Genomic DNA, 288,358 nt, shown 5'->3' with positions numbered 1-288,358 from the left:
GCCGGTTTGCTTTGAAGAACTGTTGTGTGTAAATATTCCATTTGAACAACCTGAGCTGCTTTTCATGGGTTGACAGGACAACATAACAAATTGCACTGGAAGTGGAAGATCCCATTCGCACAAACTGCAGAATGCTGAGCTTTCTTGTTCATGTGGATGGCTTCAGTGCTCACATAAATAAAGAGCGTTATCTAAGAAGGCTTTTCCCACTAGTTCTCACCCGGGTTACCTTAGGTTTGAAAGTTATGAAAATGATCCAAATATAATTTTTCATAATATTCATATTGTACCCTAGTGTCACTTGGAAGATCATTAAAATCCAAAATAAAAAGCAGTAATAGCAAAAACAGAGGGGAGTGTACATTAATTTACTATATTTACTTCATGAAAAATAACATGCAAATATGACAAATAAACAGTCTATTTTAAATATCTAAGTACCAGATAGATGTTTTTTTTTTTTTTTCCACAGCCAGGTTGTGTGTTACTGTTCAGATTTCTGGTCAGTGTCTATTAAATGCCTTGTTTTTTTTTACTTTTTCTAAGTGACCATGAGACACCGATAATACAATTGGAAATGATCAAATAAACAATAATTACTTAAGCGTCCATCTGTAGCCACGATCTGGGGGTAGTATGTAGTAATCTGTAAACATGTTGTGTTTAAATATTGAGGACAACATTTCTGGTTTTATATCTTCCTTTATTAGGTGCTAGATACCTTACTGGTTATGGTAGATGGCATGCAGAGGCTTAAAGACAGAGCAGAACTGTTTTGAAATTCTTTCATCCTTACAGCAGCACTAAATAGTTATATATCACGCTCGGCTGCTTTGCTTATTTCGTATTTGTGATAAATGCTCGCCAATGATTTGTTTTAAATTAAACTTAACATACGTCAGACAATAATTTTAAATAAATAAAACAACTATTTTTTTCTCTTTTAGTTTCCTTACTATTACAATAAAATACTTAAAACAAAGGAAATGTTGTTTAACATGAAAGGAAATTAGGATGGGGGCACGGTGGCGTAGTGGTTAGCGTGTTTGTGGCACGCCTCCAAGGCTGAGGGTTTGATTCCTGCTGTGGCCATGTGTGTGCGGAGCTCTCCCTGAGCTCTCCCTCCCTCTCGGGGGTTTCTCACTGGCACTCCGGTTTCCCCTCCCAGTCCAAAGACATGATTGTAGGCTTATTAGCATGTGCAAAAAGTGTCTGTAGTGTCTGAATGGGTGTGTGATTGTGCCCTGCAACGGACTGTCACCTTGTCCAGGGTGTCCCCCACCCTGTGCCCTATGCTCCATGGGATAGGCTCCAGGTTCCCGGCAACCCTGTAAGGATAAGTAGCACAGAAAATGGATGGATGGATGAATTTAAGATATATTACTCTATGAAATCATGCATTAGGTTTATGTCATAATTGTCACACTTGCAAATATAATAAATAATAATAATAACAGCATAATGTCAATATCTAGGTTCCAACTTTATATATTTATTTCTCTCTTTCCACATGTGTGAGGAACACACACACACACACACACACACACACACACACACACACAGAGTATGTGACAGATCTCTGACCTTACTTCAAGAGGAAAATCACAGTCTTTGTTCTTTGAATAGAATTGCATTTGCAAACTGTGGATGATGAATAACGCAAAAACCCACGGCATTGTTCCATAGTTTCACCTTCCTGCTTAAACGTACCACTTCCTCCTAATGTCCTAATGTTCTTCCAGAAAGAGAGAGAGAGAAAGAAGAAGAAGAAGAAGAAGAAGAAGAAGAAGAAGAAATATTTCACTGAGTATAGGTTTTAGACTCCTAGTTATCTTAGTAGTCATGATTTTGGTTTATCCAAAAAAAATTTGCTGTCTACAATAACCCTGCTTATACAAATGGCTTAATAGACTGATATATATATATATATATATATATATATATATATATATATATATATATATATATATATATATATATATATATTTTACAAAAAACCAACATAACACTTTTTACTATTTTTTTCTGTTTTAGGGGTGACAGACTCCATTTGTACAAATTACAGAATGCTGAGCGTTGTTGTTCATGTGGATGGATTTTCTTACTAGCTGTTAACAAAAGAAAAAAAAAAAAAGAAAATCATAGCAAAATAATTTTAATATTATGTTACATTTACCCTAGTTTCACTTGGATCATCAGAATAAAAAAAAAGGTAATGGCAGATCATAAAAAAGAAGCAAAAACAGATGCGTGTTTACATTAATTTAGGATACTTACTTTATGAAAAACAAGATAACATCCAATGTGCAATAACAATAACATGCAATAACAATAACATGCAAATATGACAAATAGTTATTTCAAGTAGTGACTATATATTATGATCTTTGTGTATGAACTGTGTTTAATTGCACTGTAGTTATTTTTTCATTATTTCCATACTTATAATATACACTATATATATATATTACTAAATTGGAGGATATAATACAAATAACTGAATCAGGATCAGTCAGAAATTCTCTATAACATATAGCATATACAGTTGAGGTCCCATGTTTACATACACCTTGCAGAGTCTGCAAAATGTTTATAATTTAAAAATAAGAGGGACTGTAAAAATTGCATTTTGTTGTTTATTTAGTGCTGCCCTGAATAAGCTTTTTCACATAACAGATGTTTACACACTGTGTGGTCCACAAGCCACTATAATCACTGAATTTGCACAAATGAACCCTTTCAAAAGTTTCCATACGCTTGATTCTTAATACTGTGTGTCGTTACCTGGATGATCAATGACTGTTTTTTTTGTTTTGTGAGAGTTGTTCACGAGTCCCTTGTTTGTCCTGAGCAGTTAAACTGCCCACTGTTCTTCAGAAAAACCCTCCAGGTCCTGCACATTCTTTTCCAGAATCTTCTGAATATTTGACCCCTTCCCACCAGTGGATATATGATGTTGAGATCCGTCTTTTCACACCGAGGACGACCGAGGGACTCGTACACGACTGTTACAAAAGGTGCAAACGTTCACTGACGCTCAAGAAGGCGACACGATACATTAAGAGCCGGGGGGATGTAAACTTTTGAACAGGATGATCGGTGTAAAAACAAAATGCAATTTTTACGAGCCCTCTTATTCCTTTTTTTAATTATTGACATTTTGCAGGCATTTTGACGTCGGGATTATAATTATTAACAAAGCACGTTTACTTCATACATTTGCAAAGCTCAGAAATATATTCAGTTAATGTGACAAGATGAAGATTAGGTTAATAAAGCTTTTCAATATTCTTATAAAACAATTATTTAGCTTTTCAAACCGACTTGTCTTTTGAGCTGCGTTTACGACCCATTGATTTCCCTGCACCTTCGTCTCACATGCTGGGGCAGTAAGAGTCGCCAGTGTGTGTCAGCGCTTCATACCCTGCATGTCTATCTATAGCAAGTGTGTGTCTATCAGATGTCTCTGGCAATTCAATACTCCTTGTTTATCTGTGCTGCAACTTTCTTTATACTCAAATACGCTGAGGGAGACTCACAAGATGGTATGTGGCAATTTTCCTTGAACTCTAAATAAGCATGTCTTAATTTTGCTATATTTATTATGATCTTCAACAGCTTTGAGTTCAAAACATCGTGTGATGCATCACATTGCAAATCCAAAGTAATGCATGCTTTTGTTTTATGTTCATATAATGCTTATGTTCATAATTGCCTCTGTTTTCTTACATTTGTTAGCTCTGCCATGTTTTTTGGGCTGCTGTAATCAGAGTTTGTTTGCATCTTCTCTCCATTTGTCACCTTCCCCTCCAGTGGCTGATCCTGCCTCAGGCAAGGTTCTTCTGCAGGAGAGGTGAGAACGGTGTAGCTTGTAGCTTTGCTATCATTATTTTTTAAAAGTACTTAACTGATAACATAAAATAGGGCATTATATATGTACGGCCTTACATCGATTCGCTTTTTTAAGGTAATATACAATACCTTTCTATGAAGGGAAACGATCTTTTTATGACAACAAGGCCAGTATTAGTGTTAGTATTAATCTACAGACTTTACACTGGATATAAAAAGTCTACACACCCAAGTTTAAATGGCAGGTTTTTGTGGTGTATAAAAAAAAAAGAAAGAAAGAAAGAAAAAGAAACCAAGATTAATCATGTCAGAACTTTTTCCATACTCAATGTGAAATTACAATGTTTAAAAATTAAGTGAAAAACAATATGGAACATTTTTAAGGGAAAAATAGGAAAAATAACAAGTGTGCACACCCCTAAACTAATATTTTGTTGAAGCACTGTTTGACTTTATTACACCACTCAGTCATTTTGGGTTTGGCACACCTTGACCTGGCAATATTTTCGCACTCTTTCTTGCAAAAACATTCTAGATCCATCAAATTGTAAGGAGAAAGCGCTTCCATCCACCCGCCCTACCCCACAGCCCAGAAATGTAAAGACTATGAGAGATTGTTGTCACATACAGACAGTAATCAGTACTTGTCAGATATTCCTGCAACTCCTTTATTATTGCTGGAGGTCCCTCGGCAGCCTCCTCTGTACTTTTTTGTCTTGTCCTTTTGTAAATTTTGGAGGGATGTCACTGTGGTGCTCCATTTTCTCCACGTGTTGATGATGGCCTTCACGATGTTCCATAATACATCAAATGTTTTGGAAATCCTTTTATACCCCTCTACTGATTGATATCTCTCGACAAGTGAGATACCACGCATGCCTTGTAAGCTCTTTGCAGATCAGCAGCTGGACGTAACCAAGAAGAGGTCAACAAAATCCTACAGAAACAGATGGTCTTTATTTGGGGTTAAACAAAATAATTTCATTAAAGACAGCTTTTAGATAATTACTTTTGAACCTGAGATTGAATGGGATTGGTTCATTCTGAACACAGCCACATCCACAGTTATAAAAGGGTGTGCACACTTATGCAACCAGGTTATTGTAAACTTTCTATTTTTCCTATTTTTCCCTAAAATGTTTCTGATTGTTTTCCCACATAATTTTTATATGTTGAAATTTCACATTGAGGGTAGAAAAAGTGGTTTAATTATTTATTTATTTTTTTACATCACACAAACTTGCCATTTTAATAGAGGTGTGTAGACTTTTTTTTTTATAACCATTGCATTTTTACAGGAAATAATTATACTAGCTGCATGAATACAAAAGAGACACGTTTGGAATAAAACTCAATGGGATGTGATGTAAAGTGCTTTAGTTCTCTTATACCACAGATCATATTGCTACTACTTTTGTCATACTTTTATTGCAGAACATCCATGAAACAGATAAGTTCTTGTTATACACTGTACATTGTTGCAACTACAAACAGTCGTTCCTTGGCCAGCTCCTCATGTTTTCTTTCTCTTGCAATGAATAAGACAGGAAATGTGGCTTCTGGAGAAAATGTAATGTGCAGTGACCTTTCCTATGGCAGAAAGTCTTCTGACTGTTAAAAAGCACGGACACTGGAGACTCCTTCCAAATATATTAAATAAGCATGTCCTTAAAGAAAGCTTCAAAAATAGCAATGAATATACATTTTTTATTTCTTAAATAACAGCACATTTTAAAATCATTTATTGTTAGATTTAAACTAAGTACCTGTGATTGAGCTGTTACTATAGAGACGATACCGAATTAGAACGAGCACATTAATACAAACCTGTGTCTCATCAGAGCTGCCGTATGAGAAAACTAATCATCACCTTCTGATCAATCAGAATCAAGAATTCCACCTGTTTTATAAACAATTTAATCTGTGTGAGCTTAGAATTTGCCACCAATTGGTGTGATAGTGGAATGTGAGAAATGTGTGAACTGTAAGTAATTTTAAAATTGGAAATTAAAAAAAAAAAAAAATAAGGCATTAATAACAATGTTATATATGCACTTGTGTAACATTATATTCTATATAAAAAAAAAAGAAAAGAAAAAGAAATACTGTGGAAGACTATATTCCAGACGAAGAAAATCTACTGTTACTGCAGTGGGAATCTACTTGAGTAATAGAAACTAACGATCTAAAATCTAAAATTTGAAATGCTTCAGCCAAAAAAGAATCAATTAACCAGCAGAAATGTCCCCTTATATAGCCTCATGTTTTATGTTAGCTGCTTTAGTTTTCCTGGAACTGTAAAACAAAAAAGTTTCAGGCTCACTGCTCATCATTTAACATTCATTTCATCATTTTGCGTCAAGAAACAAATACCCAAACAAAACAAAAAGGCAGGTTATGAGGGATCAGATTCAATAAATATCCTCAACGACATATGAATAACCTGTCCTGATTTTACATACAGTTCAGCACATTGATTTACTACGTGGTATAAATGATCTGAACACAACTGCCTTCTTTTCTTTTACAGAGCATGTCCATCCTGGGCTGAGGGAGAGGAGTTCATACCTTCTCAAGCTGATCAAAAAGCACTTCCATATGTTCATCAAACTGTTAAGGAAATGCACAGGGAGGGGAACAGTAGCATGAGTTGTATGTAATATAATCGCATATATCCACATAAACAAAACATACAGGGTGACAGCTGCACAGGTGGTATAACACCATAAGCTACATAGACCTGTCATTATAAAATTACTTTTACTAATATCAATATGCTTAATTAATTAATTAATTAATTAATTTTTCCAAACAATTTTTATATTCATTTATGTTATATCTCAATTAATTCTATTTTATTTGTATAGTCCTTTTTAACGATAGATTTAGCTTCACAAAAATCGGGATACGGCTTTAGATCTTTAATGAGCAAGCCAGAGGAGACAGTGGAAAACTCCCGGAGATGACATGAGGATGAAAAACTTGAGAGAACCTTGAGAGGCACCCATCCTATTCTGTGTGACGTCAGATTGTAGGACAGCAGAAGCTCCGAGCAGAGCACTAGAATGAATCAGACAGATCTATAAAACTCCTTCAAGCAGGAAATCTGACACAGAGTGTGGCAAAAGATGTTGGTTGTTCCAAGTCAACTGTGTCTAAAATTTTTAGTGCAAGTATAAACAAAATGGGAAGGTTATAAAAGGAACACATACGGGTAGACCAAGGAAGATGCCCAACATCAGGATTGGAAACTCAAAGCAATATGCCATGAAAATAGAAAATGCACAACAAAACAAATGGGTGGAAACAGGAGTCAATGTTTGTGACAGAACTGTAAGAAATAGGCTGAATGAAATGGGATTTACATATAGAAAAGCCAAATGAAACCCAGCACTGACTCCTAAACAGAAGAAAACAAGGGGCTAAATTGAAACAATCATGGATGTGGATGATTGGATGAAAGTGATATTCAGTTATGAATCACAAATCTGCATTGGCCAAGGCAGTTGATCATTAGTGAAGTCATTAGTGAGGTCCATGCCTCAAAGAATTCAGGCCGTCATAATAGCCCGAGGAGGAGCAACAAAGTATTAAGTGTGATTTTTTTGTTGATGATTCCATAATTTTTTTCCTCAACAGTGAGTGATTCCATATTTTTTTTCCTCTACCTGATCTGGAAAAAAAATGTGCCATTAATTAAAACAGTATAATTTCATTTCTTTGAGGTATGTTTCAAGAAGCCTCTGGATGGGGTGCCAGCCCATCGCAGCGCACAATCGCACAAACATTCACACACCGATTCACACTCTACAGATAATTTGGAAATGCCAATCAAACTACAGCACATGTCTTTGGACTTGGGGGAGGAAACCGGAGTACCTAGAGGAAACCCCCGAAGCACAGAGAGAGAGCATACAAACCTCACACACATAGGTTGGAGGTGGGATTCAAGCTCCCAATCCCCCCCCCCCCAAAGTATAACATATATACATATATATATATATATATATATATATATATATATATATATATATATATATATATATATTATAAAAGCTATAATATAGCCTCTGTGGTGATTTAAAAAAAAACCCAAAACAAACAAACAAAAAAAACCCAAAAATAACTTTTGCTAAACTCAATATTTGTTCCCAGCTGTTTGGATCTATACTGAAAAACAAGCTTATGCCACGAGAGAAGATATTAAATTTCTGGCTATGACTGAAGATCCTCACCCACTCGAGTTTGACTGGCATTTTGGGGACCAAACAGCAGTTAGAACTCCATCCAGGACATTCATTACAAAATACCTCCATCCAGACAGGTATACTGGTACACTTGTTTATATGAGATATGACGAACTTGAATATGTTGGTCTTTTGAAGCGAGGGTGTGATGATTTAGACAAGCACAATGCTAAACCTGTTAGCAGCATTAGTCTATAAATTCCAGTACAAAGAATAGAATTTTACATTGGACGCTAAACATTTAGCTGATCGATTTACATCTTTATCATGGAATTTGTATAAGTGCTTTGTATATTTTCGCTGAACTGTTCCTTAATATAATAACACATTTAGTTGTGAATGACTATAAACCATGCTTCTGATTTCTTTTTGTAAATCAGCACTGCTGTAAGTGAGGCTTTAAGTGTTGAGTTGTTTTCTGGTTTGCAGGTACAACGTTACGGTCAGCATGTCCAGCAGCCTGGGCTGTGTTATCTCTGACGTTTATACTGTAGTGATTCAAAGAGCTGTGCATCTCAACAGACTGCTGTACACTCGCTCGGTGTTGATGAACACAACAGTACCTTTTAGCTGCAGGATCAATGCTGGAACAGACATCACTTATCTCTGGGATTTTGGAGATGGAACACGAAGAGTTGGACAGGACACTGAGCATCATGTGTTTAACAGGTATAACGCATGGTCTGATTAAGGAAGAATAGTTTTCTTTTAGTGAGAGTCTAAATAGTGTGTCAGACTGCATCATATTCAATTGAATGTTTAATAGGGACATCACAAAGCTGGATATATTATGTATAAATGCACCAATTTCAGTTAATTGAAATTATTTATTTATAAATTTCATTCTGTGTGATTGCAAACACTACTGTATAGTTAATGTTTTATTTTGTAATGTTACATATACCCTTTATTCTCTCTTTCACATTTCAATCTCTTAAGTTCCAATCTCTGTCATTCTGAGACTCTAACAGCATGATATCAGTAGCTATCTGTTGCTATTATGAAAACATTATGCTTGAGTCTTAGAGCAAGGCATCTCATCATAGGCGCATAGACGTAGACTTACGGAAATACAGACAGGCAGCACCAGTCATGCTTCCTATATTTTAAAGCCAGGTATTTCAAATCTTTAATCATGTAATGTCTCTTAATAAAGGAAGGAAACATAAAAGCTGTGCTTGCAGTTAACCAACTCTAATTTTCAAACCACACAAAAGCTACAGTTCTGTTTTTTGTCCCTTTGTGTATTAATGTGTACTTTTATTGGACACTGTTTTCACAGTCTATATACTGTACTTCCAGTTTCTTTTGCGGAGGTGTTCTGAATTTGTGTGACTTTTTGTGAATCTACATTCTGGTCTAGAAAGAAATCAGCCTCTACTTCACACTATTCTGCATATTTGTAGTTATCGCTGTTACTAGTGCTGTTATTTCAAGCAAAAACAACAACAAACACTTCAAGCCATTTGTTAACGGCAAATGATGCAATGTGTTAGCCAGTGAAGTTTTCCAATGTATTTTTCCTTAAAAGAGAGGGAGGGTTTAACTGTGCTATCCCCCTTATTCCATCCAACCCTGATTATAGATAACAATGTGAAGTAATGCTATTAAACATTTCATCATGCAGTACAGGGGAGTTCGTAGTAGAAGTGACTGTCTCCAACCTAGTGAGCTCGGCCTCTTTAAAAGGACACGTGTTTGTTGTTCTTGAGCCATGCCAACCTCCACCTGTAAAGAACATGGGACCCAGCAAGATCCAGGTCAGAGATGCATCAAAGCCACCATAACATGGGACAAAATTCAACTTGTAAATAAATATATTTCTGATAGATGAGTCTGACTTCCGCGTGTCTTATTTCATGTATTAGGTGTGGCGTTACCAACCTGTGTGTATTGGTGTGACGTATGAAGGGCAGATCCAGTGCAACATCTCCAAAGGTGTCCGCTACAGCTGGACTCTCTATGGACCGACTGGACTGCAACTCACAAGCACAGGCATCAAAACAAACCAACAACATCTGGAGCTTCCAGAGTACCTCCTTCAATATGGAACATATAGAGCGGTAGCTAAGGTAAAGTTAATATTATTGTCTGTAAAATTGTTACACGGTAAGCACACAGGTTATTTTTCTCCAGTATACAAATGCTACTTATGAGCTCAGTTTATGATTTTACAAAATACACTCGGTGACCTGAACCTGTCACTATCCTATATAAGCACAGTGTTGTGGTAACCACAAAATTTTTGCACCAGAACACATATGCTAATCTGGCTAGCTAGCTGTAAATAATGTTAGTAATGAACAACTGTGGTTTTTTAATAGGCGTTCTTACTGTTGTATAAATTAGAAAAATATGTTGGTGCACAAATCCCACATAGCTCAACCTGTGCTAAATGCAAGGTAGTTTACTAGCAGTTAACTAGCCGGCTAGTTGTGTGCCTACATTACAGTGCAGTAGCAGTGAGCAGTGTCAGTTAACAATTTCCTGATGTTGCTGGACAGATGTTTGCTCTTTGGGTTCTGAGTCAGTCTGAGGCTCACCCACACAGTCACATTTTCCCAATTTGGCTTTTGGCTGCTCTGTAATAGTGCAGTACTCCATCGTTAATTGGATAGATTAACTAGCTTGGTGGGAGAAGAGGTATTTAAAATACCATGAAATTGTAAGCTGATAGCATGATGTACTATAAACGGGCAAAATACTGGGTTGTTGTACAATATTGTGAATTAAACAGGTTGTTCCACACATAATTATAATGATAAATGTTATAATGTTAAGCCAGTATTCAATTTTAACCAGTTCATTTGTCACCCCAAAGGTTCAGGTTGTAGGCAGCATAGTTTACAGCACCTACTCTGTCCTGCTCGAGGTGATGCCTAGCGCACCTGTGAGCATCATCAGCGGAGGCACAAATGTGTTTATCAACCGCCACAACAGCAACTCAAACATCACTGTGGATGGACGTAGGTCATATGACCCAGATTTTCCCGATAACATTATGAGGTAACCACCAATGAATGTGAATGATAAAGTCTGCATGTGTGTAGCAGTGAGCACGTTTGCTGCGCAGCTCCGTGGGTTGGGGGTTCGAATCCCACCTCCGCCCTATGTGCACAGCATGTTCTCCCTGTGCCTCAGGGGCACCTGCGATTGTGCCCTGCGACAGGTTGGCAGCCCATCCAGAGTGCTCCCCGCTTGTGCACTGAGTTCCCAGGGATAGGTTTCAGGCTCCTCTGTGGTCCTGTGTAGGATAAGCAGTTTGGAAAATGCATGGCCAAATGGACGTGTGTAGTAAATAGGTCCGCTTATCATAACTTATTCTAGTTCCTTGTCATGTAGGTGGTGTTAATTTCAGCTCTCAAATCAAAAATCCCAATCCACTGACTTCCACTGAAATATTTTTGCTGTTCACCGACACTCCAATTATGGGAAGATGATGTGTTTTAAAGTAAACTAACCATATTTTAAAGAAATTTTAATATGCAAACTCTCCTGTCATGCAAACTTTTTACAAGATTTTTAAGGGGAAAAAAAGCCATGTCTAAAAATATCTGAAAAATAAATTGAACAATAAATTCATTAGACATGAAATATATGCGATGGTTTGAGGAAAAAGGGTGCTACCAAACTGTAAATAGTTTTGGTTGTTTTTATGTTCAGTTTTCAGAGCCCATTTACACTCTTAAAAATAAAGATGCTACAAAAGCTTCTTTAGAAAGATACCATAGAGGTTCCCTAAAGAACCAATTTTATTATTGCCACAATACACTTCCCCCATCCATTTTCCATACCGCTTATCCTACACAGGGTCGTAGGGGAGCCTTGGACACCAACCCCCCCCCCCCCCCATCAACCCCTGGCACCACTAAACAAAGTTAAAAACCCATTGGTCAAAAATTTATTTTGGAAACCAAAAATGGCATCACTCTTTCTTTTTTTATTTTCTTTTTTTACTTTTTTACTTTTAAAGTAAATGCTATTATATAGATTTCTTCTACAAATAATAATAATTAAAAAAAAATTAACAAGAAAATACAAAAAGAAATCTAGTTGTTTATCATTTATTGTGTCATATCATTTATTGTTCTCCTCAAAGTTACAGTTGGAAATGCAGGCCGGTAAACACGGCCAAGACGTCCTGTTTCTCCAAGCATGTTCCTGCTTCCTCTGCATTGCTGATATTTCCTGCAAGCGCACTGAATTCTAACTGTGATCTGTTCAAGTTGACGCTTACTGTACAGAGTGGAAATCGGTCCTCTTCTTCCGAGATGTTCATCACCATGAGATCCAAACCGACCAGGTGCACATGCATAGCATTAAACATAAACATTTCATCTCTGTTTAATTCAGCATGCTGTTGCACATGTATACTGTTCAAAGGTGAATGGTATAGTAAAATGTTTTTATAAGTCAGGCACAGGACATACAGCATACGTATATAGACCGTTCCAATACACAGCCAGAAACTGCTTTATACAGTTGCTGATTTGTCTGCAACATCTGTCTGGACTGACTGATGGGACCAGAGAGTTTAAGGGGTTAATCTTATCTTGAAAAGTTAAATATTTAGATGATTGCCAAGCTTAATACCAAAATGTACTTTATGTATTATTTATTTATTTTTAATCTAACTAATAAGCAATATAAGAACTTAGGCTTGCACATTCACCAGGGGTTCAAGACAGTCACGTATGTCGTTTGTGTAGGGAAAAAAAAGAGTGTAACTGATTCAAATAGCTTGGCTTATGGCCCCCAAAAGGCTAGACCCAAATCTGGACAGAGCAGAGAAATAAAATTAAATGCAGACTATATTAAGTACAATAGACATGGCAGTGCAAGTACAGAAAGTGTGGAGGATATTTCAGGGCAAGCGAACATGATATAATGTCATTGACATAATTCATTATAGAAATGAATGAAACTTCTACTGAGAAGACAGGACTGTATACTATGCATATTATATTTATTGTTAGTTCAAAGTATAAAAAAAAAAAAAACTTGCTATGACTTCAAATTTTTCAGCAACATCATTCATGTATCATGCAAAGAGTGCAGAGGAAATTCAGTCAACTGGAACGAGAAGCTGTCTGTCACAGCTGCATGTGAAAACTGTTCTGTTAATGTTACCTACTCCTGGAAGCTGTATTTAGTAAACGCATCTAGCAAAAGTATACCAGAGGGTAAGAATATTTGAAATTTTTGGTGTAACTGCATTGCACTTACAGTCCCCTCTGAAAGTATTGGAATAGCGAGGTCAATTCTATTGTTTTCGCTATACATTAAAGCCTTTGGGTTTGAGATGCAGGTTGTTATCCTTGGCCGACCTGGTCGATATTTAGATGTTAGTATACCAGTGGCTTCTTTCTTTTTCAGGACGTTCCAAATTGTTGAATTTGCTTGAATCCAATGCTTTTGCAATGGCTCTGATAGATTTTCGCTCTTTTCTCAGCTTCAACATGGCTTGCTTTTCTCCCATAGACAGCTCTCTGGCCTTCATATTGGTTTATCCATTTTAAAACAAATGCAGTATTCGCAGGTGAAACCTAGGGCTCAAACCAAGAGTAGACATTCGGAGCTATGAATGCTTTAAATGACCAATTTAACAGGGCACACCTGGGCATATGAGGAAATGAAAGCTGTAATTCTGATCTATCATCTCATATTCATATTTTGAGCTCTTCGAGGAAGTCTTCGGTGTATAGCAAAAACAATAAAATTGGCCTCGCTGTTCCAATACTTTCAGAGGGGACTGTATATTGGTTTCTCTTTTAATTTTTCCTCTCCTTCAGTACGTTTCTGTGGCAGTCTGGACATAAGCTTACCTTCCAAACTGGAGGAGGACACACGCTTCTTTCAACAGCCTGCCACTTCTGCGTCTCCATCCATCCTAAATCAAATAGAAACATCCACAGGCGATGAAATTAAGATCACACATGACAGTGTTGTCAGCTGGCACAGACAGGGGCATTCAGTGGAGAACCAGAATCCATCATTTTTAGACCTGCTGTCTGAGATAGACAGTGCATCAGGTATGGGGCTGTACAGATATAAAGTGCAACAGAGATCTTATGAAAATATGTATAAATTATTCCCCTTGTGGCCACCTTCAGTCATGATTACATGTCAAAGCAATATTTAATTCAGAGATACCAATAAGAATGAATTTGGAAATAGTGCCCAATTGTCATATAAACATACCTATATGAAGTAATATGAATTACAAATATTGCTAGACTAAACATGTAACCAACAGCACCCAAAGACATTATGAGATTCAATTCCAAGTTTTATTAACGAGAAAGTCTACAGTCCAAAACTCAGTGTAAATAAACAATCCAAAGCACAGTATTTCCAGAATCCCAGAGTGCAAATCCAAAGGGTAGTCAAGAAAACAAGGCGAGGCGAGGGTCTACACAAGAAGGCAAATAAAAAGAACAACGGCTCACGACATGCTCAAATGCAAACAAACGGCAAAGCTTTGCAGTGACAATGGCAACCCATGTCCTTTATATAGTTTGTGAACAGGAAATAATGTGAATTTAACAGATTTGGTGAAGGGTGCCCCCTGGAGGCGTGACACTGTAAATGTCCTGGGTGGATGTGACAAAAGGTCAAACGTATTTGGTTTTACATGTACTTGAAGAAAATAATAGAAAATGCATCTATATTTGCGCCTTAAAGTGGTGATCCAGGCTTTTCTATATCACGATATTCTGGTTGGTAAACCCCCTCCTGCTGACTCATCTAAAAAGTGAAGAAGAAAAAAAACACCATACTAGCTACAGCTACTAAAGATGGGCTGTTTGATTTAGTTTTTTGTTTTTTTTTTGCAAGCTGCCTTTTAGCAAATTCAGAAAGAAAAAAGATTATTAGAAGATAATGCTACTGTTTGGAAACAATGGTTATTTATTATTTTTTAATCACTGACAAATCCTGCTTTGTCCTCCCATGTGACTGTCTAGTGCTTGCAGGTTGCTTGCAGTGAGAATACTCAATGACTACACACTTAAAAAAAAAAAAAAAAAACATTGGTTAAGGGTTTTAAGGGTTATTGGATAGGGAAGAACTCTGTTGTAGGGTTCCACATAAAACCTTTAAAGGTTCCCCCAGAGAGACACTCAAAGCACCTATAAGAGTGCAGGTGGTTTGTGCATAATGCTTGTATTGTAGTGTTGGATGTCAGTCATGAAATGAAATGAAATGGTTTAAAATCATTAATCATGAATATAAGTTGTGTCAAAATTTTACATATCTTATAATTGAGTATGAAATTACTATTATCATTCTGTATTCCCTACAGACTATGAGGACTTTTATTCTGGAATAGAGGAAGCAGACTCAGGAGTTTCACTAGGCCGTCCAACTGGTAGACATGCACTCTCCTTTTGACATTCACATGCGGTAATAATAGCAATAGAAATGTATGACTATCAATAATATATTGTGTGGTGTATTTAGGACCCCACCATTTAGATGAAATGATTTCTCATTCAAGAGAGTATGAGGGTGATAACCTGGTAGGACCTGTCAACCTTGGCCATGTGGTGTCTGAGAAAACCCTGCTGGATCTTCACAGAGAGCTCATCCAGCCTGCACTCTTTGAGTCTCTCACCTCAACTGGTGGTTTTTCACACTTTGTCATACTTTCATTTACATTTATTTATTTGGTATACACTTTCATCTAGGCAGAATCAAAATTCAAACATTGAGTAATTGATGGTCAAGGGTCTCGCACAAAGCTTAACAGTGGCCCTGGTGGCAGTCCTGTGATTTATTTGTCTTGGAAACGTTTGGACATTCGAGTTACTGTTTTACAATACAATGAGCAGGAATACTTAATATTCAGCAGGTTAGGTTGGTAAAGCAACATTTATGGAAAAAAAAAAAAAATAGCACATACATTTAACTCGTGATACATGAAAAACATATGAAGGTACATTTCACCCTGATATAGCACATGTGAATTCAAATAAACACATGACATCATGTGAACAATATGTGATCGTATATGAAAAAGAATGATTCACGTGAGTTGATCACATCTGATAATAAAACCATACGAAACGTGAAAATAAACGATCGTGTATACATATCATGTATAAAAATACATGTGCTACACGTGAAAATTCCACTACAAACTGAAGACTCTGAAGAGTGTAAAACCTATTTCTAATTTAAGTATACACATGCTAGTTGAATGAAGTTAATCTGACTTTTCTGTAAAGGAATTACAAGTACCTTTTTTGTACATATTTGCTTATTGGAATTTAAAGGATGTCCAGGTTTAAACATCAGTACTTGGTGCCACCTAGCAACAATCACTGAGAATATAATGGGCAACAATGTAGTTATAACTTGGTGCAAATATCGCAAGTTGAATAAGTATATAGTGACGTATGTGAGAAATGTTACTACATTAGTTTTAGTAGAAAGAGTAGTACTTAATGATATGTACAGTATATATATATATATATATATATATATATATATATATATATATATATATATATATATATATAACTGAAAAGTGTACACAGTTAATAAAATTCACCTGAAAGTACGTAGTTATTGATAATGAAATTTCCAGATATGTACATTAGGTGCTGCTATATACTTGGTATACTAGTTAGATACTATGTACTTACATTTCGTATGTACTGCTTATAGGAACTAAGGATAAGATTGATCCAATGTCTGAGTACTACACTGCAACACTGTAGCACCATATACTGTGGTACATTCCTAATTATTAACATTTGTTTATCACCGTAAAAAAAAGTGCTAGCTAAAGAAGCTTGAAGTAAGTGCTATTATGTAGAAGTGCAACATCTAGCTTGCAAACTGTGCATAATACTATCCTAAGTGTTAAAGGAAGCTAATTTGTAAAATAAATAAATAAATACATACATACATAAATAAATAGTATTGCACAATACCAGGAATAATAAAGTAATCAATCCACATAACCACAAAGACCATATGTTGTCAGTTACCTCACGAGGCAGGACTACATTAGAACCAGATTTTGTAATTAGATTTATTGGAATTTCCACATGACTTCACATTTCAGGCTTGGATCTTTTCCAGAAACTGAATCAGTGCTAAACTGGAGACTTCAGTTCATTTTGTGTGGTTTGAATGTTTCAGGAATAACCTCCTCTGTTATCACGTTTAAACCCATGATGCTAAAGCCGAAAAATCTTTACATGCTGGAGGTCTCTGCAAGTAAGTTCATCTCCACTAACTGTGGTGCTCATGACATAAAAAAAATAAAATAAAATATTCTAATTGACAATACCTTGAATCCTGGATCTACAGCCTGTTAGAGGATGAGGTTTGAGTTTTGAAAGATGTCTCCTCATTTCTGATGACAGGTTCTGAGGAGGTTCTGCAGGGAAAGACCCAGCTGTTCTTCTCCACACACCCTGCTCCTGAGGGAATGGTGTGCCATGTGCAGCCTAGCTCAGGTTTTGAGGTCCATACACACTTCAGCATCTTCTGCACTTCAGGAAAAGAGGTCTGTAAATATGTTGGGTGTCATCACTTACATCTTTACCATTTAACATTTGAACCAGAAAGGACATTTTTAATGACATAAATGCATTTCATTAACATAATTTGCAAATAAACTGACTTGATCTCCAGGTTTCTGGTTTGAGCCTGAGCTCGGGTGTTTCGAATGTTCCCCCTGTGTTTGCTAGGGTTTCCTCTGGTTACTTACCACTTTCCAAGAACATGCAGACTGGCTACATGAAATTGCCCCTAGCTGTGAATGAGTGTGTCAGCGTATAGATGCAAAAATTGCACAGTAATGAACTGCCTTTGCATCCAGGGTGAATTATCCTGACTTGCACCCAGTGTTACCAGGATAGGCTTCAGACCCACTGTGTCCATGATGTAATGTAATGTAATTAATTAATAGCAAATACTTAATACATTTTGATGTATGCTTCGGGTACATTTCTCATACATTTGAAATACATAACTGTATCTAAGCTTTGCATAGAGTATATTTTCCTGGGTGGCATGGTGGTGCAGCAGTTTTGTCTCCTCATAGCTTCAGGGTCCCTGGTTACATACTGAGATTGGGTTATTGTCTGTGTGGAGTCACATGTTGTCCTCTTGTATGCGTTGGGTTTCCCCAGGTTCTCTGGTTTTCTCCCACCTCTCAAAACATGTCAGTAGGTGGAATGACTACTCATAGTTGCCAGGATATAGGCTCTAAATCCATGTATTTTTCCTATGTGACATCACAGTGTCAGCTCACAGATTTTTATGTTTTCACCTGATACGTTTGTCCATACAATAGTACTTTCCCCCCTCACCCATGTGGTGTCCACAATGCAAAACTAGTTAATCACATTTTAGCGCCAGTGCACCAAAAAAAAAGTATTATAGAAGTCTTACTGTGTATTTCAAGAGATAAGCTACACTTGAACATACATGTATTATGATATTATGACAATCTTTTATATTAACATTGGTACAGCATAATGTTGTTTCATTATACTGATGGAAAGTTAGACCATCAGTACTGCCACACCCCTAATTTCAAGGAATGCTTGAATTAAAATAAATAAATAAATACATAAATTATACGATGTGTTTGTTGTTCTCTTCACAGGATCTCGTGTATGAATATAGCTTTAGTGTGGGAAACTCGACAAAAAAACTCCTCTATAGGGGCAGGGATTACCAGCACTATTTTTATCTTCCATCTGGAGATCCATATGATGATCACAAAGGTAGCTTTAAAGCATTAAAAAAAAAAACAACTTTTAAACAACTCATGCTCACAGAAACTGTGCTGTTTTTTTGTTGTTGTTACACAGTTACAGTGCTACTTTATTACATATATAACTCTCATACTTATTGATATGTCTGTCATTTATGGGTTTTGGATTTAATGATGTTTAATGTTATTAATGTTAAATGACATATTTATGTTTAATGTTAAATGTCGATCTACAACTGCTGTCTCAGCAAACTACTTTCTGTACGACACGCATAATGCTACAGTATGCATAATGACACGAAGTTGAATTTAATTGTTATAGCTATCTGCTATGATTGTTTAAGGTGCCCAGTCTCTCAACACTGGCTTACATTTTGTCTTCCACAGTCACCATCTACATTACAATTGGGAACAGATTCGGAGCATCTACCAAGCCATGTCCTGTGAATGTCAAAGTCTGGCCGAGCTTTAAGAGAAATTCAGTGTCTGTCTCCAATCCAGATGAGGAACTGTATGTTTTTTCACCCATCAGTCCATTCAGATATATTGGTTCACCTAATAGTAGTAGTAAGTCAAGGTGACTGGTTGTGTTAAGATCTTCAGAGACATTTATACACTTATTGTAGAAGCTCCATCAGTTGTAGTTGTAAATTTTTTTTTTTTTTTTTTTTTAAATCCATGAATCTTTGAAGCACTGTCAAATTGGCAGAACAGCATCAGATGTGGAAAATCCAGAGTGGTTAATCCAAATGTAGGCAAATGGAAAATCCAGGTTAACTTGGTAAAACTAGAAAACTAGAAGGGTAGGGACACAGAAACAGGAGAACTAGGAGAGACTAAAAAAAAAAAAAGAAGAGGAGAAATAAAAGAGACATTTACACATAGGACACCTAATAAAGAAGACAGGGAAAATGAACAGCTTAAAAATGCACATCACATTAGCAAGACCTTGTAACACACAAAACAAACAGAGTGGCATAAATAAATAGAGTAATGTAACAGGACAGATAGGTCCTATTGACAGGTATGAACACTGATCTGTAGGACGAAACAGGGCTGTGTCCACTATAGGTAGTATTCCGAGTTACTTACAGATAGTCAAAAAGTTATATCAGTATTTACATGGCGAAAGTTACGTGAAAGTTACACAAACTTAAGTCATTCTTAAGTATTTCACGTCTCCAAGGTTGCCAGATTTCTCCTGACTAAAGATGTCTGAGGCTGGGCTTTTCAACTGCATCTAGACCAATGCTTTTAAACTCAAGAGATAGGAGATATGGACTAAAGAACACAGTAAAAGTCCAATGGACTTATATAAACACTGTAGGGTGTGAATTCAACACTGTGGATGTTAAATCAACACGGGTGATTTTGCTGTGAAGGATTTGAAGTGGAATTGCTGTCAAAGGTAATACAATGCAATACAATAAACAGCTTAAAAATGCACGTCATATTAGCAAGAGCTTGCAACACACAAAGCAAACAGAGTGGCATAAATAAAAGCAGCAAAATGTAAAAATAAAAATAAAAAAAAGAATAAAACAATGATATATAAATAAGGATATGGCATTGCTACACAGATAGTTGTAGTTGTAATTATTACATTAACCCTAAAATGCAAAGTTGGTTCAATTTCATGATATGGCATCCACCCTCATTATTTATCAGCTTGCAAAACAGCACTTGATCCAACACGTCCTATTGTTTTACCTTTTTTTTTTTTTTTTTTAATATCAGACACCAACAGTAATTTAATGAACCCACGAGACACAAAATCAACGTCATGCAGTTGTAATGTATGCACAGGATGTAGAGTATTTCCTCTTTCTTTTTATTCACAATTTTAAACGGTTGTATGAATAATATAATTACGGTTTTTAAATCCTTACTAACTCAACTTTAAACGCTGCCCTTTATTCTTAGACTATAAACTATCCTCTTGACAACGTTCCATCTAGTACATATAGAGCAATACTTCTGCATTAAACTGATCGATTAGACAGATCGTTGCGTGCTACGCCAATGCACCTCACTAGAACAACCTCCACAGGAACAACCTAAAAAGTCACCCTAAACGTTTTGCTCCTTATTTCCATTGTAACAACATACTCTGAACAACAGTCATTTTGGAAAAAGTCAAATCTCAGCAACCGGTGCTGGCTGTGACAGTCAAGTAAAAAACAAGCTCTTAGTTTTCCACAATCCTTTACTTAGTGCTTCTACCACGATGTCTCGGTTTTAATAGTGAACAACTTGCTGAATGTCCCAGTGTACACACATTATATACACATTTCTGTGATAGTAATGAAGTGATGAGAAGTGTTTTAAATATTATTACATATTAGACTGCAAGTACAGTCTCCTGATCCTACTATTATTACTGTACACACCAAGACCTCTAAGATGCAGATAAAAAAAATAAAATAATTTTTTTTCTTTGTCTAACAATTACTGTATTTTTTCTGTCCAGGTTTGTGTATGGGCTGAGTAATCTAACCACCCTGATACAGTTGAAGAACCCCCAAGATATTATTAATTACATATTTCTCATGACTGCCACATTGAACCGCTTGAGTTTGGATCCAGAATCTTGTGTGAAACTACAGACACAAACACGAGCCACTCTCATTTCGGCAATTTGTCAGCTGGATGCCACAAACCAGGTATTAGCCTATCTATGCCACCGATTGCTTTTAATGGTGGATAACACTAACGTCTGACGCGAGTATTTTAATTATTAAAAAGCAATCTTCTACTGATCAAGAGATCAAGCAATGTAAGAGCAATGCAGTGAACGTTTTGCTTTTGTGGTACATTTTCTGCATGTCACTAATGGAAACCAATAACATTTGTGTGCTGTATTTCAGGTTTTTTGCCCTTCTTTGTCTAAAACAGTAACAATAAATGAAAATGACAAAAATTAAACAAATGATAGCCAATAACCTGTATTTGTAGCAGCTGCACTGCATTCAATTATAGTTTTGTGTCTCACAGGAAGTGCTGTTTGATATCCTTCACACTCTTGTAGATCTTATGAAAGTTTCCAAACAAGTGGGTAAAATCTTTTCAGAGGTGTTTTTTTTTTTTGTACTAAAGATTAGCAATGTTTATAAAGTTTCATGTATAACACCCCTTTGCAGGTGACATTTGACAGTGCAGTACTGGTGACAAAATATATTCAAAATCTATCCCCCCTTCGTGAGTCCAACATATTGGATGTGTCGGTATTGAAAGCTCTCCTACGCATCCTTTCTTATATTCTGGAAGCTCGGATTCCTTCTCCCAGGTTAACACTTGATGTTCTTCACATCACTACAGACTCAGTGTTGGTAAGTCAAACATTATTAGAACATCCACGTGACTTACATTAGCGTTCGGCAGACGTCCTCACCCAGTACACCTTGAAATGCGTTGTAGTCTCCATCAGACATCACGTATCATCATGCTTGTATCAATGTGTCTGGGTTAGAGACAAATTACTGCAATGAGAAAACCCCACACAAGTCAAGGTTTTCTTCATGTTCAGTGAAGTGCTTAATGAAGACGAAGCATGGGGAAGTTCGTTCCGCCTGTTTGTTACCAGGACAGAGAAGAGTCTTTATGAATGTCTTTCCTGTATCTCACGGGATGGTAGGTTGAGTTATACCAAGCTTGAGGCTTGAACAGAATCTGGTGCAGACCTGGGTGAGATACGTTTTTGGCTTGTGGACCTTTACTCTTATCATGGCAAGTAATAGGACAGTTGTATTTTTCAATGGTAGGCACAATGGACCTTTTAAATAAGATATTGAAAGTCATAGTGCATATAGCATGCAATTACGATTTTTGGTAAAAGAGGCAGTAATAAACGTTTAGTCACACAAAAGTGCAATCACCAAATATATAGTTAGATTTACAGATAATTGTGTTTTCTAAATATATTCAAAGATTTTCCTGAATATCCGTAGGAAAAGTCCAAAGAAAGGTCCTGTACAATCTATGAATTCTACCTGTGACCTCTTGAGGTTCAGGTAAAAGTTATACCATCTGTGTTATTATATTTAATGTCTTAAAATCTTTTTTTTTTCTTTCTAGACATATCTGCTGTCCAGCAGAGAGCCTCAGTTCAATGTGAATGTCACATTCACAAAACTGGTAGCATGGCAGAATTTTGATTTCCCAATCACAAGAAGAAATGTTGGTCTGACCACATTTTACATTCCTGATATTCCAGTGATTAAACACACAAGCAGAGATTATGATGAAAAATCCTGCTTCATCGGTCTAATCATATCCTATAGGCAGAATCCGTATCACTGGGCCAGGACTCCACTTCAGGTAAAACTCAGATTTTAACATTGAAAACAATGTACATTTCAAGTTTCATTTTTGGCGGCATGAATGACTTTTGTGCTTCTGTAGGTTAAGGATTGAATTTACATCCCATTATTTAAATAGTTTAATAGCATCAGCTTCTTGTGTTTACTACATGGCAGGGTCCAATTAAAATCTGGTGAACAGCTTTTGATTTTTGTGCTTCACTAATGAATATACAGTAGTGACATAATAAAAGGCTTGTACATTGTAATTCTTACATCAACTCCGAAGAAGGAACTATTCTGTTGTTAATTATTTGTACTTTTATAATGGCATAATTTCATCAGTGCAACATTAAGTAGTCTCCCATTTTGAAAATTGACATGATGTATGATGTATTTTCCAGGTGAATGGACATGTTGCTGACATGAAACTCTTCAACTGCAGCACCAGAAGAGAAATCAAAATGAGGCACTTGTCCACTCCACTTATAATTGAGTTCCAGAAGCGAGAAGAGAGAAATGTACTCTTTTAAGTTCTTTTATTTCACTGACACTGACAAAAGCCAACATGGTCTCAAGACTGCAAAATTTCTAAGAATTCATGTGTTCCAGCTTGTATTGTAACCTTTCACAAATTCCACAGTGTTCCCCTTTCCACAAATATAGTGGAACCCCGAGAATGCTTGACGTCCAATATTTGATATTTGGTCTCACTCAAAATCTTTCCTGTAAATATCTGCCTTGTGATATACACAGTTTGTTAATGTCACACTGACGAGCAGATATGGTTTAGGATGCTGAAAATTCTAGCTCAGTCTGATCAGCTACCAGCTGCCGAGACACAAGCTGAGCTGGTTAAACTGGTAGACCACAACAATAAAGAAATTAAGAAAGCTTAAATGTTTATTGATCGAGTTTAGTCGTACTATAAGGAAACTGCAAAATAACCTATGAGCTAGCAACGATGGTCCACCAGCTTGACCACTTTGGCCTGTTTTGTCAGCCGGTAGTGGATCAAACCAAGCTGGACTTTTCAGCAGGGATGACTTACTGTAATCTATAAACAATGTGCACTGAACACTGTAATGTTATGAGGATCTCAATCTTGGACAACCAGAATCACTTTGTTCAAGTTTGTTTGAGTTTATTTTCATCCTGCCCCCTTGGCCCCACCTCCCACAGATTAAGGGCAGAATTGTAGCGGTAAGCTGGAAGCCCATCCTGCTATTAAACGTCATTTATTTAACAATGTCATGTGAAGCAAGGATATGAAACTTTGGACCAGTATTTATGAGGAGTCTTGAGATAGACTTCCAGTGGGCAGTAGCACAGTGGATAGCATTGTTGCCTCAAAGCTTGGTCCCTGGTTCAATCCTGAGTTCCAGTTTCCATCTCTGTGGAATTTTTCATGTTCTCCTCATATTTACGTTTCCTCTTGGTTCTCTAGTTTCCTCCTACCTCTGAAAAACATGACAGTATATTGATTGGGTATTCTAAATTGTCCTAGGTGTGAATGAGTAGGTGAATGTGTGTGCACGGTCCCTGTGGCATGGGACTGCCATGCCATCCAGGGTGTATTTTTACCTCATGCCCAGTGTTCACCATTCACCGTGACCCTGAACAGGATAAATGGGTTGCTGATGATAAATGAATTACTGAATGAATAGACTTCCTGTAATTCATACCAGTATTAACTTCATGGAGAAGCAACCTTGACTGATTGACTACATGGGTGTAAGGGGGATACTGTTTCCATTGTTTGCATGTTTATCTTTTTGCTGAGCTATTCCAGAGGGAGTGTTGGGTTTAGTGCTATATTGGGGTTTCTGTGAAGTTTGCATGAGAGTTTTTTGTTGATCACTGAAATCTTATAATGTCCATTCAAGAAGAGCACCGGTACAGAGTTCACACTCTCACACTCTGAAGTGAATACACATCAGTTCAACATCACGGCTGAGCTCCTGAAGAAGGCTGTGCAGATTAGAGTGGAGTTCAGAAGGCCATCAAGATGTGCTTTCCCCATCCTTCTGCTCTTCAGGTTGAGGGAACCCCCCCACCACACCACACCCCCCCCCCCATTATATATTAAATGTATTTCCGCTTTTAATATATAAACATTTTTTTTTTGTATAACATTTCCTTTCCTCTGTCACAGAATGCACCAAAGACCAACACCTTCTTTGTACAATGTACGCAAGGTCTATAATTGGAAAGGACAGGTGGCTCAGATCTTTCTACCACCTTCATCTCAGAAAGGTTTCTAGATTTCATGGAACATATGTAAAGTACAGAATGTATGAATGTACACGTAGAATGTCATTGATTATATACTGAATATTGTCTTGTTTTCACTTGGATTGCAGATGCTGGAATTGCATATCTGATGCTCCTCAATGCTGACTATGATAAAAGTGCTAGAAATAAATACATTGCAGATGAAGTGGGCTACACACTGAGTGCTGATTCCACTGAATGTTTAGTTTGGGATGGTGTGAAAGACTGGAGATCTGATGGATGTTCCGTGCTCGAGAGTTTCACCGCAACCAAAGTCAACTGCAGGTCTGGTACTATACTATATTGCAGGAAACTTCTCTTAGTGTTATTTAAATATTCATGTACAGATTTAGCTATGGGTGTGTATATTGGTATGACAAATTAGAACATGTCAACCATAGATGCCCTGTCCTTTTTCCTGGTAAAATAGTGCCACATGGTCTATATCTCCATATTGGAAACTGATTGGTTGATATATTTTATGACATAATAACACTTAGTTATTCTGTTGCATGAACAGCAGTGTTAATAGATACAGTAGCTTTATGTTTCACAGAGGACGCACTTGTTTGGCCTCACCCTCCATGGTTCTGTGATAAGGGAGGATTAACTAGTAAGAAGAAAAGTTGGGCAAAAAATTGGGTGGTATCAATATACTTACATGGTTTTTGATTATTTTCTTTGGAAACTGGAAGATGTAACAGATACCCGGATGTACTGATAACTGTTGTATTGGGCTGTATGCACATCATGGTGAATTTGTCATACTCCTGACTTAAAATATTTTGAAATATAATGGTTAAAGAATCAAGTTTTCTGATGTTCTGCGAGTTTGAATACTGATTATTCCACTACTTGGAGAGTCCAGGAGAGCAGAATTAGACATGTTCTCTGGGTGGGAAGGACGGCATTAGATAATGCCCTGTAAGTCAGAGGGAATCTAACCAGTTGTGGATGTCAGTGAGCTCATGCATGTTGACATAGCAAGAGCAGCAGTTTGAAAAGATGCATTGGCTGGCTTCATGCTCAAGCCTTTACCCACCCTGGTTGGTAGCTTCCATGTGATAGGGGAGAGCTAGCAAGTGGGTAGGGAACAGTTCATGGGATATTGAGAAAAATTGGGGTAAACAAAAGGATTATTCCACAATTACCAGCAGGTTTGTAACTAACAACTGGTGTGTGATCTCTCCTTCTACTGTAACTACTGTACCTTACTTTAACCAACTCTTTCAAAAGCTCTTTGCTTTTACTGTATTCTCCCTCACTTGAAATTCACTTTAAATGGAGACATCGGCCACAACTGTGTTTAACTGTGTGTTTGGCCTTATAATCTTTCAGTTACACCCAGCTGTCATCATTCACTGTTGCACATCAGACAATCCAAAGCATTCACAGTGTTTCAGACATCACTGAGTACACAAGGTAATGTTTACATGCTTGTATTTATTAAATTACAGTCCTTCATTGTGTGGTCCTGATTTGAATTGTGGTGTCTTTTTCAGTGTCCGTGCCAACCCGATGGTGTGTATTGTAATAGTGGTATTAGTGGCTCTCTACGCTGTGCTGTTGGTGTTTTGTAATCATGCTGATGTTCAGGTGGAAAAGAATTTGGGGATATTCCTCCTGCCAGACAACAATCCTTCAGACCAGTTCCTCTATGCTGTTACTATCAACACAGGCTTCAGATCAAGGGCCAGAATGACAGCAAAGGTACTAACCAAGGCTTGTGTACACCTATGAAAATGGAATACATTCAGCATAGTGTCAAAATACAGTCAGGCCCAAAGGTTTGCAACTAAAAGTCAAAAACTAATACAGTTTTTCAATTGCTGTTTTACCAAATTTCTCCCAATTTGGTCATTCCAATGGCCGATTCCATCAGCCAGATCTCCCCTATCATACGACAGCTACCAACTGGGGGGAGTAAAGTCTAACTTGTGCTTCCTCCAAGACACCTGAAGGCAGTCAACAGCATCTTTTTGAGCCGCTGCTCACGTGCGTCACCGGGCAACACTCGGAGGAAAGCGCTAACCGCCTTCTTCTGCGTACATGCGCTCACAGTCTGCGACCGGCTTTAATTAAAAATGTATATGGTGTTGTAGCTGTTTTGCAAAATGCAGCACATGTTGAGTGCAAATATACAGTATATACCTCTATACTTCAGTTTCAATTTATATAAACATTTCTCAGGCAGGTATAATATGTTCTCTCAAAGTGTTTTAAATACAAAATACGAGAAGAACAAACCAAAGTATAACGTTTATCATATATGATTTCATAACTGGTTTTAAAAACAGTTACTGAACTAGTTCCTATTTCAGAGTTTCACTCTTAATTATAAGTAATGTACTCATGAACAGTAAGTATCAACTTAGATTTGTTTTCGTTGGCATAACTGATAAAACTGACAATTCTTTGTAAACTCTCCACTATTCCAATAAAGGCGTGATATGAGTATTATGAGATACGTGACACTATTGACAAAGTTACACACATGCACAGATAAATACACTATAATATTTATGTTGATATGTCTATAGATAGTATTTTATTCCTATTTTTTTTTCTGGTGTCAGGTTCATTTAGTTCTGTATGGTGAGAAACGAGTATCTCAGACAAGAGAGCTCAGCAGTCCTGACCACACACTCTTCACCCGCAATTCCAGGACAACGTTTATTTTGAGGTAACAGCAGAGCAGCATTTTTAATGTAAAAGTATGGCAATATTTCAGCCTACAATATAATGTACACAATATTTTCACAATATACACAATATAATCCCAAATTTAACTAAGTCAGTTAGCTAAGACATGTTTGGTGTGTGTTTGCTTTATCTGCACTGTGGCTAGCAAGTAATAGAAGCAGTTTAGCACTATGCAAAGTTCAAATCCTCACACATTCACATTAAATCACATTCTTTGAAATAATATAGATAATAGTGCATCATACAGTGTCAGAAACCACAAAAACAAATTTATTTGACATGCTCGAAACCTCAACAGAGCTGTTTGAAGTGACAGTTTGATGATGTAATCATGCAATCTGCACAATGCTAGGCTGATGTCTATATGATTGCACTATTTATTAGGTAAGCTTTATTAGTTTAGTGAGTCACTTGAGATACCAAACATGTTTTGGCATTAATTACACATACAGAATAATCTTTATTTAGCAGTGTGCTCATTAAATTCAGAAAGCTTATACTGTGTGATTTTTCAGCTCAGCTCAGAGTCTGGGCCAAATATGGCAAGTGCATGTGTGGCACGATGGAGGAGGTGCGTCTCCCAGTTGGTTCCTGAATCATGTGACGGTGAAGGATATAGTAGATGGATCAAGTTGGACCTTTCTGGCGCAGTGCTGGTTGGCAGTAGATGAAGGAGATGGACGAGTGGAGCGAAAGCTGCTTGCTTTAGACCGACAGCTCACATTCAGAGAGGTGCCTTACATATGCCTTACTATTTGATGCTGTCCTTGGCTCTTTTGTGACTTCCTGGATGAGTAGTTTCTGTGCACTTGGAGGAATTTCGGAAGGTCGGCCACTTCTGGGAAGGTTCACTATTGTGCCGAGTTTTTCCATTTGGAGATCACGGCTCTCAATGTGGTTCTCTGGAGTCCCAGAGCCTTTGAAATAGCTTTGTAACCCTTCCCAGACTGATGTATTTCGATCACCTTCTTCCTAATCATTTCTGGAATTTCTTTCATTTTTTTGGCATAATGTGTTACTGGATAAGATCTTTTAACCAACTTCACGCTTTTGAAAAAGTTCTATGTAAGTGTTGATGTGATTGAACAGGGTTTGCAGTAATCAGGCCTGGTTGCGTCTAGTCCAGCTGAACCCCATTATGAACGTAGTTTCATAGATTTGGGGAATTAGTAACTACGAGGCCAAATACATTTTCACACAGGCCCAGTTGCTATTGAATTTTTTATTTTTTTTGCTTCAATCAATAACATTTAAAAACTGTATTTTGTGTTTACTCAGGTTGCTTTTGTTTTATCTTAGATTTTGTTTCCATTTCTGAAACAATTTAGCATGAGATATTCACAAAAACAGAAGAAATCAGGATTGGAGCAAATACTTTTTTACAGAACTGTACATGACTGGCATATTATGTAATACATTTATATAAAATAGCCCATAATATCGAAGTGCGTTAAAATCAATCAAGCAAGTGATTGCCCCCATATGTGTGAAACCCCTAAATTAGTTCCTGTGCAACCACATAATTAGTTGAATGGAGTCCATTTGAGTAAAATGAAAGAGTTACCTGACGACAGTATAAATACACCTGTTGCTGGAAGGCTTCTGCATTTGTTATCTCTCAGAGAACGATTATATCCATTATTGAAAATGGAAAGAATGTGACACAACCTCGGATCTGCCTATAGAAGGCCATTCACCAGACCTCAGTGACCGCGTAAGCAGGGCACCATCCAAGAAGGGAAGGAGTGAAGATATTAAAAGGCAGAATTAAATCCCATTTAGATGGCATATGGAAGGTTTATGTGATGAGAGCAAAACTGGAGCAAAAAATTTTTTGGCCTTCTCACAAAACAATACGTTTGGTAGAAACCCAACAGTGCTCATTACTCTGAGAACCATCCCCAGAGAAACGAGGTGGTGGCAGAAGCATAATTTTGTGTGGATGCTTTATATCAGTAGGATCTGGGAAAGTGGTCAAGGTTGAGAGCAAGATGGATGGGCGATTCTAAAAGAAAACCCGTGCCAATATTCAATATATCCACACTCTTGCTTCAGCAATATTGCAATTACTTTACATCTATAACAAGTGTGACTGTATCATTCTGCCTAGCTGCTGCATCTGAATCTCACTGATTGCTTAGAGGACTTCCACCCATGGCTGTCTGTGTACAGTCGGCCATCTTACAGCACGCATTCACACACTCAGCGCCTGAGTGTATGTCTCCTGCTGCTGCAGGCTTACATGTGTGCTAACTCCGTACTCATATACATTCAAGAAGACCAGGTAAACACTTACACAAAACAGCTCCCAGTGAAATGATGCAGAATTCCTGTTCTTAAGATCAAGCTTTATTCCATATTGACTTTACTCTGTGTTTTCATGATGTCAGTGCTGGTTGGAATCAGGCCTGATTGGTGTTTCACTACGTTCAGTGTGGACAGGACTGTGTGGACTTACTCTGCTGCCTTTAGGCTCTCTTGTGTCCTTCCTCTTCCGTATCAGCAAGGTCAGAAAGAATTTGTTCATATCGTCTAATTAAAATGATGCATCGGTGTTGAATGACTGTTAATAAATGTTATGAACAAAGATTATGAGAACACCCAGAAAATATAGTTGCTGTCTAGCTAACCTAGCTTACTAGCACATCATCCTGAGGAAATTAGGAACAAACTAAACTACTACTATTTTTTTTTTGGAAACTTTAGCCAACTGTATTACCCATTTCTTGCCAAATCTATTCAAAATCGAATGTATACGTACTGTTTAGAAATGAAAACTTAAAAGCGTGAATCTCTGATTTCTCTGTTTGTTTTTTTTTAAAGTGAATTATTTGTCTTTCAGTTTTTTTTTTTGCTGTCAAACTGGCAACTGATGAATGTTTCACCTATCGTTAATGCTAGCTAGCTTATCAACACTTTAGTTAGAAAGCTAACTTATTAGCTAGCAATTTAATGAGTATAGTTATGAATCTGTTGTTAGCTAGCTAATATTAAATAAAACTCCAAATCATATGAAATGCGACGTTCAATAGCTGCATGCAATATCAAACATTTTGACATTTTAACATACATTTGTGAAAGTTATGCCATTTGTCTTGCCAGTAAACATATATAAGTTAACAGTAATAAACCGATTCATTATTAATTTATATTTTCTTCGATTTACTGCTTTAAACATGAACTTTCTCACATTTACACACACACATGCCCGATCTAGGATTCATAGCAAAGCTGACCGTTTGGCCAATTTGAGGCTTGGTCTATCTTTTGATGGTTTGATGTCTTTCAAACAGGAAGTAAAGAGGAAGCGTCTTTAACTAAATGAATGCATTCATGGAACGTTTTGCCTGCATTTATCTTATTTTTCGTCGTATCAGTTTTATTATTTATTAGATGAGATGTCCTTTTATCATGAGATATGTTCTAGCTACATTTGCTATATATTATAATACTTGTGATCATCCCTCTTTTTCTTTTGCAATTGTAGACAAACAAAAATGGCAGCCACTCAGGGGATCAGTATGAAGTCAGAATGCCTTACATCTTCTCTGTAGAAGGTATAATCAAGGAAGACATCTTTCACATACAGTGCTGTGAAAAAGTATTTGCCCCATCCCGATTTCTTCTGTTTTGTGTATATCTCATACCAAATTGTTTCAGAAATTATAACAAAATCTCAGATAAAACAAAGACAATCTGAGTAAACACCAAATCCAGTTTTAAAACACTTTTCTCTTTCCGCTGTTGCTGTCAGTGTAAGGTGTTGATAATAAATTCACAGATGATTGGGATGCATTTCTGCTGAGGGATAGTGTGTCTGAGCTGAACGTTTCACCGTGGAAAAATAAATGTGAGGTGAGGTGCGATAAAATAAAAGGGAACCGTTGTTTAACTGAAATACCACAAATGAAGAAATGTATCTTTCTCTTAAATGGTTATTGTTTGCTCTGCAGGTTTTGAAGGCATGTGATTTGGAGTCTATGACCTGCAGCGGACTGACAGAAAGCTCAGCACTGCAGAAGCCCACGGACTCTATCTCTAGCATTGAAATTACCGAAGAAAATATTCCCGATGGCAATGACAAATTACAGCCTGACCGTTTCAAAAACACCCAATTCAACCTCCAAACTAGCTCTTTTCCAGGTTAGTATGTTCGTGATATACCAAATATGCTCAATTAGATCTAAATGTATTGCCATTATACACTGGTGCACAGTACAACACAATGTTGTAGCTAGCACAGGTATAGATAAACTCTCAGCATGCACAATGTGTGGACAGTGGATTTAACTGGTGAAGAAAAATATTATTAAAATTTTTTCGGGGAACCGGTGTGGCTGGGATGGCAGGAGGATAGAGACGTAGATAATTGTATTCTTCATGAGGGTAAAAAGAACGATATTTTAGTAGCATTACAGTAATTCAAATAGATAACATTACAGTCAGTAGGCATAATAAAAATGGACGGTGAGCATCAGGATTTTGGTTAAGGTACAGCACAGATCATATGGAGAGTAACACTGTACAGGAACACGCGTATTTAGTTTTATAATACAGAGGTGTGGTATAATGATTGGCTACTAATAAAAAGTGTTCACCATTTTTAATGATCTGTTTGCAGTAAATAGTTTCTCAAAGAACAGCATTTGTAGAAGAAGCAGAGATCTGCCAGCTTGGTGCTACTGTGGGACATGGACTCTGTGGCTGTGCTTGTCCATAACTTGTGTAATCATTACTGGAATTCTGGGGTTGAAGTAAGTCTCTAAAGAAATACTCCAGGGTTTGTATATGCAATTGTTTCTGATAGCCTACATATAATGGAAGGCATAGCGCAGAATTATACCTTGCAAATATAAAACTATAACAATAAAAGTAGGGCAGTACTGTAAGCACATCAGGTAGCACTGTCGTCTCACAGCTCTGGGGTTTCCAGTTTGATCTTGAGCTTGGATTACAGTCTGTGCTGAGTTCCGCATGTTCTCCTTGTGTCCACGTGGGTTACCTACAGGTTGTCCGGGTTTCCTCCCTCCTCCCAAAAACATGACAGTAGGTGGACTGAGAATGCTAATTTGCCAATCATAGGATACCTCTAATGAGCAATCATGGGATTCATTCATACGCCTTAGATGCCAGACTAGGGTTGCTCACTAATTTTCTGTCATGGTCTGTGGACCCCCTGAAGTAGCTTTGACCACCCCCTAGCCACCCCATATATAATCCAGTTCCACCACTGTTTCCATCCAGGTTGTATTCCTGCCCAGTATTACTGGGATAGTAATACTGCAGTTACTTATGAGGATTTATGGTATTCCTACCATACGATCAGGAGGAAGCTGAGACACTTCCTTGTTTATATTATGCTATTCTGACTATGTGTGTAACACGTTACTTAAAAGACCCTAAAAGAGGCCCGCAGTTAGTCTCTGAAAGGCCCAAATATACAGATTAGGAGCTTGATTTACCAATACATTTGACTCAAGAATTCATCCTACAAAAAAAAAAAAACGTTTCATAAAACATCTACTGCCAAAATTCAAGAAGACTTACTTTGTAATTGAGTTTTGATTAAACAGGTTTTTCAATCTTTCCTCAGGACAAATAATAATGTGAATATTATGGTCCATGGGAATGGCTATTTGCTGTAGATGTGGTGCACGGAGATTATGATGAAACATGCTGTGATATTCCTTTAATAATAAAGACTATTATAAACACTTTCACAGATTCAGCTCTACAAAGTGTCTCCTGTGGATTCACTCAGTATTTTTCTCTCTGCTCTTCTGTGCTTTTGCAGCACACCCAGCGATGGTAAATCCGCCCATCTTCTCCCTTTCATGCTTCTGTATGACTCTAGATCTCTTTTTTATGAGTTATACAGTATATGAGCTATTTAACCCTCTAGCTCTATTTACTACCTTAGCAATTTTGTTTCATTGACACAGAAATTAGCGTCAGCTTTCATTGCAGTACAATTTCAACATTTATGTTAAAATATCTGAATATAAATAATATTGATTGAAATGGCCACAACAATGAGCTTTTTGTTTCAGCTTTATGAACGGCATCGTTTGAACTAATTTAGTTACCCATGTTAATCAAATGAAAAAAATTATACGTACATAAAATAATTTTGCTTGTTCAGAAACGAGCACGGGAAAAGTTTATATTGGAAATATCATATTAAAATTTTAAAATATAAAATATTTCATTTTGACCCATACCCTGTGTATTATGTAGCTGTCAGTTATGGCAGCTTGTAAAAAAAAAAAAATTATTCACAATTTACTAGCAATTATTAATCAGCTTTTTTTTGTTTGTTTGTTTACATTTTGTTCTAATTCAGATATTTATTGCTGCATTATTTGTAACCCTGCAACATGGAAATCAAGGCTATTTTCGCCAAAACTCAGCTGTTGATGAGCCCATCATAGAGCTGCTAAAAAATAGAAGACAAAATGGAGCCAATGTGAAGAAGCAGTCTTTATCCAGCTCATATCATCACACAGAGGAGATTGCTATGAATTTTGAAAAGGTATTTTGTATTTTTAGGTCATTCTCACGCTTTAAAGAAACCGTGTCTGATGAAAAAAATCACCCGGAGAAACGTCTACCTAATCGGCTGCAGTCTTAGTTTTGCACTGAAGCTACGACGCTAATGCAATGCAGGTCAATCTCATCTAGAATCCTTTCACAAATCTATGTCTAAACCTTCATGTATTTTTAAATAAAAAAGTTATTTACAGAGTCTGTGGTTAAAAGTTCAAAGTATATGAGCAGGGGCCTGCTTAAAATGTGAAGTGTTGGCAACTTTGTGCATGTTTAATATTACAATGTCATATAATTTAATACATCACAGCACTGTTGAATACTCTGATCTGATCTGTCAGACGGTCTTGATTTGTTACCTATAATGGCAGCTATGAAAGTAGTTCCATCTGCAAGACAAATCTCAGGTGTATCCTGTATTAATGCCCTCTTTGTAATGCATTATCATTTCATTATGATCAGAGACTGAACTAGGACAGCGCAGACTAATATTATCAGATACAATGTGTTGTTATTTAACAAAGAAACCATATGAAGGAGACGTTTGTGTAGCATTTATGGAAGGAGTCTCCAGTGTTAGTGCTTTGTAACAGTCAGCAAGCCAGTAAGAGAAAAACATGCTACAGGTGAGCGAGCAACAGTTTATCGCTGCTACAAGTTAAGCGATAACAGGAACCGAATGTTTAACTATAAAAAATATGACATGTTAGTCTTAAATTGATAAATTATTGTACTCATTGCCAAATTGCTGAAATACAAGTTGTTTTAAGAAATGAATCAATTCTATTTTCCTGTAACAGCAAACCCTGTTTTGTTGTATTCCTTACATAATAATTACAAATAATACAAGCCTGAAAATGATTGAATGTAAACACACTTTTTTTTGTTGTTTTTTCCAGTCCTGAAAAATTGTGCAAGTTCAGGGAATGTTTTGGAAATAAGTATGGATATTCTCTTGCCAAAGTAATATATGCTTAAAGCTTAATAAGCCACTAGGGTCATTAATCTGTTAGAAATTCCATCATTCTTTTCATTAATACAGGCTTCCAGATGCACAGAAAGTGCTTCCTGTTTATAATACAGTTAATGGCCTGTACCAAGAATCCTGAACATAAAAAGTCTGGACATTATAATATAATAATAATAATAATAATAATAATAATTTTAAATAAGTTCCCTTTAATATAATATGATAGCTTAGACTTTTGATGTGTGGATATTATTTGCCATGGCAAGTCTTGACTGTATTAAATGCCACTGGATGTCAGTGAATGCCATTCACTCAGAGGTGTTTTGGATTGACAGGTGCTGGCAGCCCGTCAGAGAGCCAGATACCTGCGGCTCGCACGTCCACCTACTTCCACTGAGCTTCAAAGTGTGAGGAGCCAAATTAAAAAGAGGACACATCTTCAGAAAACAATAAGGTCTCTATGTACTTTATGCTTAACAAATAATAATAAAGCATACTGACCTAAACATCATATAGTGTTCACTGTTTAACAATATTCTGCCCTACTGACACATCTGTTCAGAATTTATAGAAATCCCCAAAAACAATCCTCAAAATTCCCTTCACATAGTATAGGTGTGAGTGTAATAATAGATGAAGGGAATTGGATGTCTCTAAAGTAATATGGGAACACAACATGCCTGAGGAGGTGTAGTATCTATTATTATTATTATTATTATTATTTTTTCAATTTTTCATTGTTTTTGCAGAGAGCTGGTGTTATACGTGTTTGCCTCATTTATAGTCGGCTTTGTGGCTTACGGAAAGTCCTCTAATGATAAGTATCTTCTGAATCAGGCAATCAGATCTCGCTTTACTGGGTAAATGCCACCTATTTCAAAGCACATTCATCAATACACTGAATACTGAATATTCCGATGGTAAGGACGTTTAACCCATAATTCTTTGTTGAAAATGCAGGAGTCCTTCAATCCAGAAGCTTGACGACTGGTGGAACTGGACAGCAAACACACTTCTACATGAGCTGTACCTTTATTCCCATGATCATAGTGGGTTGGAAGACAATGTAAGCTTTGATAATTATAGTGCTTTAGTTTAATTTGACTGAATATTCCTTGTTTGCTGACCCTGTGTGTCTGTACTGGTAATTTGTTGCCTTCTATTGGTGGCACGTTATGTCTAGCGGTCACCATTAAGGACCACCAATGGTAATGGTTTTAATGGTTAGATAGATCATTTATTTGTCCTGAAAGAGGAAATTTGTTTCCACGGTGGGTGTGTAGAGAACATAAACACAACAACGCCATACATATTAACCATCAGAACAATCACAGACGTAGAGGCGGGAAGGGGGGATAAAGAAGGGAAAAAACTCACCAGGATCATACAACGAATGGCAGAGCATAAGATGGCATCACAGTGGCTGATTACCTATGTATTTAACGCTCGTATAGCCATAGGAACATAACTCCTACCATAGCTGGCCTTTCTGCACATGGGTAGTCTATACCTGTGGCCAGAAGGAAGGGGGATGAAATACTGATAAAGTGGGTGGTCTGGATCATTAAAAATTTGATGTGCCTTCCGGAGCGTATATGAAATGACACAGTCTGATAAATTACGGGTAGGAATACCAATCATTTTTCTCACTAAATTAGTTATCTTTAAGAGTTTGTTCTTGTTGGTAACTGTTAGCATAATAACAAATGGTACCATACATGAGACCTGGCTCAATAATACTTCGATACAGAAGAAGAAGAAGACTAGGCTGAACAGACAGATACTTAAGTTTACGAATAAGTGTGAGTCTCTGTTGACAGCACTTGTAAATACCTAGAGTGTGTTGATTGAAGTTGAGATGTTTATCCAATGTAATGCCACGATATCTGGAATGTTCCACCATTTCAACCATCTCTCCGTTAATGATAATACTGGAAGGATGGGTCAGTGTTTTGGAAGAGCTAAAAACCAGTTCCTTAGTCTTTGCGATATTAAGGTGGAGAAAGTGATCGTCACAGCATTAACTAAAATGCGCTATGGAGCGTTGATAGTCCATACAAGAATCTTTGTCCTTATTAAGAAATGCAAGAATGGCAGCATCATCTGCATATTTAAAGTAATGAGTGGTGGTGACTGGACTCTGACAGTCATTTGTATAGTGAATATAAAGAAGTGGACTAAGTACACACCCCTGAGGGTGTGATGCTGATGATTTGTAATGGTATTTATAGTAGAAATCATTAGAATTTCTGTGATGGTTTCTATTGTTTTTTTTTTGTTTTGTTTTTTCAGAAGAGATGGTAATTTTGTATATATTCAATTCCTGATAATTAATTTTTTATAAAGGAACACGTATATATTTGTAATATCTAACATAACAGCGCCCTCTGGTGGTGGTTTTCTGAAAATTAATTTTAATATGAAATTTGAGGTGCAATCTTGATTATCGACTCAAAGAGAGAGATTTCATAAATAAATAATTCATAGTTTGGGAATCATTCTTGCATTTTAAGTGTCTAATCAATTTGTTTACTTAATTTAAGCGTGCAATCCATTTAGAAATAAGACAATAATAATCAAAAGTAATCCATTTAGAAATAAGGCAAAAAAAATATGCATTTCTGGCTAAATATATTTTATATGGCAACGGAAATAAAAATAGAGATGACCTTCTTACTGCTAGAGACAAACAGGCATTTCAGTAATTAAGTTAAAGTGTGTATCAATTTAAAAAATGGAACAAGGTAGGCATTGTTTGGTAATGTTTACACATGGATTAGATTTGTATTTTTTTGAAACTGATGCTTATTTATTGACCTGATATTAACAGGTAAAAACGGTCTCTTTAATTGGAGAACCAGTCATTATGAAGATGGAAGGTACACGCAATTCATCGTGTCAGGTAAATCACTAACAGCGATAAGCAAAACTGATTTAAAAACTGTTTAGTTTGGTGAAAAATGAAATGTACACACATCGCCCCAAGTGTTTTGCAGTACTTGTTTGATCAAACTGAAAGTTGTTGTGAAAGTAATTCATCTAATTAGGCTTATCTGTTGCAATTTATCGTGATTCAGTATAAAATTATTCACAGGCTGTATACAATGTTCTTACTGTATTGTATTACAGACAAATACAAAAAAAAAAGTCTCTACTTTCAGAAAAAAAAAAGGTACTAATCTGTTTATTACAAATTGGTGTCACGAAATTTTATCAGGTTTAAAGTAGGAGGGGCGATTGACAGCAACGAACCAGTAGAACATATTTACTTTAGCAAATTTACATATTTAATGCACTATTCCTCTAATTTGTGTTGCACTTCTAAGGTGTTCATTTGACTCAACCTCATACCTTTAAGGCTTTACTCTAAAAATGAATCATCGTGCATTTACGTACCATAAATCATTTGTCACAATATCCACATTTCCACATTTTCCTGGTGAAAGATACCGTGCAAGTAAGTATTGAACCCCCTGGAATAACGAATAACAAATGCACATTTTTCATTTCAGTATTTTTTATAACAAACTCTCTCAAAAAAAAACCTCAATATAATCGCCAGTAATGGCTCAACGGTTAAGGCTCTGGGTTACTGATTAGAAAATTGTGGATTCAAGCCCCAGCACTGCCAAGCTGCCACTGTTGGGTGCTGTATCATGGCTGACCCTGTGCTCTGACCCCAAACCTTCTAACAAACTGTGCTGTAAAAGTCTACGTGACAAACGAAAGCTTCTCCATTCAACTGGAAATACTAAAACCGCTCCTGTTTTCTGAACAAAGACCACCCCAGTTAAACTGTTATCGAAGAGAATGTCAGTATGAAGGAAAGGAGTGAAACGAAGAGTATGGAGCAAGTTAAAGATAAGGTAATAGAAGTCCATAACTTAGGAATAGGGTGCAAAATGATATCTAAGAGGTAGGACATCCAGTAAGCATTGTAAGATCAGTAGCGAGGACACCACCCATGCACTACATAGACAAGGCTCAACTTAAAAATTCAGACACTTGTGCTGGCTGCAAGTTTATATTAATGTCCTCGTTCTAATATGTTATTGTTTCTATAGCAACAACCTTTATGTAGGACACGTAAATGGATTTGTTTTTTTAAAACTTGTGCAGTTGTTGGTCTGACGAAGTTTTCAGTGAGGACACGTTTATTTAACATTTTTCAAGGAGTCTCCAGTGTCACTGCTTTGTAACAGTCAGTGGTAAAGCTGTAACATCAAGTATTTCAACACAGGGATAAAACTCGTCAGTGATCAGCTTTGTTGTGCTAACACGTCACACCATCCAATTATTGCTCATTTACCTATAACAGAATATACCATTGTGTTTCCTTTCTTACTTCACAGATAGGTGCCACAAATGGTTCCATTATTCTTTAGCCATTTTTGCTGTTCATGCCACATTATTTTTAGACACCAGACATGTCATACCCGATCAAACTTATTTTGATCGTCAAACGTTTACTTTAATACTCACTATAAAAAACGCATTAGGTCTTGTAGAGACGTTACGTTCTTTCTGCACACGCTAATTGTAGATGCAGTCGACGCTGATATTATAACAGTGGACATTGTCACAAAGTAGCTTTTTATACTTTTATCCCTGATGAGCAAGCCAGAGGCAGTTATGGCAAGGAAAAAACCCCTGAGATGACATTTCGGAAGAAACCTTGAGAGGAACCAGAATCAAAAGGGAACCCGTCCTCATCTGGGTGACACCGGATGTGTGATTATAAATGATTTACCTTCTATAACTGTATACTATACGGTCAAAAAGTGCAATTGTATAAACAGGAACTTATGAGCAACTTATGAATAATGGCATCATTATATCCGAATTCATTATAGTTTAAACTATCATTATTAACTGTTCAATGAAGGAGATTTAAGTGCAAAACTGAAGTCCTAAGACTATCCAAGGAAGAACATTCACAGCCATCTTTAGGGTTTCCATGTGGCACCATCCACAGTAATCACATTGGTCTTTAGGCTGTCCATGTCGGGCCATCCTCAGCAGCAGCGTGTGATTTTCAGGTAATGAGAACTCCAACTCGAAGTAGGGCATCAGGATGGATCAAGCAGATCTGGAGAGCAGAACGGGTCAGGATCACTGGTATCTCAGCAGAAGCTCAACAGAGAGAGCGAGAAAGAGAGAGAGAGAGAGAGAGAGAGAGATCTAGACATTATCTTTTCAAGACAATGCTTTGAAAAACAAGGCTGAAATAAAAACCTTTGACACTTGTTTAACTTTTCAGTCTTCCCCTGGAGCTCTAGCATCTGTTTTTAACGTTTTCATTGAACCTCACCGACGTGGGAAACTCAGGTGTTCTGAGGAAGCGGGATTTAATGTCCCCCTAGGAATAAACAGGTGAAAATGTCCTCTGATTAACCCACGGCTTTCATTCATTTTTAAACAAGTACAGATTGCTTTATTTGTGAATTTCTTGTGTTTAAAATGCTTAAAATTCGACATTTCTTATTAAAGTAACACTTTACATTAAAGTTCTCTTAACTGGCGTTGTTTACTCCATTAACGTCCTGACTCTCACAGGTCTGAAGCATCCAGCAGGCTTAAGAAACTGTGGACTTCAGGCTGGACTGGCAGCTCCACCCATGCCGTAATGCTGCAATTCACTTTATACAGCCCTGTTTATAACCTCTTTACCACGGTCACCATGCTTGGAGAAACGACGTGCATGGGAGCTGTTCTACCGTCAGTCTACATTTACTCTACCAGACTTCATCACTCTGCCTCTGCCCTTGATTACTGCACTACAGCTGGAGAGGTGGGAAAGCAAGGGCAGTCTTATCGGGCTTATCTTATTGCTCATATCACATGATGCCTGGTAGTAAGTACAGTGGCAGGGCTGATAGCAATAGTTTTCATTTCAAAGGTTACATTTAGGGGTTTGATGGTATATCGGATGTGATGGTGTACAGTCATTAAAAAAATAAATCCTAATCATTCAGGTTGTACTCTACTGGAATCAAGAAATCACCCTATATTTATAGTCAGGCACATCCCAAAGTGTTTTCTTCCTCTTATACAACAGGAATTTGCCAACAATTACATTATTTATTCATTGTACGATATTATACAAACCTTTATTTTCATAAGTTTGTATTTAATGTTGGGGAGTGCCTGTGAAGCCAGTTAATTCTTGTTATAATTTATGTCATACGAACTATAAAAGGTCATTTTTTTCCCACCATTCTCTCTTTTCTCTCCCTCCTGAACTTAAGACGTAATCATAGTTGCTACGTAAAATCCAGATGTGCAACCGAAATTCTGAAAAAGTTGTGGCGGTATGGAAAATTGCAGAAAACCAAACAAAAAGCGTCATTTTGAAAATTCACTTTCCTCTCTACTATACTGAAACCACGTTATTTGATGTTTTACATCGTGAATTTTATTTATTTTTGAAAATATACACTCGTTTCAAATCTGACGACTGCAACACACTCCAAAAAGTTGCGACAGTCGACTGTTTAGCTCTGTGTAACATCAGCTTTTCTTTTAGTAACACTTATTAAGCAGCTCTGCGTTGAAGACACCAGTTGGTTAAGTTTAACAAGCGGAATTTCCCCCCATTCAGCCGTTATGCGTTTCTTGAGAAGCATAAATGTACGGGGCCTTCGTCACCTTATTTTTCGCTTCATAATGTGCCACATATTCTCAATGGGAGACAGGTCAGGACTGCAGGCAGGCCATGCTCGCACCCGCACTCTCTGCTTACGCAACCATGCGCTTGTAATCCGGGCAGAATGTGGTTTGGCGTTGTCCTGCTCTGGATGGCAGCATATGTTGCTCCAAAATGTGTACATAACATTCTGCATTAACGCTGCTCTCACAGATGTGCCCATGTCATGGGCACGGACACACCCTCATACCATGACAGGCGCTGGCTTTTGGACCTGACGCTGGTAACAGCTTGGATGGTCCTTTTCCCGTTTGGGCCCGAGAACACGATGGCTGTTTTGTCCAAAATCTATTTGAAATGAGGCTCCTTATTTACTATGATTAGATGATTGCCTCGCTTGTTTCACATCACCTTCTTGCTTCAACTTGTCACATCGCTACTGGTCTTAAATTGCCCCTGTCCCAACTTTTTTGGAACGTTTAAATACAAGTCGAAGTACATTTACGAATCACTCCTCTTTGTTTTTGTTTTTTTTTTAAAGCATTTTCCATACTGTCCCAACTTTTTATACTATTATAGCTGTTATAACTCTTAAATGAATGTGTTGTGAGTGAGTAATTTTATTTTCCTTCATCACTTCCATCTCTTTGCCCCTGCAGCTTCTCCTGCTCCTCCTCACTCTGCTCCAACTCTACTTTCAAACATACGTCCTAGCTCAGAGAGGACGGGGGTACTGGACCGACTTGTGGAACTGGACAGAAGTAATTTTCATTGCTTTTAATGTGTTTTAATTTCCTTTTGCTATAGATCACTCTGACAGCTGATCACATACATTATCTCTCCCGTGCAGGTGATTGTAGTCCTACTCAGTCTTCTGTGCTTCATCTGTTCGGTGCATCACTTCACACTGATCACGGATACAACTGAAAAACTGCAAAGAGAAAATTTCAAGACATTTGTTGACTTAACTCCTGCTGCGTCTCGGGAACAGGTAGCAGACGTGTAGATAAGTGTCAGCTTCAAGATTTCTTGCAGAGAAACCTTGCCTAGGATCTGACTAAAGCTGCTTTCTCTGCAGCCTTTGAGTTGGTCAAGAGACCCGTCATGGGTCCTGTAAGGGTGCTGGCGCATACGCAGTATTTAGGTAGTTTGATTCAAACTCTCGGTGTAGTTCTTTTGGGATGATAAGAATGAAGAAATCCTTTTTAGAATGCAAATCCAAACGACCTGTCAGATATCGAAATCGAAGCAAGTCAAATGGAATATCCTCCAGGTGTGTGCCGTCAGTGATCAGGTGAACTTGAATGTGTGATCTTGCAGCTGGTGTCCGTGGTGGCCATGTTGTAGTCGGAGGTGCATTCTGGGAAATGGAGTCAGATGAAAATAGTCTCAGAAAAAAACATTACTAAACTGTACCATGGGTATAAAACATGGCACGAATACTTGTCACTCAAGGGTATATCTTTTGTCCCTTTGGTATGTATCCTTCACCTGGGGGGAATGAATGTAGTGTACATTTACGGCTCATTTAAGCTACATAATTGGCCCTAAGGACCGCTGTTGGACCACTGAGCAAACATATTGTCATTGTGTATATCGTTTATACCATTGGGAATTGATAATCTCCCTGTACTGTACATTTGATACCGACAGAGCAGGAAAGGCAGGGATAGGTGGATGTAATGGCATAGTTTCTTTAACGAGTTACTGTATATATCCGAGTACTGTCATCTGCATTCAAAACACACGCAAAGAAGGATATCAGCAATGAAGAAAGCCAGGAAGCAAATAGGAAGTAATGACAATGATTTGCGACTGCATCTGTCTTTCCTCGCCATATTTGTTTGATTCCATTTTATCATGGTGCAGCAAACCGGAGGTTTGACTATAACAATTCCAGATTGCAGAATAAAAACTGCTTTAAATTAATGCAAAATAAAGGGAAGACACATGAAAATCCATGAATCAGTAATTTATACGTGCCAGGAAAATTGCAATTAATATTTTGTCATGTAAAATAACCTGTATACGATCTCTTTGTCTTCGACAGCGCACTCATTCACTTTATGGGCTCCTTATGTTCATTCTTCTGATTAAGTGTTGCTCCTTGCTACGCCTGAATGAAGCTATGACCACGGCTGTATCTACAGTGATAGACGTCTTCTCCGGTCTGCTTTGGCCTCTGGTACACAAACATTCAGATTCAGAACACATCAATTTGAATGAAAATGTGTAGCCTGCTTGATTTTTTATTATTTTTTTCCCCACTTTTCGATTTCAGATAACTGGTGTGATCGTTGTTTTTGCTTTCTCCTCCCTGGGGAACCTGATCACCTTACCAAAATCAGTATCTTCTGTTATCGCACATGGGTTCGGCATTGGAAAGCTTGGTGATTTGCACAAAAATCAAGCTTCTTGGATGCTTTGCATCTACGGAGGCTTAATCTGCATAGTGTTTTTTGCGGTGAAAGCAATGGTACAGTATGTGTAGCAAGTTCACTGAAAGAACCCACTATGAGAGCACACATTAATACTAATTCAAATGGTTTCTTTCGTTTGCATTGATGTTTTGCAGATAATTGGCGTACTCGGTTCAGTTGTGAAAAGGGCAAAATATAAAAGGAGAAAACATCCTCTGTCTGCATCCGAGCTCTGCACTTATATCCGGGATGTGACTCTGGAGCTTGTTGGCAAAGGCAAGCAGAAATGGACTGTTCATACCACCAGTAATGTAAGAGACATTTTAATTCTGGCTGTGCCTTTCTATAGGTTTACATAAACATAGTTTTATAATGTGTTTGTGTTTTTAGCTGAGACATTAACAGGGCTGAGGACATAACAGAATACATGAAAGAGGATTTGTAAGGCAATAAATAAGTACTGTAACTCCAGCTAAATCCAGATTGGGCGACCACACATTTTTGTGTGCTTCAATTATTTTTATATTACTGATTACATTATATGGCGCATGGTGGCTTAGTGGTTAGCACGTTCGCCTCACGCCTCCAGGGTCGTCGGGGGTTCGATTCCCACCGTGGCCCTGTGTGTGCGGAGTTTGCATGTTCTCCCCGTGCTGCGGGGGTTTCCTCCGGGTACTCCGGTTTCCTCCCCCAGTCCAAAGACATGCATGGTAGGCTGATTGGCGTGTCTAAAGTGTCCGTAGTGTATGAATGGGTGTGTGAGTGTGTATGTGATTGTGTGCCCTGTGATGGATTGGCACCCTGTCCAGGGTGTACCCCGCCTCGTGCCCGATGCTCCCTGGGATAGACTCCAGGTTTCCCCGTGACCCTGAAGGAAGGATAAGCGGTATAGAAGATGGATGGATGGATGGATGAGTACATTATTATAGTAATTGAGAATGTGAAAGAAATCATTACAAACCTGATCATGTAAAGCATGACCTTTTCTGTTTTTTTCTACAGAATTTTGTCCTGGAAGAGTTTGAGGATCTCGTTGATGAGCTCCTGGTCAAGCTCAACGTCATTTCCAGTAGCGATGAAGACCAGGACAACTATGAGGACCAGAATACGCTTCAGTCAGCATATGACTACAGCTCAGAGGTAGACATTATACAGTAACTATTCAACTAGCTCTTACACGCCATCTATTTGTCTTTATTTTACAATGCTGCTACTTTCTCAAATCTGATGGGTCAGAAGGTGATGATTAATTCTGCGTAACGACAGCTCTGACGAGAGTGCCAACTGCTATGCAAATCACAGTGTATCACTACTTCACTATGCTTCACAGATTCTAAAACTAATAATAAAATATAAATAAAAAAAACAATAATAAGCAGATAAAAAAACATACTTTTATTTAAGAAATAAAAGTATAATAGTTGACGTGGTGATGTTTAATGTAAGGAGATGTTTATTCACCATTAATGGAAGGAGTCTCTAGTGTCAGCACTTTGCAACACTAAGTAAGATTTCTGCTATGGGAGAATATTCAAGATGGAGGGCTTTGTGTTTCTTAGTAGCATGACAAACTGTGTTTTTTAGTGTTATTACTGTTGGAAATAAAATAGACATGAAATAAACACGAGGGAGACCAAGTATGAGTAGTATGCAATTTTACGGAGAATTCACTGGGCTGGTGGGACTCATAATGTAGAGATGGTGTGTTTGAAAGTGTGAAGGATCCTTTCTCAACGAAAATCCAGTCAGGAGTGACACAGACAAGATCAGGTTATTTTTAAAGAATGAAACAAGACAAAATATAAGGAGCCGGGCTGCACCTGCGAGATAAGGGCTCTGGGAACGGCCTTGTCTCGCAGGTGCAGGGGGCCGCGAGAGAAGCTAACTATAAACAAATTGGTGTTTGGGTCATCCTGACTCTAAACATATTGGTATCTGGGTCAACCTGACCCTAGAAAACCGTATAAATAGGAGAGCTTCAGCTCTGGTTTTTTGGGATCACCCTTGGGACATCTCAACTGTGTGGATCTCATGCAACAATAAATTTGGACCCTTAAATTTCTCCTCACTCACGGGCCCGGTGTCTTCATTGTCCTTCAAACTGGTTAATATATGTGAGTATCTGTTTCTGTGTTAAATATTAATCGTCTCTGGGTAATAGGCAAAATTTGATGCAACATTACATTCAAGACAAGCTTGTGAGAGAATGACTGTTTATACCTGCTGCTATAATGTAGGGGATAATAGGAACTAACTTGTCTCACAGACTTTCAACGGCCTTAAATTAAACTTTAAAATTGTAATTGAAAAGGTATGACGTGTTTTTCTTTAATCAATAAGACACTGTTTGCATTGGTAGAGGAATAAAACACTTTGGGGTGTGCTGTTATAGGAAAGTAATCAACTTTGGGGGTGGTAAGAGTAACTCCACTTTGCATTAGGCCATATCACACTACCCTGCTGGCATGTTTATTCTGTATTTATTCAATTGTTTGCATAGGTTGGTGCTGAAAACAAAATGGAGGAAATGGAAATAATGCCAAGTATGTGTTGTGAATTTTTACACCCTCATGAGGAAAACAGTCTCAGGTAAAAAAAATTTCATTTTATTCATTTTATTGTTGAAATGAACCTCAGTTTAGATGCAGTACAATTCACGTAAATGCAGAGGTTTATCAGTGTGGTTAACGCAACTGTTCAGTGCTGTGCTTGGACTGTGTTCTGGATAAAACTGTATGCCAAATGTATAAATGTAAACAGTGTCAGCTCCGTAAATATGTACTTGTTTCATTACAAGGTCACTGCTTGAATGGAACACCCTGCAGCGCTTTAGACGAAGTGGGGAAACAATCCGTGACTGGGCTTTTTACGCTGATCAAAAGGCCCATAAGAACATCTCCACATCCCCTGTAAAGAAGCTAAAGGACTCCCAAACTTCTCTCTGCATAAAACAAATGACCAGTGTTCATATTGAAGGCAGTGAGATGCTAAGGGCAAATAAATCACAAACATTTAAGATGACCAGGGAGGACAGTGAATGCAGTAATACTATCCCGAATCAAGCTTTTAACTCACAACTCCCTCTGGGTTTCATCTCTCCGACTGACGCGCTCACAAAGCATCCATCTCGCAGAAAGTCATGTGGACAGTTCTGTTTAAATGAATCATATGTAGAAAAACATGAAATACAGGCTGAAGAGGAAGCTGTACACATTCCAGGTCAGTGCTGTTGAGGGTTTTTTACAATGCTTCATGTTACAGTGATGCAATACAATGAAGAATGTCAACAGAGACTTGAATTTAAGTGCAAAAATCAGAATTAGAACGTTATTACTTTGAAAGTACAGTATGAAACATATCTCCAGTCTTTCTGATATGATGGATAACAAATACACAGGATGTATCAATTTATTTAGGTTTGTTGCATTAAAAAAAAAAACTGTAAAAACTTAAAGTTTGATGATACTTTTATTTATTGTCTAAAAAAATCGATAAAAGGAACAAAAACAAACAGAAGCAATGTAAATGTTCTAATCTTTTAAATAAGATTAATTTGGACAAGTTTGCTAGAGATTATAATGTGGGATTATAATGTGAGATTATAATGTGAGATTATAATGTGGGTGCAGTAGTATGATCTTGGCTAACTAGTTTGGCATATTAAAAGATTAAGCAGTTCGGTGTTTGACTGCTTTTGCCTGCAAGTTATTTTGAAAGCGAATTAAAAATGACACATTAATAGAGAGACTGATTGTTTTTCAGAAAATGATTATACATGTACATCATTTTGAATCTCAAACATTCGGTAGTGTGCCCTTAAATGTGAAAATTGAAAAGGGTCTTTTGCAATCCACTAAATTCAGTGACAGTTCAATTTTAATGGTATAATACAAATGAAAAATAATACAGTTATTGTGTACACCTGCACATTCATGCAGTTATCTGATCAGCCAATCATGTGGCAGCAGTGCAATGCAAAAAAAAAATAAAAAAATTAATGCAGATACAGGTCTAGAGTTCAGTTAATGTTCACATCCAACATCAGAATGAATAAAAAACGGTGATCTCTGTGACTTTGATCAGTGCATGGATGTCGGCACCAGAAGGACTGGTTTGAGTGTTTCATAAACTTCTGATCTCCTGGGAATTTCACACAGAATGGTATGAAAAACAAAAAGCACTGAGTGGGTGACAGTCCTATGGGTGGAAAAGCCTTGTTGATAAGAGAGGTCCAAGGAAAATAACCAGATTGGTTCGAGCTGCCAGGAAGGATATAGTAACTCAAATAATGACTCTATATAGTAATAATGACAGAAAAACATCTCTGCATGCACAAAACCTCGATGTGGATGGGCTACAACAGCAGAAGACCACATTGGGTTTCACTCCTGTCAGCCAAGAACAAGAATCTGGGACTATCATGGGCACAGACCATCACCATGTCTTTTTCCCGTCTTCAACTGTCCAGTGTGGGTGAGTCTGTTCCCATGAGTCTTGTTCTTGGCTGACAGGAGTGGAACCTGATGTGACCTTCTGCTATTGTAAGGAATCGATGTGTTCTGAGATGGTTTTCTGCTCACCACAATTGTAAAGAGTGATTATTTGAGTTACTACAGACTATCTGGCAGCTCAGGCCGGCCTGGCCATTCTCCTCTGATCTCTCTCATCAACAAGGTGTTTCAGCCTGCAGACTCTCCACTTACATGCTGTTTTTCACACCATTCCGTGTAAACTCTAAACACTGTTGTGTGTGATATTCAGGAGATCAGCAGTTTCTGAAACACTCAAACCAGCCCATCTGGTATCAACGTCCATGCCACAAAGAAAGTCACAGAGATCACAAATGAGCAGGCCAGACGTTCCTATTAAACCGGATGGGCGAGTGTATGTATGCTAATGTTAATATAGAAATGTGAATCTTGGCGAAAATCTCTAGCAATGATTTTAATGTAGTAGTTATGTTGTTTGTTTTTTTGTAATTTTATTATGTAATATGTACTCCTTTTTTATTTTAATTGCTGTGATTTGATGAATAGAAGCTTGTGTCTAAAGAGCTTGTTGTAATATTACACTTTAAAAAAAAAAACCCCAACCTTTTCTTCTCAATAAACGGTTAAATTCTTTGACAGAGAAGTTTATCGTGTGACGTTTCTCTCTGCATTCAGTAGTTTTCTGTCTTACTTGACAATTATCCAATCAGAGCTCCGAACGTACGTGCGGTACGCTCTTGAGTGGCGACTTCTGATTGGTAGAGCCCAGCGTCCGCTAACCAATCAGAGCGTGGCAAGTCAGACAAGTTTGATTCGTGGCGTGGAACCAAGAAGCAAACCGAAGGCATTTCAGATAGACACCTTTAGAGGGGAAAGCTGGTTTTCAAGTAAAACCTGGCGTTTAAAGGATAATTCAGGGTTTAGTTTATATAGCCTTTAAAATAAATAAAAAAATTAAAAAAAATAAGCTCCGCACTGCTGCAATAGTGCACTGCCTGTGTGTGGGATTAGTGGAAAGGCTTGAAGAGGACAGAAGGCCCTGTGGAAGAAAAGGCAGAGAGATGAAGAAGCTGCCGCTGCTGTTGATCGTGCTGCTCGGGTTAGCACACTTCATTACCATCGGCACAGGAGAGGAAGAGGGTGAGGAAGAGCTGGGATCATCATTCAGACTCACACTTACACCTACACCATCCTGCATTAGTAAGGTTGAACTGGCCTGACAGACAGCCAGGAGTGTAAGGGTTGGGGATGCATGCACATTATTAATATACACATGAATGGCTGTTTGATTTTTTAATTTTTTTTTGCATTAAGTAAAGGATCACTTCATATTTTCAGGAGGGAAAGTAGCCATCTGAGCATGAACAAGTATGATTAGTGATGTAAGAGATTGTGCTGTAAGGCTCAGAACAAATAAGGTTGAACAACATGTATACTTGTATTGCATCTCAATGAGTGAATGATTTTTTTAACAGGACTAAAACTTATAAGCAGCCTGGTGCAGATTGCAGAAATCTCCTCCACTTCGCCGTTAATAAACTGCAAAGCGTAATAATGCTTCAGTTTGTAATTTCTAACCTATGTTATGTTTGTTATATGTCTCTCTTTTTTTTTTTTGTAAATACTGTTCAAAGTGTAAATGTTTTTAAATTTGAAATATTAGAGTTAAATATATTTACGTTATCTCTGCATGTCTATGTGCATGTGCTCATCCTGCTTTTCTCTCACGCTCGTTCTCAAAATAATGCGAGTACGTCTATGGACAAACACTCTGAAGTCAATTGAGAGCCAGTCATCACCGCTTAAAAGTTGTTTTGCATAGTAGACAAAGGCAACATTCTGCCAGCACGTTGTCTGGACGTCACTGTTTGGTTTTTATATTAAATTTGTCTTTTACCAAAAAAAAAAACAACAACAAAAACAAAACCCTGTGGAACTGGTGAGGAATGGTCCTCATAGCTAGTTCTGGCCATTTCTAATACGTGCATTGGACAGTAAGGGTGGGAGATATGCCAAACATATCCTATAATGATTCTCAGAAACACTTCGGTGATACACAATATGCATCACAATATTTAGGTATGTCGTCATGTTAAAGAAACCTGTGAAAGACTACATGAAGAAATGATACTGTTATTTATTGTCTACAAAAATAGGAGGAATGTGTTTAAAAAAAAAAAAAAAAAAAAAAAAATGAAGAACTGAGTACAAAGTCATTGTTTAACATCGTCAGCTGCTTCCAATTTGTTTGTAACTATTAATAAAGTACTATTAAAAAAAAAAGAAAGAAACTCATGATATCAACAATATGACGGAAGTGTTTTGTAACTATTTCTGATTTTAATTTAAAGATACTTGATTCCTATATTTAATGTCTTCAGAAATTAATTAACACTTGGGGGGGGGGAATTGTAACATCACAATTAAGCTGAATATTTTAACATGAAGTCTGTGGTTTCCAATCAATTTGTAAATTTTTTTTTTTTTTTTTTTTTTTTTTTTTTTAAAAGTGAAATAAAAAGCTATCACAATGTACATGATATCTAATAAAAGTGTATTGTGACAAACATCACAGTATTGGTTATACGGTCATATTGCCCAGCCTTACTGAACAGACAGCTTGTGACAAAGTATATAAAATATGAAAAAAATTTGAAAAAAAAACTGTTTAGCCAACTTAAGTGTTGTGTGAATTTCAGGAGAAGAGCCGAGTAAAGACGCCGACAGTGACACTGAAGACGATGATGACGATGAGGATGATGACGACGATGACGACAACAGCACGGAGGTCAAAGAGGAAAACGGCGTGCTGGTTCTCACTGATGGTAACTTTGACACGTTCATCGAGGACAAAGACACAGTGCTGGTTGAATTCTATGCACCGTGGTAAGTGCACTGAGAGCTTGTATTGGGCCTTTACATGGCACGTCACTGTGCAAACACTTGCTCACTTTAAAAAAAAAAAAAAAATGATTATTATTTTTTTTATCTACCCTCCTCCCTAACAGGTGTGGCCACTGCAAGCAGTTTGCACCAGAGTATGAGAAAATTGCTCAGACTCTCAAGGAAAACGATCCTCCGATCCCTGTGGCGAAAGTAGATGCCACTGTGGCTAGTGCACTTGCGAGTAAATTTGAGGTGTCTGGATATCCTACTATCAAAATTTTGAAAAAGGGTGAGGCGGTGGATTACGATGGAGCGCGAACTGAAAAAGGTGAGTGTGTTCTCCTGGGTAGGGCTGTATGATGTGCATACAATTGAATGCTGTGAAATATATGAATGCCTTGAAGAATTGTTGAATAACAACAATGGAAATACATTTTAACCTCCTAAGATTAGAGTAGGTTCATGTACTGATGCCTGTCATATGCACGTTAGGATGTAATGTTATTCCTCCTCTCTAATCTTAAGCACTTAAAACAATACAGTTTGGTAATTTGGCCGTGTGAGTGCTCAGTAGTTTCAGATTCGCATTTTCAAATACTCAAGATGGCTACGGTAATATGATCTTTATTTCTATACAGTTGAGGGGAAATATTTGGATTAGATATGGCACAAGAGTACTTTTTTCGATACCGGTACTGAAACCTTGAGTACCCATACCCATCTTCTATTGTCCTTTTTTTTTTTTTTTTTTTTTTTTTTTTTTTTTTTAAGTTTTATTTTTGTTTACTGGAGCACGTGACAGTTAAAACTCTTTCACACAAAAATCACTTTCATTTGTATATATGATGAATAGAATACAGTATAACTATAATAAAATCAATCTAAAGAAAAGAAAAATGGCAAGTCTTTTTTATATATAAACATCTGGTTTCAGAAGTACATTTCTTTTCCCATTCTAATCTTTGCCATTTGTTACAGGATCAGATATCTGATCCACTGTTTTTGCTGGTATTGGCTTGGGGCCATCTCTAGTTTGGATTCCTCATGCCTTTTTTTATTTTTTTAAATTTTTTTTTAATTTTATTTTTTCATTGATTAGAAATCAAGAATGTAAAAAAAAAAAAAAAAAATTGAAATGTGGATTATATCCCATGTAAAATGACAACAATGCAGAGCACCGTGAACAGAAAGGGAGCACAAAAAAAATTATAAAGTTAACGAATGAGGATATTTAGACGAAGGAACATCTGCGAAACCGAACACACTGAATGTCTTGTTGCTCAAAAAATTAAATGACTTTATGTGCGAGTGTACAAACTTTTACACTCCGCTGTGGCCCCTTTAATTTTGAGTCCAAATTCATAGTGTTTTACATGTAAAAGTTTGAAATGACGATGGAGCGAAAACAGTCAAGAAATGAGACTTTCATGAAAACTAAATGTATAAAACGGTACAAATTTAAAAACATGTAATTGAAGTGAAATCCCATTAACGGTAAATAACTAAATGTACTATGTGTTTTAATCTGGGTTTAATCTTTCAGCTATTGTTGAGCGAGTTAAAGAAGTTGCACAGCCAGACTGGAAACCTCCTCCAGAGGCCACACTGGTGCTGACAAAGGACAACTTTGATGATGTGGTTAATAATGCTGACATCATTCTGGTGGAGTTTTATGCCCCCTGGTTGGTACTTTACAGGATATTTGAGAATTTCTATTGCACTGATTGTCTACTTGAAGTGTTTAATTAGCATCTTTTTTTTTTTCTTCTGTTTTTTGGAATAAACAGGTGTGGGCACTGTAAAAGACTCGCTCCTGAGTATGAGAAAGCTGCTAAGGAACTCGGCGCTCGAACCCCTCCTATACCACTGGCTAAAGTGGATGCCACTGCAGAGAATGACCTCGCCACCAGGTTTGACGTAACCGGATACCCAACACTCAAAATCTTCAGGAAGGGGAAAGTGTTCGATTACAACGGACCACGGGAGAAACATGGTTTGTCATGTTATTGAACTTTGTTCTGTTGTGTGTGTGTGTGTATATATATAAAAAAAAAAATAATGTGGTTTGTAACTTATTGGTGTGAATATGGTTTTGTCCAGGTATTGTTGATTACATGAGCGAGCAAGCAGGCCCTCCGTCCAAGCAGGTGCAGGCCGTGAAACAAATTCAGGAACTGGTGAAAGATGGAGATGATGCCGTGATCGTTGGCACGTTCTCCAGTGAAGAGGACGCTGCCTACGAGATCTATCAAGAAGCATGTGAGTATCAGAATAGTCGAGGTATTGCACAACTATTCCTTTTGACTAATTGAGCAGCAGTTCAAAAAAAAGTAGTTAACTAGTCCTCTTTTTTCCATAGTTAGTCCAAAAACGGATTAAGGACACGGCTATTTATAGGCGTTATTAGTTTTATTAGTTTGGTTATCTGCTGAAGAACAACAGATTGAATTAACAGTCATACACAGGCTACATGTCATCGATGCTTTTTAGGCTACGCTGTTGAAGATGAAAATAAAAATCATTGCATCCGTAAAGACCCATCCGTAAATGAGTCTGGAGCGATCTTTTCCCAGTGTACTCTTACACAATGTGCAGTTAACTGTATGACTGGCTTTATCTTGTCGGAAATATTTCCAAACTAACAAGTACAGGCATAAGAAGGAGAAACTACACCCTCCTTCAATTGTAGGTTTTTATTTTTCAGGGCCGAAATAACAATTGTGTGGTCCTCACCAACTTCTATAAACAAACAAATAACCTCAGGTGATGACAAAAAAAAAAACCCACAGTGGATTTTAACGTAGTCATTTTTTTTCTCCATATTGTTTGGAGGTGGCCTTATAACCCTTCACAAATCGAAGAGCAGCAACAGGTGCTTCTCTTAGGTCATGCCTGATGTCCTTTCTTTTTGGCGTGATGGAGACACAAACCTTAGTGCTCCAGAACTACCAGAAGTTCTGCTTTTATAGAGGTGGTCACACTTCTTGACGATTAACCAATCTTCTAATTTAATTAACTTGTCTACTTTCATTAGTAACACCTAGCTGCTAAGTACTGATTGTGGAAGCAGGAAGGGAGTACTTATTCCCTATCCCCCCCCCCCCCCCTTTGAGAATGTTGGTTTACTTTAAGGGAAACAAAAATACTACATATTGAAATACGTTGGGTTTTTCTTCTTTTTGTCACGTGGTTATTTCTTTATAAACGGACCACACAATTGTTCTTTACACCCTGATATAAAAAACATAGAATTGAAGGAGGGTGTACTTCTTTTTTTTTTTTTTTTGGTCCCATAACTGTACATTTAGCCTGCATCTTTTGTCTGCCTTCATCTCCTTAGTGTCTGTCTCACCGTTTTTTCCACTTCTCTGACTAGTTCCTCACAGCAGTGAATATATTAATTGACTAGTCCATGGAACCCCTCGTATAATAATCTACTTTCCTAATTTTTCACTAGGTACAGTGCATCCGGAAAGTATTCACAGCGCTTCACTTTAGGCTGTGAATACTTATGTACATGTGCTTTTTTTTAATTTTTTTTTTTTATCTTTAATAAATTTGCAAAGATTTCAAACAAACTTCTTTCACGTTGTCATGATGGGGTATTGTTTGTAGAATTTTGAGGAAAATGATGAATTGAATCCATTTTGGAATAAGGCTGTAACATGACAAAATGTGGGGAAAGTGACGCGCTGTGAATACTTTCCGGATGCACTGTATGTGCTGTAATTTAAATTTTCCTGTCATAGTACATGCTTAACATTGTATCATGGTATACAATATCACCATATGTAAATGACATGTTTGCCACTATACATCACTTTAACAGTCCATTATAGCGTAAATATGGTCCTTATCTTGCATTTCAAAACGTATCTTTCTGCCTGTTATGATTTTCAAACTTTGACATTTATTTATAATCGGGAAAACTGTACCTTCTCTCACAGACACGCGATTCTCCTTTAAACTGGTCAAAAGTAGCTAGTCAGTGGTGGTGTTATGATGCCACAAAAGTAAACCTGACTTACAAGCGCTGAAGTGATACTAAGGAGGGAAAAAAAAAACGAACCCGGAAATTTTATGATGAAAGATAAAAACATAGTTAAAAACCATCAAATACACTGGCATGCATGATTTACGTTCTACATGCTGTTACCGTCACTTTTACATGCAGCAGGCTTTCGAACGTACAGGAAAAAACAAGAAAACCACTACACATGTCTTGTTCTGGCTAAAGATATGTCGCAACGTGCACAGCACAAAATAAATTCAAAGCACTCGATGGAGATTAGTGTAACATCATGTGTTCTGCTACGACTGCATTACTTGGTCATTTTAATTGAAACAGACTAATGATTTTGTAAAATCTAATGTTTTTGTTCTTATCAAAATGGCGCTGCTATCCAGTCCTAATATTAATATTCTGTTTAAAAACTGCCTACTGCAAAGAATGCATATAATGTGTCTATATGGCTGTATTGGAATAGGGACTGGTGTAGACGTACTTTAGTTCACTAGTACTACTCACTAGTGAAAAATGCCGTAATTTGGTCGTTCTTTGAGTATCAGTAAGCTGTGCAATCCTACAAGAAAGCTGTCCATAGTCACTGCATTGTGTGTTGAATATTGTGGTTGTTGGCACATTTATGTCAAAATGTAAAAATAAAAAAATTCTTACCTGATTTCTAGGCAACACCCTCAGAGATGACTACGTGTTCCGCCACACGTTCACTAACGATATTGCCAAGTTCCTAAAGGCCTCACCTGGCCAGGTGGTCATGCTCCAGCCGGAGAAGTTCAGGTCGAAATATGAGCCTTCATCCCACACCTTAACCATTAAAGTAAGTCCCTGGATGCCCTTCATAAGTAAAATGAGGTTGGCGTGGGGTGGGGGTGGTGATGTTTGTGTAACAGTTATTTTATATATATATATAAGCTTAAAGTGCTTCACAAAGAAATTAAAAAGAGAAGAACTAAGTAGAGACATACACTGACTGTACAATTTATTAGGAACACCTGATAATCAACCAATCACGTGTTGGCAAAGCAGTGCAAAAAAAAATCATGCAGATACAGGTTAAGAGCTTCAGTTAATGTTCACATCGAACATCAGAACGGGGGGCGGGGGAGGAGGGAATCTCATTGACTTTGACCGTGGTATGGTTTGAGTATTTCAGAATCTCCTGGGATTTACACACACAAAGTCTCTATAGTTTACACACAATGGTGCGAAAAACAAAAAATACCCAGTAAGCGACACTTCATTCTTTATTGATGAAAGAGTTTATGGTGTGTGTAATGAGCATGGATGATTAGAAGATGAATAAGAGAAACAAAAATGCGGGTAAATAACAACAGAAATAAAGAAATGATTTTACTCATAAATGATAGTGTATAAAAGAGTGTATGTCTCTTCGCTGCTTTTTAAAATGTAGTTGCCTGCCTGACCTCAACTAATAAGTCATTTATTTATTTATTTATTTTTACTTGCATGTTCTAAGTATAGTTGCATGTTTCCCCTTAGGATTCCACATCTGCCTCAGAGGTTCAAGATTTCTTTAAGAAACACACACTGCCCTTAGTGGGACACAGAAAACAGAGCAATGCTGAGAAGAGATACTCCAAACGTCCGCTGGTGGTTGTGTATTACGGTGTTGACTTCAGTTTTGATTACAGAGTTGGTAAGTGATCAGTATTCTCTTCTATAGAAATGAGCCAGCATGTAAGCTTTGAAAGATTTGGTCAGAGGAACATCCTGGGCATGTCAGTCATAGTATCCGTTTGCACAAAACATTTTATCATCGCTGGCAGCTTTGGTACATCAGGTCACTTGATGTGTGCAAAATCCCATGGGATTGCCTGACTGCAAAATATAGTACTTGTGTTCTGTTCAAACAGTAATTAACTTACAAAAATGGGCTGTTGAGTATTATACCACAGCACTGTTGAATTCTAAAGTTAGACTCTGCTGCAAGTCAACTCGGAGGTGTATATTAATACACATGGTCTGATACATTATCACTTCTATAGTAAAAATCTGTTTACAATATGCTTTCTGAAAATGTATTTTCTGCTAAGTGTGCCAGTGTTACTTTTTTTAAATATTGTAATAATTGCCTATAGTTTACAATCACAATATTGTATTATTAAATGTATTTCCTTTTTTTTTTTAAACCTTCAACTTCTGCTAAATGAGAGACAAATGTCTTAACTCCAGAGATATTGTTTAATTGATTATAGGGCTGTACCACTTGCATTTGTTAGCCTGGATTTAGAGATTTCTTTTTGTCCAGCACCGTTTTAATGGTCTCGATTTTTGCATACAGCCACACAGTACTGGAGGAGCAAAGTGTTGGAGGTGGCCAAGGACTTCCCAGAGTACACATTCGCTATCGCGGATGAGGAGGACTACGCCGACGAGCTGAAGAGCCTCGGGCTCAGCGAGAGCGGCGAGGAGGTGAACGTCGGCATTCTTGGCGAAGGAGGGAAGAAGTATGCGATGGAGCCGGAGGAGTTTGACACTGATGTGCTTCAGGAATTTGTTCTGGCCTTTAAAAAAGGTGAGGAGTTGCCAGGTTTGATACTAGTAGAACACGACAGGGCCACGAAAGAATTCTTGTGCAATCATTTATGTTTAGATAACATTTGGACCACAGCCAGGTTTTGCTTCATGGAGACATAAATACAGTGTTAATAGAAATTAATTCAGGACTCGATATTGGCACTTTACTATAACTGGTACTAACTACCCTGTAAGTGTAGAACACCATAGAGTCGGACACTGAGACAGTTTTTCCTGTCTGTTGTGGTGTTTCGTCTGACTTTGGATAGTACCCCAAAGTACAAGAACAGTTTTTTTTTTTTGTTTTTTTTTTTAAACTTTGAACAGAATTTTGGAGTAATGATGACTTGTAACGTAGATTTAAATATTTATACTATAGTTATTATATTATAGCATAACTATGGGAGCCCATACAAACCAAATCATTACCCATTTGTCTCCAAGTGAAAATGTAACGTTCATAGTTGATCAAGGCAATAAATTGAATTGAGTGACGTCGTACTGCCTGACTTTTTGGGTGTGGTTTTTGGTTTTCATTTTAGGAAATACATAAATATAACATTAAAAACCAAAGGATATTTGAATTAAATACAAAGTGAACACACATTTTCCATTGGAGTGTTAAAATTGTACCTTTATTTTGTATAACTGATCATCGGTATGTGGGTATTAGACAGCCAATGCATCTTAATGGAACTGTGTTACAAGCCTTTCACTAGTCCTTATTAGTGACAATTGTATGTATCATTACTCTGTAACAGGCAAACTGAAGCCCATCATCAAGTCGCAGCCGGTTGCCAAGAACAAGGGACCTGTGAAGGTTGTTGTTGGGAAAACCTTTGATGAAACTGTCTTGGATGCCAAGAAGGATGTCCTGATCGAGTTCTATGCGCCGTGGTGCGGTCACTGCAAACAGCTGGAGCCCGACTACCTCGCTCTTGCAAAGAAGTACAAGAACGAGAAGAATCTGGTGATCGCTAAAATGGACGCTACGGCCAATGACGTGCCTCACGACGCCTACAAAGTGGAAGGATTTCCTACGATATACTTTGCCCCCAGCAACAAGAAGCAGGATCCCATTAAATTTTCAGGTGGTGAGAGAAACATGGAGAGTTTAAGCAAATTCATAGAAGAACATGCAACAAAATTATCACCGAAGAAAGATGAACTCTAAAGGTTTTTTTTTTTTAGAGAAACTCTGAACCTGACGTGATAAAACGCAGACCTCAGCTGTCTGACTTGATCTTGCAGTAAGAATGGTTTCTGAAAGCAGAATTTTCTGTTCATTCCAAAGCACTGTTCGTTAGATTTCTTTTCGAAACCTTTTTTAAATAATAATAAAAAAAAGGAAATAAAATTGGAAAATGGGGAAACAACCGGCTGTTCTCTTTTAAGATCTCTTTGCGCACTTCCATTGAGGTGGGTCTAGATGGATAGATGCTGGAGCTGGGACCTTTTGTTGGTTCTGTAACAAGCCTGACTTATCAGAGCAGCATGGATAACTTATCAATATTAATACAATAATGAGTGTTGCCAGTCAAGTAGCGAATTCACACATGCCACTACAAATGAGAAGTTTAAAGGAGACACAGCATTTGGACTGATGTCTGTTTTGTTACAAGAGGTCATCGGCTTCCTGCTTGTCTGTCAATAAAATATAATTGTTCATTGAATTCCATGGTTTGGAATTTATTAGTCTGAAATCTACTCCAGGCTGCAGCTGGCCTATATAAAAACCAATTATTAATTTTTTTCCCGTCTATATCGATATCGATCGCAAATATTTTGATCTTAATTAGGATAAAATTGATTAATGGCTTGTTTTATTAGTCAAGATTGGGTTTTTTTTTTTGTTTTTTTTTTAAATCTAGGAAAAATATCCTGGACAGGCCCTCCGGAGGCCTGGATTAAAGATTTTGACTGTATAGGAAGAGTGCATACAAAGACTACATTTACACAGGGCTTTTGAATCCCGTGTGCACAAATCGGATGTTTTTACACAATCGATATGACGTGCGATGGAAACCACTCATGGTAAATGTGTATATATTTTTAAAAAAATCTGTTTTACAGTGTTTATATTGGAGTAGTAAAGGAAGACTAATGATGCGTCCCGATTCACCTATTTGTACTATGCACTAAAAGTATGTACTTTTTTTTGTGTGAAGAAACACACACTCATTCTAATCTCGGATACTGTTTAGGAAGGATAGTAGGTGAATTGGGACAAAATATAAGATTTTGGCTGCAGGACACAATGCAAAACATGTAAGTGGAAAGTTTCAGCGTCGAGTCTAAATTTATTATTTTTTTTGCCGTGCTGCTTGTGCTGAATTAAAGGGCCAGTACACGGTTGAAAGATTTAAATGAAGATGAGTTGACAAAAAAGTATATATATTGCACAGAAAATATATTTTGTAGAGTAGTATAATTCATATCCAGTTAATGAGTTCATCCATCCATCTTCTATACCGCTTTATCCTTTTCAAGGTCACAGGGACACCTGGAGCCTATCCCAGGGAGCATCGGGCACAAGGCGGGGTACACCCTGGACAGGGTGCCAGTGCATCGCAGGGCACAATCACACACACACTCTCACACCCATTCACACACTACGGACACTTTGGACACGCCAATCAGCCTACCATGCATGTCTTTGGACTGGGGGAGGAAACCCCCGCAGCACGAGTAGAACATGCAAACTCCGCACACACACAGCAGCGGTGGGGATCAAACCCCCGGCCCTGGAGGTGTGAGGTGCCCAATATGAGTTAATATCATAAAAAAAGTTGATATTATATATTACCAGTTTGATGTTCAGTGATGAAGTAGAAATGCTTTTGCATGCATTATACCCTTAATGGTATACACCAGATATGACATGCCATCAATAGAACAATAGCAACAAATTACCAGTAGACACCCACAGGGACCATTACAGTTTCCATTAAAACCAATACAATTCCCATTATAACCATTACAAATTCTATGAGGGTTTCTATTGGGGTTTTTTTTTCAGCATGGCAATCAGATGCCTCTGCCTCATTCAGGCAGTCTTCCTCTCTAAATATTATGATCGCTTGATAGGTAATCAGAGCAAATCTCTGGTTACACTTCCACAGCTAACCTTAATTTGTTAATATTAATTTGCCAGACGCTAGGCAGGTGTAGATTTGTTTAGATTAATTTGCCAGACGCATTGCTGGACGTGTAGTTTTTCCCCATCGTGCTTATACTAGAATAAGGGGAAAATATCCCACTGTAATCTCTAAATAAAAGAAAAACGACTAACAGGGGAATCCACTTCCGACAGCAGAATGACGCAAGCACAGCGTTGCCGTTGTACCCGTTGCGTCAGGGAAATGGGCGGAGCTTAACACACCGGATGAACCCAAGTTCAAAGAGTCTAAAGGCTGCAAGGCTAAAAACGGACATGTTTACGTTGACGCTATGGTCCCCCCCAAAAATGAAAACAATGTTTCAAATGATATGAACATGTCAAGAAATCAGCGCGACGTATTATATCATTTCTTGAAAGGAAAACGGTCATTTTATTTGTATGTGTATGTATGTGTAATGATCAAAAAGCCCCAAAAGCGCGCGGTGTCCCAGTTTGTTTGAGAATCAGAAACGAACAAATAAACAAGGTCATACCGGTCGAATGAGTGGTCCGTTTATTTATACACAAAAATTGTGTTCTTTCAAAAACCCAAGAACAAAGGAGAACTTCTCCACATGTACCCCATTCCGGGCCCCTCACGCAGAGCACTGTCTGATTGGACACTTCCAATACACGATGTGACCTATCAAAATGCCTGATAGTAAGAATCTCGAATGTGGGACGCTTTGATTGGTTAATTCGTTTTGGCGCTCATGGATTCTGTAGCGCCCCCAAAGTGGGCGGAGTTAGAGAGAGCGGAGAGAAAGCGGGTTTGAATAGTTACAGCAACGGAAATATTGAACATTGTAAGACAACTTCATTTTATTTTCTGTTATTTTAACTATCTCCTTCAGAGTTTACTCGAAGGGACCTCGAAGCGCGGAGAGCTTGGAAAGGAAACCGGGCCGAAAAGAGCTTTGTTGGCTTTGTTTAGCGAGCTTGCCGGTATCGGAGGTGAAGCGACGCCTCTTTCATAGCTTTAGTTAGCCGAGTTAGCTTAGCTTAGTTTAGCTTAGCTAACTGCTAATCTACATCCGACGGCTTCGTTTACAGTCTGAACCCCGAATATCTGAGTGTTTCATGTGGACTAGACTTCTGAAGGTATGACAAACACACGGAAGCGCCGTGTGGTTACAGCTGGAGTAGCGAAATCAGGTTAGCCAGGTAACCTTACTGAAGTAGTTCTGGGAGAGTCGGCTGTGAAGAGAATAACCTCCATAATAAAAGCTTTTCGTAAATGTTTTACCAAGTTCTTAATAATCTGCTTTTTGAAGTAATAGTCAAAATTCCAGCTACACCGGCACTGAAAAGTCAAGGTTATTAAGGAACACTTTGCAGAAACATGAATTAATGTTGTAGTGTGGCGTTAAGGAGGAAGAAACTGACTCAGGAACTAGTTCAAGCTGAAATCTCTCTCTCTTTTTTTTTCCTTACATTACTTCTTTTATCATCATCTTCTTTTTTTTTTTGTTAAAAACGTTCGTTCATTTTCGTTTGCTTTGTCTGTCTGTTAGACCTGAATGGCACTCTTTGAGAATCCGTCATAATTTGAATGTTGGCTTAACGGGCTTTTGTTAGTTTTTAACTTTCTAATCATTTCATATCCACTGACATTAACTACATAACATATCTGCTTCGCCTGACATTTTGGTTTTGCCCTTGACGTTTCCTGGAGTTGAAAGTGAACAGCTTATCCTTCATTATGTTGAAGGATTTAACCATGGTGATGTTCCCCAAAGCCTTTGGGTAGGTTTTTGTTTCAGCAACAGCCATCTGGCTCCTAGTTTGCTCTTAATAACACAGCTAATTTTATCTGTCTGAAAGCAGGCAAGCAACTATGGGGTAAACAAAAACCACCACCTTCTTCTAATGTATATATCTCTTTCCCCCCCCCCCCTCTCTAAAGTTGCAAATCTCAGTTGATTTCTTAATCACGATCCAGGGAAATTCTCTGATTCTCTATGCTCCTAAATGCTTCTTAATTTTATTGTTTTCCCCTCATGTAGCCCTAAATCGCACGTTCATGTTAAGCCTGTCGGAACACATGTTGGTCTTATGTCACTGATTCTTAAGATAAGGGGCAAGATGTGTTTTAGAAGTTAGTTTAGGTTTTTTTTTTTGTTTTTTTTTTAATACTGCGTTAATTAGAAATTGATATTTGTAGACAAAGGTCTCAGCTGATGAACCGTGTACGGGAACAGGTTTTTATGAAAATGCATTTTTCTTTTTATTCACTTCATGATTTAATTTCTGTCAACTCTGTCAGACACACACTGAAAAGCATGCTATTTTAATTTCATCCGTCCAGCAAAAGTGTACAGTCCTCGATTATCTAGCGGTGGTGTTCGGTAAAGGAGTTAAGTGATAAAATGCATTCTCTACACTTTTTTTTTTTTTTTTTTTTTTCCTGTTTTCACACTTATGAGAAATCCAATTCATGGAATCCTTCATTCTCTACCCCTCCTTTTTAATATTAAACGTATATCACCGATGCTCTTAGACCAACGAGAAATCACATCGTATAGTTCAGTTAGAGTTTTAATTATTAACACAATAAATTGAAACAAAGAATAAAATTTCTTTCAAAAATGAACAAAAACCTTCATCTGATGGTGATGACAAATAACCAACGGAGGTTACAACAGATTAAATACTGAGACATATTTTTTTTCCCCCCCAAAACAACTCATTGACAAGGCGACAAATTAAGAGAACTGAAATAATTTTTTTAAAATATTTAATTTAACAATTTAATTTTGTAATTTCATTATAATTGGGTTCCAGAATCCTTCCAGTGTTTTTCTCTCTGTAGCAGTGCATCTCATTCTGGGTCTCTGGTGGCTCACTGGACAAACAGAAGAAGGTTGAGTTGGGTTCAGTGTAATAGTAAGCATTACTATGTGACATCTTGTAGTAGCAACAGAAATCTTCTCAATTCTCTAAGAATAGATGGGAGATCTGTAGCCTGTTTATCAATTATCTATCTGAATGGCTGCTTCTGAACATCTCTGATACCTCTGCTCCTTATAGTCCAGTTCAACTCTTTGCCTTGAACGAACGCTTTTCTTATTATTTTATATTATTCTTCAAATCATCCCATGGGCCGGATTGGACACCTTCGGCCGTATGTTTTGACATCCCCGGTCTACAATTTTAAAGTTTATTGAAACAAAATTTGAAAAGTGAGAATTGACAAATCAATTTCAATACATTATAAATATAATTCAGATTTTCTCATGTCTTCTAATCTGAAGTGGCCAAAGAGGTTTTTATTTTTAATTTTTTTTTTTATTCTTTTAAGTCTGTTTTTTAAACAAGAAAATTTTGAGAAAGCATGATGGTGTGCTGTTGTAAGAAAATAATCGACATCCATAAAACAAGTTTGAGAGATGACTTGTTATAAACAGTCATTTCCTCATGTTCTCTTAAAGTTAATGAGACGGGGGGGGGGATGCAGCGTGATATTCAGAAAATGCAAAAAACAAATGTAAAGGAACAGATTTACACCTAACTGTTATAAAGAGCTGGCACTGGAGACTCCCTTGTTGGACGTTAAAGAAACCTCTCGCTAAAGAAAGTTGCGTTTTTATCATTAATTTGTATGTCTTTAATTCTTAAACAACTTATTTTGAGGCTGTTTATCTTGTATTATGTGAAGCATGAGATATAAGTTCCTGTGAACGAGTTGTTACTGTAGACATGGTAATATATATCAGAATATCAACCTGTCATTTGCTTTGCAGCCATCACTACTATCAGAGCTGCTATTATAGGAAATTACTCAATTAGATATGAGAATTCAGCAACGTTATGGTCTAAACGACGTGCACAATATTGCAAACTTCAAATGATGCCTAGCGCTCTGTTCCGTTGGGAAGAAGTGCATAGGTAGACAGCTTTTTTTGGGCAGTGTTTGTGCTCCCAAAATTGACTGTCCTGTTAAGAAGGCAGAATTGGGACTATTTTTTTTATAAGGCTGCCATTTTGAGCAAATTTGAAGAAGGAAAGAAAGATGCATTCTTTTTTTTTTTTTTCTTTTCTTTTCTGGAGAAGTCAGTCCCTCGAATCTGTTCACCAGTTGACTTTTCTGTGAAAGTTGCAAAAACATGGCAGACTGAACAGTTGCTCTGATTAAGCTTGATGAACTTGATGAATGTTGTACTTGTGAATTCATCTGTGTTACTTCACACTTAGTCAGTGTCTTTCACGTCTTGCCTGTGCTGAGATGCAGCTCTCCCCGTATGTTTGGTCAGACATGAACAGATTGCTGTTGCGTGCAGATTTTCTCCTGTAATTTTTTTTCTTTAAACTGATGCTTGTGTTTCTGTAGGGAAACCATGGGCTTGACTGGGAAGAAATCGGAGAAAGGCCCAGTGTGCTGGAGGAGGAGAGTGAAGTCCGAGTACATGCGCTTACGCCAGCTGAAACGCTTCAGAAGAGCAGATGAGGTTAAGGTAGGACTCCTCTAACCATAGAATGACTTGTATAAGCTATAATAGCTAGAAACTATACCTAGAAATACATCTTTTCAAAAGTATGTCCTCTATGGATGTTAGAATGTTATTTTACTATTTAATTAATACAGCTGGAAGGCAGAAGAATCCCAAGGAGTCTGATTTGGGGTCAGTAGGGGTCTGTCACTAGTCTGTGTCCTACCCACCTGGTGATAACGGCTGCTAAACAGCCAGGACGTACGTGTAACGGTAAAGTGGGGGAATAGCGTAGTGAATGCGGTAAAACGATCATTAAAATACCCGAAAAGACACATCTGGAAACTGTTTAGTTTGTGATTCGTGTTTTAAAATTCAAGCTGGACTCACACTGAAAGATGAAAACCCAGACCAAAATGTTTCTTGTTCATCATTAACATAAAGCAATATGAGTCATCTATATTCATGGCTGGTGTTCATGGTAACGAGAATGTAAGTAATGATGGAACCGTGCTTAAACGGAGCGCTTTTTTTTTTCTTTTTTTTGCCTTTTTATCCACCACTACAGAGCATGTTCAACTCCAACAGACAGAAGATTATAGAGCGCACTGACATTCTCAATCAGGAGTGGAAACTACGGCGGATTCAGCCAGTGCACATCATGACACCCGTGAGCTCGTTACGTGGAACGAGAGAGGTTAGCGCTCGACCTCTTTTTCAGCAAACGTTTCAGACGTAGTGTTGAGAGATTGCAGTGTTTACAATTCTACATGACTCCTGTTTTTTTTGTTTTTTGTTTTTTTTTCCAGTGCACAGTAGATAGTGGCTTTGCAGAGTTCTCCAGACAAGTCATTCCTCTTAAAACCTTGAATGCTGTAGCTTCTGTACCTGTGATGTATTCCTGGTCACCACTCCAGCAAAATTTCATGGTAAAGTACATCATCAGCCAATAATGAATTGATTGCAGACCTTCACTGTGACCTAATCAAGGTACTTTATTGTAGGTTGAAGATGAGACTGTTTTGCACAACATCCCTTATATGGGAGACGAGATCCTGGACCAGGATGGCACTTTTATTGAAGAGCTTATTAAAAACTACGATGGCAAAGTTCACGGAGATAGAGGTTCGTGTTAAAGATCTCTCCTACGTAATATTTTTCCTGTTAAGCGTAGTAGCGTGTGGTAAGAACAGTTGATCTGGTCTAAAGGATGTCATTTTTATGTTTAAGTTATGAATTTTGGTCAATACCGTTGTGGAACAATTTAGCGTGAAACACCCACTATTGCAGATATTTTTGTTGGTACCTGCCTGCGATATTTCCTAATCATCTTAGTTTTTCTATTTCCCAAAACATCAACAAATTTGCTATTCAAACCAAAGTGGCCCCGTCCAAGATGAAGCGTTTAATGAAGATGTACGCAGTAAACACATCACACAGTACCGCTCAAGCACGTTGAAATTGAGAAGTTTCCTGTAACAGCATGTCCTGATGTGTTTTCTTACCATTATACCACAGCGTCCTTTTTTTTTTTTTTGCATCATTTCATTGTTGCATTTAACATTGTCGAAACGTCCACCATACAAGTCCCTATGAAATAGTTACTATACAGGGCGACCCAAAAGTCTCCATGTATAGGGTACATTAACAGTTTTTGTCAAAATGTCTTCCAAAATTTTTATACTTGGTTTATCTTAGATTTTGTTTCTGATAGAATTTTAAAAATGCCTTTGACAAAAGAAGAACGTATTGAAATCATGACTGGATCGGGAAGCTGTCGCAAGGTTGCAATGGACAAGCAATTCATTCAGAACACTGGCCATGTTAACATGAGATCATCATGAGGGGGAGAGATGACTCCATGTGTTTTTACAAAGAAATGGCATTACAAATCATTTATATATATATATATATGTGTGTGTGTGTATGTGTATATAAAAAAGCTACATTTACTAAAATGTTTTAAGTTCCTGTATATATGGAGACTTTTGGGACACCCTATAGAAATGAGAACGTATTACAGTAAGTGCATTAATTTCAATCTGTGATTTACCTTACAGTTGAAACTATTGTCAGAGCTGCTGTTATAGACAATTAATAAACATCTTCTGGCCAATGAGATTTGATATTTCAACAGCACTGCGCGATATTTCTTATAACCACAGCGATGTTGCTGTAACGTTGCGTTGGGTGTCTACAGGAAACGTTTGCTATTTTTTATTTATTTATTTATTATAGTGATTATTGCTATTCCATGATGGTTAATTCTTTTTAATCTTTTATCAAAGATTCTGATTGTGAAAATAATTTAATTCCAAGGTTCATGCTGTGATTCCGTTTCCATTTTATTGCCTTATTAAACAGGTTATCCGTCTCTTGTTTTGGACGTGAACGTAATTGTCCTTTACTCTAAAATTAAAGGCTTTTTATTTCGATCGAATAATCAGTGAAATTATTGTTGGGTTATTAGGCTGAATGTAAACATTGCTGCTGTAGTTGCTTAGTTTTCACTTGCCATGGTTTCTACATATTGTAATCTGGCAAAATATTTCTGGTCTACAGAATGTGGCTTTATAAACGATGAGATCTTTGTGGAGTTGGTGAACGCTCTCAATCAGTACAGTGACAATGAAGACGATGACGACGAAGAGGACCAGCATGATTACAAATTAGACAACTGTGACGCAAAAGACATTGCTGAAGATCCTCGCAAGGACCAGCTTCTTAACTCCGCGAGTAAGTGTTGACATTTTTTTAAAAATACGACCGTGTTAAGAGCTTTGATTTTGTTTCGGTTTTTCAGACGTTAATCAAATATATTGGCGTATCAGAAAATCTGCTGAATTACAGCAACACTGAACAAGAGTGGTGCTGGTTTTAGAGGCAGTACAAACATAGTGCTATGTTCATCTGATTTCTAGTATGACAAATATATCACATATATAGCTAAGTGCTGTCAGTGTTGTGTTTGTGCTGTTTTTACTTCCTAAACTGTCATATGGCTCCTAAACCTGTACGGTGTGGTGTTATCGCCGTCATAGGTCGAAGCAGTGACTTTTCAAAAAAGTTCCCGTCTGAGAAAATCTTTGATGCCATCTCCTCTATGTTCCCTGATAAAGGATCACCAGAAGAGCTCAAAGAGAAGTAAGTCATCAAGCAAAAGCACGGCATCGTTTTGTTCGTGCAGCATGAATAGTTCACGTTAGTTCAGTATGAAGTGGTTCATTGTGAGGCATCACGTTAAGTATGGTAAGTTGCTATTTCACATAACAGTAAAGTATGAGAGAGTTTACCTAAAGTCTTACTGCGATTATATCTGTCTGCGACCGTCATAAATATATTTAGTTTAATTTTAATGTGCTAAAAATTCTGATAGCTGATTTTATTAGCTGATATGGTCAGTATAATAGAGGCAAGAGTTTCAGTTCAAAATGATACCGATATCATTCTCAGTTAAACTCAATATCATCAATAGAAACAAAGACATAAGTCTAAAACAAGCTACTTGTTAAGTCCTTAGATATGTACGAGTGCTTCATTTTAAAATGGTTTCTCCCAAGCTGAGAATACACTGAATACTTGGCAGTGTGATTGGATCAGGGGCTGCAGAGGAAACAGTGTTTTAAATCAACATCTCTCAGATTTCAAGTAATATTTTTGGAAGATTTTTAGTTTTCTGCTGGTAATGTTTTCCGTAATGTCCCCCCCCCCCCCCCCCCCACACACACACATATAAGCTCTTACTTCTCAGACAAGCACGATGAGGTGAAATATGTGGTGGTACATAATGACAAACAGTAAAGCTTTCTACTTTTAAACTGTGTGCAGGTATAAGGAGCTGACTGAGCAGCAGCTCCCAGGCACCCTTCCCCCTGAGTGCACGCCCAACATCGACGGCCCAAACGCCAAATCAGTCCAGAGAGAGCAGAGCTTGCACTCCTTCCATACGCTCTTCTGTCGGCGTTGCTTCAAATACGACTGCTTCCTTCACCGTGAGTCTTGGCTCTGTTTCCACACACTGTCTTAATGAGAGAGAGGGTTTGTGATGTGGATGTTTGTGCTTCTCTATACAGCTTTTCATGCAACTCCAAACACATACAAACGCAAGAACTTAGAGAATATGGTGGACAGCAAGCCATGTGGCATTGATTGCTACATGTACCTGGTTCAAGTAAGGAAACTTTGTTGTGTATCACAATGTCACTTTAATTATCATGCCTGTATATGCTCCCATGGTTTTGCCCCTTACTACATGAAGTACATCAACACTTGTTGGCGTGCTAAGCCACATTTGTATAAACGGTATATAAAGTGTTGTACCATATGCAAGAACTGACGAAAAATGCCAACAGTAAAACATAAAATTGATCAAGTTAGGTATGTTAGACCTACAAAGGTCTGCAGCCAGGGACCCCTTTAACTAGATGAAAATTTTATGTACCCCCCTCAGAATACATTTATTTTATTAACTTAATTTTGTTGTTTAAATATTAGGCTCATTATTAATTGGGGTGGGGGAAAAAATCGATTGACTTAACGATCACAATATTTGTTGTTTTTATTAATGATTTTGAAGTCGATTTTATTTTTTTTTCCCTCCCAGAATTGATGTAATCTATATTAAATTGCTTTATTTTAGCCTTTGCTAAGGTGACGAGGCGGAGAGAAGTTACCACTTGTATTCCAATAAAGGAGAAAGTGTATTCGTCATCTACATGGCGTCATATCCGTTATAAGCGGACGAGAAAAGTTCTGGGAGTCTCCCTCATATTGATGGCGGCTCCCTGACGCCCGCGAATTATATACAATATACTGGAAATAGTCTTTTTATTTATTTATTTAATAGCGAGCGAGAGACCAGGATATTTGTAACAGTAGACGGGCTCTGCAGACACTGAGAGAACGAGTGTCAAGACGTAGCGAGAGAGTGACGGCACACGTATCCCGATTGGTGTTTCTTTCTGCTAACTAGACCTGTCGGTTTTCTCTGTGGGAGGGCTTTACAGTCGCCCTCTTCCTCTCTCTTCAGTTCATCTATCAGTTCAGTGTGCCTCTGTAGTTCAGTAACACTGTAGTGTCCCAAAAAAAAAAAAAAAAGTAAACACAAAATGCACTTCACCCCAAACTACACTAAAGTGTACCCCTGCTTAATAGAGGTCAAAAACTGTTTTGCTCGCTGCACTGTTTGCAACAGCGACTTTTTGATTTCGCACGGTGGGTTAAATGATTGTAGAAGACATGTTGAGGTGAGTTTAACAGGTGTCATTCCTTCATTAGCATAGCTAATGTTCTTTAAAGTAGCTGGCTAGCTGCTAAGGAGCTACTCTGTTGATGTCCTACGTGATAAGGCCAAACTCCCTGTAGACTTGCTTGAAGTTGTAATTGAATGAAAAAACAACTTCATGAGTTGAATAAGAAATATTATAATAGTGCATATGAAGTACATTACATATGTACAAATACATATTTTAATGTTACATTTAGTTATTAGCCTTGAGACTGCCAACAAAATACTCCTTAATGGAGTGTGTATATGATATAGATGTAGAAGCGAGATGGGGTTGCGGGGGTGGTGAAGCTACCTCCCTGAAATGATTTTTTTTGCAGGGTGAGATGTCTGTTTGCTTTTTTTAAGACTAACAAAAATCGCAGTACAGATTCGGCACCCAAGTATCGTGATGGTATCGATTCAGGAGATAAACCTATCCTCCCAGCCCTATTTTTTTAAAAAAAATCACATTATCCAGTTTATTCTGGATATTTATTGGAGACATCGATCTTTTTTATTCCTGAACGTTCAGAAAACACATTTTTATATTAACGGTCATTGGATTTAAGTAGAGATTATTTAAGGGCCACTTGTTTTGAATGATTAAAGATTAAACCCATTCAGTCAAGTGACCAAACATGCTTAAATTTGCTATATATAAATATAAGTTTGATGGTATAACGTTGATTGGTTATGATCGTACTGAAATAAAAATTGTGGACCCCCAACTATACTTCTATACTCCATAGCTATCCGTCTTTGAGAACCATGGTGTTAGAGGATAAAATGTAAAAGGAAAAAAAAATCCCATCACAGTAAAATAAAAATTTGATTGAAAGTTTTGAAAATAACAGAACAAACTGGGGCCATACATATGAACTGATCATGTGTCTCCATTTTTATTTTTTGGACATAAATTATTCTCAACAAAATCTGAAATGCACATCAGGACAGCATGGTGAAGGAGTATGCAGCTGGTGTGGTGGCTGAGCGAGCAAAAACCCCGCTGAAACGTTCAGCAACCAGACGCAGAGGCAGAATTGCCAATAGCAGCAGCAGGCCAAGTACACCAACAGTGAACACAGAGACTAAAGACACGGACAGCGACCGAGAGGGAGGGACTGACACCAACGACAGCAACGATAAAGACGATGAGGACAAGAAGGATGAGACTACTAGCTCTTCAGGTATGGGGTGAAGGAATACTGTGTACTGAGTAAATTCCCCTTCTAATACGTTTAGAACACAATTTAGAACGAAATGCGTTTAAAAAGCATGAGGATCAGAGACCATAGCATGCAGATGCAGTGGTGTTTGAAAGTTTGTGAACCCTTTAGAATTTTCTATATTTCTGCATAAATATGACCTAAAACATCAGTCCTAAAAGTCGATAAAGAGAACCCAATTAAACAAACGAAACAAAACTATTATACTTGGTCGTGTTGTGGAGATCAGACTTTGATAGATCCCTGTTCTTTAAATAAAACAGGGCGCTCACTCACACCTGATTGAAAACACCTGACTTCAAATTAAACTGCTAATCCTAGAGGTTCACACCCTTTTTTTCACTCACAGATATGTAATATTGGATAAATTTTCCCAATAAATAAATGACCAAGTATAATAGTTCTGTCTCAGTTGTTTAATTGGCTTCTCTTTGTCTATTTGTCGTATAGGAGTTGTGTGAAAATCTGATGATCTTCAGGTCCTATTTATCCAGAAATATAGAAAATTCTAGACGGTTCACAAGTTTGCATTAATTAAATTACTGCATTAGTAAAGACATTTGTGATTTGTGACTATTTCTTGACCTACTACTTGAATTACTGTAAAAAAAAAAAAGTTAACTCTTAGAACCGTAAAGGTTTTATAACTTAAATTGTTTCGCACATTTCATTAGACTTAAAGCACTCTATGTAAGTTTTCACATTGGTCCGTGTGTAGAGGCGAATTCCCGCTGCCAGACTCCTGTGAAACTGAAGATCCCCGATCCTCCTGAGAACGTGGACTGGAGTGGCGCAGAGGCCTCCCTTTTCCGCGTCCTCATTGGCACTTACTACGACAACTTCTGTGCCATCGCTCGCCTCATTGGCTCTAAGACCTGCAGACAGGTGTGTATGACAGTATGATTTCAAATCCATCTTATTTTAACGAGTCATTTGCACACAATCCATCTTCGGTCAATTTTTTGTACATTTATTTGCTAGGTACAGGGTTAGTACGGTCATGGAAAAACCTGGAAAAGTCCTGGAATTTTAAAATCGCAATTTCCAGGCCTGGAAAAATAACTAAACCCGGAACGTTTTGGAAAAGGCGTGGAAATTTGCTTCACAAATACCGGTATAATAGAATATATGTTTAATTGTTAATATTGGTTAAACAATACTTAATGTTCAGGCGATCGGTCACGTTTAATATTTGACAACTGTTTTTTACGACAGACGTTAAACGGCCAACAGTAATATCCAGGGATGCAAACATTTACACGATTCATGTAACGTAATGCGTTATTGTCGGCGTGACGAGACAAACTTTAGTGGAGTGTATCAGGCATAAGATTAAGAATGAATGTGTGCATATTGTGAATGGATTTAGTGAGCGTGGTTGCCTAGCAGTAAACCCCCAAGTGTCTGCAACCATTTTATTTTGATACTGCTGTAGTCTGTATGTTCTTGACAGGTCTGTGCTCAAAAGTTCACGTAAAAATGAAAATTCTGTTATTTACTTACCCTTATGTCAGTCCAAACCCAAATACTGTTAACACTCATAGATATTTTCTCATTCCTTTCCACTCTATTAAGGCTCTATTCCATAAAATGGCAGAAGATGGCGTTTATAGTATAGATGTGTAAACGTTCTTCAATACACACTGGCCTTACTGTAGTTATTTTACTTTTGGTTTAATCCTAGTTATTTTGACATTCATTTTTATTCTTATTGTACATGTATACATAGACTTTCCAGGAACTGTATGGTCATGAAAAATTTGCCTCAAACGTCATGGAAAAGTCACGGAAAAGTCATGGAAATTTATTGGTAAAAAAAAATGTGTATGAACCCTGTAGGTATATGAGTTCAGGGTAAAGGAATCCAGCATCATTGCACGTGCACCTGCTGAAGATGAAGACACACCTCCAAGAAAGAAGAAGAGGAAACACAGGCATGTTCGTAAGAGGATGCTTACTCTTGCATCCTTTTAGTTTATTTTGGTTCACCTGTAGTATTTCAACTGAAAGTAACCGTTTCCGTCTCCGCCGTAGGTTGTGGGCTACACACTGTCGAAAAATCCAGCTAAAGAAAGGTTTGTATTGTTCATTGTTTTTTGTACTTTGAACTGTTTGGTGGATTCTTTAGTTTGCCATAATACAGCACAAGACTTGATTTATAGTTTTTCTGTAAAGCTCTGCTCGTATCGTGTCCTAGCAGTGCCTGTCTGTCCTTCCAAAACTATGTGAAAATCCGTCCATTATGATAATCACATTTTCAAACAGCAGGCAGCTAAAGCAAGTGACTATTTAATACCGTATGATATAAGAGCTGTTTCATTTCAGTACCATACAAAGTGATTCAGTAACGTGCAACCAGATTTGAGAAGTGGGAAGTCACACCTCTTTTGCGAAGACAAACAGATGCCATGTCTCATTTACTGGGCTCCATTCACGCACAGCCTCTTTGTGATGCATAGTTTAATGAATCAGTGCAGCTGGATTGTAAATACCAAGTATGATGCCATTTTGGACCGGTTGTTCAGTCAGCCTAGTATCAATGAGTCACGTACTGATTAATTACCAACAGGCTGGGTTTCAGCTAATTGATTGGTATACAAAATCATGTCAAGGGTACCATAAGCAGAAATTGTGGATTGTTGTGTCGGCTAAGGTTTTAACCTTGTCCTCTTTACAGATGGCTCGTCCAATCACGTCTACAATTACCAGCCGTGTGACCATCCGAGGCAACCATGTGACAGTTCCTGCCCCTGTGTCACTGCTCAAAACTTCTGTGAGAAGTTCTGCCAGTGCAGCTCAGAGTGTGAGTATAAACACGTGCACGGTTTGTCAAGACCAGATTTGACTTGATAGGTCTTAAGTATATCGTTTCTGTTTGTAACGTTTTTCCGTTTTAAAGATGCCCAAACGCCTGTAAAATGATTTGAATGAACTAATTGATTATAATGATTAAACACCTTATAAAACTGGCACACAAGCCTACAATTATTTAGCTTGGGGAAACCGCTTTAATGCTTTTTAAATCCTGCAGAATTGTGGGGAAACTTTTAAAACCCGAGCACCCTGTTTTCAGTATCTCGTGGCATATTCTAACACATGCTGCACTACTAAATGTTTCTTGTTACAATTAGCTGTACCGATGTAGCGTAACGGAATAGTTTTCGAACTAACGTTAACGGGTCGTTAAAGCTTTGTCGTCTTTACGATACATCACGCTTCTAGATTCTAGACTGCTGTAGATGAAGTTGTTTTTCAGACATGATTTGCGTGCTGTGTGCAGGCCAGAACCGTTTCCCGGGCTGCCGCTGCAAGGCTCAGTGTAACACAAAGCAGTGTCCGTGTTACCTGGCCGTGCGTGAGTGCGACCCTGACCTCTGTCTTACCTGCGGAGCTGCTGATCACTGGGACAGCAAAAATGTCTCATGCAAGAACTGCAGCATTCAGAGAGGAGCCAAGAAGGTGCAAAGACGTTAAATGAATAATAAATTCTATAACATATTTGTGCTCTTCTTATACAACCGCATAACCTCAGAATGCACATGACTTCATATCCTCATCAAATCATAATGTTTCTGAATGATTGATTGAAAACCACAATATAAACAAAATGATCAAGATTGTGATTTATCATCACACAATTGCATTGTTTATAGTAGATCTCTCTCATCCAATCTTGATATGTTCAGCACTTACTATTGGCACCATCTGACGTGGCGGGATGGGGCATCTTCATCAAAGAGCCGGTTCAGAAGAACGAGTTCATTTCGGAGTACTGTGGAGAGGTGAGCATTTTTAAAAGCGAGCTCTACTGTCGCACGTTAGCAGCGGTTTTAAGTGTTGGACAGTCGAGCTTCATGAACGTGCATGCGTTTTCCAACATGCTCTTGACGGTTACGTAGCAAAGCCATGTCTTGTTCTAAATGACACCCCACCCCACCCCCATTGGACAATTGTTTACCGTTTTTCTGGTATGTTCATGATATTATAATTAGCAAATTAATGTGAGTGAAAGAAGTGGTATAAGCAAAAGCAGCCAGCATTAGCTAAATTTCGTGATTGACTGTATGACCTTGGCTAACACTCAAAGTAGCTTGGTAAGGTTAGCCAGTTACTCCTGTATTTAAAAAAAAACAAAAAAACAGAAACTTGCGTTTCTCTCTTTATACAACTGAGCGGTCCAGGGTTAAGGCCCTTGCCCAAGGGTCCAGTAGTGGCAGCTTGGTGGTGCTGGGATTCGAACTCACAACCTTCTAAGCTGTAGTACGATGTCTTAACCACCCAGTTATCACTGCCTAGAAAAAGATAATTGCCGTTGGGTCCAACGCAGGAAAAGAGTGAGTAGCGAGAACGTAGCAGATATTATTTAAACAATAACTTTTTAAATACATTGCACATCCTAGTGCATTTTTAACAAGATAACTTTTTATTCCTAATCGAGTGAATTTGAACTGACCAATGACATTGCATTCAGTTCTGTTCTTTTGCAAGATCCTTTTGCAATAATTGTTTGTCGTTAAATCTCAAATGTAGCGTTAGTGTGTTTTATCAAATATTAATCATCGTCATATAGCATTTGAAATTAATTATCCAATATTTTTTGGGCTAAACCAAAATGCATGCCGTGCAGGATTAAAATAATAAAAGTACATTAGTCCACACAGGATTTCAGAGTTTTTTTTTGTGTGTGTGGAAAACTACTCGAATCGGTGAAACCGCAGTCGCATGAAATTGTCTTTTGCGGTGACGTTTGGTAAACGAGACCTTTTAGCTGTACTCGTGTTCGGTGCACGTGAATCGGAGAGGGATTTGGCTGAATGTGCAGTGTGATGTCGTCGCATGAATTCTCTTGGACTAGACCTGTGGGAAATCTGCAGTAATTTTGAAAAATACAAGCTCCTCTGAACGTCGCAGAGTTTGCTCGATCTTGCGTTAATTTCTGTGATCGCAGAATCACGAAATCCTGAACGGACCGATCAATTATAGCGTCCTGACTGTTTTTATTTTGAACTCTGCACAACAGTAAGGTTATTTGCTCTATGAGCAGAAATAACAGCAGATCATTTCTTGAACTACTTTCAGATACCGGTCAGATTGTGTAGCCAGATGTTAAGGTCTATAACACACATGGCTGAACCCTTGAAAAATGTGGTTCGGTGTTAGCATAGTTACGGTAGCCTACATTTGAAGGACGGTGTTCAGCAATGAATTGAAATGGAGGTAAATATAAACCGCCGTCTTTCCGAGCTCACTCAAAACCCATAACTCAGCTGCTCGTTTGGGTTCATTATTACAGACCTCATTTCTGCAATGCAGTGGTGTTTGAGTTTTTAAGTAAGCTCCATGTCGAAGTGTTAAGCGTTTTTGTTCAGTATTTCTACTTATTTCTGTTTCCCGTAGATCATCTCCCAGGACGAGGCTGACCGCAGAGGAAAGGTCTATGACAAATACATGTGTAGTTTCTTGTTCAACCTCAACAACGGTAGGTTGATTTCTCCCCTCTCATGTTGCAAGTTTGTGCTCTTGTGCATTGTGTGTTTAACATTTGGGCTGTTCTGCAGATTTTGTTGTTGATGCAACTAGGAAAGGCAACAAGATCAGGTTCGCCAATCACTCCGTCAACCCCAACTGCTATGCAAAAGGTGAGGCGTCTGAAACATTGCATTTTGGGTACAGTTTGGCCAAAAATAAAATGTACACGGTGTTCCCCTTACACCAAAAGTCAGTCAACTAAGGTGTGTGTTAGTTTCTGAAGCTTGCTTCGTTAGTTTTGACTCTGGCGGTCAGTAGAAATTAAATGAAATGTTAGTTTTCTAATGAAAGGAATGAATACGTTGGCACGATTATATTTTTCTGTACAACACCGATTTCAAACATTTAATCATACACCTTCAGATCTAAAGGTTTTTAAAGTCATGAGAAACATTTCAGTCGAGTGTCCACAAATAATAAAGCTAATAAAAGGATCATTCTGCATGAGCCTCAGACTTGGATAGAGGCCGACGGACGATCTGGATGATGTGGTTTCAGTTTGATTGCAGAAGCGTTTGTGTACAAACTACTGAGCCAAGTGTTTTAAAGGTTAATGTGTGCTGATTTAGACATGCGGTTTGCACAGTGCTATATGCCTGCGAAATTTAGGACTCAAATGTAAGACATCAAACCTATCCTGGCTGATCCTTTAATAGTAAACGTTAGAGCTGATCTAGCCTCAATGTTTTTTTTCTTTCTTTCCTCCTTTTCAGTTATGATGGTTAATGGGGATCACCGAATAGGCATTTTTGCCAAGAGAGCCATACAAACCGGGGAGGAGCTTTTCTTTGACTACAGGTAAGTGTTGGACAGCTTTGACTTTTTTTTCTTTACACTATATCCACATCCTAAAAATCATAATCACAATCTCAGTGCTCACTCGGCAGGAAGCTACGCACATGTTCCAGACAAGTGTTTCCGTGGCCGCTAAAATGGTAGAGCTTTGATATAACAGCGTAGCCTGTTGTACTGAATGCACACGTGACCACAATACCAATGCTTCTAGAAGAAACGATTTAGCATGTCGCACCCAAATGCTGAAACATAAACAACCACCACACGCTTCCTGATAACGCACAGTATAAAAGTGTTTCTTTTCACTATAACTCCAGTTGTCTTTGTCCAGTTGCAGAATAGACTGTCCTTGCTGCCTGAGTCTAACCAATCAGTTGTCCCTCCACATTTTGGTTAATACTTTTTATTTTATTATTTCATCAGAAAATATTGCAGAAACTAAGTTACTATCATAAGTTACTATTGATAGTCTTGTATTGGACCGCTCACAAGGATTTGTATTTCAGAGGTGGTTCTTTAGGGATCTCTCTAAGTAAATGTATCGCGTGAGTCTTGTCTGCCATTGCTTGTGTAGTGTACACACTAGGGATGTCACGATACCAAAGATCTAGTAGTCGGTACTGATGGCACCAAAAGTACTCGATACCAAAGTCGATACCATGGTGTGGTTTAAAAAAAAAAAAAAAAATATATATATATATATATATATATATATATATATATATAATATATAATTCTTACAAAAAAATAAAAAAAAACTCCTGGAGGACATCCTCCTCTGGCTAATACTGGCAAAGAGAGAGAGGTGTTTTAATTATCAAACCCTGTCTGACAGTGACTAATAAAACAGTGCTAAGGTGCGCACACCCCTTATACTCTGAATGCAAGCATTAGTTTAAATTCACTGATATGGTGGCAGGCCACAATGATTTAGTAAAAGCATGAACAGTTCAATACTTATTTGCGACATGAGGCTACATTTAGCTGACGGGACACGGGCTGAATGGCGATGCATGGTGGAACATTAGGAGGTAGTTTATAACATTGCAATGCGTTAGCGTCGTTAACAAATAACTGGCTATTGCTAACATTACATGGAGCGTAACATGAGCTGGTTTCACGGCAACAATGCAGCTGCTTCAAACAAACATAATATAGGACCGTCTTTCAGGTGCTTCGTCAAATTCCTGGCGTTTCCTCGCTTTGTTTGAAATGAACGCTAGCATCGGCTGCACACCGGAAACCGTTGCTACCTTTTCTCTCTTTTACTCTCAGCGAGTCAGGGCGGAGCTAATATTGTCGCCGTCTTCGGTAGTTAGGCGTTCTTCTTCTTTACCACTCGTGGACCGACTAAAACACTTGTGCATATTTGCTGCCCCCTTCAGTTCCGGAAGAATTATAACCCCGGTATCTTCATTACCAATGGTACCTATGCTACTGCAGAAAAACAAGTACCGTCACGTTCTGACAATGTCGCTACCGTATCGGTACCGAAGTATCGGTTCTCCCGACATCCCTAGTACACACTGCTACGTTTGTAAAACAGCAAAACGCCGTCAAAGTCGTGTAGTGGACGGTACAGCAATTCTGAGGTTTCGACTTAGTGTAGCATCCACTAGGCATCGACTAAAAAGAACTTCTCCAAACAGGTTGATCCAACAACCTAACACAGCTAGCTAACGTTTGTAGAGAAGTTTACTTGGGTGACTTGGCTAATGATTCTTCAAGTAATGCTAGTAATACATGCACGAGCTAATCACAGTGATATTTAACTTTTAAAGCACTGAAATAAAACTTGGATGAATACCTGCTTATGGAATTTCTTCCCACTCCAAAACATTTTGTGGAGGAAAACAAATAACACCGTATATTTCTGTTGTGCATTCTCAGCTTATACATAATTTTTCTTCCTCCTTTTTAGATACAGTCAAGCTGACGCTCTCAAGTATGTGGGCATCGAACGTGAAATGGAAATTCCATGAATCCGTCTACCTCTGGAACAAATGCCTTACGCTCTTCAGGAATTTTCTGTCCACATGCCGTTTCAAAACGTTTCAATACTGTTTTTTTTTTTTTTTTTTTTTTTTTTATAGGACAAGGTGATCTGCCAACTTGGATATTTCTAGTAGTTTTTTATACTTCAGTCTTTTTCTGACATTATTTTTCTCGACCAACAGGCCTACTCTGGGAATTCACTTTTTAACAGCAACTTGAATATTCACTTGTTTACAGCTTCAAGTTTAGTAGAGATCCGTCAGTCTAACGGGCTGTTTGTTTTCCACTTTTCCCGAACTTTTTATTAGAATTTTTGTCTCTCGACCTTTGGACCAAACTGACAGTAAACCACATGTTCAGCACCAGTTTATTAGGTACTAAATCTGTATATGGGCTGATTTATACTGGGTTTGCAAAGCTGCAGACATCGTGCACGAATAATTGCACATAATATGAGCGAGTGCACCCAGGGTCGGTGGTGCATGTCCAAAAAATATTAAAAAAAAAGAGTTCCAAGGGTTTGGATTTCACTGTAGTACAGAGGCAGCAACGTACTGGAGGTGATGGAGATATTTTGCTGTTCACGCTGTATTTTTTACGTTTGGGACACATATTATGCTAAAATTTCTCTCTTAAGCTAAACCCACACTTTTTTATTTTTTTTTCCAGAGAATTCACTATTACTACTCGTTGTTTTGTAATAATTTGCAGATGATTGTATAAGTAGGGTATACAGCACTTGGGGAGGTGCTGTTCTAGGAAATACTCAACATTGGGGTGATGATGTGCTGCCTGACATGAAGAGGATTTACTGTTACTCCCCTGAAGTTGAATATTTTCCAGAAAATAGCATGTGCCAAAGTGTTTTATTCCTCTAGTACTACTGCAGTTTGCTAGTCATGACCATTTTTAAAAAAAAAAAAAAATTTTTTATTTATTTGTAACACGTTGTACATTTTAGTCATTTATATTTGCAGCTAATGTTGTGGAACCATGTAAGTTAATTCCTGTTATCATTTGTTACAGCAGCTATGAGTAGTCGTACCATCCCCAGCCTGTTAGGGTAATAGGTCAAAAAACAAAAACAAAAAATAGCTAGTCATTAGTGAGAAACCGGAAAGTATAAAGTCATGAAGGGTTTCCAAAACAACTACTACTACTACTACTACTGCTGGTCACAAAGCGCTGGCACTCGAGACTCCTTCCATGAACCCTTTCACATGCATGCTTGCATGCATCTTGATGTATCCGTATAAATCAGCCCTGCCTAATAAACCGGAGACGCACTATCCTCCACCAGTCTTCATCAAGTTGTGGTGTTTTTGATCCATATGAAAACCAAAGTCACTTTCTCTGCTTGTCTGTCATCACAAGCATCTACAGCGGTATCATGTACTTTCTGGAGTGCCAACGCATCCAGTTTCTGTAAAATAAATGAAAAACGTAAGTATTTAAAAAAAAAAAAAAAAAAAAAGGACGAAAAACATGTATAGATACAGTATCTAACTTGCGGTGCCTTGAAATTACACTGAATTGTTTAGTTGTCCTATAATGTTGGTGATTGTGTGTTGAGTTTGTTGTAAGCATGAACAAAGATTTCAAATGGAGTCAGGGAACTTTTTCAATGTTTTGTTTTTGTTATTTTTTTACAAATCTCCACGTCATTTGAGCAGCTTTTTGCCAGACCATCACTGTAGGTAGGAAAAGTTTGGACAGTCAGTAAGGTCTTCCTGTTGTTAACTATTGGGTCATCCACTATGTACTGGCACAGTTTCTTTTTTTTGTTTTGTTTGGTTTTTTTTTTTTTTTTTTTTTTTTTTTTTTTTTTTTTTAATGGGTCATTCTTTAAAAAAAAAAAATAAATAAAAAAGTCACAATGAAGGGCACAAGAAAGTCGATAACGTGCTCAATCATTCTCGAAGGTCTCTTCTTAATAGTTCAATTTAAAAAAAAAAAATTTCTGGAAGAAATTGGCTGCTATGTTTGAGTATGGATTAATGATTTATTATACTGTTAAGCCATTGATTTATTTATAACAGATGTATTGAGCACCGCCTTTAGAGCTATACTTTAAAGCTATAGTCCCCCTTTCAGTGTTTCTTCCAGACCACGTGCCTAGACTAGAATGACCGAATGCTGAGGCAGTGAAAGAGACACTTCCTTGTCCTGATGTCTGGATGCTAGTAGGTTCATCATTTGTTCTTTTTCTCTCTTGAGCTTTGGGGCATCACAGAGATTAGAATTTCTTCTCTGATCAGACCGTTTTATTTATTTATTTTATTTTTTTTCTTTTATAACTGCTGAGAGGAAAATTTCAATCACTTTTTAGGGAATGAAGTAATAGATTAAGAATTTAGCAATGAGCCATGGAGTCGGTGTTAACTGAGGAAATTGGTAAAAATTTAATCTACTGCTTTTACTGTGACGTTATAAATAGTTACTAGCATACAGGTTGTCAAAATGCACGAGGGTCTGCGATTTTTCTCTTTTTTTTTTTTTTTTTTGTTAGTGTTGGAAATGACAACCTACCATTATGAAAGTTATTATATTTATTGCTATTAGCCTGTTTGACTGGACGCTTGAATCGAATGGTTTTATTTAAACCCTAGTAACTTAAAAGGAAGTCCTATACATAATATAAACGTGGATCTAATGTCGGTGGGGAACTGAACAATAAAAAGCTCTATGCTTCTAATAAATAGGCAGAATGTTATTATTCACGTTTTAGTAAGTTCCCTGCCTGAGTTTGAGACCCTCTGGACTATATCAGTGATGGTAATCAATCATGTAACAGTATAATGAATGATTATTATGCAATGCTTAGTGTTAACTTACTGGAATTTTTAAATTTTTTGGGGAGAATGAAAGGTGAACGGTGCTAATCTAACGGTGTGACGACAAGGCTGCATGCTGAACGTGGCTCTGTATAAGTTTTAAAAAAAAAGGGTACTTAAAACCACACCTTAGGTGTGGGAATTTTCCTGCTAAAACAAGTCCAAACATGTTGGATGACCCATGAAATCCAGTCCAGCTGAATATTAATAGAAGAAGTTGTGATAAAACCACAGCAATAAGATCCGCCTCAAATCACCCGCCTGTGAAGATCTTTAACAGTCACTATTTATATTCGCAGACTCTGAAAGTAGGTTTGGCTTTTCTGTAATTTATTAAGACTTTGCTGTGATTTGCCAAGTAAAACTCTGACGGTTTTCTCAGTGTGAGTTTGAGAACTCCTCACCAGCATGTTTCTTCTGAGACATTCAATCTTTCGGTCATTTTTTTTTTATTTTATTTTATTTTTTAAAATTTTCTTTCCCTGAGGGTTTGTGACCACTCTGTTTCTCTCTGCCTCTGATTGTACAAGGTGCTGGTTTGTAATGTTTACAGATAATATTGTTGAAAGTAATAAACAAAACTAAAATAAGCTTTCTATATTCATCACATTATTTTATTATACGCTCAGCTCAGACTCGGTAGCCTAATATCTCATCAAGTGTGAACGGATTGTATCTTTCAACGAGAGACGTCAAAGAGAAGGAGTGCTATCGGGGAGTCATATTCTTCTGGTTCACACCTTAAAAATATCCCTAAAATGTCATTTTAAGAGGAGGCTAGGTATGCAGAATTATGTTTAAGATCAACATAAACTGTTTATAAGGTCCTGCATTGTAGACTGATTGACATTTCCAAATTGTGTGTGTGTGAGAGATATTGTGCCTTGTGTCCCGAGTTCCCTGGGATAGGCTCCAGGCTCCCTGCGACCCTGTGTAGGATAAAGGAAGTGGATGGATCTGAAAAAATAACAGCACGGTTCTTGCTACGTGCAAAAACAAATGTACCATGCAGACTACGTGACGTTAATTATCTTACTGCGAAAGTACAGGTTCCAGTTGCTCCTCTGTTTGAACAATGTCCAACTTGCTGCCATTTTGGCCTGCTATTTATAAAATAAAATAAAATAAAATAATAAAAAAGAGAGAGGGGGGAAAAAAAGAAAGAAAAATCTATTTACACAGCCCAAACCTTTGAACCTTTTTTCACCTCCTACACTACGTGTTTCCTCCACTTGGCGAGAAAATGCAAATCCTTTCCAGCCGTGAAATACTTTTGGAAACCAGAGAGCCTCAATGTGTCTAGCGATGAGGTTTCAATTACTGTAAACGAGCACACGACAGACAGCTTACAGAAAATTTAAAGTTTATTCATGACGTTTATAAAACAAACCACACTATACAAATGATGGAGCGGATAAAGGCTGCTTACACAACTCTACACAGGCCAGTTTAACAAATACTCGTAAAGAATTCATGATTTGTTCCTTCTTAAATGCAACAATAACCTCAGCCCCAAGTCATTCAGTGAATTATTAAATTAATCAGCTATGTTTTTCAGATGAGACGCAGAAACATGCAACCCGGAAGTCAGGCCAGGTCTCACTAAGGGTAGGGCGGCCTATTTACAGAATGAAACGGCCATGGAGATCCTGAGCGGCTGAGCCGAGACGTCAGGAGAACGGCAGTGTTATCCCACTGCGTTTAAAGGGAGCTCCAAGTGTCCAGTTCCATGTGCGCATCCCTTGTGACGAAAGCCGAGAGGCTTCGGGAATGATGTTTGAATCTGGCTTTAGTAATAAAGCGCTTAAGCCAGGTAGCTGTAGGTGTCCTTCTCGCCATCGACGCGCTCCAGGTATTCCTTCTCGATCAAAATATCGATGCATTTCTGAGAGACACACGCGCTCAACTTCAGTTTACAATTCCACAGGGAATCTAAAGCATTTTTATTTCGACTCGGCGAGAAGACGCCGTGTTACGGCGCAGCGTTTTACCTTGATGACGGGGACGCGAGGTTTGAATCGTGATGACAACTGGTTTAGTACTTCTGCAAGGAGCTGCTGGTGCTTCAGTACTTTCCTCATCTTCATGATTCTGACGATAGCAGCCTACACACACACACACAGCGAAAGAAAGAGCACATCAAGGAGATGAATCACTAGCTCTTGAATTGTAGATTCAGCAGACTCTAAATTGTGCCTATAATCTGCGCACCTGTTGTTTACTGTAACCCTGGAGACAGGGGATTAAAGTATATTACAATTTATTTCCTGTAAGCAAAACGAACTTAGTCCTAAAGGAAACATCCACCCTGAACTACTTGCATATTCAAGTATACAGTAATTAACACGTGAACTTCAACAGTGTCCAAGATATCGTTGACTTTTTTTAGTTGAAACATCTTTTGTTGGTCTATTTTCACACTGGTGAACAGTTTGCTACATTACCCACAATGCCGTTTGCCTACCTGCTGACAGTTGTAACGGTGGGATTTAGCTTTCGCTACCTAAACTGAGTGATGCAGAAGCGCTTAAATCTCCAAGTCTGTTCGGCTCTCTCCCCTCCTCATCTTAAAACAGATCAGCTTCCCAAGATTCAACTTTTCTGCCGTAACTGTGGCGTATCGCTGCGTTGCATTCTGGAACTTGGAGTCCAGTGTCTGCTGTCTCCACTGTCTCTGTGCTGGATTTCTCATTACTACGACCGTGAAAACGGGGGGCGTGTTTGTCGGGCACCTCCACGGTTGGTTGAATCGCACCTCCGCCCTGTGTGCGTGGAGTTTGCGTGTTCTGTCCGTGCTTCGGGGGGTTTCCTCCCCCAGCCCAAAGATACATCTCTAAATTGTCCGTAGTGTGTGCGATTGTGTCCAAGGTGCCCCTGCCTCGTGCCCCGAATTCCCTGTTATAGGCTTCCCCTTGATGTGACATCAGCACTGCACGTGGCCATTCATTTCTTACAGGAGTAATAAAAATGCCGCACTATGTAGTAAATTGGCACCGGAATCACTAAAAAACTTCATGAATAATATAACCTAAAATGAATTTCCGAAGCGTTTTTAGGGTTGAGATGCAGACACGTCCATTTTAAAAAAAAAAACACACACTGCATTCAACGAACACTTTAACTTTCATGTGTAAATAAATCAAACTCCGCTGGATTCTAATCCCACGCATCCATTTTGTAAATAAGTTCCCACTGCATGTTAATCATAATCTACAATGATGGCTTGATAAGGAAACTACATTTTTATTGAGCTGTGCTACAATTACATCTGGCCCAGCCAAGTGTGTTTCCATATGCCACTTATATGAACGAATAGCACCGTGGAAGACGCTTAAAGGTGGAAAGATATCAAATGTGTCAGCATGCGTCATCTCTCCTCACCTGTATGAGGAGCTTTCTGTCCTCTTCAATGTTTTTGTGTGTCGTCTCCTGCTCTTGTTTCTGCTCCGTCTTCATTGGCACGTTGATGTTGACCCGCAACTTCTTGCTGTAAACGCGGAGAGAAGATACCATTTCTTGGGCTTCTTTTTAAGGAAGGCTTTTATGCACATGCGAATCAGGTTACGTCTTTTAAAAGGTAGTAAAAAAAAAAAAAAAAAAAACGAGGCAGTAGATAACAGACTCACTTTTTATAGCCCAAGAAAAGCTTTATGAGTGTGTCAGGTTTGAAGTCCATTTCATCTACGTTTGCGTTCTCGTCCTCCAGAACCTGAGAGAGGTGAAGTATTTACAATGTCGAGCACGTGTTCAAAACGGGTCGTACGATACATCGCTCTTATTGTGAACACTTCGAAATATCACGGTTTGTCATGCGTCGTTCACTCCGGCTGCAAAACAAATCTCAGTTTCCAAAACCTGCCTTGAGTGTGTGTGTGTTTTTTTTTTTAAATACAACCAACAGGCCATTATCCATCCATCAATTTTCTGTACTACTTATCCTATACAGCATCACAGGGTGGCTGGAGCATATTGTAGGGGACTCCGGGATCATCGCAGGGCAGAATCACGTGCGCACACACACACACACACACACACACACACACACAGCATGTCTTTGACTGAGGTAGGAAACCAGAGTACCCCCAACCACGGAGGGGTGAGACAAACGCGCTAACCACTAAGCCACCGTGCCACACAGGCCGTTATCATAATCTCAAATTATAATACTGACGTCAACAGGGGCCGAGTCTGCAACTTGGACGCATGTTCGTAAATGTGTAAAGGCCAAACTAAAGTAAAAATTCCCGAGTTCCTGAAAAACTTCATGTATTCATTCCAAAGAAGGGATTACCACTTACCAACAACTTGGACTTCAACAGGATTTGCAAAACCTGAACCAAAATATCCTGTTAAATAAATAAATAAATACAAGTTTAATAAAACAAATAACATTTATAAACATGAAATATTGTAACATTTCACAGGTCTTATCCAGGCATTTGTTCAAATACAGATGTTAAACATCATTTTACTTTCTTCCCTGTAGTATATTATTGTATGCACTTGCATCTGATTCTTCATTTCCGGTATACAATTTGGTCATGAGTTGTACATTTGGGGGGGGGGGGATAAAATAGATTTTCTACCTGCTCATTTTCTGCTCGGTTTTCTTTGTTTATGAAAATATTATATCTTATATACACTCCTGGACAAAAAAAAAAATTGGGCCAAGCCAAAATGACAAAAATATGAAGCTTTTAATGGTCTTCTTAACAACAAATCTTTGGTCATAAAATCAGCGAGAATGAAACAAATGCACTCCTGAGACCCTGTGCCACCAGTCGCTAGTCTACTTTTGCTACAGTGAACTGCTTGGGGGAAAAGCCAGAAACAGGGAGATTCACTTATACCGTCTTCGTGTACGCAAAGGTACACTCATGATAATGATTTAAATGTTCGATAGGAAATTCAAACCAACATGTCTGGGTGTACAAAATTGAAATAAAAAATAAAAAGCTGTGCAAAAAGTTACTTAAATAAATATATACATATATTTTTTAAATCAACATGAAAAGCTATCCCATACCAAGTTATTTTATCTATTTGTTTAATTCTTGTAATTTCCTGACCAATGATTTGTTGTTAAGACCATTAAAGGCTTGATATTTTGCCAATTTGGGACCGGCCCATTTTTAATTTATTTTTTGCCCAGAAAGTGACGGAAATATGGTACGATATACAATAGGTACTATTGTACTCTACTGCTGATTTAATGTGCTGTGCTACTCACTACTTTAATCTGTGTGCTGTCAGCCAGCTGTTGAACAGTGTAGCTGTTCTCGGTGTTAAACTGCAGCAGAATGGCCATCTGGAAGGTGGATGCCTAAAAAGAAAGACTAATATAAATGTCTGTATATCATACGAATTCATGGTACAAACACATCAAAAGCAAGAAGCTTACATCTCAAGAACTGGATTTAGAACTTGTGTCTGAAATGAATCCAAATTTTCAAATCTAACTGTTTATTTATATAAACAACATTGCAAAAAACTGCATCAAGTGACGGTATTTTAAGTATTGTAAAACTTAGTTTTTCCTGTTATAAGATTACAATAAACAAAACAGAAGACTAATAAACCCATTTCTAGACATTTTTAAACTTCACTTCTGGCTTGAGGATTTTCTTACATATTTTTTGGCAGATAATTTTGCTTCTTTCTAGAACTAAATGCTTTAAACTGGCAGAATTATCTGGCGTGTAGGGCTGTAAGGTGATTCTATGTGAATCTCACACTTTTTGTAACGTTTGGTTCCATTGTGCTCCGTGTGAACAGGCCATGTGTGTGAGTTTCGTAAAGAGCGAACAAACAGAAACTATATAATGTGTTCCTGGGCAATGATGCTCTCGGGTTCTTCTCCCCTTAGGCTGCAAGTGGACAATGCATTTCAGTGACGCATGAGTGCATTGTGCTGATAAAAGTGAAATGCAGTGCAATAGGGAGTTATATCAATCAATCCATCCTGCACCGCTTATCCTACACAGGGTCCTCGGGAGCCTGGAGCCTATCCCAGGGGACTCGGGGCACGAGGCGGGGGACACCCTGGACGGGACGCCAACCCTTTGCAGGGTAAAAGTCAGCCTACAATGCAGTACCTGGCGGAAATCCCTGAAGCATTGGGAGAACATGCAAACTCCATGAACACAGTGCGGAGGTGGGATTCGAACCTGGAAATGTGAGGCAAACGTGCGAACCACTAAGCCAGGGGTTCCCAAACTTTTCCAGGGCGAGGCTCCCCAAATGGCATTAACATTTGACCGAAGCCCCCCTTTTGCAAGACGTCTTTAAAACACATTGAAAATACAGACTTCTGAATATATCCCGCCTTTTTTTTATTAATACTTACATCTTTACATTACATTAGAAATTGATTGTGTGTGTGTGTGGTTGTCTGAGAGTGAAAAAGAGAAAACATACTAGTGGGAGGGATGGGTTTGGTGGCTCCGACCAAATCGTTGAGCCCCCCCCGGGCGCCCCCTTGCGGCCCCCACTTTGAAAACCACTGCACTAAGCCACCATGCTCCCCGGAATATTTAAACGATAAATTAAACGTTTAACGTTTTCATTTAATGACATATGAGATGACGGATTTGATGTTACAAGATGAAACACAACACGGTCTGACCTGTAGAGTGTATCTGTTCTTGAAGCAGTTGGTGACTAGCTCGCCCTTGGATAAATGGTACAGCCATGTCAGTTTGCGCCCACTGTGTCTGCTGGCATAGAAAGCGGTGAATCTTTGGTAACTGCGCTCCAGCTGGAAATAAGAGGGGGGAAAAAGATTAAGAATCATGACGGTATGAGGAGCATCTGAACAAGCTTTTTCCATCCTTTTTTTTTTTTTTTTTTCAAACTTGGTTGTATTCTCTAGCATAAGAACTTCAATTGAAGTAGGGTTGTATATTCTCCTGTATATCCTGTCGATGCTCTCAGTCTTACACTGTGTTGAAATTCACTGGGAGTATTTCAACCCAACGTATATCGACACAGTGTAAGACGGAGAGCATCTACAGAATATATATGCACTATGACTTAGAGCTGCTTCCATGTGATAGGATTCCTCTTTACAGAAAAGCAACTGGGTCATAGGGGTGAACAAATCAGTAGCCACATCTCGTAACTGAAACGGTTGAAAAGTGACTTTTTTGAGGTCACAAACACGATGTTCTACATGAAAAACTTCAGGATAAAGCTATAGCTGCATAGTTTTCGCTTCCATGGGAACTCACATCCTCATTCATTTCCCTTAGTCTGTATGTCCATATATGTACATGTATGTTATTATTTAGCCTAGTCAGTCAGGATTTCCAGGCAGTGATAACACAGGACCGGACAGCACATTTGAGCTTACTCTTTTCTGGTGGACTAGCTAATGAATTTATCATTTGTTCACCCCTATTCAAATATAAGTCAATCTTTACAGCCCTACTTTAAAGCACAGTTAAAACAAATGTGGCTTTGTGACAGTCAATTTCCTGAATGTGTGTAAGAGTTGGAAGAATTGTGCAGAGAATCTTACCTCTGAAGGCAATGCAAATGTGCATGACTGCTGGAAAGGCCAGGATCCTGAACTGAGGACCTGAATGCTAAAATCCACTGAGGGAAACGCAGACGTGTGTCGCAGACGGACAAAGAAACAGACATTTTAATTAATTAATTAATTAATTAATTAATTAATTAATTAATTAATTAATTAATTAATTAATTAATTAATTAATTAATAGGTAGGTGAGTGAGTGAGTGAGTGAGTATATCAGTTCCTACACACATTTGAGATGTATAGGAGTCTAGCAAAGCGTGAGGAAATGCACTTACAGTCTAAAGGCTCAGAGTTTGAAAGGTGCTTTTTAAACTGCTCGTTCAAGTCCTTACTGACACCGATGTCCTGGAACATGCGCTGCAGTTTGGAGGTGTACTCAAAACCACATGCTTGCTGCAGAGCAAAGATGGTCCAAGAACCACATTACATCAAAATAGTCAAGCTGTCAAAGTGTAGCGCAACAGCACTGGTTTTATGAAAATAAGAAGAATAAATAAGAATAACATGAATGCAAGCAAATCTCCATGAAAGAGCCATTAAACGGACTCATTTGATCTGATTAAATCTAGACAAACGAGCTCAACATAATCTTTCATGATCAAGAAGCATTTGTTTCAAGTCTGCTGTAATACAAACCTTTAATTTGGAGATCATACTGGCCTCGGCATCATCACTGGCACTGTTCTGGTGAACCAGCCTCTTAGCCAGCATCTTGGCATAGAATTTCTGGAAAACATCCTTATCTTCGATGTATTTGAAAACCACCATCTGTAAAAGAAATTGGTCATTTGAAATTGGTTTTTAACATCAAAATAAACATCAGGATTGTCCTAAAAGTAGAGGTGTGATATGCCAAAAAATATTATAGTGAAAGGCATTTCTACGATGCAGGATATTTATCATGATATATAGGTTTGTTCATAGACCGCCAACTCTACAGTAGTGTTGCATTAGAAAAAAAAAAAACTCTGATGATTTATTTAATGTTAAAAAAATGTTATATTTAAAAAAAAAAAAATCAATTTCATTTATTTAAAAAAAAAATACATTGAAAAGGAGAGGAAAAATCTGTAATTTTTTTTTTTTTACGTTTATTTATTTATTTACAATTTTAGTAGGTTAAGAACAAATTTTAGCGTCAAACCAGGTGATTCCCGTCTGTAATTTAATTTATTTAAAAACAAACCAATACAGATGTCATGGCACAACATTTCAGAAAGCATACTGTGACACAATTCATCACGATATCAATAGTATATTGTCACATCACCCAGCCCTAGCTTCAAGACCCAAAAGACAGTTAGACAGGAGTGAGATGCCGTTTTTACAAAAAATATATATGATTATATTATATATAAAATTAAAAAATATATTATTAAACTCTTGTATAGGAGTATGGGCTGACAGATATTAAGCTCACATTTAGTGAAACTGCATCAAAAGTATTACTTTAAATAAGAAAGTACCTAACCTTAGACAGACGTGCCACTTCGTTGTTCAACCATTCATGTTTTAGTGCATGTGACACTCACCACTTGGTTGAGTGTGTCCTCCAGCTCTGCCTCCTCAGGGTTCTTTGAGCTAAATATCAGAACATCAGTAACATTTAAAACGCCAGAGCGCATAAACGTATCACTACAAATTTATTCTCATCAAAGCAACAGATTCTCATCAAAGCCTTCGAGATGGAATTGCATCCAAGCGTTTTTAAAATGAAAATTTAAAAGTGCTTCACAGCCCACGTTATAGAACACGCTGGAGGACAGACATTGTGAGGCAGAGGTTGTCAAACGTTTTACAACCAGGAACTCCTTCAACTGTAAATTAAATTCCATTTACTTCCCATCAGAACAGATTTATAAGATTAAATATAATCCAACTATTCAGATTTTAGGCTTGTTTTTCCAAATGTGTGCAATAGAACTCTGGGTATTAATGAATAATAAAATAGAATAACTTTGAAAATAGTGGGTTGTGATTTAAGTCACTGTAAGAAAAAAATAAAATAAAATAAAGCACAGACCTCCCAGCTATGGTTCACGGACCCCTGGGGGTCCCGTATCACTATTTGAATGTTTCCCCACTTGGTAGCTCACTGCAGTAATTCTAATTAAATACGAATGCAGGTAAGTATTCACCTCTTCTTCAGTAAGGAGTCACAGTATCTGGCCAGCAGTTCTGGAGATTTGCTGGAGGACTGAGCCAGCTTTGTAATGGCGTTATTGTTGATGAATCTCCCACAGGCCTACAGAAAGGAACACATTTAGACTTGAAGCAAAGCGTTCGAAACCCATAAAGCCAAACTAAAACATGACAAAATACAGAATACAAACCTTATCAAGAGCAGCCACAAAGCCTGCATCATTATTAAACGCGGACATCACCAACGCATTGTACTTCTTGTGCACATCCAATATTGTTTGTACATACATTTTAGGATCCTGCAAGTAAAATAGAGCATTTCAGTGACTTTTTATAATTGGAAACAAATGGCTTCCCTTTCACAAAAGGCAGGATGTTAGTGTTGGTGTGAGGAGGCTATAATTAACGATGCCATTTCAGGAGGATGTGGTTTACAGTGCCTTGCAGTAATTTACAATATCCATCCCCACATGTTGTAGCATTACAGCCTAGAACTGAAATTGTTGCTCGTGTGGCTAATCCCACGTTTTCACTGACTTTGGGTGGACGGCCTCCTCTAGTCCTCCCGGTTGTGACATATTCTTTCTATTTTAGACAGAATGATGGACTTAATGGTGCTCTGAGAGATGTTCAAAGCCTGAGATATTTAAAAAAAAAAAAAAAAAAAAAAAATGAACGAACCCTGATTTAGATTTTTCCAGAACCAGTATCAGGCTCGTTTTGATAGCTCCTTGGTCTTCATGGTGCTTTTGTTTAGGTATGTTCTCTAATTGGGACTGAAGTGCATTCAATTAATGTGACTTCTGATGGCAACTGATTGCACCAGAATTAATTTAGGGGTTTCATTACAACTCGTTTGAATACTTATGTAAATCACACACAAAGTTTTATTATTTGTAAATAATTTAGCAAAAATTATGGGCAATTTCGGTGTAGATACATGACCTATAACCCAAATTAAGTCAATTTCAGTTCAAGGTTATAGCGCTATACAATGTGGAAAAGGGGGGTAAATACTTATGCAAGCCATTGTAATTTTACTCTATCCACATAGAATAACAGATCCTTAGTTTAGTAGGTACGGTGCCCTCCACTAATATTGGCAATCTTGGTAAATATCAATAAAGAAGGCTGGAAAAATATTGTTTATTGTTTAACCTTTTGAGCTTTTGCTCTCATGGATAGCAAACAATTGCAAACACAACACAGGTTTATAAAATAAATCTTTGTTAAATATATGTGTGCAACAATTATTGGCACCCTTTTAGTCAATATTTTGTGCTACCGCCCTTTGCCAAGATAACAGCGCTGAGTCTTCTCCTATAACGCCTGATGAGGTTGGAGAATACATGGCGAGGGATCCGAGAGCGTTCCTCCATACAGAATCTCTCCAAATTTCGAGGTCCACACTGGTGGACTCTCCTCTTCAGTTCACCCCACAGGTTTACTAGGAGTTTCAATTTTGGTGACTGGGATGGTCATGGCAGGAGCTTGATTTTGTGGTCAGTAAACCATTTTCGTGTTGATTTCGATGCGTGTTCTGGATCACTGTGCTGCTGGAAAATCCGACCACGGCCCATTTTAAGCTTTCTGGCAGAGGCAGTCAGGTTTTCATTTCTTATCTGTTGAGTCCATGATGCCATGTGTTCTAACAAAATGTCATCTTGCAGAAAAACAGCGCCAAAACATTAAAGGGGACCTATTATGCAAAATTAATTTTAAATAGCGTTTGAACGTAAATCTGTATCAGCAGAGTATGTACACAACCACCCTACAATGGTAAAAATCCACCCAATCCTTTTTTTAATATTCCCAATAAATCATAAACAGTGTCTCAAAATGAGCCGTTTTTATTTTGCCATAACGTGACGTCACTTTGGAACAAACCTGGCCCAGGGCCGCTGCCCTATTAACAGAGATCCTCCCCTGAGTGAGTTGCGCACAGTCTACCATGTTCTCGGAGCTGGAACAGCTACTGTGATGAGCTACAGTGATTAGAAGAATGTCTTAGCTTCGTAAGCATTGTAAGTGTTCTGTTGTTGGCTGCAAGAATAAACATAAGAGTCTTCATCTATTCCTGGCATCACAGCCACTGAAGACACAGTGGAGAAGTTTTATTTTTGAAGCAAACATGCCCCAAAAATACCTAAATTCGTATATGTTTGTGCAAATCAGTTTACACCAGACTGCTTTGTGAACGAGGGTCAATACAAAGCAGGATTTGCTAAAAACTTGATTCTCAAGCATGGATCAGTACCAACTGTTCGTGATCCAGCTTCATATCCATGAAGACGCAAGTAAATCAAAGTTTGTAAATCGCCTTTCCGAATGTGCTCGTTAGCAGATTCCACGGCTAATGCGGCTAAAGTTACCATTGTCTCCGACTGTATTCACGGAGACCGGAGCTACGTAATCATTTTTTATTTTTACCCCGAAAACGCTTCGATTATGCTAAATACAGTAAGGTGATTGGCTTTTTGAAAACTCAGTACATTTTGGGCGAATCATTTTAGTATCCGAAGCACAAGCTGTAAAAGATCATTCGCTGTAGTATTTGAAGCAGGAGGGGTAAAGCACAGCCCACTTCGGGAAAGGGGGCAGGGAGCAACAACTAATTTGCATTTAAAGAGTCACACGAAAGCAGTGGGTTTTTGCTTCCACCCAAAAAGGGGCATTTACAGCATGGTATAATAAATGATCCGTGGGGTATTTTGAACTGAAACTTCACAGACACATTCTGGGGACACCTGAACAACTTAAATTACAATGCTCAAAATAGGTCTCCTTTAAATAAAAAAAAAAAAGAAGAAGAAAAAAAAAAAGAGCGTCACCTCCATATTTAACCGTGGGCATGCGGTACTTTTCCATATGGCTACCTCTCTTTGTGCACCAAAACCACCTCTGGAGTTTATTTCTTAAAAGCTCTATTTTGGTTTCATCTGACCATAGAACCCGATCCCGTTTGAAGTTCCAGTAGTGTCTGGCAAACTGAAAACTCTCGAGTTTTTTTTTTTGGATGAGAGTAGAGGATTTTTTTTTTTCTTGAAACCCTTCCAAACAACTCGTGGTGATGTAGGCGAGTTCGGATTGTAGCCTGCAGTTCTCCAGCTGTGATCCTCGGAGAATTTTTGTCCACTCGGACCGTCCTCTTCACAGTACGTTGAGACAATACAGACACACGTCCAATTCCAGGTCGATTCATAACATTTCCAGTGGACTGGAACTTCTTAATCATTGCCCTGATGGTGGAAATGGGTATTTTCAATGCTTGTGCTATTTTCTTATAGACACGCCCCATTGTGTGAAGCTCAACAACCTTTTGCCGCACATCACAGCTACATTCCTCGCTCTTACCCATTGTTATGAATGACTAGGGGGATTTGGCCTGTGTGTTACCTCATATTTATACCCCTGTGAAACAGGAAGTCATGGTTGAACAATTTCCTGTTCCTAGTCACCCAGGTGTACTAAAAAAAAAAAAAAAAATTAAATAACGATGGGAATATACTTCAAATATATTTTTCTCATTTGAATTCATGGGGTGCCAATAATTGTTGCACATCTATATTTACCAAAAAAAATTTTTTTTTTTTTTTTTTTATAAATCTGTATTGTTTGCAATTGTTCGATATCCATGAGAGCAGAGTGCTTCAAAGCAATACCTGATGAATCAAAGATACAAATATTTTTATGCTGCTAGACACACCATGCCTCAGTCAATAGCAGAAATCATTCAAAATCTTTTCTTTTGTTTCCTGAGTCTGCTGTCTTACATTGAGAGCCGAGTCCCCGCACTTCTCAATGGCTGCCAGGCCTTGGTTGTGAATGTGGGTCTCCAAGAGTTTCTTCAGCTCCCCTAAACCGTCTGTGATGCGTGAGACAAGGTTGTACATTCGGCCCAGATCTGCAGTGCAGGAGATAGAATATTTTTAAAAAAAAATAGTTTTCAAAAATCGTTACATGAAGTACACAAAGTTTCAAGGGAAACGGGACATTCTGAATAAACATCCATCATCAGCTGTGCAAACAAAGTGCTTCTAAATGCACAAATACACTTCACTTTCACCACACGTACAAGCGTGTGCACAGCGGCTATGCGAGTGGCACTGTTCACACACGCGCTTGCGTATCTTATGTATGTGTGGAAGATTAAAAGCGGTGTCCAGTAGATGGCACGTCAGATACAAAGGCCATCTCAGGCCATCTGGTTTCTAAGTCGAACGTTTAGCTATTTCATGCATAGCGATGTTAAACACACCGACAAGCTCCGTTTCTCATTAAAACTTTCTGCCGTCGGCATGACAACTCCGACCTTACATTTAAAATGATTTAGTAATCTAGAAAATCCAGAAGACTAGTACTCAAAAACAGATCTTCTGGTAGTTTAAGAGGTTCACTGTACATGTTCTGTAACAGGAAACCCATTAGAATAAGTACTCAGTCTAGAATAGTACATAGGAATGTGATTTGAGACACAATGTTAGTTTGTTTGTTCAGTTTGGGACACGGTGTCACATGGTGCTCTACTGCCTCCACTATGTAGGTTGGTATCTCACCACGCAGGATATATGCCGTAGCCATCTTGCATACACAGTTAACAGCAAGTATAAATCAGAGTTAAGGCTGAAGAAGGTGAAACTCAGTACATATAGACTTTATCTAATGCATATGTTACATACTGCATGTAGATACAGGTTTAAAAAAAATCTGCATACCTATCTATTGGTATGTACAGTGCTATGAACAAGTATTTGCCTTCTTAATATTCTGATATTTCTTCTGTTTATCTCGTACTAAATAGTTTTAGATCTTCAAATGAAATACTACATAAAACAAAGGCATCCTGAGTAAACACAATACAGTTTTTATTATTATTATTTTTTTACTGAAGCAAAAAAAAAAAAGTTATCCACGACCCATCACCCATGTGAAAAACTAACTGTCCCCTTAAACATAAAATCTGACTGTGCCACCTTTAGCAGCAATAACTGCAACCGAATGCTTCCGATGACTGGAGATCAGTCTTTCACAGCACTGGGGTGGACTTTTGGCCCACTCTTCTCTGCAGAACTGCTTTAGTTCAGCCACACTGGAGGGTTTTTGAGCAGGAACTGCCCGTTTAAGATCCTGCCACAGCATGTCAACTGGTTGAAGTCAGGACATTGACTAGACCACTACAAAACTTTAATCCAGCTTTTTTTTTTAGCCAGAGGTGGATTTACTCCTATGTTTTGGATCATTGTCTTGCTGCATAATCCAGCTGCGCTCGAGTTTCAATTTATGGATTGAGGACCGGATATTCTCCTGTAGCATTTTTTGGTAGAGAGCAGAATTCATGTTTCCAACTATTGCAATTATTGCAAGTTGCCCAGGTTGTGAAGCAGCAAAGCATCCCCACACCATCGCACTTCCACCACCATGCTTGACCGTAGGCGTGATGATCTTTTTGAGGAATTCTGTGTCTGGTTTACACCAGATGTAACGGGACCCCTGTCCTCCAAACAGTTCCACATTTGAGACCACAGAGCATTCTCCCAAATGGTTTGAGGATCATCAAGGTATGTTTTTTGCAAAATTCAGATGAGCATTAAATGTTCTTCTGGGTCAGCAGTGGTTTTCACCTCGCCACTCTTCCATGTAAGCCATTTTTTCCCCCAGGGTCTCTCTGATAGTGGAGTCATGAACAGTGACCTTTATTAATGCAAAAGAGGCCTGCAGTTCCTTTAATGTTTAATTTTGTGGCTCTTTTGTGACTTGCTGGATGAGTCGTCGCTGTGCTCTTGGAGGAATACTGGAAGGTCGACCACTTCCGGGAAGGTTCACTACAGTGCCGAGTTTTTCCATTTGGCGATAATGGCTCTCACTCTGGTCCTTAGGAGTCCCAGAACCTTTGAAATAGCTTTGTAACCCTTCCCAGACTGATGTATTTCAAATCACCTTCTTCCTCGTCATGTCTGGAATTTCTTTCAATTTTGGCATAGTGTGTTACTCCGTAAGACCTTTTAACCAACTTCATGCTTTTGAAAAAGTCTTGATTCCAATGAACGGAGTTTGCAGTAATCAGGCCCGGTCGCATCTAGCTGAACCCCATTGAAAGCATTTTCATAGATTTGGGAAATTAGTAACTACGTTTACATTTATTTACATATACATTTTCACACAGACCCAGCTGGTACTGGATAACTTTTCTGCTTCAATAAATATCATCATCATTCTAAAATGTATTTTGTGTTTACTCAGGTTGCCTTTGTTTTTATCCTAGATTTTGTTTTAATTTCTGAAACAATTTAGCACGAGACGCAAAAACATAAGCAATCAGGATGGGGCAAATACATTTTCATAGCATTGTACACTCTTCTTAATACGTATCGACTTGTTGAGTAAAAAACAAACATCGGTGTCACTAGAACCAAGGAAAAATCTCTCGTTCAATTTAAGAAACCGTTCACCTTCATTCTTGTCGGCGTCCAGAAGGTTCTGGAACTCTGTGTGGAAAATCTCCAGGTGTTTCTCTATGAGAACCTGTTCACACTTGCGAGCCAGCTCGTCTTGTGTGCTTTCATGAAGGTAAACCTGAACCCGCCGCTGCTCCTCCAACAACCGTGCTTCTGCCTGCATACATGCACACACACCACACGATTCAATATGGAATACAATGTCTGAAATCCCCATCTCTCATATTTAAATACAAAGCCAGCACATTCAGTGGTTTCGTATTTTTATTTCGAACCCATATTCCGACTTTCATGACTTTAAAGTACATTTTAAATGGACAGAGTTATGGATTTCTCTGCATGCAAAAAAAAAAATTTGCAGGACAGATAGTAAATGGGCTCTCACATGACGACTCAAATTCTGGTAGGGTCGCTGATAACCCACCTTTTTCATGTATTCAGTTACAGGGTTTTGTTGAAGGAACTCTGTGCTTTCCCTTGTGTAGAAGCGTTCTGTATCGGCCAAGAACTGGCTCTCAAAGTACTCTTTGTATACAGATAGTGTGGGTCCTTTAGCAAAGGCATCGTCCTCATTCAGGCCCAGTTCAACTGTGAGAGACAAACAGAAGTGTTATGCGTTATGTGACATGTGCTGTGACTTACAGAGCTTTTGTTTAGGCATCATTTTAACGTGGATATTTAGTGATTACTGACTGGAATATTAGAAAGGAGGGCTACAAGCTAATACCTCAATCAACAATGAAACTCAACGGTGAAAACTTTTGGGTTGAGTAATGCATTATATCATAAAATGTCATCGCTGCAATAATAAGACTGATGTAAGGTAAACTATAATATATACACTTAAAGGCAGGTAGGTGGCTGCATTCAGATTTTTTTAAGTGTTAAGTTTGTTATCTTATCTTATCTTATCGCCCTAGTGAGTTCATGCTGAAATCTCACATCTAGGCGGTGTTTGACTCGGTGTAATCATCTGACATGACCGTCACTTATAGGATGCATGAATTCACAGTCCAGGCTAGAGAGAAATCAGCTCCAGACTCACTTTTTCATACCATCTTGTGTATTTTTTTTCTTACAAACATTGGACGTACTTTTGCACTTGTCCAAAATAATCCACCGCAAGACATTTAAACAGCCAATAATCTGATCTGGATGCCAAAAATTACAACCCCGATTCCAAAAAAGTTGGGACGCGGTGTAAAATGTAAATAAAAACAGAATGCAATGATTTGCAAATCTCATAAACCCGTATGTTATTCATAATAGAACATCGAAAACATATCAAATGTTTAAACTGAGGAAATGGACCATTTAAAGGAAAAAAAAAAGAAAGAAGTTATTTTGAATTGGATGACCGTAACAAGTCTCAAAAAAGTTGGGACAGGGGCAACAAACAGCTGGAGGTTAATTGGCAACAGGTCAGTAACATGAGTGGGTATAAAAAGAGTATCTTAGAGAGGCGGAGTCTTTCAGACCTAAAGATGGGCAGAGGTTCACCAATCTGCAAAAAACTGCATCTACAATTTGTGGAACAATTTCAGACTAATGTTCCTCAGAGTAAACTTGCAAAGACTATGAATATCTCATCATCTACGGTACATAGTATCATAAAAAGATTCCGAGAATCTGGAGAAATCTCTGTGCGCAAGGGACGAGGGTGAAAATCAATATTACATGCCTGTGATCTTTGGGCCCTCTGGTGGCACTGCATTAGAAACACAGTGAACACAGTTCGCCGTGCCATCTACAAATGCTGGTTAAAGCGCCATCATGCAAAGAGGAAGCCATATGTGAACGTGATCCAGAAATGCCGCAGTCTTTCCTGGGCCAAAGCTCATTTAATATGGACTGAGGCGTGAGAAGTGGTGAACTGTTCTGCGTTGAAATTATTTTTGGAAACCACGGATGCCGAGTCCTCTAAACTAAAGAGGACTAAAGAGGAGAGGGACCATCTGGCTTTTTATTAGCACTCAGTTCAAAAGCCTGCATCTCTGATGGTATGGGGGTGCATTAGTTCCTATGGAATGGGCAGCTTGTACATCAGGAAAGTCACCATCAATGCTGAAAGGTATATACAGGTTTTAGAGCAACATATACTTCCATCTAGATTCCATCCCATCTTTACTTCTGAGAGACTCCGCCTCTCCAAGATACTCTTTTTATACCCAATCATGTTACTGACCTGAAGCCAATTAACTTAATTAGTTGCTAAATATTCCTCCAGCTGTTTCTTTTTAGCAACATTTACTTTTCCAGCCTTTTGTTGCCCCCATCCCAACGTTTTTGAGACGTGTTGCGGCCATCGAATTCAAAATGACCTTTTTTTCTTTTCTCAATACGGTATATTTACTCAGTTTAAACATTTGATATGTTTTCCATGTTCCACTGTGAATAAAATATGCGTTTATGAGATTTGCAAATCAATGCATTCTATTTTTATTTACATTTCACACCGCGTCCCAACTTCTTTGGAATTGGAGTTGTATGTCTTTTTAGCTTCGAAATACAGGTGGGCTTAGCCCTGCTAGCCCAATTATACCAGATTTCTTTAATAATGTGTCTTATGGCTTGGAATGACTTAATTTCTGAAAAAAAAAAAAAAAATGGTAACTGCATTTGCATATGCATTAATTATGGAATGCATCCCTTCAATTACATAAGTATTAAGTCTTTTCTTTTGGAAAAATAGTAAAAACCTCTTAAGCTGAAACCCACCATAGGACTGTACAACTCCACTGATCAGCCTGGTGTTAATAGTCTCGCCGTTTCTTTCTCTCTCAATGAGTTTCAAGACGGCATTCGTCACCTGGTGTGAGCAGAGGTGGTATATGAGAAAACCGCACAAACGCAAACTGCACTTTAAAGATAGCAATATATAAATAAAACAGCAATGTATTAAAAGAAGAAGTCTACAAAGATGGCCCACCTGCTTATTTAGAGGTCTGAATAAACACTCTCTCCATGTCACCAAGGCAAGCTGGAGAAGGAAATTAAAAAAGACTGATTTATGAAAGGAAAAAAGTCAGTGATATCCATGAGAACAGTGTGATGACAACGTCCTTGGGATATTTTAATAAATTTCTTAGTGACACGAGTCCTACTTTCAGCTACGGAATAAAATACACTTGCTTTCACCCATACACCGGCAACACGCATAAATGACAGATACCAAAAAGTGTGTTTTAAAGGAGTACAGAAATGGTACAAAAGCAGCAAAAAAATATTTAAACAAAAAGAACATGGTCCTATGTATAAACTGTATATTTTTCTTGCCACAAGTGACAACCCGGGCATGACCTCTGCTGCTTTCTGCCTTTTGATGTGAAGGCAAGGCGTGCCAGTTAAAGCTGTAGTAGACAAATGAACATCTTACCGAATAGATTTCATAAATTCCTTTCCGCCCTTCGTCACACTCCCGGCGTACCCAGTGTCTGTTGAGGTAGGCGCAAATCCCATTTAACACTTTACTGGAAAAGCGGTAGTCCTCCCACTGCTGTGTGTAAAATTTCAGAACGCTCTCGTCCATCAGATCTTCCCCATCCTACCACACACACGCACAGAAACACACATGGCACCAAAAGAGCATGGAGATGAGGCACTAAGCATGTAAATCCTTTAACAAAAATATTCTGCTCACAACTTCACAAACAAAGTCTTTTCATTTGATTAAAAAAAAAAAATAAAAAAAAATCATTAATAACAAATAACAGTGGTGGAAAGCTCTTTTTTTAAATAGTATTATCCTGTATAACGTCCTCTCCGCAACATAAGTATGATGGCATGCTTAGTCCAGTGTTTGTTTTTTTTTGTTGTTGTTCTGATGAGAAACAATAATAATAATTAAAAAAAAAAAGTGTAACCTACAGCCTACTATATGATTTACACCAATCAGCCATAACATTAAAACCACAGACAGATGACGTGAATAACACTGATTATCTCCTTACACCGACACCTGTCAAGGGGTGGGATATATTAGCCACCGAGTGAACAGTCGATTCTTGAAGTTGAGGTGTTGGAAGCAGGAAAAACGGGCAAGCGTAAGGATCTTAGCAATTTTGACAAGGGTCAAGTTTTCCGCAACAAACCTTCGGAGGTCTTGTGGAGTCCATGCCTCGACGGGTCAGAGCTACTCTAGCAGCACAAGGGGGACCTACACTATTAGGCAGGTGGATTTAATGTTATGGCTGATCATTATATACATACGTTTGTTTAAAATGTATTTAGGTTTGATTTATGTTACATCAAGTTTATTGGCTAACTGTATTAGCTACGTACACTCACCAGAGGCACCTACTCTCTGCTACTTCCTTCCAAGCTATATTTTAATTTATAATGTCTCTACACACATTTAACGAAAGGTCATATATGACAGGATAAGATGAAAGCATATTTATAATGGTGGTCCACACAGGATTAGGACTGGTACACGGAATCATCTGAGCCAACAGTTTGGATACTTTATTGCATCATCCTATTCGCATAGAATAGAGAAAATCTTCAAACGTCGCTTGCCATGGTCATCGAAATCGCAGCTGCATGTCATGCATGGAGTTCAACAACGAATATGTCATCTGTCGCTTTGTCCGTCGTTATTGTGAACACAGGGTTAAGACTAATACTGTACCTTCAGAAGATTTGTTAAATAGCTCTTGAGAAAGTCCTTAAGTCTCTTGTAAAGTTCAAGCCCAACAAACTGTGCTCCCCCTGGAGTGGGAGACTTCTTGGAGGGTTTGGTGGGGGGAATGCCTGCACCCCTCGCCTGGTTTGACTGATGGACACTGGTACAGTAATTGTAAACATGTCTGGCGACTAGGTCAAGGAAGTCACGGAGAAGATGGTTAAAAGATTTTCAAACTTTTCTTGAAATGCCATCAAGCGTACGACTCCCTAACCTGCGTACATTTCCAACAACCGACTACAGTACAATAGAACGTGGATACAATACAGTGTGGTTCAGTGTTGCGTTTTGAGGAGTGGGAGGACGGAGAGAGGCGTAGAGGTCATTCCCTATTCACTGGTTATGCCACCTACTCTACCCATACAAAAAGAGGACTTTCTAAACAAGTCTTGAATTGTCCGTGAATACGATAGCTGAAGCTGTAATCTGATACCAAAATCACTACAGGAAGCAGTGCCTTTATTCTGCGGTCATACTTATTGTCTGTAAATCTGCTGTATTTGTACTTCTCTCAGTTGCAGAACCTGTGAGGCCTGTCAACATGCTGCTATATAGACTGAGCAGTTAAGGGAGGGTTTATGAATTTCCAGCTACAGCAAGTGATTATGGTATTCCTGGTATGTGTGGGTTTTAATTGACTCCCAAGGCTCAGATCTGTCAGTTTGTTCACGAGCTGTATTCACTGTAAAAAAAAATAAAATAAATTAAAATATTGTACTGTTTGCATGATTTTGTGACGATCGGTACGTAATCTCGAACAGCACGAATATAACAACAGCACTGTGTTGTACTCTGAGTCTGGACATGTACGAGTTTATGTTAGAATATACATCTACACTCTAAAATGAAATGAAGTAAAATGTTAAAGCCTCTCAAGTCTGGAGAGTGTGCCCCCAGATACTATTGCTGTCAACATGAGAGATTCCTGGAATACACACCGTGACAACAGCAGTATTCAAGGGCACTCCCTCACAGTGACAACTGACTCATCATTTCACAACATGTGATGTGGAATGCGTAATGTTATGACAGTTCATGACATGAAGTGAACTTCCTTCGTTGAAACTCATTTAGGATACGTGTAGAGCGCCATGTAGCGGGACTTGGCCATGCTCTGTCGCGTATACACCTGTTGAATCCCTGCCCGCAGGTCATCCCAGATCTGGTCCAGCCCAATGTGTTTGAGCCCGTGCGGGTTCTGGTTACTGTTGGACGACATTGTCTCGTCACTGGCCTGCTTCTCTTGTCTCCTTTCTGCCTTCCACTTAGAAAATGTCAGTGCTTCACAAACACTCCATGGTGGACTGTCCAGATACGTGTGCCGAGTTCACCAACTTCACCAGGTGACCTACAGAGAAAGACACAACAAAAAGGTTAAAAACCTTAAAACAAAATAATTCGGATTAGATGTAGGACACTGAAATTAAACAGCCGTACTACTAGCACGATCCTTTAGGAAATAATTTATAACGTGAATCATGATAAATTATGATGACCGGCATTAACATTGCCCAATCGCTGTTCCACTCAGTGCACAAGTTCCACATCTCAGTAAACATACTCCTCGTGTATTGCTACATCTTTCCGAAAATAGATTCATGTGCACAATTTCAGGAACGTCACTGTTTCTATGCTGTCCTATGATACAGTGTGAACCTTCATGTTTAGTCTTCCAAGTAAATAAGAACAGCTGGGGTTTTAGCCACTATGCTTGGTGACTATTAATAGCTTCATCTACACTTCTCATGTTTACAGGCAGCTGACAGAAGCTGCAATAAAATCACCCCCTGGTGACTGTAAACCTGGATAAATGAACGTTAAAACTTTTACACAGGAAAAAAAGGGAACTGGAAAAAAAAAAAAAACAATAGCATCAATATACATACTATGGCTTTATCTAAAATATCTACCAGGGCTGTATTCAAGAGCGCCACTGTCAAGAGCGCCAAAATCGAGTCAAGACCGAAGGTTAAGGGGGTCGAGGACAAGGCAAGATAGAGTCCAAATGAAAGCAATACCGAGTCAAGATTGAAACTAAAAACTATCAAATCTTTTTTTTTTTTTTTTTTTTGAGGATTTCAATTTCATATATTATAAATCAATTTTGCACATTCTCTCGAGAATTCTGTATAATCATTACGGGCAATAGATCTAGGCATATAATCGTGTTACCACTAGTAGTTTTATTGGGCACAAGCAAGCGACTGATATTTGTTCAAGAAAAAATGTGGCTCTAGTGACAAAAAAAAAAAAAGGGTGTTGAAATTCCAAATCTGTTTAATACAAATAAATATAACGTTTTATATTTTACTGCATTTCATTTTTTCTCAAAGCCATTGATAGGAAATCTTTATCAGTCACTGTCAGCAACTGTTCTCAATTAATTAGCCTTCTCCACTAGCTGGCTTCATTCGTGCAGTCGTGTATTGCGCCAATGATTAGGATTGATTATGTTTTCCAATAGAAAGAATTACTTCTTGCCAAATTTTGTGCGAGCAAAAAAAGACAACACAAACACAATTTTTACAGGCTCCTCATCGCGACCAAGAGCATATTTAGTAAGACTAACGACACCAAATACCGAGTACAAATGGCAGTAAGTCCAAGTCATTTTTAAATTAGCTGATTCTACACTCTAGATCAGGGGTGGACAATCTTATCCGGAAAGGGCCGGTGTGGGTGCATGTTTTCATTCCAACCAATCAGGAGCCACACCTGATTCCACCTGTTTAATCAGTTGATCTTGGCTTTCAATAGACTCAGGTGTGGCTTCTGCTCGGTTGGAATGAAAACCCGCACCCACACCGGCCCTTTTCCGGATAAGACTGCCCACCCCTGCTCTAGATGGGATGACAGTTCATCGTAGGGTACCATGCACAAACACATTCACACCAAGGGGCAATTCATCTTAGCCACCCATGTTTTTGGGAGGTGAGAGGAAAACTGAGAACCTGGAGGAAACCCATGTGGACATGAGAAGAACATGCACAGACATTCCACACAGTCAGTAACCCCCTCTTAGAATCAAACTCACGACCCTGTAGTTGCGAAGGTTAGGGTTAGGTTAATTTTTATTATATATTCATTAAAATATTTTGGAACTGTATAGGCATTCCATGCTCATACTCAGTTTTTGCTCTCTAGATTGTGTCCTTTCAGCACAAAATATGACCAAGACAAACAAAAACAAAAAAAAGGTGAATACGACCAACGAACAAATGTTATGCTTTTAACCGCCTTTTTGCTATTTTGCATATTATGAATACGTTATTCTCCAATAACCGCACATCCCAAAGTGTTTTATTTCTTACATACCGCAAAATTCTGTCTTTTTATTTGTTAAAGAAAGGCATGACATACTTTTTAAAAGCCACTTATGTCTACCCCACAGGTGTGCGCCCATGAATGACAATATGTGTCACTTGCAGCATTTTTCCACCAGACAGTGGTTATTAATCTTGAATCTGGAGCTATATATATATATATATATATATATATATATATATATATATATATATATATATATATAACCTGATTAAGTTAGTCCTTATCACTTACATCATAGCTATAAACAGTCATTCCTTCATCAGCCTCTCTTTTTCTCTCACTTGAAGTTAACAAGACAAATTTCTCCGCTTGTTACAAAGAAATCATAACGTCCTCTGTCCTGAAGACCATTCCATGGTGTAAACTACATTCTGACTGTTGAAAAGCGCTACACCTGAGACACCTTCCATAAATGTTCAATAAACTTCTCCTTACTGAAAGGTTCACCATATCAACAATTATGTGTTTCTTCGTTAAATAACATTTTTTTTTTTTTTTAGAACAAGTTCATTAATATAAACCTTTTACAAAATTACAGCCAGCACTACTGTCCGAGCTGCAGTCATAGACAACTAAATCAACACCTTCTGACCAATGTGAATTGAGAGAATTCAGCAGCACTGCAGTATAATATAAAATAGGCTGTTTGTGCTTTTATTTATTTATTTATTTTATGGCATGTAAAATACATTTGTGAATGAAAGCAGTATTTTACTCATCACCTTACAACCTCCAGACAACTTCTCCCACTTTCACAGGTCCTGTAAAGTGATGAGGAACATACACCGGTACTTAATCAGGTTATATATATATATATCTCTCCAGATTCAAGATTAATAACCACTGTCTGGTGGAAAAGTGCTGCAAGTGACACATATTGTCATTCATAGGCGCACACCTGTGGGGTAGACCGGGGTCAGTGAGTCTCAGACCTGTGAGTCTAATCCATCAGGCATTTCACTCCACCACTTCCTGCCTAAAGGCCTGAATTCAGCTCTGATTGATAAACAGAAACAGCTTCAAGTTACCATTTACCTGTACACTTTATAATAGATAACAAGGCTTTACTATTCATTATAGCCCTAAGGCTGATATGAACACTTATTTCAACAAAATTCATTTAAAACTACAAAAACAAACAAACAAACAAAAAAAAACCCTTCAACTAAGTTAGCTAGGATAGGAAGATAGTGAGTTAAAGTAAGCTTCATTTCGAAATTAGCCGCATTTTTGGCTAACCTTTGACAAGGTTTACGCTGTAAATCTTTAAGTATGTTATTTTCTTCGCGAAACGCATTCGGTTAAACAGTACTATCAACAACCTTAGCTTTTAAATCTCCATTATTATTATTATTATTATTATTATTATTATTATTATTATTATTATTATTATTATTTTTCACTCGTCTTCCGGGAAATCGTTCGTGGTACTATGATTGGCTACCACTCACAAGTCGTGCTCCAATTGGACACTGTCACTGCGTTTATAAGGTTGATTCAGCAGCCAATCATATTACAGGAGGCGGGTTTTTTTTTTTTTTTTTTTTTTTAAGGAAAATATCACGAAAATATCGCACCTCATATTAAGCCTTTAACGTTATTATATCGTTATGTGGTTGACAGATAGGGTCGATGCGCCACATTTTCAGTAAAGCCAATACGACCTGTTCACAAGAAGAAGAAAAAAGTGAACAAAATAAACTTGTCTCACTTGCCTACACTATGAGCTAGCTAAAACCTTAGCTTGCTAACCATCAAATTACGCTCTCTTGAACGAACCACTCACATCAGATGTACAAATAATTAATAACACGTCCAACAGGATCACCAATATGAACGTTTTATTAGAAAATGCAATAAAAACAAACAAACAAAAATATAATAGCTAAGTTTATGTATAGCTACTAGACACAAATAGGTCGGTAGACACGCTAAGCTAACTAATACGTAGTTCGTGAGAATGTCGCTAAAATGGCCTCATATTCAATGCGTCAGCGCAAAGCTAGACTGCCGAAAAAGCGATATTTATCAAAAGGGACCAACTATTGATAAAATATGATCCATTTTGTGGACTGACAATTTAACAGGCCCTTTAAAAATGGTCAAACTTACCATTGTCCACGCAGCTCAACTAGCTCCACTTAGATCTTCTACCGCCCTTTAGCTTCACTGAGGCAGCAAACTGAGCTCAGAAACACACACTCACTCCCCTAGTGTTCATGTCCTCAAAATTGGCAATATTAACACTACACATAAAAGTGTTACAGAATATAACAGAGTAATTCTGAAAATCGTCCACACCTGTGAATTTAGGACCTAGCAACCTGTTTTAGGTTTTATATGAAAGAGAGACAGAGTGAGAGAAATAGTTTGCATCTCCCATGGTTTCTCAGTTTTAAAAAAGAAAATGTATTTCTATTGTACAATTTACCTGCAAAAACAAACAAACAAACAAACAAACAAACAAACAAACAAAAAAACACCTGGAATAAAGTTGGTTTGATGTTGGAGGTTCGATATTCTCGGAGATGCTGAAATTAAGGGACCGTCTCTAAAGTGACACACGACATTGTTAAACACGATTCTGACTTCAATAGCACTCGAAGGGAATGACTTACAGTCATATCACCCAGTGTAAAGTGTTCATCTAGGTGTCAGGTATAATACACACCTTTTTAGATTTTTGATATTTAACCAAATAAACTATTAAATCATATGCAAATATTGGCATGTATTTCACTACTACATGGGCTCATACACAAAATATACCATGATTTAAAGCTCAATGGCATTTGAAGGGAATGATGTACAGTCACACATCCGACTGGAAAGTGTTCATCTAGGTGTCAGGTATGATGCACACCTTTTAGATTTTTGACAAAATAAGCGATTAAATCGTATGTAAATATTGCCATGTATTTCACTACTATTTTTGGGTTAACCGGTGTTGTCTTTCTCTCCAGGAGACAGTGGGTCTTGGTGTGGGACAAGGGAGGCTACCTGCATTTATTCGGCGGTGTGTGCCTCACAGCGTGCTCAGTGTGCCAACACAATAACTTCCTTATGGTGTAGGTAGTGTTTGATTTTGGTGTGACATGAGGTGGGTTTGGATGACCTCCCGAGCTGTAGCTGGCCTGCCTTGTTCCCGTCAAGCCTGGGCCTGGAGAAGTGCTTAGTTTTAAAATCCTTATTGTGCTTATTGTGCACAGCTTCTAGAATGACTTCCTATGCTGTAGTATTAATATTTCCCTTGACTGGAATTAAAGAAGGCCACACCTGTTCCAGCATGACAATGCCCATGTATACAAAGCTAGCTCCATGTAGACATGGTTTACCAAGGGTGAACTCGAGTGTCCTGTACAGAGCCCCGACTTCAGCCCCACTGAACATCTTTGGCATAAACTGGAACGCCACCTTTTGCACCAAGCATCCTCGCCAGATTTCAGTGCTCAATCTCTTGTGCTCTTGTGGCTGAATGGGCACAAATTCCCAAAGCCACATACCACAATCTAGTGAAAAGCCTTCAGAGACGAGTGGAGGCTGTTATACAGTAGGAGCAAAGGGGGAACAACTCAATATTAATGCCCCTGGTTTTGGAACGGGATGTTCAATACTTAGGTGTCCACATACTTTTGGCCATATGGTCTATATGATTTGAAGCTGATTCACATTACTTCTTTACGAGTCTTCTTATATGAACATTTTGCATTTTGATAAGCTTCCAGCTTATCGATCTGCTATTTGGCAACCAGAAACATACCCCATTATAATTAATAGTTAAATTGCCATGTTTTTAATGTCAATAACAGCAGAAATGAGCATTAAAGAACTCCACATAGTGCTTAAAGTAACTTTGTGATTCACCAATGTGGTGTTCATAATATTTAATTCCAGGTAGAGTTAAAAACATACTGTTTATCAACTCTGACAAGTGTAGGTTTAGGTAAGTATTTAGGTATCACTTTTATGGTATCAAATAAGCAATGCAAATGGGGTTGATAAGCTTATACTCATTCAGTGTTGGTGTAACACTTCTGCATATTTTTTGATTGCAAATTAGCTGTGTACACAATCTTGAGCTGTCATAGGAATGTTTTTGCAAACTAAGTGGAGTTTCATGAACACCACATTTCTTGTGTAAATGCCAATACAATCCATGTACACATTCTTTTGTATCCAGCTTGATAAATGAGGCTGATTGAGTGTGTTGAATATGATGATCGTAAGCACATTCCTAGCTCTAATGTCACTGCTTTCTGCACATGTAACCCATCTCAATAATTCACATCCAAACCAACCTGATGCACCAATAGAAAATGCACAGATAACGATGCCACCAATAAAAAATGATCATATATTTATACCTACTGTATGATTCATTTTCACCATGATGGCACACTACTGTGATGTGTGGATATCTGTGTTATGAACAATATAGAAAGATTGTGTGTTTGCTGTGGAATAGATTCTTCTGTTCCCCAAAACCATAACAACATAGACATATATAGACGCTGCACTGCCGCTTTGGCCCGTTACTGTGATATGCCAGTGTGTCCGCCAAAATTCTTCATTGTCATGAATAATTGTGAAAACTCACACTTGTCAAGCGTAGATTTGGCTTATTTTTCTTGGCTAATAAATGCCGAGACATCCGTAATGTAACGTAATTTAATGTCCATGAAATGTGCCTAAAGTTTTTTTCATTGTGGAAATGGATTTTTCTGTCTTCACCCTCATCTTTTAGCTTTTCTTATGATCCAGGTCAGAATTCTGTTAACAAGGCGTGTTCATTTTTAAATATAGAAAAAAAAAAAAAAAATCAAAATAGTGTGTGTTTAAGTACTAATAATTGACCATCATTGTACCAAAATGGAACAAAATCAGCAAGTACAAATCAAATAGTGAGACACTGGCAGTCAGTCTGCTTTTTAGATTTTATTAACAATAAAAGGATAGCTATACTCCAAAACAGACAGTTACAAAGATAATTGTAAGATAATCATTTATGGATCCGGAAAAAACATTTACAGTTACAGTGGTAAAAACATTTATGTGATGATGATGATAATAATAATAAGAATACATTTGTAATAGCTAATAATAATAATAATAATAATAACAACGAGCCACGATTTGATGACATACTATTAATTCATTATAGCCTATCGATACACCTGCTGTTTGGAGATAAGTGGGGAAACTGAAGACAGATGGTTTATCTCCATCTTTAATCCTGACAGTCTGACCTGTCCTTTCAAAGTCCTCTGGCTTGAAGTGCTCACTGCATAGCATGAGGGACTCACTTGCAGAAACGCCTTCCCTTCTTACAGCTACTTCCCTTTGCCTCCTCAACTGTCTCTCTTTGGGAAACCGTCCGTGTGAGGAAAAGTTAACTAGCCAACTAACTACAGTAAGATTCCAACATGTCAATCGCTCAGCCGAACTGAGGCGCTTGTCATAAAAGTCGGTTTGGAGAAAAAAGGCAATATAGATGAAAATCTTGATTAAGGGCAATTTAGTTTATAATATAAACTATAATATAAGCTGAGACTTATTACTGTTGCCCAGACTAATATGTCCCCCAGAGCCTTTTCAATAGATTTTTTGGCTACCCTGAGTATTTTCTGTTTGACTGCCAATAATATTTTTTGAGCCTGGCGCACCCCAAGCCTGACCAGAGACTGTGGCTGGCGATCATACTGTCCCGGCTTGTTGACCAAGCCCACCACTGGGCAGAGCGTCAATGGACTTAACACCGTAGCTGAGTTTATGTGACTATTGATAAAGGAGTTTGAGAGTCTTGAGTACAACCCCCAACCTGGATGATTTTTTTGATGAACAAACCTGCAAAGCCGTTCACCACCTACTACAAGGTGGTTTCATCTCCAGATCTCCTGCCTGAGGTTCACTAGGTGGTCTTCCCTGCCGAGCTCCAGCCAGAGGTCAACGTGGCAACCTCGACTCCAGAGCTCCAGCCGGAGACCCACGAGGTTGTCTCCTCTGCCGAGCTCCAGCCAGAGGTCAAAGTGGTGACCGTATCTCCAGAACTCTAGCCTGAGACCTACGAGGCGGTTTCCCCTGCGGAGCTCCAGCCGGAGTTCAGCGTGGTGACCTCAACTCCAGAGCTCCAGCCTAAGACCCAAGAGGCAGTCTCACCTGCAAAGCCCCTGCTAGAGATTGACGCGATGACCCCCCAAGACCCCCCAAGATGTTCCTGTCTGAGGCCAACAAGACAGCCTCCCAAGCCATGCGTAAGATCTTTCCCCACCCTCCCTCCCGTACTGTGGATCTCCTTCAGCGTGCAGAGAACGTCGTTCAGCCTCCCTGCTCTGTCCTGTCATGGCAAACTAGCGACTCCATTTCCCAGTATACACCACAAACTTCAAACATGGCTGACGACGACTACAAATCCCAAAGTAACACACTTCACCTTCTCCTGAGGACTAAGCAGACACACCTGTTCCCAATCACACCGCACCATGTAAGAGACTGTTCAGTCACTATGTTTTTGCAAAGTAAGATGCTCAATTGCCATAGTCTCTTATTTAAGCCTTGCTATCATGTTATTCTGGTTATGATTCCGTTTTTGTCCTTGACCTTGATTTCTGCCTTACCTGCTGTAGCCTGTTTACCTGTTTGCCCGACTGCTGTCTGTCTTTGTTGTTGTTTTTGCCTTACCCTCTGGATTATATGCTCTCCAATAAAGCTCTTAACTGTGATTACATCCATCCTTAACCCTCATTATATGACAGTGTTGCTGAAAGAACCCTGAGAGGAAATGAATAACATCTTAGTGCTGGCCCACACTCACCACTTTCCCTAGCCCACATACTGGCATAAAAAGAACAAGATGGTGATAAACTTATCTAATTCTGAGACTAAGCCGGGTCATGTTTGACCCCAAATTACTGTATGTACATGGGTTGCATTTGAGCCATGTTTAACTTAGATTCCAAATCCTGTTCAGTTTAAATATGGCTGTGTACTGCTTGACCACATTTAGCCCAGAATGCACTTAACGTGGTCATAACTGGCCCATTTGAACCTAAACCCAACCGTATTGAGCCTGGAATCATCCATTGTCTGGGGAAACCATTTGCCATTATTTGCTTACAGCTAAGAAAATACTAGCAGTATTTTCTTCACTAGGTGGAAAAGAACAAGGCAATCATGGCAAGTTTTCTTGTAATGTGTTTTTGGAAGGGATTTTCATAGTGAATTAATGAAAACTATAGTTGACATTAGAAAAAAAATCCTACTTAATAATTAGCAGTTCCTCCATTATTTTCAGAAAGAAGATGGAAGGAAAATGGAGGAATGTGTGCAAGGGAATTTAACAGCAGTGGCACTAATAGCCCATTTTTATAAAATAAATCACAAACAAATGCTTATTTGGCATCTGACTCTACATCTCCCTTGCTTGCCTACATCTCCAGGGACACTAGCTTGTGGAAGAGCTGGTGAGCATTCAGTAGTGAAATCCCATGGCAAAGTCCACAGCCAACGCTACCTATTGTGAACATTCCTGAAATGAGAAACTCAAGAAATACAACTGTCATTTTATACTCAATCGATTATACTTAATCGTTTGTGTGTGTAGTCATGTTGTCACAATTATAGTCTATTCAGTAATCTACTGGAGTCCTAAGAATCTTCATTTTTAATTTCAGTCTTAAGAAAATAAAAGCCTTTTTTTTGTCACTTGTACATTACAGCACCGTGAAATTCTTTTCTTTTCTAGGCTCTCAAAGCGCTTTACATTGTATAGGGGGTTATCTTCTCAACCAACACCAGTGTGTAGCATCCACCTGGATGATGATATGCCCCCTCCATCGGCAAACACTTCTGAATCAGGGGGTTCAAAATTGGTGCTTATAAAAAATAGACTGAGGACATCAATGCATGGACAAAGGCTTGACTGTTTGCCAGTGATGTCAAGTGAGTACAACATTCTGCGCCAACTTGATTTTAACTATTTAATCGAGGTATTCTCTTTGAGGAGAAGCAGGAAGAAGTCCTTTTAGTGCTGAGTGAGATTTAATAAATTTTATTTGCTGGGCTGTTTCTGATGTGTAAAATTATTACTCGATACCATTGTTTAATTTATGTGGATTATTTTTAGCCTATATGCGTTGATGATATGCTCTCTGTATTTCTCTTTATTTTTATTTGATCAACAAATTTAATGCAAGTGCTCACTATGCGCTAACTGTTTGAGCATTTTGGCATATTTGTTGTTTACGGAGTACGATGTGCCTTTAGTCTTCACGGTTCTTTGATTGCACATTTGATTTACCAGTTGATGGAATATAACTGGCAAATAATTGGGGCCCCAAGGGATGCATTAGCCCTGGGCCGCGCAAAGGTCTGTGACAGGAAAAATAACAACCATCTTCATTAACATACAGTGCATCTGGAAAGTCTTCACAGCGCATCCCTTTTTCCACATTTTGTTATGTTACAGCCTTATTCCAAAATGGATTCATCATTTTCCTCGAAATTCTACAAACAATAGTACGTGCTTTTTTTGTTTTTTTATTTCTAATAAATTTGCAAAGATTTCAAACAAACTTCTTTCACGTTGTCATTATGGCGTGTTGTTTGTAGAATTTTGAGGAAAATAATGAATTGAATCCATTTGGGAATAAGGCTGTATCATAACAAAATGTGGGAAAAGTGACGCGCTGTGAATACTTTCCGGAGGCACTGTAGGAAACAACATTTACAATATATGTTGTAATATGTGCTCTTTCTCCACACACACACACACACACACACACACACAGACAGACAGACACGCGGGCACCCCTGGTATGCATTAGGGGATATTTTTCCTTTTGATCCCACCGACCCATTCTCAGGAACTTAATTAACATATGGTTCCTAAGCAGCTGGGTTCCATCCTGCCATGAAACACATCGGTTCATTCCCATTTGGTATCTTGGTCACTATACATTTCAAAGAGGCTCAGGGGGTATATAAGAAAGGTGGGCTTGTAACATAGAGAGGGGCTCGTAACATCAAGGAAGGGGCTTATAACATTAGAGGCTGCCTTTATGCCATTAATACTATTAGCATCACTCATCCTATGTCCATGACGCTGACCATCAACTTTGTAAGTTTTCTTTGTTTCTGTTTTCTGTATATCCTTCATTTCTGTTTGTACAATAAACCCATTCGTTATTTCTCTCTCTAAATATACAGTGGTTCTTTTGTAAGGAAGTATGTTGCATTAAAAGTGCGTGACCGTATTTATATGGTTACTATATAACATATAGTAGTATGTTAGACACGTTAAAATCGACCTCTGACAAGTAAATAGGAAAGGCCTAGGCTTGCACGTCGATATAAACCTCTGAGCTAACAAAAATGATTGTTTATTATAGGTTATATAAAAGCCTCTGACATAGGAATGTCTTTTTATAATGAAAGCTTAGCATGAAACTGCTTTAGACTAAATATAATCGGAACACTGAGGTATTATACTTCCAGCACTAACTAGAAGATCTATCTTTTGGAGTCAGATAATTAATTAAATGAAGTCAGATATATAAATCATAAATTAAATCACGCATTCAACCTTTGGCTGCACCTATCTCCGTCTTTGGTTATAGGAGAGCAGTGGGCTAAGTGATTAACCCTTAATGTTTTAGCCCTACTCCGCGGCCCGGGTTCGATTCCTGGGCAGGGAACCAACCCAGCCATTGGGTTGCACTCAGTGCCAGTCCCAAGCCCGGATGAAATGGGAGGGTTGTGTCATGAAGGGCATCCGGCGTAAAACCTGTGCCAAATCAAATTTGCAGACCAATGTTCAGACAACCGGGAGCAGCCGAAAGAACAATAACAACTGCCATTACGTTCTGTCAGCTTATAGATCAGTTTATATTAGACAGCAGCCTGTCATTCCACAGGGCAGGTTATTTCTAAACATGTTAACAGACATCATTACTATCTAATAGTAAATGTGCCAGAAAAGATGGCCTATTAGCTTGTAAATTGTTTGTTCTAATTTGGAGTTTTAAAACCTGTTTTTTTTTTTTTGCTTCTCTGCCATTATGTATTTGCTATAATGTGACAACCAAGCGGATGCTACTGATAGAATTAAAACTGGAAAAGTTGTATGTAAAATGTGACATAATCATGGCAATGAACATGTTGCAAATGAATGTCAGCTAAGTTCTATGTTCCTCCTGATAGTATTTTGCACTGCATACCTGATCGAAATGTTTTGAGCTATTTGATCATCTTTGACTTTTCTCTGCATCCTCCTTGAATGCTTCTCTGGTTTAGATTTGTGGCTCCCTGATGCCGCCTTTGTTCTTTATTCTTATCGCCAGTGTTACCGGTCTGTTCTACCTGTCTACACTATGCTTCCAGCAAAACAAAGCAATGAATTTGATCATCTTTGCCACCCGAAACTACAAGACTTGTTACTGAACAATTCCAGGCAAATCGGGCTGTACTTGAACTTTCGGTGATGGAGGCCGATTTAACCCCATAATTTGCTGCAAATATATCTAGTAATTTAGTAGACCTGATTGTGACATAATTTAGAGTTTGTGAGGGTCAGCTGTAGAAGGCCACGTTCATGAAGGCAAAATAGTTAGTTTGCTGTAATCACATTAACAGTCGGGGAGTTCTCCCAGCACCCCTGACTGCCACACATTGAGGCATTTACGAAAAAACTGTTTAAGGGGTAAAAATGGAAGTAATAAAAATGATTTATATGAATAACAACCAAACTTAAAAAAAAAAAAAAAAAACAAAATGGCAAATCAGTATCTTGTTTTGTTCACACAATTTACAATTAATACGTGAAGTACTCCTCAATCATCCAACCACGACAGAGACCAGCCATCCCGTGCATACAGTTCAGCTTCTCAACTCAGTTCTGAGACTCCTCCCACTTTCTTCTTGCTTAGTGAGAGTGTGTGTACGCTCCCCAGCGAACATGTCTTAGATAAACCACTCCTTCTTGTTTTCATCAATGGTCTCTGTGAAGTTGGGCTCAGAGGTGATGATGGCTGTGTCAGCTGATTCAGAGCGTCTGACTTCTTTGGACTCGTTGGTGTGGTACGTTCCCTTGTGTCGGAACATGTAGCGTATCAGGAACAACAGAACGCACAGGATGGTGAAGATGACCACTGCAATGATGCCTAGATTAAGAACAGAGAATATGGAAATGTCGATTTAGCAATTAGTCATTAACAGGTAAAACAGACACAAAACACACATCATCCATTTATTCTGAAAATGAGAAGCTATATACACACAAACTCTAATAAAATCTCAGTACTTCATACCTCCGATTACTGCTGAATTCCTGTTCACCCCATCTGGTATGACTATCTCTTCATTGAACAGGTCAGCACCTACAGGAAGCATTAGGTACAGTGCCTTGTGTAAGTATTCACCCCCTTAAATTGTTTATCACATTTTATAATGTTATATCCTGGAACTGAAATGGGCTGAATAGTCATGAATTTACACAAAATAGCCCATAATATTGAAGTTGGGAGAAAAATCTAATAAATTATTTTTTGGAAGACCCCTAAATTAATTTGTTCAATCAGTTGCCTTCAGAAGTCCCATAATTAGATGAATGTAGTCTGCCTGGGTGCAGTAAAAGGGTCACATGATCTCAGTATAATTAGAACTATTCATGGAAGACCCCAGAGTTTGTTAAAGAACATAAACAAACAGCATCGCGAAGACCAATGAGCTATGAAAAAGGACAAAGTTCTGGAATAGTATCAGTCAGGGTTTGGTTATATAAAAAGTCCATGAAGTGTATCCAGGGGTCCATGATTTTTAGTAGGATGCACTGTTCATGATTAACATCTCATACAGTTTATATCACTCTGACTGTCACTCATGGATAATAGCAGAGAGTCATTCATCACGGACTCACAAAGTGAGAGTGTTAACATTCATAGCTCTGATTATAAATTTCATACGTTAGGGAAGAAATAAATACAGAAATCAATAATATGCATTAGAGAAGGAGTAAGTTACAAAACGTAAAAACATCGTCCAGAATAATTACAAATTACATATCGGGCATCACAAACCAATCATTACAATAAAATGACTGAATCTCTGTGGCACGCACTTTAAGAATATTACATAAGCAGCATGTACACATAGCACGTACAGTACATATACACAAAATAATGACACGAATAGCTGCTTTCTGTTCTTATTATTTGCAGGTAGTAATTCTACAACCCCAATTCCAAAAAAGTTGGGACGCTGGGTAAAATGTAAATAAAAACAGAACGCAATAATTTGCAAATTTCATGAACCCATATGTTATTCACAAAAGAACATAGAAAACATATGAAATGTTTAAACTGAGGAAACATTGGGAAACATTTTTGGGACGGGGGCAACAAAATGCTGGAAAGTAAGTGTTACTAAAAAGAAAGAGCTGGAGGTTAATTGGCAACAGGTCAGTAATATGATTGGGTATAAAAAGATGATCTCAGAGAGGCGGAGTCTTTCAGAAGTAAAGATGGACAGAGGTTCACCAATCTGCGAAAAACTGCGTCTACAATTTGTGGAACAATTTCAGAACAGTGTTCCTCAATGTAATTTGTTGTGGCCATCAAATTCAAAATTACCTTATTCTTTTTTCTTAAAATGGCACATTTACTCAGTTTCCTATTGTGAATAATAAATGGGTTTATGAAAATTTGCAAATCATTGCATTCTGTTTTTATTGACATTTTACACAGCGTCCCAACTTTTTTTTTAGAATTGGGGTTGTACCTCAGCCATCACATTCTTTACCTCCATCCAAGTGCCAGGGGTCAGTGGAGGCTGACATCGGTGAGATGGTGAGGGGTGATGAGCCACAGTTGGACTCGGACAGTTTGCCTTGGTGTGACACTGGCAGAGAGAGCTGTGAGCGAAGAGCTGCTTTCAGAGGAGAGATGCTGTTAAACTGCACTCGGGATAGGCAGCCTACAAAGCCAGGAGTGTTATACTTTTCTATCAGCACTGGGTCAATGGGACCAGTTTCTGCACAAAGAGAGGAGAGGAATCGTAAGTACAGTGCTTATTGTACAACCCAAGCAGAGGCGGAAAGTATATTACTAACTGTATGTTTATACTCAATCAGCATATTAGCAGAGCTGTACTTCACCTGAGTATAAATGAAAAGTTCCTTAATTACAGTTAGACTTTTTACTCATTGCATTTTCATTTGTACCTTTAAAGAAATGTACACACACAGGCCTGGTCACTTTAATGGGAACACCTGCTCATTTATGCAATTAGCCAGCCAGACAACATGGCAGCAGTGTGCCCACTGTAGCCTCAGATTCTTGTTCTTGGCTGTTAGGTTATGGTCTTCTGCTGTTGTGGCTCATCTGCCTCAAAGTCTAGTGGATTAGGCATCTTGCGAAGGCTTTCTGCTCACCAGCGTTGTAAAGAGTGTTTATCTGAGTTACTCTAGAGACTGTTTTGTGTGAAAATCCAATATATATATATATATATTGGATCCAATAAATATTTCATCTGACCATAGACTTTCATGAATGAGTACCTAATAAGGTGAGCGCATAAAGTCACCTGAAGTCTAGGTGAAAGAAATTAAAGAATGAAATTAACACATTCATTTAAAACGTCTAATACACGCTCTTCTGTCACAAATCCTACGGATAAAACAGCAAATTATTTAGCAGTAATGAAATGGAAACTTTTGTCTATCCATCAATAAAATCAATGAACTCTATTATTACTTACACACAATAAAAACACAATGTTACTTGAACAACATGCTGGATGCAGTGTGTGTGTTTTCATGCATTAAAATCTTATTTACAGACTGAGCTGGGGGGGAACCTGGACACTGGCCACAACTATATCATGAATCTGGAGTCTCTAAATCTAATTTGCCAATGATATAAGAAAGGCACGACGCCAACAGCAACAAGAAAATCAACACTTGTAGCTCTGACAGCAGTTCTAGCTGGCAGGCAAACCACAGGTTTATATTAATGCTCTTGTTCTAATACATTGTTGTTTCTATAGTAATAACACAAAAAGTATAATGGTCATTATGGTGAAGTATTCTTTTAGGAGACAGTTAACCTTTATGAACGAGTCTCCAGTGTCTGTGCCTTGTAAAAGTCAGCACTTTTTGTTGTGATCCTCAAGGCCTGATTTGAAAAGGTCACTGATTTAATGGATGCAGTTATGGAGGCCAATTCAGATCCAGATCCAGATTCAGAACCAGTTTCTTACTAGCTGTTCCTACAAGTGTAAAGGTAGGACTGCAATACACTGTGGTCTTCTGCTGCTGCAACCCATATGTCTCAAAGTTCAATGTGTAATGCATTCTGAGATGCTGTTCTGCTCATCACGGTTGATATCACATGAATGATATCACATTTTTCGGGCAGACTGGATTGATCCGACTGAGTTACTCCTCTGTGCGTAGCTTTATCTTCTCTACTGCTTTCAACCAATATGAACAGACGATTTTAGACTTATTGATGAACAATTGGACTTAGCCTGTAGATGAATCATGTTGATTAGGTTAACTGGATAAAATTTATTGAATTCATTTGTGATAACTGATGAGATCTAAACAGTTTTTGGTGTTGGGCTCAGAGTCAGACTGGACCCTACACTACACCAGCCACACCTGTACAGGAGTATAGGTTAATTGGGCCCTTTAGTATAGGAAGGGAAAACGCTTACCATAGACCTTTCCTAGGAAGAGGGTTTTGACCAGGGTGAACTGAGTGTCAGATGCTTTAGGCAGGGTATAGCTGACTGAAGGATAATGATCCAACTAGAGGAAGAAATCAGAAGAATACATCATAGTATTTGTGGTAATACTATACTATAAGGTCCGTAAATAAAGAAAGGAAGATAATAGGGAATATAGGACAATAATCAACAGCAAAGTGGTGTGAACCCAGAAGTTGATTATTTTCATACAACAGCATGTTGCAAAGTTTCCTCGCATAACATAGTGATTTGCCAACAACTAGAACGTTTTATTCACTAAGAAATGACACTTTTTTATCCATTTGTAGTTACATTTAATGTTGTAGAAAGTCTGGAAAACAAGTTAGTTCCTGTTATCACTTACACTATAGCAAAATTTATAGATGAGGAACTGCAGAATAATAGTAGACCAGAGGCATACCCGCTGTCACTACTGTAAACTTGACAAGGTGTCCAAAAGAATAAACTCAAAAAGGGCATACATTCAGCGGTTAAACACCACATTGTGCTCCAAGAAGTCCTCAGCCACAAAGTCCAAATAGCAAAGAAAAGAAAAGAAAAGCAAAGAAAAGCAAAGCACGTTCCGAAACTCCTTCGCAATTGACCAGGATCTCCAGTACACCGTCGATTAAAAGGCCAAGCTGCGAGATTGAGCAGCCAGTTCTAATAAAGATGCAATGGCAAATGGCACCAGCGAAGCAACAACAAACAAGCCCTTGTTAGGGGGCTCGGGTCCAAAGTTGCAAAGATGTGCAGGGTAAAAAATGCTGTATCCTTCGCACACAGGTTCGAAAAACTGACACCTGTTGCGAGGCCACCCTCCCTCACTGCCAGGCCCACGGACCGGTGCCCGTACACAACGTAACAAAAACAGCCAGATTAAGATCCAGATCCCAAACAAAAACAAGTTCGTAGACTTAAAAACTATAGGCTCACACAATCACACAAGCTTGACAGCCTGAGCCAGGTACAACCGCAGGTGTGACACCACGCCGAGTCCCAAGGGAGCACACGCCAACCAACTGAGGTTCACCAAAATAAACACAACGTCCAAGGCTGAATCACCTAAAAATTCGAGAGCTTTCAAATTCAAAACCAGGATTGTGGCATCCATCCTGCCCCAAACACACAACAACGCAAACAGGAAATAATAAATAAACAACAATGACAAAGTAACAAGCTGCCATCTTGGATTGGGTGAAAATATGGTGGGTGTTAAAAAGTCATACATTTAAGACGCTTTCATGATGGAAAAAAACATGTTTCTGTATGTAAAACATCAAACTTTAACCTGTATTAAGTTGTTAATACAGAGTATTAAGTTATTAGTACACACTTGGTCTCACATGACCATCTCTGCCTCACACTCATGATGATAGTGTTTGCCCCTAGTGGCAAACATGCTGTTTTTATTGCTGTTAATGTCCCAGGGCTCCCTCTGCTGGAGCAGCACTGAACTCACACTCTGCCCTGATCAAACCTTTTTAACACAGAAATCACGCAGACACTGCATATCAATGCATCTTTAATGTAAGGTCTTACATAAAGGCGTTAAAGTACTACATTGTGTGTAAACGTTTGTGTGGATGATGGCGTCCTATCCAGGGTGTATTCCTGCCTTGACCCCAGTGTTCCTGGTACAAACCCTGAAGCCACTGCAACCCCGACCAGGATATATTACTGAAGATGAACGATGAATTAATCTTTTCAATTCAGTATAAACTTAAATTATGGGAAATTGATCTAAATGCCATATATCAGCATTGTTTCAGAACAATAATTATCCCAAAGTGTGAGGCACAATCTGGCAACCTTGGTGTAAGTGCATGTTTTTAATCGGTAAAGCTGTGCAGTGTTTAACAGCACAGCATGCCTGGCTTTAAAAAACAAAACAACCCAGCTACTTAAACCAACTACATTTAAACAACTATATTATTCAGTAAAAGATCAGAGTAAATGTAAATATGTAATATCGCACATCAATTAGGGAATTACATTAGTTGTCTTGCTGACTAACTGGCTCAAAGTGTTTTCCTCTGTGTTGTTAGAGTTTGTGTTCTCCAACCCTCAATACCACTGACTATACACACACAATCCCTCCTATTTATTTTTCTATTTTACAACTTGACCACTGATGTTAGTGTATGGATACTGACATTAACCACTTGAATTTTCACAATACTAACAACAAGACTGTGTCACCCTGTCCTCTTTGGTAGCACAAGGTATTGACTAAAAGGGTGCCAATAATTGTTGCGCACCTATAATTAACAAAGATATTTTTTTGATAAATCTGTGTCGTTTGCAATTGTTTGATATCCATGAGAGCGGAGTATTTTTGTGAGGTTTTTTTTTTCAAAACAAAAGATCAAAAGGTTAAACAAGAAAGACAATTTTTCACCGTCTTCTTTGCTTATATTTACCAAGGGTGCCAATATTAATGGAGGGCACTGTATATTTTGGTGCTATTTTGTGCAACAGTTGACCTCTTTGTGTTCCGGTTCTGGTTCCAGTTCCAGTGAAACCGAACTCAGACCACCTCCTACAGGTAGTCTCGGGTTTAGTACAGCGGTGTGCTTCCGGGTCCGCATGATTTTTCACGCAAATCATGGCCTGTTTCAGACTAAAACGCCATCGTGAAAGCCCCAGGAATTCCTTTCAGCTTTTTTTTTTTTTTTTTAACTTTTTCGGAGCGAGCTAATTGCCAGGCCTAAGTCAGATGAAACACAGTGAGCAGCTTCAATCTTTTCAAGAGCCAGAGAGTTTGAATAATTCCTGGCTGATTCATGAATCATAAATACGCTTTGCCTCGGGGAACACATAGTCCAGACTTTTTAACATTTTAAATTACATTTAAAATGTTATTAACTTCATTTATCCCCAAGGATGCAATTAAACCTCTTTATATACCAATTTGAAGCGAAGCGTGACTATTATAAATTAATAATAATAATAATAATAAAGGGCTAACTTTCCAAAAGGGCCACACAATCATAATAATGGAATTACTGTATGAATTTACAGGCCCACTTGGCTTCCTCGTGGTGAAAATGGGAAAGATGTTTCTACAGGCCATTCGTAATCACACATTTTCTACTCTCACCTGGACGTTTATTTCTCGCTCTGTCCGAGTGAGGTTGACGTTATGTGGCTGTCCGTTGGCTAAATTGCGTTGGTCAAGATCAATGGCGAAGGGCTCATGCAGACCTCCGAGGTTATAACGCAGCTGCAGGGTACCTGAGGGAGAAAGAGTGCAATGGATGAGTGAAGACCATTGTAAAGGACAGTAGAATAAAAAAATAGAAATACACAGAATGTTATGATGAACCAATACGCATAATATAGAAAAGTAATTTCCAAGTATACTATACTTGGTGATCGTCTTAAATATGCTTTAAAGTAACATTTAATCCCCTGTGTTGTTTGAGAAATACTATTTGAACGTAAAACACTCACAAACCTTTCCCATCCTCTAGCCAACCCCACCCTCTCCGCTGAAACTATGTATGCTTTATGAACCTGTCAGGGAAAGGGATGGGGCTAACAAGCTCCGTTCCAGCTGAAGGAGGAGCTAATCTCAGGACCAGAAAACTGCACACAGGAATGCATCTTTCACATGATCAAAATACACTGCTTGTTCAGTTTTGCATGTTTGAATTTGCCTTATTGAATTTCAGGATCTCAACCTTAAAGCGCAAAGTACATGGTGACGTCGACGCAAATATATTAGTTTAGTAAGCGCAATGTGATTTACTAAGCTTGAAAGTAATGTTGGGAATTGGAATTGTGAAAGCAAAATAATAATAAGACTGAACTGCAGTGTTCAATTTTTTCTTTTGGCGATTTTCTTCCACTCTTCCTTGCAAAAATGCTTTCGATCTGAGGATCTTGAGGAGCATAGCCCTCCTCAAATCATTCTACAGGATTAAGATTTAGGATCTGACTGGGCTATTCCAAAACATCGATCTCCTTCTTCTGAAGCTATTCCTTTGTTGACTTTGGATTTGCGTTTTGGGTCATATTGTCATGCTGAAAGGTCAAATTTTTCTTCGCCTTCAGATTTCAGGTTTTGTGCCAAACTAGATAGCGCTATCCAAATATTTGGAGCCTATACAAAGAGAACCAGCCCCATAGCACGATGCTGCCATCACCATGCTTCACCATGTGTATGGTGTTCTTTGGGTGAGAAGCTGTGTCCTAGAAGTAAGTGAAAGACTGATCTCCAGTTATCGGGAAGTGTTTGCAGTACTGCTTCTGAAGGCGGCACGACCAGATTTAATGTTTAAGGCGGCAATTCGTTTTTTCAAATGGGTGATAGGTGTTGGATAAATTTTTCGCTTCAATAGAAAAAAAACCCTGTACTGTGTGTTCACTCAGGTTGTCTTTGTTTTACGTTGTATTTCGTTTGAAGATCTAAAACTATTTACTATGAGAGATACACAAAATCAGAAGAAATCAGGAAGGTGGCAAATACTTTTTCACAGCACCGTTCCCCCGCCACACCCTTCCCGTGTTGGGTGTGATCACATTGTTTTTACATTTTTTTTAACGTCACAAAACCCTGTTGACTTTTATTTGAACTCTTATGGGCGTCTCTTAGTAACCTGAACTCACCACAGCTATCAAGAACAAAATAGCTTACGCAAAACCCTAATCTACGTATCATTTTCTACCTTTACTTTGCACGTGATGTACTGTAATATTCGCAATTATTCATGGTAAATCACCTGCAACATGACATCAATTTAGGACATGCAAATTAGTGCACATTATTTGGTCTCCTTCATATATTCCTTAGAGTATGCCAAGGTTTGCGCTGAACACTATATGAATATTACAGGTCTATAAACCACAGAAGAATGTCTCATTTAAATAATATTCTATCAGTTTCCCTAATGGAATGTGTGAACTCCCCGACACTGTGACACACAATGTAGCATTGTGTGAAAACACACACACACACACACACGCAGGCACACGTACACGTTCACATTCTGCTCTGAAGTTTAAACACTGCTCAGAGCAATTAATTAATGAACCAGAACGCACTGATGCACGTGTTTGTTTGAGTCAATATGGGCGAGTAAGTGAGTGTGACAGACAAATGGAAAGAGACAGCAAGAGACCACATCCTAAAATTCACATTAAACATTACTTAACTGTATTGGTTGAATCGAGCAGCACATCAAGTTTCCTGACTAAATTAATACATACATTTTCTGAGACACTCAGAATGTAGTCATTAAACTGATTAAGTTGCCCACCGTTTGGGTGAAACATAAGCACAGAGGCAAAAATATTTTACTGTTTAACTGTATGTCTGCGTCTCTGAATATCTGCCTTTCGATATCATCATTTAGTAGTGTCATACCGTTGTGCTGCAATACCACTGCCATGTAGTCATGGCTCCTCGAGCTGATGTACAGGATGATGCTGGGAGTGCTGGATGTGCTGAAACTGAAGGTCACAACTTCTTGGGTCAGGTTCTTCTCCATCAGCTGCGATTGGCTGAAATCCTTCCTTTCCATGCTGGATGTAGCAGCCATCAACTTGGGCACAAGGTTATAGCGTACCAGAGTTCCTGCTTCGAAGAAAGCGCCCACATCTGCACAACAAACATTGCATATATGCTTCGAATTATTGCTATATATTGTTTTCCTCAGACTAGATACGACATGCCTCAGATGTTGTTACACATATGCTGATGTCGGATTCCAGTGTATACATATCAGTGAAATCCATTTCTGATAGTTGACTAATTAAGTTAACGACCAGAAGGCTGTGAGTTCAAATCCCAGACTTGCCAGAAAACCATTGCTGGGTTCTAAAAGTACCATTAACCTTCAGCTGCCTTAGTTGTAGATGATTCTTGATGATACTGACATTAAAATGTCAAATGTTAGACCAAACATTTTGAATAGCCAAACTGCATTTCACATTTGCGATCAGGTCTCTTACTGGACCATGTTTATGAGGATAGAGGTTCTAAGTTGTTTGGACGCCTCAAGGTTCCTCGCTCACACACTTTCTCTCTCTTCCACCAGGGGGCAGTAAGTGCATTTCAGGTTTCCTCACCACATCCAGAACTGCTTCTCTCCAACAGTCCTTGCTTCTGATAAAGAGAAGTCCATCATCTTATCATGGGATTCTGGACTGACGTGAAAACACTTTCCTAGAAGGTTAGTCATTTTTTCCCGTGTAGCTGCATGTGCTCATTGCAGTGCATGTTTTAGACATTGAATTTGCCATTTTAGAGAACAGTTTATCAATTCAAGACCAGACTTTACTGTTGACTCTTTAAAAACTCTGAGACTGGAGACACCTTTCAAAAGTTCTAAATAAACATATCCTATTGTCATATCAACAACTACACAATTTTAAATCCATTTACATGGAACTCCCTGTGACCTCGCTGATACTATCCAAGCGATGATACATTAGAATGAGAGCCTTCAGCAACAAATCTGTGATTTGTGTTGCTGACACTATTGTCAGAGCTGCTTTTGCAGAAAATCAATCAACACCTTCTGACCAATCAGATTTGAGAATTCAACGGTGCTGTATTAAATCTTTTTAATAATGCACATACTGTACTTAATATCCACTGGAAGATCATAATTCTGAATGCGCCTACTGCAATCCCTGTTGTAACCCGAATATCTTATTATTCATGCGTGCCTCAAGGTGATCAGTAAACACCTCAGTGTCTTATTGACTGTTCCAGACGATAATGAGAGAACAAAAGGTACTCATGTGGACTGATTAATAAGGTCAATGAACAAACATATGAATGTCATGGAGGAGAAGTAAAAGCACAAGCAATGTGCTTGAGAGACAAGTAAAATGGTCGGAGTGTTAAAAAGCAACAGCGCTGACCGTCCCAATCCTAAGCACCATTATTTTCTGTAGGGACTGAAGCTGAGAAGGACCCAAAAATGTTTAGTACTGGATCAGTGGCTGATGGGAAAGGCACTGTTCCAGTTTTCTGCTGCCAAAGGTTCCAGTATTTTGTTTTGTGGAATGTTCTAAGTTTCTATAAGTGTTAATTTAGTGTTCTTTAAAAAACATAAACAAAAAAAACCCCCCAACTGTTTATAACTACATTCATTTAAATTAAAGAAAAACATACAGGGGATGGAAATCTCTTCCAGCGCATGCAGACATTATGAACAAATAGACTCCGAGATGCAGTAAATAAGTGCGTTGTCAGTAAGAACGATAACGTCTTCTTGGATTGTGAGGGAAATATGGTATTGGTCCCCAGTAGCTTATTACCTCTAGTAATCACACTAACAAATAGGCAGTAAGGCTGGAAGAATTCATTATTGACTCTAATCCTGATGGTGGACAGATGGAACCATGGCTAAAATCGAAATGTGCACTCACTGCAATTATAGGCTGTTGACGAGTGATGCTGGCAGGACAATAGCACTGAGCCGACATGGAGCCTTCAAATAAAGGGAATTTTTAAATGAAAGAGTACATGGCATTTGATAAAAGGGATTATTGCATAAATACACTGTCATGAATGGTTATTGCTTGATTTTCTATATTTTCAGCTCACAACAATGCTGGCTGCATTTCCAATAACGTGCCTATTAATACTCTACTTCTGATAAGTTATTGTTTCTATAGCTACAGCTAATTAAGAAGGACTTGTATGGGAGATGCTCTATATAAACAGAATTTTTTTCTTCTTTAACAACGAATAAAGTCTAACCATTGATAAAGTGATGTTTCCTCAAGGATGGAGTACTGAACAAGCCTGCCAGGCACAGACCCAGTGGCCCAAGGAGTCAGGGAGCAGCAAAACATCTGTGTAACGTCACTCTTATTAATTAACCAGAGTCAAAAGGCTAAAATTCTCCCTGAAAAACTGACGAAATAGCCGACACAATAACTTCGAAGATGTCACATGACAAAACCCCATCACCTTCAAAGTGAGTTTTTTTTTATCACTTTAGTCTTGCGAAGGACTTTAGGGGCAGAATCCTCCGTTACTGATGCCATTACATATGGACCCTGCAACTCCGTGAGTAAAAAAAACAAAAAAAAAACTTCAAAACAGCAGCTCTATTAGAAACTCCAAGGGGCCTTTCAGAGTAGCCCAAAGAGAAATGACTTAAAGGTGGGATTCATGAGGAACCTGCAAGTTTTAAGGCGTACTAAGGCATTTTTTATTTCGTTTTGTTTATTAAACATTATTTTATTTTGTCCTTATCGCCATTCTTGTTTATACCACTGCCCACGTCTACAGTATTTTAGATGCGAGTGACTTCATAATTTTTAAGCAGTGGTTCATCACAGAGATGTGCACCCTTTGTACAGTGGCAGTTGTGCTGTGGTGAAAATTCTGTAGACAATAGATAATGCAGGCTGTTTCAATGTTGTTGTTTTTTTTTAAAGGTTCACAGGGCCGAAGGAAACAGAGCAGCAAGCCATATTTGATTCATAGCGCACGAGTTTGACACACGCGATTTAATTATGTACTTCATAATGGGGGGCCTTTTGTGTGTCTGTGTCCAGGGGCTCCTTGTCTCACATTCCATCCCTGAGCTTTCTGTAAGTAGACACTGTATTTAACATTCATGGTTTCAGTGCTTTGTAATTTTTCTGCCATAAGAAAGTCTTCAGGGCAGGTGAAAATTTTTTTTTTTTTTTTTTTTTTTTTTTTTTTGTGATATTGTATTCAAGAGACACAAAAGAGAGGCAGTGAGGAAGCAAATGTTTATATCTATAATGTGATAGCAGGAACCTGTTTACAAAACATTAAATGTATCTATAATGAGATAAAAATCTTATACAATAATAATAATAATAAAAAACTTTGGAATGCACTGTTATTGAAAAATAACCATATCTGGCATGGTGTCACACCTCCCCATTGTGTTTCATCCCTTTGTAACATTCTTTTAAAATACTTATTCTTTTAAAGTATATTTGTAATTAATCAAACATATATCAGCTATGCTGCATCATCACATGCTGCACTATTCAGCAACATTAACCTACAGCAACTCACTCAAGCAAGAGCTTTATATTTTCTACCATGCTTGCAAAGAAGCATGTCTCTACTAGATATTACATATCTCTACTCGGTAGAATGAATATTCATAAATAAATAAATAAATAAATAAAAAGTTTTATTTGATATATTTTGATTATAATGTTCAACGGATTGAGCACAAGAAACCGTTAGCGGAAACAATTTTATTTATTTATTTATTTATTTTTGCCTACTGCTAATTTAATTTCCATCAAAAAAATAATAAATAAATAAAATTAAACAACGTATTTATACCAAGTATCTAAGTTGACCAGGTGGAGAATAATAATTCTCTCTATTTCCGTTCTGTTCATATTTCTTAATGACTTAATTATTTACCCGAATTAGCTAACAGAATAAATAATGCTTTTGGAAGAGTTTTCACTGTTGGCAGTTACTGGCTTACCACAGTAGTTTTCCCTCTGTGTGAATTATATTTGGAAAGATGCCTGTGACGCCAACAAACAAAGGGCTCCACAGTCTGCAGTCATTGTGTGCAGACCATCTGCCACCTGCCACTGCACCTTAGTGCAAAATGGGGAAAGTGTTTGTGTGCCAATTTTGAAGAAGGGGTAGCTCCACGATCATCGAAGACCAGTAATAAACGGATGAAAAATGTTTATTTAACAAAGAAATATGTAAAATCGAACCGGCGAAGTTTTCTGTAAGGAGATGTTTATTTAAAATCTTTTTGGAATTTTTGAAGTCTCGAGAGTCAGTGCTTTGTAATAACAAGAAGTGATAACAGGAAGTAACCTGAAGTAACCTGTCTTTGGACATTACAACGTTAAAAAGCACAATGCGATGGGCTTTAATTAATAACGAATTTTAATGTTGGAAAACGGGACATAAAAAAAAAGAAAACACTCCAGGATGTGCTGCAATGGGAAAATAATTAAACTGATATAGTAACAATAACTCAGTTTTATCGTCAGACCGCACCACACCATCCCGTCGTTGATTCTTTTCCCATGACAGCATGTACCTAAATGTTTAATTGCTCACTTAAAAGCAAAGGTTTTTGTGATATGTGGACAGTGCTGAACTAAAAGTTAAAAGCTGACCTTTAGTACAGAAGGGTCCTTCATAAGCTGTACCACTGCAGTCACATGAGTAGCCATTGTATTTCTCCACACACTTTCCTCCATTGCGACAGTACATCCCGAAACTAGTGCAATGACCTGAACATCCCGGTTTGACTCCAGGGGTGACCTTTGCTCTATCCTCCAGGTCAAGGGTGACGCCGTTCATCTTCAGGGAGCGGATACATCCGAGGAAGCCTCTCTGCCCTCCTGCCGCACCTTGACAGTTAACACAAAAGCAATTGAAGTTAAATTTCACCAGGACACTGTATAGAAATATTCACATACAGCTACATATTTACATTCTACAACCATTCTAGAAGGGCTTAGAGATAACTGGCTAGTTTAATTAAAAGAAAAGTGTAATGGTGAAAATTAAAGAGAAAAGCTATATGTAGGAGATGAAACATCCTGAGCGTAACAGGGGAATCATTCAATATTATTGCGTATAGCTCTCAGAGAAATTAGATTCGAACAGCATTAATGCTCCAATTATGGGGGGAAAATAATAACTCTCTCACATCCTGCTCACAGTAACGTCCAAGCACTCACACATGATAGAAAACTGCCCATTAAACTAAAAAAATACAGAGACAGCTGAGGTGTACACATGACTGGCTAAGACACAGCAATTTTGAACAAAATAATTAAAATGATCACAGATCTGTGAGGAAAGTCAGACACCAAGTAAGAAAAGAAGCAGCTACAGTTATTCAACTCTGACACTTTTATCAGGCTTTGATTAGAAGTAGTGTGGCTCCCCAGGCAGGGATTTTATTTTGTATTAATTTATTATTTTATTTTTTATACATGTATTGCAGCCCAAAGGAAAACTACCCTGGATATCACATTAAGTGTTCAAGATCTACTGGATTCAATTAGCAGTGGACTTGGCAGTGGTTTAACAGTGCTGTGTATGGATCTGTGTTTGTGTAGTGTGCAATGCTCCACTGCAGACTTCATAGCCGTTTAGGACTCTTAAATAAAGCTACTGTATTTAGATCCTTGAAAGCATTGCAGCATTATTTTAAAGGGATGATGTTCTATCAGACACACACACACAGTGTGCCTGGTTAATCACTGTCATAGTAATTACATTCGCAGTTGCTGGAATCCCTTTATAAAAGCTGATGAAGACATCAACTTTGCCAACTTTCTCTTCAATATCAGTTAAGGTTATTACCATGTATCATAAGATTGACAGCCATGTCATAAGCATGTCATGGAACATGACAGAAGTCATGAGCTTCCAGAAAGTGTTTTGCTGTACTGCAACATAAAATGTAAGCATAACAGAAAGGATTTTTTTTTTTTCTGTTCCATTTGAAGTGAATCTGTACAAAAATAATAATTACGGTGGGGTAAATAAGTATTGAACATGTCAGCATTGTTTTTTTTTCAGTAAATATAAACATATATAAATATACGAGGTTATTCACATGACATTTTCACCAGACATCAGTATTAACTCAAGAAATCTGCAAATGTAAAGAATTCAAGTCCATAAATAAAGTTATGTGCAATAAAGTGGAATGACACGGGAAAAAAGTATTGAACACGCTAAGAAAAAGCAGTTCTCCAAGGCAAGGTAAGACAAGGAACCAGCTGAAATCCGTAAGTAATTATACCTCCTATCTGTGCATTTAATATCAGCTGGGTCAGTAAATTGATGGTCTATAAAAAGGCTTTTTATTTCCAAGGTGTCACACAAGAAACATCTCATGATGGGTAAAAGCAAAGAGCTCTCCCAAGACCTTCACAACCTTATTGTTGCAAAACATATTGATGGAATCGGATACAGACGTATTTCAAAACTTCTGAATCTTCCAGAAAGCACCACTGGGGCCGTTATCCACAAGTGGGAGCAACATGACTCCGTCATCAAATGGCAACGCACAGGAGCTCCTCGCGAGATTTTTGACCAGGGAGTCAGAAGAATAGTCAGAAGAGTAGCCCAAGAGCCAAGGACCACTCAGAAAGAGCTCCAGAAACACTTGGAGGCAGCAGGTGCCATCGTCACAGAGTAAACAATAGGCAGTGCACTCTACTGTTCACGCTCACCCGCAAGACTCCATTACTAAAGAAAAGGCATGTCGAAGCTCGTTTAAATACTTCTCCATGAAGTATTAAATAAATTTCAGTTAGCGTGTCCGATACTGTTTTCCTGTGTCATTCCGCTTTATTTGACACTACCAAAATCAAGTGCTTGGACAAGAATGGCAATTGTCTGAGAAGTGTCCAAGAGTCCAGCTACAACACTGAAGGGTCTACAAAGTTCACTGGCTGAAATAGAAGAGCTTGTGCAGACATCAACAGTATCATCAGTTCCCTTTCAAAGGGAGCTACACGTTGTGTGAGCTCAACACTGTGGGAAGTGTCTAGGGATAGGGCATGCCAGGGCAGCCATGGAGAGGTCTGACTGTGCACATTGTGAACGCCTTACAATTAGGCAGTTGGGTTTTAGAGCCTCTCAGGTCCTGGGGATCTCGTATAGATCTGGATGAGGAGCTGGAGATGAGAGCTGCTCTGTCTCTTGCTCTGTTTTTCCAGGTCCGGCTCTCTGCTGGATTTTGGAGCTCGCGTTGCGACTCCTCCTCCTGCGACTCCGAGCAGCCAGAAAGGTGTGCTAAAAACTGAGAGCAACTCTCAAGCATTTAAAGAGCTGCTTGAAGTGATTACTAAATCTGGATGAGCTTTTTTCTCCCCAGTGAAAATAAATCTCCCTCACACTCTAGTAAACTCCCCTTTTTCCAGAAGTGCATGACAAAATATTGCGCTTCTGAGGGAAAAAAATGCATAAGCCGTATTTATAACCCCACAATATTGGTTTATTTGGCCATCGTGGAGAATGAACAGCATGGCTATTTAGCTATGCCAAAGGTGGAGGAGGCCCTTGCGAGCTACCTCTCTCCATCAGCGGCAGGTAATTTAGAGGAGCCGGCTTTGCCATCCAAGCCATGTAAGGCCACTGCAGCCTTGGTGGCCTTGGTGGGAAAGCCCTATGCGGTAGTGGGTCTTGCTTGTGGGTCACTGCAGACAACGGCAGTGTTGCAGGCCTACCAAGCAGACCTGCTGAGTGAGCTCGACATATGGCGGCATTCAGCTAGTTCCTTCCATGTTTTTTCGAGTTCACCCGGGCATCCACAGCCAGCACTAGTGCGAGGGAGCCACAGAAGGTGAGTGTGGCAGCCTGCCTCCCCCCGCAGACAGTCAAGGGAACCGGGCAGCCACAGTCGCAGCCTGCTGCTAGGCCTGATCTGAGAATGGTCATAAAGGCCAAGCAGACAAAGAAGGAGCGGTCCTGAGGGTCCGAGAAGGGACGAATCAGGGGACATGAGGTTGTTAGGGCAGTTAGCCCCCAGTACTACTGTAGGACCTCCCCTAGCCAAGGCTGTCCCAATTTTTCAGTGTTCTCTGGTCAGCGAGCTGTCACAGGGCAACGAAAATCTGATGCTTTCCCTCTAATAGAATGTGGAAAAGTTAACGTCACTAAAAGACCGTCTGACAGCATAGAAACTACTGCCAAATGTATCTCCATGGGTTCTGTCTTCCATAGAAAAGGAATGGAACTGACCACTGGGGCACTATTTATGAAGGGTGCTTGGACCCTGCAGATTACTGCTTGCAGCTATACTTATTAGTAAGTGTCTGACAAAATATTTAGAAAAAGGCATTGTGGACATCAAGGGCAAAGTGACAGGGGCTCAAAGCACCTGAAGTCCTACCCTGCATGTGTATGGACCACATGATTGCAGGTTCACCTATAGTCCTGACAAGCCCAAGACGCTGGTTTACTTTTACAAGGGTTTTAGCATCATACGATTCATACAAGAAAGCAAACACATAAGACCAAAATGAATGAAACACAGAAAAACACAACAGAAAGGAAAAATGAGAAACAATCCCTGAATAAAAGTAAATAATTTATGAGCAAAAATGAAACATGAGTTGAATATAAGGGCAGTCGGTGATCAGACAAGCTGTTAAAGCAGTAGGTTCTTGGCATACGATTCAGTGCAAAATCATTGCGAAAATATGAATAAACAAACAGTACACCTTACACGATATCAAGAGAGTAAAACTGAATACAGAATGGGAATGAGTGTAGAATATAAAATTCGCTGATGTATTAACAAAACACTACCGTAAATGTAAATATCCTCTATGCTCAGAAAGAAATAACCAGTGGGGGGAAAACAAATCTACCACCCAGTGAGGTGGTAAATCGAATACAGTAGCTTGTACTGACTGGAAAAATAGACCGAGATTAGAACCTTCTGTGTTAAAATACTTCCTGAAGTTTGTCACAGAAGAAGCAATAAGTTTAATGAAGACATTGATATGCAGGCCATAAATTCTTCTGATCTGGAAAAAGAAACAACATTTTCAGGAGCTTTGAGTTGTACATAATGAGGCTGTGATATAAACTCTAATCAGAGTTGGACTGATTAACGCTAGCTGCTGCCACATGTAACCCGTGAGACGAGTAGTTATTTAGATTTATATATTTAATTATGATCAATCTACCTGTAGAAGTTTTGTCCAAAATACTACATATTTTTTCTTCATGATTCTTTTAGGGTAATCTGCTGTGCCAGTGCTTGACATGGGAGAGCAATTGCTCTGCAAACTTTCCTAATGTGCTTTAGAGTAATTTGTAAACTTTAGAGTAATTAACAAATCTCAACTTCAACCATGCTCCAAAATTTTTGACTGTGCTCCTAAATTTTTGGAATTAGGAGCACTTGTGCTCCTAAAAGAAACTGTTACTGTAGAGCCCTGTTTAAGATTTTCTGGTAGAGAGCAGAATTCATGTTTCCCTCAATTATTGCAAGTTGCCCAGGCCCTGACGCACCAAAGCATCCCAACAACATCACATTTCCACCACCATGCTTGACCGTTTTTTTTTGGAATGCGGTGTTTGGTTTATGCCAGATGTAACGGGGCCCCTGTCTTCCAAACAGTTCCATTTTCAACTCATCAATCCACAGAACATTCTCCCAAAAGGTTTGAGGATCATCAAGGTGTGTTTTGGCAAAATTCAGATGAGTCTTAATGTTCTTCTGGGTTAGCAGTGGTTTTTGCCTCTCCACTCTTCCATGGATGCCAATTTTGCCCAGTGTCTCTCTGATAGTGGAGTCATGAACAGTGACGTTTATTGATACAAGAGAGGCCTGTAGGTGCTTTGATGTTGTCCTTGGCTCTTTTGTGACTTACTGGATGAGTACTCACTGTGCACTTGGAGGAATTTTGGAAGGTCGGCCACTTCTGGGAAGGTTCACTACTGTGCTTAGTTTTTCCATTTGGAGATAACGGCTCTCACTCTGGTCCTTAGGAGTCCCAGAGCCTTTGAAATAGCTCAGAGGTGTGAACTACACAATTTGCATACTCTGAATGGGGAGGCCAGAAATTAGTCTTAAACAGCTTTGCAACCAAACTCTGAATACGTGCAACTTTCCCTTTAAAGCTCTGGAAATTAAATGTATAACATATACATAAAGGAAATATGCTCGTTGAGCTTCAGTTTATGAATGCACGTCTGTGTGTGTGTGTGTGTGTGTGTGTGTGTGTGTCTTACCCACATACAACTGGCTGTAGAGCTCCAGGCGTGTGTGTCCCTGTGCAGGCGCAGCTTGAACTACCCTGTATTGCTGACCGAGTTGCAGCACAGCCTCTTTAATATTCCTCTCTGCGCTGATGTGATGCCATTGGTCATCGTTTAGCGGCAGTGGTGAGTGGACCTTCAGCTCCACCGGCCCATTTCCCACATCAAAGGAGAAGGAAACCACAGTTGGTGCTGGAGAGAAATGAGAATACACAAATTTACTGACAACTGTTTACTTACATTAACCTCGTTTGATTATTAGTCTCAAATGATAACAAGACAAGGTTAATTCTAGTTCAAGTTTTATCCTCAGGGCTCAGCTCTGAATAAAAATGCATTGTGTGCAAACAATGATGCTTGTCTTATGCGCTGTTGTTTGTGTGTGTACTGCGATGGCAGGGGGCGGCCGGCACACAAAAAAGGAAAAGCGCTCCTCCCGCAACTACCGCCAGGGTGCTGAAAGAACAGCTCCGCTTCAGCCTCACTAATGTTTTGGACAGCCGGAGAGGGGGTGGCTGCAAGGCGGGGCCACAGAAACACACACGGCTGGTGGCTAATGATCAGCACGGCAGCTCTCCACCATCCAGCAGCCGACAGGAGCGTATAAAAAGGCCTTCATCCTCTAACAAAGGGAGAGACCGTCTCCACAACACTTCTAACATATTGTTCTCTGTTTTTCACAGAAGAGACGGCCTTAGAGGGAAACTTCGCTCCCTGGCTGCCTCCCCAGAGCTCTCAGACCTCCAGAAAAGGTCTCAAACTCTCTGGGATACCACACTACACTCTGTACACCAATGAGGAAGACACCAGCCCACGAGCACCTCACTCCACCGCTCCTTTCTCACCCACACACACACTTTTCAATAAAACCCTCAGAGTTCTGCACCTAAGTGGCCTCTTGTGTGTCTGTGCACAGCCTAGGCTCGCTACAGTACGCTTCGGGATAAACGCAATGTTATAGGGTAGGGTTGGTTAAAATATGAGAGGCATACATTAACATCAACCATCAGTTACTGTTCCCCAAAACAAAAACACTGGTGTAGTTTCTCTCATAATGGCAAACTCTCCATATTTCTTCTTATTCTTTCTTTCTTGCCTTCTTTCTTTCTCTCCCTCTCTCCCTCTCTCTCTCTCTATCTCTCTACATTTGTGGCCTCTTGATCTTGCTCTCTCTCTCTCTCATTTTACCTAATCCTTCCTCATCTCTACGTTTTTGTACTATCTCAAGTAAACATGCATTTAGACTTTTTGTGCACTTAAACATAAAGTTACATTTTTAAACACGGAAATGTCTAGCAGAGGTGGTTGTACTTATAAAATTACAACTTTTATGTTTGTTTTTTGCAAACCATCCTCATCTTCAACGTTACGGCAATTTTGTGTACACTCACTGGCCACATTATTAGGGTCCTGTACATCTGCTCATTCCTGTAGTAATTATCCAGTCAGCCAATCATGTAGCAGCGGTGCAATGCATATAATCAATCATACAGATACAGGTAAAGAGTTTCAGGTAATGTTCATGGCTGAATAAAACCTCAAAATGTGGAAAAATGTGATCTCAGAGACTTTGACCATTGCATAGTTGTTGATGCCAGGCAGACCGGTTTGCGTACTCCAGAAACTGCTGACGTCCTGGGATTTTCACACACAATAGTCTCTAGAGTCTCTAGAGTAGGGTACACAGGATGGTGAGAAAACAAACAGTGGAAAGCTTCCACTTTTCACCTCTATACAAAGCAGGAAAACATTCGAGAATGTACAAGTCAAATCAACAGCAGACGACCACATTGAGTTCCAGCCGTGAACAGGAATCTGAGGCTACAGTGAGCACAGGCTCACCCAAACCGGAAAGTTGAACTTAGGAAAAAAAACCTCACCTGGTCTGTCCAGTGTCTAATGAGTGAAAACTTATGCAAGGCACTGTAATGTCTGTGTGTGTGGGTGTGTGTGTGTGTGTGGGTGTGTGTTTGTGTGTGTGTGTAAGAAAGAGACTCACATTTTAGCTCCAGGCGGATAAAATCTGTGTTGCCCAAGTTCTCCAGGAAAACTCCATGAGGTGCAGAGGTCTTAAAGTAGAAGGAAATATCGGCACTCATTTCCGCTTGGAAAGTGGAAAAATGCAGGTAGGAGGATGGTGTGGTGAAGGAAGCTGCATTCCAATAACTACCTGCAAGATTGCAGAAGGAAAATCAAGTCATGCTTTCTTTCTCTTGTTTCCTTGTTTGTGTATTACCTCCTGGTTCTGACGAGATGAAAGGATGTGTGCAAGGAAGAATCAGTGCTAAATCTATTACATGTCTCATATTTTATGTTAATACACATACATATGTACAGGAATAGCTCGAAATATTCTCACAAGCCCAGAAATATACGTTTAGAGCCCCTTTGTCAAGTCAAAAATAGATCAAAGTTGTATATTTTAAAAACTACAACACAGATGATTGATGATGATGAGCTACAGGTGCTATGATATGATTTTTGCAATACACTTGCACACCTTCAGGCTGGAGAAAAGCTGTGTGTCAGATTAGACTTCGGTATTTATCTACATAGTAAGGAAATGAATTATTACATTATAGTAGTCCTTACCAAAACACCTCCGTCATTAAAATCCACCACTTTTAATTAGATTATTTTTTCACATTAATTATTCAGTTTAATTAAAGCTAGCATCTGAACCAGCTTGACTACTTCCCAAAAGCCTTGTTTTTATACATGCCATGTCAACAAAGAAAACTTTGCAATGATTTTCATATTAAATATATTCATGTGTAGACACATTTAATTAAAAGTCTAGTGCTCTATAAATCATTAGCTGCATCACTACAGGAGTGAGAAATGTTGTGTCCTATTTCTGACGTTCCTGTTATTTCACACGGTCGGAAAACAAGTGTAATAAAAACGATTAATGCGTAATCACAAGGCAAGTATTGTAAGTTAAAGTAATTGCTTTGCCGGAGAAAAACAAAAGCTACTCTGTCTTGCCATGTGTCTGAAAATGGTAAACTAAACTTTTGCTGACATAAATAACAAGACTAGGCAGTGTTACATAAAAACAATTAAAGCAACAGGACTACACATGGCATTCTAGATGAGATCCAAGGCAGTAATGACGGTGGATCAGGATATTGGATGAGAGGGCTAAAACAAATTTTACCACCCTGCAATAACTCACTGTGACCATTATGAAAACATTATAGTTGAGCTGTATATTTCTGGGGACTCATTATAGGCATACAGCTATTATACATACACTAGGGATGCAAACTAATATGAATATATTATTCGGATTGAACAGATAATGTCAAATTATGAATACAAAGTGCATTAGTCAATTTCACACATTTTGATAACATCAAACATGAAACGATTTATTATTTTTATATTTATTTATTTTTCTTGAGAAGGCACAGGGGTTTTAACCTTCCAGTGCATCTGCAACCAGCTGACTCTATGAGGCACTAACATCTCCCTCTTCTTCTATGTGTGTCTTGCTTTCCTCACACTCAATTTAGTACAGTTAATACAGAAGGTCTTGACAAATATAATCAGTGCTGCCGAATCACTGCTCTTTCACAGCGCCAGCAGGAATCATTAAGAAAGTGAAAGCTTTTACACTGGCTTCTGAGAACAGAACAGCTTGGTAAAAAAAAAAAAACCAAAACAAAACACGCTCTTATATACAAACATGCTGGTAATTGAAAGAAAATAGAGAATAATTGTTTTCCTAGACCAGGAGAACAGCGTAATCATTATCTAAGGAAAAAAATCAGCGAAATACACTTTACAGTGAGGGGAAAAAAGTATTTGATCCCCTGCTGATTTTGTACGTTTGCCCACTGACAAAGAAATGATCAGTCTATAATTTTAATGGTAGGTTTATTTGAACAGTGAGAGACAGAAGAACAACAAGAAAATCCAGAAAAACGCATGTCAAAAATGTTATAAATTGATTTGCATTTTAATGAGGGAAATAAGTATTTGACCCCCTCTCAATCAGAAAGATTTCTGGCTCCCAGGTGTCTTTTATACAGGTAACGAGCTGAGATTAGGAGCACACTCTTAAAGGGAGTGCTCCTAATCTCAGCTTGTTACCTGTATAAAAGACACCTGTCCACAGAAGCAATCAATCAATCAGATTCCAAACTCTCCACCGTGGCCAAGACCAAAGAGCTCTCCAAGGATGTCAGGGACAAGACTGTAGACCTACACAAGTCTGGAATGGGCTACAAGACCATTGCCAAGCAGCTTGGTGAGAAGGGGACAACAGTTGGTGCGATTATTCGCAAATGGAAGAAACACAAAAGAACTGTCGATCTCCCTCGGCCTGGGGCTCCATGCAAGATCTCACCTCGTGGATGAATGAAAGCTAATTTTAATTTAACTTAATATGCAATAAATAAAATATAAAAATGAGAAATTACACCATCAAAACTGTTGATTGTAGCAGCCTTTAGAATTCTGACTGACAGGGTTTTCAGAAGTCCCACCGATTCAGTGGTCATTTTGTGTTTGATAACAATATCCCATGTTTGATATAAAAGAGGTGAACACTTACAGACTATTAGAAATCATTATATTTACACCACGAACGATTTTAAGAGTATTTAATAACTCTGATGTCACCTCTATATTCTCTCAGTCTGCATTATCTTATCCTGACTAAGTATTATCCTGAGCTATGGCTATAACAAACAAGCGCCCTGTCCACCTCTATATTAGTAACCTTTATGTAATGGTTTAAAACTACCATAAACAGATCTAATAATATGCTATAACTTTGATTTTGGAACACTAATCATATGACTGCTACAGATACACCTATTGCTGCGACCCTTCCAATAGTTTACAGCCCTTGTTCTGTATTTTTAATATCCTGTGTATTAATTGTCCTGCACTCGTCTCACACTGTCGGGTATTTGCTCTTTATGTGGCCTAGCATGCTTTTATGTGTTGCACCATGCTCCTGGAGTAACTACATTTCGTTCCAATGTATACAAGCTATATAGAAGAATTACAATAAGAACATACTTGATTTGATCATCTGAGGTAAAAGACACTCTCACCACTCTTCATGTGACTGTGCTCTCTCTCTCTCTCTCTCTCTCAACTCTCACATGTTGGCTTCTTAGTCAACGTGATATTTGTCTAAAAACATTTCCACATTTTAATCCGTCATATAATATATGATTAATGTATGATTTTCGCTTAGTAATTGGTGACCATTTAAAAAAATTAAATAAAAATCTGCACAATAAATGTACATTTATAGAATGTATGCTGTCGCTGCTCTAAAAATAAAAATATAAGAATCAAACCAACAAACAAGCGCACAAACTATGGTGCAGCCTCACAGCCTCACAGCTCCAGCACCCCTAGTTTGATCCTGACCATGGAGCATCACATTTTCTCTTTCTGTCTATGTGAGTTTCCTCCGGGTTCTCTGGTTTCCTCCTACCTTCAAAAAGACATACCGGTAGTTGGTTTGGATACTCTAACTTGCCCCTAGATGACAATGAATGCATGTGCGTGGTGCCCTGTGACAGAATGATGTCCCACCCAGGATGTATGAAAGTTATAGTGGGGAAATTCATTTAAAAAAAAAAAAAATCTGAAAACTGACAGTTCGGTGCAAAGCACCATTTTTGCTTATGGTGCCAGGCCTTTATTTAAATTTTTTTTGCCTTTATGATAGGCTATACATTTTATTAAATACTGACTAGTTGTCTAGTGACCCTATCACTGTTACTATTATTCCAAGTTGTAGCATTCATACAATCTTTCATTTTCAATACTTTAAGTTTAAGAGTACACAGAATAATAAGCATGAAAATTTAAAGTTGCAATGACTGCTTTTAGGCTTGACTTCAAGCATCTTTCTAATTTCAGACTCTGCCAAATCTTTCGTGTCCAATATCTAACTAATAAGGATCAGACCTTGGCATTTGACCTTTTACAAGCTCTGTCAGCCAAACACAATAAATGAGGCACAAATGAGTACTGGCTACTACACTAATGACCTTCTAGAAGAGACAGATTCCCAGTTACGTTAATTACGTGACAGAGTGGAGGGCACTATATATATATATATATATATATATATATAAAATTCATTATATTATTATTTGAATATATATTATGAAAGAAGTTTGTTTGAAATCTTTGCAAATTTATTAAAAATAAAAAATAAAGAAAGCACATGTACATAAGTGTTCACAGCCTTTGCCATGACACTCAAAATTGGGCTCAGGTGCGTCCTGTTTCCACTGATCATCCTTCAGATGTTTCTACAACTCTATTGGAGTCCACCTGTGGTAAATTCAGTTGATTGGACATGATTTGGAAAGGCACACACCTGTCTATATAAGGTCCTACAGTTAACAATGCATGTCAGAGCACAAACCAAGCCATGAAGTCCAAGGAATTGTCCGTAGACCTCCGAGACAGGGTTGTATCGAGGCACAGATCTGGGGAAGGGTACAGAAACATTTCTGCAGCATTGACGGCCCCAGTGAGCACAGACTTGAGGCTGTAATTGGTGCCAAAGGTGCTTCAACAAAGTATTGAGCAAAGGCTGTGAATACTTATGTACATGTGCTTTTTTTTGTTTTTTATTTTTAATAAATTTGCAAAGATTTGAAACAAACTTCTTTCACGCTGTCATTATGGGGTATTGTTTGTAGAATCTTGAGGAAAATGATGAATTGAATCCATTTTGGAATAAGGCTGTAACATAACAAAATGTGGGGAAAGTGAAGCGCCGTGAATACTTTCCGGATGCACTAAGTCTTTCTGAAATTATGGGATTTTCATATACACCGAATTCTTATTAAAATGGTCCTACAAGTGAAATATGCACAAATCCTTCCATATCCAGCTTGATAAATGAGGTCCAGAGGCTGGTGTAAATCTTATGCTCGTGGTGTATTCATATCTCAAAGAGCAGCTTGATATATGGTAATTAAAGAAGCCATTACTGACAGTGCAACATTACCTGAATGTACATCATTCCCATTAATCAAAAAAAGTCAACATGTGTGATGATATCAGTGGATCTGGTAGACCAAGCACCATGTTTGGATTTCACACATGAAACAGTGAGGCCACACATGAAAATGTGCCAGGGGTCTGACAGGCATTGTGGGATGTAATCAGAGTCACCAACTTTAGTCCAAAAATGATTCAGGGTCAGGTTACACAGCTGCTGAAGTCAATTTTCTAGACTCCCAATTCATATGCAAATTACATGAGTGCAGGTCAGAGCTTTAAAGTTGCCATAATTTTCTACAGTGCAAAAACCGCTCAAGCTGGTATCACAGAAGAAAAATGGGCTTTAATCCAAGTACAGAATTGTGTGCAATTGTGCCCTGCATGCACATGTTTCGTGTTATATCTAAGGTCTGAATACAGATGTGTTCAATTTCGCTATTAAATCCTTACTACATGCACATAAGTCAACTCTGAATCTGTTTCGGTCAAGTATACCTTATACCTAACCCAATAGTGATATCTGTCTGTGTTTGTTTACATATATATGTTTGTTTACAGTATATGTCCAAGAATCGTTATAGATCTTATAGATCGCTGGTCATTTCAGAAACAGGCACTGACCTTTAAGACCCCTAAGCATAAAAGCAAAACAAAAGAGAGATGTGAGAGGTTGCCTTTGTGGATTTAAAAGTTCAGGGCTTTAGAGAAAATGGAGAACTGCGCTTCTCAGACACTGCTAATGACAAGTCAATGTTCTTCTTTCCTTTCACATCCCCGAAAAAGGTCAACCGTATAATTTGAGGTTCTAAGTTCTGCAGATGCTCCCAACTGTCCATGGTACGTCACGAGAAAAGGTCACCCTTTGAACAAAGTGTTGAAATATTAACTCAAATAAGACAATAAGTATAGGATATGTCATCTTTTCAAACATAAAAATAATACATAATGTACTAACAATTAAAAGTTACAGCAGACATGGCAGAGCTAATAAACTTGAAATTCCCATTCCCACAGCTTCCTGTTCCATTCTGATGGTCAAACAACAACTAGTATAAATCTGTACCGAGGTTTATACAATAGAAAATCTCTTCCTGAGTGACATTCATTACTAAGTGATTAGAAGTTCAGAGGTATGCTAAAGAGCCCATGAAATGGCTTCAGAGCCAGGCCATCATTCTGTACGTTGATGTATTTTCTTTTGAAAAGGAAGTTACGGGATAGTGTGTCAAAGGGCTCGACTGAATTCCACAATAGATAATAGCATTTGATATACACCACATTTCCTGCCAAATCTAAACAGAGTCAACAGTGGCTTAGCAAACCAGCTAATGAATGTATTCATGCTGTGTGAGGTTTCTCACAGCCAATTTGCCTACTGTAACTTTTACCCAGATAGCAAAATTGCTGTGGCCCAGATCTGGCACACACCTGACACTTTCATCCGGCCCACATACCACATGGAATGATGGCACTTGGGCGGTCCGCTCCTGTTTGCCAGATCTGGGCCACAAGCAAGCCAGAGCAATGCCGCATGTCGGCCAAGAACAAAACAAATAAAGCAGAACTGGCTCAAATCTAGGCAACAGTTCATTTTAATTCTGGCCCAGATCCGGACCAGAACCGACACCTTTCTCTGGCCTATGTACAGCATGGAATGGTGGCACTTGGGCAGTCCACTCTTGTTTGCCAGATCTGGGCCACAAGCAACCATAGCAATGCCGCATGTAAGCCACGTACAAACCAAATAATCTGGGCCACAGTTTGTTTTTATTCTGGATTTCATGATTTGCCAAAAGTCAAATTCTAGACAATTGTAAATGTTGTTTATTTACATAATATTTTACTTCAGATTAATTCATTATCAAACTACATAGCATATAACCAACAAACTTAAAGAGACTGAATGTTTTCAAGCAAATCAGCATAGCCGCTTTAAAATGAATATTATCTTCTAACAGTTTCAGATAGTACTGTACTTTTCACATAACTTGAACTTAATTTCATCATAAACATGTACTTTTTATGCTTTAATACTGGAGTGCAGTTAAACATAACAATAGTTTTACTTTCACCTGAGTACGCTTGCATGAATACCTCCATTTTTAATCGAGTAAGACTTTTCAGTTTATTCAGTTTAATTGAGTAAGCGTTTAAGACACGTTATGTATACTTTTACATAAGTATAATTTCTCAGTACGTTTTCCACCCCTGGTTGTTTGTTACCATCCTTCTCCCTAGAGGTACAGCTAATGCAGCTATTTGACACAAGGCAGTAAAGTAAAACTCGAAACTTGCACTACAAAATTTTTATTTTCACTAGAGAATGGTACTATGATTAACAGGACAGCTAGCAGCAAATATAAAGTGTAGATACAAAGGCCTCTGATTTAAGTGTTTATATTTAAGAGAAAATATGAATATGTTTCCTAGACAAACCTGATCTCTTTATCCTACTTTTTTTTTCCCTCAGTTAGGAGTCAAAAAGGACCTCTGGCACTATCTTCTTTCAATTTAAGCTTTAATTCAGGTTATAATTTATGAGGCTGTCATCCATTAAGCCAGCTGAGTGTGTCTTACTTTATTGAGAGCTTATCAGCTGCTGTTTTTCTCAGTTTGGACGATGCCTCGTGGCATCTCTTCCTTCTGAATCCACTGAGGAAAAAAAAAAGCTTGCGAGATAACCAGTAATGGCTAGTGGGTATCTGTAGATTTCAGACAGCTTCCACACACTGCTAAACATACGCCTCTCTAAGAAATGTCCGCTCTCTGAACAGAATCATTTATTAGAGTGAAATACTCACACACACACACACACACACACACACACATATGCACACACGCACACACACTGCAGTGTTTGTTTTTTCAACCCAATCTACATCCACTGTGTCTGTAGTGCATGTGCAATTACCAATAACCTTTTCCTGTGCTGTGAAAATAACAACTTACTGAATTTGTTTTCCTCAGATTCAGTAATAAATGAAGTCTAACGGCAGTGTTTAAATTCTGCCCGTTACTGTAAGAAGACATGAATATACTGTAGATGAAGTATGTGAATATATATGAATATGAATTCAAAATTATAACCCACCCTAAGACAAAGACTTTACCTAAGCTGTTGTATCCACTTTGGAGCATATAGTAAAAAATAATAAATAATGGTCAGGCTTTCTATAATGTTGTGCGGTATCTAGTGTTGACATTCTGGACATTTTTGTCCAAGGTAATGAGACGTGTGACAGATGGCGTAGACAGGGATTAGCTTGAACAATAACAATACATACTTGATGAATATATGAAATATTCCTAGTTATTTTTAGGAGCTTTTCTTTCCGCAAGCAGAGGCGCAAAGGTTTTCTGAATGTAAATGCTAAAAAGGACCGGTCTTCTTTAATTGAAGACTGTGGATATGGATAAACATGATTTGAAGAATTTGCATGTGAAGAACACACAGGATGAAGTTGGAATCTTATACACAAATGTGCCTGTTAATGTGTGTGCTAATTTGATAGATATTGTATATTTTATAACAACAACAACAACAATAATAATAATAATAATGTTTTAATTTTGTTTTTATTACTTTTATAATTTACCAACCTTGTAAGTGGGTTAAATAAAATGTATTCAAACTTAAGTCAAGAGCAGACAAAAGCCATGACAAATCTAAAAGATTTAGAGTATATGCAGATCCAGACAAAAAAAAAAGAAAAAAAAAAAAGGTACAATACACACACACACACACACACACACACACACACACACACACACACACACAGTCTTTCTCCAAACTAAGGTTTATTTACAGAGTGACACTTCCAGTGAGGAAAATAGATGTCGTACTAAAAGCTAATTCTGGTTTATCCGATCCAGTATAGCTGAGTTAATGATACTGGGAATTAAGTCATGTGACAAATTGTAGCCTGAATTGCTCCATACACAAGAGTCAATCACAGGATCAGAGGATGTCCATAAACTGTCATCAATAATGGAGCACGTTCCCACATGCTTAATGGAAACTGATTAGGAGATCTAACTGTGAGAGCAGCTGAGTAGTGAGAGTTTTATTTCCTCCTCTTGCACCAGCCCATTTTGCATTCCATTTTTTTTTTTTTTTTTTTCTCGACAGTGTTGAGCAGAGGAAATGAGACACCTTTGAAGATACTCTCTCAGGAAAGCTTAGGAGAGCTTCAAGCATTGCCTAATGCCTGTTATACAAGGAAATGGAAATGTAATAATCTTGCTATTTATGTTCTGAATCAAGGAAATCTTCTTTGATCTAATTAGATGATCAGGACTAACTTACTCACTGCGACTGGATACTTATTGGCTGAATTGTAATCCTTATCAGCAGAATATTGCGTTTTTTATTTTTTTCAAATGATTTTTTCTCTTTTTTTCTGCATGAGGAAAAGTCATTTAATAAATTAAGAAATTTTGGTAACACTGAATAGTCAACTTTAAATACCTAACCTATAAAGTGTCATGAATCCTATCGACTGAGCTTTCAACAATATATCATAAAAGGTATCAACATCAACGGTCCCCATTAACTGAATTTGAATTTGTGATAGGACTGCGGAGGCATTGAGAGTACAGACAACGTACTAAAAATCAACAACCATAAACTGGCTACCCAAATATAGTGGCAGAAAATGGACAAACAGGGGTCGTCACCTGGCAGACTGTGGTCTGGATGTGGACCCAGCAAAATATTTTCCCAAAACAAAAAATATGTAGACCCAATCAACATATGAAAAAAAAATAATAATAAAATTTTGAAACATCATTTAACATAATAAATTGTTTAAAAAAAGATTGCTAGCAAAAGCAGAGTTTTAAAGATTAAGAAATGCATTTGTTTATGTCTCCAGAGTCCATGGAGCTGGTCAAAAGTAACAAAGCACCAGTGAGAAACATAACACAGCCACTTCAAACTGATGTCGTAATTATAACCATCAACTAACCATCAATGGTTAAGCATTAAAAGTGGTGCTGCCATTCAGTTATGTTAGTTGCCTCCCCAGAACTTTATGAGCAAGTTAGGCCTTCTCAAGATTTAGTTGAATACCGCTGCTCTACTAAGCATCCATCCATCTTCTGTACTATTTATCCTACACAGGGTTGCAGGGGAGCCTGGAGCCTATCCCAAGTAGGCCAGGGTACAGGGCGGGGCCAACCCATCGCAGGGCACAATCGCACACTACGGACAATTTGCAAATTCCAGTGAGCCTACAACACATGTCTTTGGACTGGGGGAGGAAAACGGAGGATTTGAACCCCCATCCACAGAAGTGAGAGGCAAATCATTAAATCACCATGACCCCCTCTGCTAAACATCATTGTTGAACATCAAACATTGTTGATAGACTGGTCAACGACCGTTACATGACTGATTGTTGACAGGATATAGAGTATATCAAAAAATATAAAAATTTTACTTTACATCCTCTACAAGTCCACATGACTCACTGTAAACCCTAATGTTGTGTTTACTTAAACAATCACGTAATCATGACGAAGCATTACTTAAAATGTGTTTTGGACTCAAAAATGTTTTTTTTTTTTAAACTTTGTTTAAAAGTGTTATGAACTCAAAATCATTATTTATTGAAATAGATCACTCTGAGCAGGTTCGCCTCACACCTCCAGGGTCGGGGTTCGATTCCCACCGTGGCCCTGTGTATGCAGAGTTTGCATGTTTTCCCTGTGCTGCGGGGGTTTCCTCGGGGTACTCCGGTTTCCTCCTCCAGTCCAAAGACATGCATGGTAGGCTGATTGGCATGTCCAAAGTGTCCGTAGTGTATGAATGGGTGTGTGAGTGTGTGTGTGTGATTGTGTGCCCTGCGATGGATTGGCACCCTGTCCAGGGTGTACCCCGCCTTGTGCCCCATGCTCCCTGGGATAGACTCCAGGTTCCCCGTGACCCTGAAAAGGATAAAGTGGTGTAGAAGATGGATGGATGGATGGATGGATGGATGGATAGATCACTCTGGTCTATCTTCGATGTGATTGGCCATGCAAGGAGTTCTGCCTGGCAACAAGGGAACTAATGCACTAAGTAGTAGATAATCCTCTCCGTCTCATCTGTTCATCACGAGTGGGAGACGACTCTGTGTGTGTTTACAAAGAAATGGCAATCAAGTAGAGGCTGTCTTGTAAAGTTACTTTTTTTCTAAAAAGTGTTAATTAGTTAAGCACATAGGTTCCCTGGTAGACTAGTGGCTAGCATGTGGTGCTATCATGTGGTGCTCTCACCACCACAACCCGAGATTGATTCCCTTTCAGTAAATTATAAAGTAAACTATACGAGCACCTAGTTAAGTGAACTTAAATATGCGAGTTTTAGGAGACCCCATTACTCAATTAAACTGAGGGAACAAATTTATTAAATGAATTGAGTACAGTCAACTTGTTGGGGTTTTCAGTGTACCTCAAACTTACAAATCTATTACTAATGCTGTAACAAATTTGCAAACAAGATGATGACTGCAATCAGCAACGTGACTCACTTTGTCAATAAACGTCTTGATACAAACCAAATGCTAATTATTTAATAATGAGAAGCGTAATTCCATCCTGAGCACCAGACATCTTATTAGTCACTCGTAGAAACTAGTCAGCTGTAAAATGTCAAATACATTGAATGTGATTTATTTTACGTATCTGTGAACCTTCACAGAAACCACTGCTGAGAGATTCTTTCGTAATTCCTACCTGATGCTAAGGTTAAGAATGCAAAATGGTGATATTATATTACTTAATTACTGACAGGATTATTGATCTCAATTTTCCAAACAGAAAGCCCATCGAAACCCACTGAAGCCCATATGTTCAGCATCATTAAGTCATATTAAATTATCATTTGTTTGCTATCTTTATTCAATCTCTCAGCCATTCATGAAAATTAATTACGGTACCTAGCTGGAAATTACTTTACCCTAATTATACTAAAGTGACACTGCCATAAATCATCTTATATTTCTCATATCGGTGAATGCTAAATCTTTAACTTTTATGTCTTTAAGGACAAATGAGACAAATGAACTCTAAATCTGAACAGCTATCATAAATTAATAATAATTGTCCTTCATTGGAACGTAATGGTGCACATTGGCTAAAATACTGGTAAAGTATATTTAGGCATGCTAGTTTGAGGTTTTATCTCCATCAAGTGTAACAGACTTTTCAGGAGACAAGCTGATTTAGAACTGTAGAAAAATCATCAATCATTTGAAAATAAAGGTGTTATAGTCTCCATTTTTGCAGATTGTTGTCATCGTTTTGTGTCTGTATATATGTCAACGTGTTAACTTTAAGTAATATGAATTTACTTGCATCAAAATGTGACATTTGCCATTTAATGACATTGTTTTAGCATATACCGGTAGTCCAATTATTTATTTAATTATTTTATGTTAAAATATTTGATGCCTATACCACTAAAATTTCAACAACAAAAAAAAAATCTAAATAAAAAGTCTAAAAATGTAAGTAAAAATCTACTTAGGTAATTCTTGTATTAGTTTTCTCTATTCTGATTGGACAGTTAGATCACATGATACGTCCAACAAATCCAGGAAGTTTGCACAGAGAGATGTACATTTGACTGGATTCAGTAAAAGCAGCTGCTGGAAGTCAGTCCTTCTCCAACCTACTTGTTGGAGAGTGTCAAGAGTGAGCATGTGAAGAGTGATATAACCACAATCTATCAAGTCCATTACTTACAATCACTGGCCACTTTATTATGAACACCTGTACAGATCGAGCTTCAGTTAATGTTTTCATCAAACATACAATCTCTAGCATAAAAAGCAAAAACATCCGATGAGCAGCAGCTCAGCAGACACAAACTGGACAGTTGAAGACCGGAAGAAGGCGATGTTTTTCCAATCTCATATTCCTGGTTTTGGCTGAAAGAAGTGGAACCCAGTGTGGTCTTCTGCTGTCGTAACTAGAGATGCACCGATACTACATTTCTCAGCCGATACCGATAGAGTGATATCGCCTGATGCCGATACCGATAGTTTGGTGGCTCTGCCTTTTATACCTTCTTTGAAATTAATAATAATTTATTCCAGAATTCCGAAGGAAATGCAAATAAAAACTTTATTGTCATAATTTCAACATGTTGTTTGACAGTAACTGGTCTCATAAACAGAAAACACATCACTCAAATTAACATTAACACATGAACTCAATTCTGAGGATTCAATTAAGATTTCTTAACTTATTCAGTGTTATTAATTCATATGAACATTGACTGAATTCTAAAAAAAAAAATAAAAAAAAAACCCTCCTGTTAGGCTCACATTCACTCACCACAAACAAAAGCATTTCTACTATATAATATAAACTTTTTTTTTTTTGATGATATTAACTCATTAACATTAACTGGATATGAAATATACTACTCGACAAAGTCTATTTTTCTGTGCAATATATACCTTTTTTGGTCAACTGATCTCCATTTAAATCTTTCAACAGTGTGCTGGCGCTTTGATTCAGCGGGAGCAGCTCGAACAGCGCGGCAAAAATAAATAAATTAGACTCGACGCCAAAACTCCCGCTTCACTGCTGCGGCGTCCGGTGTAAAAGCACTCGTTCATTAACATGCAGTGCAGAGCTTACAAACTGCAGTTTTGTCGTCATTGTCATCCAATTCAAAGTAATTCCACACAAGAGATATCTTCTTTACACACAGCATGAATACAACGTGTTCTCCTGCCCTCTTTTGATTGACAGGATATAATCAGCCCTGACCATCGGATGTTTTTAAACTATCGGCCGATGACCGATGACGTGAAAAATCGCCTTTATAGGCCAATACCTCTAATGTCTAGTAATCTCTAGTTGTAACCCGTCTGCCTCGTCCTTAGGTTTGATGTGTTGTGCGTTCTGAGATGATTTTCTGCTCACCAGAGTGCTTATTTGTGTCACCAGTCTGTCCATTGTCCCCTGACCTTTCTCATCGAAAAGGTGTTTCAGTTTGCAGAATTGGTGCTCAGTAGATTTTTTTTTGGTTTCGCCCCATTTTCAAGAGACTCTCATGTGTGAAAATTCCAGGAGATCAGCAGTCTCTGAAATACTCAAACCAGACAGTCTGGCAACAATAAACATGCCACAGTCAAAGTCAATGAGATCACATTTCCCCCCACTCTTATGTTTGATGTGAACCTTAACTGAAGCTCTTGACCTGTATCTGCATGATTTTACGCACCGTGCTGATGCTACATGACTGGCTCATTGGATACTCGTATGAATGAGTAGGGGTACAAGTGCTTCTAATACAGTGGCGATTGAGTATACATAATTATATATCAGTCTAGTAATCAGAGCAAAATGAAGTATTCTGCTGTTATTTATAGTTCTAAATAAATTTACATTAGGTACAAAATTCATGTGACTGTCCATAATCCAAAAAAACTGAGAAACCGTTTTGGAAGGTCCAGAAATATGAGACTGTGCATCGCCATAGTAAGGCTTCAAGCATTAATCTGCACATTGGACCACTCTCTTCCCAACTCAGCTTCAAAAATAATTAAGGTGGTGAATACACAATAACAGTTTCATCCACTAATTCAGCACTGCCGTTTTTCATGTAGTCCTTTGAAGCACATAGGACCATATTTAAAATCTCTACAGACTCAGCTCTCCTCTAAGAGGATTTCATTGGCTTTATGTATAATGTATAACATGGCTGCAACACCTAGGTGCACAGGAGGGAGGAGAGTTCAGACATGTAAGGAAGACTGATTCTCCAACATGGCTTTGCATGATCGGAAATTATTTTGTCCTTATTTTCTGCCAAGCTGAGCCACAGGTGTGAAAGGGGTAAAAAAAAAAAAGTGAAAGTGGAAAACGTACTGGAAGAATTTCGCCTTACACTCTTGCCAAACAGGTGACTGCAGCTAATCTGAATAATGAGCCCAAAGCAATTAACAGGAATAATGAGGCATGAAAACACATTTCATGCAGTGATGAAACCAGTGGGATGATTAGGCACCGTGCTTGTGCTCTTGTTTCCGGTCTGGCAGCTGTAGGGATTCACATTGCGGTTGGTGTTGAAAATAACCACCATTTTAAAATGCACTGTGCTTTCACACATAAAAAGCACATATATTATTCCTGAGCTAGCTCTTTTCCTTCTTTAATAACTTCTATGCCTAAACTTTGCCATTAAAACTGCCACCGGCTTCAGTATTCTCTTCTCTTCTTACCGAGTTACTCCGTGAATCTTTCTCCATTCTTTTTGGCATTTGTTTAAACTGAGACAGACCACATATACTCCTTCTCAGGTCTTAAAGGTCAAGGCAACACTATTCTAACTTTTTTTTTATTGTTGTCGATTTTGGCAGTTTGCTACAGAATACTCACACATTTCATTTTTAACAATCACATAATTCTCGGTATTTGTAGAATGACTGCAAAATATAGACACATCAAAACCTCCTGGGGGATACAAACTTTTGTCCTTTATATAAAAAAATGATTGATTTATCCATCCCTAGACACTTCACACAGAAAGTGTGCACTCCTCCCCCGTGATGAAACGGGAGCATGGTGTAACACACTTCCTGAATTCTCTCACTCATACTTTTCTCTCTGGCTCATTCTTTTTTTCTTCTCTTTATTTAAAGGGATAGAAAAGTCCAGAGATTTTGAGAAAATAGAGAGGAAATGAAGCGTCTTTTTGTTTCTTTACACAAACAACTGACATGCAGTCTCGCTGAAGATGATAAGGCTGACGGCGCGGTCCACAGATGCCGTATGTATATCACGCGACGCGCTTAATTGCCACGTCACCTGATCACAGCAGGCCTATAAATAGGCATGATTTTACACAGGCTTTAGATGCCGGTAGCGAGCGAGGCACCGGTGCAAATAAACATTTATTCACTGTCGCACAAAATACTTTTCATCGCAAACGTGAGTGAAATGGTCGCACTGTAGAGCCCTGAGTTTATCTGCAAAGTTTTTCCCTGTTCGGCATGATGAGGTTTAATGTCCAACAACCTCTGTAGTGCCATTTAGCATCATGCTAGTATCATGATTCCTCCTCGCGCAAGCGCTGGAGCTCGCCGCGAAACTGGCAGCTCGAGCGCTAAAATGCTACTCCCATTTCTAGGTTTTGGCACTACAAAATGACGTCATCCCTGCGCCGCTCTATGGTAATTGGCTGCAAATTTAGGAAGCACTTGATTTGATCTGCAGTGGAGTTTTCTATAAAGCGAACTTTAAACGGCAATATCGCAGTCAATCATGTTCATTTAACCGTGGGCAGTCAAAATCGTAATCATGATCGATATTTGATTAATTGTACAGCCCTAGTTAATACTAATATCATTATTCTCCATCATGGGTCTTCCATAACAAAGAACAGTGATTAGTGTATATGTTCAAATTGGCCTAAATAATAAGTTTTCTTCTGAAATATTGGGTGTGCTTGAGCTCCAAAACACTTACAGAGCTGGAAGCCACGGACGCTGGCCAGCTGTTGTCTCTTTACGGAAATTTAAGCTATTTCAGAACGCAGCAGCCCATGTCCATAACCGGAAAAGAAATTCTTGCTTTATTAGTCCAGTCTTATTCAAGTGAGTGTGGCTGGCTTTTAAGAACTACAAAGTCCTGCTTACGACATTTAAAGCTTTGAATTGTTTCACTCTGGCATATTTTGCTAATGTCCTGAAGTAGTGTTGCACATCAAGAGTCCTTCGTTCAGCTGAGTCAGGCACGCTGTTAATCTCTATACTGTAATTACTTGTATCTTAACTGGTGGAAGAGATTTTTTTTTTTATTATACTACTTGTAATCTCTACAAGCTTTTGAAGAGTAAGTTCAAGTTAAATATATACTAGTTAAACTTGAACTAAAAGACTTAATTATTTTTTATTACCTATTTATTTTTTTTGCAATACTTTTCATAGTTTTATAGTACATTTATTAACAATTTGATTTTATTATAAATACAGGTCTTTGGTTAAATATTCACATTTAGCCATTCTTAACTACAGCAAGTTTCTATAGAAAAGTGATTTTGATCCAAAATGCAAAAGTGTAACATGAACAAAGATTTTTAGAACCTTATTAATTTTTTTTTTTACTGACTCAGTTAATATCCTCCTCTTCATCTGAGTCCTTGCACTTCAATGCTGATGTGATGTGCAAGGACTCAAATGTCCCTATTCAGCTTTTCACACAATAGAATGTGTTTTAATGCATTTAAAATGTAGAGAAATTAACTCACGGTCTCCATAACATTGCAGAGCTCCCACAGTGAGCTTGGCCTCTGATCCGACTCGATTTGTATCTCCTACAGCCACCTGACTCACAGGTAAGTGGTCCTTATATACCAGAAGCCCCGAGTCCTCTCGCCTGTGAAGAAGGAAAATGCTACATTAATGGAAACTGATGACAGCTACCAGGAATGTACATGAGTTTTGACTCCATTGTTTAATATTGCAAACTCAAACTGCCCCTTTTCACTATTAAAATGATTTTGTATATAACTGTAATTACAGTAGAACAATTTTTGTGACATCTATAATTGTCTAATAGTGTATATCTTTAGAGGCTCCATTTTGTGTATCCACATGACCTTTTAACAGCAGAAATGCAGTACGTGCAACAACAGAAAATCACAGGGAACAAATATGAATGCGTCTATTTGTCACGTTATGTAGGTTGAGACGGATGCAAGTGCAGATTTGAAAGTTTAATGAACTAAACAAAATACAAAAAGACACCAGGACTATGGGGCAAAACACTGTGGCAAAGCTTAAACATAAACTAAAGAACAAAACACGGCTACAGAGACAACGGCAAAGACGAGGAATGCAGTCCAAACAGTGGCTATGTACATGAGTGTGCATTAACAGAAAAGTGATTCCGGTGCAGGTGGTCACGTGACCATGATGCAGTGGCTGCTGGGAACTGTAGTTCAGAGTTCCTTCTCTGATATATGACACTATTAAGAAAACAAACATTCATTCTATGAAGCATTAAACATACCTGTTATGTTTAATACATACATATATGTTTTAATATCATCATCCATTATGTACTATTGAGGCTATTTAAGACACACTGTATAAATTTTGGCTAATTGCCCACATTCATGGCTAAATAATATACATAATATACATGGTTAGAACAGGAACCTACAACCTAAAGCTCTGGATTTTATAAGTAGTGCTGAAACCAGTGACTGCATATAAGAGTTAACAACATGGCACCATTTACTTCCAATGTGTATCTTTGCATCCCGGAAATCAGAGCCAGCACCTGCACATTAGAGACTCTGGAGTCAGAGCATGCGCATGAATGGTTGGTTGGACAGTGTGTCCGCCTCTTGCCCACCTATACTGTTCCAAGACAGGTCCCTGCTTCAGATTGGATAACTGCGTAAATGAGCAGGGGTACAGATTTTCCTATTAAAGTGGCCGGTGGGTGTATTTTTTATTTTTTTTTTAAATATTAATGGTCGTAATAGCAATCTGTCTGTGACCAGTGTATAGTTCCAACCAAATAAAGCCAATATTTTGAACAGCTTTGTAAGATGTTGCTGCACCATCATAAATAAATAACATTAAACAAAGGAAAGTGCTGTAATTGGACCATTAGTGACCTCTAGATCATCTGATGAAATAGGACATGACCTGTTGGATCCATTTGTCAGAAATGGTAGAGGAGACAGATGCAAGTGCAGGTAAATGTTTATTTACAGTGAGACAGATGAGACACACAGACTAGGAAACATGAAAAAGAGACAACAAGGCTAGACAACATGACCATAACACAAGAGAAGAGTGACAACAACTAAAGACTGACAACGATTGCTATACAATACGTGACTTGTATAACTGGCAATTAGACACCAACGTGATTCAGGTGCTCATGGTCATGGACATCGTGCATGCAGAGAGCATGTGACACGCAATGGCTTATGGGTGTTGTAGTTCAATGACGTATTTCAAACAAATGTAAAGTTGTAATGCATTGGGTATAATAGAAAATTAAATAGTAACTATGATGCACATTAATTTAACTTTTATTGTCTACTTATAAACCCCAAAGGAAGCGTGTGAGTAAGGGTTAATGGCATAATTTAACAGTTAGATAGTGTTATTTCCCATGCTTCCACAGTCGGAGTAAGTAATTACTCCCACAGTGGAATCAGTGCATGGGCACTCCTTTGATACACGATGATAGTTTAAAGTCTGACTCTCAGCCTGTGGGACACCAAAACCAACACATTCCTGAGTTTAAAATGCGCACATTAATGTAGCACAGCAGTAAACAATCTTCTCTTCCTGCTGAGCACTCACAACAGTGCACTAGAAATCTAGAAATCTCTGTCTGATATGATAAACACGGTGGATAATTTTGACCTATATGTAATGGCAGGGATGGCAGCACAATGTTTGCCGTTCAGTTCACAGTGTCCCAATTCAAAATCTAATAGTCTATATTGCTAAGAACAGACATGAGAAGTATTGCATATTTGCAATTGCATTGGAAAGGCACAAGGTCTTTTTTGTCACTGCTCAAACATCTGCACTTATAAAGGGCAAGTTCTCTCACAGAGGATGTCTTCACATTCTGAATAGTGGCAATGCCTTTAGATCTAAGGTTTGATATTTTAGCAGGTAAATTTGCTACAGCTCTCAATGTGGGTGAACCACATGGCATTCATTCTGAGATAGAACTAACTTTCTCACTTTTTTCATTGTTTAATTGAGCATACCTTTATTTCCTTGATACTATTATGTAGCCACTAGTATGTGAGATGCTCTCTCTCCAATGTGGGAAGGATCCTGACGCTCCCTCTCCAATGTGGGAAGGATCGGTTTCACTGGAGGAAATGCATACAAGCATGTTTTCTTTGCGATGCAAAGAGATTGATGTCTGACTTGCCAAATCAATCCCATATTTTATCCACCACTTGGGAGTGGAGCCTCCTGCATTGTCTCTAAGCGCCACCCCTGGAGAGGAAGGTCTGCCCTCAGAATGTGAGGGACAACAGGTAAAGACTGCTCAGTGTCATAAGGGAGTGGAAAAAAAAGAAAAAAAATAGCCTGAAAAAAAAAAAAAAATACCTGAGACCTAACCAGACCATGAACAACTCCAGATTTATTTGGAATTTCCTTTATACTGGGGACCACTTTGCATGTACCGTTTATCCCTTGCAGCGAAGTGTCCTATATCACTACTCTGCAGAATGAAATGCTCCCTATGGGTGCATGGGAGAATTTCCCTATGGAGTAGAAAGCAGCCAAAAATCTATGGGTAGTCTCACATTGAGACGACGCAATGCATTCAGTTAACGTGATACCTGAAATTTTTGAGTTTGAATGTCAGAGATAGCATTTTTATTTTATTTATATATTTTTTTTCAAATCAACATTAACCTATCATTGGCATTTGCGATTCATATGCAATCCAATCCAATGTACAATGGCTTCCCATGTCCCTTCTTAATCCAACCTGGTTTTAGCTACCATGTGAAACCCCGTCTTAATTTGGTGACGCACAAAAAAAAAGGGTGAACCACTATGAGATGTGTTAAACAGTGAATTCACTCACCACTGTTTGTGATCAGCATCACAGTTACAGTGGAATTTGGAGTCTGTGCAATTGCGTTCGATTCCACAGGCGCATTTCTTGATTCCTGGTGCCGAACCACCCCAGTAGAAGTGCTTTTCATTACCTCTGCCAACCCACCATGTGTATGGACTTCCGTCTGTAAAAAACAAACCCACACACACACCTCAACCACATTTGGTACATTGGATGAAATATGAGTGTATGTAAATAGGCACTGACAGCATTGTGATTCTGCATTAAACAAATCACTAAACTAAACGTCAGATCGTTCACATCCAAAACAGCACATTTGAAAAGTAGCTTCACATTCAAGTTGTAGAATTTACACATCCAAAAGCTACATATACGGTATTTAATGGAAATAGATCTGGCCTTTCCCCTTCAATTAGTGACACTGCAGTGAAGGTCACAGGATTGTAATACGAGCATATTGTTTTTCGTGGCTTTATGATGGAACTGCACAGGACACTGCTGGTTTTAAGATTAAACTTGTACAGGATGCCTCTTCACACACAGGCACATATAGTTTTCAACAAAAACAACAACAGAAAAGTAAACTCATTGCAGTCGACTCAGAGTTCCTGACCCCACTAAATAGCTCCTAGCTTGAATCTGAAGTTAAAAAGAGAACTGTACTCCTGAGTGGTCGGCCCTGTCATCAGGGCCCAGACTGAGCGCATGTGAACTTAATATCTCTAAGGCACATTTGCTGAGGAGAAATGTTCAAATTTTTTCCTTTCCCATTCTTCCCTTCTCAGTGATTCATTTTAAAGCATATTACTCCGTAGTGCCTCTAAATTATTCAGTAACTACGGTGAAATTAATTCACTTTATTAACGCCAGACATGTTCTTTATGATGCCACAAGAAGTAGTCAGCGGATTTTACACTGGGCATATGACAATTCCTTTTAAATTCAAAATGTCCAAAAATGAACAAACACACATTTCGCACTCCACTGAAGATCAGAGAACACACTTCAATTAAACCTGTAATTAAAGATCCTTTTTTTTTTTTTTTTTTTTTTAATTAATGTTGCTGACTCAGAAAAGGCTATTAAAATCTTTAATAATATCCATCCCATCCATTTTCTGTACAGCTTATCCTACACAGGGTTTCATTAAAGGTTTATTATGGTGAATCCAAGAATCATAGTCATAATCCATAATCCAAACAGTGATAGGTGCAGTTCGATCCTGTGGGACAAATTGTATTTTTGACTACTTGAGATATTTAGTTCATGAGAGATCAAAGAGAAAACTCTGAATATTCAATATAAAACCAAGTTTTAAAAGCACCCGCTTGTATGTCGGCACTGTGATAGATCATGCTAAATATATCTATTACATTTAGGATGTAAGCCATAATTAAAGGACGTTTGTTCATATCTGCATCGAAATGGCAAAAAAATTCTATTTAAACTGCGGTAGCTGAAGCTACTTTGTTTATGGAACTGACTTGGGAAAAGGACTTGGACAAGATAACATACGTTTACATTTCACATCCACAATCTGCAATATCAATAGGATGCAGATATACTCCAATCATTTCCACATCAATTCAAAGCACAATGTTGATGCTTCTGGCATGTTTCCCATTTAATGTGGCTTGTTTGAGCAGGTGAGAACTCATCGGTGGCACTTGAGTGAGGACCAAAATAACCGGTCTGAAAGTGTCTGAGTGAGGTGGTCTTGGTCCGTTTCCAAGCAAACGCTGGCGAAATTTGCTTGCAGGGAGAAAGTTATTTGACTGTGAACTGACCCAACAGCAGGAGGTGAAACAAACATACATCTGGGTTATGCATGTAACCCTGTTCCCTGAGAAGGGAACGAGACATTGGATGAAACCTCCAACTTTCAGCCACCACTGAACGGTCTCAAAAGGAATTTTGAAGTCCATTGGAATTTGGGAAAAAGTGGTAGGGCCAACAAGGCACCAATAAATGGAGAATTTCACGTGTGTGATCTACAAATAACCTAATTTCTCTAAAGACAAGAGACAAATGAGCTCTTCTATATTCTTATTAGCACGTTCATATATTTCATCATTGTAACTTTTTCCACCACCACTGGAAAAATTTCCTGCGCATACATGCCACAAGTGATGAGTGTGATATCCGAAATTCTTTTCATATTTTAATAGGTTGCTTAAAAAATTCAAAGGATGGAATGGCACATTTTCATTCAAAAGAGATGACAGAAGAGGCCTGCAGAATTTTATTTATTTATTTATTTTTAACAAAAATGCAATGAGGAATAGGGTTTCCATTTTCGCTGTCGTGTAGTCTTAAGACGAGGCACTCCCTAAAGCCTATAGCTGTCATCAAAAGCTGTTACAGGAAACAATGCGGTGACTTAAAGGAATCAGGTCACCTGGGAGTGCACCAGGCCATGAATAAACTTGTGCAATATTTCTGTAAAAAAAAAAAAAAAATGAAGTAACATGATTTATAGGTAATGTATGTCTTTTGAATTGCTATCACTTGAGAAGCCTATGTCCTTCACATGTCAATAAACAGGATTCTTCTTGAGTGGTCTGTAAAGGTGACACTGGATAAAAAATTAGAAAAAAGAAAAAAAAAAGAAAGAAAAAAATTATTATTCAGGGACTATGCCACTGTTACTATGACATCAGCTGTAAAGAGTAACAGGAAGTGACTGAGTGGAAAAATAGTCCTTTAGCCTTGTGGAAAAAACTTACAACTGTTTAGAATCGCACTGGTCTTGATCTCTACCTGAAAGCATTTCTACAAAAAAAACAAAAACAAAAACAAAAAAGGACCGTACCAGTTTTTCTCGCAGTGGGATAAAACACTTAGAGAATAAGCCACAAGCATCTGCAACCATTCTGAAAAGGCAGGCCTTATTGTGATGAAGTGAGCAGCCCCTTTTTCATGAGCCCCCTTTTTTTTTACCTCAGCACTTTTTGGAGCTGGAGCCTCATCCACAATTTTATTTCAATTCATAAAACCTCTGACAGATAATTTCTCTCCCTAGACATGAAGTGAATTACTAAAAGTCACCCACTTGTGAATTTCTGGATCAAATCCACACTGTCTACCATGGATTTAAGTTTCAACTATCAGCTGATGGAATTAATGTTTTGTATCCACTCGTACGACAAACATTTCTCTTGCATAGTTGTCACATCTGTTTAACCATTACTCTGTAAGCGGTCCTAAAACATATTGGAATATAGCTAGCTAGCGTGAAAATAGCAACATGGTCAAAGAAGCAGTGATCTCTAATTACGATGATAGATCGGGGGCTAAAATCTAATATCTATCAATAGCTGGACAATTGAACTGATAGGGCTGAGCAATGCAATATATTACAAGGTCTCATTGATGCCATAATGAGAATGATTTGGAGGAAAAAAAATATCTAAAGATAGACAGATACATTTGTGATTTGTAATATTTTAAGTGTTTCAAGTCTGTAATACTCTTCTAGCTTCATGCTGTGCACCAACACACAGTATACATCCCATGCAGGAGATGTATCTGTCTTCAGTAGTCTCTGAAATACTCTAACCAGCACGATCAAAGTCACTGCGATCACAGTGTTTCTCCACTCTGATGTTTATTTGGTTTTAGTCAGAGCAATAGCTGGAGCAACACTGTGATAATGTATGTGAAACAGTGAGCATGTACAGCCACGTGTGTTTGTACTATTCTACCTGGTCCAGAGAGCCCTGGAGTGTGTGCTTCAATGTGGGCTTCCTCAGCATGTCCACAGTGTGTTTTTTTCTGTGGTGCTGATTTTGATCTGGGCCCTGAGCAGCTTCAGACACAGAAGAAACAAATAAAAGGAGAAAATAAGCTTCAGTTTATACGATGCTGTATTTTATGGTTAATTTATGAGCAATCATTTCTTCAAATGTTCTTTTGTATTGATATTTCTTTTTATGACGATGTCTTGCGAGTTCTGTCTTAATTATCTACTCTGTAATTTTATGCGGTACTGAAATGTAGTTATTTTATTCTTTTACACACGTTATTATTAGATTCTTTGTATACTGCTTTAATGATTGTGGAATTTTTGTGACATTTCGTAAAAAAAAAAAAAAAAAAAAAAATCAAACACATTTAATTTTGAGTGTTATAGAAGGGTTGATTTTCTTTCTTCATTTCTGGTTTTGTGTTGCTTTAAGGCATACAGCTATTGTGTTATGAAATATTTTGCAAGATCAAGTGTTTCTGTGAAGTTTTCTTAGTTCACCCCCTTTTTTTTGTGCGTGTTTTTCAATCAGTTGTATGCTTTTTTTAAAAAATTTCAATCATTTTAGCTCTACTAGAAGCAGTTAAAGTTAGAGTTACATAATTTATTTAAGCATTCTTGCATGAAACAAACAAACAAATAAATAATACTGGATATCATACTTAAGATAAAAAAAAAAAGCAAAAGGTTTGATTTACTTGTTTTACTTGTGCAACATTTATGTAATTTATGACCTGTAAATTACTAGTAAATTAATTTTACTTAAGAAAGCAAATGCAAATTAGCCAAAATTGTACTAATTATTTTCATCAGTCTACACATGGAGGAGTAACATTTCCACAAACTGCATATCAGGTATGAAGAAGCTACTCGGCTATCCTAAAATTGAACCGATCCAGTCATTATTAAGAGTGTTTTGCTACTCTGCAGAAAATATTGCATATGCATACAAAATATTGCAATATGCATGTGGAGAAATCACTGCTTTAGGCCATATTCTGTTCACACAACTAAACCATTTCCTATAATTAAAGTCACAATGGCTAACATCATGTAGAATAAAATTATTTAATATCTAGTGAACACAGTTCTACTGAACCACACTAGACAATGGTCTACTCTATGTTGTTAAAAGGACAAGTGCAGGGTAGTTGAAATATGTCCTAATAACTGTTATTTGTATGTTACCTTTCTAACTTTAGCAATAATTTGTATATGTTGGAACATATAGAAAATATATACAGTATATATTAGTGCTGTGGCGATTCCCTGTGAACTGTGCTCTAAAGACCAGCAACATGTTCCTTTATGAAAGATATGGTTTGTTTATTAGCAGAGCGTTGAGCTCATGTCTGGTCTGTCTCTGCTGACTTGTCTAAAGGCAAGATGTTATACTGCAGGTATACATTTTAGGTTATAGGCCACATTGCACTTATTCCAATGTAAAAAAAAATTCAGTTTAGAATATCAATAACATATTAGCAATAACTCTAAAATGTGTTAATTTACGCAAATGTATTGTACATTCCGGTACATATCAGACACAAAACAGATTATCGGACTACAATCTGTTTTCCAAAAAACCCAACGTTTTTACATTCTTTAATCTATAAAATCACATACAAGAAAAATAAAAAATAAAGGGAAAGCACGATGGCATTTACAGTATAAAGGTGTGTTTTCTGGTTTTGTTTTGTTTTGTTTTTGCAGGTATTGCTTCCTCAGGTCATATGCCTGAAAATAATCTGTGGAGTTATGAGTATGACTCAAGAATCTTATTGACTACAGATATTGAGAGAGTGTTTTTTTTCTCTCTCTCACCATTAGACCGCTGCTTTTATCCACAGCACAGAATACATAAAAAATAAAAAATAAAAAATCCATTTTAAGCCTCTGATTCACAGACCTTATTTAGAGATGACACAGTGAAAGCACTGCAGTTAAAATAGCGTGATATATTTCAGTCTGTTATTTTTTTTCTTCTTGCAAATCAATGTGTCCTTTTGAATTGGTGTTGTGTGAACGAGTGTCAGTTTGCTAGAAGGCTCAGTAATTGCTCAGTAATTAAATTTTTTTTAAAATAAATAATAAACAGAGCTGACACAATAAAAAAAGTGATTCCTGTAGCACTAGAAAAAGGCCTAGAGGGGCTAGTCTACACTTTCCGAGAGAAGAGAACATAAACAAGATCATTGTTTCCTTCTCCACTGTTTTTGCATGGTGTGCAGTGAAATGTTCTCAATGATTAAACGACAGTTTCTTAAAAGCTAAACTGAAAAAGTCCCACACAAGAGAGCATTAAAGCATTCGCTGACACCATAGACCAGGTAACAGTTACTGAACATGCTGCATGAAAAACAATGTCCTCCATCAAATACTGGCTGCTTCATGTCGGACACAACACAGGACAGAAATCTTAAATTCTCCACTTTACAGGTACTAGTCTATACTGCTGCCCCCCTGCTTCCTGCTTTGACAGGCTAATGAGGGATTACGAGCACCTCCGCATATGTCACACTAATTTGCTTTGGGAAAGACTACCGAACAAAATACAAGGTGCTTGATAGAACATATGCTTTAGGTTTTATAGAAACAAAGTCACAATGCAGTCTGCATGACTAACAATGACCATAAACAAGAAGAATCCAAGGCCATAGTTGTCAGCTGTTAATGAGGTATGAGGACGTTGCATGGCCAGACATCTGTTCTATGTATTTTGCAGCCATTGGACAGATGCTGCATCAGTGGAGGAAGTACAGTCTTTGGGTTTGTCCTCCTTCTCTGATTTTTCCCCCCAAATTTGCTGTTGTTCTTCGTGTCAGAAGGCCGATGTTTGGCAGGTAGAATGCTGTGACACCCATTTCGCAAATTACAGGTGACCGATGGATATGACAAATGACCTTTCTCTGGCATAGGCAGTGAGGCCGTGTGGGTAGTGCCCAAGTGAAATGAGAAAGACAGAGCCACATGAGTACATGGGGCTAAATCCCCTGCAGCACTGAGGGTTGGGCAACACTTAGACCATTGCAGCTCAACATCAAACATGTGTCAGAAAGACAGGGGGTGCACAAAACAGGTTACAATACAGGATTTCAGCTTAGGGCTATTGCTAAAATCAAATCATTTCTTTCTTTTCAAGAATGTTATAGAGTACATGCTATTATTTCATCTCATCTAGACTAGTGATTCTCAAAGTGAGGTCAGAGGCGCCCCAAAGTCAAACAAAGCGAAGCAAAGCCAGGGGGCCTGTGACGCTTGGATTTAGTTACAGAGGTGGAACAACCAAATTATTAGGACAGTTATATTTATTATTGAGTTCCTATAATCATTAGCCTGTTTGGGTGTTTTGAATTGAATGTGATCAAGCCAACCTCAAAAATTAAAAAAGAGTTTTAATGAATATGCCTATAAATAATGTCAACTTGGACCAAATGTGATTTGTGAGTGAAAATTTCAAGAATAGAAAGCTCTAACTTTACAGTTAAACAAAAATATTCGAGAACCCCTGGTCTGGCCTACTGTAATGCCTTGTATACCGTATAGCTATTAATAAGCTCAGATACAGTTAGTACAGAATGCGGCTTATAGACATCTTATTGGTACTAAGAAAAAATATAATGTCACCCCCGTTTTACCCTCCCTCCATGGGCTCACTGTCCACCATAGAATCCAATTTAAAATACTTTTATTTGTTTAAAGAAACCATTGCGCAGCCCTATATCACTAACATTCTCGACATTATTCTTCTGAAATTGCTGAAACCTTCTGGTCTGCTACTTCTGGCTGTTCAGACTTTTAAATATATATACAGTGAGGGAAAAAAGTATTTGATCCCCTGCTGATTTTGTATGTTTACCCACTGACAAAGAAATGATCAGTCTATAATTTTAATGGTAGATTTATTTGAACAGTGAGAGACAGAATAACAACAAAAAAATCCAGAAAAACGCACATCAAAAATGTTATAAATTGATTTGCATTTTAATGAGGGAAATAAGTATTTGACCCCTCTGCAAAACATGACTTAGTACTTGGTTTAAAAACCCTTGTTGGCAATCACAGAGGTCAGACGTTTCTTGTAGTTGGCCACCAGGTTTGCGCACATCTCAGGAGGGATTTTGTCCCACTCCTCTTTGCAGATCTTCTCCAAATCATTAAGGTTTCGAGTCTGACGTTTGGCAACTCGAACCTTCAGCTCTCTCCACAGATTTTCTATGGGATTAAGGTCTGGAGACTGCCTAGGTCACTCCAGGACCTTAATGTGCTTCTTCTTGAGCCACTCCTTTGTTGCCTTGGCCATGTGTTTTGGGTCATTGTCATGCTGGAATATCCATCCACGACCCATTTTCAATGCCCTGTCTGAGGGAAGGAGGTTTTCACCCAAGATTTGACGGTACATGGCCCCGTCCATCGTCCCTTTGATGCGGTGAAGTTGTCCTGTCCCCTTAGCAGAAAAAAAACCCCAAAGCATAATGTTTCCACCTCCATGTTTGACGGTGGGGATGGTGTTCCAGGGGTCATAGGCAGCATTCCTCCTCCTCCAAACACGGCGAGTTGAGTTGATGCCAAAGAGCTCCATTTTGGTCTCATCTGACCTCAACGCTTTCACCCAGTTGTCCTCAGAATCATTCAGATGTTCATTGGCAAACTTCAGACGGGCATGTATATGTGTTTTCTTGAGCAGCGGACCTTGCGCGCGCTGCAGGATTTCAGTCCTTCACGGCGTAGTGTGTTACCAATTGTTTTCTTGGTGACTATGGTCCCAGCTGCCTTGAGATCATTGACAAGATCCTCCCGTGTAGTTCTGGGCTGATTCCTCACTGTTCTCATGATCAATGCAACTCCACGAGGTGAGATCTTGCATGGAGCCCCAGGCCGAGGGAGATTGACAGTTCTTTTGTGCTTCTTCCATTTGCAAATAATCGCACCAACTGTTGTCCCCTTCTCACCAAGCTGCTTGGCAATGGTCTTGTAGCCCATTCCAGACTTGTGTAGGTCTACAGTCTTGTCCCTGACATCCTTGGAGAGCTCTTTGGTCTTGGCCATGGTGGAGAGTTTGGAATATGACTGATTGATTGCTTCTGTGGACAGGTGTCTTTTATACAGGTAACAAACTGATATTAGGAGCACTCCCTTTAAGAGTGTGCTCCTAATCTCAGCTCGTTACCTGTATAAAAGACACCTGGGAGCCAGAAATCTTTCTGATTGAGAGGGGGTCAAATACTTTTTTCCCTCATTAAAATGCAAATTAATTTATAAAATTTTTGACATGCGTTTTTCTGGATTTTTTTGTTGTTATTCTGTCTCTCACTGTTCAAATAGACCTACCATTAAAATTATAGACTGATCATTTCTTTGTCAGTGGGCAAACGTACAAAATCAGCAGGGGATCAAATACTTTTTTCCCTCACTGTATATATTTTTTATATGTTACCTTTTTGATTATATAAAGGGAATAGCTGTATCTGTTTTTAGGTTTTCTTTTTAAACTTGTTGCAATTTGTAACAATTTTTTAATTTGGTGTGGGAGGCGGGATGCAAGCGGACAAAATCGATGCACTCTTGATTATATGGAGTCCGGGAATCATGGTCAAGAAACATAGCAGAGGATACCGGCAGACAAGGTTATCACAAGCCTATCCTAATCCATAAATCAAATACAGGCACAGGACAAAAACACTGAGAAAAACAGTGAAAGTAATTTGAAAACAGCGTAGTGAGTAGAAAGCAGAGAGTTTTCTTTTAAAAGATGTAGTCAAAACTTTTAGGTGAAAGGCAACTTTGTTTTCTCGCCATTATCAGTGCAGCATATCTCTATCTTTACAAGGTTTCTACACAAAATCCCACACATTTATTAATCCCAGATTAATGTTTTTAAACATAGATTTTTAACTTTTAAAATCAGCTGCATCATGCAACAGTCCTAAATGACATTATTATTATTATTATTATTATTATTATTATTATTATTATTATATATTTAACAAAATAATCATTTAAACATTGAAAAGTCAAGAATATTGCTATATTTGCTTAAAATTTGATCATTTCTATCATTTTGATTTAATTAATAAATTCATTAAAAATTTAGATCAGAATGCTTTAAATATATATATATATTTTTTAAGAAACACAATGTGTTTCCCCCCCCCCCCCCTTTTAATTTCAGGTATCACATTTGATCCTTTTTACTCATGATATTATTACACACAGATAATCCATTTACTTTTTAATGTAAGTGATATTTAGAAAATTCTGATGACATGCAATTTAAAGTACTAAAAATACCTAAAGAATCTTGACACGTTTTTAAGGCATTTATGCATGAACCGCTTAAAGGACTTTTCATCTCAGTATCTGAAAGGAAACTGCATGTGTTTGAAACTCTAATGAATTTTGTAATTGTGCAAAAACTGGCAAGGTTTCGATAACAACCAGTTCAGCTGAATGCTAATGATAACCATTCCTGCATTGTCAAGATGATTTTTTTTTTTTGTGTGTACATCCATAAAACTCTACCCCACATTTTGCTTTGAGTATGTCCTTTGTTTCAGCAAAGTATAGTGAACTAAATACTGAAACACCAATAAATTTTTTTTTTTTTTTTTTTTTTAGCTATCAACATGAACAGCTCTGGCAATTCTGCAAAATTTCACAGAATAAAAATGTACGAATTTTAAGCATTCATTAATACTTAACTAATTATTCTGTAATGATGAATTAATGGCCAATAACTCCAGAATGACATCAGGAAATAATGACGTGTGTACAAAACAAATTTACTTTATCACATTTTTGTACACAGTGATGCTCAACCCAAACTTTAGGTCACACAACAATTTGCAATTTGAAGCTAATGCCACTAAACAACTTGGTTTGATACAACATGATCGAACCAAAACCACTTTACTGGGGTGATGTTATGAATATTTATTAATATAGTACGCCAGGGTAAGGACTGTGGAATATGTAAATAAAAGTACTTGTTGAGGCCTAACTTAAAGTTGTGCATAGGTGTAAGTTTAGAACTGTACTGTATATAAACTTTTTTTTTTTTTAAATACATTACATATATTTTATTTGTATTTCCGGTGTTAGAGTTTAGTTTAGAGTTAGGAGTGCTGCAAAACAAAACTAGAAAAGGGTCTCCAATTGTCTGGACTTATATTATAGCCTGTAATTTGGGTTAGCCTAAATTGTTTATACACAGACACTTCATAATGTAAATTGTCTCTATTAATATTGCGTGGTATTCATTACCATAATGCATAAACATGATGTTAATACTTAGTACACCTAATTATCATGATTAATGACTCAGCTAGGTGTTAATGCGTACACCTCATTATTTCCTGATGTGTTAAGTATTAGTGCATGTATTAATTCCTCATTATGAAAGCATTAGTTAAGTATTAATGAATGTGCATTTTCAGATCTTATAGTAAAACATTACCAATAAAAAAAAAAAAAGACGTAGAGCATATGAACTATGCTGATTTCAGTAAGTATGCTGATTTGAGACAGTTATAAATTTGGACTCATATTGGTTTAGAGATTCAGACAGTTAAATGAAAATAACTGCTTGGTGGGAGTTTGTTTGTCAGAGTCATACATTGCTTCATAAGGAGACGTGGGCTTGAATATGCAACAATTTCACACTTGCCCTGCTGTTTGATCCTCTACATACACAGATGGCATTCCTGTCAGAAACATTAATAAGGATAGACAAGACAGTTTTTCTAATATCCGAGAATGCAAGGTGCAAACGCCTCCACCACTTCGTTAACATATTTACAGTTCCAACAGAAAATAGCCTTTTCTATTCAAATAAATTGGATGTAAACTAAAAGGTTACTGAGTGCCAGATCAGAGACTTAATAAAAAGATTCATGACCCTGAGGTGCATCGAAATCTCGCTGAAAAACACCTGCTATTCATTACTTCTACATGCTCAGAATGATCAAATTCTCATACTTTGAACTTGTCGTAATTTTTCCTCATAATTTAAAGGTAGATAATACGTACACCGATGTTCATAGTGAGGGAAATTATGATGTCATGTACAGTTCACCGATGAGTTTGCATTATATTTTGTTTATTTATCACTTTTCTAATTCTCAGTCTTAATTCGATACTTAGCTAAACTTTCACGCTGGCTATGTTTACATGCAAATATTTCCTAAATAACTGTTTATATATTCACTGCACACTAGAGTTGGGGTACTCGATCCCGGACTCGACTGGACTCGAGTCCAATTATAAACGAACTCGGACTTCTCACGCATTCGGGTAAATTTGTACTCGAACTTGACACGGACTGACATTTTGGACTCAGTAATTTTTCCAAGTACAGTCGAAGAAAAGAAAGATGAAGAATAAATAACAACATAAACAGACTTCCCACCTCTTCAGTCTTCCGATAGCGGCTTCACGACGGCCGCAAATTATATACAATTTCCCGGAAATGGATTTTTTGAGATGGAGCGAGAGACCAGTAAGAGCATGGAGCGAGGCTGCGTCCGAAACCTCATACTTACCTACTGTATAGTAGGCGAAATATATGTCGTTTCGGACTCAGCCCGAGTGACAAGAGGGAGAGAGTGGCAGAGCACGTATCCTGATTTCTGCTAGATAGACCTATCAGTTTTTTTCTGTGGGCGGGCTTTAAAGTTGACCTCGCTCTCTCTACAGTTCATCCATCAATTCAGTGGACCGCTGTAGAATCAGTATCTCTGTAGTGTTATGCAACGTCATGGCAGAGTGTCCAAAATACCCCCCCCCCCAAAACTAAATACACAAATACACAATGCACTTCACCCAAGATTTCACTGAAGTGTACCCCTGCTTCATAGGGGTCAAAAATAACAACAGTTTTGCAAGTTTTCAACAGCGACTTTTCGATTGCCCATGGTTGGTTAAATGATTGTAAAAGACATGCGGAGGTGAGTTTAACAGGTGTCATTTCTTCATTAGCATAGCATAACATAAGCAAGGAGGCTAATAGAGAAGACATTACTCAAAATGTACATCAAAATGAAGATGATCAGAAAGGTGAGGAGGTGAGAGTAGGGCAAAATCGAGGGTGTCTGTGTAGCAACTGCACGCCTATGCGTGCACGCGAGTGTTTGTTGTTCAAGGTAAGCATATCGATTAAACTATCGTTTTTATGATGAAACGTATTCTAATTTCAATAGTTTTAGAGATTATCAGCCATCTCGCCATCATATTCTTTATGCTATTAAAATTCAGACGGCCCGCCAGCACGCTGTCGCCATGTTATGACCTAAACCTATGCTATCTACACAGCCTCTGTTTGTGTGAAGGTACTCATATCTTTGGAAAGCTAAGATTCTTGTGATTAGATTGTGATTGATATAAACCGTTTTTGAGATACAATGACAACAGCGGCTACAATCAATGTCTGTCAGACCACCGATATACAAACAAGCGCTTACGAAACGGAGGCAACTCACCTCATGTGAGGCCTCATAGTAATCCACTGATCCATATCATCCTGACATTTATGCATGAATTATTGCATGTTAGGGCCTACAAGTCTTCATAGTCAGGGTTCCTTTTAAGTGAATGTAAACACTTGGGGGAAAAAATCAGAGGTGTGTATAATAAAAGTTCTACATATAACTCTATATCCCTTTATTCTAGAGTGTTTTCTAGAGTATGAAACTAGTTAAGGTGCTGATGACATGAAATAAAAATATTAAATGGCAATGGTAAGATATACAAGGTATTTTTGTTACATTTATGTTGCCATTGGTTTGTGGAGGTTAAAATATTAATCTAACAGCTCAGTGTTGAGTTTACAATCGCAATTTCAAATCTTTTTTCAATTTAATTACTTTCTGGACTCGGGCGGACTCGACCATTAAGGACTCAGACTTCCGTCCAACTAGGCCCCTTTTGGACTCGGACTCGGACTCGATTGGTTAAGGACTTAGTCTCGACTCGAACTCGACAAAGGTGGACTCGGACACAACACTACTGCACACTACAATGAAGTACATTCTTAATTCTTAAATCTTCATTTACATGCAAGTTACATGTAACCTTACGTAAAGTTACGCACATTCAAGTATGTAAAATGGGCAGGCTTCTTACAGCAATATAGCTACACAGCATTTCATATTTGCTGGACATTCTGGAACAAAACACTCAAACTTTGCATACGATACCTTTACTCATCTTCTAATGTCATCAACATTGAAGGCATAACTATTGGTAACAATAGAATAAGCATTACAGCACAGTAAATAAAGGTTTTTAATCAGTGTTTGTTTTTTAATTCCTTTGAGATATCAGTAAATGTACATACTGTTAAGAAAAAAACATAAACCTGTATGATCTACCTTGTACATTTAAAAAAAATTTTTTTTATCCCAGTCCAGAAAAAGGGGAAGATTTCCAGACCTTATACAACCTTATTGTTGTTTAAGCCTGAGAGAATAATGGATGGGGGTCTATTTTCCATTGAGCACTAGTTCTGATAAAATTGGTTTTGTACTTGAGATGAAAACCATTTCCCCTGGAACACATCTCTCCCAAATTACTTTTGATATCTTAAGAGATATTCACTTTAAAAATGATGATGGTAGCTGAGGCACTTACCTGAAACTGTATCATTATGGATCAAATTAAACACTGTTTGTGTGTTCAAAAATAAAATATAAAAGAGTAACAGACGATCTGATATTGGATTCACAGACCAGACGAAATATCTCAAATAGAACCTCAGAGATGCATTGTCCCAGAGGTGCAGAATCACAAGATGATGCTGACAGTGTTATATATATTTCTAGCGAAACAAACTCACCGTCGTGTTGCTTTACTATTCTGATTGGGAGAAAACCTAAACAGAATTACTGTGCAATGTTGATGAAATGCTCATGAACAGCAGACAACAATCTCTACTGCATTCTATTTGGCTTCCTAGGCTGGAAAGACAGGCAGTAGAGGAATGCATGCATGCATTCAGGACCACCACACACTACACAATTGCTATCAACATACACACCACGAACAAGAGGTGTTATTACATTCATTCGTTTTGTGTTAATGCCTGTTAAGCACACCCGCAAGGATGTGAAGTTGCAACAGCAGGGAAATAAGAGGGAAATGAGAGATTATAAAACGTGACATGACATCCAGAGAGCACAAATGATTCATGTGGTAACATGAAAGGAATTCATGCAACAGAATTGCAATAGGAGTGACAATAGGAAAGTGCAGAAAGAAGCAACAATGAGAAAGTGCCAAAGTGTAGAAGTGGCCCCCTTTTTTTGAGACAAAGAAGAAGAAGAAAAAGAAGAACTGCTGCAGTGTCCATTCTGGCACTGGTCAAAGTCCAAACTTAATTGAAGCTGCAAGCAGCAATGAATGGTCCCCTCACCCCTGGTGCACGTTTGGGCTGCTCTGCCAGAGGAACGCTATTAAATTTTTTTTTTTTAGCACTTTGTAGCACTTATATGTTGTTAGGAGTCTATCACAATGTAAAACATGTCATTTCCTGTTGGCAGTAGGTGGTGCTATGACTATAACTGAATATTGGCATGTAGATGTCTTCAGGCCAGGGTTCGGATCAAACATGAAGTTTGGTGGAGATTGAACATTGTATGTATTTGTTATGATAACTTCCTGTTTCATGGCGAAATATCGAATTTTGTCAGACCACCACATCCATGCTGTGCAGTGAAAACTCAAAAAGCTTTGCAATTTACCATCAACGAGGCCTTTAGATTAGACTGACTGAATATTAAGTTGATCGGATTAAATCTCTTGGAGGAGTATATTAAAGTACGAGGCCTGGAAATGGCAAAATCTGAGCAAGAATTAACAACATGTAAGTGTTATACAGTGCTAAAAAAAATTTAATGGCATACCCCTGGCAGAGCAGCCCCAACGTGCACCTGGGTGCGAGGGCCCGTTCATCTCCGCTTACAGCTTTAATTTTACTTATATTTACTCTTCTGCCTTACTTAATAGCACGTCACTTTTACTCTGCCATTGTCCACCACTGTTTTGATTTACCATATTACATTACACATCATCTCAACCATTCATGTCTAAACATGTACTTATTATTATCTCTAATAAGAGCTTATACTGTCAATGTCTAAATATGAGCCTCATCACTAGCGTTTCAATGCCCAGTGTGCCCAATGTAAATATGCAAATGACAAAGTAACGACTCTGGACTCGTCACTCACCGGGTGTGTTGAGCAGACGTGATGAGCGGCAGATGTAGGCGATGTATTGCTCGCAGTGTTCTGCAGCATCTGTAATGGCTCTGATCTGCTCTGTGGTGGCACTATAGTTTAGATGCAGCACTGTGCGTCTCTCCCTGCTCGAACCTGATACAGTTGTCTGAGCCGGCAGACTGTTCACCACCACCGTCCACACCTTGTCCTCTGTTTTTTGAAATTGGAAAATTAATTTTAATTAAAAAAAAAAAAACTAAAAAAAAAACCTCATAAGATGTTGAAATAATTTATGTGATATTGCATATAGCATTTTTGTATTGCCAGTTAACTGTGTGTTGATTGCCATTCTATTACTTGAACTCCATGTATTTAAGCACTACAGATAAATGGAAATGATTTTAATTAACACTTTTACTTAAAAATATACCAAGATTTTGTTCATTTGCTCTTTAGTCCCAAACTTTGATGATGCATTGTAATTCCCCTCGACTACATGTATTCACTAGCACCTGGAAACTATTAAAATGAACGAAAGACTTCAAACAGAAGGTATCTAAAAGAAAAGTGATATTTTACTGCTCTGGATCGAGTCGGAGCCTCCCCGATCTCAAATCGTAAATATCAAACATGTCGACATCAAACTCTTGATCGGCCTGCCAGAGGCGGGATACCGGCAATAGGTAATGAGAGCGAGCAAGCGTCACCAACCGGGTGTTGCGTGCTTTTAGAGCAGAAACATGGCAGCCACAAACATGCCATGGGAGAGATGACTTTGTGTGTGTTTACAAAGAAACGGCTATCATGTAGGGGATGTTTTGTAAATAAGGTTTTGCTAAGATTGCTATTTTGTGTCTGCTTTTTGGTTTTTTTGCTGTAAAATACAACGCACACCAGGAGAGCCAGCGGACAGTGTCGATCGTGCTGTATATATTTGTTTTTCTTCTGAAGTCACGTTTGATAAAACGCGAGTTTCTGTGAGATCTCGTGTCTGTGAAATCGTTACTACAATCGACAGGTGTGTGTTCTCGCGGTCTGGCCGAATCATCGAGTGTGTGCTTTTGGAGGATTATTATGTTAAAAATCAGTTGGAGCTGTCCTTATGCCTGTGGTCTCCCACGGTTTTAAAATCAGTTAAAATAATAACCAAAAAAAAAATGTCTAGTATGTCCCTGGCATTAAGGGACTGTGTTTTTCTTTAAAATCTCACCATGGGTTTGCTTATGAATAGACAAGCTTGTTGTTTCCTGTAGTCTGCTACCCAGGGTAAAGAATGGGACTGATTTAACCAGGTTTCTATGATGTATATTGTTTAGTCTTTACATGAAAGAGAAAAGAGTACCTTAAATTATCATTGTATTTGTAATTTTGGAAATTATCATTACTGAAAAACCCTTTATGAACTATCCATCAGATCCTATCTTTTGGGAAATGCATCTACCTCTTACACGACCATGGACTTCAGTGCTCATCAACTGAAGGTGGTACCTTCTCAAAGTGTAACCATCTTTTTTTCAGTCTACACATAATGACAGAGCGTTTTCTTCTCTCGTTCATGCAAAGAAAAGTCACATAGTACTACCTAACAAATTTCGACAAGTCTTCCATAAATTCTACAGCATTACTTAAAAAAAAGATTTATGCCACGCGTATGAATGTGTTTTAAAGGCTCTATGTATGTACACAAATAAAGCATTAGGAAAAATGAAGCATTTCCCAAAAACTACCGCATGTATGCTCCTGTCAATTAATTAATGACTACAATCAGATACTGACTCAGTTAATGTGCTGCTGTAATTTTTATACGTTTATAAATATAATTTGCCAAAATGGCCTTGGTGTTTAATGACTGCGGAAATAAAATTGGTTCTCGATAGTGGAATCATTGGGAGGATACTGTGTAAATTACCTGTCATGTTGCAGATGACTCTGAATGGTCCTAGAGGTCCACTGCCATCCGGATCGATCCAGAAGATGTCTGACGTTTTCCCAATGTGCTTATAAGCTTCACACGACTGCTCATAGATAGCTAAAGGGAAAAGAAAATAAGACTGACCGGTCTGTTTAAAACCGGAATTAGCGGTAGTATTACATGTTGTGGTCAGTAAGTGCAAAACACAATAACAATCAAAACACGCAACAACAAATCAGAACACACAACTGCAAAACTACAACTACAACAGCAAACCAAACTAAAGGAAAATGTCAAACATAACAACAGACAAAAAAAACAAACAAACACACACACACACACAACAGCAAACCAAAATGTGACAGCAAAACCAGAACCACATCAATTTTATCTCAAAAGTAAAAGTGTAGGTTCTTATTGAACATCACATGCTTGTTACTGATTGGCTAAAGTGCATGCAAGGTTTGGCGGAACTGAATCATGACCATTTAAGACAGCCAACATATGAGATGTCTCGTCATTGGAAACAAGCAACTAGGAATATGCAATGCATTTCAGGTTAAGACCATCTTAGTGCACAGTTTCATCTCTTTTAAATTATGAAATGATGAAAAGTTTATTCAAGGCAGAGCTGCTTAATGCAATATGTAAAGATTCCTCTTTGTGGACTTTTTTAGACAGCACGAGTCACATAAGTCAACAATCACAAAGAAGCTCAGGTTAGATGTCGAATGATTTAGCTGTAGAGTAGGTGGTGCTGTAAAGAATCCATTCTTCATATAGCCTCGGAATCAACAGAATAAAGAAAGCTTCAAGGTTTGTGCCAGTCGACATTAAAAAGGCTCAAAGAAGAAATTCATTTCAAGCATCCCTGTCTACTTCCTTGTCTGGTTCATGTCAACTTTAAGCCAACATAAGTTTTAGCTATGAATGTAGCTTTTTAAGCACACTTTAAGCAAAAAGTTAACTTTCAAACTACCTAATCAGTGTTTCAAATGCCTCTCTCAGTGATGAGCAGATGAGCCTTACATAGTGTTTATAATTCAAGTTTCAAGAACTTTGCTTGTATACATACAAAGCTTCCTTGGACAATGCAATTCTTAGTTTGTTCAACCAGAATGTTTGCAAATCCAGAATGTACACAGAATTAGAGAACATGGAATCAGAGAAAATAAGGCCCATTAATGCACATAAAAATGGCGACTTTGCAATAGGACAAAGGCACAGGATGGTATAAACAGACAAACTAATTATGGTGTGAACTCCTGGACACAATCAGGAACATAACCTGATAACAGGACAGTCCAGGTGGAGATGAGACTCAAATAAAAACACAGGCACATGGCAATGTACACTGAGCGACCATAATATTAAAGCCAACTGCCAAATATTGTGTAGGTGGCCCTGTATACAAAAAAAAAAAGTCTACTACTTGTTGTGGAGCATGCCAGGTGCTGAGAGGGGAATTTGAAACACATTTCATATGAGTGGCTGAATGGAGTTACTAGAATTACAGGCCTGTTTATACATACAGGAGTGACAGGTAGCTCCGGTGTACCCGATGCCATCACAGGAGCAGCTGAAGGTATCCCAGGTCTGAGTGCACCTTCCTCCATGTTCACAGTGATTGGGCAAACATCTGGAAAGCAGGACAGAGAATCATTAGCATAAAATCAGTCTCACATTAAATACCACTGCAGCTTTGTCCTTCTGTTCAAAGTCACATAGCTTCGCCTTGGGGTAAAGAAGGGCAAATTAGTGTGCATCCATGAGGGACCACCTGCCTTATGATGTGTTTGATATGCTTATTGGAAAACATCATTAGTTTCTGGGCTGAATAATAAGGTAGTGTGAACTGAAAGGCACGTTCATGCCTGGTCTACATTTTTTGTTGGAGTGTGTCTATTTTCAGAATTGATATAAACTACAGTTTCTTTTAGGCACAACATCCTTTAATCAAAGAGTTTCCTTTATGCAAGTTGTACTGGCGTCATTAGCAGTAGAAACACAGACATGAGACAGAAAATTAGCATCAATCATAGTCAATGTGCAGAAATACAGATTCCTAACAGACAATGTCCCTTTGGCATTCTTGGAGACACACTGTGCATATTTTAGCAACAATAGCAGGGTGGTGTGATACAACCCAATACAAAATGGGGATTGTCTGAACGCCCGTGATACAAGTCCGTTTTTGTTATAACTTGCTATCACGTATGTTTTGCCTTTCTTTCACCGATATAAATAAGACACAAGCAATTAATTTACTGAGAAATCAAACGGTGCAAAGTCTCTGTCTGTGGTAGAATACAAGCTGACACACCAGATTCCTTCAATAAAAGTAAAGTAAGCATCTATTTACAGAAAGCTTCATCATATCTACAGTTCTGTATGTCTATGTACAACGTGTTTTTGAATCTGTTTATTAGTAGATTAGATTATGTGGATTGTCCACCATACAAGTCCCTGTGAGTGAAAATCATCTTCATCTAATATATTAGAATGAGATAAGTTGAATTCAGCCAGCACCACTGTCAGAGATGCTGTTATGTAAGGAAGAACCTGCAGTTATACTAAAATAATGCATGCTGCTATGGTGTGATGCATGATGCAAAGTGGACTGTCTTTACCACCGTGAAAAGCACCAGTGGACTGTGTTGACCACCTTGAAAAGTACCACCTTGAAAAGTATTATTTTTGTATAACTGCATTGTCTTGAGTGCGTTATTCTGCATATACAACAGCAACATTATTGTTTTCATCTGTCCCGTGTTTCACCCCTGATCACGTTCGTCATTTAAACCCCTCGTGTCTCTTTGCACATCGCGTAGTAGTAAGTGTATTCTCCTTGTTCTCGGGCTCGATTCATGTTTATTGACTTTGTTTCTCGTTTATCGTTCTGGTTTCTAACCTTGCCTAATTTATGCCTGTTTGTAGATCGCTTCACCCATTGCCTGTTTTGACCATGCGCTTGTATCGTGATTTAGATTTGTCTGCCTGTCTCGTTCTAATAAAGGTCTTTAACTGCACTTGCATCCGTCATAACCTCCATGACGTAAATTACGTGACAGTCTGTCTGCTTCACGACACTATGCAATTACTGTTCACATTAAAGAAAAAAAATCTCCGGCTTAATTATTTTGCTTGCAAAACATTGATATAATTACAGACAAATGTCCAACCTCTGTGGTAAACCTGCAACATCAGCCATGTTTGACACCGACATCAGTGTGCTTTACTCTCTCTAGCATTTCTCGGTGTTGTCCTCCTCCCAAACTTTGAGAATCAATGTGAAATGCATTTCCTACAACATCATACACACAATCAAGGCCGAGTAATCATCGTACTGGCAATGTATTAAAAAGATATTTATCATACATAGATCCTCCATCTTTGTCCCTAGCTAGAAGTTGTAATTAAATAAGATAAAATAATTAAAGGCTTCACTGTGTTTTCTTCCAGATGTAATTAGTCATACAAAAGGTGCTTTAAATTGGCCAAGGGTTCAGAAGTGAAATATGGCAACTCATAGCCCAGTTTTCATAGGATGTTTTCTGAGACTGCTCTTGTCAGTTGTGTGGAAAATTCATTAGCACAGCTGAATGCAGCATGAAAAAGAAAAAAAAATCACTTGTTGGTCTCATGCTTTGTGGGCAGAGTTATGAATATGGAAGTTTGCAAGGACTTTTTTTTTGTTCTGCCACCTTCTCTTGGACGGTGATATATGTTCTGTTGGGACATTATCTGTCAAGAACGTTAGGATTAATTGGGTTAGCGCCCCGACCATCTGCTGCTGGAGCTTTACACCATGAACTCATCCAACACCCACAATGTCTCTGTCACTGAGAGCACACATAGGTGGCCTTGCCACTGATGCAATATAATAAAAACAAAGTTACACACTATGAAGACCGAATTGTCTGCGGCTGTTCTTCCGTTGATAATAAAAGTCATGCCTGGTTTAATCAGGTAAAAAGTCACACTCTGACTCATACCTGTGATGCAGAGGAATGTGTCAGAGTGATGGTGATTCAGAACTATTAAAAAATTCACTTGTTAAATGGTGAAATCCTTTTGGATGACTGATTCCAATAACATAGTTTGCTGTTTGAGGCAAATTCGTTAACGCTGGCCCAATTTGACATTTTTTCATTTAAAAGAGATTTACTCAGAACCTACTATGCGCAATATTCAAATTATAAAAGGAATCTGTGTGTTCATGTTGTGTCTCATGAAGGTTTAGAACTCGATTTCTGACCTATGACTAGGAATAATCAAAGAAAATGTCACCTCTTGTTGGAATTCCCAGTACAACATATGATGTCAAATCAGCAGAGCCACGCAACTTTAACTCCATAATGACTTCATTATATAAGTGTTGAATACAGAAATCAGCACTGGTTACAACTGGTGAGGCAGGACACAAGTGTGTAAACTCAGTGCTATAACAAACCAAAAGGCTCAGACGTAACAATGCAAAAATCATAACACAAAACAGGTCAACACAATCGGGCAACAAACCAATGACAGGGACAAGGACGGAGACGGGACTTTTTTTTATGCTGATCTGCCACTTTCAACTATCTTTAATTATAATGTGTCATTTGAATCCCTCAGTGTTGTAAGACAACACCCCCTCTTGGTTATAATGTATTTAATCTTCTAGCACCTTTCCTCCTATGATTAATCTGGACATAGGTAAACTTTTTGGGGCTTTGTTTAGCAGAAAAGACATCACTGACTATAATTAATAACTTGATAGCTATAAAAAGTGGAATATTAAGGGCATGATCCAAAATGACACTGTGCCATCTTCTCAATTAGCAAACGAGCTGTAAAAGATTTAAAAATTTTGTGCGCACAAAATTTGTTCACATTGAGTCGACATTGGCCAGACGTATGTGTATTATCTGATTATCTGGGTAACTGCAAACTATTATGCCATGATTCTCTCTACAAGATTGACTAGTCATGTTTTTCTTGTTGCAAGTCATGCTGGTGCCAGGTGTAGACTTATCAATTACATGTGATTATCAGAAGACTAAATGGTGTACTACCTCAGTATCGATGTGTGGCCTTGAAAGGGCTGTAGCACATAAACACACACAAACCTCAGTGAAGGAACTGTCGTGAAGGAAGTGTAACAACATTTTCCCTAGACCGAATAAACCTTGTCGATGTGGTTCTGAGCAGGGACTCTGGCAAGGCACCTACACTCTGATTTTTAATGTTCTGTTTAGGTCAAAATGAGCAGTTCCCTGTTTTAAAATAGAACTGGTTTGTATCACTTCCCACACTCACAGCCTGGGATTAAAAACAATGGACCTCATTTATTAAACTGGACACGAATAGATTATTTCGTAAATTATTTGTACAAGCATTTATACATGAAATTTGGTATTCATGAAAGTCCTGTAAATTGGAAAAAAAAAAGAAGAAAAGTTTGGATTCTACTCCTGCTCTGAGGAGCAGGAGTAGAAGATTAATTAAACACATGGATTAAACACACGAGATTAATTAATGTAACCTCAAATTGATCTACATCAAATCATATAATTTGCATGGATTACAGCACTTTTATATTATTGGCATTAATTATTTTATTTTTTTTTTAAATAAAGAAAGCAAGCCAACACAAAACCATACATAAAGACAAAAAAAAAAAAATTAATCATTCAGTTATTACAAAAGAAATGCCGCTGTATAAACAGAGGCCGGGTCAGTCTGTCTGTGCATTCGTAAACAAATGCTTCAGGCAAGGGAAGATTTAGCACTCGTTTATTAATATAAATATTATTAAATATTTTTACTGATATAGAAGTGAGTCAGAATAGCTTCTAATTCTGTCTGACTACCCTCATCACACATTTCATGCTCTCAGCTGTCTGTGCACTTGAATTTTTATGGAGTTTTGTGGGTGTCAGTACATGTAAATGAGCTGTGTCGGTGATCAGCATACAGTGCACACGCAAATACAAAGGAAATCAGCCTTTCCAACATTTTTGAAAATCCAGCACAACATTTATTATATGAAACATTTAAAAAAAAAAAACATTTTCAGAATTCGCTCTATCCTGCTCCTGGGATACAGTCCTGCTCCTGGGTACAGGAAGATTTGACATTAGATAGCCACTATAGACAGGTTTTGGGCTACGGCAGGAAAATCCATTTAGAAAGTATTTTTTCTACAAGCAACAAATCACACTGTAAAGTAGAAGGATGTTATGAAAATGTTACAAATAAATACATGTTTCTGGTTAAATGCAGTGTTGGTTTTATATATATATCATATGCTTTCTATATGCAATGTATGCTATTATAAGTAAAGAACTTTATTAAACATTCATTTATTTCATTCTAACCAGTTTCCAACTAAAAAGGGGGCATAGGAGAGGTAATGTAACAATATTAAATTTATTCAGAACAAACCAAAATAAATAAACAAATAAACTGTCTCTAATCCCTGTTTACAACCAACATTCAACCTCACCATTAGCCCCAGATTATCGGTTTCAGATAGCACCTGGTAGCTAAACTTCTATTAATACCTTTCTATACTTAAACAACTTGTAAGCTATTGGATTTGTTTTCATGTACTCTACTACCTGTTTTCTTGTTTGTTTGATTTTTGTCTCTGATTCTGTGTTCTTTGCTGGCTGTGATTTGGCTTTGTTTGAGCACTGAAGTGATTCTGATTTCTGCACTTTGTTCTTGTACGTGGATAAAGATGAGGTTTACTCTTAGTAAAAAGGGTTCTTCAGATGTTTGCTTTCAACAGTTCAAAAAGTTCAAAGAGGATACCCTTTGTTGTAGGGTTTTACATACTGTAACGCCTTTAAGAATTTCTCCAAAAGTGCCGAATGAAAGAATCTTTTAGAACACTAGCTGGAATTTTTATTTTCTACAGCACAGAAGGTATAGTGTGGAGGGCGGGTATGTGCTCAAGATTATTACCTGTCTATAATGGCACACATATCCAGACTGACATTCTCAAAAGCGCCGATCATGCCACGCTCCACTTCAGATATGTCGGCTAGTTGATCGTCCACCTGGATGAGTTGCATGCATCCCTGAAATGAGCGCTGTGAAGGAGACGCAAGTGTCCGAAGGAAATAACCTGTACACAGAACAGCAATGGACAAGAATCAGAATCATTACAATTGATTTTTCAATGTAATTAAAAACCTGATCCGTTTTCAAAAAGGTAACAATCTGCTCAGTTCAGAAACTCTGGGGGATGTGCATTTTAGTCATTTTGACTTGATATGCATAAGAAGAAAAAACTTCTAACAGGAGTCGATATTGCCAATATATTGATGCATTAATTGCCCAAGTTGTAATTATTACATTAATCTATGCAAAATGTCTTTAGTTAACAATATGGCTTCCATCCTTATTATTGGCAGCTTATAAAATAGTACTTAATGCTTTGCACAATGAACTAGAAGTATCTCATGTTCTGCAGCACCTCCAGTCAAGCTCCTATAGGAACTTGTCGGGTTTTCAGTCATACTATCTTTAAATAACCCTGCCACTTTGTGAAGGCTTGATATAACTAAAGAATGATACATTTGTTCTCAAATAACTCTTGCTCTGAAGTTCAATCAATTATCCCCACTTTTTTCCTCTGGCTTCACATGAAATTTAGCTAAAATTCAAATAAGGACAGATATTTTGAAAGTATAGCAAAATGTCTGTCTGGAGGCACCAGCAGGATACTGGTGGATACAACATACTGGTAGCAAGTACGACAGGTAATCCTTTATTGCTGTTATCTCTTTAAGCTTCCCTCACCTATCTGTTAATATAGAGATGTTTAAAGAAGAGCAAAACCAAGCATTCCATAATATTCAAATATCTTGAAATATTTCTCTTTATGTGTATTGAAGGTCGGTGGTCCAAGCCCCAGCGCTGCCACGCTGCCACTGTTGGGCCCTTGAGCCGGCTGGCACACAAATGATTGCAGTGGATTCCAAATTGATCGTTTGAGCCAAATTTGAAAAGACAGTACATTAACATGATTATCATGACTAGGACTACTTATGACTATTGACCCCAGTACTGTATATTAACAATATTTTGGACGTTTATTTTAGATGTTTATTTAAAATTGGAACTTCTTCTCATTTGCATATTATACTATTAGCCCTAAATATTACTGTTGAGAACATTTTCTCTTAATATTTTCTGCTTTAACAGTATTCTGATCGCCGGCAAGAAGACGGTGTAGACATAATTGAAAAACCCTTCTCTCAGCCCTACACTTTCATGAGAAGCACCAGAGGGAGGAAAACATGATGTTCTAAAAGTTATCTAGACCATCTTTTGTCTGTCTGACATGTTTTTCTGGGTGTCTGGCTGCCTAAGCAGTACAGAGATCGAGGAATATACGACAAGGGAAAGAACGTCCCAGTTGTAGCAACATGATAGGGAACAGCTCTCCAAAGGAGGAAAGCGTGAAATTGTAGAAATAAAGTAGCATCTGATAAGGAAGGAAAGCATCTGAATGTCTTTTACACTGGGTGTCTTTTTGAAACAAAGCCAAGGGGATACAGGTAGTCAGTAAAGACCTGAAGGCGGATACAGGCTCTTGTTAGCTTTTTTTTTTTTGGATAAATATGCTATTACTGGCTGACGTTTTAAACCCATTCACATATCTAAATATATTATTGAGCAGGAAGACAGCAATGACAAGTAAAGTACGTGTTTGTGTGTTGGTGTGATTCTGAGGGACATTTACTGGAAACTGGGGAATAACTGTGGTTAGATTTATGAGTACCTGTGTCCTCTATGTATAAATTTATGCCCAGATTCATTCATGGCATTTTCTTGGGAATGCCGCATTATGAAACCAATATTTCAATAATGTTACCAACCAATTGTTATCAATACAGCCAACACAGATGTTCACCATGTTTTATTTCTTCTTCTACCTTTCCTCTTTCTACTGAATGAGTACTGGAGCTGTATGCTAGTCTCTGCAGAGGAACACTGAAGCTTTGCCTCAAATATTTGTTATATTTGATGTTTTTTTTTATATATATATGTGTTATATGTTGTTATATACAGCCCCAATTCCAAAAAATCTGTGTAAAATGTAAATAAAAAACAGAATGCAATGGTTTGCAAATCTCCTAAACCCATATGTTATTCACAATGTTAAAGGAAACATATCAAATGTTTAAACTGAGGAAATGTACCATTTTATGAAAAAAAAAATAAGGTAATTTTGAATTAGATGGTCGCAACACGTCTCAAGTTGGGACGGTGCAACAAAAGGCTGGAAAAGTAAGCGTTACTAAAAAGAAACAGCTGGAGGAACGTTTTCCAACTAATTAGGTTAATTGGCAACAGGGCAGTAACATGATCGCGTATAAAAAGAGCATATTAGAGAGGCAGAGTCTCTCAGAAGTAAAGATGGGATGGAATCTGGATGGATTAATAAAAGCCTGTTAAATTAAAATAATAATGTAGAGTTTTGGTGTCCTTCACCATTACGTATAAGAGGAATTATAAGTATTGATTACTAGTGAATAAAGAAAATGTATTTACAATATTTAACAACTGAGAAGATGATCCTCTTTATTTTTCCCCTACTAAAGCAGCTATAATGTGACAGATAAATGCCATCACCTACTTAAAGGTTTTTGCTGTGCTTTTGAGCATCTATACAGAGTGAGCATGATGCAGTTTAAATAAACACAACTTTGGAATGCTGTCTGAAAAATTGCAGTATGCAGAAGATTTTAATGCTTTTCTGTTGGAACTCTTAGCAATAACAACATTGCAATCATTGGAAAAAATGGTTCTTTGGAATGATCACAGTTCTAGGTAGAATTGTAAAATTCATTCACACTTTATGTAACCGATGACAGCTGGAATTTAGCTGACCTATATAATTAACTAATAATAATAATAATAATAATAATAATAATAATAATAATAATAAACTATATAATTACAGCTGGCCTATATAATCAATAACCCTTTACCATATTTCTATGTAGATCTTTGGTTATATCAATAAGTGGTTCTACTTAAAAAAAAAAAAAATTCTTCTGTTTTCAAACATAGAATGCTAATGCCTAAGAGGTTTTATGCAGGTGCTAATGTGTTACGCCAGTTGAATGTGGGATGTCACATCTTCTAGAAGAAATAGTTTATTTTAATCCAAAGTTAAACAAATACAATGTAGTTAATGTATTTAATTTTCACTCTTGACTGTGTCCTCGGTTTATAGATAAGGCTGGAATTCACCATTAACGTATGCTGAGCAAGAGATTTAAAACTTTTGTCCTTCCCTTGTTTTATACAACATTGTAAAACTCCGTAGCAATCAACTATAAAGGCATAAAGTATATAAGTTACACTGCCAAACCTAAATCCATGAAAGACATTCATGGATAAACACAATCTGCTCCAAGTCAAACTGACAGTGATGGGAGTGATGGGGCTTTATCTTTTACAAACACCTGTTTATGTTCTCACATGTTTGTGTATTTAACGCCATACTGATAAAGATAATATCCACACCAAATGGACAAATATGATACTCCACTACAGCAGCACTATAATAAATATTATATTTATGATTCTATAGTACTCACCCAACACATGAAATGTCAATAGGGATGAGTTCTCAGTAAAACTGGGCTTTATGAGAGGCATAATCCAGGCCGAGTGATTCAAAAGTCACATAAAACTCATTCCAGCATGTGCAAATGGCCTTGAAGTGACCGCTCGCCATTTAAATACTTACCCAGCCAACACCAAACAAACAGACCATATTTAATCATTAGTCCAGAGAGAGGACTTAGGCAATAGCCAATATGTTGTGTTGATGAAAATGGTGTGGGAACGGATAAAATGGATCACTGACAGTACAGGTTGCAGATGAGTTACAGCAGTAATGGCTTTTTCCAGCCTAGCCTGGTGATTTGTGCCTTTGACCTTGATGTCACTGAGGCTCTAATTAGACAGGGCCCTGGAATTGATGCTAATGCCCAATTAAATCTATTGTGCTCTTGCCCATGTCTCCAAATTAGTCTCTTAGTATCAACAGAATTAATTAGACTGCTGTTTAGCTGTACTAGCAAAGCACTGGGACAAACTAATGTCCAGGACCTTTAATCTTTGCAATAAGACATGCCTTTTTCATGAAAAAGGATGAACCAAGGATCAGTAGGGGCTACCACTGGACATCATATTTATGTGTAATCAGAGAATTTTTATATATTTAATTGAATGAACTCGGACATACAGTGGGTCCATAAAGTCCATAAATAAAGTTATGTGTAATAAATTGGAATGACACAAGAAAAAAGTATTGAACACGCTAAGAAAAAGCAGTTCTCCAAGGCAAGGTAAGACAAGGAACCAGCTGAAATCCGTAAGTAATTATACCTCCTATCTGTGCAAATTAATATCAGCCGGTTTAGTAAGTTGATGGTCTATAAAAAGGCTTTTCGTTACCAAGGTGTCACACAAGAAACATCTCATGATGGGTAAAAGCAAAGAGCTCTCCCAAGACCTTCACAACCTTATTGTTGCAAAACATATTGATGGAATCGGATACAGACGTATTTCAAAACTTCTGAAACCTCCAGAAAGCAGCATTGGGGCCGTTATCCGCAAGTAACCTCACTTCGTCATCAACCGGCAATGCACATAAGCTCCTCACTCGGAAAGTGCTCCAGAAACACTTGGAGGCAGCAGGTGTCATCGTCACAGAGAAAACAATAGGCAATGCACTCCACTGTTCACGCTCACCCGGCAAGACTCCATTACTAAAGAAAAGGCATGTCGAAGCTTGTTTAAAGTTTGCTACAACTCATTCGGACAAGCCTATGAAATACTGGGAGAGTGTAGTCTGGACAGACGAGAGAAAAATTGAACTTTTTGTCTGTCATACTACACACCATGTTTGGAGAAGAAATGGCACTGCACATCACCCTAAAAACACTACACCAACAGTGAAGTTTGGAGGTGAAAGCATCATGGTGTGGGGCTGTTTTTCATCACATGGTACTGGCAGACTTCATATAACTGAAGGAACGATGAATGGAGCCCTTTACCGGGAGATTCTTGAGAAGAATCTGCTGCCATCCACCAGGATGATGAAGATGAGACGTGGGTGGAGCTTCCAGCAGGACAACGATCCAAAGAATACAGCAAAGGAAACTCTCAATTGGTTTCAGAAAAAAAATCAAGCTGTTAGAATGACCCAGTCCATCACCTGACTTCAATCCAACTGAACAAGTTTTAAAGACAATATGTTCAGAAGAATGGGCCAAAATCACACCTGAATACCGCGGCCCATTAATTTCTTCATACAGGAAGCATCTTGAAGCTGTCATTACAAACAAAGGCTTCTCCACTAAGTATTAAATACATTTCAGTTAGCGTGTTCAATACCTTTTTGGTATTGGAATACATTTAGTTTCATTTCTAGTGCCAGGAAAGAAAAAAATATATATTTTAAACATATTAGACAGCACAGGTGCATCAGCCCTAGGCTAAGGATGGACAATCCATATAACAATGACTGTGTACAGTTGAGAATTGTGAATTTTGATCTTGTTCATGGAGCTGTTGTGTGTAAATGTCTTGGGAGGACTGGGTGGGTGGAGAGGCTGCACCTCTATTCTCATTTATGCCTTCATGAAGATGAGTGTGAGTGATAAACCTGTCAGAGTGTCTATCCTTTAACATTAACCGGCAGCTCTGCCCATTGTGCCACACACTGCCATGGAGATGGACTGCCATTTTCACTTAGCGTACCTGCTTTATTCCAACACACTGGACAGTGGTTTGAATTGGACAAATGGCTAGGTCTGTGGATACAGTGCAACTACATATGAATCCATGAGTAGGGTAATAGTATGTGAATGTAGTCTGACCCCAGGTTAATATCACAAAAGATCCAAATAATAGGTAATCAGATTTATTAATCACACTGATTATATTAGACACTGTCAGTATGGCTAACAACCAAGTGCTCTGTAAGTCAATATAACTAAATTATAACGAGTAGCAGCATTTTAATAAGAAGTTGTAATTAGAATGAACCCTCTCTCTCTCACCCTAACCATTCATAAATTTATGAGACCATTTGAGACCCTGACCTTCACGCTAACCCTGTCCATTCTTTGGTTTATATATAATTTGTTTGACATTTATTCAGATACCCAGATTCTATTAGCTATTATAGCTAAAGCGAGGCCTCAAAACAAAACAAAAAAATCTGTTCAAGCTATCATCTCAGACACTGTGACTCAAACTTTATGGTTTACTTAAGCAGACCATCACTTCCCTGAGATTTATTTGAGAGTAAATAAGTTACAAAAGTGCATTTAAATTAAGATTACATTTCAGATGCACAAGGTTTCTTTAGGAAACCATCTCAATGCATGTTTGAGAGCTCAGAAACCTTTTACCTCCTTTATAGTGCAGATTTCATAAGCCTTTAAGTAAAACTGAAGTAAAAAGGCAGGCCTTTGTGCACTGAAACCAGTTCCCACAGGACGCTATTAAACATGTGAAACCCTTTTCTCACGATACATTGAGCACATACAATTCAGTTTTTCTAAAGCCATGCAAACACCCATTTTCCACCCATTTTGCTGTGAGATCAAGTCAAGATATTGTTTTCAATTTTCAAGGCTGACCTCCAAAATGATACATTCCTCCAGTGGTAATGTGAATGACTGCATTGGACCTCACAGCTGAGGATTCATCTCCATCTATGGTGAGCATGGCAAAGTTCTCTTTGGCCAAGAAACGAACATCATGCCATTCTCCATCGTTCAGCCCTGAACCTGTAATTAGATAAACAGAGATATTTGAGACACGAGAATGAATATTACAGGTTTGACTTAAACTGTCAGAGACCTAGTACACTGTTTACCTGAATATGAGAAAGAAATCCTAGCACTATGTATGATTTTGACCATATTTAAGCAACGATAAATGGAGAGGTATTAATGAATGAAGACATTTCTGAGAAGAAATTAAGAAATCTCTGAAAAATTTCTGTATATCATTTATTACTGACACAATGCTAGACATGGAATTAGGCCACTAATGCAAAAAGGCTTAATAAAAACACAAACAAATACAGATAAAGCGAATGAGAGCAATCAATCAAGAATAAGTAAATATACAACACATACAATAATTAAATAGTTCTTGTTTAATGAGATTATTTCTTGTACTCAGGGGAGTACAGAGTGTCAAGTCATGTAGATTAGCGATAATTGTCATGTAGCCATTTCAAAATTCAGAACATCAAAATCTCTATTAGTAACATCTACTAGACTACATATGAGCACATTCTAATCTCAAACTTTTTAAAAATGTATTTTAAACTTTTTAAAATGTTTAAATTGCATCCCATCAGTCAAGGCAATTGTTAACTGTATTATTTATACATTTGATCAGTTCACTACAAGGATTTACTATACGGTGTTATGGATCTTTGCCAGAAAAGTATCAGACACATTCACACAATTGAAGGACCACACACACACTTTGTGCATAACGTAATCCAAAATAATCACAGCTTTATTCCAGTATAGACCTGCTGGGTCTCTCTAATAGCCATATACCGTACTAGGTTCAGACAACAAAAGGCCATTAAACGGGTCAATATGAGGAAGAGCAGCCAAATACAAGACACTTTGAATGTCAGTCACATATGAAAGCTTATCTGAAAGACTCAAAGCTCATGTTACCAGCCTCTATAATTTATAACTATAGCCACTGTCATGATGTCTTATCAAAGGAATGTGTTATTTATTTCTGAATCATTGCATTGACTGAAAGCCATCAGAACAAAATAACAAACCCTGCTTGTTTGATGAAATATTAAGGGTGCAACAATATGGTGTTATATTGATTGATATGAAAGCACAAATATGTTTGCATATTGAAAAATACATTCAACAGACTGCATAATAAAATATACTATTTATCAGAAAATACAGCTTATATTACATGAGGTGTAATAAAGATTTAAACTTAATAATGCCTACACTCACTCCTCTGAAAAAGTGGCTTATTCTTTATTTCACATCAGCAGAGGCTACAAGGGTTTAAAAAAAAAAAAAAACCCTCACACTTCTCCTAAGCACACTGTGTTTCATGAGCTAATACAGTATGAAACTAGCATACTAGTGTACTTGCTTGAGAAAAAACAACAGTGGCTTTGGCCAGCACCAAATCTTTAAGGGAGTACTTTCAATTCTTGGTAAGTTACGACAGTGGCCAGCGAGTTGTGGACCAAAATGTTACAGTGTGCCAAATCCACCACATATGTACGTAATACAGCAATGCTAATACTACAGACACAACCATACACCTGTGCTAAAATCACCCTCTTAAACTAGACAAAATATGAAGCAACATACACAGACCTACACATGCACAGCAAACTCTCTTCTTCATTCAGACAGCCTGGGCTAAAACATCACTGTGGTGATTGGGAAGTTCATATACAGTAGTGGAGAACCCATGATTCAAAAACACATCTAGGGTTGCAGTGAGCTATGAGAGCACTACTAACGAACAGCAGATTGGGAAAAGCCCCATGCTTCTGATATCCCCCCCTTGTAAGTTTAATTTTGTTAAATTATAATGCACAGCTTTTATTTTGTTATATATTTCTAAGAGTCTGAATGGATCAATCAAACACTGTTATTAAATTTCAGTCATTTTATAGTGTTGAACCTTTAATCATTTGAAAAGGGAAACCTTATAAAACCTCTTAGCTGGTTTCTCCTTTACAACATCAGGAGAAAAAAAAAAATCTGCACACACACTGGCTCTTATACGTCTACTCTGCGCACTTTAATTCTCTAGAGCTCAATTAAAAATTTTTATATGATAGCACTACTTGTATTGTTCTCCGCTTGATATATCACATTGCTTGTATTTCCTCATTTGTAAGTCGCTAAAGTGTCGGCTAAATGAATAAATGTAAATGTAGGAGGATTCGAGGTCACTCAGGTGCTTGTTCAGTCCTTTGACATTTTGAGACTGGACTACTGCAACTTGATCAGAATGCAACCGATCCAGAATGCAGCTACATGACTTCCCAAGTTCTCCCTCACCACCCCATTGCTCACTCTTACTGGTTTCCTGTAGCTGCTCGTAAAACACTGGTGCTCAACTACAAAGCCAAAAATGGTCGAGCACCCAGCTACCTTAAAGCACTTGTCACATAACGTGCTGCACCACATTCCTGCTAATCCTCTAGCACTGTTTGGTTGTACTCACCATCTTTCAGGGTACAAGGAAGGTATGTATCAAAGCTCTTCTCTGCTCTGGCTTCTAGGTTGTGGAATTAACATCCCCTAGATTTCTGAACATCTGTGTCACTGGCCATCTTCAAATGATGACTACAGGCCTACATCTTCACAAAGTTCTTAAATTAGCACTTTGTTATGAAATAAATTAAATCCGTGTCTTGGGTTTTTTTTCCCCCATACTATTCTAACCTCCCCAACAGGGTTTTTAGACTGTGTTAGACCATTGATAGTACTCTTGGTCCCTGACCTATTATTAAGAGGATGTATTTATTGATAGAGACTTCAAACCACTTCTGTAAGTCACTCTGTACATGGGCATCTGCCAAATGCCATAAATTTAAATGTAAAAAAATATATTATTATTATTATTATTATTATTATTATTAATATTCACACTGCTACAGTTGAAAAATATATCTGACATCTGTGGTTCTAAGGGACAGCGTTCAGCCTTTCATTGTCTCTATCCATCTATCTGTCCAAGTCTGTGTTTTGCGATTCATGACAGTGTTACAGCTGTCAAAGGCTGCTCTCTGAAGTGAGGGATATGAGAACAAAAATATTTTACAGCTTTTGGGCAGAATATTTTGTGTCCAAATTCTAGTCTACTGCAAGCCCATTCTGAAAGAAATGATTTCTAAGGCACTTCACACCAAAAGAGCACAAAGTTTATGAGAATGAAATGTGATTTCTGTGGGATATTGTGACTGGTTGAGTGTGCAGTGAGCTAGCATTAGCAATCACACACACTTATAAAAGTAAAATAAAAAAAAAAAGCAGCAATATTACAGTCCATGCTGAGAGCCAGAACAATAAGCTACAATAGTCTGGAGGTTCATACGCTTAGTTTTTATTGACCTCCTATACATACCAGCCTCCAGGATCACAGTGGAACACAACACAATACAGATACATCATACACACCAGTGCAAAGAGTATAAGTGTACCACAGCACATATACTAAGACATTATGAGATACTATACAGTGCACACTAACTGCAACTCATTACAATTTGGCAGTGTGAAAGTGCACACCACCTCACCCACTCCATTTCCCCATTGGAGACTCTGCGAAGACTTTCTACTGTCTTGGGTTAATTTGGATTAATTCGCAGATGTGAGGTTTAAACTCTGAGGATCATCACTACTCTACATGTGCCTTCTCCAAGCTTCCTTCAACTACTGAGGTCTATAAACCCATGTGCTAAGAAAGTAGTCTACTATAATGCAACCAGTGTGATTATAGATTTAGATATTGGGTAAAGCACAACCATCATCTAAAGGGCCTTTCACACTGAGCGTGATTAAGCAATGCAAATGTATGATGCGATGACTCTCTTGAATCGAAACAATAGATCCCTATGGAACTATTCACACTGGGCGTGATCATTTTTATGTCATTTGATAGTTCTTAGTGTCACCTTTCATTAGTGGCCAAAATTATGAGAAAAATCAAGAGTAGTAGCCTTTTTATCCTAGGTATGTGTACATGGTTACCAAGGGCCCTTTGGAGTCTCCAAAAGGTGGTTTTGGTAAAATGCATGGACATACCCTTAGAAAAACATGTAAAATATAAATTTTCTTTGGTATTGCTATCAAATTTGGACTTGGACTAGGAAAGGCTTCATGCTGTGGTCCAATTGTGTTTTCCAGCTAATAGCTCCCAGCTGTAATCATCTGCAAGAATCTGTATGAAAAAAAAAAAACAGCCAGAAAAAAACCTTCTATTTCAGTGTGTTCAAACTTCTATTACTCAATACCAGTAGCAGTGATTCTGACTCCTGGGGAAAAATCATCAGAGTGTCACCTTTCAAAAGAGACCAAATCATGCATGTACTCGAAATGGTTCAGGGACAGCTTTGATTTTTCTTTGGGAACGCCTCGGGTAGGTGTTTTTGGCTCATTTTACAGGAGCTTTAAGAGCATGGAGAAAATAGATGAAAATGTAAAAACTAAACAGTATCTAAACACTGAATTCCTGACACTTGAATAACTGAAATAAATAACTGTCTATAAAAGTTGTCTTTTAGATGCCTAAAGTAAGTTACAGGCAAATATTAGTGCAGATATACAGGGCTGTGACACTGCAATTTCATTGCATTTTTTATTTTTGTCACATCCACCTCTGCAATGCCCCCTTCGACCCTATTTCCCAATGAAACCTATCCCTGCTCACAGTCACTGAACATTTGATCATGCACACCTGTTCACGATCACACAGGCTCCTTTAAATAACCTGACCTAAATAAATAATCTTTGCGAATTCTCACACTGGCATTGTGCTTTTCCCATTCACATGTTTTGTCCTCTGCTTTTTTATTGTTTACCCATTTGCCCAGTCTAGGTCATGCCTGTTTGCTGATCACCTACCCTCTTGCCTATGCCTTATGTGGAATATTTCTTAGAGCATTGCCCTTTTAAAAAAAAATAAAAATAAACACACAAATCCTGCACTTGGGTTCATCCTTTTGTCTACATGACAATTGTTCAAGAGATAAATTCTTGATAGATTACAATACCAATATTAAATCCATTTTTGGAGTCGGGGGATGCAGTTCCTTCTATAATCTTCCAGAAACAACACCTATATAATCCACCAAATTACATCCACTATATGGCCAAAAGTATTTAGATACCTGAGCATCACAGCCATATGTGGGCCTTTATGCAAAGGGATTAGTGCAGCACACAGCGTGCTAACTTTCTTTGTGTAGCTTGCCATAGCAACGATTCAGCCCGGAAGTTCTAGGAGACTCTTCCAGGGTAGAGCTGAACTGCGCATGCGTCTTCAGCCGACACCATATTGTAAACAAATTCTCAGGCTTTGCTAAGCTAATGCGAAGCATTGTTTACATCGAGGCCTATGCTAAAACCAGTAGCCTCGAAGGCTACTGGTTAGCGATTAGCAGTTAATGATTAGCATGTTGTGCTTTACAGCAGTTACAGTAGATACAGCTAATGTTTTGGACACTGCTAAAGCGATTAATACTTACACGCACTTCCTTGTTTCATTTATTTTCTCCTTTTTTACTATTTTCCATCATTTTTCTAGAAACACTTACCCACAATAACTTATTGTATTAATTTGAATAAAGCTATTAAATATTTAACTAAAACATAATTTCTTCTGATTTTTGAATTTCTTTCTAGTCTCTCTTATTAAACAGGACAAGTTTCTTTCATCAAGAAAATTGTTGTTTTCACCTTTAGTTGTTTGTATTGACTTGTGTTGCAGGAAGAAAGACTCCACCCACTAGTCATTCTCCCTCAGTGAGACCACAAGTCGTCAACACACTCCACTAGAGGGTCACAAACACAATCACGAAAACAACACAATGCAGTCCCACTACACCTAGGCTCCCATACATTATAAAGATCTGTGTAAGTCTCTCCTATGCCATGCTCCCCCACAGCATGCCAATATGCCTCAGATAATAGACCCCATCACCCACTGGGAAGACTTAGAGGCATGGCTGAGCAGTGAGACAGACCACCTCACACCCAAGGTCTTTGAACTGTTGTTTTTAGTAATAATAATTCTGATTCTAAGAAGATTCCTGACCCATGGTCAGCGACAGAGCTCCAGCCATTAGGAGCTAAACCAAATAACCGGTTCCCTAAACCTCGTCCTTCTAGCCCAGCTGAAACTAAGTGACAAGCACCTCACCTACCTTCAAGAGGAGATGACACGTGCCAAAAGACACATAGACATTGCAGAAATTGCAATGCTCCAAGAAATGCTAGCTACCCAGAAGGAAAAGGATGAAGCTATAGCTGCCAAGAGGGACCTAGCAGACAACCTCCAATACGCATTACACTACTGTACATAACTAATTAGGTCCAGATCAAATGTGCTCTTTTACGCCTTTTAACACTTCAGCATCTACAATTAAACTATTCATTATGCATTTCTATTAGACTCAGTGCTGTTATCCGGTATTTTAATCTGAAATAAAAGAATACACTATAAAACAACAGGTAATATGATTTAGAAGTTAAACATCTCTATTCATACAAAATGTGACCGTTAGCATCTTGGCAGCACACTGCTCAGAGAACATTATATCCAGGTTAAGCACACACATGTTTTTAATTTTTTTTATTTGTGCCCCTGCCCTTGGCATGGAAGATTCCAATTTTATTTTTATCAAAACAAATCACGCCAAAGCTTGCCCACCACTTTCTGCTTAGCTTTGGCTTTACTGTGTTTTCTCACCCCCGCCCCCCCCCCCCAACACACACACACACACTCCACTCACTGCTCTTGGAGAGAGATTGAGAGAGATCGCAAACATATACTTGGAGCAACTGGACCATGTTAGTCACAACCTTTCTAGCTCATCCATCAATCACCTCCCTCTAATTGCAGACCCATGCTAAACCATGCCTCCACCTGCTACCGTGAGTCTAGCATCAACAGTTGGCCACATTATAGTCATATGGATTACTACTATGTAAGAAAATTAATCAGATTATTATTATTTTTAACTTCCACCAGGCTGCAAATGTCCATACAACCCATTTCAGCACAAGATTAATAAGAATAACTATGTTAACAAGACTAACATTGTCCTGTATGAGCAGGAACCTTAGGTTTAGAGAGTGTCCTATGGAGATTTAAGGGTGCCTTTGAGTATTAACTAGTCCAAACAATGGGACATTAGGCACGTTTTTAAGAAAAACAGAAAAAATTGCTGTATAAAACAATAGCGCATAAACTCCCAGAATGAACACAGCCAAGTGCAAGTCCTTCATACCTGATACCATGTCAATGTGTGAGCTTTTCAGCTGCAGGACACTGATGTGCACCATGACTTTTCCATCTTTCAGTACAAGCTCGAACATGCCATCAGCCAGTGCGCTGAACAACAGCAGGCCCTTAGCATTCCAAGTGCGAAACTGGAAGCTTACAGACACCATGTTGTGCTCCCTTCTGCCTGGTAACTGCAGGAAACTTGTGGCATTGAAGAATACTGGGAAGGTGTGAGAGTCCATGCAGGAAAATGTCAGGTTGCGCTACAATTGGGGCAGAAAATTAGTAAAAATATTATTACTGATGCTATTTTGCTGGTGTGTATTAAATTTATAGCCAAATAATTCAGTCAGTTATAACTGATGTTGTTAAATTTAGCTAGCTTGTTAACAAATTGTTCATTGGTTATAATATCTAATGTACAGTCATGTGAAAGAATAAGTGGAAATTGTTGGAATTCTTGACATATTTGGACAAGCAAACATTTGATCCTCATTGAAACAATGCATATTAATAAATGTGATACACTCGATCAAATGACAGATAAAATGTACATTTTGTATTAATTTTCACAATTTAAATGAACAAAAAAAAAAACAGACCAGTCACATGGAAAAAGTAAGTACACCCCTACATTTATCAAACCTTTTTTTTTTTTTATTAGAATCAGGTGTTCAAGATTGGGTGCCAGTGATTAGAACCTGCTTAGGGAGTGCAGGTGGAACCGGTCTTATTTAAACCTCTTACATCAAGTGTCTGGTGTACCCTTTGTTATTGAGGCATGTGGGGTTAACATGTCAAGATCTAAAGAGTTCTATAAGGCTCTATAAGGTTGTGGATGCCTTTGAGTCTGGCAAGGGATTTAAAAAGATTATTTGAAATACATCATTCCACTGTAAGGAAAATCATCTACAAGTGGCGCAGATTTCAAACGACTGCCAATTTGTCCAAGACTGGCCGTCTGTCTGATGCAAAAAGAATTCTCCAAGAACCCCCAAATTTAATCACAGAATCTGCTATTAAGTCTTGCAACGGTTGGTGTTTAAGTGCATGTTTCTACAATCAGAAAGAGATTGCACAAATTTGACCTGCATGGTAGGCGTGCCAGGAAAAAGCCTTTGCTGTCTAAAAAGAACATTAGAACAAGACTACAGTTTGCCAAGGAGCATATAGGCAAAGACCAGGCCTTTGGAATAATGTGCTCTGGACAGACGAACCAACTACAGACATGTTTGGTGCTGAACAAAGACAGCTTTTCAGGAGAAGCACCTCATACCAACTGTGAAGCACGGTGGTGGAAATGTTATGGTTTGGGGTTGCTTCGCTGCCATAAAGTAACAAAGCACACAAAACTTACATGGATCAAAGATGAGCATAACGTGATACATGGAGAGAATAAATGCAAGATTACAGTGCAGTGCTGAATGTGACCACACACACACACACACACACACACACACAGGTGCTAATGAGCTAAACGTGAAACAGGTGAATGAAACATGTGACATGGTGCAGTGGCTGATGGGAAACTGTTGACACGTCCGATACTTACCCCACTGTATTATTAGAAATTGTCCATGGGAAATGAAGTAGAATGTAACTCACAAAGCTAGAGGTATCCAGTTTCTTTCTTCTGGCCAGGTCAGTGATATTTTCTCCGTTGTAGTTGATGCTCTCCATGCAGCCTATAAAATTTCTCCGGCCTCCTGAAATAGGCTTACCTGAGAAGGGGATTCCTCCAAAGCTCAACTGCATGTGAAAATAAGACTTTTTAGAAAACAGATGTGGTGTCTTTATTTAACATATGTATGTGTGAGCTCAAACATCTGAATGTTTAAAGTAGCCAAGTAGTAAATTTAAAGTAGCCAATCCGACTACCAGCATGTTCTCAAAAAGTGGAAGGAAATGGAGGACTTGGCAGATACCCTGGACAGTGAGAACATGCGACTCTACATAAACATTAATGTGAGCTCAGGAACAAACCAGGGACCCTGGAGCTGTGAGGTGGTAACACTACCTGCTGCATCACTGTCACCCAAATTCATTTATATGTGAATTCATTCAGTGTAGTGTATTTGTACAAAGTGTGTGGTGTCGTGAAAGTAAGATCAATGCTTAATCCTATGGTCTTATGGTTAACAATAATGAGATCACGCTCGTTTTATGACGCCAGTTACAAATGAAAGCTTGCAGACATAGCTGACATGAACGTGCACTAATAATTAGTGAACTACACAGTGATATTAAACAACATTCACATTTATGAATTTTGATTAATTGAATTAATACCTATTATGTTAAGTATTCCTCATGAATGTTAAATCATGAATGAAGTTTCAATCGTGAATCAGTGAATCAATTAAATATAATCATTGCTATGAGCAACAGAGCTCTGCGCAGTATATGATGTGAGCTATTGCTTTAAACGATCACTTTCATGTTTCAAATCCATTTTCTATACATCTCATTAGACAGCACATTAATGCTGTATGATCACATTAGCATCCTACCACACATTCTTAATGTGGATTAACAGCAGGCTAAGAAGTGAATGAAAATCCCAGCAGCATCTGCTGTAGATAAACCATAAGCATGAGGCTTATGATGCTATATCTTACACTCCACCTCAAGTAGCTAGTAAGTGCGAAACACATTAACAAACCAAAAATGCAACAGTAAAATCAGACACATATCAAATTTAACTCAAAATGGAAAGGGTGGGTCAGTTTTTAACATCACATGCTTGCTACTGATTGGCTACAGCGCACATCAGTCTGGGAAACTGTGGAACATTGAGATGTTTACAATAGGAGATGTTTACCAAAAGAGGAAATATGAGCCTGATGTGTTTTTTTTTAGTTTTGTTGCTGTGTTTTCTGATGTGTTCATTAGTATTAATGGTCACCGTACCTTACACCTGTTTTGGTTTTAAAAATACTATTCTGGTATTCTCAGAGTAAAACGTAAACAGTTCCCTCCTCTGCTGTATTTAGTGATAAATATTAAATCAAATATGAACTGAAACAATATATAGGTGCATCTCAAAAAATTAGAATATCATCTAAAAGTATTTTTTTTTCCCCCCATAATTTAATTCAAAAAGTGGAACTTTCATAAATTCTAGATTCATTACACATAAAGTGAAATATTTAATACAGAAATGTCGGCCTTCTGAAAAGTATGTTAATTTATGCACTCAATACTTGGTCGGGGCTCCTTTTGTACGAATTACTGCATCGATGCGGCGTGGCGTGGAGGCGATCAGCCTGTGGCACTGCTGAGGTGTTATGGAAATGCAGGATACCGTTCTTCAGCTTGTCTGTATTGTCGGGTCTGGTGTCTCTTGTAGATTCTCTATGGGGTTCAGGTCAGGCAAGTTGGCTGGCCAATCAAGCACAGTAATACCATGGTCAGCAAACCAGTTACCAGCAGTCCTGCTGGAAAAGGAAATCAGCATCTCCATAAAGCTTGTCAGGAGATGGAAGCATGAAGTGCTGTAAAATCTCCTGATAGATGGATGCATTGACTCTTGACTTCAGAAAGCACAGTGGACCAACACCAGCAGATGACATGGCACCCCAAATCATCACTGACTGTGGAAACTTCACACTGAACCTCTTCCTCCAGACTCTGGGACCTTGATTTCCAAATGAAATGCAAAATTTACTTTCATCTGAAAAGAGGACTTTGGACCATTGAGCATTGGTCCAGTTCTTTTTAAAGGTTCAGGAAACCTTTACAGGTGTTTTAAGTTTTAAGTTAATTAGCTGATTGGAGCTCTTCTCAGGCCGACATTTCTGTATTATAAATTCTTTATTCTAATATTTTGAGATACTGGATTTTTGATTTCCAGGAGCTGTAAGCCGTAATCATCAAGATTTAAAAAAAAAAAAAAAAAGGCTTGAAATATTTCACTTTATGTGCAATGAATCTAGAATATGAGAAAGTTCCGCTTTTTGAATTAAATTACTGGAAAAAAAGAACTTTTCCACAATATTCAATTGTTTTTTAGATGCACCTGTACTTGATGCCCATGAGAAGCAATTAGCTCTTGCCTCGTAGTCAAGGTCGAGGTGATCAAACTCGCCATTGGTACGAAAGTGCCGAGTATGCTGATCCAGGGTAAAGTTGACATTTCTCCGATAGCGCTCAATCACAACTGAGTGCCAGTGATGATCATCCAGCAAGCTGCCACTGCTCACCGCCGTGTGACCCAGGATGGAACCATACTGGTTGCTGCCTGCCTTTCACAAAAACACAGATATGCAGAATTTACATTATAATATCTGAGGAAATACACATATGTTCATTTTCACATACAAGCAGGGGTCTTTATCTCTGAATTTCTTTGCTCCCACCCAGTTTATTGGTCAAATATTTTTAGATTTCATATATAACTATATCACTGGTGTGATCTCTTAATGCTCATTATGGGTGACAGATTTGCAGATATGGGTAATAATAAGGGGTGATGATTGATAAGTCGTACCAAGGTTTATCTGGAGCAGCAGTCTTCCTTTCCTCAGCTCCAGTGTGATGTAATCGCCCTGCTGACCCTCGCCGTGTAAGATCACCCCATCACTTTCGCCTGTCTTAAATTTCAGTGCTATCACATCCTTCAGGATCTTCATCTTCTTCATCTTGAATCGGTAGGAGATTATGCCTTGGCCATCAAAGTGAATCACATCGGCCCCTGTAGCACCAGAGTCAACACACACACACACACACACACACACACACACACACACACACACACACACAGAAAGTAAGGATAGGCATAAAAGGAGGTTGGATATCTTTTTCCAGACATAGCTGAGTATCCCACTTGCTTTAGGTGACTTGTACTGTGGGAGGCTGTTGAAGTGAAAACAGAGCTAAGAGTTGAAAACAGTGCTGCCTTACCCAGATCACCTGTAAATTCAGACCTTTCTTTACCTCTGAGGTATATAGTATATACTTTATCCAACAGTCAAAACTCAATTCCATGAAGGCTCTTGTATTAGGTTTGTATCATTGCAATAAAAACTCAAGATGTAAACAACTTTCTTTGATTTTAAAAAGCGACAAATCAACCCTGTTCTTCAAATCTGGTCTTCAAAAAGCTGAAAGGAGACATAATTCATTCCATCTTCACAGCAGAGAGATTGATTGGATTTAATTAATGCCTTATTAAAGTGAAAATGCTTGTGATTATTTTGAAGTGACATTAATGTGAAGTGCTCTCATTCCTGAACACAGAGAGAGAAACGGAGAGTAGAGAGTGTTAGAGAGAAAGACAGTGTGAAAGACAGAGAGAGAGAAAATCTGAAATGTACAGAGAAGTCTAGCAGGATGAGACTGTCAGCACTTGAGTAATGAGTCACACTCACAAAGCTTGATTTCAGCATGGTCTACGTCAATTTGGTAACAGTCATACTCCCAAAGTCCAACCCTTCATCCTAGTCATGGAAGATGGAAAAAGTATGGGATTGCTAACAGGGTGATGTATGGCAAGTAGCCTAACTATTTACACTGTTATGGCTGTCATGAAGGCCTGTTTGGATCCACCTTGAAATGCACTGGCCAAGGGGCTCTGGTAATGTGGGGGGGGGGGGGGGGTTTCTCACACAGAACAACCTCCTGGACACCAAGCAGTCAGGCTTCAAGAGCAATCACTCCACGGAGACTGGTCTGCTTTCCGTCACTGAAGCCTTACGACTAGCAAGAACAACCTCTAGATCATCTGTCCTCATCCTACTTGACCTCTCTGCTGCTTTTGACACTGTGAACCATCAGATCCTCATGTCAACTCTCTCCAGCCTGGGCATCACTGGAACGGTTCTTCGCTGGGTGGAATCCTGTCTCTCTGACAGATCCTTCAAGGTATCATGGAGGGGAGGTATTTCTGAAAGTCAGAAACTCACAACTGGCGTTCCACAGGGGTCAGTTCTGGGTCCACTCCTCTTTTCTATCTACACTACATCTTTAGGGCAGGTGATTGAGTCTCATGGCTTCTCATATCATTGCTATGCTGATGACACCCAGCTCTATTTGTGCTTCCAGCCTGACGATCCATTCGTCTATGCACGCATCTCTGCTTGCCTGTCGGACATCTCGGTCTGGATGAGGGAACACCATCTTAAGCTCAACCTGGCAAAATCTGAGCTTCTTGTCATCCCAGCCTGTCCCTCAATCAACCACAACCTCACTGTACAGCTCAGCTCAACCACACTCAAGCCAACCAGGACGGCCAGGAACCTTGGGGCGATTCTTGATTACAGCTTGACCTTTACAGACCACATCTCAACAACTGCACGGTCCTGTAGGTTCATCCTGTACAACATCAAGAAAATCAGACCCTACCTCACCGAACAGGCTACACAGATACTAGTCCAGGCTCTTGTTAGCTCAAAACTGGACTACTGCAACTCACTACTTTCGGGCCTCCCGGCAGCTCCATCAAACTCCTCCAGATGATTCAGAATGCTGCAGCACGCCTCGTCTTCAACCAGCCCAAGAGAACCCATGTCACATTGTGATCGATTAGTGACTGACGCTTAGTAGTGCCTACTCAGCGTGGCTCAAGGTCCCTTTCCAGAACCTTCAAACTAACTGTTCCTCAGTGGTGGAATGAACTTCCGACCTCAATCCGCAGATTCTCTCACCATCTTCAAAAAACAGCTAAAGACCCACCTCTTCCGTGAACACCTAACCAACTCATAAAAAAAATTAAAAAATATAAAAAAAATTGTAAGAAACAATCATACTGCCATACTACCCAAGCACCCATGGCAGAAACAAGACTTGGCTGAATAGACTTGCCAGCTGATGGGTAACTGACCAGCTGTTTGTATGATTTCAAGAACACCATAAAGGGGCTTTGTCATCTAAAGACAGGTTAGATCATTGAGGAAGTGATTGTGCAAGCATACTTGAATGCAGGTAAAGAGGCACCTTCTTCTATTAAATGCCATTTGCCACACATTATGACGTTTGTGAAGTGGTGACCTTTGGAGATCTACCTTTGACAGATTTAGCAGGCTAATTGTAATTGCAGTCCATGTGCGCTGTGATTCTCATCCTCAGTGTAGAGAAGCATCAACACTCTGAATGATTCTCATTCTCAATAAAGAATGGTATCTGCACTGCCCATTACTGTCTGTTGTGATCTGCCATCATGACTTTGACCTCCACTAGTTCTGAACTAAACTGGTGGTCCAGAAGTAAAAGGAGTAAAATGGAACTTTATGGATATAACCATGGTTCCATGATTGATTGTAGAACCTCCAAGGCAGTTGGGTTTACAATGTTGACAAGAATGGCCAGAGGGCAAGCATACCAGTGTACAGAATATTAGAATGACTTGAGTGATGGTCATTTCCCTATAGAATTTAAATCTGATAACATTATACAACAATATTTATATATATATATAGTTCTTCTATTTAAATCTGAATCACTCAATTTAAATCACAACGTTAGATATAAATTAAAAACTTATATTTACACAATTCTGAATTATGCAAGATAAAAGCTGCCTTTATTCCGTTGATGTTCAAGTCAGTGTCTTCAATACGTGGGCTGGGCTTCATATGTGCAGTCTGAATAGATAATATAAACTGAGAAAACAGGGAGTGTGTGCTAAGAGAGTGTGAACTCACAATATAAGCAGCCATAGATTTCTATCCGTAGCCCTATCTGACCCTCTTCACTCCAGCCCAGAGGGATGAAGCGTAGATATTGGGCCACGATGCTGTGCTGAAGATCGTGACGCACTACACTCTCTGTGTTGGAGTTTCCTGTAAACACCTGCAAAGAAAGAGCCAAACGCATCTCAGTCACAGTTATGGAACTAGTTTTCGTATAGAAATAATGCAGGGTACAAAAAGTAAAATAATTTAAATACAAAATGCAGAATGGGTTGCTTCAGCTTGAGGAATTACCCTTGGCTGGCCAGAGTGTGTTAATTGGTAACATGAAGACACATACAGTGGACACATCTGGCAAGTGGTTTACTAAAGCACCTTCTTAAACTAAAGCCCAAGAGATTAAAACATATACCTTTGTGTTAATCAATATTAATTTATATTTTGTCTTAGCAGGGGAAGTGTAGGTATTATATATTTCAGTGTTGTTGTTTTTTTTTTGCTCACTCATTAATTCTAATCTTGGGAATGTCTTGAGAGCATCAAGAGCACTGAAGACATTAAAGCTGTATGGGTTCATTTGGCCTGCTTTCAAACCATACACCGTAGATGCCTGTTTTCCCTACACAGAAAGCATCAACATCTGGTTTATCATAAGGGAACTTCAATAGAGATATAAAGTGTGTAGATCTTCACCAGCAGCCTGAAATTATGCAGCTTTCTCAGCTTCGCCCTGTTGCAGTTTTTTGTTCTCATACCATTTGGCATCCGTTCATAGAAACAGTTCTATTTGGCCTCTTGTAACCACCAGGGGCATTACTTTTTTATTAGTACTCCAATGGATAATAAAAAGAAAGTTTCATCCCAGTTGTTCATTTTTACCAGTAAAATCTGCTTTACATAAACATAAGAACACAACAAAAATGCTGTGACTTATTATAAAAGAATCAAAAGAGAAGCCAAAACTCCGAGAGGGAGCCTACAAGTAGTCAGAAAAGTAGTGCTTTAACCTTTTTTTCATTGCATATAATGTAGTGAGTCAATGTTTGTCAATTTAAGAGTAACTATGGTGTTTTACTTTTGTGGAGCAGTAAATAATTAATTCATGATCACAGCATCCAAAGCATACTAACTAATAGCATACATTCTGATGTAAATAAGTCACCCGTGACAACCTGAAGATGGCTTGGACAAAAGTGTTATAGAAAAGGTAAACCCCAAAGGTTTCAAAAGTCAAACATTGAGAAAGGTTTGGCAGGGTACATTTTGACCTCTTTGCCTGTGCCAAATCAACACATTACTAGTTGTGGTTTTCCCTGCCAGAGCCAGGCACTCCAGTGGGACAGGATGCTTCTTACACTTCCAACAAGCCTTTCCTCCTCAACCACTAATTTCCAGACTGTACAGGATTAAGCAGCTAGGTCACATATTCCTGCTTGTGGCACCAAGATGGCCAGCAAAACCTTGGTTCCCACTGCTGCGTTCACTAGTTTTAAGAATACCCTATGGTTATCCTCCTGTAGATCTGCTGTCCCAAATGAAAGATGGGATTTGTTACCCTCAGCCAGGTTGCCTGTGTCTGTGGGTCTAGCCCCACAAACTGATTTGCCAACAGAAGCCACTGTTCAGGAAACACTTCTGAAGAACCCCCAACAGACAGGCCTTGTATGCCTCTAAGTTGTTCTGTAAAGGTTGTTCACCTCACTGGCTTGACTTATCTGTGTATTGCCTGGTTTAAAAAAAAAAAACAAAAAAAACTTTAAATGTAAATTTTCCTCCCAACAATATTTAATGGACCCTGGCCTGCACAGTATCTCTGCCTTCTTTACCTTCTTGCTTGCAATTGCTTCAGCAAAAGAAACACTTAAATGCACTGGTGGGAAGATTACACTGGGGTAAACTTGTAGCTGAATCCAGGGAGTTCTGCTCAAGGTCATATTGCCTCATTTAGTAAATCTATTGACCTCCTGACCTTCAGAGAGGTGACCCAATAGAGTAATCAATAGAGTAGGTGTTGTACCCATCACCTACATTACTGGATACCAGATAGCATTCATCCAAGTCTCAGATCAACTCTTTATTTGCTATAGATATTGATGTTTGAGTTACACTTCCCTGATCTGTAAATTTTCCCGTTAAGTGAATGTCTAGTGATTGTTTTGTCAGAAAGTATGATTCAAGCAGTTATTTCTACGATGAAGCCTAATAAAGTGTCAATAAACAAATTCTAAGCTGCTTTGAAAATTCTGCAACTCTGAACACTAAGCAATGTTCAAGAGCCGTACAGCATTGTGCATTCAGAATCAACCCTCCATTCAATCGAAAGCTCATTTGCAGTTTTGAAGGACAAGACTATCATGCTCTTTTGCAGATGCATTGAACAGAGGCAAAACAGGAGAGAACAAGCAAATCAACAGCTGATTAAATTAATTAGACAGACCAGTGTGCACCAATATATACTATATTTCTTTTTTTCTCCAGTAGCTGCTCTAGTGTAGTAGTGATCAGGAGTGATCAGTGGGATATGACACACGGTCATGTGACATGCTGGGGCTAATGGGTAATGTAGTTCATTGCTGTTTTCAGCATAACCATAAACCATAAACCTTAGTTAATTAGTTAATTTAGTTTAGATAATTTTGTAAAATCCAAATAAGCTTTACAGATCTTTATTGGAAATTGTTTAAGCAATGTTTTTCATTCTTGTTCAATGAACCATAAACAATTATTGCACATGCACCTGTGGAACAGTCCTTAAGACACTAACAGTTTACAGGGGGTAGGCAATTAAGGTTACAGTTACAATAACTTCGGACATTAAAATGACCTTTCTACTGATCGTGAAAATGCGTGAACATGTCATAGGCCTGCTGCAGTCAGGTTTGAGGACTGCAGATGTGGCCAGAGCAGTAAACTGCAATGTCTGTAATGTAAGACGCCTAAGACAGTGCTACAGGGAGACAGGAAGACAGCAGATCGTCCTTGCAATGGCAAACCACATGTAACCATGTGTCCGCCCCAGACGTGATCGAGAACTTGCACATGCCTTGGTGGAAGAGTGGAGGAACATCTCACAGCTAGAACTGACTAATCTGGTGCAGTCCATGAGGATGAGATGCACTGTAGTATTTAAAGCAGCTGGTGGCCTCACCAGATACGGACCCCCATCCCCCTTTGTTCAGGGACTCATTAATCCATTTCTGCTCATCTGTGAAACTTGTTCAGTTTATGTCTCAGTTGTTGAATGTTTTTATGTTAATACAAATATTTACTTATGTTAAGAAATTTGCTGGAAATAAGAGCAGTTGAATGTGAGAGGACATTTCTTTTTTTTTTTTTTGCTGAGTATATTATATCTAAAAGAGGCTTAGCATGTTTAGTTTAGAGTACGCAATTAAGAGTATGCAATTTTTTAAAAGCATTATGCAAGATTATGCATGTAGGAGTATGCAATTTGCACATTACAAGTAAATAGGCTTACAAAAACAAAAAAGACACACACACACACACACACACAGTTGTTGTTATGTCTGTGCCCATCTCCACACCTTGGTTGAAATTATGCAGAGTAGAGTAATGGGTTGACTCACCTGAACATTTTTTTTTGTTATGTTGATGTACACATGTGGGAGTCACACTGCTTTTAACTTTTGATGTTGTAATAAATGTGAAACAATTAGAATTAAACAAGCAGTAAATATTTCTGTTTATAGATGACTGACAGCTCTTTATTTATGACGAGAAGCTCTGCTTGCCACAGTTGTTGAGTGCAGTACATCAACAGTTTATATTTGTTTTCATGGGAAAAACTGTCTGGGTAAAAGCACCAGCTAATGGAGAATGTTCAGCCTGCTGAACTAACATGGTCTCATACTTGCTGGTCTCAGATTTACAGACTTCACCCAAGGCTAAGAGCATCTGATTTCTTTTGTACATTTATCTGGCTGCAAGCTTTAGAATCTTAAAAGGTGCAATCTGACTGTCCCTCCGCACTTTCCGCACATTATGTATGCACACTTCTGTGTGCCAGCCTTCAAAGAAAGAAACAAGCTTTTGAACACTGCTTTTCACAAGAAGATACACTAGACTGAAAAAAAAGGTTCATCTTGTGTTTGAAACTTATTATACGTTAAAAAAGAAACTGTGCAGCTGAGCAGGTAAAACATCAAATAGCGTGTCTTAATACGATATTTGTTAAATAATTTTTTTTTTGTAAAAGTACATTTACCAATCCCTCTTCTTTGTTTTTATTAGCATTTTCCATACTGTCCCAACTTTTTTGGAATTGGGGTTGCATAAATAATGTAGTGCAGAACTTACCCAGATGTTTCCATCCTGATGGTAGGGTTTCCAGTTCCTGCCCAGATCACTGTAATGTAGCCGGTAGTGTGTGGTCCAGTCCGAGCTGCTGTATCGGCCCTGAGTGGCAATGGCAGTCACCTGCTTCCTGCTGCCCAGGTCCACCTGCAGCCATGGATAATGATCAGTGTCCAGAGGTGACCAGCCTCCAGCACCTACAAAGCCAAAAATGCAATGGCTTTATATTGCATAATCGGAAAGCATATATATTTCTCCTGCAATGTCGCCATTAACCCGCAGAACTCATGGGTGATTCTTTTGTTTATTGATAAGCCTACTAATTAATGGTCTTAGGTTACTATTATGAATCCAGTATATTCAGTAACTACAGTGAAACTATAGAAAAATTATGTAATTGTCATTTGTCAGAGTTGGAGACAGATGCAAATGTAGTTTAAAGATTATTAAAGGAAACTGACAAACAGATCCAAAACGAGAAGCAAAATACAACAGAAACAGGCTAATCAGCGAACAACAACACAAGAGCCCTGTCTCATGAAGCGAGTTGAAAAACTCCAGAGTTGCTGAGTAAGTTTTGACAAAAACAAAAATTTCCAACCTGGGTTAATTAAAGTTAGCAGTTTTCACGACATCCATCCATGACAACCATCGCTAAAACACTAAAGGGTTAACTTAGATGTGCCGGGTTTAAATCACTTTGCTTAAATCTGATTGGTCTAATTTGGGTTTGAGTTCTCTTACCCAGAATAAATCCTGCTCTGGAGCAGGTTAGCTGTGTAGTGTTACTTTGATGATGAAATCTTCTAAAAACCAATCCACCTTGTTGAGACCGAAAAAACAGAGTTTGCTCAAACTTGACGCACACTTAGCTGAGTAGACACCGAAACCATCTTTGTGATACACGCCTAAGGGTAAATCTAAAAATCTAAAAATCCAAAAACCAAGAAACAAGCCAAGATCAAAACTAGAATGACAAAACACAGAATCAAAGGCTTGATAAGTTCAGGTAAGTGTACACTAAGTGTTACTTCACACAGAACAAAAACCTACCTACCTACCTACCTACCTACCTACCTACCCACCTACCTACCTACCTACCTACCTACGAGAATCTGCCCACTCAAGAGTGTAGTATTGAGTTTTACTCATGGTCAGCATGTGGCACTACTTAAGATTTAATCCAAGTGCAAGATCACATTTTTAACCCTGTCCTGAATGTATTTGAACTTTTTAAATCGGTTATTTGGCCGTTCTTTTTAAATCGGTCAAATACCCACAAGCATCTGGCTCTCAGATGAAGTGAAGGCAAGTACAGTACGTGCTTCTTTCGAAAAAAAAATGAAACGAGCCACCACATCTTTTCAAAATGTTAATGATACATCGCAGAGCAGCTGAACACACTTGAAGGAAAGCACTAACTGCCTCCTTCTGCCCACAGACTCACAGACATCCACCATTGGTTAATGTTGCTCAATAATAATAATAATTTTATTATATATTTATATATAAACTCCCTTGCAATAAATCAAAGATTTGTCTACATAATGCTAATTCTTAGGTTTATAAAAATTAGAAGTGTATTCAGAAGAAGAATATGACAGTTATTACATCAGGGACAATAAATATGAAAAAGAAATTCTTTGCATGGCCGACTCTCTCTCCATTGCAGGCTAAGAAGATTTAATTCTCTCTGGTAATTGATGTGGATTTTGGATGACTACTGAAGGAGGAGAGGGAAGGAATGAAAGGGAAAATGAAGTGTAAGGATCAGTGGGTCTGTGCCTCTTATTAACACCCCAATTTCATGCATGGCCACATTGGTATTCAGAAGAGACCTTGTTCTGTGCCTGAATGCTGCTCACGTCTGCTTTCCCCCTCTGCCAACCCCCCTCACCTTGAATGCCTCCCAGCTCTCCCTCTCATTAGCTTCCCACTAGCTGGCTATTCTGCTTGACCGTCTGTCTCTCATTCTCCCCTCCCACTCCCTTTTCCCTCTCCAGCTGTGAGGGACAAACAGGGTTACACTCGACAGGGTTTTGACCTTTTTCTTCCAGGCTCCATCTCACAGATGAGCTAGCGCAAAATAGATGCCTCCAAGTGCCGCTGAATAAGAAGAGAGGCGAGGAAAATTACGGTCATATAGGGAAGTGACCAAGTGCTGAATGTTTAAAAAGCAATAAAACACCCACATAAAGCTCTCATGTTTGCGGATACCAAGCATGTAAAGTAATGAGTATGGTAGATAATATATGCTTTCCAAACACAGTTAATAACACATTTACTAAGTAATTAATAAACCATGATGGAATGTATTTGTAGAACTTAGTGTGTGAGGGCGTGGAAGACTCGAGAGGCAGGTGGAATTTTAGCCGAACCACTTCCAAAAAATTCAAAAAAAAAAAACAAAACAGGAAAACTCAACAGAAACGGGGTCCTTCACTGGCTTGCGGGTTTGGCTCCATCAAGTTCAATCTCCTCAGCGTGTGTATGGGTGTGTGTGTGTGTGTGTGTGTGTATGTACGTCACAATCTCCACCAGCTATGTCACACTCTCTCTCTCGCCCATTACGAGAGTCACGGGAGGCAAAAAGAGACACAAATAAGTGGACTAGCGGTAACAAGACAAAGGTGGGAATCATCATGTCCTACCTGCTGGTTCAAGACGCCTCCTCTCTGGCCGCAGGTGACAGCTTGATGCTTGAATTTTAAAAACCCTCTTAAAACTACCAAACAGGTCTGTTTTAACTACTAGTCTTTTGGATTTTCTATATTATTTTGAAAAGTAAGGATTTTCTCGATTACTTTTGCAAGGTGAAAGTTTTCGATTCGAAATGATCAAAATGATGTTTCGCCATAACCATAGTGCAACACATGACAATGCTGTGGCGCAGTGCACAAGACCACATAAAGTGGAGATACATGGCAGTGGGAGTAGAATGCAAACAATACAATAAATACACAGGAGTATAAATGCAGAGTATAGTCTCCATCAACTAGACAGAACAACAGAGTAAAACAGTGGAAAAGCTAGAGCAAACAATTTGTCTGTAAACTGTTGACTGTGATAGCAGCAATTGATACAACTGATCCATACCACACGTCTGAGAGAACCTACCTCATGAATAACAGTGAGAATATATATATATAGGGACATGCAAAGAAATGCTAAGATGCCTTCAAAAATAATTAAATTAAATTTTTCTCCATTAAAAAAATACTATAAAGAGCAGCAAACAGTAATAAATGAAACAAAGGCAATATTTCTTGTGATGACCCTTTGCTTTATTCTCAGCTCGAATTAGTGCAGTTTTATAAGGAAATTAGATGTAATTTTTACTGAGACTCTTGCAGAACCAGCCACGGTTCTTCTGTCGGACTTGCTTCTTATTTTTGCAACAAAACCCAGCAGCCATCATTGTGTTTTTTTGTCTGAAAAGTGTCTCTTACCACTTAATACGCTGCTTTCTTTCCTGACACACAAACATTTTTCTGTAACATTTAATTTTGTGCTGGAAAGCTAATCTTTGGAAATATAAAATGTTTCTGTACTGACTCGATAATGTAGAGGTCATAAAATAAAAATCTACAACAAAGTTTGTCCTAAAAAAATATGGTGCCTAAGACTTTGGCGCGACAGCATGCACTTCCCGGGTTTTTGACATTGACTTTGTTTACTGTTACACGTGTGTTTTGTTTTGGTTTCTGTCCTGTCTCCACCCCTGTTATGTTATTGGCTCCTAATGTGTCTCAGCTGTTTATGCTTTACCCTTGATTACATTTAGTATCGAAACCCCTCGTGTGTTTCTGTTCGGGGCAAAGTATTGTGTGTTTCTGTGTTTTCCATCAGACCCATACCAAGCCATTGAACATTGTGTTTCTTGTTCCATGGTTTTTGACCCTGTTTTCGTCTTTGTGTTTCTGATTCTTGTTCTGCATCGTTTACCCTGTTTGCCAATCGCCTGACACCTTGCCTGTTTTGACCTTAAACTTGTCTTAGGGTTTGGACTTGTCTGCCTTTTATCGTTAATAAAAGCGTAATCTGCACTTGCACCCGTCTCTATCCCTGTTACGTGACAAAATACTGCCGCCCCATGGATGCAGCAGGAAGGATAGAGGGGAACTATACTGGGATGACAATGCCAGCCTTGGATTCCATGTATTTCCCCCAGTGGCTTTTTAGGGGTCAATGTGGTGACCTCATCTCCAGAGCTCCAGTCTGAGACCCAGAAGGTGGTCTCCCCTGCAAAGCTCCAGCCAGAGGTCAACGTGCTGACCTTATCTGCAGAGCTCCAGTCTGAGACCCACGAAGTGGTCTCTCCTACAAAGCTCCAGCCAGAGGTCAATGTGGCAACCTCATCTCCTGAGCCCCAGTGTGAAACCCATGATGGGTGTCTCCAGCCATGTTCCTGCCTGAGGCCGATGAGGCGGCCCACCAAACCCTGCTCACGCCTGAGCCCGCCAAGGGGCCTACCAAGCCGTATGTGTATGTGTGTGTATAAGTGTGTGTGTGTGGGCTCTCACCTCCTCTTCTGTTCAGTTTGGCATATCCAGGAGCATATCCGGTGGTGAACACAGAGGAAGCACTGAAGGCACTGTGGGAAAGGGGTGTGGCTAGTGCTTCATTGCATTTGTCTATGGAAAACAGAGATTAAATCAACAATCAATACATCCTCAATACACTGATGTGAAGTTTCATTACAAAAGCCTTATCCTTTATGTTATAGTACTTCAGGTTCAAGCATTGGAACATTTTCCACTGTCTACAGATGTGAAACACATCAGGAATTACTGTAATGTCAAAATTAGCATGCCACTTCCAAGGTTTTTTAACAAAGAAGAGCTCTTACAAACAAGCATTCACAAATGAAGAAGCATAAAGCCAACACATACATTTCGTAATATCTGAATTTTTTATATTGAAGCTTTTCACACCACAGACAGACACGATAGCAAGAAGCAAATCCATTATTAGATTTATAAGATTATAAGAAAATCTCCATAACAATAATAAGGAGCAAACCACCACAGGGTTCCTAGATGAAATTCGAGACAGACAGACAAACAATCAATCAAACCAGCTTAATACTACAACCTGAAATGCTCTCACCAAACTCTGAACACTGCCTTTACAGTCAAACATATTACTACTGTACATTGTTGACAAATGTATTATAGTACTGACTGAACTCTTCTGGTAAGTCTAAAGGTTATTCAATTCTCATTTCTCAATTAATATCATTAAATATCTGTCAACACGACTGGGAGAATAGATCCTTTTTTAAAAATGTCCCAATTATTTCAGTAAATCTAACATGCATTTTAGCTACAGCTTTGTAACATTGATAATATACATATATATATACACCTATCAGCCATAACATGAAAAACAATGACAGGTGAAGTGAATCAAATTGAGTATCTTGTTACAATGGCACCTTTCAAAGGGTGGGATACGGTAGGCAGCAAGTGAACAGCCAGTTCTCGAAATTGATGTGTTGAAAGCGGGAAAAAGTGGCAAGTGTAAAGATAAAAGTGACTTTGGCAAGGACCACATTATGAAGGCTAGACTACTGGGGCAGAACGTCTCCAAAATGGCAGGTCTGTTGGGGTGTTCTTGGTATGCAGTGGAAAACGCTTTCTGGAGGAATGTTTTATGGTCAGATGAGCCAAAGTTTGAGTTGTTTGGCCACAATGACCAGAGGTATGTTTGGAGGAGTAAAGAACACTGTACCAACTGTTAAGCATGGTGGTGGTAGCATTATGCTCTCAGGCTGTTTTGCTGCCAGTGGAACTGGTGTATTGCAGTGTGAATGGAATAATGAACATGGAGGACTACCTTAGAATTATTCAGCATAACCTCAAACCATCAGACAGACGGTTGAAGTGTGCACACAATTGGGCGTTCCAACTGGACAATGACCCCAAACACACATCAAAGCTGGTTGTGGAATGGATAAAACAGGCAATGTTAAGCTTTTGGAATGGCCTTCGCAAAGTCCTGATCTCAACCATATCAAAAATTTGGGGACTGTGCTTAAAAGTCGAGTCAGGGCCAGGAAACCAACAAATGTCATTGAACTTGACCGATTCTGCCAAGAAGAGTCGTCAAATATCCAACCAGAATTCTGCCAGAAACTGGTTTACGGCTATGAAAAGCGTCTGCTCGAGGTGAAACTTGCTAAGGGACATTCAACTAAATATTAGGTGTGCTTTTTGTGTATATTTTTGACCCTGTATGAATAATTTTGACCTTGTGTTGACTACAGAAAACCCCAAATAAATTAAAACTTGTGAACCAAATTCTTGTTTTTTTTTTTTTTTATTAGATGTATGTTATACAATCATTCTGCCCCAGAAAAACAACAGTTCAAAGAAATTACTGAAAGCCCAATATTATGACATTCACGTTCATGATAAGTGTATGTAAACTTCCGACCGCAACTGTATCAGTCAAGGTTTGATTTTAAAAATATCGCAAATTTTGAACATCCCACAGAGCACCATTAAATCCACTATTAAAAAAATAAATAAATGGAAAGTATTTGGCACAACAAAGTGACGAGGTAAAGAGGGGATTAATCACAGAAGCAACCAAGCCTATGTTTCAGCATGATGCTATCGCCACTATGCATCACTGTGGGGATGGTAAGACTCAGGGTAAGTCTCAGGTAAGTCTCAGGGTGAGCAACAACAGCAAGATATTATATATACAAATGATGACACATACAGCATGTGTTTTCTTCTTCCTCTTGCCAGCAGACATCTCATTACTGTTGTCAGTGCTCGTCCTCTCTTCCTCTTCCATTCACAGCTATTTTATATTCTGTCAATACTGCCGCTTTGATAAACCACGTACAATCATTTTATACTGAAAATTAATTTCCATATTTACTGCACATTAATTTTATTTTCATTAAACACTAATGATGTAAGAGTTACAGACTCATCAAAGAATTTAGTAAAGGAGCAGAAAATTAAATAACGAAAGCTGTATAGTATAATATTTGAATAGGAATGATTGTTGTATTTAGTGCTAAAGATGCTCATTAAACATGCTCATTCTTAAGGGCTGATTTGTCTTATGAACTTTTTTTTCATATTTTTATGGTTATGCTGCTGAAAATGTGCAAGAGAAATGTGTACAATGCAAGTGCATACTGTTTGGATTGGTCTGAGAATCTAAGGCTGGGGTCAAAACAGGCAGACACAAAAAAGTGGAAGAAAAACAAGCAAAACCCAAAGTGTTGAAGGGGATGTGTGAAGGAAAAGGGGACAGAATCTTGGCCAATGTGACATATCGGTCTTGAGTACAGTCTCGTCCATTTGGATCTGATTACCAATGGAGTACATTTTAATGTGCAAAGAAAGGGCATAGATACGACAATTCTGAAACAGCATATTTTTCCAGATCATTAGCACATGTGAATAATTGCTTGCTTAAACAGCTTTCACAATGTCAATTCTCGGCAATAGCGTTCTTCAGCCAAAAGCTTAAAAAAATAAATAATATCCCTCATAACTCATATTCAAAATTGTATATGGGCAATACAGTTATCTCAACTTTAATTAAAAAAAAATATAGAAAAACACACACTTTTGGGATTTTACAAAATATATAAACATATAAATACAATTAAAATGTGTTAATGAATACTCCATAAGCCAACATAAATCAACACGCCCTGTTAGGACTTCTGAAAATCAATTGAATAAATTTAGAATCTTGCCGGTCTTAAATCTGTGAGACTGTTTAGTTTTGTCTGTCAAAACAATATAGTTCTATACAGGAACTCTCCGCTCCAAGACTTCAATGAATACACTATTTGCCATATTCAGCAAGTTATTCATCTAGCAAATTATGCTCAAAAGATATATCAATATTTATATATTATGTGTTTTTGGAACACCCATTCAGATTCTTGAATTACCACAGACTTTCCTTGAGGAGAAATGTCCCATTGAACTATTGGACAAAAGGGAAGAAAGAAATATTACTGTTGCTCTATAAATAGATTATTCATAAAACTGGTACTTCTTGCATATGAATGAATGTTTTTCTGTTTACGATGTCTGAGGAAATTGTGATAATCAGGAGCAAAAGTGTGGACAAGGGTGTCACATTTTAGTACAGTCAGGTGGTAACCCATCACACAAGAAGGGTTTAATCCCTACCAGACAACTCAGACTACCTTTAAAAAGTACGATCACATCTGTAAATGACATCCTGTTTCATCATTGCTAACTGTCAGAGTGGGTGTATGTGTGACAAGTGAATGCTAACATCAAGATAAATTTAGGTCATAGGCTTCACTCAGTGAGCACAGGGCAAACGGTGGCCTAATACTGAGAGGAAACCAACAATAAGGCCAGCATGACTCAGGTGGTAGTGGAAATCACAGTCTCTATCATAATTAATTCTTTTTGTGAATATTTGCCTCAGCTACACAAACATCCCAACCTTTACATGGAATAATGACCATTTGGAAACATGCTCTCAGCCCTTCCTTAGTGAGTAATCTCCCCTGGACACAATCGACTTCTACCTAAATACTGCTACTGTAATCATTAAGACTATAATGCTCATATTTAACATCATTTCAACACACTGTGCTAGTTTGATTTTTTTTTACCGTTTTGAGTAATGATATTTTATATAGACAGTATCTCACAAAAGTGAGTACACCCCTTACATTTTTGTAAATATTTGATGATATCTTTTCATGTGACAACACTGAAGAAATGACACTTTGCTACAATGTAAAGTAGTGAGTGTACAGCTTGTGTAACAGTGTAAATTTGCCGTCCCCTCAAAATAACTCAACACACAGCCATTAATGTCTAAACCGCTGCCAACAACAGTGAGTACACAACTAAGTGAAAATGTCCCAATTGGGCCAAATTATCCATTTTCCCTCTCCGGTGTCATGTGACTTGTTAGTGTTACAAGGTCTCGGGTGTGAATGGGGAGCAAGTGTGTTAAATTTGGTGTCATCGCTCTCACACTCCCTCATACTGGTCACTGGAAGTTCAACATGGCACCTCATGGCAAAGAACTCTCTTACAATTGCCACCATTATACAACAGATGAGTTCAAAATGAGTTCTGGTAATAAAATGACAGAGAACACACTCTGTATAATAGATGGCAATAGCCTGGTACATTGCAAACACACCAAAAGACAAGGGTACTGTATATACAAAACAAGAGCAACAAGAACAAATATCAACTCGTATAAACAACTGTATGAAATACAACAGAGAACAATATAAAATACAAAATACGATAAAGCTGGCATAGGAAGGTGGGAGGTATGGAGTATTTGTGAGGATTTATAGTAACTGTCATAGAGCAAAAAGAAACAAGAGCAAATAAAAACATTGCACTAAAGTAAATGTGTGACAGTAAAGTATAAAGGGACAATCGATGGAATGGACATGTAAAGTGATTTAGTGCTAAATTGTTAGTGGAATCAACTAGAGGATATTTTGTAGCCTGATGAACTGCTGGTAAAAAATGTTTTTCAGCCTGGTGGCTGGAACATCTAGTATCTTCTAACAGAAAACACCTTCTGTGCTAGGTGACTAAAGTCCGATTTTTTTTCTAGCCTTCCTCTGACACTGTGATTTGTGATGAGTTCTCCTGTTCTCAACATTTCTGAAGGCAGAGCAACTTCTGTACCCTACAATGATGCAACCAGATGCTTTCTATGGTACAGCAATAGATGTTAGGGAGTGGTGTTAGGGGCAAGTTCAAACTTCTCGAGTTCCAACAAGAAGTCTCTGATGTGCAGACCTTAATATTGTGTTCGAGTGGAGGGACCAGGTAAGATTGTATGTGATGTGTACACCAAGTAACATGAAGCTGCTTCATCTTTCAACTGCAGCTCTACTGATGTGCATAGGGATGTGTTCTCCTCCATGCAACTTACTTTAGTTAACTATCATCTCTTTCATCTTGCTGATGTTGAGAGTGAGGTTATTATCCTAGCACACCCTGACAGTGCTCTGATCTCCTTTCTGTAGGCTTTCTTGTCTCCATTTGTGATGGAGGATGGCTGTATTAGAACAAACATAAAAAAAAAAAAAATGTTCTAGATGTATCTACTATTAGAATAAAGAATTAAAAATATTTAACATATTAGAATGAAGAATTTATAATACAGAAATGTTGCAGTGTCGCATTTCTAGTGTCAAGCCACCCCTGAACCAGCGACATTGTCAGAAGCGTCTTACCTGGGCTAAGAACAAAAAGAACTGGACCGTGCTAAGTCTTCTTTTCAGATGAAAGTAAGTTTTGCAGTTCATTTGGAAATCAAGGTCCCAGAGTTTGGAAGAAAAGTGGAGAGGCACAGAATCCAAGTTGATGGAAGGCCAGTGTGACGTTTCCACAGTCAGTGATGATTTGAGGTGCCATGTCATCTGCTGGTGTTGGTCCACTGTGTTTTCTCAAGTCGAGAGTCGATGCAGCGTCTACCAGGAGATTTTAGAGCACTTCATGCTTCCATTTGCTGACAAGCTTTATTTATTTATATTTATTTATCAGTGCGGCGTGGCATGGAGGCAATCAGCCTGTGGCACTGCTGAGGTGTTATGGAAACCCAGGTTACTTTGATAGCGGCCTTCAGCTCGTCTGCATTGTCGGGTCTGGTGTCTCTCGTAGATTCTCTATGGGGTTCGGGTCAGGCGAGTCGGCTGGACGATCAAGCACAGTAATACCATGGTCAGCAAACTAGTTACTACTAGTTTCGTCACTGTGGGCAGGGGCCGAGTCCTGCTGGAAAAGGAAATCGGCATCTCCATAAAGCTTATCAGCAGATGGAAGCATGAAGTGCTCTAAAATCTCCTGGTAGACGCTGCATCGACTCTCGACTTGAGAAAACACAGTGGACCGACACCAGCAGATGACATGGCACCTCAAATCATCACTGACTGTGGAAACGTCACACTGAACTTCAAGCAACTTGGATTCTGTGCCTCTCCACTCTTCCTCCAGCCTCTGGGACCTTGATTTCCAAATGAGATGCAAAATTTACTTTCATCTGAAAAGAGGACTTTGGACCAATGAGTAAAAGTCCAGTTCTTTTTAAATGCTCAGGAAACCTTTGCAGGTGTTTTGAGTTAATTAGCTGATTGGAGCTCTTCTCAGGTCGACATTTCTGTATTATAAATTCTTTATTCGAATATTTTGAGATACTAGATTTTTTATTTCCATGAGCTGTAAGCCGTAATCATCAAGATTAGGATTTAAAAAAGGCTTGAAATATTTCACTTTATCTGTAATGAAGCTAGAATATATGAAAGTTCCACTTTTTGAATTAAATTACAGACAAAAAAACCTAAGTTTTCCATGATATTAAAATTTTTTGAGAGGCACCTGTAGATTTTCTTTTCAGGCAGTAAGTAGGGTGGTAAGATGAGAACCTTTCATCCCTGGAACACTGGTAACATACCTTCAGTACCTTGCACAGCAACCAGAGTGAAAGAGAAGGACTAGCAGCAAGTCAGAGACAAGGCATGCAGAGCAAAATTTGTTTTCCGCTCTGGAACATTCTGCTGTTTCCCTCTCATACTCCCCAGTCAAAACTCATTCTAATGCTTGTCCACCAAACCAAATCCTGCATGGAACATTAACCTTGAACTTTCTCTTCCATTACCCTTCCATGCACAAGATAAATAAAATACCCTCAACTCTCTTAACTGGCTACTGTTGTTTGTTTGTCATCTCTTGAAAACTACTGCGTCACATGACTTCCTATGAGTTGCCTACAGCCCACTCATACATTCTGTTACAAATTCACACATACAGAGTTCAAACAGCAAACAAAAGAAAAAAAGAAAAAAGAGAATACAGAATAAGCAGAATAAACAAAAATACCCCAAAAGAGACAGAGAAAGACAGTAAAAAAAAACATGTGAAAACAGAAACATTAAGCAAATTAAGTTTTTCAAATGATTAATTTAGCATAGCATGTATTTACAGACTTGTTAGTGTGAATTAATTATGGAACTAAATGATGTCAGAAAAAATAAGTTCTTTGAAGGTTTGGGTAGAGAACGTCTGGGTTACGCATGTAACCCTGTTCCCTGAGAAGGGAACGAGACGTTTAGCATAATACTATGGGAGCGCCTCTCACTTCATACCTCGTTTTTTGGATAATTTTTGACTCTTCTATTTCATATTTGTTCCTAGAGTTCTCAGTGATGTTCATTTAATTTGATACAATTTAATTGCATTTTCTCAGTAACTGAATATTTTACCCTAGCTTGGTAGTCTACTGATTATCATCAAATTCTCAGACCTGGGCTGCATTGACATGCTGGAGACAACTAACACCATTCTAATACATTATTCATCATAAGTGCAACTGCTCCAACTGTGTGGCTTCTTAATTACAGTGACCTGAAAAGTACACAAGTGTGTCATGAACTTTTGTGTGAAACTGAAGCGCCTAATCATGTCAAATGAGAGCAACAGACCTATTTACACACAGACGTGTGTTCTACTACACAATGTCCTTATTCTTAACTATGACAAGGTGAAAGAGGGAAGGTGAATATGCCTAGAAGAAAGGCTAAACAATCTTTTAATATCATATGATAAGTAGTAAAATTGATTTCACCATAATGATGATGAAAATTGCTAGGTCACTGAGCTTTTATAACCTATTTTCAAGACTGTTCCACTGAGTGTGGGAATCTGAATCACATGAGATAAGCAAGAATTAGGCATGCCGAATTTGCACATGCGAAGGTGCAAAGGTCATACTGTAGGCACCCACTAGAAAAGTCAACTCCAGTTTCCATGTTTTGATTTTATCAGCAGACATGGACACTGTACTGGGGGAACCAATCTAAAACTGATAAACAAACAAAAATACAACTACTAAAATGTAAAGACAGAAAATGTGCTTAGTTATAAATAAATAATTTAATATAAAAAAATAGATATTATAATAACTTCATAAAATATAAATAAAATGAGAAATGAAATCATGTTTAATTACTATGGGTTGCATTTAATATCAATTTGACATTAAACTTAGTAAGCTATTTCCTTAAAAAGCTATTGGCCTTTTTCCTAATATGGATCAGTTTTGTGTTAGTCTACTTTTAATTAGGAGTTTTTATTGTTTTCAAGATATTTAAAAAATAAATATTTTATCCTTGTTTATTTATCAATTAACCTATTAATTAACCAATTAATCTATTATTTTAACTCAATTAACAGTGACCATGAGCAGAGAGCTTACATTTAACTGTTTATGACCTCCTGATTAAAGTTTAAACAATAAAAAAAAGATTGGTATCTGGATCGGTATCGGCTGTAAAAATCCTGATCGGTGCATCAGTAATGAACACTATTAAACTAAAGCGCTTCCCATCTAACGATTAAATGAACTCACCCAATCACATCCTATATGAGATTACTTGGATATATACACAATATACGCAGAGCGGTTCGAGAACTGTCTCCAGCCCAGAACCATGACAGTGGAAAATGTCTAATAGTGCAGCTTTAAATATATTTAAGACGAGCAGACTTCAAAGACTGAACATTGATGTTTATTGTATTTGTTTACAAGGTGGAACAGGTTAACGGTTGTTTTTTGCATACAGTCTGTAAAATTAACTGAAAATATTAAATTTAGTTTATCAGAAGGTATATTAATGTGTCACGGCTCACACTATGTTCCTAAATTCTGTCATAATTGACCAGCTCAAGTTTTCTCATGCCTACTTGTGTTTTATATTGTGGCATGAGAAAACTTAATAAATGTGAAAGTGCAATAAAAATATGCTGTTACTAAAATCAATTAATAATCGTGATAAATAATCGAGATATCAATATTGATCAAAATAATTTGGATTATCATTTTGGCCATAATCGTGCAGCCCCAGAAAGGTGTAAGAACACACATTGCACTCCCTAATGGCAGTGGCTTCTTTTAGCAGGATAATGCGCCCTGCCACAAAAATTGTTCAGGAATGGTTTGAGGAACATACCGAAGAGTTCAAGTGTTGACCTGGCCGCCAAATTCCCCAGATCTCAATCCGATTGAGCATGCGTGGGATGTGCTAGACAAAAAAGTTGATCCATGGAGGCCCCACCTTGCAACGTACAGGACTTAAAGAATCTGCTGCTAACATCTTGGTGCCAGATACCACAGCACACCTTCAGAAGTCTTGTGGAGTCCATGCCTTGATGGGTCAGAGCTGTTTTGGTGGCACAAGGGGAACCTACACAATATTAGGCATGTGGTTTTAATGTTATGGCTCATCAGTGTATGTACTGTATGTATGTATATAACCCTGTCCAGGGAGTCCCCCGCCTTGTGCCCTGAGCTCCCTGGGATAGACTCCAGGATCCCCCATGAAATGTATATAAAAATGTGTGGAAAAAGTATGTATATATGTATGTGTGTATATATGTATGTATGTATGTATGTACACCATACCATTATATGTATGATCAGCCATACCATTAAAACCACCTGCCTAATATTGTGTAGGTCCTCCTTATGCCACCAGCTCTGAGAGAGAGAGAGAGAGAGAGAGAGAGAGAGAGAGAGAGAGCGAGAGCGAGAGAATGAGAATATGAATAAGATGGGAGGTTGAGAAACCATTCCAGGGTTTTAGCAGATGGATCATACATGGTCAGGAACATTCAATCATCAATAAAAATCAGGCTCAATTGACATAGCAGATTATGCACTCCCTCTCTCTCTCTCTCAGACACTCAGACACACACACACACACACACACACACTGTCTCCATCTCTTTCCCTAGATCCAGACAGGTCACAGACAGGGGGTATTACATAATTTAGCAGCAGTACCAGAACCCTGTTAAGGCACCAAATCGGTGGAAATGAATTTCAGATCTCCTCCCCCATGCTGCCACCCACACTCATTCATCCACTCTCTTTATCATGCTTACTCTTCCCCATCCACTCTGTCCAGGGTGTACCCCGCCCTGTGCCCGATGTTCCCCTGCGACCCTGAAGAAGGAGTAAGCGGTAGAAGATGGATGGATGGATGGATGGATGGACTCTTCCCCATCCATCTGCATCAAGCCCTTTGCATTTGAAATGTTGCATTGAGGTCTGGCAGAAGGAAGAAGTGTTTCTATATCTCCTTCCTGTTTCTCTCCCTGTGGTGTAGCATTAAACATTATTAATCAACATATATGCACTTTTCTATCCAATTAACATCACTTGTCCAAGTGTTTCCTTCCAACAGGCGATATCCTAAACACTTCTGTGATTGTTCATTCATTCCTTCATTAATCCTTAGATAAATTTAGTTTAGGCCAGATAACATCCATTGCCTCTGGAGGAGTGGTACCTTCATAATATATATGAATCTCTCTACCCCTCTATCCATCTTTGGATCCCCATCGTTTCATACCAGCATGCAGTGAGGGTTATTATCGACGCACACTCCAACAGACCACTGGACTGACCTGCTTCCAGTTAGCACAAGTAAAAGAGATTTATTGGGTAATAGGATTAGGGCGCAATTCAAGATACAGACATTTAAACCTGTATTTGAATTGGTGAGGATAACAGTAGAAATTAGCTGAAAATTACACTGCTCTTTCAGGCCTTAAAAGCCTTTTATGCGAAGAAAAGCATTTCACCGTGCTTTAATGTATATGTGATCAATAAAGACTCATTATCATTATCCACCGAGTTGCATTGGAATGTCTGGCTCACAAACTTTGACTCCTCGCTTACGAGCTTTGACTTCACAAACATTGAGAAAAAAAACCCCAAACACACCACACTCTGTCCTTTTCACTTTTCAAAGACAAAACGACTTTCCCTAGATGTATGTGGTAAGTCTTTGTAAGACTGTAGTCTGTGCCTGATAGTCAGAGGCTACTGATCAATTCAGTGAGGATTTCTCTCATAGCTCCATGACATGCTGTTACATGATCTGTATATTTTTTTCCAGGTGAGTCGTGGTGCTGAAGGTCTGGAAAAGCATTTGTAATTTGGAGGTGAACTGCTGCCTGTATACGCGAATGCTGCTATAGCCATGCTAAGAGCAAGCTGTAACAACATGTAATGCAAGGTTCTTTGTTATTCATTTTTAATTGTATCCAGAAGTTGAGGGCTCTGTTTTGTATTTTATAGACAGGGGAAATTTTCCTTATTCTGCTTGGGATGGTTGAATTTTTAACCTCATCTCGCAGAATTGTGCAGGCAGGGCTTGCCAACAGAACTTGTTTAATGTATGTTTTGCACTTTTTATGTCTCAGCAAACATGTTCAAGTGCAACAGATTTTTTTTTTGACCATTTATTGTACAGTAAATAGCCTATATAGCAAGAGGTGCAATATTCTGAATGCATTTTTCAATTTCCTTCAAATAATGCATCTTCCTTGGCCTTTGGCTTATCCCATATGTACCCTGAGAAATATGAATGATGTAATTCCAGTGTAAACATGTTGCTACCCCATCCAGCTCCTGGCTTGGTTTTTAAAGTATCCATCTCTCTAAATAATAATGCCCTACCCTTTGAATTCCACCCCTTATTGTCTTGCGACACTAAGCACTTGAATAAAATTGTATGTGAACTAGTGATTGCAGATCAGCTCCATGTTAATGTAGATGAAATGGCCCAACAGTCTCTCGTAGAGCCTGGAGGGGATGCCCAGACCTAGCTTTATCTTGCTCAAAGTTGATAGGATCGATCCTATGCGTGTTGGGGATGGAAACGCCCCCATCGTAGTAGAATCCCATATAACCCCTAGGAAAGTTGCCCTCTGCAGTGGAAAAAGCATACTTTTCTTGAGGTTCAACCGGAGCCCCAAGCTCCTCATGTGGGCAAGAACAACATCTCGATGTTGAACCGCCTGTTCCCTGGGTCGTGCTAGAATTAACCAGTCATCCAAGTAGTTTAGTACACGGATGCCCTGGAGTCGCAAGGGAGCCAGAGCAGCATCCATGCACTTTGTGCAGGTGCAAGGGGATAAAGCTAGCCCGAAGGGAAGAACCCGAAATTGGTATGTGTTGTTTCCAAATGCAAACCTTAGGAACTTCCTGTGACTGGGCGATATTCCTATGTGGAAATATGCATCTTTCAGATCTATCATCACAAACAGTTCTCGAACTGAATCTGTGGCACGATAAGTTTGAGCGTCAGCATCTTGAACCTGTATGTCCGAAGAGTACGGTTCAGACGATGCAGATCTAAAATTGGCCGCATACTCCCATCTTTTTTGCGGACCAGGAAATAACGGCTGTAAAAACCTGCCTCCCTTAGGGAACTGGGTACATGATCTATTCCCCCTTTGTCCAAAAGGGAACTTACTTCCTGCGCTAACATTGGGCTCTGCTCTGTGCTGACAACTGTGGTGAGCACACCTCTGAACCGGGGGGTCGAGCTCTGAACTGGACCCGGTAGCCCTTTTCTATGGTAGACAGAACCCATGGAGACACATTTGGCAGTAGTTTCCACGCTGCCAAATAGTCTTTCAGTGATGTTAGCTTTTCCACATTTCATTCCACATTTGATGCTTGTAGCATCATACTCAAAAAGACTTGAGGCTGTAATTGGTACCAAAGGTGCTTCAACAAAGTATTGAGCAAAGGCTGTGAATAATTATGTACATGTGCTTTTTTTGTTTTTTATTTTTAATAAGTTTGCAAAGATTTCAAACAAACTTCTTTCACGTTGTCATTATGGGGGATTGTTTGTCGAATTTTGAGGAAAATAATGAATTGAATCCATTTTGGAATAAGGCTGTAACATAGCAAAATGTGGAAAAAGTGAAGTGCTGTGAATACTTTCCGGATGCACTGTAGTCTCCTCCAGTATGGGGGAGGGGGCATGCCACATGATAGGGAAGGCTTGGGGGGGCTTTAGTTGCAAAAGTTTGAGAACCTCTGCATTACTGCATTATCAGAAAAAGTAATTAGATTACAATAACGCGTTACACCCAACTCTGATTATGACAAAATGTACACCGTTTCTTCTCCAGCCAAAGGGCACATGAAAGAAGGCATGTTTGCACAGTTCTTAACATCTAACCGTCAGACACTCAAACCCCAGAGCTGGAGCTTTAGGTAAACACAGTTAGCTTTATTCCATAGCCCTTTTTTGCTAGTTTATTGAACAATGTTCAGGAAGATGTTCTTGCCAAACTGAGCCCCCACGGCAGCCATATTTATTTGGAAGGCCCAAACTGCAGAGACCTTGAGAAATAGTTCCTTGTGGGTTTTAAGAAGGGTAGTCAAGCATCAAATTAAATCTGTACTCCTCACTTCTGACTTGCTGTGGTGACAGATGGGTTTGCTGAACTTCAGCAGTTTGTAAACACGTACATGCTGCTGCACTTTTGCATCAGTTAGGAGTTACACCCAGCACCAATGAGAAGCATTTCTCATGAATGGTTATGTCTCTGCCCATGTATGGATGAAAGATTTTTTTCTCTCTCTCATGCTGCATAATCAGTTTCACTGTATTCAACAAGGAGTGTGCTCATTTGTTTGTTTGTTAGTTTGTTTGTTTAAATGTTGTATGAACTTTCTTTATTTTAATTTGAAAAAGACTCAAAATCAGTTTGGTACATGGAGGCCCTGATCAACTAAGAACCCAGATAATTTGCATATGCAATGGGATTGTGTGCAGGGTTATTAGGAATTGGAGATGATTGACAAAGAATATGTATGTGAAAAATGTCACATGCAAAATATGTGGAAGGATATTAAATCAGGTTTTTGTCTGTGCTAATTGTTTGAGGCGAAGAGATTCAAAATATAACATGACCATACAATAAACCAATGCAGACACTACAATACAGTATGTACTGTTCATAAGGTATATAAATGAAAACCTTTCCAAAGACTGTGTAAATGCTGCTGGTATATGAATCTAACTCTGCCATGCCAATAATAAGTCCTAAGTTTGAGAAACCTAATGATTATTTTGCCAAGGTATAATTTTCAATTCATCAAGTTCGCATGTTTTTCACATGAAAACCTTTAGTAAACCAGTGCCTGGGAGTCATCAACGAATCCTCCCGTTCTGTTTTCATGCATATGTATCAATGCTTTGTCCCACTGAATCATTTTATGACAATAACCGTGCTATACTATTGCTATAAAACACAATATAGCTTATGTTTGCCTTGATTAGTAGCAATTCTCATAATTCTCATGATAACAAAGTCAAAAAAGCACTTTCCATGTTCTAGGATGCTCATGGCAGGTGGGAGTGGAAATAAGAGATGACGGGAATAGCATACCACTGACACAACTGTTCTGTTTCAGATTTACTAAGACATGTATGCCAATGTTACATATTTATGTCTCCTTTTTGTATTACACCTTTATTTCACCATATTTATTTCACCTATTTATTTCACCAGGTTAAAATGTCCTTATCTATGTAATTTAAGTCCACTTAAATTGTTTAATTTGTTTTGTTTTTTTTTGCAAATACAAAAAGAGGGGCACTCGATCAGAGTCATTGCACAAGCATTGGACCTAGTCAATACAATAGCTATAAATGTCCGGAAAAATAAAGAAACCACTGGTGGGCTAACAACCAGACATCAAACAGGTCAGCCAAGGAAAACAACAGCACTTGCTGACAGAAACATCGAGAGTGCTGTGAAGAAAAACCCAAAAACAAGAGTCAGTGACATCACCAACAACCTCCATAGTGCAAGAGTGAAGGTATCCCCATACCATAAGACGCAGACCACTCATCAAGAGTAAAAACCGAAAGGCCAGATTAACCTCTACCAAACTTCTACCAAAGTGATGGAAAGGTTAAAGTGTGGAGAAAAAACAAGATCTGTTCATGATCCCAAATATACAAGCTCACTGGTCAAGCATTGTGGAAGTAATGTCATGGCTTGGGCTTGCATGGCTGCTTCTGGATCGGGCTCACTAACCTTTATTGATGATAGAACTCATGACGGTAGCAGAAGAACTCTACAGAAACATTCTGTCTGCCAATTTACAGACTAATGCATCCAATCTAATTTGGAGAAACTTCATAATGCAGCAAGACAATGATCCAAAACACTCTGTCAACAAAAGACTTCATCGAGGGGAAAAAGTGGGAAGTTTTAGACTGGCCAAGTCAATCACCAGACCTTAACCCAACTGCATGCATTTCACCTCCTGAAGAGGAGACCGAAGTGAGAAAAGGATGGGCACACATGCTGAGTATAAACACAGAACTGGACTTGTTTCTGGATATATAACTGGACATATTCCACTTGATATAGATACAGAAAGATTCTGACCAATACTTATGAGATATTCTTATGCAGGGGTCATCAGCTGGTAGACCGCTGGACTATTGCGGCTTGTCCTATCACATGCATTTATGTATATTATTTAGTCAAACAGGGATAACTAGAGAGGTCAGAATGCGAGGTTGTATACAAAACAGAATGTTGAAAAACAAGTGGACAGAGATGAGTGAGATGAGGTGCATCATTCCTCAGATTTATCTCAGTAGAGATGTGCATCAGACACTATTTTTTCCCTAACTACAGGTAAATATAAAGCATTTGGCTCTGTGTGACATATTTACTGCAAGCATGCATTCATCTTTAGTAACTATTTTATCCTGGTCAGGGTCATGGTGGTTTAAATGACATTTATTTTGGGGAAACAGAACCAACCAGGTTTTTCGGGAAGTAGGGATCGTGGAGAAAAAAGTTTGAATACACCTGGTATAGGAGCTACATATATTAGAAGCAACAACTGGAAGAAAATATTAAGGATATAATGTCAAAAACGTGCATAAAACTACTTGCAAAAATTGGTTAAACTAGTCGTCATCCTTCATAACAATTGCTGTTGGTTCTTATGGAATCTGACAGTGAGTCATTTCATCGCTGTTGTCCATAAACACAGCATCAGTAGTTACACCACAAAGAAAACAGGAGTGATTCACACACACTGTTCTCATGAAAGCCTGCACAATGCACAATGTTTTTCAGACAAACATCCCACAAACTTAACCGCATGTAAATTTGAAGATTCAGCAGAAATTATAATAACTCAATTAGCATAATGCTTCATCTGCAAATAGAGCAGACGGAACCCAAGTCTCCAATGAGCATCTGTCCTTCTCTGCTTGCCCTTCTCCAGTCATTTCCACTGAGGATGAAGGAAAACATTATTTTATACTGTAGTGTTTTGTCATTATACAGTGCTAGTTTAATTATTGCAATAAATACTGTGACGGTAATAACAATATATATCCTCTAGGACTTATACACACACAAACATTTGTGTACTAACAGCTCAGTACAAACACCTCACACTGACAGTGTTCAGGTGTCTCAAAAGGCCTGTAAGTGAGAGATGTTTCCACTAATAAAAACCCCATCTGCCAGAGTCAGTGTGTCATTAATAACGAACAAGACAGAGAGAATTATATAAGCTAGGCGACTTATATTAATGCAACAGCCCACAAGTTATAAATTTCCTGCTGTAAGAGGTCAAACGATGGTTATAATATCAGCGTCTGCTACAGAAAATACTGTGCTATGAGGATTAATCATTTTGTGATCACGTTGTGAGAATGCCTGTAGCAGAGCAGCAGCTTGCCACGGCTGCTGAAACCAAACCAGGTAACAGATATTCATTAACAGGTTGGTTTATGCTTTGATTACATTTTTATAATTTAATTAGATCATTCAATTTAGAACTGGAAAGGCTGGGAGTGCTTTAGGGACTGTTTATGTTGAAGATCTTGGTGTTATTTTTATTTTTTTTTAGTTGAAATGACTAGCAAGCAACCACACTCAACGTTAACGTCATACTATTATCTAGAAAGAAGAATCTTTACCATCATCCCCGGGTTCTTCTTTCTCCTTGTAGGCTTCTGTTAGTTTTCTGCTGCTCCCTCACTTCCCCTCTCCCTCAAAATACTCAAAAAAAAAAAAAAAAAACCAACTCAAAATAAACTTAACATAAACAAATTGTCAATAAACAATAATAAAAATGTTTTTTTTTTTTTTTTTTTTTTTTCCCTAACATGAATCTTTATGTGTTTGGCTGTAATGGAAAGGTATCACCTCTATGGAGGCGTCGTTTATAATTCTGCATCAACATATCAGTGACCACATCTGGGCTTTGTCGTCTCCATCATAAACACATCCTCATGCTAGTTCACTAAGTCAGGGACTAATGTTGACTAATAAAATGTTGTTAAAACCAGTTGTTTTATGTTAACAACATTAATTATATAATATGAAACCTTAAGAAAGTGAGCCAACAACAACAACAACAAAAAAAACTAATTAAGACAAATAAAACTAATCGATCAATTATGATAAAAGAAATGCCACCGTATGAATGGAAAATGGGCTGGACTGTCCGTGCATAAGATGTAAACATATGCCTCACCTGATGGAAGATTTAGTGCTCACTTATTAATATTACATATTATTAAAGATTTTTTACTGGCATAGAAGTGAGTCAAAATTATTTCCACTTCTGTCTTTCAGCCTTTACTGATGATTTATTCTGTTCTCCCAGCTGTCCTTGCACTTGAATTTTGAGTTTTGTGGGCATCGCTAAATGCAAACGACCCGTGTCAGGAATGTGCTTTGCACTTTAGGGGTAACCAACATACACGTGCGAGTACAAAGAAAATCTGCATTTCCGAAACTTTTGTAAATCTGGTGGAATTTTTTTTGTTTAGTTTGCCTTACGCAAATATTTACACACAACTTTACTAACATATTGATAAATGAAGTACAAAAGCTAAATACTACGTGAGCATCTGCACACAATAGGCCTTGTTTATCAATCTTTCAGACTGCCGAGCACTTGTATAAGTCGCTCTGGTTAAGGGCATTGTCATGTAACAGAGTGAGACAAATGCAACTGCAGATGACACAGTTTTAATGAGGGTTTTAATCAGTTAAAAAAAAAAAATCCAAAAACACTAGGCAGAATTAAAGTCAGACAACAAGCAGGGTTCAGGCAATCATCAAACAGGCATAACTAGGCAATGGCAAAAAGCTTGAATCAAAAACTTAGCTAGGTCAAACCAGGACAACAAACAGGCTTGGTATTGTCAGGTGCATAAAGACAAAACTGAGCGTATACTTTGCAAACTGTGTGAGTGAAAGGCTCTTTTTAAAGGGTGCTAGTGTGTGTGTGTGTGTGAGAGAGAGAGAGAGAGATTGTAAACAGGTGTGCTCAATCAAAAGTCCGGCGACTGAGAACGAGGCAGAGTCCAAAATTGCATACTGGGACAGTACCTACTGCATTAGATTCAGTGCCTACTGCTCAGCCGTTGATGCAGTGCGTTCTGATCAGTATAAATGGTAAGCATGAATGCAATCTGGATGTACTACGCTTCGTGGATTCTGACAGCTCTTCTGTGCCAGTCCCATTGCATTATGGGATAGCACAGTATCCACAGTGTCCAGAGGTGCCATACTGCAGCTGGTATCCGGGTATTTCTCACCTACTGTTTTATGAATATTGAGAATTCAGACTCCTTTGGCGTACTGCTTTTCACCTACTCTGTAGTAGGAATATTCAGATGCAGCTAGAGTGTGTGAGCTCTGGTAAATGTAATCCGGGGCAGCCATGATTTCAGGCTGTGGTGTGTGGTGGGGAACTGGAGTTCACTGACTGGGTTGACCTGACGGGCATCTGCTAAATGCTGTAATAAAAATAAGCAATTTATTCTGGAAAGTATAATCCATATATAAAAGTGCGTGCAGTAATCCATGCAAATTATATAATCTGAAGTCAATCGAGTCAAGGTTTACATTAGTTGTCTTCTTATGGGCAAATTTACACACACTCAGTAACATGAGTAGGATACAAATGTTTTTCTGAATTTACAGGATGCTGGAGAGTAGGAAATGGGAGAAGCTTGTGTTGGAACCTTAGCTTGAGCACAGACTGAACATGATTTGATTAAGTTTTGAATATCCTTTAACAAGGACTCCTGCTAGTATTTTACACTGAGGATATTTTGGGTCTTTACCCAAGCATTCAGTGGCTAAGGAAGTATGAACACATGTAAGGGAAACAAGTCTTGTCTGAGGCATACTGAATGCCACTGGGATGAGTTAACTGACAATTGGTATTGTGTTATTTTTCAACTAATGGTAGCTATAAAGCAGGAATCAGGGGGTATGGCATATTCTGTCCTGGTTGAATGGCTGTTAGAAGATACTCAGGACAGGGCAACAGCTTTCCCATTCTCTGATCCAGACCAATAAGAGATAGTGAACTGCTAACATGAGAAAAACAATACCCTTCGGACTTGTTGAGGGATTAACTTTTATGGTCAGCGAACACAGTAGATGTATGTTCAGCTTCCTTTAATCAATGGCACCAGTCTTTTAATGCCAGCTTGACGGCTAATAATTCTCAGTTGCCAGTATTATAGTTCCTCTCTGTCTGTATGAACTTCTTTGAAAAGTTTGTGATGGGGTGTATTTAAATTGCCTTGATGCTGAAGGAGGAATAGCCCAAACTACTCCTTCTGTCCTTTAACTGTAAAGGACAGGTTCTACCTGTGGGTTCCAAATTAATTTACTGGACCCACCTTTTTAGTAGTGATGATGGTACAGCTATTTGTAACTAAAGTGTAACTAAAGTTACAAATGAATCACCTATAAGATCACTGTAGGCCTTTTTTGCTTTGAGGTTTTGGCCACTCCATGGCAGGGAATTGTTTAATGTTGTTTTGTATAGTATCAAAGAACAGGATATTAGGATGCCTGTACAGTGGGGGGAAATAAATATTGAACGCGTCAACATGTTTTTCAGTAAATATATTTCCAATGAGGTTATTCATGTTATTTTCACCAGACGTCAGTATTAACTCAAGAAATCTGCAAATATTAAGAATTCACAACATTAAAATATACAAACAAAAGTTATGTGTAAAAAAGTGGAATGCCACAGGAAAAAAGTATTGAACACGCTAAGGAAAAGCAGTTCTCCAAGGCAAGGTAAGGCAAGGAACCAGCTGAAATCCGTAAGTAGTTAGAACGTAATTATACCTCCTATCTGTGCAAATTAATATCAGCTGGGTTAGTAAATTTATGGTCTATAAAAAGCCTTTTCGTTACCAAGGTGTCACACAAGAAACATTTCATGATGGGTAAAAGCAAAGAGCTCTCCCAAGACCTTCACAACTTTACTGTTGCAAAACATATTGATGGAATCGGATACAGACGTATTTCAAAACTTCTGAATCCTCCAGTAAGCACCATTGGGGCCGTTATCCGAAAGTGGAAGCAACATCACTCCATCATCAACCGGCCACGCACAGGAGCTCCTCACAAGAGTTCTGAACTGGGAGTCAGAAGAGTAGCCCAAGAGCCAAGGACCACTCAGAAAGAGCTCCAGAAACACTTGGAGGCAGCAGGTACCATCGTCACAGAGAAAACAAAAGGCAGTGCACTCCATTGCCATCGCCTCTATGCACGCCCACCCTGCAAGACTCCATTACTAAAGAAAAGGCATGTCTTTTAAAAATGTTACTTTGGCTGTCATACTACACACCATGTTTAGAGAAGAAATGGCACTGCACATCACCCTAAAAACACTACACCAACAGTGAAGTTTGGAGGTGAAGCATCATGGTGTGGGGCTGTTTTTCATCACATGGTACTGGCAGACTTTATATAATTGAAGGAACGATGAATGGAGCCCTTTACTGGGAGATTCTTGAGAAGAATCTGCTGCCATCCACCAGGATGATGAAGATGAGACGTGGCTGGACCTTCCAGCAGGACAACGATCCAAAGAATACAGCAAAGGAAACTCTCAATTGGTTTCAGAGAAAAAAAATCAAGCTGTTAGAATGGCCCAGACAATCACCTGACTTCAATCTAATTGAACAGGATTTAAAGACAATATGTTTAGAAGAATGGGCCAAAATCACACCTGAATACTGCGGCTCATTAATTTCTTCATACAGGAAGCATCTTCAAGCTGTCATTACAAACAAAGGCTTCTCCACTAAGTATTAAGTAAATTTCAGTTAGTGTGTTCAATACTTTTTTTCCTGTGCAGTATGTTATAATGATAATGGGTGTAAATGTGTGTAAAGGTGCTTTCTGTGCCAGAGCAATACCTTTGTTTTGAACAACAATGAGGGACAGAACAACGCTGAAAATCCTCCATTACACCATGTAAAACTTCTAGGGATAGAAGTGTGTGTGTGTGTGTATGTGTGCACGTGGGTGTGCTCTCGTATGTGCACATGTGATCTTACATGTGAGGCAGCTTCACGCAGGCGGCACATCTTGTTTAATGAAATGTCAACATTTCCATGGTTGGTCAAATAGACAGAAATTTTTCTATAGACTCTGAAGCTAATAAAAAAAATATGATTGCCTGAATTAAAAGACAATATCTCAAAAGGTTTCTGTTTGCTTTGGATTTCAAGTTCATATCTGTTTTCGACACAATAGCACCCTTCCCTCTATCATTTCAAAGGGCAAACTCTACAACATGGTATGCTGGCCCGTCATTAACTCTTTCAAAGCTTTTTGTTTTGCACATCCCCTTTGAATACGTGACATAATTACATTTAACTTTATTTATTTGGAAACTTTCTTATACTGCGATGTCACTTGGAGACCTAAGAGAAAGTTATGAGAAGTTCTGTGTGCTTCCTTCCAAATGAGAAAATGGATTATTCTACCTTCTACCCTTAGTTAAGATAATTGAGGCCAATCTTCTTAATGTAGGCACATGCAATTCAAATCGATAAACTGTGCCATTAGTTTGTCAGTTTTACTCTGATAAATTATACTAAACTGCAACGAACAGGGTGATGGGGCACAAATGTAAAACTGGTGTCCATCATGGCCGCTCTTGTGCAGTTATATTTTACTGTACCCGAGTTTGAAAACAACTAAAGTGCTGCATCCATCCAGACAGAGCAGGAGAAATCCACTTTGAGAGTGAAGAAAGAGGGGGAGTAGTTTTATTAGGGTCATATAATGCTTTCTGACAGATTAATGCCTGCAGTGTTCAGACCAACACCACATAGTAGCTCTCTACAAACAACGCCAACTCACAGATTTGGCATTTTTAAAGGTCTCTGCAGAAATGTAATGATGGATAACAGTAAATGGGCATAGAAAGTTTAATTAATTTTTAAGCTTACTACTCTAAAGCATTGAGCAGGAAAGAACCCCACTGATTCTTCAAAACCTGACTACACAATATTAGATCATCATATTTCATGATGACTGTCTGCTCATAAGACAGAGGCTAAAAAGGCGATGTCTTTATGAAGAATGGAATTCTTGTACACGTCATCTCACATGCAACTAAATTACTTGTTATAAATTATAATAAAATACTTAAATCTGATTTCTGTTCACCTAACTTCTCTATTTTCCAGAGACTGCAGCCTGCATCCTTATAAATGTGCTCAATTTTCACACATTATCCATTTCTGCTACAGTGACGCCATAAGGATTATGAACTCACAATACTACATACTCTTGCTTTTGACAGTCTTAACACAAATTGTCACAATTTTAACATGTTCCATATTACCAGCATAAATAACTACTAACTCAATTTGTGGGTAAAAATGACACACACAACTCTATTCATACGTAATTACAACTAACTCTAACTAATAATACAACCTAAGTGGAATAAACAGGACAGTACATCAAATAAATGTAAAAAAATAAATAAATAAAAATCAAGAAAAATATGTGGAAGCCAATAAGCTATCAGTGGTAAAATATGGACCTTTAGAATCTCATCTTCACGAATCCATTTATCCATTTCACCCTCTTTACCTCCTAAAGGTATAAATAGAGTATGTGGACACCTGAAAGTCACACCCATATGTGGGCCTTCCCCATCTGTGGCCACAAAGCTGAAAGCACACAATTGTCTAGAATGTCTTTGTATGTTTTACATTTAAGATTTCCCTCCATTGGAACTAAGGGGTCCAAACCACTTCCAGCATGACCGTGCCCCTGCGCACAGTACCTAATTTATCATTAATGTTCTTGTGGCTGAATGGATATAAAATCCAAAATATAGAGTAGAGCCTTGGAGACTGTTATAGCAGCAAAGGGGGGACAACTCTAGAATAGGATGTTCAACAAGCACATACAGGAGTGGATTTAGTGATTTGGGAGCCCTAGGCAAAATATAGGAATGGGTTTCAGTGTTTTAACATAGATATTTAAATTTTCAGCATACATTATTTAACATTAAGAATCAGGGACTGACTGGAACCAAAAATTGGCCCTGGACTTTCTGGCCCACCACACCCGGCTCACGACACACCACATCATAACACACCGGCTCATTGATGGTCAGACCAATTTTTAACACCACTTACAAAAATATAGCACAATACAGAAACATAAATGCTATTTAAACATATTTATTGAAGTAACACTGAAAATATATCTAGTAGTATTTGTAAAATAGTCAAACAGAAACAGAAGAACAGTGTGACAAAGACTATAAATGTTAGCTACACAACATTTGACAACTCCTGAAGCAGTACTGAAACTTTATTTTGAGCACTAAAATGAATCCATATCATGTGACATTAAACTCGCCTATGATCATATCTGCAGAGTTCAGGGTTTCTTTTGGGAGCGGCTCAGCAGAGCTTTAGGAGGGAATGAGGAGGAAAAGAGGGATGCATACATGTGTGTGTGTGTGGATGAGAAAGTGTATATTTGAAACAGCATGTGTATGAGAAAGGGCATTTGTGTGTATAAGAGAGAGAGAGAGAGAGAGAGAGAGAGAGAGAGAGAGAGAGAGAGAGAGAGCCCTGCTGCATGTCCCAGCCTCATTGTCCTTGGATATAATGCTAGAGCCTTTGGCACCTGCAGAACTGCAACTTGCCTTCACGCCAAAGGCAAAATCTGTTCATTTAAAACATTTCACAGCATCTGCCTCAAACGGCTTAAACTTTAGAAATTGCGCTCTGGTCTATTTTGTTGGACGTTTATTGTTGGTTTATTTGTCTATTGTGCCTGAATAGGTGAAGAAAATGGCAAATGGTGAGCTCTATAAAGCATTATTGAGAATATTATCAGGAATAATAATGGACACTGAATGGAGATGCTGTGAAGCAAAAACTAAATATCACTGAAAATAACCATTTGTTGAAAAAAAAACAAAAAACAAACAAACCCACAAACAGTACTTGATGGCCTATTTGTCTGATTAGGTTGGATCCATGTTTTGCACCCATTACATCATGCCCACTTGCATTACTAGAAAAATAAAAAAAAACTGAGCCATGTCTTATTCTGTTCATAGCGATCGTCTCTGATTAAATATAGTCTCACAATGTAACAAAATTGGTGGGCTGAGATATGCCATGATGGAACTCTCTACTGATTACCACAGGTCTTTCACACATTCTGCTACCGCACTTCATCAAATATCTTTGTTCCTTTATGACTAGCTCAAAGTCTATTACTGCAGACGGTGACACAGATCCTGAGAAATATAACCACTTTGCAACAACCAAGTCAACAACACAGTCATGGAAGTTCCACTTTATCCAACAGCCTCGTCAGGCACTCCACTTGAGAGCTACTCCTATCTATCAGATTCAAGAGTGTGAGAAAGACAGTAAGAAGTGGGCAGTGATGAGTGATAAGTGGGCAGTGGACGCCACTGCTGCTTTGACATAATTTGACTTGAAAATCAATGGCAACAGATGCATTTCTGATGGACCCCAAAAAGTCATTTTGAGCCTATCCTGTTTTGTGGAGCAATGCAGGCCTTTTGGAAAATTACTGGAGGCAGAAGAAGTGATAAAAACTACTTTAAAAGGTCTAAACAGAGGCTGTTCTGGCACACATTAACACCTCATTACTCATTCATACAGGACAAGTGACAGGTACAAGGGGATTCAATACACATGGCCAGGTGGTGGGAGAGGAAAATGAAAGGTATTAGTGCTTACACTCAGATTAAATTGCTTGATATAAATGATTCAAGGCATTTGTCTCCAGAGAATAGAGAAACCAAGAGCAAGTCAGCATTTACTGTTGTAAATAACCATCTGTCATCGTGTTTATTGCAGTGCAGTATCTATTCCATTCACAAGCAGCTAAATCAGCTTTAATCAGAGGCACACTGATGCAAGTAAAATGCAACACAACATGGAATTACATTCACTTCAGAAACAAAGTCAGTGTTACATTCTTAAAAAAAAAAAAAAAAAAAAAACAAGACCTAAAGCAATATAAGAGCAATGCAATAAACATTTTGCTTTCCAGCATGTTTTCTGAATGTCACAATGAAAACCAATCCCGTGTGTGTATTGTAATTCACTTTTTTTCACCAGTAAAGACTGCATTTCGCCAACAGGGCTTGGTTTAAATCCCTAGCACACAACAATTCTTTACCTTCAATAACATTTCACCCCATTCCTCCAAGGAGCTAAAAATGATTTGATCTTGAATAATATTTGAAGACATCCCTGATAAAAGTCACAAGCCCGCAAACGGTTACTGTATAAACAATTCGACTGAAGTTAATTAAACCGAAGAAACTGAAGGTTAGTAAGACGATCTACAGAAAAGTAATATCTGAAGGCGGACGTTACACATTTACTGGTTTCGAGTTAAAGATGGACTCCACTTCATAGAGAGTCTGTATAGCAAATTTTATCAGCAGGATTGATAAAGCCTTTCAAGGGAAATGTCTTCAAATTCACATCACAATGCGATTCACCTTGACTTATTTTAAAAGACACTTTTCTGTGGAGTCTGGGGTGGTTCAACAAAATGCAGCACTATGTGAATAGCAGTGCAGGCTCACTTATAAATCTCCAAACTAATAAAGGATTCACCTCAGCACTGCCCTCCAGATCTCTCTCACTCTCTCTCACTCACACACACACACACACTCTGGTTAACACACTGGTTAAATGACAAAACTCTCCTTCATTCAATGCCTCTGCATGTTTTGCCAGGGCTCAAGTACTATTCAAATGATGTACACAAAGAGAAGCCTTGAATCTCTCATGCACAGGTACAGAGAAACAGAAGGGTTTGTTAGAAAAGCAGGATGTATGCTTTAGGTTTCTGACCAATCAAAAAGTCATACTCCATTCGTAGGCATAGGTTTTGGAAGGGCATGATGGACTTCTGTTCAGTGTATCCTTGTTGCATCTTGGTGTTTTAATGTTTTTGCTAAAAAATATATATCATATACTTTTAAATGACTACAGTTAACACAGTTGGATGAATCTTACACCTGTAAGAAAACTCCAATAAAAGGAAAAAAGCTTGTTGGCTATCATCTAATCATCTAATGCTGCATTATACTTATTATTAATAATAAATATTAAATGTGGAGTGGATGCAAGTATACGTCAATTTTCCAAAGTGAGGTTGTTGGGTTGTTTTATATCAAATTTACTTAATAAGGTTAAAATAGCCAGTTGCACCAATAATGCCACTTATTACATTAGTGAAGAGCGGGAATGGCAGTGCAACAAGTGTGTCTAAGATAGAATGTGGGCAATTTGCAGTGTTCACAGTATTAGGCAATGACAATAGAACATGTTAGGAATATTACTTATAATGCATTACCCTGTACAGTGTTTAATTGCTTAATGAAATGTACCTTCATTAGTGTAAGGTTTACAGGTGTAAAATAACTTTATTGTTAATATTTTGTATAAATCATTTATCATATGGTGCTCTGTATGCCTTGAGGAGTGTGTCCCCACAAAGTTGAAATAAAACTTGTACCACTGACACCATTATAGCATGGGGTTCTCTTTATAATATCAGATTGTTGCACCTAGGTGTCTAAGTGTCCGGTGTTGTATTAGAAAATCTGCTTTTTAACTCGTCTGGTTCCTGATCTCTCTCTCTCTCTCTCTCTCACACACACACACACACACACACACACACACACGCACACAAGCACACGCACAGTTATTGGTTGCTTGCTTACTTGCTGCCACCCTGTGGACAAGAAACTATTCATTCGTTCATCTTCAGTGAGCACTGTATCCTGGTCAGGGTCATGGTGGATTCTGAGTCAATCCTGCAACAATTGATGTGATGACACATTCATGGACACACCTTGAATGGGACACCAGTCTGTTGCAGGGCACCGTGTAAACAATCATTTACACCTTTAGCGTAGCCAAACCACCTACCGGTGGTGTTTTTTTGGGAGCTGGGAGGAAACCAGTCAACCCAGAGGAATCTGATATATACACGGGGCAAACATGCACAGAAAATCCACATAGACAGTAATCTGAGCTCAGGATCAAATTGGGGACCCTGCAGCTTTGAGGCAGCAACCCAGCAAGAATGCTTCTTATTCATGACATGCCTGCCTTTTGCCACAGTTGAAATCTGGCAACACTGGTCACACTATGTCAACACAGATAAAGCCTAAATGTGAGCTTTTACCTCAGACACATTTTGCATAACTAATATTTAAGACAAGGCGCACAGTGGCTTAGTGGTTAGCATGTTCTCCCCGTGCTGCGGGGGTTTCCTCCGGGTACTCCGGTTTCCGGTTTCATCGTCACCATGGCCTGGTGAGCTAATTAGCTAGGATAGCTTCTCGACATGCATTTCTTTTTTTTTCTAACATGATAATGATAATATGCAGAGCTCTCGTATGCATACTGGATGTAGCTAGCTACTCTTTTGGCTGGAGCTGAGTGATAGAGCTTGTGCGCTTGTACATTTAATAGCAAAGTGGACCTACAGGTTAAATGTAACTTGCCGGTACAGCATACCTGACCATACCAGGTTACTTTAACCAACATGACTACAAGTTCAAGTATCAGCAGGGAGTGACCGTACAGAAAAAAGTACTTTCCAGAAACTGGCAAGCAATAATCAACCTATTTCCTCTTGGTCAATAATTTCTCTCCACTTTTTCCTCAGAAGCTCAAAAAAATCTATTCAGGGCATTTTTAGCAACAAACAGCAGATTATCCTAACTGCACCAGGTTTTTGTCTTTACCCATTTCAAATCAGCAGGTGATATCGTTCTTTCAACACACCATCCACCTCGACCAATCAGGTTTAAATATCACAACTGATGTGAAGTGCACTTGGAAAACAAACACAGAAATTATAAAAGATAAATGATTTGTGTGCCAATTCTGGTTAAGGCATCAGAGAGGTTGAGATCCATGCAAAGTATCTGGACAGCACATTAAGAAGGGGGCATTTTTATTGTGGTTAGAAGGGCTGCAATTAATACCACAGCTGTGCCTCTGCTCTCAAAATGGGTCAAAATCTACAGTTTTGCTCAATATAAAAAACAAGGCCTCCGAGTTAAATATCAATAAGAAATGTTCATAATCTCTGTAGGCAGAACATTCTGATATTAGTCCTAAACTTGTGAATTAATAAATTGTGCAAATGATCTTTTTTTTTATGAAAAACAATTTTATGACCTCCCCCATCCCTCAGATGCCATCAGTCTTATGTAGCAGATACATCTTGTCAGAACACATTAAAAATGATAACAAAGTCAATTTTGACAAGTCCTGCGTAATTGTTGTGCAGCTCAAAGCTCAAACCACTGAGCAGCTCTTCCCACTTATTTGACTTGGGGTGAAATTAGCAGCATTTGCTCACGAAGGAGCGCCTGCTTGTATGCATACTAATAGGTGGTGAATTCATCCAAATGAGCACCATTCCTTGTCTGATGCTCCTCACGTAATTGTATTTCCAGGTTTAGCAGCCTCTTCACCAGCTGGCTGATCCTTGTAACGTGTAAGTGCCAATAGCTTCCAACCTGTTAATGTGTAAATGCAGACCAGCTTCAGGTAATGATGGCAGAAGGTAACCAAGGTTAAACAGCAGGATGGAGGAGTGCTCAGGCTGGTCAAACCAAGAAGAGTGACTTTCACCAGAATAACCAACCACCAAATTACGAGTCATGTCACAGAGTCATGGACAGAGTCAGGTTTGAATTGATGGAAAATTCTGAAGAAAAAAAAAATAAATAAAATATTTATGGACCCAATTGTAAGTGACGAAAAACCACAGGAATATTCACTGCACTAGCGTAGCAGTCTCGTAGGAAGAGTGAACTTGCATGTCTTGACACAGCTTTTTCGAAAGTCAGGAGGTGTCTCAGCTAACTTTGAATGATACATAAGGAAAAAAGGGATGGGTATGTTAATATAGGAAAACAATCCGCCATGGGGTGGTGTGATATGGCCCAATGCAAAACAGAAGAGCCTGGTTTTTGTTTGAGGCAAGACTTTGTGTGAGTGGGCAGAAGCAGCAGCAACGTGAGAGCCATTGATCATACACTCACCTGCATATCATATTTACATCTGAAGGATTAAAAAGTCACATCCACTATAGTTGGAATGTCAATGCCAAAACATCCCTGTTCATCAGTTTTCCAAATCCAATTGTAAAATGTTTTGTGATTTAATACCCAGTGATTTCAAACAGACTGACAAGCTGTTTCGCTGTAAAAAATAAAATAAAATAAAATTTTTAAAAAATCAGCTTGATTGTGTTTTCTGCCATGTCAAGAACCTCATCTCAAATCGAAAACTCTGAGCTCATATCTGCTCTAGAAGACAGGAAGCAAAGCAGACTTTTCTGTAAGTTTGAAGGCTACTTGAGAGGTTTTAAAAACTAAAACACTAACCATAATTTAAAAAAAAAACAACTGGTTAGTCTTAGTACTCAATAACAGTCTAGCACAGTACACAAGTATGCAATTTGAGTATGCAGGGGCAGACCGGGACCAAAAACTGGCCCTGGACTCTCTGGCCCAGAGCGGCTCACCACACCCGGCCCACGATTCACCACATCGTAACGTATTGGCTCATGAATGGTTAGACCAATTTTTAACACCACTTTCTAGCATGAAAATATAACAATACAGAAACAAATGCTATTTAAAGGTTTATTTGAAGTAACACTGAACATATATCAAGTAATATTTGTACACTAGGCAAACAGAAACAGAAGAACATTTCGACAAAGGATATAAATCAAGACAATATTGTAGCTAGTCAGGGTGCATCATCTGGGTGCAGCGTCGGAGAGCTGCACCACTCAGCTGTACTGAATCAGGTCTGAAAGTTCATTTTTATCACCAACATGAATCCACATCTGAACGGCACACTATCACCATGTGACATTAAACTCACCTATGATCATGTCTCCAGAGTTCAGGGTTTCTTCTGGGAGCAGAGGGGTGTATACATATGAGTGTGTGTGTGTGTATATGAGAACGTGACTATTTGAAAGAGCATGTGTATATGACAGAGAGAGAGAGAGAGAATGAACCCTGCTGCATGTCCCAGCCTCACTGTCCTTGGCTGTAAAGCTAGAGCTATCGGCACCTGCAGAACTGCAACTTGCCTTCACGCCAAAGGCAAAATCTGTTCATTTAAAACATTTCACAGCATCTGCCTCAAAAGCCTTAAACTTTTTATTTTGCTGAGCTACTCGGCTCCACCTCTTCTCTTCTTCCCTTTCATCCGTGGAAATCCATCTCACTGTGTGAATTAGACGTGAAAGGGACACGTTTCAAGAGAGACGGGGCAATAGATCAGAAGTATTTTGAGGGAGACGAACGAAAATACACACAAAAGTTTGGCCGCACGTGTGACTCGTGCAGACAGAAAGGAGACGCAATATTATCCTCACTGTAATTTTCTTTTTATATTATATATAAATAAATATATAATTTATATATAATATAAAATAAAAAGAAAATAACAGTGAGGATAGCACTGATTTCCGTAGCCACCCCACCAGGAAAACTTCCGGTGCTCCAGATAGCCAGTCCGCCCCTGTTAATAATTAAATATATACATATATATTGGCTTCTGGGGGGACCAAGGCAATTGCCTACCTTTGCCTAGTGCCAAGTCCACCTCTGACAGTGTGCTCACTATACCAACTGAGAACAAGCACAATGCAGCACAAAGAATCGAGCAGCCTTGAGATCGCTCAGAGCAATGGCACCAAACTGTGCAAATTGAGCATCAAAGGAGAACAGAAGAGCAAATTGATGAAAGCAACACAGGCATGACAAAAGTGATCAGGTGCTACACACAATCCACTGCTTACTGACATGTCTATTGAAGATGAAGGCCAAAGGAATTCTATCGCTCAAGTTCTGTCACAACTGGAACTAGCAAACAAACTTAAAAACAGACACAGGCAGGCAGACAGACAGACGGGGTCTAACGATGTGGGGTATCATTTGATATAAAGATTCTGTTTTGATACATCTGTGTATAAAATAATATATTCAACAGACTGCATAATAAAGTGGGTTATTAAAAAGTATAATGAAATACTGTTTATATTACATGAGGTCTAAGAAACTAAACTTTATCAAGCCCACACTGCCTCCTGTGAAAACGTAGCATTATCTTTATCTTGAATCGGTAGATGCTACATGCATTAAAATAAAACATGTTTTCCTAGACATGTTGTTTTTTTTACAAGCCAATACACTAGCTTGATAGTGTAGTAACACACCTCTAACAAACAAATAGAATTGTCTGCAAAAACTCAACCAGACATGGAAACACAAACTCTAGGAATGTACCAATTATAAATACATTATTCAGAATAAACATACGTGTTCACATGGCATGTAGCTAATGCTAGAAGACTGCATGAGGACTGGGATTCAATGGGGCTCAACACTGTACAATAAAAGTCATACAAGAAGGTATTTTTTACCTTTGCGTGGGCACAAATGAGCGCACGCACACACACAACTCTAAAAGGTGCAATAACCTGACTATATAACTCTGAATTAGCCACAGAATTCACGAATATTCCATTAACAATTTTGCTCATCGGTTGTAAGCAAAAGTCATTTTTACCGATCACGCATTCCATACGACCTTGAGTAACATATACAAAACTGTGATGGTACATGTGGTTCTGCATTGGTATTTGTGTGCGAGTACACGCTGTTTATGTAGTATTCACGGGCTGGTTGTTAAATAAGAAATAATAATAACAATTTAAAAAATCAAGTCAAATAAAAACTCAAATAGCATTATGAACCAAATGTCAAACTTTTAGGCAAACACTGTTCATGGCTCCACCAAAGCAAGCGTGCTAATCAAATAAATGCTTCATTTATTATTTCATGACTGCTAAAAATGCCTGGAAAACCCACTTGTACATTTATGCTGTGGTCCAACAGGGCAGAAAGAAACATTTGAACCTTTGAGCTTTCAAAATAGTACCAAACTGATCTGATGAAACATTAAAATACTGGTTCTGAAAGTGGGATCTGGGGACCCACAAAGGTCTATGAAACAGAGCCCCTGTATTAACATTGTTTTTATAGTTATTTGCCTATTTGACTGGTCACATAGTAGTAATACTATTGGAGGTCTGTGAAAGTAATTTTACACTTAACGGGATCCCTGGCTGCAAAAAGCTTGAGAACCCTCGCACTACGCAATGCGTGCCTTTACTTACTTCTTCAAATAGTAATGCTGTAATTAGAAAAAGGATCGGAAACTGAAAGCGTTAACAGACACCCTGATCCAAAAGTAATGTATGATCTCTGTATCAGCAGTGCAATTACTCCACATTTCATCTGTTAGTTTACCCAGAATACCCAGATAAATCATTTGTTAGCTCTATTCTGACAGCTGCACACTATGCAGAACTGCTGTGCACCCCTCTTTTAATAGAAATAGTTATCTTGTCAGTGGTTTAATCAGCTTCGTAGCAATTTTAATATTACATACAAGCACATAAAAGACAAACAGTGCTTCTATTCTAATGAATTCACTTTAACAGGCCTGTGCTAACTCAAGAGTTAATAGCAGTGTACCATACTAACGGCAGAGTTTCACTAACCAGTCTGATGGTATCAAATAGATGACAGCCTCTGCTGAGACTCACTTTTGAATAATGGATGGGACTGAAGAGGCCCTATAGGGATGAAATACATTCAGGCCCTTCACAAGAGGAGATCTACTTCAAGCCAAGAGTGCCCAACTACACACTTCTCAAACCCCCAGGAATGTATTTTAATAGGAGATGTAATGCAGTGGCAGGACTATTTAATGAGCTAAATGTCCTCGCACATTTGGAGAGCAATCTGTGCAAAACGGAACATTTTCCGGCAGGTTGTAAGAGTTTTAATGAAGAAGACTTTGCACTTATTTCCATGAAAGCCAATAACATACATATTAATCCAATAAGTGCAATTTTTCAGCCTCTACTAATTGCCAGACACATCAGTGTTATCTACTAAGATTCAGCCAAAGGTCCTCTACGATATTTAAATCACGTTAACCCTGTGAAAGTCTTCAACTGAAGTTAGGACATGCACAGACTTTCGCGCCAATCTAATGAAATGTCACCTATTAGCTGCCAAGACACTTAGCTTATCATATGCACTACATCCAATTCTTCATTCACAAATATGCTATCTGCTGGCAGTGTTCAAAATAATTAATAGTGACTTCCCACTGTGCAACCTGGATTTCAGAAAAGCCACAGCTGAAAATGGGATGGCAGCTTAAAATTGCACTGATATTAACAAACCATATAGGGCTACAGATTTATGTTCAAACAAACAAACAAACAAACAAACACAACCCTGTATTCTCCCTTGATTCAAGAAAAAGTCCAAGCTACTTATTTCAGAGGCGGGAGTGTGGGCTTGATTAGCTTATATGTTTAATACACCTCACATAGCATAAATAGTATTGTATGCCTAATAGCATACTTTAATATGCAATCTGTCAAATGTATCATTCAATACACAGATGTATCGTTACAGCCGATGTTGAAATTTAAACATTCGAATCACTGCAAAAATGATACTCAGTTAAGCTGCAATAATTAATGCACACCACTGAAAGTAATGCATGAGCCACTCTAATCACGCAGTAACTGGGACATGTATCTACACTTTCCATATATAAAAACTTAATAGAACATTATTTCATGCGATCTACACTGCCCAAGAAAGTACACAGCGGTTAGCATAACGTTAGCTCACTTACTAGCAAACAGGAAATCTTGAACGATTAAGGTAAAGAATTTAAGTTAAAAGAAGAGTCACGAATCTTTATGCAAAGCAGTGAGATGTGTCATTTTAGCGAAAATAGCACTAACTGCCGCACATGCATTACTTACGGTATTGCCGTATTGACGATACTACTGTTTAAAATAAATAAATAAGTAAATAAATAAATAAAAACAGTGGCATCAGCAGTATTTTATAGCAGTATTACTTTAGTATCACAATACTACTGGTATACTGTGCAACCCTAGTGCTTGGCATACAAGATATAATTCTTTGTGTGTTTTACAGTTATATATTTTCTATATTTATACTGCAAAAATATCTTAGAAAGTGAAGATATTTTTTATAAAAAAGAAGAAAAAAAGAAAAATCGTATTTCTTTTAATAAGACTTAAAAAAATATACTCCGCAAAATAGGAAACGTCCTCTCACATTCGACTGCTTTTATTTCCAGCAATCTCTTAACGTGTAAAAATCTGTATTCTAAAACTCAAATGGATAAAATGGACAATAACAAGGATCCTACAAAGTAAACCATCGACAATTTAACACAAACAAGAATCAATAACAAGCATTAAACATAACATGAGACAGGCAGAATGAATGAACAGTGAAGACATTCAAATACAAACCCATCTGATTTGGTGATGGCACAAACACAGCTGGTCAAGATGACTAGTCAGTTATAGTAATTCCTGAAACAGTCTCTTAACAGTTGCAAAGATGCACCGTGGTTCACGGTGTTAAACAAAGATAACAGCTCTCTGGGGTGTAGCATCCTACCCAGAAAATAAATCCTCTATAAAAGAAATAAACAAAATTTCCATTCATAATCAATTAAGTACTACTTCTGGGAACAAAACCTAACTCAAACATTAATCAAACAAAAACTCTTTAATACAAAATCCAACATAAAAAGAGAGAACATTTATAATCATGAAAACAAAATATCACTTACTTATTTGAACAATAAACCACCAAGAGTTTCTCAAACCAGGAGTTAGCTGTGGCATCATTCCACATCATAAGGTTTTCTCAACTCACCTAGAGTCCGATTAGTGACTCCTGGTGGCAGGGGTGAGCATAACATAAACATAATAAAAAATATAAACATACCCTGTGACTCGCATATGACTGTTACAACCTCATTAATGCTCTTGTGGCTAAATGGGCAAATTCACACTCCAAAATCTTCCAGAAAGTTTGGAGGCCGTTATCGCTGCAAAGGGGGGGAAGAACTTTAGAATGAGATGTTTAACAAGCACATAGGGGTGTAATGGTCAGGTTTCCGCATACATTGGTTTTAAAAAATCTTTAATCAGTGTAATTAATATCACGTATTATTTCATACAGCTGGATAGATTCTCTTAGCACTTCATTTTCTAGAAACATCCTACTGTAATTTTAGAGCCAGTGTTATTAGTGTTAACTGATAGAATAGCTAAAACGAATATGTAAAAAAATGAATAGTCTTATTTGAATGTTAGGTTCACAAAATACTGATGTGGCTCAGGTAGAATTAGAATCGGGTAGAGTTTCACACCGAGTTAAACTGACACACTGATATTTTGTTGTTTCTGGCACAGTCCTGAGTTCTTTCTGGCGATAAAACCTTTTCAAAACATCATTCATAGTGACACCTCACATTGCATTTAAAGTCTAAAAATGTGAGGCTTCTTCTGGAATATGCATTTGAGAGAAAATGCAATGACTAATCCAAATTGCTCTTTGAATGGAAATTATTATATAAAGCTTGAGAAATCTTATAATTTATTTTAAGGCTCAGAGTGCAGAGAAATGGATGCAGAGGTCATGTGCCAGGGCTTATATGTGAACGCAATGTGGTGTTCTTAGGACTTTTTTGCTTGATGCACTTTAGGTGCAATAAAGCCATCTGTCGATTTAATTAATAAAAAATAAAAAAATGTACAGGATGAAGGCATCAATTAAGTTTATGTTTTAATCTGCTTTTTCAGACTTTCTTACTGACTGTGCTATTCTAGCCACTAATCTGCTTTGCTTAACAAAAACATTCCCTCTTCCTGCTCCCTGTTTTATGTTGCTAGCCATCTGTCATTGGTTAATATATGGCTAATTTGACTGCACTCTCCCAACAACAGCTCTGAAAATCTCACTTGAAAGCGAAAGAGTTTTCTATTTTTTTTTGGGGGGGGGGGGCGAACAGATAATCACAGCAAATTATTATTGCTGCTATCTTCACATAACTCAAGCCCTCTTACATTTGCTTGTAAGTAGCATGTCATTGCTCAGTGTACTCATGAGGTACAATATTTGGCGGCAACTGATGGTGTAACTGTTGTATCGTACACAAACCGCCATTATGTTTACAAAGTTATGTTTGGGTTATAATATTTAACAATCCATTTTCTTGCCAGATGCCATAAGGTATGTGTAATAACATCGGTCATCGACCATAACATTAAAACCGCCTGCTTAAAATTGTGTAGGTCCAGCTGTGTGCCACCAAAACAGCGCCAAACATCTTTTGGTGTTTGGTGAGTTTAGTGAGAGATCTGTGTATTCCGATCAGTCATGACATCAGGAGTATGATATCAGGTGTATGACATGAGTACATCTGTTTAATGGCAAAGGGTTCTAGTAAAGTGTTACCCCGTTTTTCTAAACAGCCCCCAAACAAATTACGTAGACATGTTCAGACAAAAACTAGTTCAGGAAGAAGGTGCAGTATAGAATACATAACTCTACAAAACGTTCAATCAATCCATTGCATTAGTCACTCATTCTGCCAAATGCGGATACCCAGATCTCCACTTCACCTAAGTTAAGTAATTCAGATTTGGAAATTTTGTTGATAATTGTCTGAAAATAAACTGGCATCATTAGGTTTTTCTTGTAGAGGGTTAACACGCACATACAGTACAGGAAAGTAAAAAAAAAAAAAAAAAAAAAAAGGATACAATATCAATAAAACTAGTATGCAGGGATTACTGGGTCTTTCATCTCTTTCTAGCCACATTCATAATGCTTTTGCCATTTCTGGAATCATAAAGGCATTCAAAAAAGTCAGGAAACCCAGATGATGAAAACACTGATGATCTAGGGAATCCAAATTTGGCTGCCAATATGGAATCAGTTATCATCATTGGAGTTGCTGGTCCATTGTGGCTCAACACTCAGATTATGATGAAATGAACCACAGTGGACCAGCAACTCCAGTCGTGATAACTGATTCCATAAGGTACGTCCTCTGATTCTGTAAGGTGCTTCCTCTGAGACACATGAATCCAGCCACCGCATCTTTTCAAACTGCTGCTCATGCTACACCACAGAGCAGCTGAACATTCAGAGGAAAGTGCTAACTGCCCCCTTCTGTAACCATGAGCTCACAGGCACCGATGATTGGATAGTGTCACATTGACTGATAGGAGAGAAAGCGTATAAATCCAGTTCTCAGTAATAACATCCAGATGACAGAGGAACTGATAATTGGGCTGCATCTGAAATCGATTAATATGATAGTACGTACTGCACTTGATTCAGTACGTACAGCTCGGCCATTGATACAGTACGTACTGATCAGTTTACGCGTGCAATATGAATACAATCTGGAAACAATTAGAGCTGCAAGAACTAATCGTTAAAATCGATAATAATCGATTACAAAAATCGTTGTCAATGATAAATCGTTGTATATATATATATATCGTTGTCGTTATTGATTAGTTGGTACATTTACTCACTACATTACTTCTGTTCTGAGAACATGCTTCAGAAAGTAAATACTGAAGTTGTGTCCCAAATGACATACTATACACTTACACTATGCACTATCTACTCTACCATCTAGTGTATGAATTACAGAAAGGTAATATCGTCTCGAACGGAACACTAGCAGTTTTTTTTTACTAATCGGAAATATAAGCCACTTCCTAGTTGATGGCACACGACGTCATACGCACGTAATGCGACGTCGCCAGCATTAGCAGATACCCTGAGTCACCTACAATGACTTTCTTCAGTTTACTGTTTATGTCAGCGTTACCTTTTATACCCAACGTGACCCCAGTCACCATCAGACGGAGGCGAAATCATCAAGTAACTGAGGAAGAACGTGTGCTCCAAATCCTCTAAGGCAGGGAAGCCTTTTATATTAAACACCGCAGAGAAGACTGTAACCTGCAAACTTTACAAAGCGGAGATGACGCACGAGCACAAACTTATATTTATATCCCAAATACTCCACTGTGTGCTAGGGCTCGGGGATACCGGTGCAAGTTGCTTAAAAGGTTTAGCTTAATTTAAATTTAGTGTCATTACATGCTGTGTTTGCGCGCTTGCAGTGTAACTTCTATTGTTTATTATAACGGAAGTGATGTGTTAGTAACGAGGTCGCGTTGCTCCTCACTCGCGGTGATGCGCAGGGGGAGCGTGAGTAAGATCTGTCGTGTCTAATTAAAACACTATGATCAAAAGTAAACAGAAGTAAAACAATATGCCTAAAGGCAGTGAGGAACAGAAACCACAATGTGCAGTGAAAGTGTGTTTTTATTATTTATTTATATAAGAAGAAGGTGATGTGAAACAGTTGAGGCAATCATCTAATAATAGTATATAAGGAGCCTCCAAAAAGGCCTAGTCCTTCAAGAGCAAGGACGGGTCAAGGCTCGCTGATCTATCAACAGAAGCATCAGCGAATAATCCAGCACTTTGAGAGCAATATTCCCCAAAAACGAATCGGCAAGAGTTTGGGCATTTCACCTTCTACAGTGCACAATATAATTAAAAGGTTTAAGGAATGTGGTCAAATCCTGGTGCATAAAGGGCAAGCCACTTTTGAACGCGCTTGATCTCCAATCCCTCAGACATCACGGTCTGTAATGGATATCCTGACACGGGCTCGGGAATACTTTGGTAAACCTTTTGTCAGTCGACACCATTTGCTGCTGCATCCACAGATGCAAGTTAAGGCTTTATTATGCAAAGCAGAAGCCGTACATCAACACTGTCCAGAAGTGCCACCGACTTCTCTGGGCTCGGTCTCATCTGAGATGGACAGTAGCACGGTGAAATCGTTCTCCAGGCCAAGGAAAAGGAAAAGGGCCATCCAAGCTGTTATCAGCATCGGGTCCAAAAGCCAGCATCTGTCATAGTATCGGGGCGTGTCAGTGCCCATGGCATGAGTAACTTGCACATCTGTGAGGGCATCATTAATGCAGAATGTTATGTACACATTTTGGAGCAACATATGCTGCCATCCAGAGCAGGACAACGCCAAACCACATTCTGCCCGGATTACAAGCGCATGGTTGCGTAAGCAGAGAGTGCGGGTGCGAGCATGGCCTGCCTGCAGTCCTGACCTGTGTCCCGTTGAGAATGTGTGAAGTGCAAAATAAGGCAACGACGGCCCCGTACAGTTGCGCAGCTGGAGAAATGCATAATGGATGAATGGCGGAAAATTCCGCTTGTCAAACTTAACGAACTGGTGTCTTCACTCAGCGCCCAGACACTTAATAAGTGTTATTAAAAGAAAAGGTGACGTTACACAGCGCTAAACAGTCGACTGTCCCAACTTTTTAGAGTGTGTTGCAGTTATCGAATTTGAAATGAGTGTATAGTTTCAAAAATAAATTAAATTCACGATGTAAAACATCAAATAATGTGTTTTCAATATAGTACAGACTGAATTGAATTTTCAAATAACTCTGTTTTTGTTTTCCATACTGTCCCAACTTTTTTCGGAATTTGGGTTGTACGTCTACTGGTAGGTTTTTTGGAAGGTGGAAACCTGATAACCTGGAGGAGACCCATGTGGACATGAGGAGAACATGCAAAACGCCACATGGACCGGCGTTTGCTCAGGATCAAACAGGGACCTTCGAGGTGTAAGGTGCAAACGTTACCCACAGCACCATCTTGCTACTTTTGACTATATATTCTCATGGCAAATTCAACTCATTCAGCAAATCAAATAAAGCAACATGAACAAAGACAAATGCTGTTATTACACCCCATTCATGCATTCAGTTTGTCGTGTTAAGCTGCTTAAATACTCAATATAATCTGTATGTTTAGCTAAGTGACTTTTTCCATGAGTGATTTAGACGTTAAGCAAAGCCTTTTAAAAAGAGTTCATTGGTAGAGAGGGATTTCTCACTGAAATGCAAACAAGTGACGTAGTCAGTCTTAAGATCGCTGGCATTCGAAGATAAGAAAGACACCGAGTCACCTAGAACACGTTTAATGTGCAATCAATACGTGCATATTACTTCAGTCTATTTAGTCATTATTAGGTTAAAAAAAAAATGTTAGCCGTTAGTCTGACTGTGAGGAATGTAAGAATTGAAGCCTTTAATATGTTGTCACATTTTTAACTTCAAATATCCAGAAAACTGTTACAGACCATTAAAATTGACACCACGAGATTTACAGTAATGCTCCACCATATCCCATAACACTGAAAATGTACAAATACGAGTCATAGACGATATAAAGGGACTGCGTATCAGCAATCAAGATCACTTTTTTTAACTCCGTGTTGAGTCCTGGCTTCCCTGTAAGGATTTCCATGTGATAAATGATCCTTTGGCAGACTAAGAGATGCTTCTTCTTTGAGTGAAATACACAGTGGCACATTCACATTCAACTAAAAGAACACAGTTCATTGAACAAAGACTTTTCAACCATGTACATGGATGTCATAAACTATCAGGAATAAGTGATGTATGATGCAATTACACACACCCAAAGAATTTAATTGCTCTAGATGCCTATTAATGAAACAAGGAGAACTGACTGAAAGGCTGCTGGTCATGTCCAGAACACAATAATAATGATAATAATAATAATAATAAAAAAATCACTGATTTCATACCTTCCTAGAACCTAAGATGATATTCTTAATCCACTGGAGATATGTTGAATACGAATGGTAAATATGTAAAAGCAAACAATGAGGCAAAGATCATTTACAGATTCTTTATTCAGAGTAAACTCCACCATCCACTTTCTTCCCCTGAGAATTTTTTCACTCTAAAATAATAAAGATATTTCATTTAAAACTCATTATTTGAGGTCAGTTCATGTAACGGCTGGAGTGTTTCTAATTTTGGTCTGCAAAACAAGACAATTATTGAAGAGCTTTGATCTCATTATTCAGGACAAGCTCCCACTCGGTGATTATCTGACTCTGCAAGAACATTTATCAGCTGAACGCACTGCTTTTAGTTGTCAATGCTGAAATGTGACTTTTCTTTATGTGTGACCGGATACGTTCAAAGAAGCATATTTGCATAGTCAATTATATAATTAAATAAACCGAGCCACCTCTGCAAAACTCTATAGCTTTTTTTTATTTACATAAAAAAAAAAAAAAAAATCAACAACTTCAAAATGATTGAAGCTTTAGGCTACAGTCTAGATTCTGCCTAATAATAAATCATTATTTGAGCGTGGCTCTGCCAACAAGGATTTGGATTCCACATCAGATTACTAATTACCTTAAAGGGTTATCAAGCCTGTAAAGTAAAATCCCTGAACTGGATGGTTATATTAGGCTGTAGATATACAATCAGGGTTGTAACCACCATAGACATTGAAGGGGACACGCCCCCCCCCCCAAATATTTGATATTTTTGATGCTGCTCTACAGTACTCAATCATGCACCACTACGTATGTCAAAAAGTTAAAAAAAATTTTAAAAAGTTTTTTAGGGAGGTCTGCCGCGGTGGTCTAGTAGCGCTCGTCAAAGTCAAAATGTTTGAGATGGCCAAACAAATCAAAGAAGACGGGGCTTTACTGTTCACAGAAGCCGTGTGATACTTCAGTTTTAATGGTGAAAGGGTGTGAGGTAAGATGTAAGCTACACAGCTAAAGTTTAATATTTGACAACTGTTTTACAGTAGAAAACGTTAAACGACAGACAGTAATATTCAGGAATGCAAACATTTACCTGATTCATATAATGTAATGCGTTACTGTCAATGTGACAGGGCAGGAAACAGTAATGGAACTGTTTTTTTTAATACGAGTGCGTTCACCTTCTCCGGTGTTCTGATCAGAGACACCTGTTCCCATTTACACTCGCAGTCACACCACACATAAAAGAGACTGTTCAAACAGCGAGTCTTTGCGAAGTATACGCTCAGTTGCCTCGTCTCCGTCATTAACCAAGCCTTATATCACGTCTATTTATTCAGTTTTTGTTGACTTTGCTTACGTTTACAACTTCGTCTCTTTGCCCTGCCCTGTTTGTCTGATCGCCTGACCTTTGCTTGTTCATGATTTTTGTCTTCTGCATTATCCTTTGGACTTGTTGTTGTTGTTGTATTAAGCTGCCATACCTGCATATGCTTCTGTCTGCGCATCCATTACGTGACAGGCTCACATTCACTCACCACAAACAAAAGCATTTCTACTTCATCATTGACATCAAACTGGTGAAATATAATGTAATTTATTTTTTTTATATATATTAACATTAACTGGAAATATACTACTCTACAAATATATTTTTCTGTGCAATATATAGCCTACGTTTTTTGTCAACTCATTTTCATTTAAATCTTTCAACGGTGCACTGGCGCTTTAATTTAGCACGAGTAGCGCGGGGGAAAAAAAATTAGACTCGACGCCGAAACTCCCGCTTCACTGCTGCAGCATCTGGCGTAAAATTTTAGCGGCGCAGAGCTTACAGAGCTTGCAAACTGCAGTTCTGTCGTCGTTCCACACAAGAGACATCATCTTTCCACACAGCACGAAATCAATGTGTTTTCCCGCCCTCTTTTGATTGACAGGATATAATCGGCCCTGGTCGATGGATGTTTTTAAACTATCGGCTGATGGTGGGATAAATTGCCTTTATCGGCCGATACATCGGTGCATCTCTAGATGAAATATACCATGGAACATCGTAAAGGCCATCATCAACAAATAGAGAAAACGGAGCACTACAGTGACATCACCAAGAACATGACATCCGTCCAAATTGTATAAAAGCACAAGACAAAAACTAGTACTGATTACTGTCTGCACGTGACAACAATGTCGTATTGGTCACATGTCTGGGCTTTGGGGTAGGTTGGCTAGAGGGAAGCCCTTTCTCACAAAAACATCCAAGCTCAAATAAATCACTCCAAACCATGTGGCAAACGTGTTATGGTCAAGCATATAAACAAAAGAACACCATACCCACGGTGCAGCATGGTGGTGGCAGCATCAAGCTTTAACGCTGCTTTTCTTCAGCCAGAACTGGGGCTTTAAGATGGAGGGTAGGAGTGCTCCGATCAGGATTTTGGGGGCCGATCACAGATCCCCGATTGCTGGAAGTTGCATCGTCCAATACTGCTACCGATCACCGATCACAGGGTCTATTTGAAGCCTTCTGTTTATCATGTAGCATTATTTATTAAGCTATATTTTGCAACAATGTATATTAAGTATTAAAATTAAGAGATGAGAAAGTATCATGAATTGAAATGAACTGTTTGTTTATTGGCGAGCAACACGTGCAACATATTAACTTAAACCATAGCAGCCTGTGCTTGGTTAGTGGGATTGGCTTAGGGCTCGACAAATATAACTTTCCTGTAGAATAAATCTAAAAAGAGTTCAAGCTCTGATGGATGGTATAACATCTGCGCCATGCATGGTAGGCTGGGTAGATCGGCGTTTCTCATGGCCTTTTCCATGTTCTTTGCATAATCCCTTAACCTGCACTTTTTTTCCTTTGGGATTCCCCATGCTCAAAACATGTCACCGAATGCAGCAGCAAAAGCCTCCGCAGTGTGCAAAATGTGCCATTTTAGCAGCGTGTAAAAAAAAAAAAAAACCCCTCTCGTGAGTTCTGCGTCATCTGATCGGCTCTTCTGGATCGGCCTTTATAGAGACCGTTAATCAAACTATTTGAAGCTATCATCAGCCGATAACGACGGGTGACCGATCGATCGGAGCACCGTTAATGGAGGGAATCAGGAACAGCTACAAATACCAGTTGATTTTAGTGCAAAAGCTTCGGGTGTCTGCTAGTAAGCTGAAGATGAAAAGGAATTTCACCTTTCAGCACAACAAGCACACATCCGAATCAACAAAGGAATGGAAGATCAATGTTTTCTGAATGACCTAGCCAGAGTCCAGACCCGAATCCAACTAAAAACATGTGGGCTGACGTGAAGCGGTCTGTGCACTGGAGGTGCCCTCGCAATTTGATGGAGCTTTGCAAAAAAGAGTGGCAAAATATTGCCAAATCAAGATGTGCCATGCTGAGAGACTCAGTGGCGAGTGGTGTAATAAAATCAAAAGTTGTTTTTTGAAAAAAAGTGCACACTCGTGCATATACGTTATTGTAATTTTTTTTTTCACTTTTTCTTTTTTTCCCCTGTAAAGTTTATGATTGTTTTTTACTTAATTTTACACGTTGTAATTTCACATCGAGGACGGAAAAAGACACGATTTATCTTGGTTTCGTTTTTTTACGTCACAAAAACCTGCCATTTTAACAGGGGCGTACAGACTTTTTATATCCATTGTATTTCTTAAGAAAACCATTATTTATTTTTATTCCAGTAACCTCGTAGAGCACAGCCGATTGTGTTCAAAGGCGTTACTGTAGATGTAAACTGAACACCTACTGCCTCAGCAAGAAACTCTCGTCACTGCTTGACTTCAGCCACGTTCACAACTTTTGGTTTTCAGTTTTGTTTCAATGCCAGTGGCTTGGCATTAAATAAAATGCAAAACAAAACTAACAAAAAACCAAAACAAAACTAAAAAACTATTTATAAATGTATATCCCAAATGCATGCTCAGATAGCAGAGTGTCTCCACAAACATTGTCAACTGTTAGTTCACCAACCTGCATTTTGCTTACAACCCCAAAACAAACTTCTCCAAGAGAAAGCAGGAGCAGGAGCGCGGTGGTTCTCAGCAATACTGTTAGTGAGTCTACAGTTTCAATGATGTAGGTATGAAATACAATCTCAGAATAAAAGGAGGGTTGTTTAGAGAGAGCTCACAGATGAATGGAAAGTAAACGGAGCAAAACAAAAACAAATAAATAAAAAATAACAAATGCATACCCAGCAAACACAGAACGTTCCCCTAACATTAGCATACGGTTCCTATTTGGTTATTTTTTTGGGGGGGAACCAAATAATAATGTTCTAGGAACATTCTCTGTAAGTTGTTTTTTTGTATCCGAAAACGAACCTTCCCAGAACGTTGCAGGGAGTTTTTTTTTATTTTTATTTTTTAAACAACCTAAAGAGAACCTATACAGAACATTCTCTAATGGTTATTTTTAGATTTTATTTTTGTAACCAAAAACAAAGCTTCCCAGGTTTGCTGCGTCCCGTATAAGTGGCAGCTGGGAAGTGAACAGAGACTTCAACACGGAGCTCTGATTTGAGTGGAGCACAGCAAAGTGCTAGCGTTAATCAGTGAAGCTCATTTTTAAATTGAGCGTTTTTGTTTTGATTGCAGAGTTTGCCTGTTTTTAATGTCCCGAGATTCATGGCTTGTTACGTAAACGATGGATCGACTAATAAACATGGATTGTGTACTAATTATTTATTTATATAGACTGATGTTTCATTTATGATTAATGATGCATGAATGTATGGATTTTAAAAATAAGTGACGAACATTGAGGTTAAGAGAATGTTACGGGAAGGTCAAGATAACGTTAGGGGAACGTTCTGCAAACCTAAAAACAACGTTCGATTTCCGTCAAGAAAACGTTCCTGGCTAACCAAACACAAACCTTAAAAATGTATGTTCTGGGAATGTTAGTTATTGATTCCCAGAATGTTCTGTGAACCACAAATTGTTAGCTGGGTATATAAGCTAAATCTATAATAAAGTTATAACCTATTATTAATAACATTTTATAAAAAGGTATAAAACTGCAAAGTAATATTTAACACTTAAAAACATAATTTCATAAATTATTAAATAACCGTATATAAAAAGTAATTTTATCCCACTTGACCCTTTCTAAACACTTGTAGGGCGATTTCTACACAAATCGGGCAGTTTTTGTATCAATTGCTTAAATCATTTGTTAAAAATAATTAAATAACTAAGAAGACTGAGCTGGATAAGAACAAAAGTTAGTTATCAAATAGCTTTATAATATTAGTCAAGAACAAACCTACCTCCAAAGATTGTAGCTCTGTTCCTTGCCATGCCCCAGTCAATGGGGAAACAGTAGGTAGTCTACGTCTATAGGTCTCCCTTTTGTAGTCTTGAAGAGATCACTGCAGACCCTCAGTGATTTTTACATTTTTTTTAACTATGATTATTAGCTCAATATCGGTGTCAGCACTATATTTAGGGTGCAGTAGCCATAATTTGTGCTCCCATCATAGCATTTTCCACAGCCTAAAACAATGCAACTCATGTTGCTATTACTGAGTGAAACAACCAGTTCAAACCAAAATCAAAAACTGGAGCAATCTGACCCGCCTTCAACTACCAACCACGACGGAACAATGTTGACCACCAAGAAGTATATATATATATATATATATATATATATATATATATATAGTTTGTTTGTTTTTGTTTTGTGCATTTAAAAAATATGTTTTGAGGAAATTGGTTCATGTTGCAAAACAATCATTAGAAAAGAAAACTGCACGTGTTGACATAAAACTGTCTAGAAATCTCTGCCCAAATCTTCTCAGACCTGCAGCACACTCGTCCTGAAGCAGTAAGTCAGGGACGTCCAATCTTATCCGGAATGGTCCGGTGTGTGTGCAGGTTTTCATTCCAACCAATCAGAAGCCACACCTGAGTCTATTCAAAGCCCGGATCAGCTGATTAAACAGGTGGAGTCAGGTGTGCCTCCTGATTGGTTGGAATGAAAACCTGCACCCACACCGACCCTTTCCGGGTAAGATTGGACACCCCTGGTCTAATCTATCGACTGCAACTACCTTCAGTAAGCCATACACACACATGAAGAAGAACTTACGGGCGGATGAAGGAGCCGCGTGCGAGCTGATGCTGATTCTGAAGATCCAGAGGAGCGGGATGAAGCCCGAGCGCACCATCCTCCTCCTCCTCATCCTTCTACCACACACTTCTATACACTCAGCCCAGCTGACACACGCACCTAGTGCCGGCACTGATGTTTTCTCCTGGCCCGAGTCAGAAGACAGGATCGGGATCTGCACCACGGAGAATAAACCGCTGCGGGTCAGCGCATCAGCTCGCGCTCCGTCTGACCGCCTTTTACTGAAAACAGGACCAGTTTAATGTAGATGCTCAATCCATAACGGAGTGAATACTCAGCCATGAGCTTCCTGTTCCTGTCCCTGTCCGGCTCTGAAACTTACCGCGACTAGTCTTTCCTCACAGCTCCAGCGTTATAACTACAGTACACCCCCCCCCCCCCCACCTTCTCATTTACATTGGTATAGTCCTCCAGTGTAAAACTACCCGCCGTTCACAGGTGTTGGTATATTCCACAGGACATTCTTCACATAGGCTGCATGCTGAAATCCACACAGACCTGGACCACTACAGCTCTGAAAGGATGGGTGGAATGATTCGATCGTAGGGATGCACAATATATCGGCGGTCATATCGGAATCGGCTGATAAATGTTCATGTTTAAAGTGATCGTAAAGAATTGTCCGATAAGAAGATTAGGTCGATTATATTAAAGCAGGTTAAACATTATGGATCATTTCCTCCGGTTGAACCACGGCAGGTGAAGGCTGCTTGCCATGCTTTTACTTTCAAAAGCATGCGCTTAAACTTACTTTAATGTAGGGCAGAGCAGTATGTCCTGATTTATGAGGTGTACGCAGAGTCGGAATATATTTTCATGACCATGAAAATATTTTGTGATTTGTGCTCTCGACAAGCCTGTCATTAGTCAGGTGTATGTTAAAACCCGGGACAGATTTTAAGCACGTTTAAGCAAATTTTTTTTTTTTTAAAATATTTTTTTATTACTTTATGAACTGAATTGCATCTCACTGCTTTCAGGCCTCCCAGCCAGCTCCATCAAACCCCTTCAGATGATTCAGAATGCTGCAGCACGCCTCGTCTTCAACCAGCCCAAGAGAACCCCTGTCACACCCCTCTTCATCTCCCTCCACTGGCTTCCTGTAGCCGCCTGCATCAAATTCAAGGCCTTGATGCTCACCTACAAGACCTTGACAGGAACAGAACCCTCCTACCTCAACACTCTCCTGAAGGCTTACGTTCCCTCACGCAATCTGCGATCGATTAGTGACTGACGCAACAGCAAAAAAATCTAAATCTTCAAAACAGGCTGAGTGTCATGAACTGCTGGAGGGAACTCTGGACTTCAGTTCCCAGCAGCCACTGCACCGCTGCATCACTGTCATATGACCACCAGCACATCATCCTTATTCCTGTTAAGGAGCACCTTTGTGTATATAATCACTGCTTGCACCGCACTCTTGGTCTTGCTTTGTTTGTCCTCTGTTGTCAGGTTATGCACTCTCGTCTCATATGTATAAAGGATTATGAAACAACGTAAGTTGTTATCAACGTTTTGCATTGGACTGGACTTTAATAATCTATTAAGCGGAATTCTTCAAATGAACTGAGGAGGGCAGCAATACACATTTTGATGTGTCTAGTCTGCTGCAAATACCATAATAATAATAATAAGAAGAATAAGAAGAACAAGAAGAAGAACAAGAAGAAGAAGAAGAAGACTCTTGGTCTTGCTTTGTTTGTCCTCTGTTGTCAGGTTATGCTCTCTCGCCTCATACGTATTGTCTTCTTACGTTTTGTTCTCATCTCTATTAAAAGACGTGCATCCGTCTCCGACTCTCCATAACTGTGACACTGAGGTTATTTAATAAAAGCAGATCTCCCTTATTCGCTCCCTCTTTCTATCCCGCTTCTGACTGTTCTCACAGTCAGCGACAGGCAGGCTGGGCTTCTTTTTGGTCTGAAACCACTACCTCTGGCCAACTCTGTAGTAAAATAAAAATGCTAATTTTTCAAATTAGCTTCACTGATTAATGTGAGCGCTTTGCTGTATTCCATTCAAACCAGGAGTGAGTGTTGAAGTCTCTGTGCATCAGAGATGATTGACAGGATAGGGGCACTTTAGGGGCCAATCAGATTTCTGCTGGGACAGGCCAGTGCCCTTAGATCTGCCAGTGCTAGAAGGAAATGTCAATTCTCTAAATTGACCTAAAAATAATAATTGGAGAACGTTCTGTATGCACTCTTAAAACAGATGTGTTAAAAAATATCGTGTTAATTTTCAGCCTACCTCCGTGTCTAGTTAAAGACAACACATTCTGTGTTGCTTTTAACACGATCAGTACATTTCAAACACGTTGTGTGTTATTTTTGACATCTCTGTGTGGAAATATTGAACACATCATGTGTTCATTTTTAACACAGCTCCGTGTCTAGTTAAGGACAAAATATTTTGTATTGCTTTCAACACCATCAGTGCGTTAGTACATTTCCACATGAATGTGTTACAAAATAACACAGATGTGGTGTTTATACTCCCCCCCCCCCCTACAATTATCCTAAAATGCAGCAAAAATGCTCACAAAATAAACAAACAATTGCATGAAATTCAGGTGACATTTATTAAAGTCATTTAAACATTTGACAGATGTAAGAATTGGACTTGATGCGTCTTCTTACAAATTTCCCTGCCATCTGGGAAGACAGGAGTCCCACTCCCTTCCATTTTAAAAGCTGTAAAAGATCAAAAAGAGTGTTGGTTAGTCGTTATCTACAAAATATGGACAAATTTGGGCGTCAACTGAGAAATTGTGTTACACAAACCCAAACTGTGTAATTTTGTAATATTTAGATATGTTTACAAAGATTGTTGTAATTACCTGCATATATATGAGATATATGAGATCACCGCTGTGTTGTCTGTAAACACATGGTGACCTCTCAGTTGAGGAAGAAGGAATTTCAGTGCTAGAAATATGGCACACATTTCTAGGCAATTTATATGCCAAGCCAGATGAGGGCCGCTCCAGAGACTGTGAGCTGGACAGCTGTCTAAGACCGCGCTCCAGCCCGTGAGGGAGGTGTCTGTCAATTACCATCTTGCACTAAGGAGACACCCCTTGAGTGTGACCCAAGGCTAGAAACCGGGGACACTCAAATTCTCAGAGCACGTAGGCATTGCCGCATGACACTGATTACTCTCAGAGTTTTCGTCCTTGGACAAAACCCCCAACTTCTCAACCACCACTGAAACGGTCTGGAATTGTCTGCAGTGACCCACAAGCAAGACTACTACTGCATAGGCCTTGCCCACCAATGTCACGGTGGCTTGGATGGTAAAGCCGGCCCCCCTAAATTACCTGCAGTCGATGGAGCAAGGTAGCTCGCCTCCTCCACCTTCAGCATAGCTAAATAGCCATGCCGTTCATTCCCCACAATGGCCGCATAATCCGACATAGTGGGGTTATAAATACGGCTTATTCATGCTTGGTTTTCCCACAGAAGCCTGATATTTTGTACGGAGCCCCCCTAGTGTCAGGTAAGAGAAAAGCCATGTGTAAACCGTGCCCTCAGATTTGTAAATCATACCCTGAGTTTTGTAATCCGTGCCCTCAGTTTTGTAAACCGCATGCATCGCGTTAAAGTTGGGTTTATATTGGACATTTGCTGTACATTCGAGCTTCTCTCTTCTATTTCTCAAGAAATAAACACACAAAAAGGACATAATGTGTATTGTCTTAATAATGTGTATTGAGTGGACATAGAACCAATACAAGTGAATATATTTTTAAATTTTCTCCCGTTAAAAGCCCGCGGAAGCCAATCTTTGGGAAACGCAGGTCATCAGCGCTTTATAGTAATGGAGTCAATATTACTAGTATGTGTGGGGGTTTTTTTGGCTTTCGGAAGACAGGGCAAGAGATAGAGCAGCGCTCGTCTCCGGCTCCTCTTCCGGATCCATAAGAGATCCCCTGGACCTGAGACGGCTAGCTGCCTCGGCTCTGGCCGGCCCAAATCCGCGAGGCTCTGAAACCCAACTCGCTTCGGCTTCCGGGAAGAGAGCGAGTCGCAAGCGGAGCTGCCTAACGTAGGCTTTACAATGCGCAGACCTCTCAAGGCTGCCATCGCATGCTTCCACCCTAGACACTTCACACTGAAAGTGTGCACTACTCCCCATGATGAAACGGGAGCAAGGCGTGAAGCACTTCCTGAATTCTCTCACTCATATTTCCTTTTTTAAAGGGATAGAAAAATCCAGAGATTTTGAGAAAAGATAGAGAGGAAATGAGGCGTCTTTTTGTTTCTTTACACAAACAACCGACATGCAGTCTCGCCGAAGATGATAAGGCTGACGGCGCGGTTCACAGGTGCCATATGTATATATATCACGCGACGTGCTTAATCGCCACGTCATCTGATCACGGCAGGCCTATAAATAGTCATGGTTTTACACAAGCATCAGATGCCGGTCGCGCGCACGAGGGCGCTCCCATAGTGTTATGCTAAACGCAACATGGAGTTCCCCTTGAACCGGAACAAACAGTTACAACTGCATATCTACTACTTTATATAGATCACTATAACACTTCTCCTGGGTTAGTTCGGAAATGAGGAACGGGAGGCTTAGAGGGGCTTTTCAGTTTCTCTGTTTTTTCCTTTTGTTTTATTTTACTGTGCACATATACAGTATACACACACACTCACACACAAACACACACACACACTGTGCTGGTTGGCTGTTTGTTCTCTCGCTCACTCTGCTTCCACACAGTAAAATCCCAGGTGTTGAATTAACACCCAGAGTGTTCATTTGTGTCCAGCGGACTTATATATACACTGTAGGGTGTTAAATCAACACTGGGGATTTTGCAGCGTGTGTTAGGCAACTGATTGCACAAAGATAGGCAAACAAATCATCTTTCACTGATTTACACACAGATGAGAATCATCACGTGTTACCTGCCTTTGACTTTCGTCCTCTCCGTCCACATCTGACGTTCGATTACACTCCCGCTGCCACGATATCCTACTATTATAAATCTACTAAATGTTTCGCGATCTAGTACTTAAGATCATCAAACCATAAACCTCACTCATAATAAACCAGGATTAAAGTTTACAAAGAAACATTAGTTAACCCGTGCGTCCGATGTTTGTTTAAATGTTATGTGAATACACCTGCGTTACCTAATATTACTTCCAACCACAAATTAAATTTCAGCATGTTACTAAGCATTAATAATAAGGCCAGTGTTTCTAAATACTGGCACCCAGTATTGTAGATCATTCTGCAGACTGGTGCTGGTAAATCTTTTTTTCCAAGTTGGAGAGAGAGAGATAAATAAGAAGTGTGTTAAAAACTTAACACCTCTGCATGTACACCATTGGTTTTACACTGAGACTGACCACATTTAAAAAATATGGCCCACACATGTAAGTCGCACTGAGCCCCCAGGAACACAGTCAGCAGAAATGTGCATGCTTGCAGCTGTGAAGTTGCAGCAGAAGAAGTGAAGACAGCTTGCAAACAAGGTACACAGGAAAATGTCCGTGCCTTAAGAAAATTGCCAGACTTATGCTTGTTTGCTATGACACTGTCAGGTTTTTATTCTATATATTTCTATTCTATAGGGATACCTGTTCTATAGGGAGCAAGATAAATTAGCCTGAATAGAAAATCTGAACGACAATTATTCAAACTGCATAAATTGATGGTGCATGAGCAGTTACATGATGGCAAGCAGCATTACACATACTGCAAATCTCTTGTGTCTGACAGTGGCGTCTCACCGCACCATTGTCCTGGACAATTTTGGATATTTTACCACTTCTCCATTATGGGTGAGATATATTTTTGTTATTGCTTACCGTTACAGATATTTCTTCTCTAATCCTAAATTTGTTATATGTTTTTGGTGCTTCTTAAACATTGTGTGTGTGTGTGTGTGTGTTTCTTAAACATTTGTGAATGTGTGTGTTTCTTAAACATTTTGTGAGTGTTTGTGTGTGTGTGTGTGTGTGTGTGTGTGTGTGTTTTCTCAACTTTATGCTCTTTCCATGCAGTGTATTGATACCTGTTTCCGACATTCTTTGCACGTGCTTATACATGTATATATGTGGATATATTTTAAGTCTTACCACTAGTGTTTTATCTCATTTTTGTTCTTTCTCTCTGATCTCTGTCCAGCTGACCAACACCCTCATTCAGCTGGACCTTCTCTCTCTCGGCTGCTCAATCTCTCAGGCCTGGGTGAATATCTACGTCATCAGCTGGCACACATATCAGTGGATGTTACAGCTCTGCTGGAATGGCTCTGCTCTTCACCCATACCCTCAGGGTTTCCTCATCCCGCTTATCGTATTATTCCATCGGTGACTTATGCTCATGCTTCTACTCAAACTGAGGCTCATCTGTCTCTCATAACCTCTGTGGAGGGCCTGTTTATTCTTTCCTCTGATGATGACAGTAGCTTTGCTACTGTTTTGCAAACACACCACCATATCACCTATCACCTTCTGATTATTCTCCAACAAGTCCTGTTCCCTCCCCAGTGTATGATGTGTATGATCGTGATTCTCAATCAACTACATACATCTGTTACCCTTGGTTTTCCTGTGTCTAAAATTTATTCCAACATGTGCATCTTACATCTGATGCAATAATAAAGTATTGTGAAGGGCTCCCCAATGCTATTAGCTCTATGCAAAAGCATGTCCAGGAAGCGTAGACCTCACCGCAAAAGGCGGGATATGCTATTGTGCCAGGACAGTAGGGAGTGGTAAAAAAAACTGTTGGTCCGTTAGAGGCAAAATGGAAAGGTCTTTTCCAAGTCCTCTTAGTAACCGCCTAAATAGGGACAGTTTGGGTGGTTCTGAGAGGAGAGCTTTGAGTGGATCTGATGGCATTTAGGCCATGATGGTCAAACTCAAAGTGAAGATTCCCTTTCCCTAATATATGAGATTAGAGCGCCATCCTCCTCTCCGTGGACAGGACCTAAGTTAGTCAGGGAGAGACAGTAACCCTTTACAGTAGTAATAAAACAAAAAAAACATCTAGTATAAGTCCATGTTAAGTCCTAGAGAGAGAGAGAGAGAGGGGAAAAAAACAAGTCTGTCACAAGATACTGTCATCTTTGTGTGTGTGTGTGTGTTTTGCAGGAAAAACCGAGTGCAGCGTACCTGAAGTTGGTGCGGGTGCTACAAGAGAACCAAAAGACTACTACTGGATGCATCAAGTACTCTGACTCCCAGTTGGGAATCCTGTTCACTGTCTGTGCGTGCCTTGCTGAAGCAAGACCCGTCCGTCCTCTCCATCATCACAACACAAGAGTCTGACTTTGATTCTATACTTCAAACAGGGCCTTCGGACATGATCATTGATCACAAATTAGTCACAATCACTGGTTTCACTGGTTTGTTTGGTCAGGTATTTTAAGGAGCCTAAGTCCCGTATAGTGTGGGGATCATGTAAAAGCTGTAACTTGTTCAGTTCATGCTATATAAACTTAATCATCTCGCACAGTCAAAATCCAAGCGTTAGAAACACATCAGCTAAATTCTCAAATTAAGGTTAAGATGTTCCTAAAGACACATCGGCAAAATCTATACTAATGTGTATTCAGTGTCAACATAAATATTCGGTATATTAAATATATTGATTAGATCAGATCAAATCATTAGCCACCTCAGTGCAAGGAGAAACAAACAAAAAAAATGACACTTTTTGCAAGGTAATGGTATTTTATTATGTAGACTGTTCACGTGGTCCCCTAGTGGTGAAAGTACAGACATTAAAAAAAGAGAAAAAAAAAAAAAGAAAAAGAAAAGATATCATGTTCTGCAAATATTACAAATACTGCAATATATTACACAGATATTACCCATCATTTTCAAAAGATGTTGCCTTCTTAAGCTCTCTCTGGACCGAAGCAAAAACAATCGTGTGAAAGTAGTATTCTACTTGGGATCATTACAACATTTGTAGAGATTTAAATAGGGGAACAACAAACAAGCCTGGAAGCTTCAAAGAATGTTGTATACTTGTACTAAAGTATGCACTCTGCATTTCCTTTTTCAGAAACTGACATTTTAAGGGTGTAGCACACTACTATGCATCAATATTTTTATTAATCAAATAGCTATAGGAGTTCACACTGTTTAAACAGTAGACTACATCAAACCAGTAGAATCACATTTTTAAAACGATATGACAGCTTTAAAGGGTTACAGCAAAGCTTAAAGGCACAATAAAAGTTGACATTGGAGTATAATGGTTCCCCATTAACTGTACATTAATTTATGAGTCATGAAAACGGTCTACATTCTACCTTGCGTTGTATGCAAAACTTTTTTTTATTAGTTTTTTTTTTTAATGTATTAAAAAAAATTATTGCAAGCAACAGGAAGACGGCTGCAAACATTTTGTCTGGCATTTTCATTCCTTGATCTCTGTCAAACCTGTAAGATAGGTCAGATAGTTTAAAACTAGCATATCTTGTAGTCAAGCTAATTACCAAACTTGAAAATGTGGTTAATTTTAACTTTTGAATTGCAATTCATTACAAGATTCATTTACATACTAAGTGAACAATACTGATATTGTAATATTTCAGACAATTTGCATTATATGCTAGAAAAGATCATCAGTCAGTGACTTATTCCCAAGTTAAGCAATTGCAACTTTCAGTCTTAGAATAATGTGATTATTATTATTATTATTATTATTATTATTATTATTATTATTATTATTATATGAATCCCTTTAAGATAAACACTGACATCAGACAGGCAGACATTAGAGTAATAATTTGAAATGTAGAGTGACTCGATGTTAGTGCAATACCTTTCAGTTTCTTTGGGATCCAGCGTGCATTAGGGTCAGAACAATATTTTTCATTCTTGGAGAAAAAACTGTAAAGAATCAGTGTAGAAGGAAAAGAAGACATTTTGTTTGTTATTTTAGTATTCCACAGTCTTTCAGAAAATTTTATTTAAAAATGTTATAGAGTGTCAGTAGGATTTACATGATAGCTTCCACACAAGGATTCAGGGCATTCTGGTGCTTGTATGCGGTGAGCTTTATGGTAGATGGTATAAGTGCTTTGGAGACTGCCTCACAGCACACAAGACCAACTTTGGTAGGTCGACGGTCTGGGAGAGAATGAGTTTTTACAAAATAAATAACTGTTTTTATGTCATGAAATTCACTTGTAGCTGACAAAGTATCACAATGCCAAAGTAAAACCTCTGAATTAAAAAAATGCCCATCTTTAAAACACAACATTCTCTGATGTTTAGCAATTAAACAAAGTGCAAAGCATTTTTAAACACATGAACATAGCACACAAAGTAGCATAAATGCCCTACATCAAACAAATATCTACAAATGCTGACTGCCATAACTCTATGCAATATCACAGTTCATGTACTGTCTATCCTCTGAACACGTTTTAGTTGTCTTTTTACAAAAAAATCAAAATAAATGTCTTTATAGGGAAGGGTTTTAGTGATACAGTGTCCTGCAGGAATACTTACAGTTACCAGGTGCAGCTGTGATGCATCCAAAAAGTGCAAGCAGCACAACCAAAAATGTGTACCAGTTTTTATTGCAGTCCAGCATGGTTTTCAGTGGGTAGATCATTCAGTGGATTGGTTTCACTCAGCTAATGGATCTTAATTGTGAAGATGCTTCTCTTTTATTACCGAGACAACGCAAGAGGAAAACAAGCAGTGCGTCACCTTTCACCACTGTAATTGTAGCATTGCATATTTTCTGTGAGACTGACCACATTTTTTGAAATATGGCTAACACCTCCAGCCCAGACTGTGCCCCAGGAACACAGTCAGCAGAAATCAGCATGTCTGAAGCTTGACAAATGGTAAAGCTGTGCAGAAAAAGAACACGCAAGAACATTCCAACTCTTTATTATGAAACTGCATTATAATTGCTTGCTATAGCATTGTCAGATGTATGAACTAGTTCTATAGAGACAAGGAGCATGAAGAAAAAGCCAAAATTGCAGCCCAAAATGTTAAATGTTTGAAATGCACTCCTATAGCACCTTCTATATTTGGAGTTGTTTTTTTTTGTTGTCGTTTGTTTTGTTTTGTTTTTGCGTACAGGAAAACACATACAAGGTGTTAGATTTGCCTCATATCTCACCGTATTAGTTTGTAGACATCAAACAGAAGTTTCAGAAAGGACAAGTTGGCTTTCAGATCATGCCTGATACTCTTAGAACCACTGTACTTTCACGTTTATATTTACTCAGAGGACGTTGGTGTATACGGTTGTATTTACTTTATATTTTATGCTTCTATATTTTAGAATTTGTTTTATAGAATATATTTATTTTTATTGCATCTTGAATATTTTTTGCTTGCTCACTCTGCTTTTCGGTTTGCTGCTGTAATGTGTGATTTTCCCCACTGGGATTAACAGTGATCTATTTATATTATCTACAGTGCATCCGGAAAGTATTCACAGAGCTTCACTTGTTCCACATTTTATGATGTTACAGCCTTATTCCAGAATGGATTCAATTCATCATTTTCCTCAAAATTCTACAAACAATACCCCATCATGACAACGTGAAAGAAGTTTGTTTGGAATCTTTACAAATTTATTAAAAAACAAAACAAAACAAAACAAAAATGTCACATGTATATAAGTATTCACAGCCTTTGCTCAATACTTTGTTGAAGCAGCTTTGGCACCAATTACAGCCTCGAGTCTTTTTGAGAATGATGCTACAAGCTTGGCACACCTATTTTTGGGCAGTTTCTCCCATTCTTCTTTGCAGGACCTCTCAAGCTCCATCAGGTTGGATGGGGAGCATCAGTGCACAGCCATTTTCAGATCTCTCCAGAGATGTTCAATCGGGTTCAAGTCTGGACTCTGGCTGGGCCACTCAAGGACATTCACAGAGTTGTCCTGTAGACACTCCTTTGTTATCTTGGCTGTGTGCTTAGGGTCGTTGTCCTGTTGGAAGATGAACCTTCGCCCCAGTCTGAGGTCCAGAGCGTTCTGGAGGAGGTTTTCATAAAGGATGTCTCTTTACATTGCTGCATTCATCTTTTCCTCGATCCTGACTAGTCTCCCAGTTCCTGCCAATGAAAAACATCCCCACAGCGTGATGCTGCCACCACCATGCTTCACTGTAGGGATGGTATTGGCCAGGTGATGACTGGTGCCTGGTTTCCTCCAGACATGACGCTTGCCTTTCAGGCCAAAGAGTTCAATCTTTGTTTAATCTTTGGTCTGAGAGTCCTTCAGGTGCCTTTTGGCAAACTCCAGGCGGGCTGTCATGTGCCTTTTACTGAGGAGTGTCTTCCGTCTGGCCACTACACCATACGGGCCTGATTGGTGGAGTGCTGCAGAGATGGTTGTTCTTCTGGAAGGTTCTCCTCTCTCCACAGACATGCTGGAGCTCTGTCAGAGTGACCATCGGGTTTTTGGTCACCTCCCCGACTAAGGCCCTTCTCCCCCGATTGCTCAGTTTGGCCGGGCGGCCAGCTCTAGGAAGAGTCCTGCTGGTTCCAGACTTCTTCCATTTACGGATGATGGAGGCCACTGTGCTCATTGGGACCTTCAACGCTGCAGAAATGTTTCTGTATCCTTCCCCAGATCTGTGCCTCGATACAACCCTGTCTCGGAGGTCTACGGACAATTCCTTGGACTTCATGGCTTGGTTTGTGCTCTGACATGCATTGTTAACTGTGGGACCTTATATAGACAGGTGTGTGCCTTTCCAAATCATGTCCAATCAACTGAATTTACCACAGGTGGACTCCAATCACGTTGTAGAAACATCTGAAGGATGATCAGTGGAAACAGGATGCACCTGAGCTCAATTTTGAGTGTCATGGCAAAGGCTGTGAATACTTATGTACATGTGCTTTTTTTGTTTTTTATTTTTAATAAATTTGCAAAGATTTCAAACAAACTTCTTTCACGTTGTCATTATGGGGTGTTGTTTGTAGAATTTTGAGGAAAATAATGAATTGAATCCATTCTGGAATAAGGCTGTAACATAACAAAATGTGGGGAAAGTGAAGCGCTGTGAATACTTTCCGGATGCACAGTAAGTCTAATTAATTATGTGTTTGTCTTATTATTATCTAATTAATCTGTCTATTAATTGGGGGGGTGTTTTGGGAATATTATGAGAATATTTTGCACTTCTATACTAGTAGGTTTAGTTGTTTCTTATTTTACAGTCCACTAAATCTTTTCAACACTTTACACACTTGGACCAGCAATTTTATTGGGTTCCTTTTTGTAGCCAAACAACATCAACAACAACATCAACAACAACATCATCAACAACAACAACAACACAATGACAACGATTAGTTTTCAGTTATAAATATGACCAAACATTTTTTTTTAAAATAAACACCTATCATGGGGCAAAAAGGGCATGAAGGTAAATAAATTATAGCTTTAAATATTAAAGATATTCTTTTAAAATCACTGCGAATTTTATTCACTGAAGTGAGCTTTTTTGTTGTTGTTTCTCCCTCTAACAGTTCAGTTCTGTGGTGTTGAGAAGGTCAGATGCAGGGAGGCAGTGGTTGGAGACATTTTGTTCTTTTGTGACCTCCTAGAGAAAAAGAAAAAAAAAAATTCTTGAATCTCATGGGGCTAAACATTTTTCTGTTAAAAGGAACTCTGACTGTGAAGACTTGTAGGCCTTAACACGCAATAACTGCCCTCTCCTACTAAAATACATTATTAGAAACACATGAAATATGTTCAGGACTTTAAAAATCCTTAATATAAAAATAAAAAATTAGCCTAAAATGCCTAGCCAAGGCATACCCAAAGTAAAATTAAAGCTGTTCTTGAGCCATTTGGAGCACATGCATGGTTTGGGTCTGTTTTGAAAGGTAGACTAAATATTTGTACATAATTGGATTGTTTGGACCTTTTTCCAGTGTAACAAGACTGTTTTTGTCGAGATGTTATGGATCAGTGGATTAATATGAGGCTTCATATGAGGTGAGTTGCCTCCATTTCTAAGAGTTTGTTTGTATATCAGTGTTCTGACCGAGACATTGATTGTATCTGCTGTTGTCATTGTATCTCAAAAGGGTTTATGTCAATCAAATCACAAGAATCTTATCTTTCCAAAGATATGAGTACCTTCCTACACACAGAGGCTGTGTAGATAGCATAGATTTGTTCATAATAGGATAAAGTATACAATGGCGAGATGGCTGATTATCTCAAAAATGATTGATATTAGAATACATTTTTATCATAAAACAATAGTTTAATCCATATCCTCAACATGAACAACAAACGCTCTCAGTCGGCATAGACGCCATCGATTTTGCCCTACTCTCACCTCCTCACCTCGCCGATCATCTTCATTTCGATGTACATTTTGTCTTCTATATTAGCACCCTTGCATATGTTACGCTCGGGTTCAAATTGAAAAGGCTGAAGACATGTTTTATATCGCAACGATTTGACGTCACTACCCAGAATGTATTGCAGCGTAAACTGCGATGGCAGCCTACGAGTGCAAGAATTTTTATTATTTAAAATAAAATAAAAAACCCTGACATGTAGAGTGTTTTTGTATAGTGGATTTATATAGCGAATGTCAGCATTAATCTAATAAGCCATACAAGTCCTCATAGTTGGGATTCCCATTAAATATCTCTTATATGTCTTATGTCTTATATTTCTGAAAAATTACCTAAATTCAATGATCTTCCTCTTCACCCAGGGTTGATATGGATCAATGCAGAACTGTCCCCTTTCTGTCTGAAAACTGTAAAAGACAGGTCATTATAATTATTAATACACTAGTGCTGCGTGTCTAGACGGTTTCTTATTCTTTTTTTAAATAGACATTTTAAGATATATTTTTTTTTTTTTTGTATTTGTAGTGTTTGACAGTGGTGTTGTTGTTTTATGGAGACTGTACTCACATGACTGCTTTAACGCATGGAAGGTTTTTCTCCTGTAATCTGTAACCTTCGATGGTAACATTCTCCATGGACCTGGAGACAGCAACACAGCAGGGGCTCACTTTTTCTGCATCTAAATGAATACACACCAAAGCATATGGAGCACATTTTACAAAAATAAATACATTTAAAAAAAAAAAAAAATCACATATTTGTATAAACGCTTCAAAACATGCACTAGTGTCTTATTCACAAGTACACAACAGTACAAGTATGTCAAATATGTGGAAACAGATTTAGACTACCTGTTACAGTCCAGATGGTAAAGGAAATGACAACTATGGCAGCCAGGCTCCTCATCAGTGTTGTATAAGTCTGCATTTTCTCAAATGTTCTCTATCCCCTCTGAATGAGTGACATTATTCAAGTACAAGCTGACCTTATATAGCAGAAAATAAGGAACTATGAAGTGTGAGGTCAGCATCCACTCTTACCCAAGAACACATTCTTTTTGTCACCAGAACGTGCTTATTTCCAGTCAGTCACCATAAATGGCTCTACTAGGTAGTTTCCAGTTTTGGGTGAAAGTCATTATTTATGGCACGTAACGAGAAGCCGACAGTCTCTGTTGAAACTCCATTGCCTCATTTCTAATTTGAGATAATAGAATTATCATTCCGAGTGGAGGATCTAATGGAATTTAAGAGAAAAATATGTCTGACAGAAAAATCTACAATAACATAAATTTTGTGGCATATAGTATACCAGACTGCGTCATTTCTACGCTATCATATTTGGTTGTTGTTCACATATCAAAATTTGCATAGAGAGAAGAATGATGAGAAAATTGGCAAAATGTATTATTACACAGTAGGTCTGTGGTTTATGAACACCGGTTTCTGTCATGTCCACGTGCTGTAAAAAGATGGGTTACGAGACCAAAAATAGCACCACTTGGATCTGGAGAGGCTGTGCCACCATCTTGGATCTCAGTAGGTATTCTAAGGAGTGATAAAAAAAAAGTGGTGTAAAGGATTACATGCCTCAAAACAAACCCAAAGCACCACAGTTTACTGGTGGTATGGATCTTTCTTTTCTTGTATGCAGGAAATATGGTGTGTATTGACAAAAAGTCCACAACGCACAATTGCAACTTTAGTTCCAATAACATTTGATGAGGTTCACAAGCTACGTATATATGTACATTGCCATTGTGCTCATGAAACACTGTATACGCAAGCAAAATAATTTCACTGTACTTGTATGTATGTGGCAATACAGGCTGCCTTCTATCTTTTTCCACAGTGAAGGGAAATTCTAGAAAAGAAAATGTCTGTGATGTGAAGGGGTCCCACTCTGTGAGTGGAAAAAGCTGGTAATCAGTGATTTCATTGCACTTTGCACAATGCACTGTTGCATATGCATGAACTGTAAAATGACATAAGTGAAGTAGATGGAAATGTCTGTGTAGAATAGGATCAGCAGCTTCTGTGGCAGCCGATATTTCTAGGGCTGTCATAGAAATTACAAGTGTGACAGGACCTTTTTATGGTGATTAATATTTCACTCTGATGACCAATATATTTCCAAGGGATGGAGTAGGAAACACCTCTTTCTAAAATTGATGATCGTCTCTTTACCGTGTTTGAGTTCTCAGATTCATGTTGTTTGCCTCATGCCATGACCAGATGGCTTACTTTTGTGCATTACGTGTACTCATAATTTTCTGACATGAGAAAGCACCGGTGTGGTTTCATCGGAAAACTTGATTTGTTTGACAGTGTCACTCATAGAAGTACGTTCATTAATGTATAGTGAGTACACCAGTGGAGCACAGAAAGGGTCCCAGATCTGGTCACCCACCCCAATGTACTACTTTCTGTTAATAATAATAATAATAATAATAATAATAATAAGTGATATTCCAGTGGCAGACAAATGGAGACACATTAAGTTGGCTTATTTTATCCAAGAGTAGGTCAGTGATTATAGAGTTCAGCCCAGGCTTGTAGATAAATTCTAAATGAAAACATTTGTCCTCATCTTTATGACAGTTTTAACGGCTACATACTGTAGGCTGTCATGTGATTTGAGGCTCTAGTATTTTCTCATAGCTTGTTTAATTCAGAACACTGCTGTGACTTGTCTATGACTCATATTAACATTTATACTTTAATGGGCAACCTACAGATTACTCTACTAAAGAGTCCCTAAGAACTGAACACATAAAACCAGCTCAATTAGATTAATTCATCAGATTAAACAAGTACTCCGGTTTCCTCCCCCAGTCCAAAGACATGCATGGTAGGCTGATTGGCGTGTCCAAAGTGTCCGTAGTGTATGAATGGGTGTGTGAGTGTGTATGTGATTGTACCCTGCGATGGATCGACACCCTGTCCAGAGTGTACCCCGCCTTGTTCCCGATGCTCCCTGGGATAGGCTCCAGGTTTCCCCGTGACCCTGAAAAGGATAAGCGGTATAGAAGACGGATGGATGGAGATTAAACAAGTCACTCTGTAAGAAAATGACAAACAGGGTGGTGTTAGTCTCTTCCACGCGTTACAGAAGAATCACATGAATTGTACATGATTAATTCCATGATTTATTAGGTAATGTGGTTTTTAGGCCTAGCAAGTGCTATGTTTCATAATGTGTCACATGTTGACTTACATCTTACAGCATGTGGATTAAATCATCTTTAAAGCATCTTAAAGCATGTGGTTTTGTTCAAATGATTTTCTTGTGCTTTGCATGTTAATATCAGTTCACATGTCAGATTGCCAGCTCCACGTGCATATTCAAATAAACGCCTTAAAATTACACCATGAAATAAGAAAAAAGCAACATGCTTAGTAGCATAAAGATGTACAGTGCTGTGAAAAAGTATTTACCCCATCCTGATTTCTTCTGTTTTTATTTAGATCACATGCTAAATTATTTCGGAAATTAAAACAAAATAAAACAAAGATAAAGCAAAGGCAACCAGAGTACACACAAAATACAGTTTTTAAATGATAATGTTATTTATTGAAGCAAAAACGTTATCCAATCAATACCAACTGGGCCTTTGTGAAAATGTATTTGCCCCCGTAGTTACTAATTCCCCAAATCTATGAAACGGCATTGATAATGGGGTTCAGCTGGTCTAGACACAATCAGGCCTGATTACTGCAAACCCTGTTCAATCACATCAACACTTAAATAGAACTTTTTCAACAGCATGACGTTGGTTAAAAGGTTTCACCCAGTAACACACTAGAATGTTTTCAGGTCAATTAAATTTTCAATTTTATTTGGAGAGCGCTTTTAACAATGGACATCCTTAATGAGCAAGCCAGTGGCGACGGTGGTAAACACTGTAAGATTTTTTCAGTACAGTGCCCGCCACAAAATATTGGCACCCTTGGTAAAATATGAGCAAAGAAGGCTGTGAAGAATTGTCTTGATTGTTTAACATTTTGTTTAAAAAATCACAAAATCTCTTCACTCAGTGATATCAAACAATTGTATTGTACACAGATTTACACAGATTTATATAAAAAAAAATATTTTGTTCAATAGCAGTGAAGCTGAGCCCCAGAACTGCCCATCATGGTGTTAGGAAACAAATGTATTATTATTATTATTATTATTATTATTATTATTATTATTATTATTATTATTATTATACTTAAAGTAATTCATTTAGATAAGAAATTCCACATGGATCATATTGAACCATTTTTATGTCATTCAGCAGTGTGTGTCCATCCCATATCAGTCTGTCTTTGATGAATGGGTAAAAAATACACTTACATAAAACACGCAGTCATGAAAGCAGAAACCTCTTCTTCCAGAGTTGTATTATTTATTGAATATGAATGCTAAAAAAATACTTCACGTAATACATTTAGTATCTTGTATGGCCCAATAACAAAATAAATAATTTCCATAAATACACACAATGCATGTAAAGTTAAATATTAGATAAATACTGAGTGAATATCCGGTTTGAGTTCAACATAAAATGAAAATAAATACTATAATATGCAGGAATACAAAAATACATAAAAGAGTACTGGCATGTACAGTACGCAGAAGAACGATTTCATATAAGAACAGTATGCAGAATAACAGCTGGAACTTCATTGTCCTCCTGCTTGTAAATGTCAGCTCTTGAGCCTGCCGAAACATGGCACTCCTTTCTTTTGTGGAAGAGAAAGAGAAAATGAAGAAATTAAAGCTTAAAGCTGTAGAATACAATGTATAATAAAGTATAAAATTTTTCCTCTTTCTATCTCTCTCTCTCTCGCTCTCTCTCTCTCTCTCTCATTATATATGTATATAAATATCGATTTCTTTAACATATGTATAATAACAGATATTTTACATATATTTTATACTCAGAAAAGTGTAATATGTTCTTATGACCAGTGTCATATTCTCATATCACCCAGTATCTCATTTTTGATAGCATTAACATGGTAGTTCTTCACGAGACTATGTTTGCACATTTAGTTCGATAGGACCAGTGAACAGAGTGATGCTAACTGTTTTAGACATTAGTTACCTTTTTTAACATTGCCAGTGTTGCGTTGATATTTTTTGCATTTACACTGCTGCACTGGAGATTCCCATTGTTCAACAAAAACCTGCACAAACAGAGATTCTGATTTTAAAAAAAGAATTATTTGTTCACAGCGCTGACAAACTACTAATCCATTAAAGTGCACTTTTGACTAAACCAATCAGATGGTGTCCAACTTGTTATGGAATTCTAACAAGTACGAACGGTGTGAAGAGTCATAAGGGAATACTTGACCACTCATAGTAACTTTTTTTTGTGCAAATTATTGTGTCATCTTTCGTACTGATACGTAATATACAGTGGACATTTTTTATTCAAAATGAAAAGTTAGTTTCTTCTAAAAGTTTGTTTACTTACACATATGCCTCAAGACATCTGCCTGTTTTCTCAGTGTAGGCACATTTTGCTATACGGGCTGCTGGAACTTGTGCAACACTGGTGCGTGAACAGCATGTTCCCGGCTTGCTGTCACTGGAGCGCACTGCAGCACAACAAAAAAATTCAAGGTGTTAGATATACGAACTCTATCATACAAGATGTGCTAATCTGGACACACAGAAGATTTTACTTTAAGTACATGCTTATTAAGAACACTCACCTCCAAGCACGCAGCTGAACACAAGTGTGATTATGTAAAAGAGAAAGACCAACTGGCGAAGTGTCAGAGACAAACGCATCCTTGCTGATGGATTCTATACCACTGGAATATGTCTTGACTCTACTGTCCTTCCGTTATACTGCACTTATTCAGGCCAGGATTCTTTATATTCTATCAGGATTAGGGAAGTAAAGGATTCATGTGTTTAATCATGTTATGAATAATACAAGTGGAATATCTTGCAAAAATCTTTGTCACGATGCACCATTACACATTCCTGTGCAACCATGCAAGATACTCTTCAGGTTGGATGGCTTAGTCACTGTTCTAAATTGATGCTTTAGTTCCTTTGTCTACTTCTGGCAGTGCTGTGGACCGATGTAAAGTATTGTTGTAGTCAGGATTAACACTTGAGATGCCGTGGACTGTGCTTTTGTAATTTTAGTGGATTTCAAAACTAAAAGCTGTAGATACTTGTAGACTGGCTGGGATATTAGATGGGAAGACTAAAATGTCAAGAATAGAATAGCTATTAATCACAAAAACAACATTAAACATTATATCGATGTGCTTTTAATAATTGAAGGATGTCAACTTATTATGATAAAGCAACCAGTTATGTAGAACGTGTGGCCAGGTTTGCTGGAGATAATTTTTTTAGAAACCGGCACTTCTTGTTTTTCTTTATCTTCTTCTCATGTCCAGCTGTAAAGTCACCTATGTGAAGTCCATCCATAATTGTATGCAGTTCTTTCTGGCATCATTATTTTGGGAGGTTTTTATGTCGCAAGCTAATTCCAACAGAGTTGGTTAGTCCCGCATTCACAGCTGGTATCTCCAGTGAATTAGCCCCATTTATCTCTGCTTACGTTATATCTTCCAGTAAATGATGTCAGGCAATTAAGACATCACCGTTCTCTCCATATTGCGTCCGCTCCTGATGGTAAGCTCCTGATGGTAAGCTCTCGTTGACTGGTATCTCCATGGACACGTTTGGGGGGTGGTGTTGTTTTCTGTAAAGAAAAAACAAACAAAACATATGGCCAAAAATACACTATAAAGAGCCAAATGTAAATGTTTGTAGACACCTTGACGCGTATATGTGTTTTTGAACAGCCCAATCCAGATTTACTCCCTCCTGTGCTGTCATAATAACCTCCAGGTTTTCCCCCTTTCTTTCCCCTAGATTTGGCGCATGGCTGTATGGATTTGCTTATTCAGCCACAAGAGCATTAGGGAGGTCAGGCACTGATCTTGAATGACGAGGCCTGGGGTTCAGTATGCATTCCAATTCATCCCAGAGGTGTTCAGTCGTTTTGGAGTCAGGGCTCGGTGCAGGCCACTTGATTATGTCCACTCCAGCCTTGCCAAAGTTTTTGGCAACAGTGGGGAAAACCCACAAATGTGTGTGATGTTCAGACACCCACAAACTTTTGCCCACATAGGGTATGTGGACACCTGACCATGACACCCATACAGTATGCGGGCCTTCCTCAAACTATTGCCACAAAGTTTGAAGCACACAATTGTATAGTATGTCTTTTTTTTTTTTTAATGCTGTAGCATTAAGAATTCCCCTTTCCTGGAACTAAGGGTATTAGCCCGTTCCTGTTCCAACATGACAATGCCCCATGCACAAAGTGAGGTCCATAAAGACATGGTTTGCCAAGGTTGGTGTGGAAAAACTCAAGTGGCCTGCACAGAGCCCTGATCTCAATCCTTCTGAACACAACTGGGATGATTAGAACGCTGACTGTGTGCCAGAACCTCTCATCTGATATCCGATAATGCTCTTGTGTTTGAAGGGACACAAATCCCAACAGCTACGTTCCTTCCCAGAAGAGTTTAGGTGATTATAAAAGCAAAGGGGGACTTATCAAAGGGTGTGATTGGTCATGTGACCACATAGTTTTAGTCATTTTAAAGTGTATTTAGTGTTTATTAAATCAAGTCCAGCCATAGATACTGTACAGCAGCATGACTATTTTTTTTTTCTGTCCAGATGGGCGTGAGAACGGCTCTGTGGTCCTGTTATTCATATAATGATTTCATCATTGATGATCAGTTTTGTGCTAAAAGGAGAGTGTATAAAACTCTTTTTAGTTAATGTTGTCTCAGTGGGAGCACAAACTTGCAGTGCTAGGACATTTGTAGGGTGCTCAAGCGTACATTATTAGAAACGTTGAGAGATGACAGACAAATTTCATTCTTCGCAATGTGGAATTTTTGATTGAACTCTATATTTAACCCCGGAAATTTATTTTAGGGTCTGGCAGACATAAGTAGTCTCAGTGACTTGGTGGCTTAGTCATAACACATAGAGGAACTTCAGAGGAAATCCCCATCAAGACATATAGCTGGTAGTGAATTGTATGTTAAAAGAACTAAGACTATATGACACCATTTTTAATCTGTTTCATTTCATAATAATACTATCCATATTTAGCATTTGAACTTGGTAAGGAAACTAAACTAGTAAAAATGTAGTAGAAATTTATATATATATATATATATATATATATATATATATATATATATAAAAGGATATAGTATTTTCAAAGTTGGTATGATTTATACTGATATTATCAAATTGTGGCATTTGCCTGAATATAAAATCAAATTATGAATATAAATGGGGACTTATACACTAAATGGCCAAAAGTTTGTGGACGCCTGACCGTCACACCCAAATGTGGACCTTCCACAAACTGTTGCAACACAATTGTATAGGATGTCTTTATATGCTGTAGATTACACTTGACCTCCACTGGAACTAAGAAGCCCAAACCAGTTTCAGACTGACAATGGCGCGGTGCACAATCTAAGGTCCATGAAGCTGTGATTTGGCAAGGCTGGAGTAAAAGAATCCCATTATGAATGGAGGTTTTTTTTGGGGGGGGGATTCGTTAAATAACTATCATTTAAAAACTCTTTTTTGTGTTTATTCAGGTTGAATTTGTTTTATCTTAGATTTTGTTTTAATTTCTGAAACAATTTAGTATGAGATATACACAAAAACGGAAGAAATCAGGATGTGGAAAAACACTTTTTCACAGCGCTGTATGTTTGGAAGAACTGCTATGGTCACACAATCTGTCGAAACACTCCACACCTGATGTTAATCTCAAGACATATGTCATATGCAGATGTCATAACCCTTCAAATATGATGATACATCTTGGCTTATAAAAATTCACTTCAGTGAAAGAGTTAAATGTTAGACTGTGCATTATATGTTCATGTGTTTTCTCAGAAAGGCATCTGGTGAGGTTGGGGTGATGCATACAAAATACTACTGCATATACACACATCTGCAGGGTGTGCTGGAAACCACAGCTCAGGAAGTTACACCACTATTAATGTTCTTGTGTATTTCCAACATCCATGGTAGCGGAATCATTGGGTAATCAGTAATCTTCCATCTGCAAGGTCATGGCAACTCACTGTATTTCTATATTACATGCAAAGAGTTTCAGAATAAATTGTGTCTTCACCTTTATGCTCACCTAAATCACTAACATTGGTGTCACCACAGAACTTGATGGTGTCATGATAAGGCTGAGGTTCACAGACTATAAACCCACATTAAGTTTTGCTTAACACAGTGTGACTGAGGCACAGACTCTGGTTGATGATGCCTACATGAAGCTCCAAATCAGTCACTGTGGCTTGTTCATAACAGACCCTGTTCATATGTGATTATGTGACGGCAGAATGAATTGCCCACTCTGCTCTGTAGATTACTTCACAAACTTCAAGAAACACTTGAATTGAAAGAATTAGTGAATTTATCACATGATTAAAATGAGTATAATAGTGGACCCCTTGCAAAAAAAAAAAAAGAAGGTATTTTAGCAAGTGAAGATATCTTCAAGGAAAAAATCATCTAATATTTCTCTTTATGAAAGTACACAACACATATATGACCAGTAAGCAGTATTATATATATATATATATATATAGACACAGTGCAGTGAAAAAGTATCCTGATTTCTTCTGCATTCTGCATAAGATAAAACAAAGGTGACCTGAGTAAACCCAAAATACAGATTTATGTTATTTATTCAAGCAAAAAAAGTTATACAATATCAAATGGGCCTGTGTGAAAATGTATTTGCCCCCTGTAGTTACTAATTCCCCAAATCTATGAAACTGCATTCATAATGGGGTTCAGCTGGACTAGACACAACCAGGTCTGATTACTGCAAACCCTGTTCAATCACATCAACACTGAAATAGAACTTTTTCAACAGCCTGAAGTTAGTTAAAAGGTCTTATCCGGTAACACACTCTGCCAAAATTGAAAGAAATTCCAGAAATGATGAGGAAATTGAAGGTTTGAGGTGATTGAAATCAGTCTGGAAAGGGTTACAAAGTTATTTCAAAGGCTCTTGGCTGCCAAAGAACCACAGTGAGCGCCATTAACTCCAAATGGAAAAACTCGGCACAGTAGTGAACCTTCCCAGAAGTGGCCGACCTTCCAAAATTCCTCCAAGAGCACAGCAATTATCCAGCAAATCACAAAAGAGCCATCAAAGGAACTACAGGCCTCTCTTGCATTGATGAAACACACTGTTTCACTATCTATCTATCTCTCTCTCTCTCTCTCTCTCTCTCTCTCTCTCTCTCTATATATATATATATATATATATATATATATATGTGTGTATATATATATATATATATATATATATGTATATATATGTATATATATATATATATATATATATATATATGTATATATATATATATATATGTATATATGTGTATATATATATGTATATATGTGTATATATATATATATATATATATATATATATATGTATATATATATATATATATATATATATATATATATATATATATATATATATATATATATAGATAGATAGATAGATAGATAGATAGATACTATGATGTCATTGCATTGTATTTAGTATCTATGTGTGTTCTCTTTTGCTGTACCATTCTGTCAACCTCCCAAAAACATACTGGATTGCACCTGCAGTGGACATCTTCCCACCTCACTCTCAGTGTTGCTGGGATACCGCTGACCAAAATAAAGTGGTCACAGTAGATGAATTAATATAGCTGTTAAGATTTGTTACTATTATTACAAGATGATTATAAGATTATATCATTTGTGGTTTAGCTGACTTACTTGTGAATAGTGCCTATAGCACTTCTGAGCACATCCTTAAACGGTTCTTTCTGTTTCTCGGCAGAAATTTTTATCCTGCAGCTCTTGCATCACTGTTGACAATTTAACAGCAACATGCCAGATTATATTCTGCCTAACTTGTAACTTTCTTTGGATGAAAACAATGTTAAATTAATTTTTAAAAAAAATAACGTTAATCACAAACC

At 38.3% G+C, this 288,358-nt stretch overlaps 7 protein-coding genes across 11 annotated transcripts in view; 3 read left to right on the top strand and 4 right to left on the bottom strand.

Annotated features, from left to right (window-relative positions):
- LOC128599391 (polycystic kidney disease 1 like 1) overlaps positions 1–45,852 on the top strand; it is a 52,621-nt gene extending 6,769 nt beyond the window's left edge. The window contains 30 exon segments of the mRNA XM_053610928.1: positions 3,814–3,853; positions 8,008–8,184; positions 8,504–8,768; positions 9,727–9,859; positions 9,968–10,171; positions 10,921–11,105; positions 12,199–12,482; positions 13,892–14,131; positions 15,403–15,498; positions 15,564–15,722; positions 17,250–17,327; positions 17,477–17,619; positions 18,727–18,847; positions 19,225–19,404; positions 21,241–21,554; positions 23,540–23,665; positions 25,022–25,173; positions 25,291–25,391; positions 25,499–25,793; positions 26,912–27,119; positions 27,986–28,092; positions 28,628–28,844; positions 30,223–30,396; positions 30,503–30,619; positions 32,066–32,255; positions 33,907–33,920; positions 35,964–36,119; positions 37,921–37,928; positions 41,185–41,427; positions 45,642–45,852. Of these exon segments, the coding sequence (XP_053466903.1) occupies positions 3,814–3,853; positions 8,008–8,184; positions 8,504–8,768; positions 9,727–9,859; positions 9,968–10,171; positions 10,921–11,105; positions 12,199–12,482; positions 13,892–14,131; positions 15,403–15,498; positions 15,564–15,722; positions 17,250–17,327; positions 17,477–17,619; positions 18,727–18,847; positions 19,225–19,404; positions 21,241–21,554; positions 23,540–23,665; positions 25,022–25,173; positions 25,291–25,391; positions 25,499–25,793; positions 26,912–27,119; positions 27,986–28,092; positions 28,628–28,844; positions 30,223–30,396; positions 30,503–30,619; positions 32,066–32,255; positions 33,907–33,920; positions 35,964–36,119; positions 37,921–37,928; positions 41,185–41,427; positions 45,642–45,852 (4,938 nt within the window).
- A 4,132-nt stretch (positions 45,853–49,984) lies between these two features.
- Positions 49,985–60,301, top strand: pdia4 (protein disulfide isomerase family A, member 4). The gene is made up of 10 exons (XM_053611891.1): positions 49,985–50,324; positions 51,884–52,070; positions 52,193–52,398; positions 53,614–53,752; positions 53,858–54,063; positions 54,171–54,329; positions 56,760–56,911; positions 57,595–57,751; positions 58,397–58,630; positions 59,394–60,301. The coding sequence occupies exons 1-10, from the start codon at positions 50,246–50,248 to the stop codon at positions 59,804–59,806; spliced, it is 1,932 nt and encodes a 643-aa protein (XP_053467866.1). The 5' UTR covers positions 49,985–50,245; the 3' UTR covers positions 59,807–60,301.
- Positions 60,302–62,482: 2,181 nt separating this feature from the next.
- On the top strand, positions 62,483–82,840 carry ezh2 (enhancer of zeste 2 polycomb repressive complex 2 subunit). 4 transcript variants are annotated; one of them, XM_053611062.1, is made up of 21 exons: positions 62,483–62,746; positions 62,846–62,947; positions 66,123–66,246; positions 66,791–66,919; positions 67,032–67,151; positions 67,227–67,347; positions 68,785–68,958; positions 69,264–69,366; positions 70,051–70,214; positions 70,296–70,393; positions 72,441–72,678; positions 73,436–73,602; positions 74,557–74,651; positions 74,752–74,792; positions 75,395–75,520; positions 75,998–76,176; positions 76,404–76,499; positions 78,115–78,196; positions 78,276–78,356; positions 78,960–79,044; positions 80,963–82,840. In XM_053611062.1, the coding sequence occupies exons 3-21, from the start codon at positions 66,130–66,132 to the stop codon at positions 81,021–81,023; spliced, it is 2,277 nt and encodes a 758-aa protein (XP_053467037.1). In that variant the 5' UTR covers positions 62,483–62,746; positions 62,846–62,947; positions 66,123–66,129; the 3' UTR covers positions 81,024–82,840. The 4 variants fall into 4 exon arrangements, with proteins under 4 accessions (XP_053467037.1, XP_053467034.1, XP_053467036.1 ...); XM_053611059.1 differs by lacking the exon at positions 62,846–62,947 and having other exon boundaries at positions 62,483–62,598; XM_053611061.1 differs by having other exon boundaries at positions 62,483–62,893.
- Positions 82,841–85,216: 2,376 nt separating this feature from the next.
- Positions 85,217–110,500, bottom strand: cul1b (cullin 1b). Of its 2 annotated transcripts, none has more exons than XM_053611057.1 (22): positions 110,131–110,500; positions 105,771–106,039; positions 104,638–104,815; positions 103,384–103,551; positions 102,937–102,987; positions 102,726–102,816; positions 100,432–100,595; positions 100,002–100,164; positions 97,326–97,456; positions 93,744–93,851; positions 93,549–93,655; positions 92,943–92,991; positions 92,047–92,178; positions 91,686–91,803; positions 91,390–91,466; positions 90,496–90,627; positions 89,101–89,193; positions 88,169–88,216; positions 87,497–87,579; positions 87,252–87,357; positions 85,862–85,975; positions 85,217–85,755 (listed from the first exon to the last, which is right to left on the bottom strand). In XM_053611057.1, the coding sequence occupies exons 2-22, from the start codon at positions 105,908–105,910 to the stop codon at positions 85,675–85,677; spliced, it is 2,334 nt and encodes a 777-aa protein (XP_053467032.1). In that variant the 5' UTR covers positions 105,911–106,039; positions 110,131–110,500; the 3' UTR covers positions 85,217–85,674. The 2 variants fall into 2 exon arrangements, with proteins under 2 accessions (XP_053467032.1, XP_053467033.1); XM_053611058.1 differs by lacking the exon at positions 110,131–110,500 and adding an exon at positions 108,741–108,765.
- Positions 110,501–118,106: 7,606 nt separating this feature from the next.
- Positions 118,107–263,995, bottom strand: LOC128599390 (contactin-associated protein-like 2). The gene is made up of 24 exons (XM_053610927.1): positions 263,902–263,995; positions 216,460–216,579; positions 211,940–212,133; positions 207,635–207,782; positions 204,484–204,687; positions 204,050–204,234; positions 201,600–201,743; positions 199,999–200,257; positions 192,602–192,751; positions 185,889–186,051; positions 180,467–180,573; positions 178,932–179,051; positions 177,032–177,232; positions 161,072–161,228; positions 157,734–157,861; positions 140,493–140,663; positions 138,455–138,685; positions 132,871–133,122; positions 128,132–128,365; positions 125,864–125,997; positions 122,728–122,821; positions 120,811–121,041; positions 119,322–119,390; positions 118,107–119,174 (listed from the first exon to the last, which is right to left on the bottom strand). Exons 1-24 carry the CDS (start codon positions 263,993–263,995, stop codon positions 118,975–118,977), a joined length of 3,990 nt encoding a protein of 1,329 aa, XP_053466902.1. The 3' UTR covers positions 118,107–118,974.
- A 7,096-nt stretch (positions 263,996–271,091) lies between these two features.
- Positions 271,092–273,659, bottom strand: ccl34b.4 (chemokine (C-C motif) ligand 34b, duplicate 4). The gene is made up of 4 exons (XM_053612024.1): positions 273,438–273,659; positions 272,927–273,053; positions 272,746–272,813; positions 271,092–272,360 (listed from the first exon to the last, which is right to left on the bottom strand). The coding sequence occupies exons 1-4, from the start codon at positions 273,541–273,543 to the stop codon at positions 272,338–272,340; spliced, it is 324 nt and encodes a 107-aa protein (XP_053467999.1). The 5' UTR covers positions 273,544–273,659; the 3' UTR covers positions 271,092–272,337.
- Positions 273,660–276,148: 2,489 nt separating this feature from the next.
- On the bottom strand, positions 276,149–279,262 carry LOC128599951 (C-C motif chemokine 24). The gene is made up of 4 exons (XM_053612023.1): positions 278,132–279,262; positions 277,848–277,959; positions 277,613–277,687; positions 276,149–276,508 (listed from the first exon to the last, which is right to left on the bottom strand). Exons 1-4 carry the CDS (start codon positions 278,205–278,207, stop codon positions 276,436–276,438), a joined length of 336 nt encoding a protein of 111 aa, XP_053467998.1. The 5' UTR covers positions 278,208–279,262; the 3' UTR covers positions 276,149–276,435.
- Positions 279,263–288,358: the final 9,096 nt, after the last annotated feature.

This window comes from Ictalurus furcatus, chromosome 23 (assembly GCF_023375685.1).
Source record: "Ictalurus furcatus strain D&B chromosome 23, Billie_1.0, whole genome shotgun sequence".
Taxonomy (NCBI): domain Eukaryota; kingdom Metazoa; phylum Chordata; class Actinopteri; order Siluriformes; family Ictaluridae; genus Ictalurus; species Ictalurus furcatus.
Note: the sequence above shows the minus strand (reverse complement) of the source record. Positions and strands in the feature narration are given on the sequence as shown.

Bases quoted from the DNA above. Each gene is read 5' to 3' on its own strand.
- pdia4 (XM_053611891.1), top strand. From the start codon at position 50,246: ATGAAGAAGCTGCCGCTGCTGTTGATCGTGCTGCTCGGGTTAGCACAC. The intron at 54,064-54,170 runs GTTTGTCATGTT...GGTTTTGTCCAG, and splicing joins CGGACCACGGGAGAAACATG to GTATTGTTGATTACATGAGC. The intron at 54,330-56,759 runs GTGAGTATCAGA...CCTGATTTCTAG, and splicing joins CGAGATCTATCAAGAAGCAT to GCAACACCCTCAGAGATGAC.
- ezh2 (XM_053611059.1), top strand. From the start codon at position 66,130: ATGGGCTTGACTGGGAAGAAATCGGAGAAAGGCCCAGTGTGCTGGAGG. The intron at 66,247-66,790 runs GTAGGACTCCTC...CCACCACTACAG, and splicing joins GAAGAGCAGATGAGGTTAAG to AGCATGTTCAACTCCAACAG. The intron at 67,152-67,226 runs GTAAAGTACATC...ACTTTATTGTAG, and splicing joins CACTCCAGCAAAATTTCATG to GTTGAAGATGAGACTGTTTT.
- cul1b (XM_053611057.1), bottom strand. From the start codon at position 105,910: ATGTCGTCCAACAGTAACCAGAACCCGCACGGGCTCAAACACATTGGG. The intron at 104,816-105,770 runs GTATCCTAAATG...CCTAGTCGCCAG, and splicing joins CGCTACATGGCGCTCTACAC to ACATGTTTACAATTACTGTA. The intron at 103,552-104,637 runs GTACAGTATTAG...TGTGTGTGGTAG, and splicing joins ATTTAACAAATCTTCTGAAG to GATGGGGAAGATCTGATGGA.
- LOC128599390 (XM_053610927.1), bottom strand. From the start codon at position 263,995: ATGAGGAGGAGGAGGATGGTGCGCTCGGGCTTCATCCCGCTCCTCTGG. The intron at 216,580-263,901 runs GTAAGTTCTTCT...TTTAATCTCTGT, and splicing joins CGCGGCTCCTTCATCCGCCC to TTTCCATAGACAAATGCAAT. The intron at 157,862-161,071 runs GTGAGTGAATTC...CCTTCTTCACAG, and splicing joins GATGCTGATCACAAACAGTG to GCGAGAGGACTCGGGGCTTC.
- ccl34b.4 (XM_053612024.1), bottom strand. From the start codon at position 273,543: ATGATCTACCCACTGAAAACCATGCTGGACTGCAATAAAAACTGGTAC. The intron at 273,054-273,437 runs GTAAGTATTCCT...ATTCTCTCCCAG, and splicing joins CACAGCTGCACCTGGTAACT to ACCGTCGACCTACCAAAGTT. The intron at 272,814-272,926 runs GTAAATCCTACT...GATTCTTTACAG, and splicing joins CCTTGTGTGGAAGCTATCAT to TTTTTTCTCCAAGAATGAAA.
- LOC128599951 (XM_053612023.1), bottom strand. From the start codon at position 278,207: ATGCAGACTTATACAACACTGATGAGGAGCCTGGCTGCCATAGTTGTC. The intron at 277,688-277,847 runs GTGAGTACAGTC...TGTCTTTTACAG, and splicing joins CCATGCGTTAAAGCAGTCAT to TTTTCAGACAGAAAGGGGAC. The intron at 276,509-277,612 runs GTAATTTTTCAG...CTTTTTCTCTAG, and splicing joins AGGAAGATCATTGAATTTAG to GAGGTCACAAAAGAACAAAA.